Source organism: Chaetodon auriga, chromosome 15 (assembly GCF_051107435.1).
Source record: "Chaetodon auriga isolate fChaAug3 chromosome 15, fChaAug3.hap1, whole genome shotgun sequence".
Taxonomy (NCBI): Eukaryota; Metazoa; Chordata; class Actinopteri; order Chaetodontiformes; family Chaetodontidae; genus Chaetodon; species Chaetodon auriga.
In genome coordinates this window covers 12,184,035-12,470,045 of record NC_135088.1, presented here as the reverse complement: position 1 = coordinate 12,470,045, position 286,011 = coordinate 12,184,035, and the positions used below count along the sequence as shown (strand labels likewise).

General features: G+C 42.0%; 15 protein-coding genes across 21 annotated transcripts in view; 6 read left to right on the top strand and 9 right to left on the bottom strand.

Moving 5' to 3' along the window:
- The first annotated feature begins 88,028 nt into the window (after nt 1-88,028).
- Nucleotides 88,029-97,196, top strand: paxbp1 (PAX3 and PAX7 binding protein 1). Its single transcript, XM_076750348.1, has 18 exons — nt 88,029-88,474; nt 88,737-88,859; nt 89,387-89,599; nt 89,981-90,202; nt 90,303-90,403; nt 90,839-91,062; nt 91,411-91,600; nt 92,683-92,806; nt 93,425-93,527; nt 93,842-93,957; nt 94,094-94,293; nt 94,387-94,534; nt 94,647-94,768; nt 95,156-95,232; nt 95,323-95,389; nt 95,542-95,688; nt 95,982-96,136; nt 96,396-97,196. Exons 1-18 carry the CDS (start codon nt 88,165-88,167, stop codon nt 96,514-96,516), a joined length of 2,763 nt encoding a protein of 920 aa, XP_076606463.1. The 5' UTR covers nt 88,029-88,164; the 3' UTR covers nt 96,517-97,196.
- Nucleotides 97,197-97,655: 459 nt separating this feature from the next.
- On the top strand, nt 97,656-115,186 carry slc7a1a (solute carrier family 7 member 1a). Its single transcript, XM_076751302.1, has 13 exons — nt 97,656-97,788; nt 104,844-105,125; nt 105,214-105,396; nt 105,471-105,629; nt 105,769-105,946; nt 106,060-106,193; nt 107,810-108,032; nt 108,481-108,620; nt 109,888-109,990; nt 110,321-110,526; nt 110,660-110,811; nt 110,960-111,068; nt 111,588-115,186. The coding sequence occupies exons 2-13, from the start codon at nt 104,939-104,941 to the stop codon at nt 111,770-111,772; spliced, it is 1,959 nt and encodes a 652-aa protein (XP_076607417.1). The 5' UTR covers nt 97,656-97,788; nt 104,844-104,938; the 3' UTR covers nt 111,773-115,186.
- A 166-nt stretch (nt 115,187-115,352) lies between these two features.
- Nucleotides 115,353-158,776, top strand: mtus2a (microtubule associated tumor suppressor candidate 2a). Of its 2 annotated transcripts, none has more exons than XM_076749810.1 (16): nt 115,353-115,566; nt 126,657-128,970; nt 130,326-130,584; nt 133,943-134,197; nt 144,834-144,998; nt 147,944-148,042; nt 150,730-150,917; nt 151,008-151,133; nt 152,288-152,354; nt 152,878-153,092; nt 153,238-153,343; nt 153,440-153,513; nt 153,615-153,713; nt 153,854-153,973; nt 154,580-154,677; nt 154,816-158,776. In XM_076749810.1, the coding sequence occupies exons 2-16, from the start codon at nt 126,913-126,915 to the stop codon at nt 155,243-155,245; spliced, it is 4,359 nt and encodes a 1,452-aa protein (XP_076605925.1). In that variant the 5' UTR covers nt 115,353-115,566; nt 126,657-126,912; the 3' UTR covers nt 155,246-158,776. The 2 variants fall into 2 exon arrangements, with proteins under 2 accessions (XP_076605925.1, XP_076605924.1); XM_076749809.1 differs by having other exon boundaries at nt 154,577-154,677.
- A 120-nt stretch (nt 158,777-158,896) lies between these two features.
- stoml3b (stomatin (EPB72)-like 3b) lies at nt 158,897-162,350 on the bottom strand. Its single transcript, XM_076749811.1, has 7 exons — nt 162,231-162,350; nt 160,525-160,628; nt 160,327-160,399; nt 160,082-160,164; nt 159,788-159,991; nt 159,541-159,675; nt 158,897-159,428 (listed from the first exon to the last, which is right to left on the bottom strand). Exons 1-7 carry the CDS (start codon nt 162,292-162,294, stop codon nt 159,240-159,242), a joined length of 852 nt encoding a protein of 283 aa, XP_076605926.1. The 5' UTR covers nt 162,295-162,350; the 3' UTR covers nt 158,897-159,239.
- A 797-nt stretch (nt 162,351-163,147) lies between these two features.
- On the bottom strand, nt 163,148-171,054 carry proser1 (proline and serine rich 1). 2 transcript variants are annotated; one of them, XM_076750637.1, is made up of 12 exons: nt 170,397-171,044; nt 170,238-170,303; nt 169,901-169,969; nt 169,584-169,678; nt 169,383-169,476; nt 168,943-169,053; nt 168,653-168,754; nt 168,035-168,113; nt 167,660-167,752; nt 165,144-166,500; nt 164,366-164,510; nt 163,148-164,257 (listed from the first exon to the last, which is right to left on the bottom strand). In XM_076750637.1, the coding sequence occupies exons 1-12, from the start codon at nt 170,439-170,441 to the stop codon at nt 164,132-164,134; spliced, it is 2,382 nt and encodes a 793-aa protein (XP_076606752.1). In that variant the 5' UTR covers nt 170,442-171,044; the 3' UTR covers nt 163,148-164,131. The 2 variants fall into 2 exon arrangements, with proteins under 2 accessions (XP_076606752.1, XP_076606753.1); XM_076750638.1 differs by lacking the exon at nt 167,660-167,752 and having other exon boundaries at nt 170,397-171,054.
- Nucleotides 171,055-171,242: 188 nt separating this feature from the next.
- Nucleotides 171,243-176,515, top strand: vps36 (vacuolar protein sorting 36 homolog). The gene is made up of 14 exons (XM_076751270.1): nt 171,243-171,426; nt 171,686-171,754; nt 171,848-171,918; nt 172,079-172,193; nt 172,289-172,378; nt 172,976-173,062; nt 173,624-173,656; nt 174,182-174,259; nt 174,462-174,596; nt 174,710-174,775; nt 174,871-174,935; nt 175,354-175,438; nt 175,612-175,688; nt 175,909-176,515. Exons 1-14 carry the CDS (start codon nt 171,331-171,333, stop codon nt 175,988-175,990), a joined length of 1,149 nt encoding a protein of 382 aa, XP_076607385.1. The 5' UTR covers nt 171,243-171,330; the 3' UTR covers nt 175,991-176,515.
- Nucleotides 176,516-178,529: 2,014 nt separating this feature from the next.
- Nucleotides 178,530-185,396, top strand: thsd1 (thrombospondin, type I, domain containing 1). The gene is made up of 8 exons (XM_076749681.1): nt 178,530-178,773; nt 179,509-179,625; nt 180,492-180,886; nt 180,992-181,652; nt 182,662-182,823; nt 182,924-183,344; nt 183,447-183,987; nt 184,087-185,396. Exons 2-8 carry the CDS (start codon nt 179,574-179,576, stop codon nt 184,723-184,725), a joined length of 2,871 nt encoding a protein of 956 aa, XP_076605796.1. The 5' UTR covers nt 178,530-178,773; nt 179,509-179,573; the 3' UTR covers nt 184,726-185,396.
- A 151-nt stretch (nt 185,397-185,547) lies between these two features.
- fgl1b (fibrinogen like 1B) lies at nt 185,548-187,989 on the bottom strand. The gene is made up of 9 exons (XM_076749682.1): nt 187,852-187,989; nt 187,656-187,754; nt 187,126-187,393; nt 186,759-186,918; nt 186,514-186,611; nt 186,272-186,360; nt 186,044-186,169; nt 185,858-185,922; nt 185,548-185,728 (listed from the first exon to the last, which is right to left on the bottom strand). Exons 1-9 carry the CDS (start codon nt 187,855-187,857, stop codon nt 185,548-185,550), a joined length of 1,092 nt encoding a protein of 363 aa, XP_076605797.1. The 5' UTR covers nt 187,858-187,989.
- Nucleotides 187,990-188,980: 991 nt separating this feature from the next.
- tpte (transmembrane phosphatase with tensin homology) lies at nt 188,981-195,953 on the top strand. 4 transcript variants are annotated; one of them, XM_076750642.1, is made up of 19 exons: nt 188,981-189,337; nt 189,759-189,849; nt 189,985-190,065; nt 190,164-190,211; nt 190,304-190,465; nt 191,093-191,212; nt 191,977-192,076; nt 192,155-192,218; nt 192,353-192,417; nt 192,597-192,657; nt 192,745-192,826; nt 192,985-193,073; nt 193,271-193,332; nt 193,439-193,519; nt 193,845-193,950; nt 194,040-194,137; nt 194,224-194,319; nt 194,428-194,498; nt 194,600-195,953. In XM_076750642.1, the coding sequence occupies exons 2-19, from the start codon at nt 189,803-189,805 to the stop codon at nt 194,703-194,705; spliced, it is 1,539 nt and encodes a 512-aa protein (XP_076606757.1). In that variant the 5' UTR covers nt 188,981-189,337; nt 189,759-189,802; the 3' UTR covers nt 194,706-195,953. The 4 variants fall into 4 exon arrangements, with proteins under 4 accessions (XP_076606757.1, XP_076606760.1, XP_076606759.1 ...); XM_076750644.1 differs by lacking the exon at nt 188,981-189,337 and adding an exon at nt 189,359-189,439; XM_076750645.1 differs by lacking the exon at nt 189,759-189,849.
- A 45-nt stretch (nt 195,954-195,998) lies between these two features.
- On the bottom strand, nt 195,999-201,940 carry smpd1 (sphingomyelin phosphodiesterase 1). Its single transcript, XM_076751074.1, has 9 exons — nt 201,754-201,940; nt 201,347-201,590; nt 200,023-200,343; nt 199,585-199,865; nt 199,106-199,279; nt 198,646-198,817; nt 198,322-198,398; nt 197,562-197,707; nt 195,999-197,486 (listed from the first exon to the last, which is right to left on the bottom strand). The coding sequence occupies exons 2-9, from the start codon at nt 201,554-201,556 to the stop codon at nt 197,068-197,070; spliced, it is 1,800 nt and encodes a 599-aa protein (XP_076607189.1). The 5' UTR covers nt 201,557-201,590; nt 201,754-201,940; the 3' UTR covers nt 195,999-197,067.
- A 594-nt stretch (nt 201,941-202,534) lies between these two features.
- Nucleotides 202,535-209,466, bottom strand: ilk (integrin-linked kinase). 2 transcript variants are annotated; one of them, XM_076750593.1, is made up of 13 exons: nt 209,329-209,466; nt 208,606-208,791; nt 206,211-206,376; nt 206,015-206,110; nt 205,725-205,821; nt 205,528-205,611; nt 205,361-205,446; nt 205,156-205,265; nt 204,081-204,208; nt 203,875-203,996; nt 203,671-203,770; nt 203,306-203,436; nt 202,535-203,160 (listed from the first exon to the last, which is right to left on the bottom strand). In XM_076750593.1, the coding sequence occupies exons 2-13, from the start codon at nt 208,692-208,694 to the stop codon at nt 203,011-203,013; spliced, it is 1,359 nt and encodes a 452-aa protein (XP_076606708.1). In that variant the 5' UTR covers nt 208,695-208,791; nt 209,329-209,466; the 3' UTR covers nt 202,535-203,010. The 2 variants fall into 2 exon arrangements, with proteins under 2 accessions (XP_076606708.1, XP_076606709.1); XM_076750594.1 differs by having other exon boundaries at nt 202,623-203,160; nt 208,606-208,764; nt 209,329-209,410.
- Nucleotides 209,467-211,074: 1,608 nt separating this feature from the next.
- timm10b (translocase of inner mitochondrial membrane 10 homolog B (yeast)) lies at nt 211,075-213,202 on the bottom strand. Its single transcript, XM_076750679.1, has 3 exons — nt 212,910-213,202; nt 212,722-212,817; nt 211,075-212,426 (listed from the first exon to the last, which is right to left on the bottom strand). Exons 1-3 carry the CDS (start codon nt 212,934-212,936, stop codon nt 211,788-211,790), a joined length of 762 nt encoding a protein of 253 aa, XP_076606794.1. The 5' UTR covers nt 212,937-213,202; the 3' UTR covers nt 211,075-211,787.
- Nucleotides 213,203-216,556: 3,354 nt separating this feature from the next.
- Nucleotides 216,557-220,567, bottom strand: LOC143333262 (uncharacterized). The gene is made up of 6 exons (XM_076751282.1): nt 220,544-220,567; nt 219,482-219,589; nt 219,310-219,349; nt 218,992-219,116; nt 217,991-218,049; nt 216,557-217,174 (listed from the first exon to the last, which is right to left on the bottom strand). The coding sequence occupies exons 1-6, from the start codon at nt 220,548-220,550 to the stop codon at nt 216,740-216,742; spliced, it is 774 nt and encodes a 257-aa protein (XP_076607397.1). The 5' UTR covers nt 220,551-220,567; the 3' UTR covers nt 216,557-216,739.
- A 1,497-nt stretch (nt 220,568-222,064) lies between these two features.
- LOC143332880 (uncharacterized) lies at nt 222,065-227,410 on the bottom strand. The gene is made up of 7 exons (XM_076750711.1): nt 227,185-227,410; nt 226,617-226,955; nt 226,027-226,133; nt 225,709-225,865; nt 223,533-224,078; nt 222,686-222,794; nt 222,065-222,500 (listed from the first exon to the last, which is right to left on the bottom strand). Exons 1-7 carry the CDS (start codon nt 227,264-227,266, stop codon nt 222,347-222,349), a joined length of 1,494 nt encoding a protein of 497 aa, XP_076606826.1. The 5' UTR covers nt 227,267-227,410; the 3' UTR covers nt 222,065-222,346.
- Nucleotides 227,411-261,923: 34,513 nt separating this feature from the next.
- mtnr1bb (melatonin receptor 1Bb) overlaps nt 261,924-286,011 on the bottom strand; it is a 37,107-nt gene continuing 13,019 nt past the window's right edge. Inside the window, exons 2-4 of the mRNA XM_076750822.1 lie at nt 269,755-269,873; nt 269,315-269,659; nt 261,924-268,822 (exon numbers count right to left, since the gene is read on the bottom strand). Of these exons, the coding sequence (XP_076606937.1) occupies nt 268,400-268,822; nt 269,315-269,659; nt 269,755-269,873 (887 nt within the window). The 3' untranslated portion in view covers nt 261,924-268,399. The remainder of the gene's footprint in view (nt 268,823-269,314; nt 269,660-269,754; nt 269,874-286,011) is intronic.

Here is a 286,011-nt window from a genome sequence, read left to right as displayed (position 1 = left end):
TCAGAATCTGCGAATGCCTATCTATGAATCTGCACACGTGTCGGCACTCGAACCCCTGCTGCAGACTGCCGCTTATTCCTTGGGCTGTTTATCTGAACCCTGTCCTGGATGGTAAGACCTGTGTGCATCTGCTGACTTAAGGCTAATGAAATGTAAGGAAATAAATCCCTGCTGCATTGTTAAAGAGGAACTCCTGGGATTTCCAGTGATGTGTCATGTGATAGGCTTCCCACCCACAATGGATGGAGGAATAGGTCATATGTTGTTTGTCTTTTTTTTTTTTTTTTTAAGACAGTCATATGTGAACTTGTTTATTTACATGTCAAGAAATCTATATTTTAGTTCTGAAAGCAGTTAGAGTATTTGTGATTTGAAATAATAGCCATTTTATGAAATGAAATTTTATGAAATATGTCAATAAAAGTGGGCACCAAGACCATCTTAAAAGGTGCAATAAATTATATTCATAGTAATAATTCCATTCCATGCAGTGTAACACCCATAATGCAGATGTATTTATATATATCAGTGGTATTTATTAGTGACTCTTGAGGTTTAATGATTTCCTGGTGTCAAGAAATATGTTCAAATTGCCTCAAGAATGCAAAGTTTCTGCTTATGAGTATGGTCAATAAGAGACCATATCACATTAAAAGCACTGAAATTGTCTCAGTGGGGCACTACTATCTGACTGCATTTATCCAATTAGACTTGTGTGAGATTGGAGTCCAATTCAGTCGTTTTCCCAGTCCATTTACAACAAGAATTGGCAGTAATCACAAATCAAAGAGAGCTACAAACCAGGAGTCTTCTTTGGCATATCAGTCCACATGGCCTGCCTTGGCTGTCACAGCATGACAATGTTTTGGGCCAAAAAACAAAAGTGCCAGGTAAAAGCAGAATAATGGCAAGCGATAGGTTCCTCAAGCTGAGAAACTCACTCAAGACTGTCAACGGCCTGAATGTAGCAGAGGAAACAAAGGAGGCAGACAGTCTTTGGAGACTCCGGCCATTACTTGACTGCACGGAGCAAAGCGGTCTCAGCTTTCCAAAGTCAGAGAAAGTCTGCATTGATGAGCAAATTGTCCCTTTCACAGACGGCTGTCCACTCAGGCAATATGTTCCAGCCAAGCCAAAGCTTACTGGTCTTATGGTTTTTGTCCCTGCCTCTCCAAATTATCTGATGTCTGATTTCAAACTATGGCCAGAATTCGATCCATACTTCACAGCAATCAGTGTCATGGATGCAACCGAGCAGCGAAGAACACCCAACAGTACATGGACCTCAATGGGTAGTCCAGAAGTTGATGACAGCAGTGAAGGCAGTGGTGAAGATAATGAGCCACAAACCAAAATGAGGATGCCACAACCAGAGCCATCTGTGTGCAGAGCCACACACACGTCAGAGATGGCGGCTATCAAGCACGTCATCTCAAGACGCAGAAATAAAGTCTGACGTGTATGCAAGATTTTTGTCTTTTGTCTGCATTACCAGAACAAAAGAATCCTGCACACTGTTCTCTGCACTTGCAATCAGAGATATTTAATCATAACGACGTTTCGATACACAGACTTTCACGTCGTTTGATTAAATATCTTAGATTGCAAGAGGACAGCGTATGAGTCTTTTGTTCTGTTTTGACGATCCCTAGTCTTTTCCTACACGCCTGTCGACCCACAGGGTCTTTCTCTGCAATACCATAAATAGAAAATGCTTCTCGAGTTATCATTGCTAAAAAATAAAGCACGCAAAGGAAGAAGTGAAGAAGAATGAAGAGCAAAAGAAAAGATTAAGTTTGACTAATAAATAAATCACAGTAAAATAAATGTGTCATCTGCTGTAGTTCTACTGTTCACAAACTCAAAGAGCTCAAGGGGACCCATAACACGGTATGGACATGTCGTGATAATACATTCAGTTTGGATAGAAAACACACTGCTGTCTCAGGATATTGAGTCTCTTACCTGCTGTCATTTTCCTTCATCTGTTCACATGCTCAGTCAGTACTTTTCCACTCTCATGCCCCTGCCAGCCACGCCCACCTGTCCACTCACCTGATCACACACCTGAGATTCATTCTGCAATTGGGTCAATTGGTGAATCTAACCAAATAAGATCAGTATCTCTATTTTTTTTTTTGTTTTTAAATCAAGTTGAATGTATTCTTTGTTTAATGTCACATTACAACTATAAGTTGTTCAGTTTTGGCTGTCATTTCAAACTAAAATGCACTACAGTGAAATAAAAAGTGAACACATTTAAATAATAACTAACTAAACTAAATTAACTAAATAGGAAATCATTAAAAAAAAAGAAATTGGACGCCACTTTTGTTCATTTCTGTGCAAGACATTCATTCATCTTCTATATCGAGTATCCCTTTTGGGGTTGCTGGAGCCTATCTCAGCTGTCAACGGGCGAGAGGCGGGGTACACCCTGAACCGGTCGCCAGTCGATTGCAGGGCAACATATAGAGACAGACAACCATTCACGCTCACACTCACACCTAAGGACAGTTATTAGAGTCACCAATTAACCTAATGAGCATATTTTTGGTCTGAGGGAGAACAAACGCGTGCACGGGAAGAACATGCAAACACAGAACACAGAAAGGCCCTGCCCGACCTGGGGATCGAACTGGCGGTCTTCTTACTGTGAGGCACGCACACTACCCGTGCAAAACAAAAAGGTTTAATATCCTGCTGACTACATGTGGTATATACAAATATCCTCCTGTATTTGAAGCATTTGACAATGAATCCTTGATACATAGGAATAATTCACCCTCTAGAACTGGTAGTTTTTGGTGTTTAGTATCTTGCCCAGGGATCGAACCAGCGACCATCTGATAGGCAGTCAAGCGCTCTACCTACTGAGCCACAGCCACCCATGAATGAGACACATATACACACACACACACAAACCTCTCCCACTCACCCACAACATCGGAGTACACTGATGTGTAGGCTAAAATGTGTGTTAATACCCGTGCACATCTACAATCTGTGGCCTACACTGGCGTGTGTGTGTGTACAGTGAGATGAAACGAGTGACGGACAGCTGGAGATGTTTGCAGAGGCTGCACTCTCACTCGATCACAGCAGGGGTCCGTGGCTTCATCTCCACCTTAATAAAGAGGACAGCTTACAGACCAGCTCTGTGTGGCCAACTTATAGGCTGAACTGTTCAAATTGAGTGCATATGCATTTGCGCATGTATTTCTGTGTGTATCGTATGAGTATGTTTCTACTGTTCATTCAGAGAACAAGTGCTTCTACTCAGAGAGCGGCAGAGGACAGCGCTGAATGCTGGTTTGAGACGCAGCAGTGAGATTGGCACAAGTGGCAAACCTGAAGTAAATGATTGGGCTGATAAAAACAAATAGCTGTGTGGGTGTTCTATGGACTACATCAGATGGAAGCTATATGACACTGCTTTAAAACTGCAGATATAGTAGATAAAGCTTACAGTTTGGCCTTATTAAGATCCATAACACCACTCAAAGCATTCAAAACGTCTCTCTGACACCATCAAATTGGCTAATATGTAGTCTTAATATGACTTCTATGACTCTATAATCCATCCAGTGATGTTACTTGGAGGTTTTTATAGAAACTTTCATAAAAAGACCACATTTCATGAACTTTGCATCAAGTGTATATTGACTTTAACATGAAAATTATGTGATCTGTTTCTGATAATCTGCATTATGTATCTGTCCATATCTATACTGTATATACATTTTCTGTATTTTTATGTCATGTAATCAAGAGTGTCTGTGTTTGTAGCTGCGTTCTTGTAAATGCCATAATTCATCAACAATACAAAATAAAGCACTTACACAGCAGGTGTACATTTAAAGAGTAGATTTGGTTTTGAAGTACCTGGATGCATAAATTTGCATGTTCATGAGGAGAAATTGTGTGACATTTGGCAGCTCAAGTACCTCTTGTTTGGAGTAGCTGTGATTTTGGGTGGGTGTTGACTCAGAATTCGTTGTACATTAGTTTCTGTTTTGATGCTATCGCTAAGTTGCAGAGCAGATATTTTATGTGTGATGAATACAGAAAAAAAAAATCACAAAAAATAGTCATTTTCCCCAAGATGATGTGCAATAAAACTCCAGCCACAGGGGGCATAAGGAGCACGTGAAAAAGACCACTGTTTGACAACCATTGTCGCTGCATGTGTCTGGTACAGCTGTTGTAGTAGCTTGTGTCAGTGCTTGATCTTTCCAGCTTCATGATGTACGTGGTCCCACCACTTCTGGCCAACAGGCATTACAAGCTTCTGCTCTCTAAATCAATACGGGCTGAAATGAATTCACTAAGTTGTAAACTAAACATTTAAAACCTGCAAATTAAACAATACAACTGAAATGGAACTCCGCCAGGGCCGAGATGGAAAGCTGGAGCTAAGCTCAGAAAGTGATGATTCCAGAGTGATTTTGCAGCTGGAAGACTTCATATAGCGTGATTGTGTGGCCTTCTCTCTCTTTGTCTCTCCCAGCCCTCTTGCTGCAGCACTGTGTGATGCAGTGCCCAAAATAACCAGTGGAGATTACTAATGTGACTTTTACTTGGTGGTTTTGATTCATCGCATCGTGCAGGATTTTGAACAGGCAAAAGAACGTGTGAAAAAAAAAAAAAAAAACATTGTTGTTTATTGAAGAGACCAAATAATGAACCCAGGAGATATGAATTAAATCTTCACCACTGTAATGCAAAGCAAAGACGTGGTCCTTTGAATGGAATTTCTGTAGAAAATGAGATTTGAGGAAACCTGATACAGTACACAACCTCAACATGCAAGAAATATATGAAGGTTTGAAAAGATGCTCGTGTATATATATACATACCTAAAAAGAAATACTCTCCTTATATGGGAAGCCTTTTGATTGAAATAAATGAGTGATAATGCGGCTTGTAATTGGGGTTAGACAAAGGATTTGACATAAATGGTCCTGTCACAGCCCTAATATCTTCATGTCATGGCTGATTATTAATAGGTGGTGGTAATTTAGGCCAGGCCACATATCACCCGATTCTATTTCACTGCTTTGATACAGATTATATGATAATAGCCCTCTCCGCTCTTGTGCCAGTAAATTAGTTTTTGTGCGGTGCTCGTACGCGTACATTGGGTTTGTGCAGTGGCGATGCTTTTTTCGTTATTTATCTTTTACACGTGTCTGGATTTGTAGCGATGCTGTGAAAGGTTTCGGTTATGTCATTTCTGCTTTTTCGGAGTGTACGGTGTCCCTGAGAGCTCAATGCACTGCAACACTGGAAAACACATGCAATAGACAGAACAAAAAGCCAATGAAGAAAACATCTTCACCAATTTGACACAACAGCATTTAAAAAAAAAAAAAAAAAAAAAAAAACAACTGCAAAGACGTCTTTTCATTTCGTCTTGTCCCCTTGAAACTCCTGTTGTTTTGTGAATCATTTCGGTTGTGAAAACTCCTTGTAGTGTTTTCTTAATTTGGCTGTTTCTTTCATCCATTTCTGTGTTTGCTTGTGGTTTCTGTTTTGCCGCATGCTTCTGTATATGATCGTGTTTTCTGTTTTGCAGCCTGTTTGGTTGTGTTTTCTGTTTTTGCAGCTCGTTTCTGTCTCGGTTGTGTTTTCTCTTTTTACTGGTATTTTTTTCTAAATGCTCCATATGTGTTTTTTTTTTTAAGCTGCAGTGTGTTGAGCTTTCGGAGACACCGTACTTATTCAGCATGAAAGATGACCTACCCACAAATAAACAATGTAAATGTCATTATATGACCCGACGGCTCATGACATATGGTTTGGACGGATAGTACAAGTGGGTTTGGGAAAGAGAAATGAGCATGAAAGAGACTCAGTAAAACTGCGAGAACATGTGAACATACATGTTACTTCATGTTTGTCAAGAGTCAGCACATCTCAGCTAAGGCCATCCTGTGAAAAGATGGTGAGAGAGAGAGCGTGTGTGAGTGTGTTTGTGTGTTTTAGCCGTGCATTGTCAGCACAAGTCTACTCTACCTGCCATCGGGGGAGCTGATGCTAGGCTTTTCTTCAACATTACCTCAACGTGGTCCCTCATGAATGTGAAATTTATGTATTCGGAACTTTTAAAGAAAGTTCTCCGCAGTCAAACAAGTCACACACTGTACCGCCGCTCAAAGTCACATAAACTATTTGAAAATAAAAAGGGAGTAAAATATTTATGTCTTTAAGCTCATTTAAACCCAATCCTTTGATTGCGTTGTCTCGCGTGTCTTTTTCATCCTTTTACTTTACTTACTCCTTTTACCACTCTTTCACATGAGGACAGACACACACACACACACACACACACACACACACACACACACACACACAAACACACACACACAATAAAACTGTACTTCTGCTCATCTCTTTCTTGACACCTGCTTTTTTCTTTTAAAACTAATCCTCCATTAGCATCACCTTCCTCTAAATCTTCATTTGTGACAGATGTGACAAAAATAACAACCAATTATCAGAGATGAAGCACATGAAGAGGATAAGTGTCTGATCCTTTTCCTCGGCTTATCAAAACGCAGCTGTAGTAACACCTTCTGATTTACTGTTATTGATGGAGACGTGACTGAGAGCGTGGCATTTCTGCTCTGATATAGTCTTTTGCCACGAGTCTCATTTGTGGCAGGAATCATGTCTGCTCAGTGTTCTCCTGTCCCTCGCCTTAACAGCCCTGTCAAGGTGTCTTAGCAACATGTCAATCCTTATTCCAAACAGCAGGTCATTTGAAGGCTAGACCGTGAGCCGAGCTGATTGTCAGCTTCTCTAAATGCCTTTTAGCTCGTGGTGTGGTTCATATTTGGAAAATGTTTTCATTTAAAACATGCTTCCCACTCTTGTAGGAAAGGTTGAATTCACTTTTTTAAGTGTATGGCTGTATATTAAGTTTGAGGGCTCTCCTCATCCCAGATGAGCCTGACAAGAAGATCCGTGCAGCAGAATGCCAAAAAGAAAACCATATAGAGGTAAATGACAGAGCAGAGTTGGGTCAGTCTCCTCTCTGCTTGCAGACACACTGCCACAGTGTGGGATGGTGCTGAATGAATGCAGAAGCAGTCAATCCCGAACACTGTGATCACTCTTCTTCCAGCTCTACCCCACAGCAGTCTTACATTAAATTCAGCCTCCGCCTATTTCCTGAATCCATTATCAGTTTTAGTCTATTCATCTTCCACATGCCGTGGCTGCGGTATGAAGCAGTTCCTGATACGAACTCTGGTGGGTGCTCTGAAACCTTAGATCTCCCAGCCTTAAAGGTAGACCCCATCTACCCATGACAATGTGTGGGTTTGGGTTTTTTTTTTTTTTTTTCTTTTTTTTTTCTTGCTAATGTGTGTGACTTATATTGACTTCTGTTTTGTGGTATTTCAAGCCATCTGTGGTCACTGTCACACAGCATATATTGCCAGTAAATAAAAAAGACTGGCTCTGAAGTGCACATGTTCCTGTAATAGGTTACTTTTTTTAGATTTTACCATTTCAGTGTGAAAGCTGGCAGGAGAGAATACATCACACCTCATCCAGTGTTGCTCGAGCCCAGTTAGATAAACAGAAATGTGAGTTTATACAGCTATGTGTTGGTATTTCAAAACTTAGCTATCTTGTGTTGTATTTATCTCTGTATCTCTATTACTAACTGCAGCATTTTAAGTTTCGTACAATTTACCTGTGACCCTCTGGGACACATTTCATTTGCAAAAAAATTACAAGCTAAAGATTAAAGAAATAAAATTAAATAAACATGAATATATAAAAAAAGTCAGTATGTCATTGGAGTATACAAAGTTGTACAAAATACAGTAAATATCAGTGATGACGCCTTTACAACAGGCTTGTTTCGGGGCCCTCTTTAGTATTCCCCTCCTCAGTCTGTGTTTTTGATAAGGTACGTTGCCATTCAGGGGTCTTGTCTCAGGGGCTTGTTTCAACACACAACTTTAATGGGTTGAGGGGAAAAAACAACGTAATGATATTTAGAATATGAATTTGAATAAGATGGAACAAGCCAATTAAAGATGTGGTGTGTCTCAGTGGGCATGCATAAGTGGCCCTGACTGAATGGAAAAGGATGTTTAAAAAAAAAAAAAAAAAAAAAACCTCTGGAAGTTTCTCTTCTGCTGCCTGTCAGTCAGCTGTGTGGCTGGAGTTGCATAGCAGATTAGGAGGTGAAGGTCTGTTGTATTCATGAGCTTTCCTGTTTGTATGTATCAGAGGAGAGCTAAGCTGCTTTTTAGCTCCTCGAATCATCGATTTTAGATTGATAATAACTAATTAGAAGTGTTCAAGTCCTTAGTAGTTTGTGTTTTTTGTGTCTTCAGCTTCAAGTATAATTCAAGTTTGTCGTGTTCTGTCTGTATGTTTAATTGCTACTGCAACAAAATAATTTCCCAAATTGGGATCAATAAAGAAGCAGTCTAAGTCTAAGAACTTGGGTCTCCTTGATGTACGTTGTGGTGCCCATTGCAATCGCTGGCTGGATTATGTTCACAGGCGATATTTTTTGAAGTGAATGAAGTAATACATTTACCTACCAACCCGGGGTGGTAAGAAAGTGGTAGACACCCAAATTAAATGCAGTGTTTTGACACCAGAGAATGGCCTGTATGTGTTTAGCTTTAGGCAACAAAAGCCCTTTGGTTAGGGAAAGTTTGTCGTATTGATTAAACGCTACTAAGCACGCCATGTCTCTTTATCTCTGCTTCAAGTCACTGCAAACTTTTTCTGGATGACACTCAGACCGTGATGTTTTTCCTGAGCCTTAATCAAATCATGTCAGCACCTAAACATAACCATAAAAAAGTGTGTTTGCTGCTATGTGCACACTGTATTACAAGATAAAAGAAAAGAAAGCCCATTGTCAGTGAACAATCTACCGATAAGTTCAGTATTAATGTTTTGCAACTCACCAGTTCACCAACGTTTCCTTACTGTGTTGAGAGAAAACATAATAGGAAACAGGGTTCCTTATTTTCATTGTTTTGCTAATAATTACACACATAAATAACATTGGGAACACAGCATCATGTTTCTTGTGTTTCTTGCCCCGTCGGACTGTGCTTTAGCAATGTCGCATTGTTCTCAAATCAGCAATTACTGATGGCCAAATGTGTTGTAATAAACTCAAATTATCCTTTAAGTAACTGCTCTGTTTAACCACTTTACTGCTGCATGCATCTCCACACTGCGATACAGTGACTGTCCACTGAATTAGTGTGTATAGCACGCTGTAGATTAGATACTCTGCTTGTCATCACATCTATTTATGCGCATACATATGTGTGTGAGAGTGAGTGTCACTGTATGTGTGTGTGTGTGTGTGTGTGTGTGAGGGTTGGGGTCACTTGTGTCCTCTCCGGCTTTGAGCTTATTAGTGTCAAACAATAGGAGGAGAGATGATGGGATAGGGCTCACCAAAGTGAGGCCAGGTGAGAGATAGAGGTGTGGGTGGATGTCGTTTTCATTTTCAGCTGCTACATATTCAGCAGGCAGAGTAGGGCAGGGCAGGAGTGGTGCTCTGTACTTGGTGTGTATAATGACATAAAATGAGGGTACTAGTGACGAGAGGTAGTGTAGGAAAGATGGGCTGCGAGAGGGGAGGCTAACCTATTTGAAAACGACTTCAGGTTAGTCACATTTGTTTATTATTACAATTAATGCGCTTTTGATTTATATAAAAAAGCTGCATGTTCAGGCTGAATGGGAAATGGCACAGGGCAGTAGCAGAGAGAGATGGTTGGTATTTAAGGAGAAAATTGAGTGCATAGTGATAGCACAGGGATAAACAGGAAGGAATGCATGGATAGAGGGAGATGAAGGCTGGGAGAAAGAGAGAGAAAGAGAGGTGTGGGTCTTCATGCTATTGGCTTCTCTCCCTTTCCTGCCCCTCCTGCTCAACCTCAGGCCCATTAAATTTACTATAACCTTTGCTACATCTGTAATGTGGCATCTCAGCTCCCCATCCACCCTCCCCTGGGACACCAGGATAATCTCTGCTAAGCCTTCATGAGAGAGGGATTTTATCCCTCCACTGACAGATAGAGAGAGACAGAAAGAGGGAGAGGGGAAAAGAGCTGGCTACTGGAGGATAACAACATAGATAATGAGTTAGCTGTCAAAAGATTTTTTTCTTCTCCTTCCTCTCGTCCCTGTTCCTCAACTTGCCCAGCTGCTTAATCATTTGCAAGTTGCTTTTGCACTAGCTTAATATTGTATTAAGTGGACTGTACTGTATAGAGAAGGTACGGTAATACTGTGTGTGGGTGTGTGTGTGTGTGTGTGTGTGTGTGTGTGTGTGTGTGTGTGTGTGTAGATCTGTTTACACAGTTACATTGTGGGGACTCGCCTCCCTTATGGTGATAATACACAAATCCACATAATGTAAATCATTAAATTTTAGGGTTAAGGCTTGGGTTAAGGTTAGATCAAGGGTCAGAGTTAGGCAAGTGGTAGTTATGGCTATGGAAGCACAACTCTGTGCATGTGTATGAGAGTTATTTTTTTTCCCTTGAGGCCAGATGTTTGCTTAATTACATTTATAAACTGTAGATAATGTCAGATGTTTTTTGTTTTTTTTTACAGAAATACTGAGACTGTTTTCTGCTTGATTAAAGGTTGCATCTTATTCTAATCAGGGCCAGCGCTGCACCATGAAGTGATTTTAGTGTGGTGGCCACAGTTGGAATTGCAGGTCACATGATGCACACTGGTCCAAACAGACTTTTACCCATACACAACATCTTTATGAGTCACAAATCACAAATACTCCTTGTAGTACTGGAATTTGAGCCATAAGGATTGAGAAATCTCTAATAGTCCTGTCATGTAAGTAATTTTCAAGCCTTTCACATGTGTGAGGAGGCACCAGGAAATCACCCAGCGCTGCCTGAGAAGGACTCTAATGGCCCAAAACGTGGAACTCTGGCATACCTATATGCATGTGGGCTGAGAAAGCAACTATATCCACTTATCTTAATACATACAAGGTATTAATTATAAATCCCACCAAACCAAATCACCCTTTGCTCATTATTTTTACAGAAAGCCACTTTTGTTCTTTAACTAGTGAACTTGCATATAGACTGAACACTGATTTTGAGAAATAAATCCAAATTACTGTTGTTGAGGGAAGCAAACTTTTTTGACAAAAACAAACTCTAGAGTCTAGTTAGGGTTATATATGCCTGTCTTTATTCATGCATGAACAGTTCACAAGCAAGCAGGGTCTCAACAAGAGGACCGCTAGGTACAGAAATAACAGTTATGAGAATGATTCATAGCACTGTACCATGAACTTTTTGACCTTAGCTATTGTAATGATCATCAAGTTCCAAACTGTAAGGAAAGCACAGAGGATACTTTTAAAAATGTTGGGGTAAGAGATGTATGTACTTACTGCATGAGCGGCAGTATATGGTATCTTTTGGTATGTGTAGTACTGCATGCTTATATGTACATAATGTAATGTATAGAAGAAGTTCTCACACCACAACAAATACTGAGTTGATTTCGTCTCTCTTTTTAGAAATACTGATTTAACACAAATGAGCTGAGATGAAAGGTGTGGAAATTCATCTTTTTTATGTATTACATAATTATATGGAGGATTTTTTAGGTTAAAAAAAGTGGCTGCAGAGTTTCTGTGCAATGCTCAGAAATATTAAACTGACAATTCTAAACATGTTGATCGATATTTCAGTCAAAAACTTACTAACATGTTGTAACTTCTCCTTTTTGTAGTGAGACCCAGGTTAAGATCCGACATAAAATTCCTATATATTAAAGGTGGTGAGGTGCTTTTATATTAGTCCTGTACTGATCTATTTCTATTACCTGGCAGTGATTAATGTCTTGAAATCACCATCTGTTCTCGCGCTCGACAATAACTGCATTTTGATGCTGTCCATAACATAATTGGACTCGTGTTGCCAATTTCTGACAGGACTATGAATTAGTCACCTACCTGTATGCTAGCTCACTTCATTTTCACCATCCCTCTTATTTGGTCTAACCTGTACAGCTCTGTTATGTACAGTATATGGTGCTTTGAAGCATGTAGGTACAAATCTGATACTTGTCTGTTTACTATTGCTGCTGCTTTTCTGTCGTTCCAGCAATCAGTTCCAGCATCAAATGCATTACGTTTTGGAAAGAGCACACATGCCAACCTTGAGAGAGACCTGAAAGATTTTCAAAGCCAGTGGTGTGTGTATGTGTGTGTGTGTCTACTTGCACTGGCTACAGAGTGAGGACACAAGATTATAGCCAACAGGGTGAGGACATTTTTGGAAAGTGGGGGCATTTTGGCCCCACAACTTCATGGGGCTGTTTGAAGGTAAAGAATTGGCTTTAAGGGACATTTACTTTAGTAAGGGGCTGGGGAATGCACTGTGTCAGTGGGGTCTTCACAAGGATAGAAGTCCAAAGTGTGTATGTGCATGTGTTCATTGAGTTTATTTTTTTGAATTCCAGTGACTTATAAGTGTAACAAGAAAATGTCAGGGCAAAATAGAGACAAACAGAGAGAGAGAGAGAGAGAGAGAGAGAGAGAGAGAGAGAGAGAAATAATAATAATAAAAAAAACAAGAAATAAAAGCAAGACAACTGTGTTTTGCAAGCTGTGCCTTCATTGTGCACATTTCTTTGAAAAGAGGACCATGGTTGGGTCAATGTCAGGTCAACAACAGCAGCTGTTTGATGTTGACAAGCTCGACAAAGACATAACTCTTACTACCAGTGAGCCATGTCATGGGTAAGACCCTGCAGACACCTTCAGTGCCAGTAAGACACACACGCTGGGACAAGAGCCCTGCTACTGCGGCCAAACACAGAGTGACAGGAGAAAGTGGGCGATAATACCAGTGGCAGTGGGAGCCAGTATGACAGGTGGGAGTGTATAGAGCCCAATTATGAGAAAGTGTGCAGGGAGCAATAGGCAAGAGGAATACACACATTTTGCACATCCCCTATCTCCAGCTTTATGGGGATTGTTGTCAGATAAAGATCAGAAAATGTAACAGAAAAAGGACTTTCAGTATTTCAGAAATGTGCTCCAAAGTATATTCCTCAAGCAAGGACACTGGTGGGGGAAGATGTGCTCCCCGACAAAGGCACAGTTGCATTGTCGCTTACACAGTGGATAACTCCCAATGGATGGGGTACATTTTCTTTACTTTGCTTGCATACTTTTTTTTTTTATATGACAACAGCTTGCATCCCTTTTACAGCTTCTTTGGTGACCTGAGACTTTCAGGTCATATTGCAGACCAAGAGCAAATAAACATAAAAAGTGCATGCTTGTGTTATTATTATGAAGTACAGATCATCTGGGGACAGCAGCCAGCCACTGCAGGAAAGAGAGAGAGAAAGAAAAACAGCACTGCCACACTCTCTGTCAGATGAACTTCTGAAAAATGTTCCTGTGTGGCCTCGAATGGAGGTGATGGAGACAAAAATCCTGAGCACACCACATCACGATAGCTAACAGGGCATGTGGGTTTATTGCACATCTTAAGTTGCAAAAAGTTAAGGAAATATCCAGGAAAATGTCACGTTTTTGCAAATATCACCAGGTTTGGTTGAAAATGCAGATTTTCGCAAATGCAAGACATCAAATTTCTTGAGAGACTCATCTTTTAACTTAAAGTCTCCATAAACTGCAAATGAGCTGGACCCACTTCATTCCTCGTTGATGGGGAGGGAGGGCTTCTCTCACAATACGATCAGCTCACAAAACTGGATGAATGCTGGATTCGGAGACTAACTGGTATGGTCTTGTTGGCAAAAGTCAGCAGTGTAAGAATTCAGCCTACAGGAGATGAAAATGCGACTTTATTAGAATTCACAACAACCAGTGTGTGTAAGATAGAATTTCTCCGACCTCATTTAGGAGCAGGGTTTTCCATTAGTCAAGTGTTGTTGCTGCTTGCTTAACCAAGGGGAAAATGGGTTTTTAAAACTGCCACTCCTGAATATGTTCACTGTGTGTGTATGTGCGATCCTGTTCATATTTGTGTGTGCGCACGTACATCTCTGAGGTGACTGCAGTGTGAGCTTGTGAGTACAGGTACTGCTGTACGAGAGTGCAGAGAGCAATGGGGCACTGTCTGCTGGATTTAATGCTGACAGAGGGGTTCAGCCTAAGGATTTGACAGTCATCGCATTCTAAGTTAAGGGCTACTGCCGGGCAAGAGAGAATGAATTTTAAATGAATCACTCTCAGACTACAAAGGCACTGTAGTGGCATGTACTGTTTCAAGGAGGTCTGAGTCAACAACACCACTGTCTAGGCTATATCTGCATATAGAGGCACAGATGATCGCAATAATCAAGATCATGGCCACAGCCAGAGGGAAAACAATCAAGTCGGAGTCTTAGTCGTTCATGCTCGGCATTGCGCATCACCATGGTGCGTCACAACCTGCCACTTCCATCCTCCTTCTTTAGCAAAGGTATTTCAGGCACTCACAGCAGGTTATTAGTGGAGTAAGAGATATAGACGTGAGAGGGAACAAAGAGGCTTCCTATAGAAAAGAGAGGAGAAAAACAGAAACCCAGTGTCTTCAGACACACTCAGGAACAATGTGTAGGAACCAATAATCATTCTCTCAACCAAGTCAGCACATTAGCTTTCCGAGGCAAGACCCATCCCAATTACCAGTACGTGTCTTATAAACACCTGACAACCAATGGGGAGCTACTCTACAAGCAAACCAAAATTGGAACAAACATCATAATGAGTACTGCACGCATTCATACAACATACAGAAGTTGTAGCTGCGTATGCACAGTAATTCAGGACTAGCCCGGAGCAAACTGGAGCAAAGGGATCACAGCAAGAATGAGACAAGCAAACGGGTGTCGGGGGGGGGGGGACCAACCCACTAACACAAACTCACGCACCCTTCAAGATGAGTATCATTCTGAGTCTCACTGGAACAATTAGAGTGTAAAGGAAGGCTGAGCTCCTGACGGCACATCTTCACTGAGGATTAATTAATTCCACTATAGTCTGTAAGGATTACAGCAGGAAAAATGAGGAGGGGTGGGGGGTAAATCAGATGGAAAATATTTCTAAAAACACCCAAATTGACAGTTTATGTGGAATGTAACCTCAAATTTGATGTTTTGAATTTGTACAAATTGGTACCAAGTACATAAATAAAAAGAAATCTTAAAAAAAAACAAAAAAAAAAAAAAAAAATGCACATTGACAGAAGGTTTTTAGTCACATTGCCTTGTGCAGGTCTCCAGCCATGGGAGCCATGCTTGTAGCCCACTGGCTCTCCTTTAATCACTGCCTTAAAAAGAGTTACGCAAGCAAAGTCTAAACATGCAAAGCCCCACTCGCCCACCCCCCTCCAGCAGCAATGTCTTATTTTTCAGCTCAGCCACTGGGGAAGAGTGTGAGGAGAGCCCAGTGCTACTTCAGACAGATGGAGATTTGCAGTTGAGAGGTGATTTCACACTCAGGGGATCCATCATGTGTTAGCAAAATTCACTTACAGATAGAAAGAAAAAAAAAAAAAAAAACAAGGAAAGGAGGCATTTTTTATGTCGGACACCTCCACATACGTACGTTTGGATTTCCACATATATATATATATATATATATATATTTTTTTTTTTTTTTTTCACATTTGCATATTCTGAGGGGGAGGAAGTGTTATCTTTTTCAGACAGATGTAGGTCTTTGAACCTGATCATCATTGATGTATTGCATGATTTAAACCTGATCATCTCGACGATGATCATCAATCCACGCTGGCTTCGTTATGAGGTGCATACAGAGACTCATTAATTCTATGCTGTGTTCAGACACATGCATGAGTTTCAAAGCACATGCCCTGTACAAATAAATTGCCATTTGATTTTGGTTCTACTAAAGTATAGAGAAGAAATATAATTTTCCATCTATCCTCATGTGAAAAGTTCACTTGCTGTAGCTTAGGCAGTGTAGTTTTTTGTCTTTTGCCTTAGGCTTTCAGCAAAGTTTGCTGAACTTTTTTCTACTGTCTCTCTCTTTGTATCGGAAATGAAAGCAAGCACGGACTTGGGTTTTCTCAAAGTATCATGGGATTGTCTGTGCAAGTCTTTTGTACTTTTCAAGCACTCCTCATCATCTCCATCTCCCTCTCTCTCCTCTAAAAGACCCCTGTGGCTTGTGCTCAGACTGCTGTACAGTAGATGTATGTGTGCGCGTGTGTCCATGAATAAGTACATAGGATTTTCAGTCAGTGCACGCCATGTGTAACTGAAATGTGGCGTTAAATAGCAAGAGCACAAGGTCTCTTTGACGTCTCGTAAAGTTTTCTCTCTGGGGTTTCCTCTATACACCTCGTTCTATCCACCACATACTGGTTGGCTCGTTTCCACATCAACTATCACACACTGAAATTCAAATTAAAGTGGAGCTATTGGGATTTTGACACAACTCTAACAATATAGATGCTAATTACTGTCGGACAAGAAATTACTCAGAGTTACTGTAAAAATAAAGCAGACATTAACTGGCCTCAACGGCTTTATATAAGATCTCATATATCCTTCGCCTTTAGGTTCAAATGTATTTCTCGATCTCAGCTGAAAATAACACATTGTACTCTGGATGCGGCATGCTAATTTTTTTTGTCAAAATGCATATTACAGTTAGCTGCTGCACTATTTTCGGAACCTGTGCAGCCCCACGGGAGAATTGTGCTATGGCTTAATGGAGTTCATTCAATTGAACCCCAGAACAGGCTGGCAGTTGAAGAGCTACTTATTGCTCATTTGGAACTCAAGGATTTTGACAGCGATAGGAATGGGGGTCTCTCATATTAAAGAGAGGAATTCATTTTGATGCCTCATTATTTTACAATTTGGGTAACAGAAAAATGATCTCTCCATGTGTCTCTCTATAAGACTGTACTCTGTGTTTGAGTAAGAGTTGGTAATGCGGAGGCTGAGGGCAGTGTTAAGCAGGTACAGAGCTACAATGTCCAGAGATACTTTAGGCCAACAGAGGTCAGTTTCTCAATGCACAGAGTATGTATGTGTGTGTACATACAGTACACTAGTGATGGGAGTTCGGCTCCCAAGTGGCTCCTCAGATTTCTTTTGCTTAAATTAATTTCTTACCAAAAATAATGTAAAAATTAGGTTATTTACTGTATTTCCTGCGGTCACTCATTTTCTCACTTTTCCAGCGTTTTGTCTCTGTCACGGCTGTGTGTGCGTGTGTGTGTGCTGTGTCTGTGACCCCCCCCCCCCCCCCCCCCCCCCCGCTCAGTGCGTACACATCATGTAGTTCACCAATCACATGCAGCTTGAAAAGAAAAAAGTCGAGAAAAAAACAAAACAAAACAAAACAAAAAAAAAGTGGCTCCCGCTCCCATGCAGGAACCAGGAACCATTCTAGACTGACAAATCATAACAGTACACACACACACGTACACACACACTGTGCACCCTCAACACACATGCAAATGCACACATGCCCACACTTGGTTGTGAATCCACACACTCACAGCCAACATGTGCGAATATTGGCATGCTGCAGATTCCTCACATCGTTTGCAGTATATATTTGTTCTCATTGAGACAAGTATCGTAAGCAATTTATTGCTGTCACAGAAACACATTTACCTTTTGAGCGTATTTTCTGGAAAATGTGCTCTTTTGTGTTTGTGTGTTTATGCCAGAACTCTGAGTCAGTGCCTAATAATTAATTGCAATCAAAAGACATCTTACTGTGTCCTTATTGTCAGCTAGAAATCAATCTGGGTACGTTTAAGCAGGTTGAGAGGTGGACATCTGATTTAAATTCAGTCTGAGCAGAGCGATGTCAGTGGTGAAACCTGAGAAGTCATTGTATATAGAATGACTTGATGCTTCCCTTCAAGAGACAGACAGAAATCCAGAGGTCAGAAAAGACAAAAGTCAGGAGGAAGACGCTGTGGGCTGCAGGAGCGTTGCTGAATAATGAAGAGAGAGAACAGGAAGTGGGCCAGAGGAGAAAATTGATGTTTAACATCAGACGGCGAGAGATCGGACATTGGATGATGAAGTAGTGTGCCAGCAGGTCAACTATGTATAAAGCTGTGCTTTAGAGTCTCCTGGAATCCCAGAAAATAAATGAGAGTTTCAGGCTGTTCTTGCAATTGAAGGTGATAACCTGCAGAGTGATAAGTTATAATCTAGTCTAAACTCCTATGTGCTGTGTGATTGGAGGATATTGTCTCATTGACTCTTAAGACTACATTGGCATCATGTGGCGCTCCTAATTTAGGCATTTCTCTGTTGTACATGCTTATTATACACATATAAAAAGGTTCATTTTGCAAAATATGATACTATTTCTTCTTAAAAGCAGCACAGCTTGAATGAGCAAGAACTTGTATTCCAATTAAGGCAGACAAGTGAATGAAGTAAAGAATTGTTTATCATGACAGATGATATGTGATGATGAAGTCTTATCAGAAAGCCTTTTGGGCGCTTAGACTCAGGGAGATTTTGTAATCGAGGGGCATCGCCCTGAGCAGCAGCCAGATAAATCCCCCCATGGAGTCCAGACACTGGTGGTGGCTGATGACTCTGTTGACTGATAGGCTAATGAAGATTTGCAAGGGCTGAGCGGTGATGAAGGGGGGGGGGGGGGGGGGTGCGTGGAACAGCAGCATGAAAGAACTAAGGTAGAAAGACAGAGTCATATTCGAATGAGGCTGACAGTGAACATGTGTCACTCTGCGATTGGACAGATGTGACCAGCTGATATCTCTGTTGAAAGCCACAGACAGTGACAGCTAAGAAATTATGAGTGAGCGTGTGTGAGAGGAGCGAATGCAGGATGGTTTGAGAAATAAGCTGCAGGCCGAAGCATGCCAAAGAAGAGTCTTCCTGACTGAACTTCATTTCTGACCCTCGCGTGAGCTTCCTGGTTTGACAAGCTGCCAAGGAACAAATAACAAAGATCTACTGAGTTCATGAAACACCTTGTAACAGACAAGATTACAAAAATAATCAGAAATCAAGCTTGGGAGTTGTAAATCTGGGAATATTGCTTTAAGGGAAGGTTTCTATTTCATTTTACTTCAAAATAGTTGGTGGAAAATCAAAGGAAGTTTGAAATAGACAGTTTGAGGCTCCAAATGAGTGCACTGACACCAGCTGGACATGTTAGGGAACGTGTGTGTGTGTGTGTGTGTGTGCGTGTGTGTGAAATTCTGAGAGTTAGAGCTTCCTCCTTATTGTGCCAGCTTCATACGATGATTGTTATGTGCATATCTTGACTGAAGGGACCGGGAACCCTGAAACAAAAGGAATTCTGTTTTAAGGTGGACTTCTTCTTTAATATTTCATTGTTTTCATCAACGCCAAAGCTTGTCTTTGTCAGAACATTTCTTATAGCTCCTCCTTTGAGAACAAAGAAATCTGCTACTTGAGGTGAAAGAGAGAAGGAGAAAGACACGTAAAGAGACTGACACACTGACAGCTTGCAACCCTGTGTCTGTGTGTGTTTGTGTGTATCCACGTCTGTGTGTTCAGTGTTGTCAGGTCGATGCCCCGGGCGAGTTATTAAGCAGCAATCCTGGTGCCTCAGGCCACTGTAAGACCTTTACTGTCTCCTAATGCAGCCTGGGACTGTGTGTATGTGTGTGTGTTGATCTTTGTACATGTGAGCACTGGCAACTGTGTGTCATTGCATTTGTGTACATCTGGTAAACTGACGAACGGTCACAAAATACAACCTGCTATATGCAGGTGGGGTGGAAAAAAAGAGAAATGTGTAGTTGTGGTTACACAAACGAAGGATTCTCTGGAGATAGCCCCGTCTTTGCTCTCAGCGTGTGTTTGTCCTTATCAGGTGGGGAATGCTTCATTTTTTTTTTCTCCCCACCTCACTTCAGAGTTTGCTTAGACTTGTGCATCATTTTAGGCAAGTAGTGATAAGTCTCCTCTATCAGAATATTTCAGCAGTGTGTACATTGTGTGCCAGACTGCTGCTGGCACATCAGACCTATTCTGGGGCCCCTCAAGCTATGTTAACAAGTTTGCAGCACGACTAAAAGTGAATGGGCTGGAGGATGGATGTTCATGTGTGCCCGCGTTGACGGGGAGGCACATCCATACGTGTGTGTGAGTGTGTGTGTGTGAGTGTGTGTGTGTGTGTGTGTGTGCGTGCGTGTTTTCCCCTGACCTGCAGTAAAGGCTGTGAAATTGTTCAGGTCAGAACTATTTACTAGACTGCTGTAAATGCGTGTGTATGTGCCCTCCACACATCCATGTTCCATAGCTAAATATTATTGCTGGAGTCAGAGATTACACTCTTTATATCCCTATTACCAGCTGCTCTCTCACTTCCTCTGCCTCTCCCTCTACCTCATATTCATTTTCGTCTCTCCATCCACCGTCTGCTTTCATATGTCTTCCTCTTTCACCACGTATCGCTCTCCCTTTTTAATTCTCTGCTTCTCTTGGGAAGCACTGGAGTCAGGGAAGGGGCTTAAACATCAGGGTAAACGGGGTGATATTGCATTTTGACACGCCTCATATTATTTCCCCTTCAATTTCACTGCTTGGCGAGGAATGTGGGACTTTCTTCCTCCCTGCATCTCCTCTTCTCACCCTTTCTCCTTATCTTCCTGTCATAATATGGTGCAGGTGGGAAGGCATAGTGGCTGAACAGATTGCACTATACCTTCCAATTCCCTCATTTTTTTATTCATTTGTTGACTGTCCTATGTACAACAGAAGGGGCTACAACAGCATGAGGAGACAGGAGAGAAAAAGTAGGAGACAAGGAGACAGCGGGAGATTATTCATGACAAACTGACATTGCGCTGCACGGCCAGCGGGGGTCAAGCAATTTCATTTTCCAAGTTAAACTTTAGCTCAATCTTGCATTGGCCCCTGCTTCAAATAAATTTACTAGCTATTGATCATTTGGCTTCCCCCTGTCTGGGAAGCACATGCACAGTGAAAAGTGCAGTTAGACTGAAATTTCAAATACTGGACAGAGCTCTGGAATTAAAACAAATGGCATATGAAGAACACATCAGAGCCTTAAGTCCTTTTGTGTGCGTGTCACTTAACGCCGTCAGCATAGAAATTAGCCTTTTATTTATATGTCATCCAGTGAGATCATATTATTGTTTTTACATGATTGAAATCTTTCAACACAAAATATCCACCGTTAAACCATGAACTAGAAACCTGTGTGTGATTTCCTTCTATTTACTTCAGTTACCCTGACTCAGAACTGGGTAAAGGTTTATTCATTTCCTCAAGTGAAAACACACAGTTTCCGTTAAATACTTTCATGTCTACATGGACAGGAAGCGCTCCAACCCTTAAGTGTTTTGTTATACAGTTTCCGTTTATAGCCTGCATAGACAAAGAGCTATTTAGCATACATATACATTAAGATCCTTTTTACCATTGCAGCAAATTGATGCATTATGTGCAGGCAGTGTGACTTCCAGCGGAACAAACTGTCCCGACCCCCTGCAATACATGCTGCATCCTAGCATGTTTCCAGCTCTTTTGACGGCATCCAATTTTTGTTTACCGACAGCTACATTAATGAGCAACATCACCTTGATGTATGTGCTGTGTCACAGCAACCATGAATTGCGTGCACAAATTGACATTAAATGGCATAATCGAGCGGTTAATACAGTTAGAATCTTTATTTTAGCTGTTAATCTGGTTGAAATTCTGACTAAACTTAAGGGCAAAGCTAAAACTCTGGACTAAAGCTTGCTTAGTCTCCCAAAGCATAGATTAGAGGAGAGAGTTTCCTGCAAACTAATCTTCTCTCAGGTCAGTTTTAAGGTCTTTGTGCTTGCTGCAGCTTTTAAGGTGTGTGTCCAAAGATCAACTCTAAAAGTAGCACTTAAATCCAGATGGCATGTTAAATCACTCATATAGTATTATCATGGCTCTGAATAGCCAGTCAGATTGTATCCATGCAGAGAAACACTGCTGTGGCAGAGTTATCGTCGCCCAAACAGCACTGGCATTTAAACAAGATGAACACAAGCTGTTTATGTTTGCTTGTTGTTTAATGATGCCCCACGGTTATCTTCTGGATGATCATTAATGTAAATACATTGATTTCTGGCAAAACATTCTTAATAAACTGTAAACAATCTCGTGGAGTTTATGAGAGTGCTCTGATGAAAACACCTTAATTTGCCTCATCACCAATGGGATGTAAGCGAGCGAGCAGCTTTTAACACAACAACATGTAAATTATTTGCACTGTCACTCGCCATTTATCATGCAGTAGTGCAGTTTTTAACAAGTGCATTCATCACTCAGTGTCACTGTCGACATAAATCCCTGCACACACATTGTACATTTCATTGTATCTATTACTTATTGCCTCATCATTCTTTGTATATATATTGTTGTTTATTTTATATTTTTGCACCACTTAACTTGTTGTTCAGTCTTTTCTTTGTTGGGCTTTTGTCCTCGTTGAGCTGTATGTCTTTTTTTTTTCCCGATGGAAGGACATATGGAAGTCAAATTCTTTCCATGTGGACACATATTTGGCCAAATAATGAATATATGAATTCATTATAATTTTATAATTTTCAAACCTCCATTTAAATTATAACTAACCATTCCTAATTATAACTAACCCATCCATCTTTTTAACCCCCTCCCACTCCTCTGCAACATCCTGAGTTGCTTCTTCTAAGCTATAAAGTTGGGTCTTCTGTAGTTTCTATTTCCTCTCTCTTTTTGTATTCATCCCCCTTTTAAATATTGATGCAGGAAACACAAAAAAGAACATATCATGGGTTACTATACACCCTAATTTTTAGATGCCGGTTAAGTCTACAAGTTAACCTACGTGAACGAGTTGGTTACTGTGGGCTGAATTGGTAGATCACATACATAAAACCGTGCATTGTTTCAGCCTATATAAAAATAACTGCTCGCTATAATTTCCTTTGCTGCTGTTATTCCACAGAATAATGACCATGTAAATTATTTCTGCCCCCAAAGCAGCTATACCATTAACTGGTAAAGTTAACTGTAAATCTATGATTTATGATTTCATTTCAGAGACTGGACGGCAACCAACTCAGATAACAAACATTTAAAGGCGATGGTGAGCAAACTGGATCAGTTTCTGGCCACTCTGGCTTGCCTGCCTCCCTCTCTCCGCTGTTCAATCTACCTGCCTCCCTTGACTGTCTGACAGGCAGATGTTTGGGCTGTGAGGTGAGGAGGTGACTCCACTGGGAGTCCTCTCCCCAGTAATTGGCTGTCACACACAGCTTCCCAAAGTTGGCAAATCGGATTTCTTGGCATCCGTGAACATGGGGGGTAAGGCCAGGGATAATATGGCAAGGTGAAGGCTTTAACTGCAGGTGCAAGTGTGTGTGCTTAACCTCTCACTAGCACTCTCTGTCCCTCTCTCACTTATCTACCTCTTCTCCTGTCTTCTTTCACTCTCACTCTCCAACCTTCTCCTGATCTGATACTCAGGTTATTCCTCAATCTCTGTTTTTCTTCCAGTGGTCACTTCATACTTGTTGACTACCTGCTCACAAATCCTCCCTCTTGCCTTTACTCTCATGCTCTCGAGCTGATCTCACCCAAGATTGTGTTGTTGTTGTTTTCTTTTTAATTTACTTATCAGTCAGGATGCATGGGAAGTTTTCCCTCTGCCAAACCTTAAATGAGCAGGAGAGAGACAGATTCAGAGAGAGATGGAGGTGAGGATATCCAGACAACAGTTCGGCCCAGGGGTAAGTTTGTAATGAGGCAGAGACGTGGCTTTAGGTTCAACTGCAGAGGTTTTATGTAGAGATCAATGATTAAAACAATATACACACCTCCTTAAAAGGTTTATGGAAGTAAAAATGTAGTTAACTGTAATTATAACGGAGTGTCAAAAGGCAGGTTGCCAAACTTTACAATGTTATGCTCTCTCTGGCTAATAATGAATAAAAGTACTTTATTTCTGCACAATCAAAAATAAAAAGGGAGAAACTAGCTTTTGTATGACCATTTCATTTCATGCCACGCATGTTCTGATTCAATGGAAACTTCAGGTGTAGTGTGACACTTAAACAAAAAGGGAGTGTAAAATATTAACATGAACAAGAATATAGAGCTAACATCAAAAAGAAAAGTAATTAGAACTATAGATGAAAAATACTCAAGCGAAAGAGTAGCAATCCTATCCTCTAATATAGCCACCCATGCCAATATGGCACAGTTTAATGTACACCTCTACCTCAATAATTTATTCAGTCTGTGCTGGCACACGGCCAAATGCAATCGCTGCTGGGGCAAGTTGCACCTCAAATAGGAAGAAGATTCACATTCCTACAGTATCAACCGGCAAAAATGAATTTTCTCATGGAGAAACTCAAGCATTCTGGCCGGCAACCCACACGATGCAAGTAAGCCCAACGTGTGTTATCTCAGCTGGGTATTTAAACTGATGCCAATTAAAACATGTACACCTCACTCACCATGCTGCTGTGGTAGCATTCCCCTCATATGGAAAGCGACAGCTGGGGGCGAGTGTCGCAGTGAGGTGGCAGGTAAGGAGAGGTGGAAGCAACATTAAGCGGGAAATGGTGCAACAGCCCTGCCTCAAACACACATGTAGAGGAAGCTTTTCTGTTGATTACACATGCAGATCTGAACAGCCAGCGCTGCAGCTGACCTTACCCTGGGTTCAACTGGGAATGTAAACACCACGTAGGACACAAAGTAGCTTAATTCCTAACCCTCACTCCTTTTCCTAACTTATTTTAATCTCCTCTGAAAGTGTGAAAGTATCTGTAATTTCACACAAACTGTACAACACTAATCCGCCACAAGCTCAGACCAGTCTTTAACAGTAAGTGGATAGTTCACAGCTTCCACCTAAAGCCTGTTTGTTAGAAGGAACTGAAAAAGTTCAGCTGAGCAGATGACAATAGCACTGTCCGTTCAGACTGATCTCCTATTAATCTCTACAGCGTCCGCTAAAAGCTGGTCATGTTGGTTTCGTACACAGAATTTAAATTGCAAGCTGATAAATTAGCAATAGATAGAAACTCTCCGTGCAGCATATCAATGTCAGGGTCTGTATTGGAGCTATATTAAATTGCATCGTCCCTATCAAATCAAATCCAAATGCAGAGTTTGAACGCATCAAGACAGCTGTAAAAATAATGAACACATGAGGAAGAAATCATGTTATATGAAGAAGAGCACCGCTGTCGTCTAACCTAACGGTGTGCACTATGTTTGGAGCATTAACTCGTGACACAAAGTCTCTTATATTATAAGATTTTTCAAGCAATTTTTTGTAAGTCTGAGGCTGAGACATGACTGAAAAGCATCAAGAATCGCACTCAAGTCCCCGTCCTGCGTGGCGGTCCCCAGAGACAAAGACTCTTATTAAGTTCATATCGCTTGCCTCGGGCTTAGCACCAACAACAAAGATCTGTTTTATAATTATTGAGTAGCAGACAATTACAGGGCGTCCAGTTTTTGATGCAGTTAATTAGTGATCAACCAGGGCTCAGACTACCAGGGGACAAGAATGATATCTACAGTCAAGTGTCATCAGTGTAATTATAATATTAAACATCAGCTTGGGGCAGTGGTTTGGGGCAGTAGATTGGGATATACAGTTTGTAACCACATTGCACCAACTGCAGTGCTGTCACCGACGAAGGCACGATAAGTTTAGGTAAAACGGTTTGTTTAAGGTAACATGGTGGTCATGCATTAACCTGTAGAGTGGTTGACTAAATCACTAAAAGAAACCAACGCTTATCTTTGAATGGCAGGCTGTGAGGACATCCATCCACTGTATCTTCCTCCTGAAGACTTTTTGTGCTGGTATAACAATACATGCTGCCTCTACCTTTGCTGCTGAATGCATGTCACTTCAACAAATGATCAGTGCTGACAGCCATCATTTCTACACCTGCAAAAGGTTGCTTACAAGTGAAATGTGAACAGTTTCAAGCTGTCTGAATATATGAGTCAGTGCTAGCTAGATTTCATTGGTGTCAAAGTTTTAAAACAAACCTTTGCGCTCATGATACACATTAATGTCTACCCGCCATTGAACCAGAGGCTATTGTGTCTTACAATTGTATTCCTACTGGTAGCATCACCCTGGCATGCAGATCCCTTGTAGATCCACAAGAGTTGTGGGACTTTCATAGGCAACAAGGAGCCAGCTGCCGTTAGTTGTGATTGGATTTCATGCAGCTCTGCTCATTCTGTTGTGTTGAATTTTCTCGGAAAAGCAACCCCCTCCCCCTCCCTTTCCTCACACTTTGGTGTCCAGACAGGATAAGAGTAAAATCTCTTTTGATTTTCACACAGCTCCTGTGTCCAGACTGGCAGGCTATCTGCTGCTTCAGGGCAGTAAAAATAAGGTTTCATGGATAAAGACTAAAGATGATTAAAGGTTGTGTCAATGGGACGGTGTGACAAAAATCTGAAATGGTGTGAAATGTCTCAGTAGCTTTCAGAAACATTTCATACAACCATCACCTCACAAAGCCAAGTACAAAACGGCTTTATTTTGTATTTAACCTTTACTCGGTGAGGTAACTCCTCTATTTCAAGGGCGACATGAGCAAAAGGCAGCAGCACAGGGCATTTGAGAGAAGACCCAACAGGACATACTAATGAAATCATACACAATTACATGACATATACAATTCATCATACATTTTACAATAATTTATAGCAACAGGTTAATTGACCTGTAATTATTTATATGCTAAGTAAAGATCTAACAGTGTTTATGAGAATGAAAAACTCCTAAAACCAGAACAAACACCACTAAAACTTGAGCCAGTAAATAAATCAGGCTGTTCCAAAGAGAATGAAGTGGCAGCATTTCCAATCTCTTCTCTGTGGAGAGGCTTCAGATTTTACGTCTTGATAACAATACAGGTTCAGGTATTAGTTTTTTGGGAAAGGTAACAGTGAAAGCACCCTGGAGGACCAACTGGGGTTATGGGTATATTTTCTTGTTGACAGCAGATAGCGCTAAACATCATTTGAGTAGAGAAAATCAGACATTGCGTGTCTGCAAAAATTTGCCTGCAGTACCTGCGAATTTTATGTATTAAAGTGGTCAGAGTGTTGTTTATCAGAGTGAATGCTTATTTTCCAAGACGATTAATTGAAAAGCCCCACAATGGGTGATAAGAATTACAGTCAAACTAACCCACTATTAAAGTGTCCATTTTCATCAAATTTGCCCAAACTAAATACTAGTGGAGCTCTAATTACAGCTGTGGCCAAGCAGCTCTGTTTGCTACTTTGTTTTTCTTCTGCTTTTTCTTTTTTCCACATTTTATGCAGCGCCCTTATATTTATATCTTTTTCTACATATATATCTTTTTCTGTGCACCACAGCGAGAACACATTTATTTCTATGATCAAGCAAAGGCTCTCTTGGCTAGATGAAAGGAAGAAATTTGAACTGGTCAGATAACACCAAAGGAGCCATCAGTAGAGTGTGTCAATATAGGAATCCTTTAGCCCCAGGCTGTTCTGAAAACACGAATGCACCCAAATGGTAGCACAGCGTTCAAGTGTGAGATAACCTGATGCAATTTAGCCCACTATGCTGTGCCTTAGGTGCCCACGTCTTTTCACGACCTCGGGTTTTACATTTCCCAGAAATTAGTGTAGGTTATTGTGTTGAGTGAGTGTACAATGTGTGCTTACCAGTCTCAGAGTAAAGACATGCTCAGATGAGAGAGCACCAAGCACAGGTGTGACTGCAGAGTGAGAGACTGAGGGAGGAGGAATCACAGAAAATGAGAAGGGGGGGGATGAGAGAAATGTTAAAAGTGTGAGTGTTTGTTACCAGGATGCTCTCTCGGTATGATTGGGCGTGAATGCACATATCTTCGATAACAGCCAAATGAATACACATGCGTGAACGCACACACATGCACAAAGACACACATGCTCTGAAACATTTATGAGCTGAATAAATAAAGGACTTCTACAGCTCTCTTTTCCACAGACTGCATGTGTGTGCGCACTTACTGATATGTAAATTTGTGCACAGTAGAGATTTGACTTTACATCCTCTATCCCTACAAGTTGAGCAAACCTTAAAACACAAAAGGTCCACAGGTTAATAATTAATAAGCGGCATGTGAATTTGGTAGTGTTTGCGGATCATGCTCTAGGTGAGTGTGAGGCGTACCAGGAGACCTCGACTACACGCTGCTGCTAACGTGGAACTGTCAGCCCACAAGCACCAAGGCTCCAAGGGATTGTGCCTCTGCCAGAGCTGGATATAAACTCTCCTTTTTCTGTCGTCTTTCAGCAAAAGAACATCACCCTCTGCAGTTGCATGCAGGGTTTTGGGAGAGCTGGTTAAATTCAATAGTGTGTTTTCAGTTGTTGCAAAGGAAAACAGTATAAAGTAGAGTGTACTTTCAATATGTTAATGATCTAGATTGCTGGTCTACCATCTTTATTTATGACTGTGATTCTTCTCACTCATTTTTTCAATCTTTTTTTCTGTGGTGAAAAAAGGTCACACCCCTCCCTTCCCTCCTGTCGCTGACAGTGTGTGTAACTTTCATACATCTGTCTTCTGGCTGTGCACATGCCTCCTCTCCAGTAAAGATGGCTAAAGGAGTGCAGAGGTCTTTGATGGACAGGCAAAGGAAACAAGACTAAAAGAAGTGGTTTGAGATTATTTAGCCACACCAGGAAAAGGTGGACATTCACTCACCTTTCAGTTGACTATGAGCAGGTTTACTGACAAAGATTCCCAAGATTTGTCAAGGAGAAGAAATGTGAAAGTGGTTAAGTGACTGGCAAAAATAAAACATCCAGTATATGTCAGCTACATACTCTACAAGTGGGTAAGAGACTACAGCGGATAACACATTATTGCTTCACTGGAGTCTGAATATCCATACATATAGTGCATGATGATCCCCTGAGTGCCTTCATGGAGTGTCCACAGATCATCCAAGTGACTGCAGCCGGGTGTGCAGCGACTTGCATAATTCATTTTATGAATTATCTATCCAGCATGAGCTTCTGTTTTATGCATGTCTGTGTGCATTTTATGTATTTCTTCATATGTGTGATACAGGCTGAAGTTTTGTACAGTTGAGAGAAAGCTCAAGGAAATAAACATTATCTGAATCTCATGCTAAAAAGACCAGGAGAGCGACTGTAGAATATGAATCAGTCCCCACAAGGAAGAACCAAGAGGCGCGAAACAGGGAGTGGGGAGTGATGATAATACAGCCGCAGCAGTAGTAGCAATTGAAAGCATGAGGCTGTCGTCCCAAGAGAAACAACAGTATCAGTCATCTCAGTCCGTACCCAGTGATGACATTATGTTTACATTCAAGTGACAAAGCCCTTTAGTGGCCATAGGAGTTATGACTGTCTGTGTGGAGCAAGGGAGGAAATGGTCTGACTTTGTAGAGCCACAAAGCCCACAGAGATAAGGCATGGATGAGTCAACCAGACGTCTGTGTGTGGCACTGGAGATTGCTGTTTGCTGCCTACTGACGGTAAACACTGGTGTCTCTAAACCACGGCCACAAATTTTCTCAAACCTTAACCTAGATGTTGTTATACCAACTTTAAAACTATGCCATGCAGTAATTATTGGTTACTGCCAGAGCGCACACAGCCCAGCGTACCACCTGTAGCATCGCACACTTACATAAGGCAGCGGCTCAAGCACGGTATACCTGATAAATAATGCGTTCATTGGGTGTTAATGACATTATTTGTGTATATCAACAAACAGCTACGCTAATAGTAGGATTACTGGTTTAGCAGCCGTCTTCAGTGTAGCTTGCTAATATGCATAGTAGTCCATAATAATTACCTGTCGTAGCAATAATGTACTTAAAATGCCTGGCAAGTTACAGACAGCAGTCAGTGAGCCAACAGCAACTTTATTTAATTGTTCTTGTGTCCATACAGGAGTCCTGACCTCGGCCATTATTGGCTGGGGTCTACACACCCACTGCCCCAAGACTGCAGCCCAGAGGCACCCGGACCACTGCACAATAAGAAGACAACAAGCCAATACAGGCAGAGGGCAGGTGGTGAAAATGCAACAGCATAAATGTTCAGTCTGAGTGACTACAGAGACGAGATGCCAGACGTATAAATGATGTGTGCACACAAAAACCACGCACACGCCATTTCCCACGCATAAAGTGGTATTGATAAAAGAAGAATGCAAGCACTTCACGCATACTTCACACCAGGCATACACACAGTTTTGTAGACATAGCTGTGGGTGATATGATATAGACATTAAATATAAGGTGAGAAACATAAGCTTGTAGTAAAACACTGTTTGTTTAGGTTGTTTGCAAATTTCACTGATTGTTATATTGCTACAGTCTGCTCAGCGTCACTCAAAGGCACACTTATAAACTTAATTTTAAAGTATTTATAAGGGATGAATTAGTCTTTTTATATCCTGTAGATTTCAGCCATTTTTCTCCTGTACTAATGATTTTCACTTTATCCTGAATCGTGAAGCACCTTGTAAAGCCTGTTTCAATATGAGTGCTACAAAATCATTCATGATGGTACATGTGATTAATTAGCAGTGTGGGAACTATAAAAAGCCACAGTTGTGCGTAACTGTCACACGTTATGACAGCTGTTGTGGTGCTGGTGGAGAACCTCAACAATGCGACACAATCAGCACAACTGCACTTCTTATATGTCATTCATTGACAGGTCTAATGAGTGGTGGAGTGGGTAGAAGTATCGCTATGCGAATAGATGTTAAAGGACATTTCTGCATCCATATATGGCAAAGTGGGGAAGTGTAAATGAGGTTTGTGCACGTGTGGCAAGCTCCATAGTGACTGAGATTACCATGTAAATATGCATATTTTCAGGTGTGTTTTCATTGGCCTGTTTTTAAGCGCATTTCCAATTTGCATATGAAAAGTGAACACGGACAATTTGAAAAAATTCACATCACGGCAGTGGATGTAGACACATTAATTCACATTTTCTTATAGACTGTCTCAAAATTCGGCTTAAATTTGCACTACATTGGATGGAAAGCTGGTTAATGTCTTTGTGCTTGCATTTTTTTTAACGCATAAGGCCCTAGATGCTTAAGGCCTGCGTGAAAAAGGTGTGTTCGTCGTCCTCATCAGGGTTCTCCCCCTGGACTTTCAGCATTGCACCAGACGGCAAAATCACCCTGTTGCATCATCCAAAGTAGCAGCATAGCGTACTAACTGCCTGTAGGACAGGTATTGGGCCTGCCTGTGGGAAAGAAAGTAAATTATTAACATGTTTTGTGAGAAACTCTGGAATCTGTTGTTCCAAGTTGTTGTCCATCACTCCCTTTGGCTTACAGTCTTCGATTTGTCTTACACTGCTGTCAAAAGAATAAAAGTATAAAGAAGGATGAAGCCCTACTTGTCTGCCCAGCCACTCTTTATTTGACTGCTTTTGGGTTCCAGATTACATCAGAACTCTCAGTGGGTGAAGCCTCCATCAATATGTGTGATCTTCAAAACTGTAACTGGGTCAGCTGGTCTTTATTAAGTACCTTATTTCTTAAAGCAGATGAAAGTGTATGGATTGTGATCACTTATCATGTAGAAAATAAGACATGCTTTAAGGGTGTAACCTGTCTTCCTTTTCTCTCCTGCAGTCAGGAGGAAGCTCTTCTTTGTAATTCAACAGCCCTGATGATGCTTTAAAGAAAATGCTCACATTTACAGTGAAAGGCCCCGCTGCTTAATTTAATATTGTATATGTGTGATGTGTGGGTGTGTTTAGTTTTTTGTACAGTCTAACAACTCAAACATCTTTTGAACTTTGAAAATTGTTTGATGGCCTTATGGGAAATTTTACTCTTTGAATGTGGTGAATTTCTAAATTGCAATGATAAATCAATGACTACAAAGAATCCAGATCTTTTAAATTAAGTTTTGAAATAAAGTAATGATGAGAGTTTCAGGGTCTTGCTTTGAATAAAAGTCAAACACCTTTGTTGTTGTTGTTGTGTATGTGTGCTAGCGAATTGTGTCAATATGTTTAGCCTCACAGGGATAAGGTTGTTTCTTCCTGATGGCGCATCTCTCCGATCTTTTTTATCCACATGAGGGTGGTGCTAGCTGATCTTCACAAGGAAATGTACTCTTGTCCGAAATCATCTTGTGCACCGTCTTTATCACAGTTTCCATCTTTTTCACTTATCTCTTATGTGGGGGAAGAAAAAAAAAATCAAATCCCGACGCATCTCAACACCTCGCATTTCTGGGCTGACATTTATGTTTAGGGGATGTATTTTTTTCCCATCCTCTGAATCAGAGTGTAAGTCAAATGAAGATTTCGAAGCATCAAGATATTTCCAACGCACATGCAATTCTAAATCTTATCTAAAAATATAAGTGATAAGCATCAGTACTGTATCATCGGTCAGGTTTTGCCATTTGTTGCCATTTGTTGCCGAAAATCAGAGAAATACTCAGTGAAACAGGCTGAGCAGGTGAAGCAGAACGCCTTTCTAGACTCACCATGTCGCACTGATGCCCAACAATCGCAGAGGGAGATCCATTAAAGAGATTTTTTTCACTGACACAAGCGTAATGAAATGCAGCCAAAGTACAGGTTGAATTTTGAGGAAAAAAAACGTGTAATGTTCACACTCTAGTTAGCTGGAGACATTACATGCCTGCACGGCCCAGTTTGACTGAAAGCAACAAGGTCCCTCTCCTTACCTGGACTTTTGAACATAATTCTCCGAAACATAAGGAATCAAACTAGCTGAAGAAAAAGTAGAAAAGGTAGGATCAGGGGAAAAGTGAGGTGAAAACCTACAGTACATTTCAACACAAAATTCTTGGAATGCACAAATCATGACAACGCACATACTGACTGATTACAAAACCTTATTTTACTTTTGTTTCTAGGGTACAATATTATTGCTGCCATGTGCATCATACCAGGAGATATTTGGCTGTTTTACCACATTAAAATGCATTAAAATGATTTTAGTTGTTGCTTTTTGGGATTGTACATCAGTAGTATTTCTGAATTTGTCAGCCCGCTCTAAGACGGATGTCCTTATATGCATTTTAGTTGTAATTTTCTATGACCATAAACATGGCAGCACTTGAGGAAGAAATGAGAACTTATGGTGCATGGGGGCTGATGTATTGAACAATAGAGGAAGGGACACCTAGGCTGATGGGTAGGTGTATAGAGAGGTTGATGGATGAAGTGCTGACCTTTGTGAATGTCAGTAACCATAGGTGTGTAATCCCAGCTCCCATCTCAGCCCTTCATTATGGAGACATTGCCTTTTAAAAATGCCTGGAAAGTGTTTACAAAGATCAAGATAAAGAAGAACTGGAGTGATGCCATTTTTGTTACAGACATTCTCCTGGTCAAGCAAAAGTGCACTTCTGAGTATATTACCCTTGAATGGAAATGCATAGTGCTTTCACTGGGATTTCAAAACACACATTTTAACTGCTGACCTTTATGTAGCCCAATTTCAAAGCCGTAACACCCGCTTTTTCAATATGAATGCTCAATACAAGATACTGGATAATGCAGCTTCTTGACACGAAGCTGTACACTGAGTTTTAGTTGAAAGTACTGCTTTCAACAGAAGATAGGCATGAAGGTCCATTTTGCACTGACTCTCTATCCTTGATGCTTGAACGCTTGTTTTTTTAATGTATTGTTATATATTTTATGTGGCCCACTGTCTACAGGAACATGCTTTGAACAGTACACACTGTGAATAAAGACAATGCTGAGTGTATTTTCGGCTGAGGTACTTAAATCCCCTGACGAGTGGTCTGTTTAATTTTATTTTGGTATACACTTTGTCACTGCATTAACATGTACAGTTTTTAACAATTCTCTTTATACGGGCAGTTTTAAGACTGTGTGCTTCTCCATTTCTGCTGATGACCCGACTGTACTCTACAGTTCTGCACACTGAGATGTGGACTTGCAAGCAGGAATCTGAAAGCAATCAATTGTTTGCACGGAAAGAGTTCAAAGCAGAGTTCGGGAACAGGTAATCAGTCAGCAAGGACAAACAAAGCTGACAAGGGGCAGGCAAGCAGGCAGGTGAAACTGGGAACAAGCTGTGGTCAGGAACAAGCATGCAAGAAACAGAGATGAAGGCTGGAACGCTAATGGTGCTTTCACACCTAACCTGATCGGTTCAGTAAAAATGAAGCCTGATGCGTTTGCCCAGTTGGTGTGAAGGCTGTCAATTCAATCCTGGTACAGACCAAACAATCAGACCCTTGAGAGGAGGTGGTCTTGGCCCAATTGTTTGGTCCGCACCACGGTTCAGAGCAAAGGAACCATAGGTGTGAGACACTGACAAGCTTAGGCCTGGTTCAGACTACATGATGTTTTTGTCGTAAACGATGGTCACCGTGTCGGATTTAACGATCACACTGCCAGAAACTCGTGCTGTGTCCTGGTCAGGTGACTGGCCGACCCCGAGCGTTCACGGCATGTCTTCCACACGATCACGCAGCCGTCAGTCAAACTGACAGAAGCGTTGTGTGTGATGCTGGCAATCTTATGTACCGCAAAAAAAAAAGAAAGAAAGAAAAATGGCTGTGGGCACCAGCAACCTCAGCATCCCTCCTCCTCCTCGCCCTATTTACCTGATTGCGCTCTGGAGACCTGACATGCTAGACTTTGCATTGCGGTGTCGTGGGGCGTCCCAGACGCCGTAGGATAGTTCGTGCATGTCACACTACATAAGTACAGACATCCGACTGTCGTTCACAATCCGCCATGATGGTGGTAATTCGTCTGCCACGACGAAATCTGGTTGAAATCATGTAGTCTGACCCTTTTGTGTTAGACAAGACTTAAGACAAGCTTCTACAACAAGCGTTTTATTTGTGCTGCCTTTTCAAGACATTTGGTATTTATGTGGGATTGCCAGGAGCCACAGTAACTGTGACGTTAAAGTCATGTAGATGAAAATGTTGAAAATCAAACATATGGTGTAAACTAATCTAGTGCCAGATACAGTAATGCTGTGGACAATTTCAGTAAATAAACTGCCAATTTGACCAGTGTCTGGGGGAAAAAAAAAAGGCTTCTGGTCTCACCGTTTCTCACCTGGTGATAAGCCTGTTATCTGTGCCTCCCTGCTCTGCCTCTGGCCCATTCTCCTCAACACTTTGGCCGGTCCAATCAGACAGGCAGCCACCTCAGAGTTAGCCAGGGACTCAGAGAACCATGCTGAGGGGACATGGTGACTGTCACTTCAAATTATGAAGTGAATAGAAAAATGCCATTTCTTTTGTAGTGGAAGGCTTGGGTAAGAAATGATGAATCATTCCCATGCTATTTGCACATTTTTTTAAGCAATTTTCAACTAGGGCAAATTCAAATTCTCTTTTTTAAAGGCAACAGATGTGACCACAAACTTTAAGCGCCCACTCTAGCAACATTTAAAATGAGCAAGTGCAGCAAGCAGATGATAGTCCCTCATAAGGTTCAATTAGTGCATTAGAAAGACAGACTAATTGAGACTAATGAAGACAAATGGAACTTTACCAGCTTTACCAATGAATTTCCCTTCCATTATTTATCTTTATATTTAACCTTTTTTCTTGGCACTGTTGATTGCATTAACAGGAAAGCTTTTGTCAATTAGTTCTGAGTGCCTTTCTACATAAACATCATGCAGCTAGGCCATTTTTAGATTATAAAATTGCTCAACTCAAATTTGTTTACATTTATTAACTTCTTCACATGCATGTTAAGTCCATTTTGCTGCTCTGTTTCTATGGCATTATGTTGTGTTTCATACATTAAAGCTTTTCTAAGCTGCCTGTTTTGACAGCAGGAATACTCAAAGGGCAAAGTATGTCTCTGACTTGCTGTTCTGATCGTGCAAGGGGGTAACAGTGTCAGTGCTGACCAGAGTGGGTGAGTCAACCTCTTTCTCCAATGTAATTAAGTACACAAACAGCTGATTGCCTAAAAGAAACACTATTGCCATGACAAATAAATCCTTTTGACTGAATGATCTGATGCTTTGTCTAGGATTTCCTGTAAAAGACTGAATTACTTAGTCTCTCTCCATTTTGACCACACAGAGGGCAGAGCTCCTCTGTTTCTCTACCAAAGCCAAATATGTTAACAAGGCAGCGGACTCCAACACTCTGGGACCTCCTCCAAAGCGTTCTTGGTAACTATCCAATGTTTGGCTGCATATGTACTGTATATGGTTGCCTGGGCTTGCAGGTGGCAGAGAGGAGGCAGATGTTGGACCTTTGTTGTTCCCCTTGTTAAGTAGGTCTCTGGAGAGCCTTTTTTTCACATGGCCATATTAACAAGTCTCCACTGCCACTCGCTTTCACATCTTTCCTTTCCTGGTTTCTTTCCCTTCCCTTTCCAAGTATTTCCGTAAAACACAGACGCATATATGCATTTCTCTTGGTGGCAAATGTGTGGGCACAGACAGACATGAGTCACCTAATGAGATCAAACGGTGTCTGATAAAAATGACAAAACACAATGACACGAGCAGCTTCTTTCTGTTTGTGTTCTTCCTCGAGGACAATCTGGATGACTCAAAATGCAAAGCTCATTGTGGTGCCTTTGATGCATATTTCAAAGGTACATCAACATTTTTCCGGATATATTTGTTTCTGTGCAGTGTATACTCAGTTCTTTACTGTACTGACTTCATTGTGTTTGATTACAGCGACTGATTTTAATACAAGTGAAACTTTTAAATGCAGTTTGTTAAGAATGTAAATAACATGAAGTCCAAGACTTGAACATACTGAGCTTTATGCAATCTAGTTCCCAAGCAAAGTGTAAGTACAACTCAGAGCAGCGTGTCATGGCAAACATACATTTAGTAAAGCTAACTACTCATGCTTTCTACCATCTCTCCCTCTCAGTTTCTCCTGTGTCTCCCCTCTTTCATTCCAACCTTAACTTTTCTCCCCCTCAGGCTCTTCTTTTTTAATCCTCGAGCAAACCTCACTCTCTCCCCTGCGCCTAATTTTCTCCACACTCTCACCTAACTTCAACCCTACTTTGCGTTCTTTCTCCTCTAGCTAGATAATACCTTCTTGTCTTGCTGTTTTCTCTCCAGCCTGACTGATGATGCTGTTTGGATGATGTAAGGTTGCTGCAGGTGTGTAACACATTGTCTTTGGGGGGCTGAGAAAGACAAACAAACCAAACCAAAGACATTTTATCATTTCTTTTCCAGGATTCTCTCTGCTTGTATATCCAGGTTGTTCAGCTTAGAAGGCCTGTGATGGTTTAGTGAGGCTAACCTTCCCCATTTTTGCCCTCCTGTTCATGCCTGCGTCTCTGCAAACTTTGACTCATGAGCTCTGAATATTTAATAGCCTTTCCCACTCTCTCCCAGTAGAATCTTAAGTCTTTTCTTCTCTTCTCCTCACCTCCAACTTTCTTACAATCACACTCATCCAAAGCATTTTCTGTCCCTGAAAATCTATGAGGCCGACGTTGGCCTCACAGATTTTCTTACCTCTCCCGAGGCAAAGATTGCCACCTACGAGAACTTCAACATCAATGTCTTACCATGCGTTAGGGATGTGGGTGAGCAGTTGTCTATGCATATATCGAGGGCGGGGGGAAAGGCAGAGATTATTCTCATGGCACCTCTTGTGAATATCATTACTGAAGAGTGACAGGAAAGACACAAATTCACTATGCCATAAGTATGCCATGAAGAGAATAAGTAAATCTTTGAGAATGATGAATTCTTGGGTAAGATGTTGTTTTATTTTGTTCCCCCAGCTCATCTTTTAGCTACAACTACACAGTGTGGTCAGTGCTGGTAAACAGTCCATAGAACAGATTTTTTACTCTGCTCTCGCCACTCTAGTCTTGTTTTAAATTTGAAATTCGTAACAATGCACAGAAATTCGATCATGTGCCACAGACAAACATACCGAGGCAATAGTGTCATTATAGTAACATTTTGGAGGATCTAACACTATGCTTTATTTGATTTTTCTTGCAAACTGATACAAGGAGTGAGATTCAAAGGGACTGGAGGACAGATGCTGTATGTGGCGACCTTTGCTTCAAGGCTTTCTCTAGTCAAGGATTGGTGGTTCCAATTTGAGCCAAGAGATTCATAAATTTCCAGTTTCCAGCTGTACAGCTGAAAATGAATAAGCGTCTTCAGTCAGTGCTGACAACTGTGACAATGGCAGCCATTATGGTCTACCAACTTGGACAAAAGTTGCAAAGTAATGACGGCACTTCCACAAGTGCCAAATATAATACAATAAGAATGTAAAAAGTAAATCAAAAGAAGGTTGCAGTGAAGATTCAAAGCAGAATATACGCTCACCATGTTGATTTCGTTGATGAATTTTTCAATTGGTGCCATTGTGCTGACAGGTGTTAACAAGTATACAAATGTGTACTTTCTCTCAAGCGTTAACAAGATAAAAAAGTGTAGAAAAGAAGAAAAAGTATAGCTGAATTCAGACTTTTGCTTCCTTTAGATTAAACATAAAACGTCAGCTGCTGCATGTGAGCAGTAATGAGCACCACAGCAGCTGGACAGCAAACCACAGCTTGTTTACTACAAGCCCAACATAAATCCAGTCAAATGGCATGTAAACATAACCCATGACATAAGAGTTGTACTTGTGATTATTAAGAATCGCACCATAGATCTGGTCTACTCTATCTAGACTGCATAAATGTGGACATTATACATTGTCAGACCATTCAAAAACATAGGCGTTCAGAGAAGCAAGGCCAACATTGAGTGTACACCACCAGAGCTCCAAGAAAATAAGTATGACAAAAGAATACAAACGTGTTGTGAAGGTATGTAACGAAGTTTCAAGAAGAAACACTGGAGCACTGCAAACTAAAACTGACATGCACATGTTCAGCGTGCAGGGTGAAGAACTGGACGGTGGGCCAAACCGGAGACTTTCTAAGACAAATCTGAAGATTGAAGGCAACAGAATGGCACAGAGAGAGAGAGAGAGAGAGAGAGAGAGAGAGAGAGAGACTGCTCTGTCCTAAAACCCAGCTTCAATTTTTCTCAAGTGTCCTTTACAAAGACATGAAATCCCCTCCAACATTTATGCTCTGTGGCCTGCTGTGCTCTGACCTCTGTGTTCGCTGCAAGATCAATAAAGTATCACCTCGTTTTCACATTGTACTGAATGTGGACGGTTTCAGGTCCAAGCAGATAGGAGCAGAGGATGGAAGCTCATGAAAGATTCTTGATCAGATACAAGAGAAGAGGCGAGAATTGAGGGAACCAAAGCGACCATAAACATTGCAGCACTGCTGAGACAATACACGGATTTGAGCTGTGTAGACTACAATCGAGTTTCTGGTGAGGTTAGCTGGAGGACACCGGTTTCAAAACCTTGCCTGGAGAGACCGGAGTGAGAGGAGTATAATCAGCGAGGTTACAAAAGTTTGTGGGAGAGGGGAGAAGGGTCATGGTTGGGAATAAGTGCTTGGGATGTCATGAACCTCCTCTTCAAACTAGCTGGCAAAACACTCTGTGGGAAAGAAGAGGAAGTGGAGGTAGAAAATAGTTTCCTGAAGCTGAGGACTGGGAATCTTTTACTAGTCAATTGTCAACCACTTCAAAGGATCTTAAACATTCTGGACGGTTTTTCTACATTTCCAAATGTTTGTACTGTACAAATTGACTCAATGTCAGGGCGTGTAAGGGGATACTGTGAAAGTGAGGTTCTGAAGAAAACATGAATGAAGCCATGAAGTGAAATAGAAAATTCAATATTCTCAGTGCACGCAGTATCTGAGGCTTTAGAGATGGGAAAGTTATCTGTCCTTGTCTTTTTACAATATACCTAATAATAGAATATAGATTATAGTCTTATTCATATAATTGTGAGTCTTTGCGTCGTGCTTGAGGGTGTGTATGCATGGATGGGCACTTGCACAAGCATACTTTGTATAGGCGCTTTTTATAGATACTCCATAAAAGGGAGACAAATCAATTTATTTGTTAAATAAAGGAAATGCAATTGAATACAAAACTGTGGGGAAAAAAAATGTAAGAAATCATACAAAAGAATCAGCCAGGCACATTACAGTTGTTATTCAAAAACAAGACTGTAAAAGTATGTTTTACACAATATTTATGTGCTGCCAGTATTTCTTTTTGTAAGGTCCCTCAAGCAAGTTGGTCGTTGGACTCCTCGCAGCACTCGTGACTGTGGCCTGAGGCATATCCAACACAGACAAAGTTAAACTATTGGTGAAGATGTGATCCATCATTACAAAATATTCAACAACAAAACCAAATAAAAGGATAATTCTGACCAATGCAGGCTGCCGTTGTTTGCATGTGACGTGATCATATTCCAGGGATCTTTCTTGACAGACTTTATCTCCACATGCCAGCGGCAAGATGGGCCAAAACCGTTCAATACAGCAACATCTAGTCACGAGGAAAATCCTTGTACTGTTTTTATACTGTTTGAAATAAGATAAATTAAGAATCATGACAGTTGGCCATTAAGCCTGTGATACTGTCTACACATCTGTAGTAGGTCCTTGTTAAGATGCTGCATTTAAAAACGCAGCCAGTCCAGAGAGGCTGCATTCAGCGACTACCTGTTCAGTACATTCATGACATATCCTCCCAGCAATGACAGTGACAGGTGCCATAAAAGCCCCGAAAAGAGTCAAGGATATGAAAGAAGACACGTGCCCCAAGGAGAACTGAGGCATTAAATGTTAAAATAAACACCCACATTATCGTCTCACCAACCAGCCAACACATGTGGTGCAGCTGATGAAGTTACATTACTCTGCCTGGGAGATTGTTTGTGTATCTTTGAAATAAGGGCTGAGGTGGATACAGTAGGCTAATCACAGATACGGAGTCCATGCTGTGCATTTTCCATCTCATCTCAAGTGGATTTGGGCTTCAAATTTTGCACATGGCAGCTGTGCTTTTACTGGTGGCACTTTGTCCATTTTTGGCACATACTAAGCTTAGGCTTCTAGCTCAGTACTCTGGTGCTGAGAGGTTCATGGACTATCCTGAGGGGCCCTCTGACAGTATGGGGTGGGGTGGGGTGGGGGGGTGATAGGAGACTAGACTGACACCAGGGGCTGATAGCAGGACTAAAACCACTGACTCTCTACCTGACATACACACACAAACACACATATGCACACACAAAAGGGGCTGAAAGGAGGACAAAGCCTGAGGGTCTCAGTAGGGAATCCATCCTTGGAAAGATGGATTTCAAAGTGGAGGCACCTTGCTGCCTCTACCCTTCCCTCCCCTATCTCCTCCTCTTTCTCCATCCCTCTCTCAGCACTGCAAGGTGAAAAAATGACCTGCTGCAATCAGGAAAAAATGTCAGCTACACACACACACACACACACACACACACACACACACACACATTTATATAAATGCACACATGCACTACATACAAGAAGTGGACACTCACTCTTTTTGCCAACCTCTCTATCCAGAGCGCGACAGCATCCAGTTAATGGCTATTATCAGCCATAACTGCTATGCCAGTTTCGGCAATCACGTCATCCAGGTAAAACACAAAGAGAAAGAGTGAGGAAATACAGCGTATCCCACTAACACAACACAATTTTACAGTTGTCGGCGTAAGCGCCCTGGCGCTTGAACACAGTTTACCTACGTTTCTGCACTGACAGAGAAACATGGCGCAAGTGAAAAAATAAAAGAGAGAACCAGTTGGGTACACAGATGAAGGAAAACAAACAAGGTCATGTAAAAAAGTGAAAACTGACCTCCTATATGTGAACATGCCATGGACACAGACCTGGCACATTCACACATTTATGTGAGAGAATCCTAATTATAGCCCTTAACAATAATGCTGGCAGCTCTCTAATTGCCAATTAACTCAGGGTCACTGCTGTTATCTCTCAATCGCGCCAGCGTCTCTGCTTTGCCCCCTACTCCTTCTCCAGGGAAAGAGGGAGCTTTGCTCCTTCCCTTGCTCATTCCCCTCATGTGTGCAGACCCAAACCGAACCACTGTTTAATTTGTTGTAGTTCTTTTGAAAAGCTGTGCAATAGCGAGGGACATGACAATAACTAAATGGTTATCGTTTTGTGTCACCACTACAGAATTGTCTGAGCTCCCGCTTGCCCCGGCTGGTCTACATTCTACTCGACTGCCACTAAATCACCTTAACCCTCTCCTAAGAACAAACACACACAACAGGCCATTACACACACAGAGACACACACAGAGAGAGACTAAGCCACTAAATCACAGAGAGCAAATGTGACAGGATAGCTAATCTAACTGTAAACACATTTGCAGTTAATCCTGAAACAGAAAAGGCCCTTAGAAAATACATAATACATAATAGGAAGAAAAAAACAAATTCATCTCTGGAGAGACAGAGAGCTTGAGGTGAGAGAATGGATGTTCAGTTTAATTCAAAATAACCCAAACTCTCATTTAAACTGGCAAATACACACAAGCACTCTAAGTTGCGTGTTCAGGTGTCTGCACCCTTATCACCACTTCATTGAGCAGATATAGAGTTGTTAGGAAAAGTGCACACACATGACTGTACAGCAGGTGCAAGGCTGTTAAAAAAATCAAAGTCAACAGTTACACGGCAACCCCAATCCACATTTTTTATTTAACCATTAGTGGCCCAAGTTTCGATCTAAAATTGATCTTCATGAGCTGAAAAAAGAAAAACACAAATCATAAAAGGGAGCTCGGCTCTGGTGCCAAACATTGTCAGTTCGTGTTTAAATATACATTTCTGCATTGGAGATGATGTTTAGCGTTCCTGCTGCTTAAGTTGTAGCTTACACACCACAACTGCAAAAGCAAGATGTTAAGATGTGTTTTTTTCTTTTTTGCACACATTTGGGTGAACATGCAAGCGTGTGTGTTTGCGTGTCTTTGTGTGCGGTTTTTCACACTATTGTTTGAGAGTAACATGAACAATAATGAGTCCTGTCCAAGCCATCACGTAAGAATAGAAAACGCCTGAAGGACTACGCCTAATAAGACACATAATGGTAAACTTGTCAATGCATTTCTGTTCTAAGTAGGCTGCTTAGTATTTCAGAGGAATTCTTTAAACATGTCCCCCAACAAAAGACTGAATAGAGGGCAGGGTGGATGGGGAGATGAACGACTAAGCGAGTATACCAATGAAGGTGGAGGATTGGAGCGGACAGGAAAAAAGGAGGTATTAAGGGCAGTTACAGCCTGAAATGGCTTGCAGGGTCTTAGCACTGAGGGGTAATGAGTAAATAGCTCTGTCGAAATTAATTTTTCTCAACCTGTTTCTTTCCAAATGCATAAGCACATGGTCTCTTCTTTTGATCGATGCCATTTGCAAGAGATGGGAAAGGTTAAAAGGATCAGTGGTTTTATAGATAACCTCTCTTCTCCATTACATAGGCTGCATTTACCATTATCCTTACCAGGCAAATCATAGCAAATATCCAAGCTTTAATGACAAGGTTTATAAATCCTATATTCACACAGTGTCAAAATAATATCCGAGGATCACTGAAATGGTTTCAGTTAGTCTCTGTGATTAGCCTCCCTGACCTTCACATCAAGTCTAGAGTGAATCAAAACAAAGGTCACATGTTGTGTTTGGGCATTTGTTTAACCATGCACACAGGAAACACTAAAATGCTCGGCCAATGAATATTACTTGTGTCCTCCAAAACATCGGAAGACGATGTACTGTTTGCTCAGTCCCCAAGACTGCAAGATCTTAAATGAAATTGGTTTGACAGTCCAAAAAATGAACTTATAGATGAAAAAAGAACTTAAAGATGATATTTAGAGTGTATCTGTTTGACCTATGTATGATTTTGTAGTAACAACAAAACAATTTCAGGGAGTTGGAGTGCATACTTTCATCTCATGTTAGGGGTCAGTGGGAGTATGGAGTGAGCTGGAACACGCAGAGGTCCAACATTGTGCTGAGGAAAGCCTCCGAACACACAATTTTTTCAGGGGGAATCCAGCCAGTGATATTACAATGAAGGGACACTTCATCTGCCATAAGGCCCTGATTACAGTTTAAGACAATAACATCTCCATTCTCTGAAGCTTCTGAGTGTGCAGGAGTCCAAATAATGACACTGTGCAAAGTAAACAAACCAAGTGACCTGCCTGCATGACGGCACTCAGACAAAGGAAAGCCATGGTTAACGCCAGGTTCAGACAGGAGCCAGAACCACAAGGTGCTGCCTGCTTCATTTAAGCACCCATGTTAACCAGTGGGGCTGTTCAGATGTAATCCATCATGGCCAGGTCACAATCTGATTAGCGCATCGCCAGCGAACCTCGCAAATAAACACACCGATAATATATGATAAATCATATGAATTATGCATTTGATATAAATGATCTGATGTATGATGAAATATACATCCCATGCTTGCCAACCTTTGCCTGCCCTTCAACCAGCCAATAAGTAATGAAAATGAATGGAAATAAGGGGCGGACTGATGGGGTGATCAGATTCACATGCTATGCGTCGGATGGTGCTGAGGGCTGAGGATTGGAATCGTAAATAGTATATGCTCTCATTTTTAACCCCACGAGTATCACTTTTGGGTTAAATGATCATGGAGACAGGTCTTATTGGATGTCACATAACATGTTCGGATGTCTGCACCAGTTTGGGAAAGCACAGCCCACTTACATTTGCTGCATAGAGTCATGAGAGTTGGCCTCCATCCATGTTTTGATATGAATGAATCCAGTTATTGTTGTTGGTGTTTCAGGTGCCATGAAATCATACTATGTCTTTGGGGGTTTTTTTGTTTTGTTTTGTTTTTTCTTAAATGTGCTGTTGTGGCTTTGTCCACAAGTGACAATCCTGGCACCTAATAATATCTAATAATGATATATATAATATAATATATATATATGGAAAAAAAAGACAATATAATATAGTTTTAAAAATAATGTTGATGAATAAATCAATACATAACATAAATATATAAACCTGATACTAAATAGCAAATAAAGTGCTATTGACGTAATTATCACAGTTTCATTGACACAGTGAAATCAGTCCACTATAAAAAATGACCCAATACCAATTAATGTGATGTACAGTATTATGAGCAACAAATATGCAACTAAAAACAGTATTTGTATATTTTGTTCAAGTAAAAATACTCCTACTTATAGTAAACAATACAATACTTATATAAACAATAAGAATAAAATTGTATTGATTGTTTCTGACTGTTGTGATCCAGTTTCCAATAAGTGCAAGTCCAAAAGTCAAAATTGTTGCATGTTTTTATCGAACAAAATATTTTGCTGACATTTGCTTTCCCACTTGCAGCACACAAGGGGAGACACACACTTGTATCAACGGGGCGGTCTAGCAGCAATGTAACAGCAAATTACACTTATATAACCACAATAACAAAAAAAAATCTATTCTGGCTCTGACACGATTATAGTGAATTACTTACAGGCATAGTTTGGGTCTTTTGAAGTGGAGATGTTGATGTATTTATCAATACTCAGTGTACAACAGTCTGGAGAAGCATTCAGCTGCTGAAACTGCTGAAAGTCTGACCCTGACCCTAGTATGCGCTGGCTTGGAGCTATGTGGTCACTGAAAGATGTTGAAGAAATTTAGGATTTCAACATTGCTGATGATGGTGTTCCCAACAAAGTGCAATGCCAGTTATGCAAATGTATGTTGATGAAGCTTACAAGTTATGTACATTAAAGAAAGCTGATTGAACAGATCCAGGGCTGTTTATCGGCTGGAGGAGAGTTTAGAGTTTATCTGTCAACGTTCAGGGATTAAAACTGGATTTATCTTGACTTTAACCAGTCTGCAGCAGCGAGCCGCCGACGTTCCCAACTGTACTGTAATTAGTCTCTCTTGGATGGCTGCTTCCTGGAGGGGAAATGTGGTTTACATCATAAACGTACAGGGGAAGGGGCGGAAGAAAAGGGGCTGGAAGGAAATAACATAAAGAACCGGATTCTGGTCAGTGCAGAGTTCAGTCAGAGGCTGACCTGAGAATTTATAATTAGGATCTAATTTAGGGTCATTTTCATACATCAGTCATTAAAAGACCATAAAGTCTTACGTCAGTTATGTGACCAAATATAACAGAAGGTTCTATTTACAGCTTTTTTATGTTTCACTGTGTTTTTGCGGTTCTTCATTGTTGGACAGCATTAACTTTTTTTTTAGGCACAAGTAAATTAACCTTTCACTTGTCCAGGCACAAACGTCACTTGTCTGGAACAGACAATTGCAGAATTCACACAAAAAAAACAGTCGAAACCATCCGAACAGTCTCAACACATGTAATGGTTTCATCTGCACTCAGATAAAGACGAAAAGTAGGTCAGTTCAAATGCACTCTGAATAAACATTTACTTACTCTTTGCTGTTGTGTTTAGGTGTGGTGGGACATTTAAATTCTTCCTGCTTTTGAGTCTCACAGCTCTTGTGTAAGCCCTCAGTGTGGAGGCACTCCTTTACCTACAATTAATTTCAATGATGAATCCAACGAACGGCTCACAGCTCTCTAGATTGGGGCTAACGTTATCGTTAGTTAGTGAATCACACAGCTGCTAATGCTAGCTAGCTAACGTCACTTACTTGTCAGAAAAGTTGGGTTGCCCCTGGCAGACGCCACATGACATAACCCCTTCCTCTAAGTTGTAATGCACACAGTGAATTTCACCTCTCCAGCTGTTGACTGATGCTCGTTCTCTTTTCGACTCGTACGGTGCAGTTGTTGATCTTCTTGGTGCTTTCCTGGCTCTTTGCAGGGCTGCGGAGCCTGAAGGAACACTGTACTTCGGAGGTAAAATGTTTGAACTGAAAGCGGCAGGGATCAACTCCTCATGGGTCTATGAGGAACAACAAACATGGTGAGAAATGCATTAAAATAGTAGAGTAACGAGCGGCACATAACCTGCAGACTCTGTATTTAACTTTTAATTTGTCTAGTGTGGTAAGTAAATTTCTTCTCTGCTTGTCCTAGAAAAGTGGACAAGCCTTAATGTTGAGCCCTGTTTGTTAAATGAGCACAGATGAACTAACCAGCTTCAACAACACAAAATACTCCTGATTGAAGAATTCAAGATAAACACTCTTTGTGAGAATTAGTCATGTCACTGTCAGTATCCAAATAACTGATGGGTTCATTCTGAGTCATTCCCTCAACTTAAGACATTCCAGTAAATCATATGTGAACATGAACAGCCCTCGAAAAAAGGCGGAGAGGGGGCTAAAAGCAGCAGAGCGTAATCTCTAATGTCATATCAAAGCACAGCCTTGAGCAGCTCCATTGAAAATGAATGGAGTGCTAACTGTGGACACGCAATATGCTTGTCTAAACTTTGCTCTGTGTCTCCCTGTTTTGCTCTTTTGTTGTCTCTGTAGCTTCTCCTTCACCTCTCACACTGTTCTTAATGGCATTAAATGATTTAGTTTCCAATTGATTTACTGTACCCAACTTGTGAATTAAAAATGATCCCTCATGCAAATGGAAATTATGAATGAATAATTATTAAGAAATGAAATAACTATTTTTATATAACATACCATATAATAATCTTAAATTCATTATCATTCACATACTGTACCACGCAAGTAGACGCTTTTTATGCCTCTGCGTTGGCAGCATCCACGGCAGGGAGCATAAATGTTTTAGGGATGTCCGTACAGCACAGATACGTCCATCTGTCCCATTCTTGTGAATGCAACATATCAGGAATCCTTAGGGGATTGCTTCAAAATTTGCACAAATGTTCACTTTTTTTTGGGGGGGGGGGGGGGGGGTTGTTTTGTTTATCTAATTTTGCTCCATTCAATTGATCTCGGTCGCATCCACACTCAAGTTAATCAATCACAGATCTAACAAATCTGCTTCAGTGGAGTTTATAGTCTCACAAGCCTCGACTGTCACTCATAATTACACTGCTCCCAGTTATACCTTGGAACCTGGAATATTCCACTGTTTGGGCTGCTGTCAGTTTATTTCTCCCACTGGCACTGTACCTCTCTCCAGTCCTAGTTTGAACTACCATACTTGTGAATTTTGTTTATCCCATATCTCAGTAAAATGTGTTTCTGTTAAATCCTTCTCTGCTGCCTGGACACACTGCGGAGCAGAGCCTCCTCTGTCAAATGAAACTATTTTTCTGTGTGACGCATGCAGCTCCAAGCAAAAACAAGTCATGACAATGATCTGTTGATAGTCATATGGACATCATACTCACAACATTCTCCTTTTATCGAGTTTCATGTCTAGTCTTTATCTGTGGAATATGTCAAATACATAAAGCTGGACTGAATTTTTTTTTTTACATTTGAAGCTTCTACTGGTCATTGCGACCTCACATCTGTCCCTTTATATCTTGGGAATGCCTTGAGGGAATGTCTTCAAATTTGGCACAGACAAGCTCAAGGAGGAACTGATTAGATTTTGGTGGTCAAGGTCACTGTGATCTCACAAAATACATTTTTTTTTCTTAATCCCATGACTCAAGAATTAATACGCTAATTATGACAAGACTTCACACAAACGTCTCATGATAAAATGATGTTGTGATGACATTTTATATTCAAAACATCAAATCATAATGTTCTGCAAAACCCTTTGGGGCCATTATTCTGGGCTGAAGATGTGTGTGAAGAATCCACATTTAACAACTTGTAGCTTCTTTGCAGCAACATCCATATTTGAAGCATTGTAGTTCACCACAAGCTGACTGGTTTTGCTGATATTGAGCTTCAGGTGATTGTTGTTGCACCATGTGATGAAGCTCTCTATCAGTCTCTATACTGCTCTCTAAAAACAGTCTCTTAGTGAAGACAACATGTTTGTCACTACACAGTGTGTAGCCCTCTACAAGTGCACCTCATTTTGGGGGGGGGGGGGGGGGGGGTTGCCCTTGCCTCACCCATTTGTCCAATATACTGATATACATAATCTTACACATGCAAATTACTTTTTCTACAAAGTTTTACAGAAATGAAACTGGTTTGAAAAGAGTAATAGTTACGTTTTGTTCACACAACCTCCAATTTTCTTTCCCATGTTTTCATTCAGCTGTTTTGGTGCTCATGGAGATCCAAAGCGATTGACTGGTGTTATACGACCTTAACGGATCACTGTGCTGTTGGTACTCAGTCACGTCTCCAGTAAGACTACTGATGGATTAAATCAATTAGATGAGCCATATATTTGTTTCTTCCACCCTGGATACAGAGGGGCACAGTGGGGGTTTCGGCTCTTCACCTACCACAGGTGACACACAAGCACACAGTGGTACATACATAAACATTGCCGTACAGTATATGATATGAATAACAAGCGGTCTAGAGAGGATTAAATCCCATGTTTAAGTATTCTGAGTCCCATAGGTTTTTATTCGATCGCCACCCTCCAGCCTGATATGAAAGCTAAAACATGGAATTGTTTATCAACCGACTTCTAACGAGCTACAAGCCAGCAAAAGAAAATGACCAAACACCAAAATCTACCCTGGGATACATGCAGATGTGATGGTCACTTATTTAGATATGCAAATGTTGATGCAAACACGGTCTCTGAAACCGGCACACCGCAACAATAGCCCACGAATAATGGAGATGTGTTCAAAGCCCTGTCGATAGTTGTTCATAGATTTAATTTGCTATTCCTGTTCTGATTTATTAATTGCTGCATTCGGTGTGCATGGAGGATTTGTTATTGTTGTTGTCCTTTGGCTGTTTGTCTGGACCAATTATGGTTGATCCTCCCGGGAGTAGACTGGACTCTTCAGATGTCTGCTTATAATCTATTGATTCCTTTCATCTCTGGTTGCTGTTGGCTGGTGCGCGTGTGTTTGTGTGTGCGCGCATGGGCTCGTGTGTGTATGAGGGTGTGTTTGTGAGAGACAGATGGGGGTGGGTGGTTGTGTCTGTGTGTTGGAAATGAGTCGATCTCATTTACACTGGTCTCTTCACCCGACAGGGGAGGGAGGGCGCCTCATGCGTCGGTTGCCTCTCCGTTTCCTTCCTCCTTCTTTCTCTCTGTTTTCCCACATATGCTCATAGCATTCTGTCGTTATCGTTCTCTCTCTCATTTGTCTCACACTCTCCCTATATTGTACTTCGCCACCTATCTTTGCATTATAACCCTCGATCTTAGTCTGCCAATCTTTGGCTGTCTACCTATTCACTCTCAATTTCTATCTTTGGCCATTTTCTATTATTCTGTCTATTTTTATTTCGGTAACATTCACTCAGAATCCGTTTTAATCTCTTACTCACTCACTCTTCCTCCCTGTACTTACTCTGGCTTTGTCTCCATCTCTGCCTGTATCTTTCACTGTCTTATCAGACAGTGTTAATTCAAAATCACACTTGCCAAAATAGCGGGATGTTGATGGCAAAGGAAATTGTTTCAAACTTTGTGCAAAAGGGTAATTGTTGAATATTCAGATTCAGCACGTCAGCCAAATACCCATGACTATCATGGCCATGCTAAGGAGACAAGCGTTTGAATCTTTCAAACAAACCGAGCAGCTATGATGAAAATTAATCTACTGGAAAGGTGAGTTAGCTTCCAAGCTTGTACAACCTTCATCACAAGGGCTTTGTTGATTCATCTCAACGAAGGTCGTTGAGAAAAATATGTGGATTCATCTGAGCTTCATGCGAGTCTTAGAGGGTCTGGATGAATTCTCAATGCCACAAGTCCATATTGTACCCAATATTACATATTCAAGCATATTTTGTGATCATCCTGCCATAGACTGACAGGAAGTTTGAAGATTTCAAAGCAACATCATTCAGTGCTGAGATACAGGCAACCATACATCCAACAACAAACATTTTTCCAACCTCGAATCCACCTTTATATGCAGGGCATTAGCACTAAGCATTGAGTCTTTAAAGCAGAAAATTCAATATAACTTTGTGCTACAACAAACGCCACAAACACACACAATCTTCTTTCACACACACACAGATAGGACTGGAAAATCACAATGTTTTACTCAGTCACTTACCAAGTGACATGTGTGACACATGTGTCTAATCATCAGGAAGGATATCAACAACCGCGGTAATTAGCCATTATATATGTACACGTACACACATATGCAGATGTACAATTAGCCGTCTCTCTCTCTGTGTCAGCAGTTGTGATGTGAGCGGAGAGGTTTTGTTGCTACAGTGGATGCTATGACTTGAAGTGATAAGCTCCCAGAGTGGAAAATCAAGCGCTGTCTGGTCTCTTTACCATGATCATGATCCCATCACCTCACCCTCATTATACAATTTAGAGCAGCCATTTCGATCAATCACCACCCATTGTAGCGTCACTGTAGCAACCTTGAGCCTTTCACAGCCTTGGGCTTTCTAAATAACTGCCTTAGAGAGAGTGAATAGGACCACAGTGATTCTGTCTGTCAAACATTTTCTCTCTGCACTCACCTTTTTCTGTTTATGCATGGTTTTTGTTTTGTTTTGTTCCTTATCACTGGTAATTATTTCTATCTGTGTGCAGCTATGTATCTGTATACACGCATGTGTTTGTGTGTGTGTATATTGGTGTTTCAGTTTAGTGCAGCTAGCACAGCTTATCAAACCTTTAACAGTCAATGGTAACAGTCACTTTGCAACAACCAGAGAAAGTAAAAGAGCACAATGAATTGCATGTTTGCTGTTGCTTCTACCTTCTTGGCACTTTTTTTTTTTTAAACTTCAACTTTCTGACTTTCTACTTCACTTCAAATTTGCTCTTGTTTTGTCGTGAAGTTAGACATTGCAAGGGAGCTGCCGTCTTCTAAAGTTTCATGTCGAGATCAGGTGTTGTTATCGTTGCATACAAAATTGCATCAGCAGTAATTGCATTGTTTCAGAGCTGCCTTAAAAACAACTGTTTTGCACAACTGTTTTGTTTCATTGCGCTTTAAAGGCAAGCATAAAAAGAGAGAGAGAGGATTCAAACACCTTGGGGCAGAACTTGCTTCTTCAGCAATAACAGTAAAAAGGCTTTGTGGCAAAGCAAAGCACCATTTTTAGAGTGCAATTAGGGAGACTTTAATCACTTCTGACTGCTCACACCATGTGTATTTGTGTGTGTGTGTGTGTGTTAGTGTCTCCATGTATTACTGACGTTGTGGGGACATATATCTGTTTATACAGTCACATTGAGGAGACTCGCCTTCCTTGTGGGGACAAAATGCAGGTCCCCATAATGTAAATCATTAAAATTTAGGGTGAAGACTGAGATTAAGGCTATGGTAAGGGTTAGGGAAGTTGTGGTTATGGTTAGAGTTAGGGAGTCTCCAGGAAATGAATGTACGTCTATGTAATGTCCCCAAAAGTGATGAAAAGCTAAAGTATGTGTGTGTGTGTGTGTGTGCGTGTATGTGCACTTTTCTACACCTTATGAAAAGAAGCTGACAACGTGGATTTTACTCTGTCCCTTGTTCATCCTTTACGGGCATCTGCATATGTACATGCATGTACGTACATACACTGTTTGTGTGTGTGTGTCATTACGTCCTTGTATTCTGCTGAGCTTGAGGATGAATGGCACAATGACGGTTGGGTTTTAATTGGAGCTCGTTACTGAGGTGATTGTACTTTAACCAAAGGTTTGGGCAGAAAAGACAGAGCATACAGGAAAGGGAATGATACTAAAACAAAGAAGATGAGTAACCAAACTGTATGGTAATGGCACCCCTCTTAATAAATGGATCTTGGACTGTATTGCAAATGTAAGCAACAATAAGGAAAAAGAGTCTCTATAAATCAAGCAGAGTGTAGGCATTGTGACTGACTGAGCTCCTTTCTCCCTGGAACTTTACTTGAGCTTCACTGGTGCTTCATCTAATGACAGCCAAAACTTTGCCCATGAGGTGTAGGAGGTGGAAGAAAAGCCAAAGTGAGCAGTGGAAAAGAAGTTTTCTCACACAACCAAAATTGTTGCAGATTTATCAAGCTATTGTAGATTTCGAGGAAAAAGATGCCCCCTGAGAATCCCTTGACTGCCCTACTCAACGAGGTCAGGTTCGCTGCTGATTACATTCTCCACATGGCCTGCTGTGCCTCAGTCGCCGTCAGCAGGGGGATGCACAGTGGTGGCACTACACTGGATAGGGACAAAGTCACTTACTTGGATGAGTCGGACTCTCCTGTGGGTCTATTTGGGCAGTCACTTGAAGCCACTTGGACGAGATTTGAGCAGAGGAAGAAGGAGAATCAGTCCCGACATAGCATCATTCAAGACAGGATGTGAAGTCCAAGCAGCCCATGGGTGTCCATAAGCCTGTCACCCCGCTACCGCCTCCGAAGAGGTCGTTTCCATCTGTGAGTTTGGGCTCCCCGCCTGTACCTCAACCAGTCAATCACCACGCCAGTTGGCTTGGAGCAAGGGTTTCCCTATCCCCGTCCCCGCCCCCACTACAAGGTCCCAACTGCCAAGAGGGACAAACCTCACTAATCCTAGCTAGCTCCAGGAGTACGTGGAAATGGTTTTTCTGTTGCTGGCAAAGATGCAACTACCATGTTCAGTTTAGGGCTACACTGCCATACGGTGTCCCAGCTACTCCTATAGCTGCCAGTGTGAGTGTGTTAGTTTCATTTTCAGATGGACATAACAAGCGTTCATCTTGTCATATTGTGCTGTATTGACTAGAGCAATGAATGACATAAGGATGTGTAGGAGGGGAAGATTATCCTAATTATACTTCCCTGACAACTGAATGATGTGTTGACCTCACAGTCTTTTGGTAGACTTTTGGGATGTTCTTTTCATGGTGGCATTTGCTGCAGCATGGCACGTTCTTTAAATTGAGCTCCACACAGTCTGAAGAGTGGCACAGTAGGTGCAGTCATGAAAAAGAAGTATTAAATAGCCCTAAAGTATCTCTACAAAATGTTTCCAGAAAATCCTTCAAAGGTTTCTTCTTTTTGTAACATCATTCAACAATGACACCTTGAGAATGTTCGATTTTGATTGACTCTATGGAGGAAATATTAATGGGTTCTGAGCACCTATCTTTTTACTCATGGTAGTCTTAACTTCCTTTATTACTGTATTTGTGTCTGTTTCACAGTGAGTGACAGACTGACTGACGGCAGGTTAACTCTACAACTGCTGTCACATTGTGATCTGAGCTTGTAGGTCCTTCATGGTTTTTGTGACTGACTTGTCGCTGTGTGCAGAAGTAATGACAGTCTGCAGCTCACGTCACCGGAATCTCATTGTGTTTTCATAGGAAAGTTTTATATTAATTTGGTTGCAATATATTACTGTAAGGGATTACTTTTGTAATTACTTTTGTAATGCGTTACCCCTAACTTTGTTTGTTTTACCTCACACTACTCTACAAATTGTCTCTTTCTCTTCATCTTTTTTTTTAACTAAAGCATAATATTTAATAGAATTACATATCCCTTGTCAAAAAAATGACATATCTGATCACCCTGTTGCATAAAGTTTCTCATTAATGTGAAAACATTTGTGAATAACTGTATTTTTATGCAGATGTATTTGCTATGTAATGCACTGATTAGCATTCATTAATAATATCACTGGAATTGTTGAGTATTTCTAATGATTACAGCTGGAGTGCATGTTTTAAATTGTTGCACATTGTCACATCTCTACTTCCATCACCGCCTCCTCCCTTATTCCCCACCCCTTCACTTCTTTCCAGGCTTTTTTCCTCATTGTCGTCTTTGATACGTCTTCCTCTCTGTGATTCTGTTGCTCCCCCCATCCCTCCTCTGTCTTAAGACAGCTTGGGCTGAGTAGAAGTCTGCTGTGGGATAACTTCATTACAAAACAACCAGGGGAATCGAGGGAGGTTGAAAAAGAGGAAGAGGGAGAAAGATGGGCGAGATAAGTAGCAGTGTTGTTATAAAGCTGTCTTCTTTTAAGCCTTCATCTCATTTCTCTGCTCTTGTCCTTCACTAATAGAGAGATAGTCTGACATTAACTGAAGAGACACTCACCTTCTCCAGGGTACCACAGTAACAGAAATATCACATCACGGCTTTAGATAGTGATGTACAAAAGTAATATTTTTATTGAATTCTTGTTGGTTTGGATTCTTTTTGCTGGTGAATCCAGCCAAGAGGCGATTCTAATGCTGTGTAGGGCAAAAGGGATTTTTATGTCCCTTACAATGTGATTGAATTGTAATGTCTTTACAGTTTGATATTGGGAGCTATCGTCATGTTGTGTATGCACAGTATGCGTGTACATATGACGAGAGAAAGCTGTGCGTGCGTCTGATATTTGAACTTTTTTTCTGTGTATTTTTGCAACGATGGCAACCTCACTTCCCTCAAGGAAGCTTGAGTTACTCATGATGCAACCAACAATCAAGTGCTTACTTCAAGCATTTTAGTTTATGAGCTAGTTAATCACCCTCTCCCACATTTATCTTCAGCGTGCTTGTCCCCCTCCCCCCCTCTACTTTCTCTGTCGGTTGTTCCTTTGTGCCCCCCATCCCCCCTCTTAAGGCAACGTGTTATTACTGTAATGAAATATAATAGACAAGAGGAGATGTTTAAAGCTCAGCCCATTAGGCTATGAGGCAGTCATCCCACTATCATTTTAAGTTTCTTTAATTGAATCCCAACAGGCAGAAGCAAGTGTATGAAGTCAGCCTTTGGTTCCTCTGTGTGTGTGCGTGTGTGGTTGTGGGTGTGTGTGGGTCCACGTATGTGTCTGCGGGCATGCATGTCAGTGTGTTTGTCTTGTAGCTGCAGTGTAATATCCTTCTCTGGTTGAAAGATATTTCTCTCACAAAAAGGTTTTGTAAACAAGAGGAACTTGAAGACACTTTGCCCCAAGGCAGCAAGGCTGCTATCTCTACTATCTACTCACTTGCGCATGCATTCGTCTTTTGGGGTTCACAACTTCAAGTGTGACAAAGATGGAACAGCAGACTGTAGTGTGATCAGCCCTACATATAGAGAGGGTGCATTCGATTAAAACTGTTAAATACTTGTTCAGTTACCACTATGGATGGTCTTGGGGGTGCTGGAGATGTAGTGTTTAGCTCAGGGACACTATAACAGGGTGGGTTCTTCCTGACAAAAGGCATTTTCCCTCTTTGTCTTATGATTTCTTTTTTCTTTTCTTTTCTTTTTTTTGTTGCTGGGAGTTGCGCTTCCTCCTATCAAACCTGCGCTGGTGCTTGAAAGCAGATTGTTGTGATGGTTCAGATTTGAAGTCACCTCCACGCTTTATCATCATGATGGCATGGGATGGTGTCAAGGCGTGATTCGTATTTACGAATGAGGTGTAACTGTTAGTTGCACTCTAAAAGACTGGGGGCACCAAGTCATCAGAAATGCCAATGCTTGCATATTTGGGCTTTAAAGACATGTGCTAGATTCTTCCATTACGTGTGTCACTGGGCTTCTCTGAAATTCCACACTATGCATGACAAACAGTAGTTTGTATCTTCTGCAAATGAGAGCCTCCTTGGAGACGTGCCACCATGATAACCTTTGCCAACCAATCTCATCACTCCCAACATTTGCAATAATTATGCAGTAATCTAGTGGTAATTGTGATAGTAACGATTGTACTTACAGTCTTAAATTCAAGTGTAATTGACATTAGGTTGTTGTAATGTCACATTGCACTGTGGGATATTTGTGCCGATTAAGTGTCCAGTTTTCGCATACTGAATTATTCGAATGTAAAATGCACCTCACGTACTATTTATGTACTACGGTTTCAGATATATCAGAAAATCTCACGTGCTATTTTAGCATACTCAATAGTATGTTAGTGCAGAATTTGGGATGGGCCCCTTCTCACTCTCCCTGCTGTCACTCCAGACCCATAAATGCATTCACCAAATGGCTCATGGCCGCTTAATAAGTGCAAATTAGAATCACATTTTTAATAGCCTCTGTCTCCTTTCGACTTCTCATCAAGTCCAAAAAAAATTACATGAGCAAGTAGGCAAAGTCTCTACGATTTTATGTCACAGGAAATCACAACTGTAATGTTCACAGCAGGATTTCTGTTGTTTTTTTGCTCCTTTATATTTTTTTTTCCTCTGCTTCTCGCTGTACCTTGCTCTCAGCCCCCTGAGAGTTCCTGAGCTGAGAAAGGGGAGCGAAGCAGGGTAAGAGAGGTGGTAATCAAATGCAGGTAATAATGGATAAATGAGGTCTTATAACAGAGACAGAGGTCTGCAAAGTCCCTCTGCTTTTCTCATTTAGCCTCGAAAGTTCTCACATTCAACCTAACACTCTCACCTCTAAAAGAACGACACCTATTTCCCTTAACCTTTCAGAAGGAAAGCTTGCTCTCATCCATTACAGCCATTTTTTTCCTTTTTATGGCAAAGTCCAGCATCGTTTCTCTCACTTTTTAACCACACTCTAACACTTCGCCCAATTTTTATAATGCCTCTTTCACCTTTATATTATTTAGAGTTCGCTCAGTCTTTGGATGGGGGAAATAGGAAAGGTATACCAATACAGAAATCATTGCACTGTTTTTGTCTCTGTCTTTGCTTTGATTCAGATTTTTTCTCTCTCTTAGGTTTTTGATTGACATGCCAGCACTGTGTAAGCTCATCAGCAGTGGAGAAATGGATTTTGACTACCAATGTGTGTTTGTATGAAAGAACCAGCAGCTGCCTCCTTTAGCAAAGCACAGTGGTGATTTCTACTGTCCAAATCTTTCTTTTAAGGAATGCTGAAAATTTCATTTACTCCTTTTTTATTAATTGTATATGTTCGAGCCCATTTCCCACATTTCATTCGGTGAAATGTGTAGATATCGTTAAGTCAGAATACAGAGAATCTAGGTTTCTTTGTTTCGTCTTAAAATTTCTACCCATCGGAGGGTTTAAGTGCTGTTCTCCCTCTGTTGCCATGCAAAGACTGTTGAAAGGCACTGGCACTTGAAAACAGACAGGGCCATTAAGGCGCTTTCACTGTTTCCACAACCAGTATTTGCCCGATGCATATTCAGCCACAGAATAGCGATGACTGGGCTAATTCATTTAAGATAATTAAGTGGATTTTGTTGTGTCATTTCAGCCATCCCTTGTCTTCTCCATCCTGCATCTATTCTTTTTTCTTTTTGGCGTAACCTTCCAGAGAAGCAATTAGGCCGGTGATCCACTGAACAATACAGACAGCACCCGCCCCTTCCCTACCTCTTCATCAGGAGAAATATATGTTTCCAGGGCTTTTTGAATGTCAGTATGAAACTTATGAGGTTACCATGGAGATAAATGTGCACAGGCTGCATCTATATTGTCCATATGTCTTAAAATCATGACAGTGTGTAGTTTCATACCATGTGACATTCCTGCCTTGCTTAAAAACACCTTATTTTGTAACCAAGTACTTTTTTTGCCTGTTCCTTTCTTTTTCCTCATCTTCGGTTTCTGGACTAATTCTGCCCCCTACTGGGCCTAGTGCTATTTTTGTTTTTTTGTTTTTTTAATTATTTAATGTTATTCTAATTTTTCACTTTACAGCACAATAAGCAGCTGTTGAGTGTAGCTTTCAATATGCAACCTTGTCTTTAACAAGATCTCATGCCCACATTCGGGGACGCGTAGCTGCAGAATGTGCTGCTCACGTTCATAGTGTCTTTCCAGTGTCACACTCAGTGAGGACGTAGCAGGAGTAGCCATCTGTTGTGACTTCACATGCGATGTGATTTCACAGGCTGCTTTTACTGCCTGAAACTATCCTGGCCTCCTCAACCTGTCTTTATGAGACACATCAAGGACAACTAGCTAGTAAAGTGTGTTTGTGAATATGTGTGTGTGCTTGTGTGTGTTTGTGAGCAGAGAGATTGCGTGAGAGAGGGAGAAAGGCAGAGAGTCCACCATCTATTGCCCTGTAACAAAAGCTGCTCCTGTTAAATCACCCAGCTGAATACGCATAAACACTGAAATGCATCACTTGCAGAGGCAGGCAGAGACATGCCACCATTACTCCGTTCCAGCTACTTGACTCGATTTTTCAAATATTTGTCCTCTAAATAGCTTCACTGGACAATTGGTTTTGCTTATTCAAGTATATATTAAAATAAACCACTTTGCAATGTGTATTCTTTCGCCATCCTTGCCTTAAAAGGTTCAATGTGTAAAACATGGCCATTGTTTTTGTTGAAAGCATCCAAAAACACAAGACAATATGATGAAATAACAGCTCCAATGTTATGTCAAAGACGTCTATGTATTGTGTTGCAGTGATATCTACTGAAGTTAGCATGCTATTCAGCTAGCCCTGGCCCGTGCGGTCTCATAATACCGCTTTGTATAACAAGAGGCGATAGTCCAATAGTCCAGCCCACTGTACTTTCAGCTGGGAGATGTATCACCTCTGCAAATTTTCCCAAACATCAAACTGGCCTCTTTTGGTCTCGGAGGCTGTGTTCAGTCCTGATCCAGCGGTGTTCATTGGGAGGCTCCTAAGCACGGTTCTGTTGCCTGTGGTTTAAACACCAACAATCCCCCCATCCTCTGAACCCTTGGTCAGGGAAGACTCCAGTCAGCTAAAAGGGCCACTACCTGCACAGCTAACTGGACTAAATAGCTAACGGCAGCTAGTAACTACAGCTTAACATTGTTACAGCAAAGAGCACAGTGAGCAGCAGTTTGCAGTTGCTCTGATGTTATGCTGACCCCCATTTGTCTGGAGTAACCTTCAACAGGTGGCCAATTCATACACATTGCTCTTTTAATTCATCTGAATTTAAGGCACAATTTAAGGCAGCCAAGTTGACTCTTCATAAATGGTTTTCTTGTCGTTGTTGTCGTTGTTGTTGCCTATAATCACATGATCTCAGGGAAGCTTATACATGATCAAGATGCAGCTTGATTGAAACTTGTAAATGACAAAAGTTAAAGTAAAGACACCATCTAAAAATGACACTTTTGACTTTGCTTCTTATGATGCAAGGGGGAAGTTTTTTAAACCTTAGGAGCAGACTAAAATGGCATCCATAATTGACAGAGGTATGTCAGTACTCAAGAATTCTGAAGCAGATTACAGCCTAAAAATCCCATTAAGAGTTGAATTGAATAGAATTGAAGGGACCCGCCATAAGTCTAGTCTCTCTGCTGACATTTTCACTCTGATGTTAATACCGCGTGAACGTCATGTCGAATTTACCATAGATGTGAGCAGCCAACTGGGAAAAAATGGGTATGTCAGCCTCCTAGTGCTAATTACAAGCAGGATGTGTGGGAATTTTTGTTGGCTCCGATATCTCCCACTTGGCATTACAAATTGCGAAAAGCTTGTCAGCTGGCAAACTCAGCAATAACCCCACTGACGTCAACAGTCCAAGGTAATGCGAGTCAAAATTATCACTTGTCATAACGCTAATAAACCTCAAAAAGCCAGTAATGTACATTTGTTTTTGTTGGCCTTAAACTGACACATAAACTGAGTTGGATTTAGTCAGCTCCAAGACGCATCTCCAGTAAGACATTAGAAAACAGAAAGACCAACTTAAAAAATTAATTGCCTGCCAGAATTAAAGAAACGGGGCAGTTGCACCTTGGGCATTAGCTATTGATTTGTGTTGAGTTTGCTGCTTGGGGAAATCTTGCTCCTTAATTGGTCCCATTACAAACCTGCTCCCCGCTTGCTGATCATATCAGATGAGTACCACAAACTTTGCATTCACACAGTTGAAGGAAATGAAAAGCTGTTTTTACCTCAATGTCACCTGATCGCACATCACAACTGACACCGCAAACCGCTCTGACACGCCCTGACACACCTACACTCTCCAGAGATAGAGGCAGATCCCAGATCAAACTTAACTGCACACAGATCAAGCAGTGTATCAGCAGATCAGCTCTGACACAGCTGCCTCATGGCTGCAAAACAGTTTCAGTGACAGCTGGAAGCATTTACCATGCTGCATCTCTTGCAGTACCTCACCCATGACAGATCCAGAATCAGCCCTCTGGACAGCGGTTGAGACAGTTGTTCTGAAAGCATCATCTTTGAGAGGGTGTTTTGCATGCAACCATTTTCATCTACCTTTGTTTTATTAACCACTTTTCCACTCATAAATGCAGTCACCTTGCGTGAGTGATCAATTTCGTCCCTGCAGAGATTCAGCACATTTCTCACAATCTAATAACAGGTTTCCCATGATTCCATCATTTAATCCAAGACATCATCATGTGAGTTAAGCACATCTTCAACCATTATTCCCCTTTGTGTGATTTAGATTCCTCTGTGTGTGTGTTTGACTCCTCTTGACTCTGCAGGGATTCAGCTCCACATTTCCGCATCCTCGTGTGACTCCAGAGGCAGCGTACTTCATCATTAGACTGTTTTCAGGCCTGATAATGAACAAACACAACCAGAGAAAGAAGAGCAGACCGAGGGAGGGATGTGCAGAAAAATAAACCCAAATGAACGTGGAGATATCTGAGCAACACGTTCCTTCATAATTATGATATGATGTTTGAATAATCCTCCTTATGAAGGTTATATATGCTTTCCAGATGGAACACCAGATGCAGAGTCAATATTTTTTCTTTTTTTCTCTTATATAGTACAAAATTCAGTTACATATTTCATAGTTAAAAAATACTGTGAGGTCTTGAGGCAAAAATGCATAATGGTTTGTCCTGGTATACTCCGTAGCATGTTGTGGTCAGAGGAGGAGCTGTTATGTCCTTCCCTCAAGTTTCCCTTTGGAGGCCTACACTTGAACGGTTTCATTTCTTCACTTATGGTTGATTGTCAGTGACAATCTGAAGTGCCATTCTCCTACACTACAGTTTCTTGGAGTGTTTTTCAAGTTTGTCCTATTCAATGTCCTGTTTTATTTTGTATATTGTCCAAGAGAGACATGAGTCTGGAGCGGTCATGGAAGGATTTTTTAGAGGATTCTGGCAACCACTTTTTTAATGATTTCTATTTTGTGTGACATTTTATGCTTTTTATTCCTATCTGTCAATGGAGAAATGACAGTTTATTTCACCAGGATAATACACTCATGTGTATTAGCAGGGGTACAAAACAATGTTAGACATACAATTAGACATATCAGTAATTATAGTCTGTTGATCAAATGTACTTGTATCCAGATTACAGTTTACATTTGGATGTTAGTTTGCTCTAGACGAGCTTGTTCCCTTATGGACCCATCTAACCAATTCCAGGTAGTAGCACCATAATACTGAGGAATACACTGCTTCAAAGCCTTTACTGCTGAATTCATGCAACCATTAGGGGCTGGAGCCCAACTAAACAGTTCTGTCAGCAAAAGAGGGGCAATTTGTCACATGGATTTAAAGACGACTGTCGGTACAGTCACTTGAACTCTGTCTCCTATGCTGCCAATACCATCCATTTGCATTTGCAAGTTCTACAATCTTTTTGTGGTCTTTCAAAGTAATGCCTTTAATGAGACATGCAGCTGTTTCAACAACCTCCATCTTGGCTTGCTGACATTCCTCTATCATTTTCACTGAATAGTAACGGACGTTTTTGCACTTAACCAACTGTGTTGGAAGGCAGCTCATATATATGCAGAACAGTCGAGGTCTATGTACACCTCCCTGTGGTACACCGACTCTGCATGGGGTGAGACTAAATGGGGAATTTAAAAGGAGGCATATGGACTCCTTTCTTGTGGACAGGATTCAAACAGTTTCATTGTAACAGAGTCAAAGCTGAGCTGAAATGAGGGGAGAGAGAGAGAGAGACAGGGGATGACATGCAACAAAGGTCTCCAGCTGGACATAAACCGGAGATACTGCCATTAAAATAGGCACCTTTACCCCGAGGCAATCAGAGCAGCTACTTTTTATTCTCAGCATGAAGAGATTATCAGCCATTATATAGCATTTTCAACCTATGGTAGCAGTATAACGACATGGTAATCTGTGAGATGTTCAGAAATAGAGGCAAAGTGATCATTTTTTTAACCAAAAGCAACTGTCAGAATATAAATCTTCATTTAAAGTTCTGTCAGCTATCCCTTTTGTTAGGGAATGCTGTAGATTTAGGTGTTTCATTCAAATGCTCAAATCTATTCATTTCACACCCTTGACAGCTGCCAGCCTGTGCATAGATTGTAAAAGGATGCTGTATACAGAAGAGGATCCCACTTTATACTTCGCTCAACAGGAGACAAACAGGGACCGTCACCTGGTGTCCAGAGACATGATCAGGTGACACTTCCTGGGGTCACTGCACACACACACACACGCACACAAACACTGTTTATATTGCGCTAAGGCTGTCTTACCAATGCTTGGGTTGACGTCGTGTTCTGTCAAAAGGGTGTTTTCAATGAAGCATTTTCAGTAAAGTACACTTTTTTGTCAGCAGTTGCTTTAAGTTCTCAGTTCATAAACACATCATTTATTTGTCATGCTTGACTGCTGATAGATGTAATCACCACTGAAGGAAATAATAACCCTGATAATAAAATCCCTCATTATATAAATTGGCTATACTTGTAATGAATTGTGGTGCATTACAAGATTATACAGTAAGGATTTTAGAAGCATAATAATCATAATTAACTCAAGAAATTATCAAATATCGTCAACATGAACATCAGAAAATTCACTTAATTAGATGTTGGCCTCTAATTAGCCATATAATTGCCTCGTATGAATTCCAGACCTTAATTCTCCATGAAAGATATACATTATAGTTTTCAAAAATAGCTAATAGGACATTTCAATCATCTGTTCAAAGAACCAGCAGCATCAGTAGATAGAATCGGTATTTGACTAAAGGAGCATTTTGAAGTTCAGAAATGTTTGGCCTTAAATCTTGGAAATGGAACCAAATAATGTGGAAGCTGCAGCCTTTTGGTGGACGGATAAAGAAATTTACACAGACCTGAGCTGTCTGATCTCACTGCCTCCTGCCATTGACTGCAGCCTTCAGCTTCACAAGATGATTCGACTCATCACACACACTTCGGGGGGGGGGGGGGGCTACCTCAGCTTCACGGGTGAGTCAGAATGTGTGTGTGTGTGTGTGTGTGTGTGTGTGCGTGTGTGTGTGTCTGTTTATGTCTTAGGCCCAGTGGGTAAGTATTTATTTGTGCTTTTCTTTGTGTGGCTGCTTCCACCTTTCATCGCTTACAAAAGCACGGACTTAGCGTGTCTGTTTGGGTGGTTCTGCTTTGTATTTGTGTGTCTGATCTGTCTGGCTCACAGGAGTGAAAAGGTTTTTTTTGGGAATGTTGTCTCCTTAAACACACAATACCAAGAAAGTCTCTCTTTGGGTCAAGCTCTCTCTCTCTGTCTCGCTCTGTCTCTCGCTCTCTCACATCCCTTTTGTTGGTCTCAGTAAATATCTGTTCAGTCTGACTGTACCTGCCTGACCTCGATGGTGAACTCTCCAGCACTGACTCAGAATTAGAGGTGGCAGTGGAAAAAGCGAAGCAAAAAGCAACTGAATGCCAAAGCAAAGATTTTCTATTTTTTTCCAGGCTCTACAATAATCCAGCAAGCACTTAATACAGCAAAGCACACACAGAACATATCACAAAGTTTTGGGGGCATGAACATACACTAATGCCTGGTTCAGACTACATGATTTTTTGGTCTTAAACGATGGTCACCATATCAGATTGAACGACCACACTGCCGTCGTCGCAAAATCAGACTAGAATTGTGTCGATCCAGACATTAGAAAGACAGCCATGATGTAAACTACAGCCCTACTACTTGCGAAAGATAAACCTTGTAAATGACAGGAAAGCCAAGTCCATACTTGTCACCTGTGTTTCACTAAAGACGAAAAGAGAAGCAACTGTTAACATGATGAACCACACAAATGCTACATGGTGTCCGACTCTGGATCAGTTGATAATATTCCAACACACTGAGATTGGATTAACTTCCTCTGCTAGTGATGCTGTCACAACACATAATAAGACTTTAGCCCACTCAGCAGGAAAGCTGAATGAACTGAAAAAACTACGCTGTTATGTTTTGGTGTCTCTCACACCCACACCCACACAAACGGAGTCATGTCAAAGAGGTCCTCTGAGAGAGCGAGAGGCAGCGTGCTAGCAAGAGCTCATCACTTCAGCAAACTCTCAGAGGTGCAACTACATGGCTGTATGCGTAGAGTCAGATATACTGTTGGAAGAAAAAGCGAAATGCTACGTCCATTTCTGGTCAAGCATTGTTCACAAGGAGGTGCGTTGCCCAAAGTGAGAGCCTTCGTCAGGCCCACTTGCCAGGTGTGTTTGAGCTGCATACGCAGGCTGTTTAATAAAAAAAATATACTGCAGTGCAGTGTTCCATCACGTTCCATGAAATTCATTCAATTTTGAATATTTTCTTATTAAACTGTTGAAATTGCATTCATCCACCACATAATCAGACACTCTTTCTGATGATGAAATGTGCTTCAATTATAAAACACAGAATTCAGTAAAACTTACAAGGAAAATTCAGAATCTGGGAATAAATAAAACAGAATTTGAAAAAAATAAAATAAAATAAAAAGGATTTAATCTAGCTCTAACCAAGCTGTCATCAACGGATGTTAGCTGTGAAAACGATGCCTATTTGAGCCTGATATAACTAATCCATTCAGGACAGTTTCTCAGAAGTCTGTGCTGACATCTTAATCAAATGGTCCTCCTTTTTTCTGCTGGGAGTGGATATGTGCTTGTGCAAATATCAAAATGTGAGCTCTACTGATCAATGACAAATAAAGAATTGATGGACAGAGTTGAGCACAGCACAACGGTGCAGGTAAGTACTAATTTTAACATGATACGAGAACACCTTTCTTCTCACTTCACGTTCTGTGCATCCCTCATATAAACCCAAATGCTAATATTTTTGTATTTAACTCCAAACTAATTTAACTTCAAAGTTGGATGGAGTTAAAAGAGGCCTGATTAGGCATTGTTGTAGCTGCACAGCATTGCTGTGGTTGCAAGACTGAAGCCAGCAAACTAATGACCCAGAATATCTAATAGCTATGATGTGTATGCAGAAGGTTAGGATAGTTAGGTCATTAAATAACAGTGAGGTTACGTTCCCCTTCTCCCAAAACTGTTCCTGTCAGTGCTGTAGAAAGTTTGGAAAGTTTCAAAGAGGTTTAAAGGTAAAGAAAAAGAAAATCACTTTTCGACATTGTTATACCGAGCTGCTGTTTGTCCTACGTGGAGATGGAAGGGGTGAGGGAGGCAGTCGGTGTTCTTTTGCTTTGTCATTAGAAAGTTAATAAATTTGTTAGTTTATGTGACTTCAGTCTTTTGTAGTTGCTACTGTGCCAATATTTATTTCTCTCACTCTCACACTCTCTCTGACACGCACACACACAGCTGTCTATGAATCCCTGGAGACCAATTTGCTCCTGCAGCTGGCATACTGTAGGTGGTACAGGCCATGGGGCATTTACCCATTTACCAAAGTAATGAGGCTTACTACTATTCATGGATCTCTTACTCCTCCGCTTTAAAAAAGCTGAATACTCCCCCACTTCCTCCCACACACAGGGAAGGAAAGTTTTTTGTTGACTTTGGCTCAACCTTAGTCGAAAAATTCCTATAGCACAAAATCAAACTGGACTGAAGTGCAATTTAGTGCTCTTCTAAGGCACAATGAGCCCTAAAGGAACCATTCCTCACTCAGGACTGCCATGGGGCAAGAGCAACAGCACAAACACATCTATGTTTAACAAAACAGCCCCCACTGAAAAGAGGTGGTCCAGCAAATACATAACCTGAGGGAGGCAACAAGGTGTACCAAAGAGAATTCACCAGCTGTGCAGGACCAATAAATGAGCAGGGAAAGAAGAGAAGAGAGGAAGGAGATTAGTATTTTCTGAAAGTGTGCAGTGATTTTATATTACTAAGATCCCACCTATATCCATTACTTCTCCAGATATCCTGCCAGGGTACACTTTTTCCATGGCAGCGCAGCAGCTGACAGTAAACAGAAATCTTTTACTGCTGGCACTGATAACAATCAACAACAACAGTTTGCATCCGTTCTGGAGAGGCCTCCTCCTGTGGAGCTATTGACGGGCCCTTGACATAAGTGGAGGTGGCGAGATAGAGGGTCATAGCACCGTACACTGCAGTGACAGCAAAGAGACACTGGCATTTAAACTAGCACAAGCACCCCTTAGCTAGCAGTTGGTTGACAGCAAGGCTTGTGCACATAACCCACTGAGTCGACTGGATAATAATTAAGAGGTGGAGACCAGGCGTGATGAGGAAATTAGAATGATAATTGTCCTCCTGCTTGAACTTCGGCTAAAAGCTTTTTATCTTAGAGAACAATATGTGCAAGTTACTGTAAGTCCAAGTTCATCATTTCCCAAGATGGCAATTTGAGATGCACATAAAAAGCTAGACAATAAAAAGAGGACATATGGCACATAAAAGCACATATAATATAGAAATATTACGCAGAGGAACTTGGCACAGTACAAACATGAAGCGTGAAGACACATACATAACCAGCGCATTCTCACTCCCAAAGCATCAAATACAGCAGCTCAATCAATTGCTTTTTGCTTTTTACTTCAAACTATGACTGTAGGCACCTGTCTAGCACCATTTCTGGAGGCACTCTTCAAATGTAATGTCTTGAAGATCAAAGTTAGGTGACATAAAATTAAGAGTGAGAAAAATCTAAATGGAGGGAGGAGGTTGGCTGGCTGGATGGATGTCCTGTGTGAAACCAAAAGCGTCACAGTATGTTTAGTCTCTTACCTGCTGCCATTTTCCTTCCATCCGTTCACATGCTCAGTCAGTACTTTTCCACTCTCACTCCCCTGCCAGCTACGCCCACATGCCCGCTCACCTGATCACACACCTGAGATTGATTCCCAATCAGTCTAGTATTTAAGCTGCTCTCCCACATTCAAGTTCAAGACTCTCCAGCAATAACTATCGGACTGAGCCCTCCTCGCTGAACCTGCCTGCCTGTCCTCCCGTTCTCATGGTAAATATCTCAACCTTTTGTCTCTGACCACAAGTCTTGCCCTGCAGTTCCTGGATCTTTGTTTTTCTGTGACTGTTTGATATCTGTTTCAAAAATATTTCAAGAGAAATGTATTCCATCGAGAGAATATAGTTCTGAACTACATTGTTTTTTATCTGTGTCTGTCCAGCCTGAAATTAAAGTTGCTACAAGCTAAGCTTGAAGCAGAGGGCCACTGACCAAGCTGCCTTATTCGCAGAGATTGGAGTGAGAACATGTTGCTATAGCACATAATATCGCATACACAACGCTCCAATAACAACTACAAGCAACAGTGGGAATCACACCCATCACAACTGCAGGTCCCATTATGGAAAACACCAACCCACATCCCGCTGCTCATGTTCAGGAGACCAACAGGCATCAGCACAAATGAGTTTCTGTAGCCATGGTCATAATGTTGGACAGTATATACAGGAACCAGTGGTAGGAGTAGAAACTTATGCTCAAGTCAGGAAGAATTTATTATTGAGTAGGTGCATGTTAAGACAGCTGAGGGACTGGAAGATTCAAGCAGACAAATGAAAGCAACTTGCAGTCCCCACAGAGATCGTCAGCAGCAGTCTGAGGTCTGAATCTGAATTACAGTCCAACACTCAGCCATCTGTTTACTTGCTGGAGCTCACCCTGGTGCAGCAGGAATGGTAGATGAGGGCAGAGTACCCTTTGTGGATTTGTAAGCCACATGTATATGAGTTTAGGGATTTGTGGATGGGGCCAGAAAGGGCAACCAGTGACTGGCTGAAGTGAGAAAATACAAGTTGGAGTCAAATGTATGGAAATTCATTTCACCACTAGAACACAGGTTAAGCTATGATTTAGTGTTGCAGTGACAAAGTTCTGCTCACACTCATACAATTCACCATACGCTGTTATAAGCTTCTGTTTTGTAAAGGTACACCTGTGTGTGCTGATCCAGTTACCCTGTTAGCCAGATCTAGCTGTATAGATGGTGAGAATATTAATGATTCGGTGAGTTAAGAGCACTGTTAAATTCTATCCTGATCCTTTGACTGTTTTTCTCCTTGGTTATCATTTTTCACTATAACAGGGCCTCTCCCCATAGTTACTTCTTAAGTTAAAGAGTTAGTGTTGAGACTTCTTCAACTTCCTCATGTTGCAATTCATGAAAATAGGCCAGCATATTACAGATTTTCCAAATTCATATTGAGCAGATGATTATGCATTCATACTGTGTGCTGAAATAGCTGATACAACTAAATATTAAATAAAATCCCATGCAAATGATCTCCTAACTTTCATCCTCTCCCCAGACTCGAGCTAAACCATGTCTCGTCCAGATCCCAACAACACGATGCAGCAACGCTTCTGTCCCGCGGCTGTCCCATGTGTCCTGCATGATTCTGATTTAATGTCAGCCTCTATTGTAGATGATTACAAGTCTGATCAGCATTGATGGTGGATGTGAAGCACTGGGGCTCTGTTTAGCAAAGTCTCTTGGAGTTTGCGTGTGCAATGTCTGAATAAGGAAAAACAAAAACACGGAAGATGAAAGTATCTTAAGTGGGAGGTGCCCACTTGATAACGCCAATGACAACAGAAAGCCCCAGCTCTCATTTACCATCACATCTCCAAACATAAAAGGAAGTTTCCCCTACAGTCAGTCATCTTAAAAACCATACCAGTTTCATCAGACCCATGTGAACTGGCAAAGGATCATCTGTATTCTTCCACACTACCCTCTGTGCATGTTGCAAAAATGCCTGGATGTGAAATTTAAGCAGCATAAATGTCTCTCGACAAAGCAAAGTTCAAGTGAGAGCTGTGGGACTTTTTTTTTCTTTTTTTTTTTATGAATTACATTCCAGAGAGTTGTTGGGGCGAGAGTTTTTTTTTTTTTTTCTTTTCCTGTGATCCAGTCTTTATTCAAAGAGGAGAATTCCCCTGGAAGTCACTTTTTTTTTCTTTTTTTTTTCACGGGGAATTCTAAAGCACTAAATTCAAGAAAAGCGAAAGTATTGCAAGTTAATGGCATCAAGCAGGGAGCCGCTTTGCCTTTAATTTGGCTTTTGCCCTTTCCTGCCCAATGTTTCTGTCAGTAAGAGGAGGCTGAGAATAAAACCATGTGCAGCATCCACGATACATACAGTGTGTAAATGTGTAGTAATTATAGATTAATTCATGTTCTCATTTTTACATCTCAACTTAATGCCATTTCCCAACATCAACTGCTAAAGCTTGCAGCCCTCAGATAATAACTTGTCTACAGCATTTTGGTTCACCCTCGGCTACAGTAGTTAACTGACAGAAGCATGACATTTGTTATTACTCTATGAGAAAGCTACCACATATCTCTCTGCTACACTGTCAAAATTACTCAATCAGAATTTGTGTTAAGGCTTTGTGCCTGTGCAGGTTGTGTGTGTGCGCGCAATAAATCAATTTCACATAATAGTTTGGATCACTCTCTTCGTTCTCCAACAGTGAGAATTACTTGTACGTCAGATTTCAGTCGAACTCATTGGACATGGAGTAACTCGTTTAGAAGGCCATCAGTGGCACATGCCCTTTAGTGACACAAACGACCGCCCCCTGCTCCGTGTTCCTGTGGTTGTCTTCAGAGTTTAAGGTGCAGCAGAAGTGATCACAATGGCATACACACATGTCATGAAGCCATTGGAGGGCAGTTGTCAGCGCACCACTCTGAATGCACCATCATCTTGCTCTCGAGCAGCAGCTTCACCGCTAACATTAGCTGCTGCTGCTGCTGCAGCTCTACCTCTTGGCTGGCTCGAAGCAACTCTCTGAGCTGTACAGTGTAAGAGTTGAGCGGAGCATTTTTACTTGGCTCTGCTGCCATTGCCACTAACTCTTGTCTTCTCCCCTCACTCCTTGACAGCCACATTTTGTGGTAAATGTGGTAAGTACTTTTGCAGCAGATATGTAGCGGTTAAGTGGTTTGCTTGTGCTACAGTGCATTTTTTTTTTTATTATTGAAATTAAAGCTAACTTTTGAAGCTGTCTCAGACATCATGTTGCTTGCTGAGGTACACTGGGGTACATTTGATTAAAACAATGAATCAAAATTGTCAAATATGTAATTGTTTTGTTTGCACAGGGACACAAACATGACTGCAGTGGAGAGTAAAGGCACATACAATAAATGCTGTAATTGCATTTACACCTAAATAAGGCTTTTAATGTAGTTTGAACAATACTGAGCTTGTTACCGCTTTACAGTAAGATATTTCGATGGTTAAAGTTAGCTTGAATGTAAACTCCAAAGTTTATATTCCCACAACATTATGCCATCATGTTTTCAATCCACAACTTCTATAATTAATACGATGTGAGTTTAAGTAACACTGCTTCATGCACTGTCCAACTTGTACAACAGTTATTCTGGTAGGATTTAAAGGAAAATATAAGGCAGGAAAAGAGCTAGAAACTGATTCAGAATCAGGTGATGGAGAGGTAAACTAGCATGGTCGAAATAAACGTAAGGGGTATGTGGACGACGGTAAGGATGGTGGGATGACCCAGGGCGGGGCGCGGGAAAATCGCCTTTATTTTGAAATCCCAGTGTTGACAGGTATGAAGTTTGCCCACGTTTTTCAGCAGCGGGATGATTATCTATCTTGTGTAATGTGATGGTGGTGGAGAGGAAGCGAATATTTTAAAGGCTTGTTTGTTTTCAGCCCTTCATCTGGTAAGCAACCTTTTCCATTCCCCCGTGCTGTGTTTCCTCCTAATGGCAAGAGAGAAAGAAGCATGACTGGATGCAACATAGTGCACGATATTAGTCAAAAAAAACTTCAGTCATTTTCAAAAGTCACCCCTTCTTAAACAGGATGATTTTTTCCCACTCCTCACACACCCTTTTCTTCGCCTCCCCTCCTCCTCATCCATCTCCTCTCCGGCTCTCACGCTGCCTGTGGCCCAGCAGCAGCAGCAGTTTGTGTTGCCACAAACAGAGAGGAGGCAGGAGAAACCCACCATGACAGGCAGATAACAATGCTGCAACACCACACTAATTGGCCTGGGGCTTACAGGGAGAGTCTGGTGTTCAGCAGCCTGGTATTTTGGGATGTGAGAGCAGAAGGGGGGGGGGGGTAGGGGAGGGGGGGGTGGGATGAGAATGGGGGACGCGGAGAGGCAAGGAGTGTCAGTTTTGATTATGGATGAGTTGTGAGATAAGTTGAGTTAGGACATGTTTTTGTGAGGTGGAAAAAATTGTGTGTGTGTGTGACTGTATATTGTGCATTTGTGAGTGTGGGTTGTGTGCAAATACACAGCATGACTGCTCGTCTGCCACACAAATCTCTAATCAGTGGAGATGGATGATGTTTTAGCACATTTTTTTTGAGAGTGATCAAAGAAGGTGCTCATAAAGTACACTAACATAATTTACCACTGCAAGCATTTCATCTACAGATAAACAAGTATCTTTGATGCTTTTTTTCTATAAGCCTTTATGTTAAAACCTGCAGGTTTGGATATTTCATTAGGACGTTCAACAAATGCTTTATTGATTTATGTCCTTGACACCTCAGAAACGAGCCACTATATATACACACACCTACTCATAGCATCAATAAAAAGTACATTAGACTCTCAAAACTACATTATACCACCACCAACTATACACAGGCTTATACCCACTTCATATAATTTCATCCAATACTTTTCAACTTGTTGGTCCTGTTAGCTGTTCAGAAAACAAACTGCACCATTAATCACAGGCTAAAGGGAAGGCTGACCTTTTTGACTTAAAGCGGTGCACTCGGCAGCTCAAAAATCGAGCCGTATCAGAAATTGTACATTTAATCATTTAGCTACTGTAGTGTGGAACAATAATGAACCAGTGCTGGGACTTGTGTCTGATGTCTCGAGAATCCAAGTACCTCAGTGGTCTGGGGCCTGCGCCAATAGACTGCTCAGTGTTACAAAGAAGCTCCTGGTCTTCACATTTCTCATTTAGTGATAAGCCTTTTATATATTACTCTGCACTCCAGCCTCCTCTGTTGTGTTTCTTTCTCGCCAATCCCACTGGGACTCCACCTGAGAGTTTGTCAGGGACCAGGGTGCGTGAGGACGTGACAGTGGGCACTTAAGAGTCTGAAGCAAAAAGAGAAAGACATAAATACAATAGGTGCATTAATGTCTGTCTGGGTGTGATGTAACAATGACATCACTTCCTACTTCTCCTTATCTGTAGACAGACTAGAAAGCCTCTTGATGCTATCTGAGAAAAAGCACCAAGATTAAGCCAGTTCTTTATATCGTGCGCACAAACTGAGCCTTTTCTGCATTGAATGGCTTCCTGTCTTCTGGTCCGGACCGTCAGTACACATTTCCTTAATGAGACTCTGAGTTTCTTACAGGCTTCTCATATTTTATTACTGGAATATGTTTTCAATGTCACAACTTCATTTCATGTTATTTCTGCTTTCAAAACAGATAGAAATGCATATTGCGCATGCTTAGGCACACATTCACACTCATTTTGTTGGCAGATTAATTGAAATATGTCATGAGGAAAATGGATTTGTGAAAACAGAGTGGGGGCTGCAGGAAAGGTAATAATAGAATTTTAATGGACTTGCGGCTTGTAAAATATGTGTCTATTTTTGTCCATTTATGTGCATGTGTGCATTTTATAAGGAGTGCATTACCTACTGTATATACATGTTTTACAAATCATATTCAATCCAAACCTCTATGTGGGAGCTTGCTGGGGTAATAATGAGTTATTGTGGAAAATGATTATTAAAAAAAATGTATTCTTAATGCATGTTAGCACTGTTCCATTTAAGAGAAGCAAACACCCAGCTGCTTTGTTACAATGGTGGGTTTTAACCTTTCCAACTAAACACTATGCCACTGTGACAGGCTGCCAGCTTTTCATGGGGCATTTTTCTACAAATCGCTTCAACTACATAAAGTCATCTACCAAGACAAACCGTAGCTTGTGACATTATGGAATCTGCTCTGTTCTTCTTGGGAAATAAAGTTTCATGACTCTGTCAAAATCCTAAAGGTCAGCAGTGGTCATTCTCATCAGTCTTGTCAAAAGGCCACATTTAGCAGCCTCCTGGAGACTGTTCACATAATGAGAAGACTTTGAAATTACATGAGTCTTCCCCATCCAATGGCTGTGAATAGGCTATTCATAGCAAAAATTTTAAGGACTATACACAAATTACCAGGAGAGGGGGGATCAGAAAAAGGGGAGGGTATTGTAGTTTTTATTTTTTGCTGAAGGTAGGGTGGGCAGACTTTTTGGGAGAGTGCAGTGAGGGTCATTTGTTTTTGTCTTGAATTTAGATTTCATTTTAGTCTTGCTTTGCAATGTACTGCACTGTTACACTTGTCACTTGTGCAATGGTTCATAAAGGTGCACTTTGCCATAAGCAGAGGACAGCAGTTCTGTTCTCTGTATGATGGTTTTATTAAAGCATGCATTGGTGGGGCACATTAGAGGTTCTGTTAAAATGTTGAGATTCAAATTGGGCTACATATGTGTTCTTGTTTATTCCATTGATCTACACCTTATCTCGAATGCCATCAAGATTTCAAACAATGTCAAGCGTTAAGAAGAAAGAAGGAGATGGCTAGATTGGAGAGCGAGTCACATCCGTTTCTCCCTTTAAAAGTCTTCCAAGATCCTTTTGGGAAGTTTGAGCCAATCAATAACCTGTCAGATAGAAAGCCTTTTCACTTTTTGGCCTGTCCACCCGCTGCTGCTCGACTCGACTCAATCCAGCTCTCTCCTTGTTTTCAGCCTTTCTCTAAAACGCGTTTTATTACCTTGACTCTATTGAGTGGGCCTGCCAGCTCAAAGAAACATTGTCCCCTCTTACACTGCTCAGACTCTTAATAAAAGAAGGGTCACGGTGTCAGAGATGCTCAGCAAATTGGGTGGTGGAAAAACCTCACATTACAGAGTATGAAGTTAGTCCTGTAAAACCAAACCTCCACTCTGCCTCTCTCAAGTGTGCTACTTCCTACTAACATTTGCCGCACTGCTGGCTTTTGATTCTGTGGACTGAAGAGATTTTATCGCCTCAAAATTGATTGTCTGAGCTCTAAAAGGACTTAGAGTGTTTACAGTAAATCAAAGCTGCAGTGGTCTCTTTTTCGGCAAGATTTAAGTTGATGTGCAAAAATATCAATTTTAGTTTTTTAAATTTAAGCATTTTTAGGAAACATTTAACTTAAATGTGAATAATGCGAAAGTGATTGTTATTATGAACCTTGTGTGTTGACTGACTTGTGCACAGAACTCGAGGTGTAAACAGTGAGTCACACCTCATTCGTTCCCTTTTCACAGCATCCTTGCTTAGATCCTTTTAAGATGGATTTGGCTTTTTCCAATCAGACAATTTCAAAATCGTGCCATCATACTGCTATACCATGCTCACTAAGAGTCAATAACATGATCCAATAAAAGCCAAACATGTTTGCAAATGTACGCAGTCAAGGGTGATGGACGCAGTTGATCATTTTTGACAACTGATTTTGATTTATTAATCGTAAATTTGTTTTCCTCGCGGCCCATCTCAGGTCATCTGGCAATCTGAACCAACAAGGTAAAAAACCCAGAGAGGTTCACCCCCGGGACCAGAAACACGCCTCACCTCAGGTAATCATTGGTTGTCAATCATCCATCACTTTGGAGCTTGTCAGTACATGCTCATGGCATCACATCATTTAGATGATTGATGACCAGTTGGGTTAAAAAAAAATAGCAGTCTTACAATCTATTTTACAAATACTGTGGATTTCCACATGCACACGCACAGGCACACTCATGCATTAAAATAAACTACTTTAGTTCCACATGTATCCTGCTATAACTCACCACTGTGACACAATTAGCCATTAATTAAACCTGTTTATCCACAGTCCTCTTATCATTTACATAAGGAGATGGAAGGAGGAGCACAAATATAGTGTTCAGGGAGAAATAAGCTGTTGAGAAGGCTTTTTTCTGTCATCAGCAAACAGAAGAAAGGGGCTCTCCTCGAGCTCCACCCTTTCTTTATTTCATTAAACTCTCCATCTCTTCGCAATCCTAAACTCCGGCTTCCCTCTCTGTGTGGTTTCTCCTCAGAGGATCTGTTCATTTCCTGCTTTACTTCTCTTTGTGAGTTCATGTTAACCTCTATGGCTTTTTGCCCATTAACAAAATGTCCACTTGTGCGTCTGATAGAAAAAGATTGTTTTTTAAAGTCAGTAATTCACACATTGCAGGGCGTGTTAAAGCACTCAAAGCAACACACCACAGTCGCCGAGAATACGGCTGACCTCCTGAAGACTGTGCACAGCAGAGACAGCAAATGTGGTCCTTAAGTTGCATAAACACCTGCCCTGAAAATCAGACTGACAAGGACGGTAGCTATTTTACAGCACTGCTGACATCAATTCAATTAGAATGCTTTTAATGCATCAGTCACTGAGAGTTATGGTGACTAATGGTGACATCTGTAAATTGAGTTTCCTGGAAAAAGTTCAGTAATAATTGAGAACGCAGCCACTGGTGATGTCACAAACTTAGGCAGATGTAAAATTTGATCAGTTAGAACTAAATGAAGTTAAATGAAGTTTTAATTCGGTCTAAATTCAATATTTCTTTTGAGCTAAATGAAGGATAACATGCATTAAGTTGGCTTATTACAAAACATGTACTGTCAGTAAGAATGCATTGCTGAAGAAGGAAAACGTAGACAGTAGCTGACTTCTGTCTGTCCATCCATCACTTCATTTTCATTTCCAGGATTTGTATGCGACAGCTCAGAGCTCATTGTACACGTATACATGTGTTGTACACACACAGTATGCATTTGTGCTTAATTAAATTAAATTAAGTCAATTGAATATGTGTGGCAACAACATGCTCATCATCATCAATGTCAGTGACTCACCATTCAGGCTGCACCCATTGGCTCAATAAACACATAATGTGTATAACTAGTCTGCCTCAGAAATAATATTTCACTGACTTTGAATGCAAGAGGTGACAGTGGAGGCTACATAATGACTGCTCAGCCTAACCTGGGTTACATTTACATAAATTAGTATGCAACCCCAAATTTGTGATTGGGACATTTATACTATTAACTACAAACTCTTTCTCTCTGGTTCTGAAAATATACAGTAATGACTTACACCTGGAGAGCTAATCAAAAATTTGGATTAGTCCTCAGCTTCACTTTGTCCAGTAATTGTTCAGCTTCTGCAGTGAAAAGTAAGGCAGGTAATATTCAGAAGTAAATAAACAAAGCAATGTTAATTAAAAACAAAATAGATGCAAATGGGTATACAGTAACTGTAGACCTTTGGTGATGCATAAATGTAATTTTTACCTTGATTATGCCTATATGTAATTTACTGGATTACCCAAAGCATTCAATTTCCAGAAAATGTGCTTCATCTACAGCATACCTTCACCCTGATAGACAGTTTTAATTACAAGTATGAACACCAAATAGTGTTGTTTGCATCACTGTTAACAAAGTAACGGCCCTGACCATTGAATCTGCTGGCATTCGATGAACTGATCACGCTGCTTGGAACTTCAATTTAATCATTGCAATTATTGTACTTCAAACAGACTGAGCCACTGTAGATGAACATCGGTGCAGGCTAATAGGTTACACAGATATTGGTTCCGTGTGGTGTAGAGAGTTTTTCATCACCCATTTATATGACAGTCTGAATGCCAAACACGGTCAATGGGCCAAAGCCAACCTTGATGCTGCTGGTTTTTGGGAGGCTGCCACTGGGCACACTGCAGCTTAATAGCAAGATCAACTCATTTTGAAAGAACTCAATCTTCGGCACGCGGCAAAGTCTGATGCTCCGCGGCTTCACTCGGTCTTGGTTTAACTTGATATTTTAGTTTTAGGTGGTGTAATTTCTAAAACATGGATTCACTTATCATTCACTAATGGCCGCAGTTTCAACATGGCATACATTTATGAAAACCTGCCAATACGCTCCGTATAAAACATCTAATATATCACACAAGCACACACGCACGTATTCCTATAAAAGGTGAGTGTTAAGCCAGGCACGCTCCTTCATCGACCCACGCAAAATGCCTGAAAGCACATTGACCATGGTAGCCCAGTGGGACTGCAGAGTCAATATAAACCAACAGGAGCGATGATTGATTGATCCCCTGCTACCCTACTCTCCTTCTCTCCTTCGCCTCATCATGCCCTCCTTCCCTGCCCCACCTTCACTCTCCCTCCAGCCTCTGTGGGCTCGTTCAGACCCCGTAACTTCACTGCAAATGTATCCAAATTTGATCAAGATCCAGTAGAGTAGAGATTGTAGTTCACACCTGGCATTAGAGTCCACATTAAGCCACACCCAATATTGGAGCTTTTCAAAAAACGCTTTTGCCATTAATCTGACTTTACAATCATAACACAGAGGAAAAAAATACATCTAAATGACTTGATAGTGATCACGGAGAGCAGGATGGGACAGGAGGAGGCTTAACAATCTGAGACAGCAGAGCTAAGTTACAGCCAGTGCACAGTTTGTCTATACTGAAAGAGCAGGAAGAAGAAAAGAATTGGCTGCTGTCCTATTGTTTTGGCATTTTCAGTGTGAATGAAGATCTTGACAGAAACAACTTGACAATGCCAGTGTGGACAAATGTTTCCATAAAAGAAAAAAAAAAGATTTCGCCAGTTGAGAGTGGATGTAGTCCAACTTATGACGCCACTTTTAGATTTTACTTCCCTGCTTAGCAGAAGGAAACATAGAAATTTGTGTCTGGCCATATTTTTATAGAAAAAGATGACAGTGGCCTCATTTCCTCTCATTCCAACTTTAAAAATGTGTCAGAGATGTTTGGGAGATTCAGCATATTGGATGCACTCTGCAAAGTTCACCAGAAGTCTTTCAGTGTGGTGAATATTGATTGGATGGTACAAGCCCAGTGAATCCACAATACGGTTTGCATTTAGAGCCACTTAGGATGGCATCACCCAAAACACATTCTGTTGCCAAGTGTGTACAAGACCTTTTTAAAATCTTTGATTGCACTGTCAACCCATTCACCTTCCTATCCTCAGGTATTAAGGTCGAGCATTGGCTTCACATGTATCCTTATTCCTTTTGTATTGATGAAATACGTTGCTAATTAGTAAGCCGACACACCAGATGGTTTGTTATGCAGAACCATCTGGGAAGTCGTCCATGGAAACTGTTTGGAAAAGGGCAGGCACTTTCAAAAAATACTTGGCAGGTGATTGGATGAACCATCTGTCTATCACCATCCATCATGGGCTAACTTCAACCCATCAGATCAAGGAACCATATGATGTAGCAAGAGAGCGAAACTCTTCCTGAAGCCAGTCGAGAGAAGAGCGAAAACATCTTTTCCTTTGAGAAAAGCCTTCAGTGCCGTCCTCTGCGCCTCTTTCAATGAAGGAATACTGCTTTCTGATACACCTGAAAAATGCAGATTTTTATCAAGATGTTGGGACATTTTCCTGCCATGTTTGTGGCAACAAACCTGGTTATTTCAAGCCAAAACGTGATATTTTCCGAACCCGAGTCAAGTGGTTTTTGAGCCTAAACCCAACCACAGCATTGTCACAACATATAGCATAGCATAGCAAAGATACTCAAACTTCAACGTACAATGTCAACATTTATTTTGGCGACTGAGCTGCCTGCAAAGTTAGCTAATAAATTTAAGGCGTGGATTATCAAAATTGTCCCATTTGACCATACCATGTGAAGTTCTCACTTTGTTATCATTTTATCTTTCGGTGTTCATGCTGGACTGTAACTGCAGTAGAAATCGTGGTTCATGGTGAACTCCCATCTGGACCCTTTTTCAGGGTACATATTTTAATGAGCCAAACACAGAAAGAGAGACAGGAAGCGAGGTCAGCTTTAAACACAGTGATTAGCAGTTCAAAGAGAACAACCAGGGTTTCATCTACCTCTCCTCCTCTAGGCTGTCCCTCCCTTCACACCCAGTTCCTCTCATCTTCAAACGGCCCGGGCGGAGGGTGTAGGGTGAGGGATGGCCTCTCCTGGGTCAAGCTACAGGGAGCATTGATGGCAGGAGGATGGAAGGCTGGAGGGCAGCTTTGTTGCCTGCTTGGCCTCTCCCCTTGCTGGGCAGTGATTAAATCAAGGCCCCGGTGTGAGGCCTTCTGCTGGGGCAGCAGTGGGCTTCTACCCCCAGTGAGCTTGGATGTGTCCCTAAGAAGAGATGTTACAAAGTGCCTGTTATTTGTTTTCTGAATTCATTGTCATTCTAGTTGCCTCACAGGGCTCTTTTTTTTTCCTACCATGGGCCAAATACATCACTCACAGATGTCCCATACCTGCCCAGAATCTCAAGTTGTTATTGTTAACCCACTGGATATCAAACATAAGATCGGGTTGGATTTTGATGCTCTTCACTGATATACTTCACATAGCCCTTGGGCGAGAACAAAAGGCATTCTTTAAAGGTGACAGGAATCACAAAAAGGTATATTCTGGAGTCAAAGGGCTGGTGTGAGAGCCTGTCGATTAATATTCTTTGGTTGTACACACGGACACGCCAGATTTTGATTAAGAAATTCTCAATTTTAACAACAGAAACCTTGAAATTATTAAAAGTACCCTAAAGCTTAGAAAAGTGTACTTTCAGACTTTCAGTTTTGAGGAACAGGTGAGAAAGTCTGGGTCAAATGATGTATGGAAATAAGCTGTCCCTCTGCAGCCATTATCGAAGCACCTATGAGCAATGTCCAGTTGTTCTCGTGGAGCTGCTCAATGGCAAACAGCAGAACGTGGCTGCCCTTGGCGACTCCCTGGTGGGAATCTATAGAACTGTATGAATGTGACACAGTATGGTGCTGAAAAGTAGCATGTGTGCACAGCCAAAGCCCCTGCATAAATAAACGCTAAGTTGGAGGCTAAGAGAAGAGAATTCAACGTGGAAACATTTTAAACATCGCAAGTCCCTCCCGCAGAGCACCAGCCAGTGATTGCTGCGCCCAAGGTCCTATTCCTGCCGGCTTGACAGAAAGAAAGAGGGGATGCATTCATGGAGAGTTATTCCTATGTAATTACTCTGAAATCAAGAAAAAAAAAGTCTCTTTGTCTTCGCGCGTAAACTTTTGGGAGATTCGAGCCCCCTCCTGCAGAGTAGTAGCGAGTGATTGCTGTGCCCCAGGTCCTGTTCATGATGGGTTGACAGAAAGAGTGGAGAAATGCATTCAGGGAGAGTCATCATTTATCCCTGTGTAATTACTCTGAAATCAAGGTGCTGAAATATCTGTACTCAGGCTGACGGAAGAGAAAAGCCCCTGAAGGACTGTCTGAAACATACGCTGCCTAGGAAATGAAGAGACTGAGAAGAGAGGCAAACCGGAGAAAGAAAAGTGAAATGAAGAGATGAGAGGGGATAAAAGTCGATACAAGGTCAAGCAGTTTTAAAAGAGATGGTCTAATGAGCAGTCAGATACAATGATTAATCAGCAGACGGTGATGAAGAGTGGAGTGGAGAAGTGTTGGGAAAGAGTGTGTGCACACTGTGTGAGCTGCTGTGGTCAAATAGTTATTTTAAACTGCATGGAGATGAGTCAAATCTTCGGCGTCGGGATGATTTGTCTCAGCTATCACAGCTTGTCAATCACAGAACAATGAGCTAAATGGGATTTAAATGCATTGTCTGTAACGATCAAAATGTAGGCTGCTCATTGCATTTATGTGGTGCTCCGTTTGGCCTGAGTGGGAACATCTGCTGCGGAAAGTGTGTACATTTCTGAATGTGGCAATTGGGTACAATGACGTAGTTATTACTTTAGTTTATACTAAAATGTTGTTGAAATTCCTCTCTGAATTAGCTCCCCTTCATCTTCTAAACATCCGCATTGAAAATTCTCTCTTTTCATTTTTTCCTGCAGTAATTCTCTCAAACAGGAGTTTTCTCACTCCCCACCCCCCCCACACCCCCCACACCCCACCCCCCTTTCTGCCAAATGAGAAGTTTAGTTAACACATCCAGCACTAATCTTAGGACCATTATGAGCATTGCAGGGATGAAAGAATGGTAAGGGAGCGGATGAAAAGCAGGGAGGGCTTTCGCTGCTTCGCCGCTGTGCTGTCCGCTGATGAGGGGCTTTTGAGGATGTTTGAGTACATCATTAAGGGGAAAATAAATCCTTAATTCTCTTCTCTTCGTTTCTCTTCTCTTCTCAAAGACAGCAGTTTTTGAGCCCCATCTCTAATTCAACATGCATCTTTTACACACACACACACACACACACACACACACACACACACACACACACACAAACACACACACACTCACTCTTATCAGCTATACATGCACTCAAGTGTGTGTGACTATGACAGGAAATGAATATTTAAGCATTGAGCCGCAGGTGTAGGAGACGCAGCCATTTCTTGAGTCTTCTTGAACGCATCATTTATTTACCAGTTTGCAGCTTCAAAGTGGGTTTAAATATCATAATTTTCTCTGTGTGTTCGCTTTAATCAGGCACATCATCTCCTCCACCCCCCTCCACTTCCTTCAACTTTAGCCTCCATCTGCTTTGCTCACAGGTGCTGCGGGGAGGTTCTCGGCGCAGCCTCTGAAAACGCGTCTCCGCTTCTCCCTTGTCAGGGGTCGCAGATTAGGGTGTGCTGGTTTTCTTAAATCGTCAACGCGAGTCCAACGCCTGTACTCCCGAACACACCCAGGAGGGGCGAAGCTGGCAGAAGAGACACAGTCTTTGAGATACATGTATGCAAAGCAGGTGTGTGTGTGTGTGTGTGTGTGTGTGTGTGTGTGTGAGAGAGAGAGAGAGAGAGAGAGAGAGAGAGGAAAAGTCCTGATAGAGTTTCCTTGCCTGGACAGGATGTGTAACTGTGGCTAAGTCTCCCAGTGATTAGGCTTTGATGTTACCTTGAGTGATAGATGAGAGAGGAGGAGGAGGGTTGGAGGAGAGGAAAGGTGATGTTGCTGACACAGCAGTTTGAGACAACTTTCTTCTCCACACTTTTTTTTTTTTTTTTTTTTAACTTTAAGTCTTTGCCACTTTTCTATCCGCACTCCTAAAACCCGTCACGAAAAACAACCGCCTCACTTAAAAAGATGGGAAGAGCATCAACTGGAAACAGGGGGCGGCGGGGCAGCCGCCGAAGGGAAGGGGATTTGAAAAGGAAGCATGAAACGGGGAGTGTCAATTTTTATTCTAATGCACCAAGGAGGCAGTTGGAGGTCACTGCCGTATTCACGAGTGTGGATTAACACCTAAGACAAACACACCCCCGCACCGCAATCAGCTCCACTCATCGGCACATGCTGTAAACTCTGCTGTGTGACACAGAGAAGGCAGAGGGGAAATAAGCAGACACACACACACACACACACTCAAATGGATCATCGTGCACACAACACACACGAGGACGGACGGCAGCATTTTCTTCACTCTCTAAAGAACCGTGGAACCAGACGGTCCACGTGTGTGTTTCCAGTGTGTCGTTTGTCAGAAGCTTTTGGGTCCATTTGTGTTCAAATAGCTTGTGTCCCTGGTAACAGAGGCAGCCGGTTACTTGATTTCATCTTAGTGATTGATAGTAAGAATGGCACATGCACTTGTTATTCCTCCTCTGCTGCGGGAGGAATAATGTACTCTGCGAGCACAAAGCATACAGAGAGTCCAAACAGAAATTACCTCAGTGAATCCTGATCCCCTGTTAGAGATAAGTATAATTAGTTATCCGCAGTAGTCGTTTCTTTGCAGCTTTGTACATGTGTGCTTGTGTCACATCATTAATCTCGTGTCTTCAAAGGAGGCTGTTACCTGAGCACTGGGACAGATGAAGAGCTCATTCCAAAATTAGATTTCTGTCTTTGGGAAAATTGACTTCCTCTATTATATGTATATATGAAAAAAAAAATTTTGCATTCATCAAAGCAAAAGCACACGATTCATATTCTGCAACGGATGAAATGTTTGTTTTAAACACAGATGAATTCTGACATCTTTTTATCGTTTTATCTAAATGAATGTGCTGTTCTATAGCTTGGCATTAATGGGAGTCAGTCAGAGGTGGGAGGTGCAGATCCTCTTGGCCTTCCCTTACAGTGCCTCCTTTTTTCTTTTTTTAATTCTCATTCCATCTTCATTACCTCTTGACACGCACACGGTGTATTTAATAAGCTCGGTTATTCAACCCTGATGTTTGTTCCATCAGTGCAAATGAAACCTTGGCTTCTATAACTTTGCTTTTACAGTTACTGTATCCTGCGGGGGCAATTTAAAGTGGCATCACACCTGCTGCAGAACCTAAAACGAGGAAAGACACACTCCCTTTTTTTTACCACGGTCCCCTGCACACACACAGCAGCCAGATAATGATATACGTATCATACAAATTAAATTGCTTTTCTTACACAAATAATCACCTGAAATGGTCACACAGCAACTGCTCGCTCTCAGCGATTAGAGGAGTGATTTGATGAGCCTTATGAACATTTGAGTAGCAGTATTGATGTCATCTATATTCATGCTGGCTTATTTCAGATACATTCACTGGATCAGGAAATGTCATTGTATTTCATTAGCATTTATACATGAGTGAACTATGAGCATACCATGGCCACAAATAAGACCCAGCTTTTTGCTTACAAGGTGCTGCAGTGCCCCCAAGTGGTTCGCTTGAAGCTCGAAAGGCTGATCAGTCCTCGCGTCTCGTTTGAACTGTGAGTCAGTCCTTATGGGGCCAAGACGGACCACTTTTGTCTTTCCGTCCTCAAGCTGTAACACCAGCAGGACACACCAGTACAAATATTGATGTTCTGAAAGTCAGAATTAAGGAACAACAAGGTGCATTTATTCAAGTACTGTACTTAAGCAGAATTCTGCGGTACTGGGAGTGACTTTACATTTTCTGCTACATTATCCTGCATTTCAGGTGGAAATGTTGCACTTTTTACTCTGCTGCATTTATTTGATAAATTCAGTTACTTACAGATTCAACTTATTAATACAAAATATTATCAAGACATAATATATGATATATTATTATAGATTAATGTGCAGCGCAGTATGTTAAGTCAATGGCTCCTTGTTTACCAGCTGCAACATTAAACTGATATGTGCATTCATCTGCCAATGATTTTAATTCAGTAATATGAAATTTTCTGAAATGGGCCATTCTACATCATTTTGGTACTTTAAGAATATTTTGATGCTTGTACTTTTGTACTTTTACTGAAAGCAGGTCTCTCTGTATTGAGTATTTCTACACTGTGTCTACAATGTTAGTTTTACTTCAGAGATCCGAGGAGTTCTTCCACCATTGCTCTGCATATTGAAGAACCAAAGACTTCCACAGACTTAAAATTCGAGGTTAGGGGAAGCTCCAGGCTATGAGTCGTTTCCAATAGTTGAAAAATGGTTACAACCAAGGACATGGTGGCGGCCTGCAATATGTTCTCTATTTGAAACTGTTCTCTAATAAAACTGTTCCAGGCTGTGTATGAACTCAGTGCTCCTAAACGCAGACCCTCTGATGTGACGTTCAGAGGAGTTATTATATCTATGAGCTCTGAAAAAAGTAAATCAAATCATTTTTCTCACTCCAACAACTGAAAATCCTAAACTTTCTAATTTGTGCTTGTGGTTGAACCTGCGTTTTATTTAGATGCAATATTTTGTATAATATATTTTGTGTGATCAATTAGTTGTTTTTTTTTTTCTTTTTTTAAAGATGATTCAACATGTTATTTTTCAAAGTGGGGACAGGCCTACATGTCCAGATTAGTTGTACTTACATGAGCACATGCAGCACATTGACTTCCCATCGTCATTACTCATTTGTTTCAAGCAAACGCTGGCCTCTGTTGCATTGCCTGATAGGTTTCTTAAGTAAAAACAGGGAAACGTTTACCACCATAGCTTCATCAGTACAGCAGCTGATCTGGTCGCAGCATACTTGCACTTCTTACTACATCACAATATGGGAAGATCTCTGCTCCAGTGATGAATGTGTAATAAAGAGAAAAGGGGCTCTGGGACTTTAAATCTGAAATGCTACCATTAATGGGAAGATATTTATCTCCAATTATCGTTTTAATGGCAAAGGGTCATCTTGATGTTAATTAATCACAACATATCACTCCAGCTTCATCTGTGGTGACACTTTAATTTCGGCAGTTATTATCACTACCACAGCATGTACTACGCTTTGTCAAGCAATGGCTCTGTAATGACCCCCGCTAACTGCAGCTCACACGTCTGGCATTTATTAAAGGAGCTGAATGTCGTCGAAGTCCAGAATGCATATGATGTGTTCCTATCAGGAGAGACAGGAGGCATAATGTGCTTAACATGCCGCCATACATGCAGCAATCAGGTGCAATTTTAGACGTATGCATCTGGATCTTTCATCTTTTTCTGAACGCTGTTGTCAGGTGAGCAGATAAGAGAAAGAAATAGCCCAGAGGTAATGAGGCGTGAATGAAAGGAGAATGTTTTTTTTTAGGAGAGGACATTTGTTGATCAAAGTCAACAGTTTCACCAGGTTTTATGTCACTTGTATGATCTATCTATCTATCTATCTATCTATCTATCTATTCGTACATCTGTATTTTCCTATCTGTCTATGCGTCAGTAAACTTTTATGTGAGTAAATACAGAACGTCGTGTCTCCAATTGACTTTGGCTCCTTTGAGTTGTGCACAATAGGCTCTTCTGGCAGCAGACATTTTGACTTGTCACAGCAGGAAAGGCACAGGCGTTACGAATAGCATTAATGATGGCTCTGTTGTATAAACCATGACAGTGTGAACAATAGCAGGACCCTCAAACTGAAGCAGCTGAATGGAATTCGGGCATCACTCATTTTATTATTTACTCCACCTGTGCTTTTCGTACTGTGGCATGTCAAAACATCTGCTGTCGGAAATGCCCATGTTGCGTGTGATGACAATTTAGCGAGCTGTAATTATTTTTCTAATTCTCTCTCTGCATTTTCTGTGGCTTATTTGGCCCATTTTAACAGGAGGATATGCACACTAATCTCAGTTTATACCAAGCACTGATGACCACAGGCTTTGTTAATTACATCAACAGTACATACATGCCTAATGTGGACGCGAAATGGGTTCCTACAAACTATAATACATCCATGGCCAACAAACAGAGCCAGTTGGAAAAAGTGTACACCATATGCAAATACTACTTCAGCTCAAAGTTGCCACTTTCCAGGCAATTTCTATCATGGTGATTTCCTATTGAACAAGGGGACATGCTGCATGACAAGCATCATTGTCAGGCACAAATTAACTGTTTGGCTGAATGCGTTACAGTGACATTACATTACTGGAAACTGTCATATTGGGTTGATTTGACCAAGGCTGTCAAAGTCAACCCCATACTGTTGTAAATACGAAAGTTAAGTTCTGAAGACTCGTACAAATATAAATAAGTGTTTTTTCACTATTGGATGCTGTTGTGGCAGCATTGTGAGTTGTCAGTCACAACTGCAATAGTCTTGACCTGAATGCGGACCCACAGCAGATCGGTTAATGACAACTTCAGTGGGAAGGGTGACATTTGGCAACATCATGGAGATATACTGTATTTAAAGCTTTTTAAAGATAGTGATGTTAACTGCATTGGCCAATGCTTTCGTTAGTGTCACAAGTAGTGTACTTTTTTAAATAACATGGTAACCTATATTTGTATTTGAATATGTAAATGAAGCAAGATACCAAATAATAAATATTAGCATATAGCAGATAATGGGATTGTTGTATTTGAATTTGTATTAGCCTCCTATTGGATAAGCATTTTCACAGCAAATTATGTTAGCATTTACTGAGATACTGAGAATAATGTTACACTTCTTTTTGGTTGTGTTTTTCATTTAGTTATTCACTGCTATAATTTAGTCATTACTGTGCATGACTGATGCGCGTGTGTACTAGTTTTGACCAGTAGAGGGTAGTATCGTGCCGGTGACGTACGCGGTCTCAATTATAGAAGACGAAGAAGACACGCAATACCTAACAGAAAATGGCTGCCTGTGAGTTTAGGGATAATTTCCCACGGCTCCATGCACTGTTTTAAGGTGTCTTACGTTTGAGCATGCTTTGTTGCATTTAGCAGAAGAACACAATGTTTAAAAAGGCGAAACGAGCAAATTTTCGACGGAGGAATGAGTCCGACGAGGACGAGCAGGAGGAGAGTCGGCAACCGCCACTGGCGCCGACATCGTTCGGGCCTGTTGTGGAGGAAATCCCGTTCATGGAGACCTCCAGTAACAGCGTTACCGGAGCACCTAACATCACGGATAACTATCATAGCAACGGCTTTCAGGCGAACATTAACAGCATAAGAGCTGTCAAGAAAGAAAAGAAAAGCAAAGATACAGCTCCGGTGCCTGGACCCACGAAAGCAAGTTTACTGAGTTTCGACGATGAAGACGGTAACTTGTTAAGCCATTGCTAAGTTAGCTAGCCGGCCGGTTAACGTTAACTAGATGAAGGAGATGTGCTGTGCTGACAGGTTGAAGCATTAATGTTAATCTGTCTGTTTCCACTTGATACAGAAGTCGTATTAATAAGTGCATAAGACATGTATAGATACAGTTAGAGAAGAACTTGACCGGTAATCATCCTGTGACCATCATCTTTACCTGGATGATGTAACTCACCCCCTCATTTTCTTGACCACATGTTTGTTAACAGAAGGATCCGAGGTGTTCCGAGTGAAGAAATCCAATCACAGCAAGAAGATCGTCAAGCAGCTGAAGAAAGAATACAAAGAGGATTTGGAGAAGGCTGGATATGTCAAACAGGAAATCAAATCAGGTGGGATAACATCAGCTGAGTGACCATGCGATTCGTTACCTGCCACCTGCGCTGTCACATTAGTAATATGAGAATGTCGCTGAACGTGAAGCATTTCAGCAAACATGTAGAGCTGCAGCGATTCATTGATAATCCATCAGGTTTCAAATGGAACTTTATCAGCAACTGTCTTGATTTTCGATCAAGTGGTTTGAGTATTTTTGTAAGAAAGAAGTCTAAATGCTCTGATTTGTTGTTTCTAATATTATCTGCAGATGAAGACATTTCTGTGCATGATATCAGCACATGTTCACAGAGGCTTGCCATGCTCATTGCTTACACTTGTAGAGTGCTGATTGAATAAGAAACCAAGCAGCAATCAGATGCCAGTCGGAGTCTTTGCTTGTCAGTGCTCACCCCAGATACCTGAAATTTGGCCAAAGCTATAAGGGGGGATCTGAACGGACCAGTGCTGTAACATGAAGCATAATCCATCCATCCATCAGTTATCCTCTTGGTTCATCTATGTCTGCATCCCATTGTCATAGACGCTCCGCCTCAGCTGGTGGTTACCATCAAAGAGGAAGTTACCAGCGGAGCAGGCAGTGAACAGGGGGAGGAAGAAATGGAGGTGGACAGCGCTGATGAGCAGGAGGAAGAGGCAAGAAATCAAAGTGGCCAGGCACATAGTCAGGTCTCCAAGAACAACAACACTGGAGCAACTTTCAACACGCTCTCCTCCCTCGGCAGCCTGCGACCAGGTATTACACACTCACTCACACACACACACACACACACACACACACACACACACACATTGACTGCTTGTACACTGTTTTGATTATCATCTCTGGCACATCCAGTCTAACGCTCATATGAACACTGCTGTAAAGACTGGGCCAGCTCCTGGTCTTGCTGATAACTTTGTACTTTCCCAGAGTGTTATGTAACTGGAAAATCAGCAGGTTTTGATTTCATAACATTTTGAAAATTGAAGCCTGTTTCTAATCTTAGAAGGAACTTTGTACCCTGCTCTGAATTATTGGTCCTCTAATCAATCATTGAAACCCCCTTGGAAGTGCTTTCATGCCACTGTGTACAGCACTAAGCCTCCACTCAGACCTGTTTCTCTCGTACTCTAGGAGAGATCCCCGATGCGGCATTCATCCATGCTGCCAGAAAGCGCCGGCAACTGGCTCGAGAGCTGGGAGGTGACGCCCCTCTGGTAGAGACAGAGGCTCCTAAGAAGCGCTTGGTGGGAGAAGACCAAGACGCCAGCGACGACGAAGACGAGGAAGAGAAGAGGATCCGCTTCAGCGGAGTGAAGAACAAAAGTCAGCGACAAAAGATCGCTGAGGAGATAGGTACCCTAAGCAACTGGTGCACTTTAAAGTTCATTGATTTCATACTGCTATTTTGAATTAGATGTCTCTTACGACGTGAACGCCCCCTTCACACACACAGGTATTGAGGGTAGTGACGATGAGGCACTGGATACGGGTCAGGATGAGGAGGTGAGCCGTTGGGAGCAGGAGCAGATTAGGAAAGGAATCAGCATACCCCAGGTAAGATGTGCTAAATCTCTCAACAGCTGTAAAATATCTCACCTTCTTGCATGACTTTGACCATAGATGATGCATGTTTTTCTCCAGTTTTCTTATCGTTTAGTCCTGTAGTGCGCTTTAAATTAAGTCTGGATTAGTCGATTAAACGATACGTCGAAAATCACCACCTGGTTCCAGCTGTCTTGTTTCATTGTATACTGAGTATCCTTTGGTTTTGGAGTCTGGTTTGGACAACACAAGTCATTTGAGAAAGCGTTCTTGGAATATTTTCTGGCATAGGCTAAACCATTAGTCAAAAAATGATTCAGAGATTAATGGATGATGCATTAGCTATTACCATGAGTTTCAGCCCTGATGAATTGGTAGTAGACAGCAGCAGTGCTATCAGTCATCGTAGTAAAAGCATTATGAGTTTTCCTTGTTTCTGATGTCTAGGTCCAAAGCAGCCAGCCAGAGGAGAACACAGTCTACTACCAGAACAGCTACGAGAGCCAGCCCTATGGCTCCTCCTACAGCATGCCATTCACCTACAGCACCGTGGCACCACAGACTGGCAAGCCACCCGGCCGAGCAGACAACGGCTCTGTTCACTACGGGGCCCCTATGAGTGATCTAACCCCGGTATCCATTGATCTGGTAAAGAAACGCCTGCAGGATAGGTAGGTTCAGTGGAAGACTGTAGCAACGTCTTTTGTCAGTCTTCAGCTCAGCTGCTGCAATTTCTGTGTGCTGTGGTCCTGAAGAGAAAAGCTACCCACAGATCTGAGGGCCAGAGAGGCAATGTGGGGGGTCTGGAGGTGGCGTTGCATTAGTCCCCTTAATTGCATCTCCTGTTTGGAATGCATTATTTTAGCTTGTTTTCTCAAATTTCATGATGTCTCTGTGTTTATTTGAGGGGTGCACGCTGAAACATTTATGTCAGCTATAAAGATTAGACTAGCTTTGTATTTCTTCGGCCCCATGTAAGTCACCCTTCCTGTCTTTCCCTGTATGTCATGTGTCCGTAGGCTCAGCCAAATGCATGCAGGCCACAGCGCAAACGCCAAGCGCTACAAACAGATTGAAGAAGACCTAGCTGCCTCTGAGAGCACCATACAGCAGCTGGAGGGCTCGTCCAATGACAATGCAGATCAATATAAATTCTTGCAAGAGATGCGAGGGTATGTTGGAGACTTGCTTGAGTGTTTCAGTGAAAAGGTAAGGGAGAATTTATCTGCTGTCTGATTAGCTGTTTTCTGTCTTGTGTCTGTGTGATCTCTGGCCACTTAACGTGGAGTTTAGAGGCGTAGAGGCTAATAAAACTTGCAGTATTGAGAAACGTTAATTGAGCCATGAAAAGCTTATTTCTGTGTTGACTTAATTGGTAATTTTTTAGATACTGTTATTGGCGCTGACAAGCCAGTGTGACTGCAAATGAGTCACTTTGGGCACACTCCATGAATTTCCCAGTTGCTTCACAACTGCTCTCAATTGAGGGAGAAATGTGATCTATTATCTCAGTGACATGCTTTTGCCAGTGGCTGTTGAATAGAAACAAAACGCTCTGACTTCATAGTGAATCAGATTACGTTTTCAGCTGCTTAAGCATAATTAATTTATACTAGTCATTACTCATACAGTGAGGAAACAAAGTTATCTTAAGATGAGTCGGAGCGGTAAGAGAACCCAACATTTACAAGTCCAGTTTGTTAAATCATAATGAATTGATGTTTCTGGCACAAACTCTATTTTTATAGCTGCTTAAATGCATGTCCAAACAGAATAATTCAGTCTTATCCTGCAGCAGCAGAGCAGCATCTGCACGGGACAGAGAGAGAAGAGGCCTGCCAGCTGCCAACACATTTCCTCATCCACACTAATTTCTTTTTTTGACCCTGTTAGGGGACTCTCATTGCACAGAACACTGTGATGGAAACGTGGGCACTGACCATCCAGTACAATTCAGTGTGGAGTCCCTTAATACAGCGTAAACATCGAGACTGGAACTGTATATTGTCAATGTTGGGTAAAAACCGTTAACTCCAATTTTGTGATATTAATCCATTAACTTCACAAGCTGAAACGATTGGCTGAACATGAGATCATAGTGTTGAAGCTTTCCTTCAGTGGGAATATGACATTTTCGAGATGGCAAGTTTTCACCCGACACTAGTGATATTTTGGTTCCAGTGTTCTATTGTCCATCTTGCCCCCTCTTGTCCCTCCAGCAAGACATCCCTGTGACTCGGAGCCCCGCTTTTGTTTGGGTCAGAGGTCACAGAAGGCATCATATCTTTCAGGTGCCTGCTGTCCTGGAGCTGGAGGCTGCCATGCACCAGTTACTAAGGCAACGGGCCTCACGACTTGTCCAGAGAAGACAGGATGATATTAAAGATGAATCGTCGGAGTTTGCAAGCCTTTCAAGTCAGTCCATCTTGAAGGTTTTTATGATTTATTTGAACAGACCTCGTTAGTTCTCTGTATGTGGGTGTGTGTGTGTGTGTGTGTGTGCGCACTGTTCACATCCTTGTCTCCCACTACCCCTGTTATGTTTCCCTCATGAGTGTGATTCAGGTTACTTGTGGTGTGATTGTGAGCGAACGTGCGAGCATGTACGCACGTGGGAAATGTTAATCAGAGGAGCTGTCTCAGCTGCTCTTTAATGGCCGAGTCTCACGGTCAGCTGGGCGGTTGTAACAATGAGTCACTAAGTAAAGTTAAACTCTGTTAGTGACTTGTCTCTGTCACTGTGACATGTAGGAAGTTGCCGCCAGGTAAGTGATTAGAAAATGAATGATGCCGTAGTTATACAAATATGATGTGTTATTGCTGGTTTATAGGTTAGTTTTAGGCCCAAATTTTAACGTGTTTCAGAAGTTAAAACTATCCTTATCACCTGCTGATCTCACTTTATTTTGAAGTATTTTGACTTCTTCTAAATTGGAGTACTCTTTATGTTCGAGTGCCTAGAATAAAAGAAAAGGTTGTGGTGATGTCTCAGCTTGTCATTACTGCCTCTAACATGGCTCCTGTCTCTTGCAGGTAAAGCTGTCATGGCTCCTAATCTAGACTCATTTGGTCGAGACCGCGCAGCGTACCAAGAGCACAGCCGTCAGAGGAGGATAGCAGAACGAGAAGCGCGACGGTACGAAGCTCGTCTGTACTCAGAGACATGCTTAATTTCTGTGAAGTTTCTCGACTAAAAGTACAGGTTCTGTTGCCCCTGTGTTTTTGTGCTTTCCTCAGACCACAAAATGCCATCTGAGCTTTGCTATTTGCACTTCTAGTCCAGAAATACAGCTCTGACTGTAGCTCGGTTTGTTAGGCATTGGTTTGCCATGCAAGAGATCCAAAGTTCTGACTTTCGCAGTGTTGTTTCAGTTCCATGCTGGTGGTATTTAATAAAACATCCTGTCCTTGCTTTTCATTGTCTGCCTTTGTGCTAATGTGTGGGTGCAGAACTCGGCGGCGACAAGCTAGAGAGCAGAACGGAAAGAGGGCTGAGCATAACGAAGGCTTATCATCTGATGACGAGGAAACCTCTACTGACATCACCAGCTTCAACATGGAGAGAGGTACATCATTAGGTTGCTGCAGGAATCACAGTATCGACCTTAAGGAGGAGAACTGGCAAATGCGATTTAACACAGACAAGACTGACACCAGACATTCTGTGACTCATGACTAACCAAAGCCTTTCGTCTCATTCAGATCGAATCATCAGGGAATCTAAGAAAGTGTTTGAGGATGTGGTGGAGGACTTTCATTCTCTTGACTGCATCAAATCCCATTTTGAAGTGTGGAGGAGACACTATGGCGAATGCTACAGAGATGCTTACATAGGCCTCTGTCTGCCCAAACTCTTTAACCCTTTAGTCCGCCTGCAGCTCATCACGTGGAACCCCCTCGAGGTAAAACATGCATGAGTGTTTTTACTCCAACGTTTCTTTTAAAAAGGGACGAGTGAACTCTGAAATCCATTCGTCTTTTGTTTCCCTGTCCAGGGGCAGTGTGCAAATTTCGAGTACATGCTCTGGTTTGAGTCGCTGCTGTTTTACGGCTTTGAGGAGCACAGCACTTTACAGAGAGGAGATGGAGATATCAGCCTGCTGCCTGCTATTGTGGAGAAGGTCATCCTCTCCAAACTGACAGGTGGAGAAACCCGCACAGCTGCATGTAGCATCCTAAGATTTGCTTGGCATAGCAATGGAGGCCAGTAAAAAATATGTGTGTTAATGTTTTGGGATGTGTGTGTGTGTTTCAGTGTTGGCAGAACAAGTGTGGGACCCACTATCGAGCAGTCAGACAGCCAATCTGGTGGCTTTCATTCACAGACTAATGAAAGGTTACCCCACTGTGCTGCATGGGGACAACCGCTACACACAGGTACCGTCTGCTCTCACAACCCCGATTACACCAAAGTTGCTACGCTGTGTAAAACAGGGCTGGGGGATATGGCAAAAAATCTGATCATGATAATGTTTTACATATTGATCAGTGTCTGCATTTATCACGATATTTTCAGACTGACTGGTGTATTTCTGCTGTGTGTACTGCATGGGCTCAGGAACACTTTGTAAAACAGTTGTCGGTAAAGACAGCTCGCTTGCGTTCTGTTTTTATTTACATTTCACACAGTGTCCCAGCTTTTTTTGGAGTCTGGTCCTGCCATCTGTGCAAACATAATGTACTTCATTTTGAAAATAAGAGATTACTTTGGCTCTTATGGTAGAATTATTGTCCTCTTGGTTTCCTCTTTTCCCCCTCTATCAGGAGCTGTTGAAAACTATTGTCTTAAGGACCAGGCGTGCTCTAGATGAAGATGTCTTCCTTCCACTCTACCCCAAAAGGTGTGTAACACAATTCTTAATACTGGAGGTATTTCTTCAACATGTATTGTGAAACTCTAACAAAAAAAACACACTTTTAATCTCTCACAGTGTGTTGGAGAACAAGAATAGTGGCCCTTACTTATTCTACCAGAGGCAGTTCTGGACCTGTGTGAAGGTATTGTTGCACGCGTGTGTGTCCTTGAATGTACACTAACCACTGATGGCGATGTTTGCCTCTGTGGCAGCTTGTACCACTACTCGGATATTGACGTTCTGTGCTGTTGCTGCATGAGTACAGTCTAAATCTGTTGTTCCCTCTGTTAATAGCTGCTGGGCAACATCCTGCAGTGGGATGGTGTCTTATCCATATCCTATCTGAAGGATCTGGCTTTGGACAGCACTCTGAATAGATACATCCTCTCTGCGCTGCAGACCACAGATACTTGGGAGGACAATGTTCTAAAGTGCCAGAAGGTAAGAGACATGCACATCAGTTGTTTCATGCTTCATGTGTAAATAGACAACACAGCTGTATGGCAGATGGAAATCCTGCTGAATACCATTTACACACACACACCCCTCTTTGGCTCGTATGTGACAGAACATGTGAAATGAGAGCGAGTCATAAAGAAGCAGGAGTCGTGACCCATCCATCCATAACTTGACGAAGACGCCTCCTCAGTTGGTCATTGCTGGCCGTTTGTGACTCACTGAGCACGGCGACCCAGGGCGGGTGTTGAACTTGTCCCTGCTTGTCCCTTTTTCAGGTGCTGGAGTGTTTGCCAGTGCAGTGGTTCTCCGGGCTGAAGGGCCAGCAGACGTTGCCTCAGTTGGAGCCTTTCTGTCGCTACCTCACCCACCTGGCTAACTCTTTGTACCGCAGCAGTTTGGGCACGTCTGATGTGGAACGGCGCAATGCCAAGTAAGAGAAACGCTCTGAATGTACAACTGCATGCACAAACTTTGTCTAAACTGGGGAACTTTAATTCAGTTGTAGCTCCATCTGCTGGAATATTATGGAAGGTACTCTAAAAAGGATAACTTGTCAGGGTTGTTTTGTCAAATCACAGAACAATTTACTAACTAGTGTTCTTAGGTGATTCACTTAAACAGTGCTTTGATGTTTTGCTTTGATGCAGAGGGGTTTGTCCATTCCTAATATAATCCAAATCTGCCAACAGGGACCAAGTGAAAGAGGTCGTGAAGATGTTGGGCCACATGAATGCCCTGGACCACATCATCACCATGGCAGCAGAGCACGGCATTAAAGACATCAAAACACTTTTGGAAACCAAGTCATAGAGGAGGACACAGCAGCAGCTACTTTCCATTCGTGTTTTGTTGTTTTCAGCACGTCTGAAGCCATGTGGATCACTGAGCTGGATTCATGGGAAAAGGCGTACATACGTAAAACTCAACTGTTGCTACCTTAACTGAAAGAAGAAGGTAAAAAAAACCTCGGTGTAAATATTGTGAATAGTGTAAAGACGGGTATGCTCGTACACCTATCAACACCAGACTGATGCTGAAATGAGGCCTTGTATTGTCAGCTCAAAATAACCACTCCGTTATTCCACACGCTGGCATTATTTTACATGCTTAATTTATTAAGAGTGAACGGTGAATTGCTGGCATCTCTTTGTAAAACATCTGATCCCTAAATTGACACCATATTCCTCTTGGACCTCTGTAAAAACTGCTTTACCACCTGTATTTCTCTTGCATACTATTTTCCGTATGTGCCAAAAGAACTTTTCAAAGGTAGAGATTTCACACTGGCAAAGACTGACAACCAACTCGTCTCCCTGCGCTGTGTTGGACAGTTGGTCTGGTTGTTGTCTCATCCCCACTTCGTCCTGCAGTACTCGTCCGTCACCTATGGACTGCCCTGATGACCCTACCAGAGCTGAGAGCTTTGTAATTAGATTTGTACAACTTTTGTTTCAGTATTTTATTTGCCTGAGAATAAAATATCCATTTGATGATCGTGTCTTCTTGCAGTTATGTGAAAACTTTGGCTCATGAGATGGTGCTCTTGCATCGTTCGACATATTCTGACCATAAAAGGGACAATCCAAAATTATTTTCAGTGTTCCATGAATGCTTCTCAAGTTTTTAATGACGCCCTGATGGACTGAAGGAGAATCATCTCTCATATGGACATTTTCCTGGATGCCCAGTTTGTTTTTATTCTCAAAGTGAGCCTCAGTGAAGTGGACGATTCCCCAAAAGCCGACTGTTTTTCTTATTATTAACAGTCCAGACAACCCCGTTTATGTGAAATACTCATGAACTTGTTGACTTCAGCCAGTTGCCTCTTGCAGCAGTTGGTCACTACTGGCTGTTGCACAACTAGGTAATGAGCGGGCGGGGCTGCGTGTTTGTCTCTGTATCCCCTCCTCCATCTGAACAGTAACCCGAAACCTTTAATTCCTCTTTTCACCTGTAAAGAGGTGCAAAACTTTGCCGTACACCGTATATCGACATACTTTTAGTTTATCATTCTTTAAATTCCTCAAGAAAGCTCATCCGGTCCCGGATCAGTGCTTCATGCGCCCCCGCAGGGTAAACAAGGTAAAGAACTGCTCATACAACGATGCGTTATGATACGTAGCCACATGCATGCAGATTATAACACGTAATTACTAACTTTCTAGTATTTGTACCCCGGGCCAGATAATATTCAGCTGACACACACCAGCCAGGGCGACGTACAGAACCGCGTTTCCGTGCGTAAAGTTGAATGGCAGCGTGAGTGCAAGGAGCTGAAAGCACACACGCTGGAAACCGCATGCTCCTGTCGCTCAGACCCCATTTTAACTGCTTCTCTGTAAGTGCTGCGGCTTCCTGCAGCATGCCCGTGGAAGAGGCATCACAGCTCAATGACATCGTTTCATTTTAATGAAAAGCGCACCTCAGTAGCTGCTCAACAGTTTCAGTCATGTTTACCATGATTATTGAATGAGAGCGGTGATGCCTGAAATGTGTCAGGAGCTGCAGCTTAGCCTGACCACAGAGGGCTGATATTGATGATGATGATGATGTGAGGAAGGAGGCTGTTGTCTGAACTGGAGTGAAAGCAGCAAGTGGCCACACAGAGCCGACGCGGAAATGCAGAGCAAGCGTCAAAGCAGAAGTGGTGGAAGAAGTGCTCGCAGCAGAGTGACAGAGCCAGAATTTGCAAAAATAGTGAAGACAATCATCCAATTAAGCGAAAGTAAATTTTTTCACATACTGTCTTAAGCCATAAGAACGTAAACTTTACTTGTGTTGCAGGTAAATCCCTCATTCACTCCAGCTATTAGACAGATGTGTGAAACATGCAGAGTGGATGATCATAGTGTGATACAGTGATCCACTTTGAGGGATGGAGGTGTGACTCAACAATCCTCACCAGAGTTTGACTTCTCAAAAAAATAAAAAAATGGCTTAAAATCCAGTAGACCTGTCAGTTCCAGGTCCTTCAGTCTGTAAAAGCAGAATCTCTTTTAAAAAGTGTGATAAAAAATGCTAAATTAACCGTATTCCAAATTTAGCCGTATTTGAAGAATGACATGGAAACAAGTGACCTTTCAGATCTTGATGACCACAGACCAGTTGCAGTCAGTCTAACTTTAGCCGGTGTTAAAGTGGGTCACTCGTGGGCAAGCTGCTGACTGCGGGGCTGTTTCTACTGAAAGCATGTGGAAGCTTTCCAGGTACCCTTAGAGCATCCCAAGACTTCACATTTCCTCTTTGCCTCCCCTCCAGGCTTACCTGTTAGCTTAGTAATAGTGTAACCTGTAGCTTTTGCTTACACTCACAGTTGAGATGAAACATGCTGCAGTTGGTGGAATTTGACTTTGATTTGTCAAAGCATTGTGCACGAAGGAGGCAAGTGCAGCTGCTGTAAATAGACTGCAGTGTGTACAAAACATGGGTCAGTGGCTTATTGCCATTTTGGGTAGAAGTAATACACACACAACATGAGATTCTGAGAAAGAACTGGTCCCCACATTGCAGTCTTTAGGTGAACGGAGGTAAAGGGTCAATGTTTTGTTTCCCGATGTATTTGATTATTTCTCAGGTCTGTGTGAGGGAGCAGCATGATTGACTGCTCAGACAGGTGAAGAGCACTTTGCCTTTGTTTTGTACCTCAATGTAAGCCAATGGTGTGACTTTACTAAAATAAGACATGGCAAACTAACAGTGTGCTCTACTGGTAATGCTCAAACATGTTCTGGAGCAAAGCTTTTTCTTTTGTGGGTACCCCTTAGTTAGGACACATTACCTGCCACGTTTGCTGAGTGTTATCTCCACTGCATTACCTATATTTGCTGATCCTTTTTGTCCACAGAGGTGCTGAAGTCTATGATTTTTGCCACAGACTGCCTGACACTGTTGAAAACATCATGCATGACGTGTTCAAGGTGACCCTGAGGGACAAGCCACCGTCACAGTCAGAAAAACTTTGTTTGCATGAGCAGACTAACAGATAAAACCTGTGTCAGCTTGCAGCATAATTAAGACCACACCAGGACAATATTGCAAACATAACAAGTAATGTGATAGCGGTAATGTTGAAAGATGGTTCCTTGGGGACTCGCCAACAAATAGTTCACACTCAACTGTTGCATGCTGTTCTTTCTCCACAGTGAACCCACCTCCAGGAGCAGTCCCACTCAGATAGCTGTGTGTCCATAGTGAGTGTATGCATGTGAGCAGTTGCTATATTATTCTGTTAATCTCTCTGACGAGCATCTCCAAATCAGTGTAAGATAATGCTGTTATGGCAGAAGTAAAAACCATTGTCCCACAGATCCGTCTGATATGGCTTTCCGTGATGTTGGCGATCAGCCGTTGGTTCTGTTTTTAGGACATACATCATTAAATTACTGCCATGCAAATTGAGTTACTTTGTAATAGTATTGGTAAGGACTCCTAGCCTTCCTAAATGTCAGCGTTACATTCATGGTCTACTTTCATTGGTTCTGAAGGCTCACACCCCCTCTCATGTCCATCCACTCCCTCCCACTGATGGGCACTGCCTCCACTTTCCTCACATCTCATCTGCCAGATCATTTTGAAGCTGGCAGCGGGTCGTGTATGTCTCTGTGTGTGTACACAAAGATAAGAAGGGACCATACTTTGAATTTCGCAAGGTTTTTGTGTCTTTAATCCGGACACTTTTGAACCTTTGGCATGTATGTGGTAACACTGTCTAAATAATCATTCCATTCCAGTGAATTCAAACAAAGCACGCACGTGTAAATGCATCTGCTTGCATGCAGTAGTGGAATATAGTCAAAGTGTATTAAGTCAAGTGCAAGGTTAAAGTACTTGTACTTAACTTGAATATTCCCATTTTAGGCAAATGTATATTTCTACTCTACTCCACTGCATCTCAGAGGCAAATATTGTACTTTTTACTCCACTACATTTGTCTGACAGCTTTAACAGTATGTCAAGTAGTTAAAATGAACACAGCTTTAAACAACTACAGCAGCAACATGCACTTTAATGCAGCAGTAATATTAATACAGAAACATCAGATATAATAGTGAAACACTGACTGGGACCATTTTTTTTGCAGAATGAGGACTTTTACTTTTGGTATGTAGATATCTGCTTGCATGCATTAGTCACACCAATGTACTGTATGGAAATGTGTTACTGTGACTGTTCGGATCCATGCAACCGCAAAACTGTGATAATATAAGTGAGAGCACAAGTGGGCATGCAGAGTTATTACTGTAAAAATACATTTATTGAGGTTTTCACGGTCAGCCAGCTACCGCTGGATTTTGACCATGCTTGTGTGTGCATGCTGCTTGGAATAGCCAAGCCATGTGATTCCTCCAGATTCTATTTCAGAACGGCGGCCGTCAAACACTCTGCACTCTTCCCCGCAGCTCGAAGAATAGTTAACAAATGCGTCTTTTAATCCTTCTATCTGTCAAACCTTCCGCTCAGATCGACAAGTGAAGTGTATCTGTAGGTGCTTTCAAGTAAGTACTCCATGGATTTTCTCATTCTGCCACGAGGGAACAGGATAATGCCATTTTGACATTGATCTACAGCTTTGACATTGTATGCAGCATTAACAGCGTGTGTTTCATCTCGCTTCCTGTTTCTGACGGCTGAGTTTGTTTTGAATGGTCAGATTTAGTTTCCTTTAAGGTGTCATTATTTGATCTGATTAACTGGTATTGACAGAAGATTTGACTCAGCAGTTGCATAACTCGTGCACCCAGCAGCCTATATGAGCCACAGGAGGGGTCACGTGGTTCATATAGGCTGCTTTGCTCTGTGCTTAGTGTCTGCATGTGTGTGATCATTCCTGTAAGCACTTAATCATTACCCTGGGATATTTGAATAATATTTTCACTCAAAGCTTTTATTAATGAATGCCCATGTAGGCATGGGCTCAGCAGTCTCGCTGCAGCTGGTTTGGTCCTGCAATTTAATGGATTATTTGTTTAACAGCTGTTTTCTAGTTTTTTTATGAATAATGAGTGAAACAGACATTTCTTAAAGTACTCCTAATTTCCTCTTTTTTTTTAGTTTTTACCCACAACATGCAGTTACATTTACTTAATATGTGACATGTATCCTGTGCTAACAACTTTGAAGTATAATTTGTGTGAGATGTGTATTAAAAGTAGGGCTGCGACGAAAGATTGTCTTCATTATCGATTAATTTATTGATTGTTTTCTCCATTTTCTTTTTTTTCTATATTCTAAAATGTCAGGAAATAGTGAGAAGTACCCATCGCAATCTCCCAAAGCCCTACGGGACAACTTCGAATGTGTTGTGTTGTTTGGCCAACAGTCCAGAAACATTCAGTTTGCCATCATAAGACTGAGGAATATCTGCATATATATCTGAGAAAACTGGAACACCACCTAATCGTATTCTTAAAAACAAAACAAATAGTTGCTGATTTTCTGGAATTCTTCGACTCATTAATTAATAATTAATTGACCAGTCATTGCAGCTCAAACTAAAAGGCTCTCACTGTAGGTTCATAATGATAGGCAGTACCGCAACGGGGTACAATAAGATACCCTGCACCTGCGTAATTCTTTCCACACCATTTCTAAAGAGCCTCACCGCTGACATGGTACACCGTTCATGATTAGTGACACCGAGCAAACAATAGTGACCTCTACAACACTGGATAGCAGGTGCAAATGGGAGAGGCTGCATTTAATGACTTCTGATTCGTGTTGTAGTTTCAGGTTGGTCATGGTGGACAGTTTGGGGCAACAAAAAACCAAACTGTTTCATTGGGATAGTACTTAAGGCTCAGCACTGAGCCAGCTTCAAAATATAGGAAAGTGTTTTTAAGTGTTTGAGGGAAGATTTTTGAAGCTCTTCTTTACATCCATAGAGACTAGACTCAAGTTCAACCACAGTTACTCTAATGTATTTTTTAATATGTGGTCTAGTAGGTCAGGTTGGAAAGTTGTATCTGAGCCTGGATGTTTTCTGGATTAAAAAAGGCTATAAGGTTGTCACCTTAGCCAACCCTTATGTGGAAGTTTCCATGAGGTGACATGACTGTTGCACTGTCCACGTGACCTTTCTGGGTTTGTGTCATGTCAGTGGGTTCTGGAGAGATTCCATTATCTGGAAATGGGTCACGATGTTTTGCTGCTGCATGCAACTAACTCAATTCCCAGTCTCTCTTCGATGGGACATACCACTAGATATCTGCCATACCAGCACAACTTAACTTACATTGCTGCCTAACATTGTTTACTCCCCCTCCTCTCTTTTTTCCGCTTTCCATTCTCCCTACTGCCCTCCTTATGTTTTTTTCTTCTCCCAAATATCAAGTATTACCTCTCAGTATGTGAGCTCAGCACTGGGGAATGTGCATGAGATGTTGGACAGACTACTGACCCCGAGAATCTTCTCAGCAGCCACTTAGGAAAGACGTCTTACAGCTGCGCTTGGCCTCCAGAGGGTACAGATAGTTTCAGACTGCAGCGGCTGCTCATTCCGTCCTTTCTGCATTTTAAGTATTTTTTATTATCACACACTCTCCCGTTTTAATATGAGTCTGCTTTTTGTAAATGCGTGGGAAAGTCAGATAGTGGCATGCTGCCAAAGACAGAAAGTGTTTAATATAAAGGGTGACTGCACTGATTTTACACATGAAGTCCAGTTTACTCGTCACGAGGATGACCGCTTCGCCTGTATAGACAGTCACATAATGTCTTCTGTGGCTCTAGATGAGTTTTCCAAAGTTTGAGAAAAAACAAAAACTAGAGTAAACTCGGATGGCATAATCATTCTAGCTTTTGTTTAAAGAGAGAGGTGTGGAGTTTGAAAGAAGGGGGATGCAGTGAGGATCTAAGGAGCGTGGCCCATACTGGAGCATGATAATCACAATGTATTGGCCTCTGCTGCTTCTCGTGTGAGCCCCCCAGCTGTATGGAAGTGCAATATTATCAGTTTAATTTCAGCTTTACATTTTTTAATCATTTTTAATTAATCAAGGAAAATGTAATATTGGCTGTCACAGTTCAGATTATATTATTTTGGCCCTTCAGGTATTTTTTGTGCTTTCTGCTTTGCTCTCCTTTTACTATGAACTCGGAGAATAATGGTGAATTGTCCTTGTTGGTACTGTTTGACCCTAAGCAGAGAGAAATAATAGCAAAGCACTCTTTGTAGGTAACACTGTGATGAGCCTCCACGGCGTGTTTCAAGAAAGTGTTTCTGTGTCATGAGTTGTAATTCTTTTTGTGTTGAACAGTCTGTTCAAGAGCTCTGCCTCCTCTCTTGTGAGTTGCGTCGTGTTATGTAACATATGTCGGCAACGTATCCGGCAATAAGATGGATTATCCCTATAGGCCCCTGGTTTTTTTGGCTAGCGGTCACACAGTGTGGATTTGGGTTGCGTTATGTAACTCCCTAGGAAACAGTGTTCTGCTTAGAACAAGTGTGTCAAGCACAAGTGAACCCCCTTAACCCAATGTGTACCACTGCACTACGTGTCTTGATGTTGTGGATCGAGCAGCATACAGGCTACTTTTGATGTATATTTGTGTTCAAAATGATATTGAATCAGTTGTTCAGTGGTGAGCTCTTGTTACGTGATTACCCACAGCTTTACATTTAGAGAATAGTAGCTAATTGTCTCATGAACATGTCAGTAAGAATTTATTTGAAGGGATGTGAATAAGACTGACATGACGCCACCATAGCCATGACATGACACTTGTCATGAACATGAAGACGTCTTTATGAATGTGTTATTTGGTCATTTTTATTGCAAAGTTGACAATTTTTCAGACAGTACACAGTAAAAATGTGCTTTTCTTGCTGGTTTTGGCTTCTGGCACCCTGGGGCTGTGTCAGCTAATGGGACAGCTAGGTGCATGGCTAACTGAGCTAACTAGCAAACAGCAGTTAGCAGCAGTTACTTTAGCTACAGTAAAGCAACCTGTACATCAGGAAATGCTGTCAATGATCTTGGTACTGTATGGTACCATCATTAAACTGGTCTAATGACACTTAGTCTTAATGAAAAGTTCAAATTGCATCACTGTAGTTCAGAAAGTACTAGAGTCAATAATAAGTGTTAAGAACTATGAATCACTGTTCCTCATCGTTTCTCTCCTTCACTTCCCATTAGGGTGCCTGTGACCTCTACCCCTCTCCCGTGTGACCTCTGAATCCCGGTCGACCCTATACCCCTCCCCTCCCCTCCCTGAGACCAGACTGAGATCCATGGCGCTGGAGAAGCTTCTAGGTTTCGGGAAGCAGTTGCTGAGGGTGAAGGTGGTGGACTGTAACACAGAGGACTCCCGTCTGTCTCGATGCCTGAACACTTTTGACCTGGTGGCCCTGGGCGTGGGTAGCACGCTGGGCGCTGGTGTCTACGTGCTAGCCGGTGCTGTTGCACGAGAGAATTCAGGCAAGTTAGCATGACTGTAAACAATTAAAAGATATCCTGTGAGTCAAATCTTAAAGCCTCTAACTATGATATCTATTGTCCCCCGTAGGTCCTGCTATTGTGCTGTCTTTCCTGATAGCAGCCTTAGCCTCAGTGTTAGCAGGTCTGTGCTATGCTGAGTTTGGAGCCCGTGTTCCCAAGACAGGCTCAGCTTATCTTTACTCCTATGTGACTGTAGGGGAACTCTGGGCCTTCATCACTGGATGGAATCTCATCCTCTCCTACATCATTGGTAAACATGCTCAACTACTATGTTGTTTCACTTTTTGTTGTTTATCTGGCTTAGCTGTTCTTTCTGCATCTCAGGCACCTCCAGTGTGGCCCGTGCATGGAGCGCCACCTTCGACGAGTTGATAGGGAAGCGCATAGAGCAGTTCTGCAGAGAGTACATGGCCATGAAAGCACCAGGTGTCTTAGCAGAGTACCCTGACATGTTTGCTGTCCTCATCATAATCACCCTCACAGGTATGACAACTTCTTTCTTTCTTTCTGTCCTCTCTTGCGTTGGCACTCACATTGCTCACTCAATACATTTCAGCAGAAAAACACCCCAGTCTGGTTTTTAATTTGTAATTTTCTCTTCTGTGTCTTCTCCATTTCGAAGGTCTGCTGGCATTTGGGGTCAAAGAGTCAGCGATGGTGAACAAGGTTTTTACCTGCATCAACATCCTCGTCTTGTTGTTCATGGTGGTCTCTGGTCTGGTCAAAGGTACTTTGAAGAACTGGCAGCTAGACCCCGAAGAGATCCTACACGCCAATTACACTAGTAACTCCAGCCTCAAGTAAGAAATAGTTTTTTGTTTATTTGGATGACCCCTTCAAACAACAAATTCATCCAAGACAGGATGTTTTGTTTTTTTTTCCAATTTTAATAAATCCTTTCTTGGCTGTTCAGTCTGACAGACATCCTGCCAGACAAAGAGAGTTTAGGAGTGGGTGGCTTCATGCCGTTTGGTTTCACCGGTGTCCTGTCGGGAGCGGCGACCTGCTTCTACGCCTTTGTCGGATTTGACTGCATTGCCACCACAGGTCAGTCCTGGATGAACCAGAATACAGTCACTCTGCTGGCCATGTTCCCCTCTTGTTGTACTTCTCATATCTCTTTCACTGTCTCGTGGGTATGTTTCAGTTTTGGGGTCAGGGTGGGGCTGGGGGGCTGGTGTAACTGAATCTGGAGTTGGGACCATTTCAGTCTCACTCCTGTCTAAACATCCAGGAGTGTTGCATAAAGGGCAAGTGGAACGACAAGCACTGTGATGCAGGTTAGGGGTGTAAATCATGGTACAAGGTCTGGGGAGAAGTTTGTGCAGATCAACACCTTTGAATGGGTATGTGTCTTCATGTAGTTCTGTTTAATTCATTCAAGGCCTGATTCAAGTGAGCGTTCTTCTAGTCAGCCTGCTCCCTGCCCCCCAGCTTTTCCCACCTCTCTTTTTCCTGAATTCTAATTGGCTACACAAAGTTAACCATGAATGATTGTTTGAGTTTGCCTTGTAGGCGCACACACACTCTCATCCAGCCCAAAGCCATTTTATCATCTGTGCGTATGTGTGAGTGTATTCCAGCTAGCTAGAGTTAGATTGGCATGAAGCCATTATCCCATCCCCCTTTACACACACAAACGCACACATGTGCAGACATAGACACACATACATCCACACAACTGTTAGCACTGCTTATGACCCCTGACCTTCCAGGAGTCTGGGCCAATCAGTAGCCGTCACCTGTCATGAATAGTAGTGTAGAAGAAAGAATCTGGGCAGCGTTGGACACACTCCATCATCGCGATGTGATTTCACCACAGAACAAGACGGGAGTGTTTGCCTGAGGAGCTCTGTTGCATAATCGCTTGCAGCTGAATAGTTGGGTGTTTCAGTCTTGTGGGTGTGCAGTGAAAATAAGCTCCTTGTTGAATTTGTTGCAAAACACCCTGCAAAAATGTTTCTTAAATACGTCTGTGTGCCCAGTTTTCCATGGTGTTGAATTCTGCCAATGCAACCATACAAGATTGAATATCGTGTACAATTCAGAATCTGCCCAAATCTTGCATTAAATTGTGAATAGTTAGTGACCAACACACAGTGGTAGAGCAATTAATGGGGCTGTTAGGCTGATGTATTAACGGTTGCACAAATGACTTGATGAAACGATAGCCTCCAAATTTGAATGCCCTGTTCCAATCAAACTATTTACAGGCTCAGTTGACAACTGAGTGTACAATTCAGTTACTTTAAATAAAATGTCATTATTAGAAAGTAGTTCTCAGTGTAACCGAAGCAGTTTTTCTGATCTGTGACACTGAACAAAATGTACAGTATGATGGTAACCCAGCTTATCTGGCTCCTGTCCAATAGAATGTGTGAACTGTATGTCTTTAAGTGGTGTTATTACACTCAGTGCTGAATGTCTACTCTCTGATAAGTTAATATCAGAGTACATTCAGGAGCAGAATCCACTCTTGACTTGAAAGTATGCTTTTTTTAACTTAATACAGCAGTTTATTGCAGTTAATTGTTTTGTCTGACAGATGAAATGCATTTCTGCATTGTCTTCCATTCAATAGTTGGTATTTGTGGCACTGCAATGGGCGTTGCGTTGTATTTTTTGTCCCTTTAACTGTGCCCCCCTCACCGTTTACACCCTAGGTGAAGAGGTGAAGAATCCCCAGAGAGCCATCCCTATTGGCATCGTGTCCTCGCTGCTCATCTGCTTTGTAGCGTACTTTGGTGTTTCGGCTGCCCTCACCCTGATGATGCCATACTACCTGCTGGACAACAAAAGCCCTCTGCCTGTAGCCTTTAGATATGTTGGCTGGGGAGGAGCCAAATATGCTGTAGCTGTAGGCTCTCTTTGTGCTCTGTCTACTAGGTAAGCAGTTCCACACAGCTGCGTTAGTCTGCCATCAGTTATAAATGCATGCTCATGTACTATAGTTCTCTATCTCAGCTAAACATGCAGACTCACACATGTAGATATTTCTGTGTGTGTTAGCATGAGTGTATATTTAACTTCGGAAGGCACTTGATCCCTTAACTAAAAATAAGAGCACGGCTAAGAGAATATTGTACCATCAGTGCATGTAAGTGATTATGTAACGCTAACTCATGTCGCCAAGGCCACCACAAGCTCCATTTTAAATTCGTATTTGGTTTTTATATGGTGATATTATTGTACATACACACTTTATTTAAATGTATGTATATTGTAAGATACTGCTTGTATATGTGAGCTGGTGTCTCTGTTCATGTGTGTTTCACTGCATTCTTGTGGGTGTAAGTGTGGATACTATATATCCTGGTCTTCCCCCCCCCGGTAGCCTGCTGGGTGCTATGTTCCCTATGCCCCGTGTGATCTGGGCTATGGCTGACGACGGGCTGCTTTTCAAGTTTATGGCCGGGATCAGCCCCCGCACGAAAACCCCACTAACTGCAACCCTCACCTCTGGCATAGGGTCAGGTGAGACACTAACACGCATGTTTCAAAACAGCATTCATGGTCACGAAGGCTTCTTTTTATGCTGCCAGGCTGCTCTGGCCTGCCAGTTGTAAATTCAATTTGCACTGTGTTTTGAGGAAACCTGCCAGAAATCAGCACTCCAGCATGAAAAGGCATCACTAACTGTCTCTAATCCTGTCTTACATGGCCAGGTCTCTGTGTAGGTGGCATTCCTCTAACAGCGATCAGTGACTAGATTTTTTTTTAATCAACTTTATGAGACTTAATGGAAATTGCCTACCTGCATCATGGTAGTGTTAGAAGGAATGTAAACACCGAATAATTTTGGTATGAAAACTACGATTTTTACATTGTAGCAGAGAGTAACCGCATGTGCAGCATCATGCTATCTAAGGGGACGAAACTTTGCATGCTGGCATCAGAATATCTTTGATTTGACATCATGCCCCTGCTGCTCTACAGTGTGGCCAGTCTTGTGTCCCGTTACACGTTCTCCTGCCCCAAATCTGCAGCTCCTATCTTGCCTACCATGTTTGCTTCCTTTTGCTAATTCTTCCACTTTCTGACCTACCGACCTCTTTCAATTCTTCATTTCCTCTTGTTCCTCTACTCTTCACCTACAACTGTCACCCCCCTCCCCCCTCTCCCAGTCTGTTGGGTTCCATGTTTCCCCTACCACGTATCATCTTTGCCATGGCTCGGGATGGGCTGCTCTTCTCCTTCCTGGCCCGCGTCAGCGAGAGGAAATCCCCCATTACATCCACTATAAGTGCTGGAGTTATGTCCGGTAAGATGAACAGGGAATGTGAAATAAGGAGGGGAAAGGAAAATAGAGGCCTGCTTTAGAGGAGAGGGAAGGAAAGACAGGAGTTAAGAGGGCTGGCCATAGTGTGAGGAGGAAGAGTGAATGAGATGATGTGAAAATCAAGAAAAAAAGTATAACCTGCATGATCAGCTTTGACCTCTTTATTGAATGCTAATAGGAGCCCAAAATGCAGCAGAGAAAGACTGACTCAATAATCATGACTTGTGATTATTTAAACGGATTTTTCAAAACATTCGTAACTGTAATTTCTACTTGGATTGTGTCATAGCAGGTACTAATACGCTTGCTGTGAGCTTTTGATTTCACGCCTATGACAAACATGTTTGTGACCTACACACATGAAGTCTACAGCCAGGCTAACAGCTCTGTGAGGCTGTACAGCACAGTGCTGCCCTGAGCTAAATGCTAACGGCGGCTCCAACTCTCCCTTGCTCTTCGAAGCTATCATGGCATTCCTGTTCGACCTGAAGGACCTGGTGGACCTGATGTCAATAGGGACGCTGCTGGCCTACACACTGGTGGCTGCCTGTGTGCTGGTGCTCAGGTAAGGTATATAGAGTTTAACCAGGGACACCCATGTTCACATTTTTTCAGGAATTGTTGAAACTTCATGCATGAATGCAAGGAAATCACACTGGCAAGCAGCTGGAGAAGCAGAGTAATTTCCATATTGATGCAGCTTGAGGCTGAAACACTTAACAGTTCGAGCACCACCTTCCTGCTGCCACACATGTTCAAGCAGTGAGCCTTAGCTCGGCATTCATGTTGAAAGAAGTTTCATACTCTATAAATTTTATTCTACCAGACAGATTTTAACTGACTTAGTAAAGTTCCACTGGTAAAGCAGCTCAGTGCTTTTGTTGAATTGTGCCAGGTACCAGCCCGAGCAGCCCAGTCTGGTGTATCAGATGGCGAATACCCAGGAAGATTCAGAGCTGAGCGACGGCATCAGTGTCCCCAGTATGGGTATCCTGCCTGGTATAGAGGAGAGGTTCAGCTTTAAGACCCTCCTGTTCCCAGACAACCCTGAGCCATCCACTCTGTCAGGTTTCACGGTCAACATCTGTGCCTCTGCCATGGGTAGGTGATCCTGCCAGGCTTGCTTAAATAAAAGAGCATGGAATAAATATAAATTGTGAGAGCTGATGTGTTTGTGATTTCCACATGCAGATTTCCACATGAAATAACATAAAAACATTATGTGCTTCTGCAGGAACGTTGATATTGGTGTTCAGTATACTGGCAGTGCAGGGAGGCACGGCTGTGTGGAACGTCATAGCCCTCAGTGTCATCTTCATGGTGTGTCTCCTTCTTACCTTTGTCATCTGGAGACAGCCTGAGAGCAAGACAAAACTTTCCTTCAAGGTTTGATTCCAGACACTCACTCTATGTAGAATAGTATAGATTAAAAGCAGTTGCTTTAGGATGTTTTTCAACACCACCTCTGGCCCTTGCGCTCAATGATTGCTGTGTCTTAACACAAGTTTTCTTTCTATGATATTTGACTCTTTAGGTTCCACTGCTCCCCTTCATTCCAGTGATCAGCATGTTCGTCAATGTTTACCTTATGATGCAGCTGGACAGAGGCACATGGATACGATTCTCTGTCTGGATGGTTATAGGTAGGTAGTCGCCATCACCATCATCAGAAACAGTTCAGGTCCAAGGCTTACACTGACTTACTGGTTACCGTAATTGCAATGATCCCTTAAAGGAAAACAGTCTTTTGACTTGACACCGGCACTTGAGTGTCTCTGGCTGAAACAGTCATTCTCAGACTTTTTCTGGCATGCCAAATAAAGTTCACCCCACAGTGTTTATCAGTCATTAATGATGGTAGAGGAAGCAACTAATCAGAAAGGAGCCAAGCTGAATGTTAGTGAAATGAAGGTCAGCACGATAGTTCCAGCATTTTTATTTTCCCAACATAAATCATTCTACTTGGTTTCACGCCATATTTGTCCCCTGCTCCTCCACGCCCCCACAGAGAAGCCTGCCCCAGTAGTTTGAGAACAGCTGGACTAAAGGATAGTTGATTTTTCTACTGATACACTTCTCTCAGACTTGTTGCATAATTGCATAATGCCTAATTTAAGTTTATGGAGTGTATTACACCTATGTGTCTTGCTTGGCTTTCTCAGGTTTGGTGATCTACTTCACCTATGGCATTCATCACAGCGCTGAGGCAGCTTTGGCCCGCTCATCTCCAGACACAGAGATGAACGGCTTCAAGCATGATCAGGAATTGGAGACCATGTCTCCTGAAAAGGAGGCTTTCCTGCACTATGCGATCAATGCCAAGGAAGAGGACGATGGAGATTTGTAGGAAGCATTAGAACATGCTGCGTACATCTCAACCCACCCTGACGCCAGTCTGTCTGTGTATTTTTGATCGGACAACTCCCAATCTGTCACTGGTAATACTCCCTTTTGGGCAAAGTAATGATTTGCTTGTGACATTCCCCCTTAACTACTGTGTAGAACAACAAGATTTCTGAAGCCATAATTGACATGTTCATTATTTCATTTTGTAATAAGCTTGTTACCCTCTTGTGCTTGGCCTTGAGCTTCAGCTGCTCATCACTGCTTGGCTGTCTGAGGGCGGAGGGCTCATGTTGGAGACACGAAACATGTCTGTGTTTCAGGGAGGTTCAGAGATAGTGGGAAACCATGATATTTGTTTCTCTTCATGACGGGTTGCAGTTACTTCTTTGGACAGTGTCTGGGTTACATCGCTGGCAGTAAGGCTATGTGCACAGCTTTCATCGGGGTGCCAGGTCCAGGTTACAGGTCCAGAGTGTAGGGTTTAGTGGCATCTAGTGGTGAGGTTGCAGATTGCAACCAACTGAACCCTCCCCTACAGAGGCTGCACAAAACATGAAACACACCAAACGCTCTGTCTACAGCCAGTGTTTGGTTTTGTCCATTCTGGCCTGATGTGGAAACATTGGCAGCATGGTGAACTGGGGGTTTGACCCCTCTGTCGATATACAGAACTGATTCTCAGATAACAAAAATACAACAATTCTTATTTTCAGTTGATTAGAAACTAATGAAAACCTAACGATGAATATTGTTTGACATCTTTCTCAATAGATCCCCCCAAGTTCTACACACTGCACCTTTAAAACGTAATAACTGCTGTATATATCTACATAATTCTGTAAATCAGGTGACACACTATTAAAGTGTTTTTAAATACAGTTTGGCACCCATAGAGCTGCATTCTGTTAGATCTGCCAACTCTTATGTAACTGGTGTTGACATGCTGCTGCAACCATTCTCCCTGACAAATGAGAGCTTGCACAATACACACTTGGCTTGTCAATGATATAATTACCCCTGTTAACTAGCAGAAAAGGGTGGTTGGGCCAATGGCTGCACTTCCCTTTGTGGACCAGCAGGGAGCTGTAGCAAACAGTCTCCATTGACTCCAGTTAAAACTCCAAAGGATTGCATTGGTACCAACCGAGGCACCAGTGTTTTTCTTACAAAGGGGGAAAGCCTGGCATCCGACTGTGGTTATATGATATAGTGCACATGCACCTCTTAGCAAGGAGCAGCCGTGACCAGTCACAAGCCTTGGATCTGGCTGCAAATTATGATGCAGGAACTGCTGTAACAAAATATTGAACAGCATACTCTGTTGGACAACTCCATCCTCTGATACAGAGATTCAGAGGAGGTGATTTGGTCTAAAGCCCACCAGGATCATTTTTAATTTTCTTAACAGATAACCTGATTTATATCCTCCTCACATTAATAATAGCCATTGTTTAGATACACTATTTTGGGATATTTTATACCCTTGGTAAATATATGAAATCTCATATGTGAATCCTAATCCATCTTGATCATCAGGTGATGGTACTGGCAGTGTCTGAATGTCAGTTAATGTCATGTAACCTTAGATGATAGTGGATTTTCACAGCGCTGGCTGCTGTGAGTTAATGCGTCTGTAGCTTGTAACATTTAGTTTCTCTTTTCAAAAAAAAAAAAAAATACAGACCGACTTATTTTTTCTTAAAATGTTCAATTTGGATGAACTATTTGTTCTCTATTTTATGCCTTTTCTCATGTTTATCAATGTCTTTATATTACCCTCTTCCTAAAATGTGGTCATTTCCAGCGTGCATTTCAGATTACGAAACTGATTGAATATAATATTTACAATTAAGAAAAAAGCCTACAAAGAGATTCGTCACACATACATTTATTTCCATCTTTTTTGTGCTTTTACATTTTTTATTTTTTCTTAAAATTAAGAGCACTAATATTCTTCCCCTTCAATTTTTTTTGATTTTGTGCTGCTCACTCAAAGGCCACATAAGGATCTATACAACCTTTTATGCAGTAGTACCCCCCAAACACCTGTCAACAGGCTTTAGTATTATGTAATGTTCATGTTATGTTACTTCACGTTCCCATTAGTTTCAACCCTGAAGTACATTCGTGTGGTTTTGGGAGTCCTTTACCAAAAAAAAAGTTGCTATCTATTCATAGAAAGATTGTGTATATAAGATATTGTTTATTATTCATGCAGTAAATTATTTGTAAATTGGAGAAAAGGCTTATTTTATGTTGCCCTGTTTGTGTCGAACATTGTGTTCCCCATGTTGTGCTTACATGATCAGTACAACTGAAACTTTACCCTCCGTTTTGGTAAAGTCGACACCTTCGCTTTGATTTATCCATTAATGCCTTAACCATGCATTTTAATAACGATCACAAATTTGCAGTTTCACAGATCAAAAGCACATGATACATCCCATTCCCCATAATTTCATTTATTTCGAAGAAGTATAGCCATGCACCGTATAACGTAACAAAACAAGTATTTTTTCTTCTACCATGTATATACACATACAGTATATAGATAGATTAAAGGAGCTCCTTTATTTCCCCTTTGATGCTGCTTTAAAACCTCACTGACCTAAGCTTTCCATTTACATTACATGTGCCACATAATTATTCTTTTGATGTTTCAAATCCATCAGCAGGGTTGATGCAGAGCTGCTCGCCGTTTATGTCATTTTGCAGCGACAACATCACGTTCTCAGACTTTTTCTTGGTCGTTTGCTTTCATTGTGTGTGTATAACTACGTGTAAATGCTGAAAAAGCACAAAAGCAGTGTCTGTTTGAGTCTGCCACTCATCGTCACAGGTTTCTCATTTTGTTATCCGTCACTGTGATTCTCCTCAGCCTCACTGAAGAGGAGCATTATTTTGTGTTTGCTGCATTATGCGCAAAACTTTTTAAAATTTCCGGTCACACATTGTCATGCTGTCAACATGGCTGTCAACCAAATGTGCATTGTGGTGAGCAGGAGAGTTAGAGCTTCCATCCGTATCTCAGTCTGCTCAGCTGTCAGCGTATCAGTGGACAACAATGTGGAAGCTTTCAGGTCTAAAGTAAAGTGCTCAACAGCTGTCTGATATGTGACTGTTTCTAAAAAAGAAAAAGCTTTTTTTTTTTCTTATATTTCACTGTAAAAGTCACTGTGTGTGGGATTTGAATTTATTTACTTTGGCGCCACCTGTTGGTATAATCGGGACCGACCCAGGAATACTGAATGAGAGGCTGAGAGAAAGTCATGGATTTGCACACAACCGCACAAAAATCCCACACATAGTAACTTCACTCCTGTGAGTCAAGAATATCTGAATTGTTTTTGCTTGTCTCCTTGTTCACCGTTTCCTTTTTTTTTCCCCCTTCAGTTTCATGCATCAGTTCTGTAAATAAAACCAGCTTCTCAAAACCCAGACTCCTTCTTCCGGTGGCTGTTCTAGGAGAAACCCTCTTCTTGACATACAGCGTTGGCACTTTTCATCCTTACTGCTCAAACGATCCAGCAGAGAGCGCACATGAGTTGGAAATAAAAGCCGGGGCGCCTGAGCAGAAGGATGCTCTGCCAGGTGTCGGCTGCAGCATCAGCACCGCTCCTCCTCCTCCTCCTCCTCTCCCGGTCCGCAGCATCTCTCTCTCTCGCCTTGCACTGCTTTCACACTCACAGAGAGAGAGAGAGAGAGAGAGAGTGGAAAGACGTGCTTGTGTTTCGTTTTGCAACTCCTGCATTTGACCGACATTCTTAAACGAATCAACAGCAGAGGAGCCTGGAGGTAAGTCGCACAACTGAGAACAGCCTGGGAGGGTGTTTGCACCGATGCTGCTTGGGCCAGCGTCGGTTTCTTGAGGAAGTGTCGCACGTTTTTTTTGCCGATCGGATTTGGGTCTTGGTGCTGATTCGGTTCTCTCATAGCTAAATACGGATCTGATCCTTTTATTTTGGCAGCTCCGATGCGGCGTAGGCTAGTTTGTGAGGGGATTTGAGAAATTTCAACCTGTTTGTGAAAAAATGAAATAAATAAAAATAGAAAAAAAAAAAAAAAAAAAGACTAACAAGGAAGTTGACCCGCAGACTGTAAGTGGATCAGTTGGTTGAGGCGGAGAATAGCGGGGTTGGAGAGACAGTGAGGTCAGACAGGGAAGAGGAGGTTGGTGTGATGGATGGAGCAGGTCAAGTCTCTGTGGGTGATGCTAATGATCAGGCATAGATTATCCAGGCTTTAGACCTGACTCCAGCTATGATCCACTGTACTGAGAGGTGACAACAACACACTTTGAAGGAAGTTGTTGTTTTTTTCTCGCCCAGTCAGATTTGTGTGAGTTTGCACTGCAATTATTAGTAATAGAAATAAAAATGGATAAAAAAAAAGATTCTTATCTCAAACTGTTTTTCCCTTTAAATAAATGTCAGAAAAGATCTTTCATGATTGTGTTTCAGTGCTCTCATGCTGACTCAGCCGTTGGAAGTGGTTTTTGAAGATGGAGCAGTGTGTGAAGTTGAAATAAATAATTTAATAAAAATATGCTTTGTTCAGAGACTGATCAAACCCTCAAGGAAATCTCTTCTGTGATTTACTGTGGATAGAGGTTTCCTACGTAAAAAATACTTTTACCAGTCTAATTCTGTCTGGTTCTTCTCTTCACCTTCATTTGCCAATAAAGGCATGAGTGAGACTGCCTTGCTCCTGCAGCGGCGCACATAAAGACATCAGGTCTCACCATGTTCTACCTCTGAGGAGCTTTAATCAGATGCACAGTATTTCTATGTGCTTTAGCCACTTTTAGCAACAATTCCCATGTCCTCAGCCTCACCTGTAGGCCTCTTAGGGGGACGGGAGGAGAGGAAAGACAGGGAATGATGGATCAAGTAAAGGTGAGCAGATTGAGGTCATGTCTTTCACACTCAGCTGCCTCTTGTCCTGATTGATTGGTGTCTGATGATCAGGCTGTCCTTGAGACTGTGGGGGTAGTTTTCCTACCTTTGCTAGGGTGCATGTTGTGTTTACATGGCTAAATTAGTCATTCTAATATTTTCAGCTTTGCAGCTGTGTGGAGGTTGACGTTGTTTGGTATCTGGCTGCGCTGGCCAAACATGTGGTCAGTAGGTTCTACACTGAGATGTTGTGCATGAAATAAGTGTGGTTTTTGTGCTTATTGGGATTGTCTGCTGCTATTATCGATCCCAATATCAGAGACTTCCCACATCTATGGATCTTCCAGTCCATTTTGCTAAATCTTGCCAATCCCTCCCGGCCATGTTAATGTGGACTTGTGACACTGCATCAAAGCAGGCCAGCAGAGCCTGTGGCCTTGTGACTGCACGTTGTCTGCTGTAGCTGCTGTTCCAGATGCTGATGCATGTGTGATTGATTCATTACATCTGACCTCTGCGGTGTCTGAACAGCGATCAATTCAGCAGATCTCTGCCAGGAAAACCACTCGCAGTCAGTGGGTGTTTGTGTGTGTGTGTGTCAGTGCTTGGGCTCAGGTGCTCATGTATGTGTGTGTTTGTGTGTGTGTTTCTGCAGGTACAACAGTTTGTCACAAAGCCCATGAGAGTAGCGCACCGGCACGACCTTCAAGGTCATTTTATAGGACAGAAGGAAGGAGGAGAAGGAAGAGAGAGGCAGAAAATAGAGATGATAAGTGAAGTGAGGGAGAGAGAGGAGGAAAAGTGTGTCAGTATGTCCCTCAATATCATGTGGAATATGTGTGTTTCCAAGGTTTTTTTTTTTTCTTTAAACATGTATTGTTTCTTTTTCTTCAGACAAAAACATTGTACTAATTAATACCACAGTGTTAAAAGTAGTTCAGTGTGCGTTTGTGTGTGTGCGTGTGTGTTCAGAGACAAGAGAGAATGACAGGAAGAGGAAGAGGCTGCAGTTATTTCACTAACCTGTATTGTGATCGCTGAAAATTAAATAATTTGGAGGCTTCTCTTTGCTCAGGATGTGAGTGCGTGCGTGTGTGAACACAGTGTTAATGAAGTGTCAACACACGCGTTCTCAAATTCACACTGTCTTTTGTCTGGAAGGTGGCAATGAGCTTGTTGTAGCTCCTCCCCTGCAGTCACAGGCAGGACATCAGAGGGTGAACAGAGAGGCACGCCTCCACGAATGACACACATGTGTATACACACACACACACACACACACACACACACAGACACTTGCCTGTCCTGTGGGGAGTCAACATGAAAGACCTTTCCCTTGTGTGTAAGCGTGTGCATCAATCTGCTGAAAATAAAGTCAGTGTAAGGGAAGAGCTGCAGAGATTCCAGTTTTCTAATGCATGTTTGTGTTCTCAGTCATTTTAATTATATTAGTCAGCAAGCTACAGTAGTTATTAAGCAAATGAATGCTACTCCATGAATGAACCGAAGTCAACAGTGTTATTATGAGGACAGAGCTTCAAGAGCTGTACTTAACTTGGCAGTAAAAAGCCACAGAAACATTCGTAGAGTCCACGCAATTCATTTTTTATGACTCCACACTGTGCATCTACGGTCTTTTGGAGCCTTGTCCACAGTCCCAAAAATACACTAATCTGCCAGAATAGCAGCAGCACAGCAGCATATGTGAATCCTGAGCAGCATTCCTCTTTGATATCCCAAAAGACTTCTTTGCCTCATCACCTCCCTTTGTCCAGTCTATGAAAACAGTATTTGTGTTATACACACACAGACACACACACACACTCAGACAGACAGAACCAGCTCAAACCATGATCTTTTTTTTTTTTCTTTCTTTTTTTTTTTTCTGCACATCACCACCACCCAAAACCCTCAGCTCACTCTATTCTTTGCTCACCTCTCACTGATCCTTTGCCGGTCGTCCCTCCCCCACATCCCCGGGGTTTGCCACTTGCACATTACACATGCACACCAACACTTACACATTACAATACTAACTAGAATCCCCCACATTCCCATCGCCCCCCCTCCTCACTCTCTGCAGCAGCATCATTTATTTGTATTATCATATTTTCCTAAAATATACAGAAGTGACTCAGCCTGTCTGAGTTGCACTCAGCTTTTCTTTGTCTGGGCTGTTTCACCTTTGCCAGCTTTATGTCTGACTGTGTGCGTTTGTGTGAGCATGTGCCAACTTCCTTACGGTCCCACAGAGAATTCCACCATCGCTGAATTCTTTGTCTCCAACTGCTTTGCATTTGAAGTGAGCTCCTATCCTATCCTCACCTCTCCTCTCCTCTTTGTCCCCTCGTACAGTTTTGCCCACCAGCCATGCAAGAGTTAACATTTTTCTCTGCGACAGAAGTGAGGGTAGTGGGTGGAGGGGCTTTGCTAATAACAATGCGGTGCAACCAGCAACCGGCGTGGACAGACGCCCCTTTTTTCCTCTCCACCATGCCACCCCTGTCTGGATCTATCTATGTTTTAACTGCAGGGCTCAAACAATAAACACAAGTCTCGCGTCTTCCTCCTCCTCCTAATTCTCCCCTCCAGACTGGAGCAGTCCGTTCGTTTCTAATCATGCTAATCTCCATATCAGTTCCTCTTTGTTTTTTGTTCCCAATCCATCTAATTCCCGTTGTCATTTCTTTTTTTTTTATTTCCTGCACATTTGTCCTCCCTTTATCCATCTGAACCACAATCCATCCTTACAGGCTGCACAGCACAGCAAATCTAGACAGTGAAGCAGCACCATGTCTGATTTAGAGGAGATTCATTCCCAGTACTCACCAAAAGCAACACTGAAAAAAAATATTGGTTAAGGAGATGGAAAATTTCATCAGTAAGTGTGTTTTTGCGTGACAGACCTGTATTTTATAAGCCACATCTTCTCCCAGTGAGAAGCTGTCTCTTTGTCTGTGCTCCTGCTGCAGTGATAGTCTGGATGTGTGTAGTTGCATGTGTAGGTGGTACCCATGTTACTTATATGTTCAACTTTGCACATGTGCATGCAAACACACGCTTTAAGCTCTCATTTATTTCTGGATGTGACACTTTTAGTTTTTTTTTGTATGCTTTTTTGGCACAGTTTGCCGTCTCGTCAGCTAACAACGAGACAAACCTTATGTGTGAACATGTGTTGGTGGACGGGCGTGCGAACATGTGCCTCCATTTTTCATTTCGCTTCGGCTAATAAATCCTATTATTGGCATTTTGTGATTTTCTGGCGATTTCATCGCAGGTAGCGCACACGGACTGCCTGCGAGCAATAAGGAAATAAATCAGCTTTTATTGCAGATGATCTGATTTTCTCATTCTTCTATTCAGTTAGGCATGACCACCCACTCTGACCCAAGATCCTGCAGAAATCCTGTTACAGGTCCCCCTGCGATCCAGAATGACTCCCCTTGGGGAGCAAAAACTGTGTGTATGTGGGAGTGGAGTGGGAGAGAGAGAAAGTAGAGGAGGAGAGAAGGATTATTTGGGCAAATGTAGTCTGCTGATGTGCCGTCTATAACGATGAAAATGGGATTGATCACTTGGCCCTGCCCTCATTAACTCTGTATTATTAAGGTACAAGAGGGGCTGGAGGGAGGGAGAGGAGGAAGAGATAGAGACAGAAATGAAAAGATTTTTTTGAGAAAGAGATGAAACAGATTGGAATCACTGAGGGGACAAAGCTTAATTGAATCCAGCTAGGAGCTATATTATGCTGCAGTCGGGGAAGCTTGTTGATGAGAAGCTGCTCTGTTGCTGTTTATATGCCTATACATAAAGTGCAGAGCAACAATCAAGCAACTGGAAGATACTATTTTTGGATATTCCCCCGTTCTGCTCCACTGTTCTCTGTGATGCTAATCCCTTTGCTCTGCATAGTGAGTTATTGCTTGGTGCAAACATACAAACACTCGGCCACAGTTTAGTGAATCACCACTTGTGAAATTCTGTCTACAGGGTGTCTGTTGTGTCTTCTGTGAAAATGGAGCGTTTAGCTTATTTCAGTGCTATTTCTGTCTGTGTTGTGTAGCTGACAGAGATGGGAGGAGAAGGAATGGATGACTAAAGCTTAGCTTATTTCTGAATAGACTTTCTCACTAAGCTTTATCCTGCTGGATGATTGTGAATAGATTACAAGGACAAGGAGAAAGGAATACTTTTCTAAAATGGACAAGAGGATGATTGTTTATGTGTGTGTTCAGGATTTACTGGTTTATTTGCAATGATATGTGCAGAAGCCTTAAATATACGTACATGTCTGCAGTGGGTAGATGTTCACAAGTTCACACTTTAACACACAGATTTTAACTCAATCCAGCCTCGGGAAGGTGTACAAGGACATACAAGGATGATGTCATAAGAGATTAATTACATGTATGCAAAGACACAGCATGTTCTGTGTTAGAGGGCTGGAGTTTCGTCTTGAACTGCTACACTGCATTTTAATGGAAATCCTGCACTAAATCTAATTATGTCACGTGCAAACACGCAGGAGTCATAAATTATGGTTGCACGCATGTCGAAGCTTTGTCCATTTGTGTTCCCCCCCAACTCTTTTGCTTCTATTTCAGTGTGCTGGAATTCACACCTCTGCAGAAGTATGTGTGTGTGTATATATGGATGAAAGAGAGATGGCACAGGGAAATGTGTGTGCACGTGTGTGTGTGTGCGTGCATGCATTGTTGGGGTTCTCCTGGGACCAGGGAGCTATAAAACCTGTCTGCTCTCCAGTGGGGGAGGAGAGGAATAAAGCAAAGTGCCAAAGACAAATGGCTTCTGTAACAGCCACATGTGCTGCTGGACCGACAACAAAGACACTGAGAGCCAGTATGTGTGCATGTGTTGATTGCGTGTGCGCCTGTGCAGGTGTGTGACTGACACACACAATCCGCTCATATGCACATACGGTCTTCGTGTTGTAACATGTGGCCATATGTTTCTGAAATCAAGAAAACAAGTTGCGTGTTACACGTCCTGTCTGGCTTGGCTTAATCCAGCAATTGAGAGAAAAATGTACGAGATTCTGCAGCAAATTTGTTCTTTGAAATAAAATTCCGTGCAGGACATAACTGTGATCCACTGAATGAAAAAAAGGATTCACAGTCGTTCATATCACCTTGACACTTGAAATCCCCTCTTATATTGTAATTCCACATCATGAAAACCTAAGGGAGAGGGGGTTGACTCTTTTTTGAAATTACAAATATTTTCTTTTGACCTTCCCCGTGACATAAAAAAACACAACACGGTCCCCTCACAATATCTCAAAATATTAACACAAACCAACGACCAACAAGATGGTGAATATTCCAGCAACCTTCTATGTTTGACTAAAGAGCTGCTCAATAAACATTTATTACAGACACAAAATGACTGAAGCGAGCACAGCTCTGTGACTGCTGATGGAGCTGAGCGCTGCGATATTCTCGCCCCGTTCCCTGATTCCATTTAATGAAAACACATGTGAATTAGATCAGATGATGCTATAGCCTGATACATATGAGATCAGATGTCTGACTGTCCCTCAGATTAGCCATGAGATGCCTGCGTGTGATGGGATGTTTTGGCCAGGCAGCTGTTTCAAGAAGCCCAGACTTAATGCTTAATGCTCTCCTTATCAATCCAAACCAACTTCAATGCTTTATTTTAACAGTTTTCAAGGTTAGGAAAATGCTTGAATTCAGCTTGAACTTAATTTTTTTTCGCAGTTGCATTTATAGTAACATAGTAATTTAGATGTGATGATCAAAGCTTCCAAAGTGTGGAAAATTTTGGTTTTGGTACCTTGAAAAGTGCTTGAATTCTGCTCTTAAAAGCTGTATGAACCCTGCCTTCAGCAAAGTTTCTTAACTTCTTCAACTGCAGAACAGAAACGCATTAAATGGAAATATATGTTTCATCAGTAGGAGCAGTTAAGGGCTCATTAGCATTACATATAGTAAAGGATTTCAATAATTACTTCTTTCTGTTCTCCTGGGCTTATATGAGCATGTCACTTCAGAAACGGGGCTGTATAGCTCATACTATAGAGGTTCAAATGATGTACACCCTTCCATCAGGATAATTAGAAAGCTGAGGCTCTCCTGTGACAACTCTCCTCCCCTCTGTATCCATCTGCACGTCTCATCTCTCCCACCTCATGTCTGCGTCTCATGCTTTCACCCACATAGACCTGCTCACATTCAGCGGGAGAAGACAATGAAGAGGGCCTTTTTCTTTTCCAATTCCACTATAGATTTTATTTTTCTCTCCGTTTCCAGTGAGCCATGTTCTCAGCTCATCATTTCTCACCTTCTGAGAAGAGTTTTCTGTGGTTAAATGCAGCACTTGACAGGTTAGGAGCCCAGTGAAAACTACAAATTCCAGTCCTTGGCTGAATTTGATCACTGCTGAGATATCGTCTCATCCTGCCTCCACGCTCTCATCACTTCAGCGACGCGTCTATCTACCCACTTGCAGGGATATGATTGCTCCTGCATGATCATTATATACCTCGTCTGGGAAAAAAAACCCTGGCTTTCACACAGCGACTGTGTGTATTTTGTGTGTACTATGTGCTCATGTGGCTGCAATCTATGCATAGGTGTGAGTTCACATGTGAAAGCATTGCACAGCAGAATGTATGCATGAGCTGTTAGTGTAGAAGCATAAAGCTAACCTTCAGAACAGCCCGCCTCTTTCTAACGCTGACCTTTTCCCCTGATGGAAGGCGCATGGGTCAGGACACGCATTCTGCAATTCCCAGGGATATGGCATTGCCATGACAACCGAAGTAGGACTGTTCAATTTTTCCTTAGATTTGCCTCCTGCTGTTTTCCCAGAGGAGCTCATACTGAGTAGCTACCTCAACTAGTAGGTCTCACCATCAGGGTGAAACAAAGCCTGTCTTCATTATACATTCCACCCCAGATCACCTCAATGTGCATACATGCAAGAATAATATTAGTCTTGTACTCTCTGGTATTCCATCAAAAAGTCCAAATCAGTGCCACTTTTAAATACTTTAATTCTGAAAGAACCTAACAGATCACCACCAGGTTAATTTATCTTACCTGTTCATCATGGGTAACTGGTACAGAAATAATGTACTATTGTACGCCATTAGCAACAGTGCATACACAACTTGTGAAGTCAAACATGGTACTCACTGTCTTTTTTTTTATTATTTTTTTGTGCAGTGTTTCCAACGCAGAGAGATGAGACTTGATGATCAAAGATATTTGGTACACTTTCATAATTCATATTCCAGTCAAAGGACACATCAAATCAGCCCCTCACCATCACTAGTTCATCCACTCACTCCCATGTGATCCTCTGTGCTTTTAGCATCTGACTAGGTATGTCACCAACATAAGGCAATGCGACAGCAGGGAGAACCTGTCAAGTTTTTTTTCCTCAAACGCGTCTCCTGAAGAATCCCAAGATACACCTAATTTCTTATGCTCTTTATCATCACCACAGGCCCTTTCGTTCACATAGTCAGACAGGCTCTTTTGTTCTCTGTCTCACTGTGTTTAGGGTTTTCCCAGATTGGTTTTGTCTGCCTCGCTGTGAGGTGATGTGCAGCTTATTCTGGTTCAGCCACTGTGACCAAGCTTATAGCACTCAGCGGCCCAAGACTGCTGTCATCAGCACAACCTCCTGTGCTACATCAGTGCTCTAATCGATGTGCCACCCACTCTCTAATACAACTCTCTGTCTCATTCTCTCCCTCCCATTCCTCTCTTTCCCTGCCTCTTTGAGTTTTGTCTGTGTCTGTTTTATAATTAGCTAATTATTTGATTGTGTGCACCAGCTAAGGGTAAATATTAGCAGTATGCACAGAGGCAGAGTACAGACAACGGAGTGAATTATCCTACATGTTGTTTGTTGCATCTCAAGCAGATATTGCCAGTAAAGAAATGCTTATTTTGACAAATATCTTCCATCAATATCTGATGGCAAGCGAAGATGCATTTCAGAGTGTTAAAAGTTTGATATTTGGTTATGAAGGTTTCAGAATCCTCTAGTAAAACAACCTTTTTTTAACCTTATTCAACTCACCAAGTCCCCAAAAGTTCTGTCAAATATTCTTTGAACACACTCTTCAGGAAAATATGATAATATCCCCGAATAGCTTTTAAGCCGACGGCCTTCAGGAATACAAATCATATCCTTGAATGTTTCCCCTCCCAGTGCATTTGGACAAAATGTAGCTCTACTCCCGATTGGAGCAGCATCGCATGTGCCAAAGGCAGTGAGAGCCGCCGTCTTAGCAGTTCACTCTGTTCACTGATGTTGCTGCCACAGGACACATGGAGAAGGCACCTGCTAATGAGAACAGACTCCCCCGCCACACATATAATTAGAGGGTGGGAGTTATATCTGAACCTTGGAACCCACTCATACATTTAGTGTGATGGTTTGAAGACACATATTTGACAACACAAAGACCATCTCGGTCTAAATATCCAATAATCACTGCCTGCACAGACAGGTGACTGCACGCAACATTTACCTGATTGGAATATACCTTCACTGTATGCAAATTCTGTGTGCAATGTAAGAAAAAGGTTTGCGTTTGACAAACAGGTAAACAAAAGATCCTCAAACGCAACTGAGTCCATAAATATTCTGTCGTTTTTATGCTTCTGGTTCAAGGCAGAAGGAGAATTCCTCAAACAGCTCTTGCATAATTATGGAGAGATTGAAATGTAAAGAGACACCCGGAAGTCTTTCCTCCGAGAGCGAAAACATAACAGAGTCATTTCATGTTGTCAGAGTCAGTATCCTTTTCTCTTGTGTGCTTGTTTATTGGTTTGGGTTTTTTTCTCTTTTCATACTCTGATAAAACTGTCCTGCTTTGACACGGTGTGACAAAAGCTCTCAGACATTTGCCCTCCCTGCCATCTGCTCATCTACTGACTCTACATGTCTCAGTGGCAGCACATACAGTTGGTTACTTTGAAATGGAGTCTACTCATGACGACGCAGCGATCTGAATCTCAGTTTTCTGTCCACCCTGCAGAATACTGATTTTAAATAAGGCAGGATGCGCTGCTGTTGTGTGCGATCGAATCGTGGCATTGGCTAAATCAGCCATATGGCATGTTAGAGAAGGCATGTTGAGAGAAGAGTGTTAACCCTCCTGTAGTGATCAGACCTACAAAATGGATTTATCCCTCCTGAGCTGGTGTTTCTACTCCTCACCTGTTACAACATAATTTTAGCGTGTGTTTTATTTTTTATAAAACCGAAATGGAACATATTTTTATTGCTGAAGTTTTCCCAGTATCCTCTGCCTTCTATTTTTCAATGTCTCTTGAGGAAAAAAGCTCATTACAAAACAGGCTGCACCCTTCCCTCTCTTCCTCCTTCCTGTCTTCATCAGCAATCCCCAGGGTGATTCCTTCACTTACATACAAACAGTCTGTAGCCTCAGCTATCCCCCTCTTCTCTCTCCACTTGTCTCTTTTCTTTCTGCCCTCCAGTGAGCACCCATCATTATTTGATCATTCTTACTATTAATGATGCGCTACTCTTGCTGGTTACAATATGAGCATAATGCTCTTTGTGTATTTAGCCACATTAGATTTTACACTCAAGGAGCACAATTTAATGTATAATGTTTTGTATCAGCAGATGATAATAAAAAATACAAAAGCCTTTAGAATAGAAACAAGGTAGTTCTGAGACACATCCTCTTATGCCTCCAGGGTCTTTCTGTCCCATTGGCAGCCTGTTGTGTTTAGTTTGAAATGACCATCCATTGATATGAGTCACACAAATAAAGAGCTCAAGCCTGTGGGCTACGCACAGTTGATTTCTGAAATTGCAGCTACCCAGACCAGACTAAATATAGAACACCTTAAGTGGCTCTGTGGGGAAGAACAGAATAGCTTCTGTGAAAGTGCCTGCATTTCAGCCATACTTGTTGCCCTTTCTTACAGTTCCCTTTGTTGTCTTTGCTTTCAGGTTGAACAGACCTCCCTCTTTCTGAAGAGCCATCAAAGACAACGTTGTTAACTCACAGTAAACACAAGATAAGTGGCGAGTTGAAGTGAAAAAGATTTCATGAGATGACATTTCGTCCCTGGAATAATCAACTGAAGGGCCATCATCACACAGACCCTGAAGAGGAGAGATAGGGAGGAAAGAAACATTTGTAAGTCCATAGATGGCCTCAGCACCCTGCAGGTGTCTTTGAGCGCGCCAACAGAATCGGTCCGTCATGAGCATCCCAACTGGTTACCAGGGACTGAGGGCCAATGTTGACAGAGGAGAAAAGATTGGTAACAAAACCCAAATGCAGTTCCCCCAAACTGGGGATGATAATGCCAATCGATTGTCCTCGATCGGCGATCACGAAGGAAGAGGGCTTATAGAGGATGCAGGATTCAGCACAGGCTCGATTCCTCCTTTGGTCTCTCAGAGTGAATCTCCGGACAAGTTAGTGATCTGGGGTTCTGAACAGCAATGCATGGAGCCTGATCTCAGAGAGTTTGATTGTCAGGAGATACATACGTTTTTGGGAAACAGGGATCAGGAGGAGGACAATGAAGAGGAAGATGATGGAGGTAGTATGAGAGACGGAAAAGATGAGGCTGCCATGTCCATATCCTCAAGCTCAACTGCCAGTTCTGCTTCTATCGGAGTGAGGAGGAATGACAACGACAGCAACAAAGTGGAGGGTAGAATACAGCGGGGTAAAGAGGTGCAGAAAAGGATTGCCTGTCATAGCACTGAAGAGCTAGACACATGTGTGACAGGCTCAATAGAGAAAAGGGACACCAGGTCAGGTAGGGCAGGAGACAGGGAGAGACGAAAGGGAGGTCTGAAGGAGTCCAAGTCGGAGACAAATGTGTTCGTGTCCAGTCTGTCAGCCGTTTGCCTCAGCGGGAGCCTGTCAAGTGTGCTGGATAGTAGTGGAGAAGCGTCGTCTCTCATCTCTCTGTCCAACTCCAAGACCAACCCATATCCCAATACAAACAACACTACCTCAGCCCAGACCAGAAGAAGGGCAGCCCCTGTAGATGCCAACCAGAACTCCCCACCATTGCATCCTCAAGAGAAACATGGCCGTCCTCAATACTACAGCCAGGATCAGAGACAGGAGGATGGAAGTCAACATAGAAATGGCTTGTCTTCTGATGGGGGGCTGGGCCAAAGGAGGAAGGCGGGATTTGAGGAGAGGGTGATGCCGCCTCGACGGCAACAGCTTGTCAGACCCCTCTGTCAGACAGAGATGGGAAGATCACCGAGTTTGGTAGAGCCCAATGCTCACCAAGCTGAGACAGGGCAACCTTTCTCAAGCGACCCCTCTCCGGATTCACACAGCAATGGGTCAAACAGAAAGTTTACAAAATCGTCTTTACGAGAGCCATCAGATTTCTCCCCCCTGTACAAAGCATCTGGATTCTCACAGCCCAGACAGCCCAACCAGGCAGCCCCAAGGGAGGCTCCACCTGCAGAAAAACAGCCCGCTACAGCTGCATGGCGTAATTCAAGTCCTTCCAATCCTTCCACTTTAGAGAAGAGACCCCAGACGCAGCTCACATACAGAAGGAATTGCTCCAGTCCCAACAGGACGGGGGTTGATTCCAGGTCATCTACCCCTCCCCACTCCCCTCTCAGGACACCCCAGGGTTCACCACGCAGGCAACCCTCCATGTACCTCGTTTCCAGGAGTGTCTCTGGGGTGATTAGACACATCCCGTCAGGATGCAACCCTGCTGTAACAACATCAGCTCAGGGCTATAGCAACAGTTGCATGAGAGCACCAGTCAAAACCAATATAAGCACAAGTGGAATCCCCAAAGCGCCTCTTAACAACCAGCAGAGCTCTAACCACAACGCCAGCCCCAAAGAGAGCTCCCCATCACCTAAACTTAAACCTAAAGGAGTTCGGCCCAAAATCATTACCTATGTCCGAAAGAACCCTCAGTTTAAGCCTCAGGCTTCTGACGGACCTTATCAGGTATCCTCTCTACCATCACGACTCTCAGCATACACACACGGCGAAACAGCCACCTCCTTCAAAGACCCCCCTAAAGACCCCTCCAAGCCTGATGCAGAAACCAGAGGAGCCCCAGTACTCAGTGCCTCCAATCTGCTTTATGACAAATACCGCCAAGAGATGCAGACAAACGTCTTCCCATCAGGAATGCTGAACAGGACTATCAGGCCCCCTGGACACACACACACTGTCCCTCCTGCACACACACACAGCCACACGGCACCCCCAAAACTGGGCAGCAAAGCAGACAACTTCTACGGGCCACCGTCAGAGGTGGGTGCTATATGCAGTCTTTATTATAAGTAACTGATTTCAAGGTTTTTGTTCCACTACCACTACCACAACACATTCACACAAACAGTGAAGGACAAAAATAGCATTTAATTATAATGGTTCCCATATCAATTAGCAGGAGAGAACTACTTTATGACATACAGTACGCCACCATATGCATTAAGTACAAAGACAAACCCCTTCTGTTAAATTAGTTGACTCTGCATATCGGTTTCGCGAGCTGCTGTCCATAATTTCTATCCCACAGTAAACCATGTATAATTGATCACAGCTCTTCTCTCCCACTCTCACAAGAGCTGCTCATTATCGCTTTAAAATCATTCCTTATTGATTCTGATTAAATAGCTTCATTTGGCATTCATATTCATACAGCGTCAAATACCAGCATGTGGAAATAAATACTTAATGCATTTTGAAGTACAAAGCCCACAGGGACAAGATGATTCTCAATGCTTTGTATGTCACCGCATGTACAGTACATTAGCATTTTGTCCAGCACACAGGGTAACGCCGTTGAGAGACAGCACTTACTCTTGAATTACGCTGCAGATGTTAAACAGGTCAAATTTCTAGATGTCAGTTCCCCTGCAGGTCTGTGTTACATTTTCTTGCAGAGGCAATAGTATCAGATATGCTGTGATCCACGTTTCATCAGACTGTTTATTTCTTCTACTCACAGCTGAAATCAGATCTGTGGGCACACTGCAGTCAGGCAGCCAAGATAGTTGTAGAAATTGCTAGCTATTGCACATGATCAGCCTCATCACAGTCTAAAATACAGAATGTCTGATAACAAAGAGAATGTAGCCTTTTTGGGTATAATGACAGATGTAATACATGATTATGCCGATGGTTAATTAGATTACAGGGTGAAATGTTTTGTTGCTCAGTATGTTCACGATGTCACAGGAAAAATATATAACATTAAACATGTCATGACAGTCAGCTGCTAAACACATTAGCATGTGAGCGAACGGCAGCAGAAAATACCAGTGGATGCTCATGGACTTTACTTTACAGACAGTAATTACATCTGCAAGGGCTTCAAGGCGAATTTATGGTCATACCAGACACATGCATGTATGAGAAAGTAACAAAGTTACAGTTTGTGTACCACTCATTCAAATTAACTTTGCCCCTTCTCTTGAAATACCTAATATTCTAATACATATATACCTAATTCTTTTCAATTGGTGTCCCAGGGTAAATTATAGGGTGACTAGAGGACAGAAGTATTGGATTTTCTCTGGAAAAAGGAAATTAACCTCTGCTGTAATGTGGCATGGGACTATGTCAGTATTTCACTAAGTTCATTTCATCATTTTGATCTCTAGGTGGGAAGATCGGCCAGTTTTAAAGGGAATCCTGCCGAGGACGCCCTGCAGGCCCGCACGGCCACTCAGGCCGGAGGGAGCGGCAGCCTCCTGCGCTCTGGCAGAGGTCTGCGTCTGGGCCTGGGAGCTGTCACCAGAACCGCCACAGGCTCAGCCAAGGGCAGAGGACCAGGTCAAGCTCAGAGGTCAACGCTGGTCTTCAGCCAGCCAGTCCAACCTGTCAGCCCAGCAACCAGTCAGAAAAGCCAAGATAACACAGGTAAGTAAAACATTTCACAGAGAACAGCTCGAATCCCAGATGGAGATGGCCTCCTTTCAGCTACTGTACGTGTCTGATTTTTATTTCAGCAACCCAAAATTTGACACGCTAGAGAGCTACCTTATCTTTCTTCTCCTCTGCAGCAGGAAGCAGTGGTGGGACTGTTCCCCCCTCAAATTGGCGTGAGATGAAGGCAGCTCATTAAAATGCGTTCTCTGAGATTAATTTTGGCTGATCTGATTGGAGGGCTTTAAGAAATACTCTGAGGGGACTTTTCCTGCTCCAGGAGGCAGCCATCTACAAAACAAAATAAATAAATAAAAGCTTGCTCAGACTTTGTGCCCCCACACAGTGAATTTCTAATTCAGATAATTCAGATACCACCTCTGACTGCTGAAGTCAGACTTACATTACAGCTCGACTGTCGCTGGAATATTGAAGTATGAAATTTGCTCACCACCCTGCACACTGCTGGAAGGCCGTGCCATTTATCACTTCCATGCATGTTTGATCTGCTCTCTCCCTGAGCGCGATAACCCGGACACACAGTCAGGAAAACACACAGAGACATACTGTACACGTGCATGTGTACACTCACAGATACCCAGAACTGCACAGACCTGATTGATCAGCATAGTGTTATGATGTGCCAGGCTTCCTCATCATAATCCCTATTAATACATATGTATGGTGTCTCACTGCTGCCTGGCCCTCTGGGAACTACAGACTTTGAAGTGCAAAGCAATTAACTCTTAAGTAACGTCAGTATTTTCCTGCTGGAATCATCTCTCATCCCTGCTGTACCCTGCTCTACACACACTGCATGGATAAAGAACAGCTAAAATATGTACTGTATATGCAGCATTGGTCAAAGTTGTGCAAATCAATGTCTGGCCTTGTGTATGCAGGCTATGTAATTACAGGATTTCTGTTTTTTAAATTGTTGTTGTTCTCATTTGGAAAAGTCTGAGGCATAACAGTGTGCCAAATAGTGGTTTTTAAGGTAATATTTAAGGTACCTGTGAAGGGAAAATCTCTCCATCTTCCATACACACATATTATAGTAATTATGCTGTATAGCTATTGTGAAACAGTCAAAGTACTCCAACTTCTCACATAATTACTGTGTAGGTTTTAAACTCTGGTATTGTCATGTTAATGAGGATGATCCACTTATAGGACAGGACGTCTGTGCTGAAGCTGCTGTGATTTCTGCATATTCAGTCTCTCGTCCTGCCTTCTTGAGAGCAGTAAAGCTTTGCTTGAGTACTCCAGCAGAGATTGCAATGCACTCAAGTATAATATTTAATAACATGCAATTTAATAGTTTGTGGAGGAAATCCATGCAGGTTGTCTGAACACACCTTGGGCTGTAATTAAAATTGGTTGGTCATTATAGTGCTCATCCCAGCCGCCTGTCTTGCTGAGTTTTCGGAGCCCAGTTTGCATAATTCATCTCAAGTAAGGATGCTCTTTTTTCAGTGAGAGCCAATGGATGTTTTCAAGATGTTTTCATTTCTCAGGGGTTGTTGAGAAACTGAAAAGTGGTGCTTCTGACCCACGGGCAAAATAAATGCTTTTATTCAAATCTTTGGAATGGCTGAAGGGAGAAAACTGCAAGTCCAGGAAAACACACAGGGTTTTATGACTTATGAAGCATTTTTAAATGTGCACCTTCGTGAATTTCAGTGCTGTTTTGATAGGCTACTTTATCAGATGGAGGGTATTTTACAGGTGCAATTTGTGGAACAAGGAAATGACAAATGTAGGAGAAATGCAGAAGAAAGAGACTAAAATAAGTTATTGTGTGACTAATACAAACACACAAGGACAGTCAAAGTCATATTAATAATTTCATCACCTCCTGATTCCTCTGTAGATGCTCATGAATAATGTGTGTTTTCATTTAGCGGGAGCATAGGGCTGTGATACCCAGGCTAAAGTGGATGTTTGTCAGGCTCACTCCCCCCGCCTCCTCTCAGAGGGGATGAATGGAGTGGGGCACAGGAGGGAAATGAGGACATTTATCTTTAATGAACCTGACCTTCTCACTCAAGAGCAGCGAGCTGCAATCTAATAAACAGGCCGCATGGCGCACAGGCAGATATTGAGGAAGGAGGATAAGTGATGAGTGTGAACAGCAGCACCGATGTTGCTGGAGGGGAGCTCCACTTTTCTCCCTCTTTCTGTCCCACTTTGTTTCTCATCTGGTATTCTTCGTCTTGGAGTTTTGTCTAGTGCTGATGTGCTGCTTACCCTGTAGCTTGCGCTGGAGCACACCGCTGTGCCAAATGGAGAGGAAAGGAGGGCTGCCCACCTTATCTCTGCAGCCAGCAGGGGATAATACTCGTCTTCTGCGCTGCTGGCTGGGGCAGCCAAGATGGGTCTTCTCTCCGAGGCCTGGGGATTTACCCACTGCCCACTGTGTGTGCGCAGCCTTGGTTGTTCATGCCTGCACATTTCATCTGTTTTGCTTTTGGAAACCATAGATTACCAAGAGGGAGGATTTCTCCCCATTGCTCACTGACAATAGCAACCACAATTGAGCTATGATTACTTTTTTATCCTCCCTTTCTCATTGATTTCCTGTCTTTTCTTCTTCTTCTTCTTCTTCTGTAAAGATGTCTTCTCTCCTCTTCATTTTCTTCTCTTTTAATACACTGTTCACTAACCTTTAGTACATAAATAATAAGGAATTACTGATCATGTAATGAACTATTAAACGCAGGCAAACATGGTGTATGTATTGGAGAGATATATCTAAAGATCTAAATTGTGGGTGTCGTATTGATCATAACTGTGGCAGCATTAGAGAAATTGCTGGCCACCAGCCCAGTCTGCAAGCACGGCCAGAGCCAAAAGCAGCTGTTAGCAGGTTGTTGTGTGTATAGTTATTATATTTGCTTGCTGTAGCAGCCAGAGTCATAACACAGGAAACTTCCTGTTGCCCACTGAGAGCTTAGTCAACACGGCTGGATAAATGATTCACAGGGGAAATAAACATCACAGCTATGCTGAATTCCCTGCATTTTGTTGGTATGTGAGTGGTTGTTAATGAGTTTACAGTAGCCAGTCAAACACAAACACACACGCATGCACACAAAATTTTATTCCCTATTGTCGCTATGCTCTCTGTTCAGCACCATATGCTGCAGCATAAGTTGAAATGCAGGGAATGATGAGTTTGTTAATCACTCTCTGTATACTGTCTGGCTGCTGCCTATATTTTCTGTCATAATAACATCAGTTCAGCTGAGGATGCACAATGTTTACAGTATACGATACCTGTTGAGAAGCTTTCTGTTCACTCAGTGTTGTCTAATAATACATCAAAAAACAATTCTCCATCTTCTAACAGACGACCAGGTCTTCACCCATCATGCTCCCGCTCCTCCTCCAGCCACAGCAGCAGCCCAGCCCCAGGCCGCGGCCTCCAGGTCTCTGCTTCCCAAAGCAAGCCAGTCAGGCCTGCGTCCCCCGGGCTTCAGCTCCACCCGTCTACCCGCGGGCCGCCTGGCAGCCTTTGGCTTCGTCAGGAGCTCCAGTGTGTCCTCCGTCTCCTCGGCCCACTCTGCAGACAGCACACAGAGTGACCCCTGCAGGACAGCTCACCGTGAGTCCACTCAATGCAAATCTACAAGTTCCAAGCTTCAACTCTTACTGTGTATTCAGTTTCTCAAGCATGTGTCTGTCTTGGTTGCAATGCACTTTTATCTATTTGTTAAGCCCAGTGAGCCTTTCACAAACACCTCGTTTATCACTGCATCATGAGTACACTATTACCATCACCATACTGTCTTTATTGCTGTATCCCCCTCATGAATGTGGTTTGCATAAACAGCCCCCTCCCACATTCATTATGTTGCAGTTTGCTTTCTCTTCCCGAGCTCCACCCCGCTTACAATTTACTCTTCACTCTGTATTTTCATAAACGAGCTGCAGGTTGAACTGCGGAGCCGGCGCTTCGAGAAGCACATTTTCTATATCACACAAAGACACTGTGGAAGGGATGTTTCTGGCAGCAGACACAGCCAGTACAAGTGTCTAATTGTATTATGATACATTCAGGTTTCACTGTGTGTTCAAACATTCATTTGTTTGTGCATGTGTCACATATGATTGACCCAAAAAGGGGCCCCAATAGTAGTTCGTTCATTTATTGTCATTAAGACTGCAGGTCAGAACATGGTGACACTGTGACAAACTGCTGAGTTTGCTCATGGATGATTCCTAAGATTGATGAGTAAAGGGTGATTATGCACAACTGATGTGATATTACAGACAAGAAAGCAAGATGATTCTTAGTTGGGACTTAAGAAAAGAAGAAAATATAATATGAAATTCAATGCAAAAGTGATAATTCATTAATTCAGATGCTTAACAAGGCGTTTGACAGCTCAGCTGTTTTTTTTCCTGAATGTATGTAAAAACAACAGCGCATGATGTCACTCCTCAGACTCATCAGTAATTTAACAGGCTCTTAACTCGGTCTGTGCTGCAGATTCAGTCAGTATCAGCAGAGATAACTGTGCAGTGTGGATACTTTCTCATTTTCACAGTCTTGGAGAACTGGAGGTGTACTTACGGCCGTGATTTCAATGCTGCTTGGCAGGCTGGTCGGTTAGTTGGCTGAATTTGTGGTAGCTTGCATGTGTTTTTAATGTGACCTACATAAGGAATGCTTGTTCTTCCTCTCCCAGTTACAGTTGACGTAAGCACCTCCACTCTCACGCACGTCAGGCCCCCCTGTTATGTCATTGCTCCTATCCCTTGCCCCCCCCCCTGCTGTTGTATTCATACTTTTTTCATCCCCCTTTCCTCTCTCCTATTGGTTGAAAATGAACACAAACTGTGCAGTCATGTGGGGAGGGCACCTTTACAGCCACTGTGGAACAGGGAGAACTCCATGGGGTGTTTAAAAAAAAAAAAGACATAAAGAAAGACATTAATGTGGAGGTTTGAATTTTTGAAAAGCTTGTCATTTCTGTTTCACGCATGCTGACACATTGATTTTATCATTGTTTTCATCAATTGTTTCTCCATGTTTGGATAAGAACATAGAAGAAAGTACAGTTTCCATGACACTTGGGTGCTTGTATGGCACCAACTGCTGCCCGCAGCTGTATATTTTGATTTTTCTATTTCTGTGTTGGCTTGCTGTCAGAGACAAATGCAACATAATCAACAGTATTGAACTCACCCATCCCTTTCCTCCGGATAATAGCTTCATTTGTATTGTATTTTTCCAAAGAAATTACTGCTGGTATCCATATCAAGCATCAATGAAGTGAGATTCAACAGAAAAGTACCTAAAGATCACAAGTTTATACTAATACGCATCAGACTTGATGTGACTCTTAACTGTAATAGGTGTATCCTGTGAGATAAATATACACAATGTAACTGACTTCTTGCTTAGCATAGTTTAGCATATTGTCTATTTAAGCAGCTGCCAATATCAATGTGCAGGTTTGCTCCAGCAGTCTGTCATAGGCATTTTGACCGCTATATATTACACCTGCTAACACTCACAAACACACACACACACACACACACACACACACACACACACACACGCTCACACAGCACAGGAACACCTGCCAGCAAAACGCAAAAGACTAGAAGTTTTAAAAGCGCTGCCTGCAGCAGAATGTTCCTCCTCCCGCTGTTGAACTCCGAGCACAGTGAGACCAAAATGGAATCAAGGATGATAGACATGAGAGGCAAAAGATTAAGGGCCTTTGATGTTCATTTCTGTGTGTGTGTGTGTGTGTGTGTGTGTGTGTAACAGTAAGAGAGGCAGGAGGGGGGTTGCAGAAACATTTACTTCCACTTTGACTCTGTGTGTTGCTTGTGACCTTTAGCTGCGAGGCATTTGAACTCACCGCTCTATCTGAACTTTGCAGACTGAAGTGGGCTTGACTGTAGACACCTCTCCCTCTCGGTCTCTCAGTGTGTGAGCACTTGTTGAGCTGTAATCAGAGGGTTGTCTGATGCCTTTTTGTCGAACCTTTCTTTGGGAAAATTGCTTTGGGAAAGTTTTTTTTTTTTTCTTTTTTTATTGCAAACTTTTTATGTTCTTATCGTTTCTGAACTTGGATTCAATCATCATGAATTTGACCATTCAGCTTAATCCCTCCAACAGGCCAGGTCTCAAAAATTAATACAGTTAGAGCCCAAACCTCAAACTCTTTTTTTTTTTTTCCTAGGGGCACTATAGAAAAGCTGCATAAATAGGGATAGGGATAACATTTCATTCAAAGTTAAATCCTTCCCTCATTTCAATTTTAGATATTGTCAATTTATCTCCAAAAAATCACATTTTGAAATCCTCATGTAGCCCGAGGCAGAAAGTGAAATATTTTGAGTGTGTGTTTCTGAGTGAAAACCACTTGTAGACTGATGATGATGAAATCCCAGAGCAGAAAAAGGACAGAAAAGTTGAGTAGCAGTAATGAGAGCTGATAAACAATCGTCAGTCTCTAATTTCCAAAACCTCCATCTCTGTTTGGCCCGTGCTTATTTGTGCTGGTGAGTGTACGTCAGTACAGGACGTGTGCATGTGGCGATTGTTTGCGATTCGTGATTTTCCTCTACCAGCCGGGGATCTTTGCCCCCTCTCACTGCGTTCCAACTAAGATCAAAGAGCAGCCAGATTGACAGATGAGTTCTCACACGTCTTTTTGCCAGGGATGTCGGGGGAGCCGCAGCAACCCAGTACCTCCTTCTGTAACAGAGAGAAGAAAAGCCAGGCTCAGTTGCTCGTTTTCCCCATTGATCAGCAGGAAAAGCGGACTCCATTAGGGCTCTGGATGATACAGATACGAGAAATCGTTAAGGAACGGAGCGATGTGGAGGAAAGGATTGCTAGTGGAGTGGGCTAGAGGAAGTTTCCCTGGAGTTTAAATTCCTGTCATAGCTCGTCAGCCTGGTGTAATCAATGTGCACATGTGTGTAAGTGTGTGTGTGAGAGGAGCGGGGAGGCGAATGGATGCATGGCTGGGGAGACTATGCTCTGATTTACACAGGCATCGGGTCAATCACGATGTTAGAATTCATCAGGACACCCAAATTACACACACATAAAACACATTTTTCACTCATTCCTTATAAGCCAATGCAAATAATCAAAATCAGTCGCTGAGATCTCTGCCTGCACCCTAACATGGCGTTAAATGGAATTTTGTTCGTGGTGCTCACAGCGCTGAAAAATTACATTTAAAAAATTCAACAGCATAATCGTGTCCCAGAAACAATAGTTTTACTCATGATAATATTTCTCTGGTCGAAAGTGCTTCCAATTAAAACTGTTGGCAGCTTCCTTCGTTGATTTTCGATGCTGGGAAGACCACAAATGAAATTCCATTCAACAGCATTTTATTAGGACGGAGCTGGAAATGATTTTAGAGATGTACTTTATATCTCAAACTAAAAGCTGGTTGAATAAAGCTAAAACTATATGGCTGGAGTATTTTACATCAGCGAAGGAAAAACTTCTCACCTTCCAGATACGCTGTAACTGGAGGACTTAAATGGAAACACAATTACTCACACACTCTCACACTGAGGTAACCAAGGTGACACTGAGCTAAACTGGTATGGCTGATCAATTCCCACTGTATGTTTGCATATTAGTGTCCATACAAGTGAGCGTGTGTGTTTGTCTAGCATCTGGGGGGGTTATAGGTTACTCTATATGACATTGATTAGCCATTAACCCAATCCTCCCTTTTGCCCAGTCGCTGACACCCTTAAGGTCTTCCAGGGATGTGTGTGTGTGTGTGTGTGTGTGAGTGTGTGCTTTGCACAGAGAGCATCCGTGCATGGAAGAAACGGCGAGGATACGGTGTTAATTCCACTGTGATTGACAGGCTCCATTAGATAGCTGATAGGAGGCTGCAGCGGAAGGATTTCTGATGAAGCCTGTGCCTTTGAGCCACGCTGACTCAGCGATGGAAACTCAATCGCCAAAACAAACTTCGTGTTATTAGAGCGCTATCACCTCTATCCGTCTTCTCTTTAGGTGATAATGAAATAATGGCAGAAATCGAACGGACGAAAGGGAAAAGCGAGCAGACAGCTGATGGGAGATGAAGAGCGGAGGGGAGATGCAGTGATAAAAGCGAAATTCAATGAGTCAAAATGAGCAGAGGGGAGAGGGAGGATGTGAAAGAGAGAGAGAGAAAAAAAAAGCGGAAAGAGAGAAGCATGGAGGAATTGGCGTGGGGAGGAGAGTGGATGCCATACCCCAGATGCCATGGCTCAGATCTCGTCTGTGACTCATGCTAGCTCGCCGTGAACAGATGGTTTCTATGGTGCATGTGCGCACACAGATATTCACAAACGCACACTAGTAGAGCAGCAAATTAGATGGGCCAATTAGATATGGCTGCCATTCTGCGGCTGAGGAGAGGAAAACTAACATGGCAGAGGCTTACTGGAGCAGCAGTGTGAGGACGGGCTCAATGGGCCTGTTCATTAACTGATAACTCCCAGCGTATTTTATCCAGCGCCATGTTAATCACTGTTTATGAGCTTAACTGATGGTCCAGACTGACAAAAACGCTGGGAATGTGAAAACAGGAGCGTCAAAATCAGATAAAGGTCACTCACTGTGAGATGTGTGTACTCACAGGTGTTGTGTGTGTTAGTGTTTGTAAGAGTGAATTATTCTAAATGGAAAAAAAAGGATCTTTTTGATTCTACATTATGCTGAAAAGGGCGACACGGTCATCTCGTTTTCTCCTGTAATTAACACGACAGCATCTTCCTCATCCTCTCTCCGACAGAGCGACCGTCATTTCTGTCTCCGCTGCCAGTAAATTACTTCTTGTTCCTCGGCACGTATAGGCTTTCCACCCTCGCTGGTGTTTTTCCAACAAAACGTTTTCATCCCGTGGACGTTTAGCTTTCATATCATCTCTCACAGTTTCCATTTATGTTCCGCTTTATTTCAGTTTAATGCTCTGCTGTCTCCATCGAAACAAGCCAATAACCTCTGTAAATATCCTTTTCATGGTAGAATTGAGTGAGAGATCTTAATCAATAAGGCTGGGTGGTTTTTTGTTTTTTTTTCCGATTTTGGAATACATGATGCAAGATGGGGATTCAGCTGAACCGTTTTATCAAGACACGACACGATGAGGAGAATATCTGTGCTCTGTGGCTTTTCTTTTATTTGCTGTGTTATAATTCCATCTTTAGTTTTTCATTTTTTCCACCTTCTAAGCAACTTATGGGACTGGAACTCAGCCTGTGACTTTAAAACACCAAATTCAAGCTTCTGAATGTTTGATTTATTCTCTTTTCCTCGCATCCACTGGTGAGGTTTTCTTACTGTTTCTTAATGTTGTGCCCAAAGCCTTGGTGATTGTGCAGTGACCTTCGCACAGTTGGCGAGGGTCGTGTTTGTGTGAAAAGTCTCTGCTGTTCTTCAGAACGACTGTGATGGAAAAGGAAATTTAATTCAGCAGGGTCCTACAGAAACCTCGCTGACAGCAGACAAATGCGGAGCACCGCTGAAGAAACTGAACTAAACTAAGTGAATGAAAGGCACAGCAATGAGCGGAGCCTCCACGGAGCCGACTCTGTGTAAAAGTGGCCCTGAGTGCTGTGTTCAAGGACACTTCAGCGGGAATGATTCGAGCTGTCAGCGGGGTTTGAACCCAGCCCGTCTGGACCTGTCCCCCCTTTTCAGTTCAGAACTTCAACTGACTGTGCATCCCAAATTCTTTTCCTGATCTCACTTAATCCTTTCAGAACTTTGGTTCCTCTCCTGTCAGCCTTTCTTTATTGGAGATACTCGACTGTTGATTCCAGGCAACACTTCTGGATCATCAGCTAGTGAAGATCTTTATCTCCGAGCATGTTTTTGAGATTGTATTATGAATCCTAAAAAATCTGTGGTTTATTCAAAAACATCACAATTCCACAGTTCCAGTAAATGCTGATCTACCGATCAAGAGGCTCTTCTTTTGGCCAGAGGAGGAGGAATACTTCACATGTCCTTCTGCTTGGACCTTTAATCTCCTGACATCTGGGTCCTGACAGAGGACAGGAGGCCTGTGGATGCTGCTGTCAGCTCCAGCGTTATCATCTAATCTATCTCAGTCTGCAACCCAGGTCTAGTTTCTGCAGGGCCATTACTTTGTGCTTTATGTATGCAGCTTTAACCTTGACTTTCACACACATCGCTGCAGATGCACAGTTGCGCACTTTCCATTTGCATACCTTGTTGTTGCCAGGAGGAGCTGATTGTTCGAAACACAAAGTTAGGCACAGTTTGAAGGCTGCTCAGAAGTTTTTTTTTTTTTGAGTCTTTTGAGTTTCTTTTCAAACATCTGAAAATCTTTAAGTTCAAGACCACGAATCTAAATTATGTGACGTGTAATACTCAAAGCTCAAAATGTCTTAGAGAAACGGTTTATCAAAATGTTCAGCAAAGCGATGAATGCTGAGACAGAGTTCCAGGCTTCTCTTGTGACAGCATGAAACAAAACAAAACAATATGATGTGTGCATCCACTGATAGAGAAAAAAAGCTCTCTGTGCTTTATGACTGATGGATGAAGAGTGACATTTCAAACCTGCTTCGAACGGCTGACAGGAAGCAGCGATTAATAAACAGGACCAATCAGAGACTCTGATGAGTACAGTCTTCAAGCTTAATTACACGCAGTGTCTTTTGTACTGAACAATGCTGAATGAAGCTGACATCTGTCTGTGCAGTGTAATCAAACAGGCACAATTCAGGTTAGCCTTTGGTACCGTAGCATCTAAAGTACAAACATACACAAATGCATTAACTCAGTAAATCTACTCAAGCACTGAACTTAAACACTTCTTTGCAGTATTTGCACTTTTCTTTATCATTTTTTTTATGCTACTTCTTCTCCACAATTTCAGAGAAGATATACTTTCAGAGGGAATTATACTTTTTATTTAGCAATTACATTTATCTGTCAGCTATAGTTACAAAACGTATGATTAGCTTCTCTATCAATTATACATATACGTTCATAAAGTAAGTGCTTGCATGTAATGGAGTATTTTTACATGATGGAAGTGCTGCTTTTACTGAAATAGAGGATCTGAGTACCTCTTCCACTTCCACTGTAGAAATGCTCATAAAATTATGAATAAATTAGTAAGCAAATACATAAATGATCCTTCCCTCCATCAGACCCACCACCCAGCTTATCAGCTCTCCCCTACATACCCCAATGAGTCCATTTGTAGCAGATGCTGCTGGGGTGTTTTTTTAAGCTTGCAATACAATTTAAAGCATTCACATATTTCCCAGGGACTGTGTGTTTTGAAGAATAAGAGCTTTTTCTTTGGCATGTCAGCACTGCAGGCTGCACCTGGGCGTGTGCTGTAATCAACCTGGACAGACTACACCGTGATCAAATCCTTCAGGACAGCAGGAGAGTTTCTTTTGCAGCATGCGAATGTGCTGATTTGGCTGACAAGCACAGGAGGGTTTATGCAGCGAAATGAAACACCTCCGAGCTGGAAATTTTACAGTCAAATTAAAACTGGTGCTCGTGCAAGTGGCGTGTGGCCACGCTGACTCTTTCCATACATACAGCAAGGGAAACCTCTGAGAACCCACGGGGCACGCTTCAGTATCTTGTTCCTCTTCGGTTGGCGTACAGGACTGACATGTAAGAGTCAGCATTATTACACTGGCATTTAACTATGAGGTGCAAGGTGCTCCAATAAAATGGTCTCCCACTGAGCTGGAACAACCTGCTGTCCTTTGTTCTCTGCTGTGTCTGCTTGCTCACGGTCCCCTTTTAATATCTTTGGTATTTTTCACCCACCATCATAACACGCTAAGCTTGCCACTGGCTCCATCGCAGCGCCATCCTTTTTATTGCTCTTTTGTTTGCCTCATGTTGATCCCATACAGCCAGCCTCTTCCTTCCTCCTCCGTCCTATCCTCCTCACGCTGTTATCCATCATCGGCTGGCACTTTGCCAATCAGTGATGCATATCAGCTAGCTTTTACCGCTAATGAAATTCATCCCTTTTTCTCTCTAGCTCTAAGCCCCTGAATTCCACTCTCCTTTTTATCATTCACAGCATTCCTCAGTCTTGTGTCTCTGACTGCCCATCCTCATCATTCACTCTCGCTGTCTCGGCTCTGCGCTCTGGGAATTTGTTCGTACATATTTGACCTATGACTAATGAGCACACTTCTGTTCATATCAACCAGCCAGTTGATACATGTCAACTCGTAAAGATGGAGCACCAGTCAAAGCATTCGAGGTTAACGCCGAAGATCTTCTTTCAATTTCAAAACACAATCTTTTTATTTTTTGTTTACAAATGCGATTTTTATATTTAAGGCTAACCTGTGGACGTCCTCACGCAAAGGATGTTGACAGTAATTGCAGAGCAGAGTGTCCAAGATCATATCTGGCCTGGGCGCACTGCCCCGTGCCCTTGACTGGTTAATGAGGAGGAAATATTGTAAACAGCCTCACTCAGCTCTAGGATGAATGCAGCTTTGAGAGGGTAACATGCATCACTAGTACACGGTAGTAGATAAGAAACCATAGACAGGCTTATGTGCGATGTAAGCGTTTTCATTTATATTTATTAGAAATATATGTATTTTTTCATTTCTGACATTTAAATGTGAGCAAATTCACTTTCAGTTCATTATATATTCGGAATAGCTAAAGCAAATTCTGCTTGTGTGTCCCTTTAATCCATGGTTGTTTTTTCTGAACTTTGGGTCTCATTTTGGGGGGATATTTGACACAGGAGGTTACATTACAAATTAGTTTTTGCCAAAAAGCTTATGACCTCTGAGCAGCCGTTGTCATGCCTTGCTCCACTTCTTATTCTGAAATATGTGGTTGATCACTCGGGACCAGCATCTATTCATTCTCATTGCCAGTTCCTTCTGGCACATCTTCATTTTCAAAGTTACTATCTTCAAAACCCTCCTGTGGCTCAGGAGATGGAGCTGATGGTCTACTGATCACAGGGATGGCGTTTTGATCCCTGGCTCCCCCTGTCCACGTGCTGACGGGTCCGTGGGCAAGACTCTAATTTGAACTTGTGAATGGGAGGAAAATCAAGAAAAAAAAAAAAAAAACTCTTTCACATAGCTCAGGTCCCCAAAAACCCTGTAAACATTTCAGAGAAATGTTTTAAAAAAGGGATGAACCATAAATTTACAGATCCTCTTTGTAAGCAACCTAATGAGTCAATGTCAAGCCAACTTCCTAACACACTATTTAAAACAACGCTGTACAATGCTGCTAATGTAAGAGAGAGGAAATGAAGGAGTGTGCTCATAAGCAGCTCAGTGTATGTGTGTGTGTGCTTTGTGTTCCTGCACTTGTTGTATGTGCACAGGGAGGTGGAATACTTCGGTCACCAACACAAACCACGCTGACGGCAAAGATGCTCCTCTGAATAGATGAGGCACCCTGCTGTGTACTGTTCTAACACTGAGCTCCGGAGGGACTTGGCTCTCACATTAGATAATGCAGACCAAAAGAAACTCTTGACATCTAAATTTTGACAGCAGCTGTTTTTCGTTTGTTTGTTTTTCCAAATGTACTCATCTCTGAGGATGTGGAGACATGAAAGCCGTGCCGCATGGCTTAATCATCATCTCATGGCGTCTTATAGGCAGCTTTATGTTAGATTGTTCATCCCCTGCTTGTCACTCGCAGAAGGTGGAGAGTTGCAGGCAATTTGTCATTATTGATCGGGGATGAGATGAGCAGGATATACGCAGTGTGTGAGAGTGTGTGATTGCGAGAGTGTAAACTATCCACTAGTCTTTTGACAGATTATAGCGGCACTGTAAGCCAGGATAAGCAATGTTCAGTGCGCTTCCCTGGGAGTGTGCATTGTATTTGCTTGTGCGTGCATGTGCTCAAGTGTCGCTGTGTAAACATGTGTGTCAGACTGTGCGTGTGTGTGTGCGTGTGTGTGTGTGTGTGCGCAGAGTAAGTGTCCAGGTTAACAAAAGCATGATTGAGAGCAGCGGCAGCAAAACCGAGAGGTTACAAACCATTTCTCAGCCCAGTGAACTTAAATTCAGCCATCACACATCAGACTGTAGAAAAACCAATATGTGATTTGACAAAGGGGAAGAGAAGCAATTGAGATATGACAAATCATGGGGGGGGGGGGGGACTCTGAAGATGCATCCTATCCTATCTACCATAAATTAAAAAGCATAAAAGTCTTATGTGCAAAATCCATTTCTGTGTATTCCAGGTCTGAGTGTGAGCGAGGAGCCTCCTCTTCACAGAGTGACCACCTGCCCTCAGTCCACAGATCACCAGAGAGGGGCACCGTGTCGCAGCAACAGCCTCCAGCCGCCCTCCACCCCGGCCCTGCCCCGGCGCTACCTGCCTGCTCAGCCAAGAAGCTCCCCCGGAGGTCAGTCGAAGTTTTTGCTGGAGAATTTTCTGTAATTTGTGTTCTAAACTCAAATGTAGAAATCCATGGGAGAAGAGGCATACAGTGTTCTCTTTGGAACAACGCAATGCAACTCCACCACTTTTGTTTTTCAGCTTTTCTCTTCCTCCATTTACAGTTTAGCACATAAGCACAAGCGCAACCCCCTGCTCTCAGGGATTGTTGAAAGGCATTTTGGGAAATGCTTGAAGCTGTTAACTTAACACTTCACTTCACTTACAGAATTTATTGAGCTGTGTTAGAGATATCCAAGAGTGAAACTGCCTTTCAAGTGTTCATTTCAGCCATTTTGTCCAGTGTACTTCCAGTGTACCGCTGTTCATGACAGCATTTTCTCATGCCCTAGAAAACATTAAAATACTGAGATCCTCTCCTGGCTCATTGTGCCTGTGTGATCCGTTGCAAGGAAACATGCCAGGAGTGACACTTTTCATGCACAGTTATATTTTTCCACATGTGGCAATTAACACCAGAATCCCTGTACTATCACACTGCACTCACTCGCACTTATTGCATGTCTTTTAACTTCTGCAGTAGCTGATTGAATAAAAGACACAGAACTCTGCCCTAAGAGGATATCTCAAAAAGGAGCACATCCTAACCTGTGTTATGTTTCAGGTAGGAGCAGGACTCAATAGCAGACATGCAGACAGGGAGTAAGGGCAAATAGGAATTTATTGAATGTGCACAGGCAACTTGTAGCTGGGAAGTCCAGGGAACAGCAGGTGAGGCACGAGGTAATGAGGTGGTGAGCAGTTCCAAGACACGCTGGAATGCACAGCGCTCAGGTGGTGTGAGTGCTTGTGTAGCGGGTATGTGGAGATGGAAGCACAGGTGAAGCAAGGCTGATCCAAAACAAAGGAAAAGGAAACACTGAGATAGACGCTGGAAAAAGCTAACACTTGATGATAACACTGATAACCTGCCAACAATCCCACTGAGTAGCAAAAACAATCTGGCGACGAGTCTTCAGCAGTCCACAGTCTTTATACTGTGCTGATTATGATGAGTCCCAGCTGAGCAGAAGCCAGCTCCCAGCCACCTGGAGAACCACTCCCAGCCTCTGCCAAAAAAGGAAGCGCACAGCCCCACACCTCTCCACAGAACACAATAAACAAGAGTTCATCCAAACCACCACGACCTGAGTAAAGTGCATCATAGACAGCGAAACAATGTAGACATCATTGTCATATTGTTGCCATCAGTTTTTGCCCCGAGCCAGGTCTGTGTATGCAGACAGCGTAGCGGCTGTGAGAAAATGTCTCTCACCCTGTCTTTCTGTTGCCCTGAGCTGATTTTAAATGTGCTGTAAATTATTGATGAAGAAATACCTGAGGAGTCCCTGTCAACCTGCAAGTCATGTGCAGACACCACTTTTTTTATCTGCGCTCTATAGTCGACTTTTGTCTGTCTGTCTCAATACCAGCACTCACACATTTAGTCAGACACACACACACACACTTCATCAGTCGACAGACACCTCTGTCCTGCTGAGTCCCTGAGAGCTTCAGACAAAGACTTTCTGTGCAGAGATAGCCCACAACAAGCTTTCACCTGAGGCTCTCTCACGTACACGTGCACACACGTTTGGACATTGTGTTCAAGCTAACTGCTAATCACACAATTGCATCATTTTCATCATCAAATATAGACTGAAAAAGTGGCTGCATAGGTTAAAAAAAATAGGATTTGAACATCACCGTGTTAGCATTGTCATTGTAAACATGTTAGCATGCTGACTCCTGTACAGCCTCACAGAGCCGCTAACATGTCTTTCGAGTGAAAATATTGTTTTTTCAGTTGTAATTTTCTCCTGCAGCCCAGTAACTGTGGGAGTTGCTGGAATGCATATTCATTTATTTTTTGGCTTTTGTACTTGTTTCCCTTTGCTTTCACACTGTGTGTTCAGCTGGGCTAAACACCTCACAGCTACCTCTGTACTGAACACACAGAGACAAAATCTATTTTGATGTTCTCACCTAACTCCTGGTGAGAGCATTTGGGAAAGTGTTTGTGTAAAGTCGATTGCACACTCTGAATTCAAAACCCAGTTTAAGACAGTCTTGGTAACAGTACAGTGATGTGGGAGCGTGTGCGCGTGTGTATGTGTGTGAGTCGGGGCTTCACTTGGCAGTAATGAGTCACTCTGAGAGCCACGTTTGCATGACCACACCAACACATGCACAGTGAACACACACACACAACCGCACACACACTGTCTCTGCAGACCTGAAGTATCTCTCCAGGGTTATTTGGGGGATTTGTTCAGGATCAGAGGCTTCTCTCCCATTACAGGTCCAATTAGTTTCTTTTCAAGGCCCCTCTCCTTCTCTCCTCTCAGCTGCACAACAACAAATTCCTCGCTAACCTCCAGAAACCTACTTCCTTATTCACTATCATCGCCATTCTGAGCTCGCTGGGTAACACGTCTCACAATTATTGTTTCAAATCCTACTTTCTTTCCTCCCACACACCTCGCCAACTGCGCGACAAGAGCGCCTGATTGTTGTCTCGCTTGGCTGCAAAGTGTGTAATGTCACAGATAGCAGTGAGGTGATGGGCACGTCTCCCGCTGTATGCTCTGCCTCTCTTTGACCCAGAGCCCCGTGGGACATAGTTATACCGCGCAGCAGGGGGGGAAGATAGCTGGAGATGAAAGCAGAAGGGTAACAGAAAGATTGAAAAAAGTTGGGAGAGGAGAAAAATCAGCAAAGGAATGGAAGAGAGGGAAAGGAAGGAGCGAAGAGTCGACTGGGAAGGGTGGTCGGTTTGATGTTTGAGTGTGTGTGTATGAGGGAGTCTGATTGACAGGATGTTATGTAAAACTAAATGTCATATGTGTGCTTTTCTGATTAAAGTAAGCCAAATAACACCCACTGATTGGTTGTGTCCTTGTTGATTAACAGTCGGCAGGAAGGAGTTTCAGCGGAGTTCAGAGGTCACGCGTTCTCTCCCGTCCTCCCCAAAGAGGCTGGCGGTGGTTCCTCCCAAACCTCAGTCCCCGGGTGAGTCTTCTCCCTCATTACCAAAGCAGCCACCTCTACCCAATGACAATGCAAAGTTCAACAAAAGGACCGACGGTCACAGCACAGGTGTCGCTAATACCACTAATGATGACTCCACTATATTCAACAGTGTGTGAGAGTGAACGTTCCTGCACATCCCTAATGTTTTCTGTGAAAAAAGCTATTTTAAGATTTTCACGGCAGACATCTTGACTTGTTCAAGCTAGAAAAGCCTGCACAACAGGCCTTTTGTCAGCATTTCGGGCATTTCATGGCTGCAGTCAGTGCAGTTGTTGCAGCTCCAGCCCTCTGGTGAAGTACATGCTGACATACGGAAACACTTGAATAGAATGGCATCACCATGAATGTTATTAGTGCTTTTCCTGCAATGACGAGTCAGAATGTCTGCCGTTAAAAGTGCCAGAACCCTGCTGGCTCGCCCATTTTAAAGTTAATGACTTACACCTGTGTTTGACGAGTCAAAGGCTTTGTCCATTAGATCTAATCCTGTGCTAATTTGGCTGGTCTGGCTCTCTGTGGCTCCTATTCTTCCTCTTCCAGCCCACTTGATCGTCTGCCTTCCCGAACCTTTTCCAAAAATAGTCTTTATTTATATGACCTTGTTTTAATCCACTCACACCCGGAGGCGGCTTGCATCCATTTCAGATATCCAGCGCTGGACGTTCACAGCTTCAAATGGAGATTCATGACGCTTAGCACTTTCTTAAATGCTGTGATTTGATCCATGCAGTCTGGAAATTTCTTCCTCTTGGCTCAGAAGTGGTAAAATAATTTTCTAACAGGATTGCAGAGGGCCTCCCCATCTTAGCATAGCTGACACACATCTCCTCAGGCGACGCTTCTCTCTTTGCTCATTCCACTTTTTTTCACTGAAGTGCTGCTGTTGCTGTTCACCCGTCTCTTTACCGCCTCTATTGCTGGACCTTGTCTACTCCCACACAGTCGCTAAATAAGAACCTTTTTTTTTTCTTCTCTCTGTTTCTCAGCCCTGTAGCTTTTCTGTTGTTTACAGATATTGTCAGTTTGTTGCTTCTTCTTGAAGTTGTTCAGGACAGTGTGCCAGGATATTGTCAGTGTTCTGAACTGAAAATGAAATATACCTCATGAATAACCAGGCCTCACCACCTTCAACCACAACCTAGCAGGAACACACACACGCGCACACACACGCACGCATTAGTGTCTGCACCCCACAAGGTCTGCCAGTACCTTTTCATTATTCCCCCTCCATCAGCCCCTCTGCTATCATCTGCATGCTGCCTTCACACTCAGCCACATAAACTCATTTGGTATTCACTCAACTCTGTCTAACCTCTCAGGTAGAACCTACAGAAGTACAGAGTGTGTGTGTGTGTGTGTGTGTGTGTGTGTGTGTGTGTGCGGCTGCAATAGAGGAAGACAATTTACATAAGACTTCTAGTCATTTTCAGAGACCGGGAATCCTAATGTGCCTTCAAGGTAAAGACACTGATGAAGATGTATAATTGAAACATTTGCCGATATTTGCAGTTTTGCACATTTTTCAAAGCAAAAGCTTGGAATATATTCTGCCATGAAAACACATCTCCTTTTTATTTTTAACCTTTTTGTATTTAATTCTTCCAGAGAACTTCCCCCATTTAAGGTTTTTATCTGCACACATACACTTGCAAGTACATGTATATCTTTTCTCTGTATTGACCTCAAACGTCTATCAGCATTACAATCATTCAGCGCCTTCAGGTACCTTCCCCCCTCTTTTGACTGTATTCTTTGTCTCTCCGCTCTCTTCTCTCATTTAACCGTGGCCCACAGCACTCCCCTTATTTCATCCCCCCGCCTGCCTCTAACCGACTTATTACCTGGGACCCTGCACCCCAAGCCCAGCCTCACGTTGTCATGGAGACCGCTCCTCAGTGGGCCTGAATTATATGGTTGAGGCAGGTGATGCGGAGCCGCAGCGATTTCATATAGTGTGAATATCTTTAAAGAGTTTAGCGTATGCGAGTAATGCTGTGTCGTGGTGCTGTGCATCTCCATGGGCTACTGTGTTCACGCTACATGACAAGGTGACTCACACAGAGGTTAATCTGACTGCTTGTATATCAACTGCAGCTTAATGGCTGTGTCCCCCCCCCCAAGGAAAAAATGCTGTCACATGTTTGTCTGGTCTTTAAATTACCTACACCATTAATGGAGCTTTTCCTTAAAGCACAATACAAATAACACACTCATAAATGTGGACTGTAACAGTGTCTATATGTGATTGCACACTGCAGCTCAGTCATTTCTTGATACTGATCACATTCATCATGGGATTCGATGGTCCATCATGAGGAACACCAGACCGGGAATTACCCCAAGGCTTCCTCAGTAGAAATGATTCAATTATCTACTATCATTTATCATGTGAACACGAGTCATTAGCAATAGGTCAGGTCAAATCTCCTCTGATTTAATGCTCATCAATTTCATCATTTTAGATGGATGTGTCCTAGTGAGGTTTAAGAATTAGTACATGACTAATTAATGGCATATCATATAATATACGTTATTTGAATATTTCGCTGTCATATGTGAAAACACATGACATGGGAAAATGACATTTTTCTAGAAAAGCACATGCTCAAGCAGGCTCATTTCAAAATTGATTTAATTTTCTACGTTTGTTTTTTCTCTCCCTGCAGTCCAGTCAGGGCAGCGACCCACAGCAGCACTGCGAGGGTCAGCTCCCCCGGGGTCCCCTCGCCGCGTGGCTCCCTTGAGGCTGCAGCAGGAACAGCAGGAGAGCCTGCAGAAAGAGAAAGAGGAAGCTCAACAGAAGGAACGGGAAAGGCAAGCAGAGGAAAGGGAAAAAGAAGAGCAAAGGGAGGAGGTGAGGTTCTGGGAAAATCTGCTGCACCGCTTGGAGTTTGCACTGCTCGTTCCTCTTTTTTTTAATTCTATTTCATTCTCTGTCACTTAGGTTCAGAGGCTGCAGGGACGCTGTGAGCAGCAGGAGAGGCAGCTGAGAGCTCTAAGGGAAGAACTGAGGAAGACTTCCTTGGGTCTGGAAGCTTTCATTATCACCACTCAGCATTACTGCCTCAAGGTATCCAGCTTGAATAATACAATGCATACACTCAATAAAATTAATATTGTCTTACATGATAATAATATCCTGCACTACCCCACACACCCACACAGAGTCGCAATGCTACCCCTCACAATCCCACTTCTGATTAACAGGTGATGGTCTAAAGGTTAATCTGTGCTCCTGTGTAGATAGATAACAGTGCATCAACCTTTCCATTGACTCAAAGCCTGGATTGTAAAAAAAAACACATGCTCACACACATGAACTCAAGAACACATACAGTATTTAACAGCATGAGGTGAGATTCACAGCATGGTCCACGAGCAGCACGATGAGCAAGAGTGATTGCGACTGTGGGAAGGGTCCTCCAGAGTTCAGTGTGTCAGTGAGCTGGTTTCATCCAGCTCGGTGTCTGATGGAACGATTTAGCCTCTGAGGTGTTACAGCTGTAATGCTGCTGTCAGGCTGTCGAGGGACTGTCTGACTTCTTTATGGTCACTGTCTGAGTCCCGCAATCACGGGGCTACAGTGAAGATATGGGCCTATTTGAGTAGGTTGGAGCTCCCTCTGCTGACACCAGTCAGGTACAGCAGCTACAGTGTACAGTACATGCTTGCATATGCTTTTTTCGTTGTGAATTATTCATATCAGTAAGCAACATCTACAGTACTGTTGCACCCAGACAGCTCATGCAGATTCATTCAGTTCAACGAGAATGTGAGGACCTTTGTCTCAGTTCATTTGCAGATATCATAATCCTCTGGTTTCTTATCTTATCTTCTTTTATAAGGCTAAGAACTTTTGCTGTGGTTTTAGTGGGGGATGAACATTCATTCAAGTTTGTCAAGTACTTTGGTTAATGACAAAGTACTGTTTTCGGTTATACTGTATGCTAGGTAGTAAATGTTAATATGCTAACATGCTAAACTACGATGATGAACATGCTAAATATTATACTTGCTAAATATTAGCATTGTTGTCATTGTCACTGATGTTTGTATTTAGCTCAAAGCACCAATGTACTGAAGTTTAAACCTGCCTCAGGTTCTTAGTCTTCTTACATTGCCCACTAGCTGTTTCAACATTTATGTCCATGCTCCATAATCAGTCGTATAAATGGTACATGTCACCTGCACTGTGTCAAAAATGTACTTATTTCCGATTTTCAGAATAAAACAACTGAAGAAAATCAAAGGAAATTATCCGTGGAAATGCAAAAGATCAGAGAGGAAATGGGTGAGTGAGAAGCAACATTGACCCAACATGTTAAACCTTTAATCGATTAAATCAGACTACTGATCCCTTTTTCACAGCAGACTTTGAGGAGTCGCAGCAGGAAAAGCACAGGTGTTACTGATGACATTAACGAGGGCTCTGCTCCCAGTAAGACGTGACAGTGAGCCAGCCTGAATAATACTACTGAAGCTGCTAAATGAAATTCAGACATCATTATTTTATTATTTGCACCTGTGATTTTTTTCCCCTTTATATGTGAAAATGTCTTCTTGAAAAAGGTCTATTGTTTTATTTGTGGATTATCTTTTCATTTTGCTTTGTTTACTTTGAAGAGATTAACTCTGAATAAATTACATTAATAAAGAAATTAATATCAGAGTTTGTTTTTCACTTATATGTTTAACTGAAATGAGAATGAATGAACCCTGGCCTCAGTTTGTACTGTCATAAATATACAGTAAACCTATGACTATTCAGGACTCTGATAATATAACATCATAAGATACACTCTACTTCATAACAGCATCCAACTCGGCGCGATGGGAGAGACTTCATCTGGAAAAGACAGCACTGGAGGTGGCGTTTGAACGAGAGCTGCAGGAGCTGCAGCTGCAGCAGGAGGCGGAGCTGGCGGCGGTGGAGGAATCGCTCAGGAAGTGCCACTCAGCGGAGGCTGAACACCTGAAGGCCGAACATCGGTCAGAGATGGAGGAGCTGAGGACTCAGCAACAGGAACAGGTGAGACAAAGGCATCATGGGAGTTGAGTGCGTTTTACATTAGCTTTGATGAGATCCAATCCTTCATGTGAAATCTGGTCAGTCTTTAAAGGGCACCACTGTGTGTGTGTGTGTGTGTGTGTGTGTGTGTGTGTGTGTGTGTTAGATGGAAGAGATGACAGTCAACCATCAGGCAGCCATTCAGGAGCTCAGAGACATGCATAACATCACCATGGCAACACTGCATGAGGAGCACGCCCGTACCATGAGAGGTATGATTTTCGATCTCATTTAAAAAACACAGTATGACACCAGCACTGCTAGAAGTGACACCTGCTCTTTTTCTGTGCTCCTGAATCTGTGCGTAGACTTAAGGAAAGCTCATGAGCAACAGAAGATGCTTCTAGAGGAGGATTTTGAGAAACACAGACTTTCTCTGCAGGTATGATTCCATTACAAGGATACTCAATCAATGCTTTATTTTTTTGGTTGATGCACACTAATACACACTGATGTAATGTATGTTTGTGGATGATTGTGCAGGATCAAGTGGATACTCTCACATTTCAAAACCAGAGTCTGCGAGACAAAGCCAAACGCTTTGAGGAGGCTCTGAGGAGGAGTACAGACGAACAGATAGTTGTGAGTTTACCTGCCGACTCAAGCACATAATAACTATGAGCCACTGGAAATATTGTAGATATCCAAATAGACTGCTAATAAACTGAATTGGACCTACAAGCTTGAAAGTGTACGTGCTGTCTTTCCAAACTTTGTAACAGGATGCTCTGGCTCCATATCAGCACATTGAGCAAGATCTGAAGAGCTTGAAGGAGGTGGTGGAAATGAAGAACCAGCAGATACACCAGCAAGAGAAGAAGATATCTGATCTGGAGAAAGTGGTAGGCTCAAATAAGCTATCTCGACCCCCCCACTCACACCACCGCCACCATTACACAAACACACATATGCACGCTGGTCTAGATCAGAGTTAATGTCCTGGAAGATTTCGATGTTCCAGACAAACGGGAGAGATTCCAGTCAAATGTTATTTGTGTTTATAGACCCTATTTTCCCATGTTTTTGTGTCTAAGTGACAAATGGGGACAGCAGTTATTGAAATCGATGCAGTATTGAGCGAGAGCGCTGCAGTCGACATCCATGAAAGGGGCTGCAATTTAATCCTTCTGGGTGTTTGCGTACCATCAGCCACTAAACATGCTTGTTTTTTGCCACTGATCATATTGTTACATAGCACCTGACGACGTTATGGAAAGGATCCCTTCAGAGATGGGCTTTTGTGTTAAAGAGTCCTTTTTTGCCGCTATATCACTCTCACCAAAGCCACCAGACTCTGCTTACGCAAACAGAAATTTTGTCATGGTAAAACACACTTCATTCAAACAAAACATTACTGGATGACAGAAACCCTGGTCTGGATGCCCATGATGGTCACGCCGTCTGGTGAATGAAATATTGGGCTGTGGTTGTGTTCTACTTTTGAGCAGGCTCAAAAGAACGTGTTCCTTGAAGAGAAGGTCCAGGTTCTGCAGCAGCAGAATGAAGACCTGAAGGCTCGTATTCAAATGAACCTCACTCTGTCCAGGTAAGACACATTCAGTCATCGTCATCACAATCAGCACTGTGGACTTTTTAAACCGTAATACAGTATGTGATGCTCCGTATTCCCTGCTCCTTTGCTAACATTAGCTCTTTGCTAACCTCTGTGCTTTAATCCCTGCAGGCAACTATCAGAGGAGAACGCCAACCTCCATGAGGAGGTCGAGAAGGAGAGCACCGAGAAGAAGAGGCTGAGTCGGAACAACGAGGAGCTCCTGTGGCGTCTCCAGACCAGCCCCCTCATGTCCCCTGCCTCCTCCCCGCTGCACCGCTCTTTCTCCACCTCCCCCGTCCCATCATCCCCGTTCTTCTCCTCCTCACCTGTAGCAGGGTGCGACTCCCCCACTCACTGCCACGGCTGTCCCCAGCAGGCTCAATACTCCTCCCCCTCCCACAGAGCCGTCACCAATCAGAATTTCTCCCCGGGACCAGCCACGCCCACTCACAAGGCAGCAAGCAATCAGAATTACTCCCCTGGCCCGGCCACACCCACACACAGAGTGTCAGCCAATCGCTGTAGCTCTGCTGCTTGTCTCAGCTCTTTGCAGAGATAAACTCACATTTCTCTCTCTCTCTCTCTCTCTCTCTTAATCTCTCTGTCTCTCTTCATCTCTCTGTCTCTCTCTTCATCTTCTTAACATTCTCTTTCATTTTTTTTAACTCCCCTTCACCTCCTTTTTCCTTCATGAATGTGAAATGCATTGAAGTATGTGTTGGGGCTGCGATCTCCGGCCATCACAGGACAAACTGGACGGACAGTGCAGTCAAAGCGCTGAGGTTGCAGAGTCTTGATCTTTCTCAAGCCTCTACAGCCGGTGGCGTCCATCATGTAATACAGTAACACATGAACTGTGTGATGGAAAACGGAGTTAGCTCGGTTCCAACAATCCCAACTTGTATGTAGACTGGAAATGTAGACTGTATATACTGTATGATAGTGACACAGATAGTGTCGACATGTAGTGAAGCCTCCCTGCATGGGTAGTCATGAGTCCCGCACAGACGGAAACAGTACAGATGGAAAGTAGCACACTGTTGTCACCAGAACACAATACTCTGGTGTGTTAAAAACACGGTCACGTCCTTGATAAAATGAGCTATTTTCTCTCTCATGGGGATTAGCTTCTCATAGTCAGTTCTGTTTTCAGAGATGAGTTCTAGTTCTGAGTCATGAACTGAATCAGCTTTCAGCAGAAATGGGTTTTGTTTTTGTTTTTCATTTGGAAGAGTCCCTAACAAAGCGCCTTATACTCCGTCCTGCCGTCTCACCAGCAGAGAACAAGCAACATTTTATTTCATAAAGGACTTTGGATAAAGAATTGGTTTGCAAATCAAAGCGGATCTTGTTTTTCGGCCTCCTCGAGGCGTACTTAACATTTTGTAATTAATTCAAGGTTGATAGTTTTACTTGTGTGGGACGACCCTACCTTCAACCCCAGCCATTTTAGCTGCAAAACACAGAGGACTTAAAATGTTCAAACCTTGCCAGGTCTTCCTACAGCGTCTCACCACATGAGCTACTCTTCACTTTCGGGATCCCTCAGGTCAACTTGCAAAAACTACGTCTGCCATTTTGTATTTACCTCAGCGGGAATGTGCAGTCTGTTGTGTCTGTAGCTCAACAGCAGCAGCAGCAACAACAACAACAACAACAACAACAACGACAACACAGCTACCAGGGAGCTCAAAGCTAAGGGGGAAACCCAACACAGGAATCTCTGTTTTCAATGTTGTGGATTTCTTTCAAATGTGATGTTCATATCTAATTTATTTGTTACATGTATTTTGCTACTTCAGCAAGCATGTACTGTGAAAGTCTTCCAGTCTTAATGTGAAACTTATTATTGCTGTGATTTGTCTATTTATTAAGCCTGAGCTGCGAAGGAAATGAGTGTATGTAACTTTGAAAATAATCACCTATGGGACAAAAGTGGAATATGTGACGTACCCCATAAGAAAGGAGATATGGAGCGGATTTGTTTGACTTGTTGTCATCATGCAGACATTGGTGGCGTTCAGGGGACTGTCTTATGATATGACATGGGTCTATAAGCTATGTAGGTTAAAAATAATACAGGTTAACCTTCTGTTTACCTCTTTGTGACTAGTCTTACAAAGATCAGCGTATACCTGTCCGAACCTGTGTCAACCTCTTCACAACCTCTTCTGATGCTTCTGCTTTGTTTATCTGGACGACACTCTTTATCCGTTCAAACGCTTGCAAGCTACGCTGAGGTCTCAGTGTGCAAGAATATATTGTTCAGGGAATTATTTTCTAAATTTAGATTAGAAATACTTTCAATTTTAATTTTTTGTATAGCTTCTCTACAGAACATTATACACTCTCAAGATGTTTCCCGAGATAATTTTCCACTTCTATAAAATACAACAGAGAAACCAACCTTTGGTATATAAAAATGAGAATTATTTTATAGCATACAGTATGTCATAGCTGCCTCCTGTACTGTAATCTACTGGCTAACGTACCCTCAGGGTCCTAATCTTTCATCTGGCTTTGAACAAGTCAACATAGAAAACTACAGTATTACACAGTAATCTCAGTGATTTACTCGCACGTTAGCAAACAGAGCTAAAGCTGTTCAGACTACACATGAAAATGAGCTGCTGTAAATAAACAAGGCCAGTGAGAGGGGATGAGGGTATGTCTGCGTCGGCAGATACAGCAACATTGCTAATGGTGGCAGGAGTTAGGGTTAGTGACTAATGTAATATTGTTAAAGTTAAGTAGATGCATGAGGGTGGCGGTGTGTGTGCGTGTGTGTGCGTGCGTGTGTGTGTTTTGGGGGGGTATCGAGGCGTTGAAATTCTTTCCAGCGCCCCTGATCACTTTTTCTGTTATGTTACAGGTTGAGTAGATGTAACCTTTTTACCAGCATGTAAAGGAGGACATTTCTGGGTTGCCAGTTTTTCAGTAATTTACCTTTAAGTAGATCCTTCATTGCGATACCAGCACTTTTGACGGCCGTGAAAAAGTAAAAATGATTCTTTCGTGGATCTTTGGGATGTTTTTGTATGATACGTACAGGGTTAAATGCTCTTAAACAAAAGAATGTCGAGTACACAGCATAGGATTTGAGAAATGTATCTCAATTCTCACTTATTTTGTACCTTCACTGATGATTTTGAGAATGTCTTTGCATAACGATCAATTGTAGGAATTTGTCAGTCAGAAAGTCACTGTGTTTTCAAATGTTTAGGATTACAGTTCACCAACGTCATTGAAAGATTCTTCAGGGTCCTCCTAAAGGTCACTTCAGGTGCAAAAAAAAAAACAAAACAGAGCCTACAAGGATGCAACCAAGACTATTGTTTACAAATTACAGCGTAAAGTTACCGATTTCATCTCAAATTAATATCTCACCTTTGAGTGGACTATGATTTCTAAACAATGAACTGGTATTGTAATGACCCTCCAATGTGTCCTGTGGACATCTGTGTCTCACTATGCGCTGAATGTCAAAAATGTAATGACTGCATTTTATACAAGTCATTCATGTGATTTTGTTTAATATAGAAGGACCTCTTGTCTGAACACGATGTAGCAGCCATTTAATATGTAGCACTTGGTTGAGCCTCCCCACAAGAAACATGGGTAATTTGCCTAAGTCATTCGGGATTTTTTGAGACGTCCATGTTGATTTTTAAATGCTGTTGTAGCAAATGTTTCCACGGCTTGTCAACTTTCAGCACTAGAATTTGAATTTGTGGTGGTAAGCTATACATTTACCCCCCATGGATCTGGTCCAGAGACAAAGTTTACTGAATTTGTTTGTTCTGGCACTGATTGTATGTCTGAATGTAAATACATTTACAACACGAGTTGTGTCTTAGTGCACCAACAAAGTAATAGAAGCATGTTTTTTCTGTCTTTGCTGTTTCTCGCTCCCCCTTTCTCTTCTTTTAGCTCTCTGCATCTGTGATGGTCGAAATGTAACTGTAGCGTAGGAGGCGTAGAGGACGAGGAATGAGATAGTTCAACACGTAATGTATACGCGATATGTCGATGCTTTTATTTGTACCTTTTGGGGAGAACACAGTATTAAAAAATATTCAAGAAAAAAATATGTGATGTCCATGTTTCATTTAAGGATAAGCGTGTGATGCCCAGAGGTCAACTAACGCTATATGGATTCCAGTGTTGAGCAAAAGCTTTGTAAGCTTCATGAATAAAACTTTCGACAGTTACTTTACAAAATGTATATTTATTATATCAAAGTATGCAACTGATCAGCACTCAGTATCATAAATGAAATATTAATTATTACACATTTTTAACGACATAATGTGTAATCTCAAATCAAATTTTAGGTTAGCAGGCCTGGCCTGATCCCAGCTTGACTGTACGAACCATAAACCATGTTCCTGTGATCAGCCTGAGAAGATGTCAACCATACAACAATAGCATTATCTTGCCTCGTAGCATTATATTTTACAAGGGGCCACAGAAATGTACCCTGGCCCCACCTGGCTCCTGTTTGACTTAACAGTGATTTTAGAGGATGGGCGAACTGAGGTGTCACTGAGGAATCACTTCCGCATGAAGTGAGATAGGACGTCCATGGGCAGGGGGAAGATGATGGTGGAGTTCTTCTCTGCTGCGACGGTGTTGAGAGTCTGCAGGTAGCGGAGCTGCAGGGCTGACGGGGACTCTGCAATCACGAGGGACGCCTCCTTCAGGGCGCGAGACGCGTTCATCTCACCTTCTGCTGCAATCACCTATACGTAGATCAAGGCAGAGTTTAGGGTAGCACACAATAACTAGACTAAAAGCTGAAAATAGCACCCCTTTTCCTCCTTTAATAGCTGTTCATTGCTTGTGTGTCCAGACCTTGGCTCTGGCCTCTCGTGCAGCCTCTGCCTCAGCGGCCATGGCTCTCTGCAGCTGATGTGGCAGCTTCACGTCTTTAATCTCCACACGCTCCACCTTGATGCCCCATTCGTCAGTGGCTTCATCCAGGTTAGACTGGACAAGAAAGAAAGAGGAAGAGCTTACACCTGTAACTGATTACACTGATTATTCCACACCACCCACAGATGAAATTCAAAGAGCTTTAAGTGGGCTTTAGATTCTGTACCTGCATGCTGTGAGCAATGCCCTCACGGTCAGACAAGAGCTCAGACAGGTTCTTGGTCCCCAGGACATTCCTGAGGGTGGTTTGAGCCAGCAGTCGGGTGGAGAAGTCAGCATTAGACACGTTGGCCACAGAGGCGATGGGGTCACTGACCTTGAAGTACACCACTCCGTCCACGCTAACTGTAACTGAGTCCTTGGTCAGGATCTAGGGTAGAAATACATGACAGTTTGTTTGTTTGCGTCCATTGATTTGAAGACAAAGTATTTCATAGTGCTGCACGTTGTGTTGTTGCACCTCTTGTGGCGGGATGTCGAATGAAACTGTTCGAAGATCCACTTTCACAAAGGAATCAGTGCATGGCAAAACAAAGAAAATTCCTGTTGATAAGCAGAAACATGAAAAAACATGAATTATCAGTTAAAAAAGAAAAAAAATTCAATTGACTTAAAAAAACAGCAACACACACACAAATGATTTCCTGTAAGCAGGATCTATTTTAACAGTTAGTCAAAATGAATAAACAAATAAATTGTGCCTACCTGGTCCTTTTGGCTTCCTGTCTGTAATGCGTCCCAGTCTGAAAATGACAGCGCGCTCATACTCCTGCACAATCTGCAATAACAGCAGGAAGACCACAGACTGAAACTCAATTCACTTTCAAATGTGCGACAAAGGAAATGAGGGTTTCAGCTCTTCAACCCAGTGTGCCAGTGTGCTCGTTTACTCAGTTCACTCACCTTCAGACAAAACCAGATGGTGATGGGGAAGAGGATAATTGTGAAGATGCTGGAAAGTATGACGATGAACCAACCAACACATCCTAAAGACCCTGTTCGTTCAGCTGCAGAGAGAGAGAGAGAGAGAGAGAGAGAGAGAGAGTGTGTGTGTTTGAGTGTGTTCGACATACTGTGAAACCCCTGAAGCACATGTGAAAGGCTCTTGTTATAGCAAAGCTAGCGATGAGAGCAGGTTCATATCAAGAATAAAACAAATAAATGGAGCATAATGAGGGGAAATCTGCCAAAAGTCCAAAAGCTCACTGATCAGAAACCAGTTTGATATGACACTGGAGCCCATTGTAAATGCCTTGGGTAAATGGAAGTGTTGTGTTTACAACAGTGATTAACATTGTCCCCTGAGTCATAACGGAACATACAACATATATGACAGAACATCATTATTAACCTTATTGACTGATCTTCTGGTTTCCAGCTTAGATCTAACAAAGAAGCTCACACACAGAGGTGCTCTCAGAGCAAACAGAACATTTGCTCATGTAAGGTGATCTCTGGAGTGCCACTTAGACAATAAGAGAAAGTCATTAAGGGAGGGAGGCTTAATAACATCTGGCTGTATATCAGCTTTCATGTGCACACATTTCTCAGTGAGGCCATTATGGTAAATGGACTGCATTTATATAATGTTTTTCTGGTTCCAACAACCACTCAAAGCACTTTACAGCACACAGCACATTCACCCATTCAGTATCTTGCCCAACGCAGACTGGAGGAGCCAGGGACTGAACCACAAACCTTCTGGTCAGTAGAAAACTAAGCACCCTGCAAAATCCCACTGTCATAGGATGGTATTTGTATTGCCTTTGTCTCTCTTTGGTTATGATTTTCTTTCTCTACTATCAGCAAAACGCAGCATTATTCTCTCTTTGCAGGTTAAACCACAGGAAATGCTACTTCCTGTGGAAAATTCACTGTTGCACAAAGCAGTAAAGTAGCATTACTAGGAAGCATATGTTGAGATTCTAATCATAGTTTACAGTGTCCATCTTCATTATGTTCATTATATTCTTTTTTTTTTTTTTTTTCCAGTTAAATAGGGTTTAAAAAAAATACCTGTGTGTTTGTTTGTTTGAATGGAAGATTATTCAGAATCTGTGCACCCAGTTCACTTATCATTGATCTGTGCTGTATCACCCACAAATAATTGGATGCATGTAAATGAAGTGTACAAACCTCTCACATGAAAACAAGCCTGTATCAGCAACCAAATGAAGTAATGTTCACACACAAGCCAAACTCAGCTGTGCTACATGGTAGTTCCCTGTTCACCTGACTCCACGGAGCATGACTACACACACAAACACACGCAGTCACATGCTTTGGCACTGCTTATCTCCGTGGCATGTGATTTTTGTCTCTATGACGATGGGAGTTCTACTTTGCCCCCAGCCTCTGTGGCGTCTTTCCACCTGCACAGGTGAGCGCCGACATATACGGCATACATAACACAGTGCTGCTGCTCGCACATTTGATTATGCAAAGATAATGTACGCTCATCGTGGAGCTCAGGGGAGAGTAAGCAAATCCTTTGTTGATCTAAGTTTAACACAAGTCTGGTGTTGGTAATGACTTACTTTATTAATGCAGCCAGTTATGTAAAAATAAAGCTCTGAAGAAAAAACAACAGGAAATGTAGTTTATCTTACATATTAAATCCTCACTGTTCGTTCCTCTTTTCTTCTGGCTTTCCATTTGGTGCTCCATTTCCATATGCTGGTTGAAGGTGAAGAGGGAAGTGTGTTGACTGAGTTTGTTGAAGTGAATCTAATGAGGAGGGCGTCACCCAGTCTTTTAAAGCTATAATGCCGAAATGAGGTGTAGGTGTGGCTCCAACTCCGAGTTGATCATCAACAAATTACAATTATCATGATCCCAAGGCAGAGCTGGAAAACTCCACTCCCAACTGGAATGAGGAGTGTGACATGTGACATGTTTAAATGGGGTCATTGAACATGTCCACAGATATGTTCAAGTAGATTCAGATACTGATTCTGTCGATGAAGAAAGTGACATTCTTCCAAAAAACATAACTACATAAAGGAAGATTAAATGTGCCCTGAAATCAAACTGAGCACATTCTGAGATTTTTAAGACACTTCATAAAATGTTCATCAAATTGCAGATGTTAATTTAAAAGGTTTGGTTTAGAAGAGACAGTCATCAAAGTGTGACTAGAGTGGAAAAATTGCTAAAATAGTTAATTGCTCACATGAGATACGGTAACTGGGTCTTGGAGGTCTTATGACTAACACATGACTGATAGCATTACCTGTGTGTTGTGCAATATGATAGATAGTCACGATAAGAACCAAGTAGAGTGCTGAATGGACTGTACATTGTATATAAACAACTATCCTGATTAATCCTAACTGACATGAACCGGTACTTATAATCCTTTACCACATCGTTTTTTATTTGATTTTTTTAACCACAGCACTTGCAATTTGTCAGACTGTAGGCCGCATTAAAATTCTTTTCTTTGTGGTGTTATTGTTTTGTCCACCTTCAGTGAATATATATATATATATAATATGGTTTGCACACAATAGAGACACAGCAACAGTTACAGCAACCAGCAGTTTACTGACAAAAGAAAACAGGTGCAAATACAAAAAAAAGGGCAGAAGAGACAAAAACAACAGTGTACCAAACATGTCTATTACTCTCAAACAAAGTAACTGTCTCTGAGTGTACTGAGGTGTGCAGTAAATGAAATAAAATCACCGTTTTCACTGTTTGTGAAGAATACAGACATTTTGCATCTCAATTCCACAAGCTGTATAAATAAACGCTTCACGTTGTTCTCAGCAACATCTGCATACAGTACGTTTGGTCAAATACTGTAACAACAGTACTAGCAGTGACATCTGGCAAAACAAAATGTGGAAAAATGTAAACTGCTGAAAGCCACAAATGTGTGTTCACTGAAAACAGCACAAAAATGACCGCCATATGCAGGTTACTGTGCACAATACTCCCACTCTTGACACAGCACGAGCATTAAAAATATTCATGGTGTGGCCGACTGCGCCATACGACTCAATGTACCGTGAGTCGGCTAAAAATTTCATGTCATAATACAATATTCAATTCAGGACGATCAATCAGTATCGTGTCCTCTCCACTGAGGCTGGATGTGAAACACTACATGAGGATACTGCCAAGTCATTACATGATATCATGTACATTTTTTCAATTTCTCTATAATTCATTATTCACTAATAAACGCGGATAAACTTGACTGAAAGCAGCCAAGTCCAGCTAACATTAAAACCAGTCACAGTCTACTTGGAAAACTACAACTTTGACAACTGATATTTACAACTGTTTACGATGAATTATACCAGACATACACCATCACCCCCTGCACATTATTTCTACTGTGTTCCCAAAAGTGTTCCTTGTAGTCGTTAATCACTCTGGCTGTAACATATGCGTCACTGCTCCTCAGGGTTCAAGGCCAAAAAATAACACGTCAACTGCGGAGGGGTGGGGCAGCGTGTGCGACGGGGGTCAGCATGTAAGTGTTCTCTGTGTACTGTAGGTTTCACTGCCAACCCAACTGGGGGTGCAGGCCTGGCTGGAGGGGGAAGGGGTTTCCTGGGCCTGGAGGGTAGTTTGTGAAGCTGTTGGGCTGAGGAGGAAAGCTCTCCAAAGCAGATGTGGGATGAGCCTGGAACGAGACAAAGAAGAACAGTGTTATTGCAGCGATGAGATATATATTCAAATACTTTTACTGTCTGTCTGTGTGTGTGTGTGTGTGTGTGTGTGTGTATCTTACCTGCAGCAAGGCGGACTGCATGGTTGGGTTGTGGAGGCCACTGAGGGCAGCGGGGGAGGCAGAAGGAGAGAAGCCTGGTACAGCAGGGAAGGACAGCAAGCTGGGGAAGCCGCTGTTTCCTGGAGGCTGAAGTCCACTGCTCAACCTGTAACACGCGGAATGATTACTGTCACGCTACACACAGTGTTATTTTCATCAGTACCCACATGGGTGACTATAGGACTCGTATTGACAATTGTGTTTGTTGTACTTTAAAGGTATACTAGTTTTTGGTGCTGTGTCCGCCGTTTACAGAGCTTCCTCTTGGTCATTTAAAAGCCCTTTCAAGGACACCACCTGCATCTTGAATGTGTGAAATGCTGATAAAAGGTGAGACGTGCGCTTGCAACACTTTTCAAGTCATTGACATGATAAATATATGGCTGACAATAATCACTGAGCAGAGCTTTGAGACAACAGTAGGTGTAGCTGTAAAAACGGACTTTGCACTTGAGAGGTGAAGTGCTTCCACTTAGCACATAAAATCCAAAGTGGAAAATCAATAGACATGATTTATGACGCCATTGCACACGCAAATGGAAATCAATGTCACATGATTAGTCCAGAGCCAATTATCACCACTGACTACTGTGTTTACTAGGAATAGGACACACGACATCAGCTGCTGCTATGGTCTTTATATCAAGAAATCAATGTGAAACCATGGAGTTTATTTCAGATTATCCATATGACAGGGCTTCTCTATACTGGTCAGTGCAGATGTTCAAAGCTCACATACCCAGGCTGGAAGTTGGAGCTGAAAGCAGACGCAAAGCCTGGCAAAACCGGCGATGATGATGGAACTCCAGCCGCTGCTGCTGCTGCGGCAGCTACAGCCTGCAGTGGTGCCACCGAAGCTACTGAAGACGGAGTGGCCCCTGTCAGTCCCATGAAAGAAGACAACACAGGGCTCGCAGAACTATGCCCTCCTGAAACCCCCAATCCTGGGAAGGCAGCAGGGCTAGGGCCAGGCGGAAGGCCTGGGAATATAGAGGGGGCAGAGGTGAGGCCCAGACCAAAAGGGGAGGCTGCACTGGCGGCAGCATTGGAAGCCAGGCCTTGGTAGATGGAGGTTGGTGGATGGTTAGAAATGTTGCTGGTGGGAGGCATTGCTGGCATGGATGCAGGGATGGTGGAAGGAGGGAGAGAGGAAGAAAGAGAGGAAAAGGGGGACAAGCCAGGATAATGAGAGGGCGCTGGGCTGGATGACAGAGCTTGGAGGCCGGTGATGGCAACAGGACTAGAGAGAGAGACTTGAGGAGAACCTGAGGGGTGTGACAGACCGAAGGAACGTGCCAGGGCAGCCTGCGCAGAACCCGGCACCACCAGAGAGCTAACAGATGGCGTGCCAGAGCGAGAGGTGCCCTTGAAAGCAGAAGGAATGGGGCTGCTGCTGCCACTGTTACTGCCCCCAGTGTGTCTGTTCAGGACTCCAGCCGCAGCCATGGCAGCCTGAACCTGTGCAGAGTGAATGGGGGAGGGTTTGGGGCTGAGACCTGGGGTGGAAGAGTTTGGAATAATTGGAGTGGATGATCCAGGAGTGAGAGATGGTGGCCCAGAGGGGGTGTAACTTCGGATCACTGACCCAGAGGGGTTACCTGCTTGCGGATGTATACCAGGGAGGGTCTGTCCTGACTGGTGGTCTGTGGAAAAAACCTTCTGCTGAACTGTGCCCATGGAGTTGGTCTGAGATAAGGGGTCTGGGCCGCTGCGGGAGGTAGCAGGGGTGCCTGGTCGGGAAACGGCATGGAAGGGGGAAGAGGAGAAGCTACCAGGGATAGGAGTTCCACAAGGGGTGCCGGAGGGGGTGTGGGCTTTAATGACAGATGAGGGTGTAGGTGTAGCATGGCCACTGGGGGTCTGTGGACCTGCTTTGATCACAGATGGGGATGGAGCAGGGGCGGGAGAGGGGGCTTTGGGGTTGTGAGAGGGCACCATGCCGGGGAAAACTGGCGTGATAGGGGTCGTGGGAGTCGGCTGGACAGGAGAGGCCTGGGGTGGGACAGGGGTAGAAGGCGTGGACCCATGAGGAATGAGGAGGGGTCCGCTGTTCACTCCAGGTGTGGTGTTCTGTGGATTTCCCGGTTTGGCGTAACCTGGAGGCATTAAAAGTTCAGAGTTGGTGGGAAGAGTAATATGAAATCATGACTACTTAGTTACATTAAATCTTTTTGTTGTTGTTGTCTCTGAGCAGGAGTGCTATTGTTTTGATCTGCTGTTATTTCAGAATGGGTTAAAACCCAACAAGCTATTGTGGAAGAAGTGATCCACTCACATCTTTAACAAAAGAAAAAGAAAAAAAAAAGGAGGAGAGACACAGCAAGTAGGAACAGCGAGAGAGCATCCCTGCGTGCAACTTATCACATGGAAATTCCAACAATTTTCAAGATTGGAATATGTCTTCTTCTTACCTTTGGGGAAACGTTTTAGAACTTATTTGGCTTGATAACCTCAATTTGACTTTCATCACACACCGTTCTTAACTCAAGGCTGCTTTGGACATTCGTCAATTTAATGAACCTTGAGGCATCTTTGCATTCATGACCACATATCTCCCCAAAGGCCCTTAAAGATGTATTTCAACTGTGAAAACTGAGTTATCCCAAGCAATGCATGTTAAATGCCAGCATACAGCATGATTCCAGAAAGAAAAAGATTAATGACATTAGTTTGAGGCTATTCCCAGACCCGTCCTCACAATTCAACGAAACATACTTCTACAATGACTGACCAGAAAACAGAAAGTAACAGACGAGTGAAGTTTATCAGTTTTAACACTAAATATCTTCTCTATGTACTGTATACAACCCACATATAGGTTGAAAAGGATTTGAAAGGATCATTGCATTCTGTTTTTCTGTGTCCCATCTTTTGTGAAATTGGAGTAGCATTTGGAGGAGAAGAAAATAGCAGAAGTACTGTATTATATGAAATATGCCAGAAATGTGTTTATATAATGTAATCTCATCCGACAGCACCCCTTAAAGAATAATCACAGAACTGAACAGACATCTTTCCAACAGCTTTAAATGAAAGGACTTCAATGTGCGGCTGTTGTCTTTGGGGTGATGCATTTTTCTGGTCACTCAGTGTATTCCAGCAGAAATAAGAAGCACATTTTTCACCCGATAAAAGGCTTTAAGCTTGAGAAGCGCAAGTAAGCAGCATGCCAGACGGTTAGGCAGCAAGCTTCAAGGAGTCTCTATTTGCAGTCGCACTCACGCACGCGTGCACACACACACACTCGACTCATACCTGCTACTTTGTGGGTGGAGTTGTAGGGGGGAGGGGGCACGTTGGCTGTTATAACCCCTCCCATAGAAACAAGGCCTGCGTTGTTGTATGCACCTGAGTAGCAGTTGCAAATATTAACAGCGTCCACCACACGTTCGTACATACACACACAAACATGAGAATCACCCCGCCACTATCTATACCTCGACCAATCCCACATGGAAGAAGAAAAAAACAAAGAAACTTTATCTAGAACCACTCAAAGCAGAATTATTAACTCCTGCTGTCTTCCATGTCTGTTTTCTTGTCACTGAAGTTGCACACAGTGTGCGACTACTCAACAGGGCAGGGGGAGGTTCTGTCAGGACACGGGGGTGTGGGTGGGTTGTTTCTTACTTGGTGCGATGGTAGCATGGGGTCGACACGGTGGTATAGGGTAGGGCACAGGCCGATGAGGGTTGTAGGTTGAAGGGAACTAAAAAAGAAAACATGTGAAAGTTACCTGATCAGCCAATTCTGTCTCATTAGAATCCGTACAGCAGTCAAACCTGTTTGTTTCTCTATGTGCTTCTTCTACTGTGCAGTCTTTAATGGAGTCCATTTAGCACACTCGCCTTGGTTTGTTGACTCGTCACCTTGTTAGCTGATATAACGTGGCTTGACACGCAGTGCTATTCAAAAGTTCACACCTTCTCAGTCAACGGTTTTTGTTTATTTCTATTATTTTCTACATTGTAGACTAATAGTGAAGATGCCAAAACTATAAACTAACACATGGAATTATGTGGTAAACAAAAAAAAAAGGTGTAAACCTTTGGTGTTAATGTACAATGTAGAAAATGAGAAAAATAAAGAAAAACCATTGAATGGGACAGGGTTTGTTCAAACCTTAAAGTCTTTATCATGTGTAGATAATGAGTCATGTGAGGCCTCATCACTCAGTCATGAGATTTCTCTGAGGCCTCCTTGTATCATTACATCATTGCAGTCAGTGCTTCCCATTCTAGTGCTTACAGGTTTGAATGGTCCAGTAATGCGAGAAGCAATTCCTTTCCCCTCCATGCTGTTCAATGTGTCCTCTTTCTTTTCACCTTCTTTCTTTAATGGAGGGATTCCCTGTGATTAGAAACAAAATGAACAATTTTCCATGATCAGGTTTATCTTGAGCAGATTAAAGTCTCCTTCTATATTTAGTCGACAGACAGAGCTAAAGATCACACACATTCTGAACATTGTTCTGTCCACTAATATCCTGAGACATGGAGGCGGAACGGGTTAAGCTAGAGAGACCGGCACATACTTACAGGGAATGTGCCGCTGACCAGGCTGGGTCTGCCTTTAGGGTATGGATTTCCTGGTATTATACCACAGGAGGAGATCATGGCTACAGGAGCCTTGCAGCCAACCTTACACACCTGGACAAACAGAAGTAGTGTTATTTCAGAACTTGCATGTGCCGTCTGCATTAAAGATATTATAATTATTAGGAAATTCAAAGATAATGCATTGACTCACGCAGACTAGGGGCTTCATTTTAGACTGCTTTTCTATTTTTTTTTTTTTAATTGCATCAATCTGTCCCTGTACGTCTCACTAAGCAACAGTTATTTCCTGGGATTTCATGATTACCAAAGGGGCTCCAGAAGGTCTTTTGACACCAAGACATGCACATAAGGTTAGCAAATAGGCCTCAGATGCTAACATGGCTACAACGCAACACCACAAAGATGAATTGTCAACTTACCTGCTCCAGTATCCTGCGAGCCCGCTTCTTCTCAGACAAGTGTATGCGAAAGAGATCCTCCACAGGGCGATAATTCTGAGCGTCTGAAATGTTCCTGTTCAGAAACAGGAATCCATTATTTAACGAGAAACCAATCAATGCAACAATTTCATGACTGACTGAACCAAAAGGGCTGATATTACATTTTCGACATTTACTCACAAAGCTATTAGTTCGAGGACAACCAGCCTGTCCTTTGAGAAGGTGAAGCAATTCAGGATAGTTGCAACTTTGGTTGTAGGGATTGCAACCATTTTCTGTGGCAAAAGACAGAGAAGAAGCATGTTTAATAAACACTTTAAAACACACCAGCGAGGAGGCAATTAAACACAAAATCATTTACTTTTAAAGTGTCATTTATATTGGTGTTGTAGCTGTTTTTACACACTTCTTTTTTAAATATTCTTTTTACCTAACTATACATGGATAAACATATTTATGAATGCAAACCACAATGACTTCAAACCCCTGTTACTCACATGCTGCAGAGCTTTAACTGCTTTGACCTGCGGCTCTGCCCATGAGAAGTACTTCAGTATCTCCATCACCTGCAGATGTTCAAGACAGTGTTACAATTGACAATAAAAGTAGAGCTGTACTGCTCTCATATGGAAGTAGTATGAAAGACCACGCCGATTTTAGCTATCATCTATCAATAAAAATAAAGGAGGAGGAAAGACGTTTTCCACATACATACACGTTTGTTTGGCATAAACATTTGCAAATACATACTTATCTTCAGTATGCGTTAGTCCTAACAAAGTTTTTGTGATGATATGATACTTTACATGACAGTGCCGCTGATTGAACACTTACCTGCTCACTGGAGAAATATCCATGCACCTGCTCGATGGCCCTGATCCGCTGATCGGTCAGGACGCACTGAAACAAAGAAAGAAGAATTACCAAAACCCGAATGTGAGACGATTTCAAATCTGAAATCTGACAGACAATTTGGGATTAGACGCTCCTTACCTTTCTGATCTCATCCAAGACAATATCAAATGATTTCTTATCCATGTTTGTAGATTCAAACAAATGTTCGCGTCTTTGTCAAATAAGTTATTACACTACGCAACGGGTAAATACACTTTTCACAATACAGCAGATAGGATCATTTCAGTTAAAATGCATTCGGATGACTTCAAGTCTAAAAACTATGTTAATGATCCAATATTAATGATTTTAATTCATAATGCTGCGAAAGCATAATTTACAGCAATGAATATTCGCAGTAACGTTAAATTATTAGCAACGCAATGAAGCTGCATGGTCTTTACAGTGTTTTTATACGATACAAACTTTCCGCCCGTGAACAATGACTGCAAAATAAGAGAAGCAGGGTCTGCAGTGCAAAACCTGTCTGCACCAGATTTGTCCGCAGCTAACAACAAGCTAGCCAGCTACAGCGACCATTATTCTGAGCAGAGCTCATGAGAAACACACGAGAAAATGCGAAAAAAAATATTTGCACATCTGTTCATTCAAGCTTAATTGAAATCCGATGCTTGCAATAATTACGATAGAAACCGGAACCTTTAAAAAATCATTTAAAATACCACAAAATAACGTGCTCGGAAAGATAGCAGTCTTGCTAGCTTCCACTGACAGCTGGCGCTATCAACGTCAACACAGAAAAGGACCTCTCTGAGGCAGCCTGACAGAAAAGACACATTGTGCAGCAAATTGTGGAAAAAAAGTACAGTTTGAATAATATTATTATTGCAAAGAGTTGATTTATGCTTTGTATGATTACAAATTCCATTTAATTACAATCATTTTTTTTATGTTATATTTTAGTGTTTGTCTTCAGGCAGTGCCAGGCCAATTCTGCACAGCGTACCGGAAGTAAACATAAAATGGATCTCGGCAGCACAGTTCAATAAGGAATTGTTATAATTGAGTGAAAATGGACCGCTTTTCGTGGTCAAGTGGGCTCTTAGAAATAAACGAAACGTTAGTGATTCAGCAACGAGGGGTCAGACTGTATGATGGTGATGATAAGGTATAGTTTTAATTTCTAATTGTTGAGTTTGAGGCCTGTCACAACACAGCAGCTACAACTTATACGCAACATTGTTAATAAGGACGCAGCAATACGGTGCACTTAAGGTGCTGATGAAGTTCAGATAGATCATTATGATTTGGTGGTGTTCAATGTGTAGTGTAATGTGGTGTGGTGTGGTGATTATAACGCGATAGATGACATGGGAAGTTATTTTAAGCAAATAATAACGCCATATATTTTCCTGTCATTTTACCAGGCTAAACTGGATGTTGGAGTTGCCTTGTTGAGCACCCATCGGTTGATCTGGAGGGACGTTAAAAACCATGTAAGACAACAGTAAACGCGACCACCCGACCGATTTGTCCTTATACATTTTGTGCGCTGGCTGTCATGATGACTTCTGTGTTTCCATCTGTAGGAATGCTGCATAGCGATGCCGCTGTCACAGATCATCTTCTTTGAGGAGCAGGCTGCAGGAATAGGAAAGAGGTGAGAGTCACTAAACACATCTTGTGGTTTTTAACAACAGAAATTAGAATATTTCCACAGTCAAGAATGAACATTCACTGTTAATAACAACAATAATTTCAAAGTGGCAAATTATTTTCATCATCATCCATTTCATGTCGTTGCATCGTTGTTCCTGTAGTGCAAAAATAGTTATCCATCTGCACCCAGCACCTGCCAACAAGGAGCCAGGTCCCTACCAACACAGCAAGTTCTCCTTCATCAAGCTGTCCTTCAAAGAGCATGGGCAAATTGAGGTAGTCCCACTCGTACAAGCAGCTAAAAGGGCTTTTTTGTTTTAACTTTTTATACTTACTGCTCTGAGACTCTGCATTTGGTCATTTACTTGCAGTTTTACAGGAGGCTAACAGAGGAAATGACTCAGAAGAGATGGGAGAATACACCAGTTTCACAACCCATCCCAACAGGCACCGGCTCTCAGGTTAGGAAGCTGAACAAATGTTCCTCCTCATCCAGCTAGAGTCTCTTCCTTTCCGCTGTCTTCTATTTCTGGAATTTGTCTTGTCGAGATGCCAGAAGGTTACAGGATGTGTTTCCACACCACTGTAACTGAATCAGCCAAAGCGCCAAATGCCATTTGTGTCAATTCAAATTATGTTCCACAGGATGGCAGTGTTGTCAGTATATTCTTGGGCTTGACAATTAAAATAGTCCCAAAGTTCTACCTCTGATAATGTGTTAACCGTATTGGTATGCATGTTGTTAATTAGCTGCTTTCATCCTAATTCACTGATATATGAGATTAGATGTAATATCCCACAGCAGGACTTTGCTGTTACACTCATTGTGCTTGCATTAGTGTCATGTGTCTCCAAATAAGATTACATTAATCTTATTTTGGTTCATAAACATTATGAAATTGTAGTCACTAAAATTCGTTAATGTATTAGCAGTCGACTGCAATTTGTTCCCTCTGCACTGTTTGTCTTTCCTTGTCCTTCGAGGCTTGTTACCGACGTGTTTTAAATGGCTCGTGTGTTTCACTGCATGTGTTTTTCTTTCCCCTGTGCTCATGTAGGCAGGAAGGACTCGTGCAGTGGGGATTGTTGGCATTGAGAGGAAGATAGAGGAGAAGAGGAAAGAAACGGACAAAAACATTTGTGAGGTGCCGTAAAGTGAAATACTAAGAAATGTTTCGAAATGGGAATATAGACTTCACATTTGAGGAGAGTAAACGGCCCTGTGTTCTGCCATCAACCTCCTGAAAGCTGAAGTTATGTATTTAGCCTTCTTTTGATGAAAACGACTGTGAACCTACTGAGAATACAGAGTGCTTTAAGAAGTTTCTATGAAAGTGTTTTTTTTTTTTTTTCTGACATAAAAATTTGTCCTGATCAGAATTTATTGAAACTGACATGAAGTCAAGCTGACCACAGACACCCATTAGACAGCCATGAAGTTTGTGTTTATAGAGCAGCTGTTTGACTGACTGCTTGTCTTTAATATGAATGGAATCAAATCATGCTACATATTTAGCTTTATGAAAGGTTGACATTGAAACAAGTGGAGGTTCAGGGCTCGAGAGAATTTTATCATCAGCCAGAGGAGGAGTGGGGATGCTGTGGAATGATATTTAAATTATCTCTGTAGCCATGAGGTTTTGTGGTTTATTTAACTGTGAACATTTTTGAGCACTATTACTCATTTAGTATCTTTTTTTTTTCAGGCTTTTGAGGACCTCAGTAAGCTGATGGTGAAGGTAAAGAATGCTTTCCTCTGTGTGCTCACATCTTCCTGTCTTAAATGATTTCTAACATAATTATTGACCTTTTCAAAGTCTATTTTATTCAATCTACTAAAGTCAGATACAATCCTAATTAATACACACTGTGATAACCTGCTAATCCTTTTTGACATATACTCAATTGAAAATAGTACAAAGACAATGTATTTAACATTTGTTTCATTGAATTCATTGACTTTTGTGAATATATGCTTATGCTGAATGTGATGCAGCAACACGTTTGAAACAAGTCGGGACAGGAGCAACAAAAGACTGGGAGAGTTGTGGAATGCTCCAAAAATGCCTGTTTGGATCATTGTACAGGATATTACTACATGGGCTCAGGAACATTTTTGTAAAACCATTGTCAGCAAACACAGCATGTTAGCAAATGACTGAATTCTGTTTTTATTTATGTTTTACGCAATGTCTCAACCTCTTTGGAATCGGGGTTGTACTGCTATACAGTGGGATTTGCTGAAGTGTCGTATGCTCTAACAGGCCAAAGAGATGGTGGAGCTGTCCAGATCTATAGCCAACAAGATCAAAGACAAGCAGGGAGACATAACAGAAGACGAGGTAAGAGCTTGCAAAGAGAAAGAGGAGGACGATTGATTCAGTTCAAAAAGCCTCCAAGTAATACATCGGGCCAGTATGCACATGACTTGTCCAACCTGAGGCCTGATGAACATATGTACATAACAGTAGATGAGGCCGTTACACCATGAAGTTTATTTTCACGTAATTTCCAATTCATTAACAGTTATGTTCTGCTTTATAGACAATCCGCTTTAAATCCTACCTGCTGAGCATGGGTATTGCCAACCCTGTTACAAGGGAAACGCACGGATCAGGTACACATTACCATTTGCAGCTGGCTAAGCAACTGGGAGACATGCTACAGGCCCCTCTGGAGGTAGGTGCGAGTGTTTGTGTCACATGTTTTACATCTACACTCAGTTCAGTCATTTTAATCTCTTGCTGGATCTATTTGTCTCGCTGTCTTTCTGCCGCTCCCTGCCCTCTCAGGAGCGTGGAGGTATGATGGCTCTCACCGAGGTGTACTGCCTCGTCAATCGCGCTAGAGGAATGGAGGTGATGCTCCCATCAGTGCGCATATTCACACTGCACACAAATGTCTCTGTTGGCCTGTCAGATCCTGAAGTTCCTTTTTTTTCCCCTTCACACAGCTTTTATCCCCGGAAGATTTGCTAAACGCGTGCAAGATGTTTGAGTCGTTGAAGCTCCCGCTGAGGTGAGATTGAGTTTTGTTTGTGATGTTTAATTTATCTGTGCACAGTTTCATGTGTTCATTTGTGTATACAGACCAGGCTGTGTGTATATTAAAGGAATATATAGGAAAGGGTTGGCGCCGGCTTAACAGAGGCCAGGCTCTTCCTGCCCAGCTTCCTGTTGTTGGAAATGGTGTCCAGCCCTCAGTGACTGTCATTTCCTGTCACTTCCTGGTGTTTGAAAAGAAACACTGGTCTTTTTCCTTACCACAGTGGTCCTCGTAGCCCCAAACCGGTTGCTGTTCATTAGTCATGTCCCTATTTTAGCTTGATAAAAGATCACTTCAGCATAAAGCTGTTGACTGGATCTCTCTCTCTCTCTAACACACACACACACACACACACACACTCTTTCCTTCATCTGTCTTGTCTTCTTTGTAGGCTGCGTGTGTTTGACAGTGGCGTGATGGTGGTCCAGCTGCAGTCTCACAGCGAAGAGGAAATGATAGCCTCAGCACTGGACAATGTAAGCGTTACCGTTACAAACATTATACTGACACTGACGTGGTTTAGACCGATCAAACAGCGCGCTGTCTTGGATATATATGTTTTTAAAAAAATTCCATAAATAAGTCACAGTCTAAGTTTCATCTTATCCCCTGCCTTGTCTCTGTATCTCTTCATCTTCTTCTTCTACAGGTGTCAGACAAAGGCTCTTTGACGGCAGAGGAGTTTGCGAAGCTCCTGGGTCTCTCCGTTCTTCTGTCTAAAGAGCGGTAAGTAAACCCATAGAAACAACAGTGAAACACTTTATCCAGACTCATCCTGTCAGTCTCTCTCAGAGTTTTATGACACAGTGTTGTTCTAACAATGAGAATATTGTATTCAGTCGTCTTTGCTTTGCATTTTATTGTTCTTTGCTTCTGCATTTTGTCACATGTGTTTCCTCTTCTTCATCTTTTTGTCTCCTCCTCTCTAATCCCTCGTCATCTCCAGGTTGTTGCTGGCTGAGAAGATGGGCCACTTGTGCAGAGACGACTCTGTTGAGGGTTTGAGATTCTACCCAAACCTCTTTTGACCAGTTTACAGTCATTATTGCTGAGATAATAACTCAAACTAAATGCAAAAACTGGGTTGCACTGTCTCTGGTGACAGATTGGATACATAATAAACAATCCTCTTACTACTACATGTATATACAGGTGTACAGCAGCGGAGTGCCTGCTGTACTTTGAGTGCAGTAATGTATGAGAGCTCTGCAAATCCAGTGGAGATATTACCAGCTATTTTCTGTCTAGGTCTAAGAGAAAAAAGTTTATCAGGAAGATACTGTTCAAGAAACTGTAAATACTAAACATGCAGCAAAGTGCCCCCAGATTTGCCCTTTTCATCACATGTGTTTCGGAATAAATGGGTTTGGGAAAACTGACTTAATGGGATATATTTTATGCAACTCTCTGATTTTGAATTTCAATGATGACATGTTTTTGTGTCACGCAGCTTATGCATTTTTTTTGTGGTGGTTATGAAAAACCCATAGCCATGGATCACATGTTTTCCTAAGTAGAAAATACATTTATTTAATAAATGATTAAGGAATGAAGCTTGTCATGCTGTCTTATCTTCTGAGGAAGGAGAGAACATCCCCTGAGCTAAATACCCCACTTTCTGTTCAAGAAGAAGATAAAATAACATGCCCTGTCTGCTGTCAGTTTGGTTCACAGCGTATAAATATAGGGCACGCTTCCAAATGTCATTCTTCAGGCAATTAGCCTCATCGCTGCAGAGATCGTGTTGTAAAAAATCCAGTTGTTTTGATGCCAAACTGGAAGGTTTGTCATATTAATTGGCACAGTGAAGTGTTTGGAATCACTTAATCATGTCTGCTGATGGTATATCATAAAGTGTAACTGCAGAAGTAGTAATGAATGTGTGAAATATGAGCATATTATTAAGTTAAAGTAGCTGCATGTCTAAATGTTGCTGCTGGGAGTGTTATCACTGTACTTTTGTTTTCAATCTCGTGCGTCCCTGTAGGGCTTTTTTACACACAGAATAGAAACGGCCTTTGTTCTCATTGTGAGCTGAGCTGAGCTGAGCTGAGCAGTAAAGGGTGTTTCATCTCCAGAGACGCTTCCTGTTTTCTGCTGGCTCTCTCTCTCTTTCTCTCTCTCTCTGGAGGAAAAATGAAGGTCTGTAGTGCTCCACAGCTGATTAGATTACCCTGCCATGTGGCTCACTAGATGAACTCGGTAGCTTCAGGAAGTCGTGAGAGCCGAAGCCAGGCAGGTCTGATCATAATGATTAGGGATTCATGCACGGCACTGAACCTCTGGTGGATGTTTTTCTATACAAAATAGGTTTTGTTCTTGCATGCTGAGGATGACTGATTTATTCAATGGTGCATTATAAGCTCCTGAATGGCTGAGTGTCATCTGTTAAAATCTCAGTAAAGCCTTGTCAGTCATCTTATGTGAAGGGAAGGTAAGGTGATTGTGTGAGATGAATAGTTCTGCAGTTTACGACCATGCATCCATTATAGATTTTTTTTTTTCTTGCCCTGCCTCCGGGGCTGATGGGCGTACTCAGTGCTATTCTAGCTGAATATCATGAGTTTCTTTTTAAATGTAATCTTTTGACCCATTACATAAAAAAGATTTATGTGTGATTGTCACTTGAAAGAGTGAATGCATCTGGTGAATCTCATATTTCTCCATGTAGTCACTCTCCTCAGGCACCTGTGCTGAAGTCTGTTCATGACTCAGGCGCCTGCTCAAGCTGATAACAATCAGTTATCAGTCAGTCAAAGTGAATATTTCACTTTACACTGTATACAACTTAGTTTTCTATAATGTCCTTTACTTGTTGACCTATGTAAACTTAATCTTGCACAAATAAACCTGCGTGTGAAGGTACTGCACGGCCCCTTCTGTATTTGAGAACCAGTATTTTGGAAATTAATAGGAGTGTCTCAATTTAATCACAGAAATTCAGAACCCAGTTGTAAGAACCACTTCCAAACCAGTGAATAGTTTTGCTTCATTTTGCCTGTTAATCCTCCCAGGCAGGAATGTAAAGGGCGGTGGTGGAAGAAGTATTCAGATCTTTTCGTACTGTAAGTGGCAATACTACAGAGTAAAACATTTTTCTGCAAGTAAAAGTCCCGCATTCAAAGTCTCTCTTATGTTTAAGTACAAAAGTAGTATCATCAAAATATACTTAAAGCACCAAGAGTAAAAGTATTCATCATGCAGTATAGCCTTTTTCAGAAGCCTATATATTATATTACTGGATGTAATTAGTGGTGCATTAATGTGTACATCACTTTAATGTTGCTGTTGGTAAAGGTGGAACTAATTTGATATAATTTGTTAATTGATTAATAATAGAAATCTGCCAAGTAACCAGTAACTAAGGCTAGAAATGTAAAAATAGATGTAGTTAAGTAAAAAGTACAGTACTTGCCTCTGAAATATTTTTAGAAATATTTCCTCAATTATATCATTAATTAGATTTCTTTTTCCTGGAAAAAAAATTAGCTTATTGGTTTATTTGCCATGACGTCACAGTACGTTGTCTTCAGTGTCCCTCTCCATTCGGGAGGAACGAACACTGTCATCGAGCGCGAGCCGCTGCTGACCGTGAAGTGACGGATCTCCTCCACGCGCTCTCAACACGGGCGCGCGCCCTCGCACGGCCTCGTCGGATTCCGTCACTCTCGTCCCGCCGACTGTCACTGCAATTATTAACAGTTTATTATTAGCAGAAGAAATGTGTGAGCGGCTCGTGGAGGGGCCGTTCCTGGGGTCGACGTGTCGGATAATTGAAGAGGAATAATGGTGAGCCGACTCAACAAGACGTGTGAGTAGAACAGCTCTGCTTTTACAGTGAAGGTTAGATCGTCCCAAACGCAGTTAAACTTTGATGCTAAACCGAAGATCTAGGCTTAAAATCATTTATGAGTAACAGAGTTAATAAGAAGGGCATGCTGTAAATAGCCTGCTCAGCCTTCAATTATTAAGGATAAAGACACATTAAGTGAGACAAGTGTAACAGAGAGAAATATTCATGACAACTCTTATATTGAGTATGTATTGATTTTATTGATTGATACCTCATGTGATAAGTCCAGGTTCACAGAAGCCTTGAATTTGAATGGAGGTGTAAAATGTAAAAAAGAAAAAGAAAAAGAATGAAAGTTTGGTGCCCCAAATCTCAAGTTTTGGCATTTTTCTTTCTGGGAAACTTTGGAGTCTATTGTGTTTCTAAGGAAATAACTGAAAAACAGTGAGTGAGCAACCAAACAACAAGGATTTGTCTCCGCATCACAAACACTTGTTATGCCTCCATACCCATTGTGAAGATGAAAGGAAGAGGAAGACGCTGCTGTAAATCCAGAATACTCATGGTCACAGCTTCGTGCTCCAGCCTTCCTGTTTTTCATACTTCAGATCAGTGCACCGCTTCTTCCATGCCCTCTCCTGTCTCCAGACACCCACAATCACAACTGGTTGCTGCCTTCTTGCGGACTATTTCTTTATTTATTTTTTTTTTTTTTCATTTGTGGTTATTTTGTGTTTTGCCTCTGATTTATAGAGGTCAGGGGTGGTGGAAGAGGACGGTCATGTGGTGTAGGAGAAAGCAGAGGCACGGACATCGGAATGCCTCAGGCTGTCTCACTGCTGCCCTTTCTGCTGGCGCTCATGGGATACGGTGAGTGTCACCAAACCACCTTAATAGTATCGCAGCTCTGATTTTAAATTCACCTGATCAAGCAAACATTTAAATTGGGGTCTACCCCACAGTACTCTGCCATGTGCCCTCAGTGAAATGGGAGAGGGTTGAGTTGAGCTGAAGGAAAGGAGTGAAGGGGGTAATGGAGGGTCAGCCTCTTCCTCTTCCCACACCCGCTTTGCTTTGTGAGGATGTGAGGTCTGAGCAACAGGATTTACACACCGCACCACACAATAGCTCTTAAAATAATGAGCTGCAGCATGTTTGCTTTTTCCCCTGGTAATGATACTGTACCAATATGCTGCTAAGCAATTAACTACTAATTGTTGAAGATATTGTGTGAATGAGCAAATTCCATCATTTGTGGCTGGAAAATCTATCGAGAGGCCCGTACTTAATTTGCTGTTATATGACTTTATGAAGGATTTTTTTGGGTGATGCATAATTATGCTGCCAGAAGTGGCACTATGGAAAAATTGTGTCACATTTCACCCAGACTCATGTCTAAAATTTATGAGATTTCCAAATAAAAGTACAGTCCCCATTGGACTTGAAGTTTTCATACAGTCCAAACATTAATTAGACAGCTTTATGTGTAACTGTTCACACCTAAACAGATATTAGGACATATCACTGTAGAGAATATCATGTAACTGGATCACTGCAGTCAATTTAGCCTGAAACACACCCTGTGGGCACCGTAACAGACAGTCATATCAAGAAAAAGTACAAAATCTGAGACCACATTTTACCCATTGGCATCCTTAAAAGTTAGTGCAAGACGCATGAACAGTCAGTAAAATGTCTCTCTATCATATCTCACGTCTGTGCATCCTTTCCTGTAGCTTTTGCAGGGCTCAATATCTGGCCCTCCTTCCACATTGCGCTAAGCAATGCCAGTGTATTTGTGGACTTCAGCACAAAATCCAACGGCAGCACCGTCCGCAGCACCAGCCTCTCTCTGGTCAACACAGAAACCAACACCACCCTTCTGACCAGGACTCTTCCCGACAACCAATCGGCCGGTAGGGTGGAGTTCAACTGCTCTTGCTTCCTGTATGCGGGAACTTTCCGGTTCCTGCTGAGGCAGACCAGCATCTCTGCTGTTTCTTATGCCAATGGCACAGACGATGGAAGCACGGAGAGCACCACCTGGTGGTGGAGTTCAGAACTGCAGGTGCAGTGGCCCACCTTCCACATCGCTGTGGAGAGGGCTGGAAACCACTCAGGATCTTTTCAGGCAAGACAAACTCCATCTCAAACGTTGCACTCTAAGTTGGTTTAATGTACTGCAGCATGACGACCAGAGGGATTAACATATGACTCTTCTTCTGTCCCTCTCCAGGTTGGGATATCCACTAATGAACACTTTCAGGCTTGCTCCAGCGGCGTTGACTCTGCTCTCTTCCTAGAGGTCAGCTACATGGAGTACAACCAGATTGGGCGAAACAGCATTGACAAGGTGCGAGCCCGCACGCGACACCCGATCAAACCCCTCCGCTCCCAGAGTGTTGAGCTGGCCTGCGCCTTCCCCTTCACAGAAAGAGACTTCATACGAGTGGCCCTGCGGTCTCCTCATACAGCACAGGATGTGAAGAGCTCTGGAGCTCTCTACCTGTCTCGTATCTTCTCCTATAAGCTGCTGGTGGAAAATGGCAATGCTTACCGGAGTGGTTGTGAAGGGACCATGACTGTCAGGCTGATCACCCCACCTTGTGCTCACATCAGTGGGAAAGTGTTGCTGTATAAGGATGCAGGTCTTGGAAGAGGAGTTGCTGTTTCCTCTGGCATGGGAGCAGGTGGAACAGCGTTGCTGGGGTTTGGACCAGAGGAGCCCTCTTCTCCTCCCTTGGCCTTTAACTGGCTGACGCAGGGAGAGAATGAGACAGAATTCAACTGCTCTGTGTTTTACCCGGGAAGGAACAAGTACTGCTTTCGCTTTGTTTTCAACTTCAGTCGCTCCCCTAGTCCTGCACAGACCTGTTTGGTGGTTCACAGGAGTGCAGGTGAGATTCAAGAGATCAACACATTCACATTCAGTGGCTGTCAAGAATACATTTGTACTCTGCTTCTGTTTGTCATTCAGCAGTAAGCTCTGACACTGTGTAAACCAGAATTGAAACAGAATGTGATAATTCCTCAATCCTTTTTGAGATATAGCCAATGGAAAACAATACAAAGACAATATATTTAATCTTTTACCTCATCAACTTCACTGATTTTTGTAAATAGAAGCTTATTCTAAATTTGATACCAGCAGCATGTTTCAAACAAGTTGGGACAGGAGCAACAAAAGACAGGCAACGTCCTAGAACACTCCAAAAACACCTGGTTGGAACATTTCATATAGGTTCATTGGGAACAGGTGATATTGCAGCATGATGGCAGCTTAGTAAAGTTCACAGGTCTACGTCCAAAATGATATCAGTCACTTTCATGGTGTATTATTGCGGATTGCGCAAGTCAGTCTATTTTAGGGCATGCAAGACTGAAATAGTCATCTTTGTTGATAGTGCGGTGGAGGGGGGCCAAGTATGCCACAACAGCATAACAAGATCACACATTATTCATGTAGTGAGATATAGAGCTGCTACACTGAAGTTGTTATAGTATGTTATTAAAAGGCAGTGTGCGAGTGAGCATCATCAAATGAAAATGTGGAATCAGTGGCTATATTTAAGAACACTTAACAAATTAAGTGGAAAATCCAATGAATGGCATGCTTCATGGCCATGTTGACACATTAAGCATAGTCAGTTCGAACTATTCAAGCAGGGAGTAAATCACAGCTGTCACATCCTCATAATAGAAAGACGCTTGCAGCTGTGTCCGGGCTTTGTCTATTTTGGGGATAAAGCACTGACTGGTTGATGTCATGTGATATGATGGTTGACCCTTTATCAGCTCTGTCTGGAAGGGTCTGATTTTTTATTCTTCTATTAGCTTTTTTACAGGCTTGTGCTGTAAATTGACCAATTTTTCTGCAATTGAGCATATTTTTCTGTTTTTCTGCAGAGTCATGGGGCCCGTGGCAGCCATGGAGTGTGTGCAGTGTGAGCTGTGGAGAGGGGGTGAGGGAAAGAGTGCGTGAGTGTTTGCTGCCCTCAGGTGTGGCAGGGATGCAGTGCACTGGCATGGTGAAGGAACAGTCCATGTGCTCTCTGGAGGACTGTGTCGGTCAGTCTCTTCACCCCTAAAGTCCTTTTATTTCTTTTCCACTCCCTCTCTTTTCTGCAGAATTTAACTTTTAACACAGTTGTCTCCCTTTCTTCCCCAGTATTGCCTGTCCCTTCTCCATCCCTCCCCCCTGCACCCGTTGGAGTTGCACCGCTAGGTGGTAACATGGTCGTGGTGGTTGGCATCTCCCTTTGCCTGGCTGTGATTCTGGCAACTGTTGTGGTGACTGTGTGGAGAAAGTTTTGCAAGACCCCTCAGTGCAGCTCTGTCCGCAGAGGGTCCATGCATTCCCCTGGAGGACGCAAGCTCTCTGATGAGGCCTCCATTTGTGGCCACAGCCTCCAAAGACCCAGCCTGTCTGATGGCCATGGCCCACTTGGGGCCATGGGTGTGGGTGCAGCCCAGAAAGACACTGCTGTCCTGAGCAGTCAACCTCTCCCCCATACCCTGGTGATACCTGTCTCACAGGACCCAGAGAGGCTGTCCCCCACAGGTCAGAAGATGTTGCCAACAATATTTGGGTATGTTTAGAATATTGTCTACTTTCATCGCACATAGAAAATTATTGCCAGACTTATTCTGTCACTCCTAAGTCTGAGAAAATAAAATAGTTTTCTCTTTAGGTACCGGTTGGCTCAGCAGCAGTTGAAAGAAATGAAGAAGAAGGGGTTAAAGGAGGCCACACAGCTGTACCATGTCTCTTCAAGCCCGGTCCATGACACCTTGTTGGAAACGTCAGCTTCAGCCACCACCTCCCCCATCCCGACACCAACTGGATTCGCTCATCCCGTACTCCCTTTGGGCCTCCAGGACGACACCAACCACAACCATTTTCGTATTGCAGCTCCCTTTTCTGAGCCCCCAGCGCAGACCTCTAGGGTCACGCCGGACAGACTGAGTCCCAGAGTGGAGCTGGTCTTAGGTCCTCATGTCTCTGCTCATGCAAGTGGTGGCAGCTCAAAATGGCGTGACCGCACCGCTGACTGGGTGGAGATGGTGGAGAGGAGCGGGTTAGGAGGTTTCAGAGGAGGAGGAGATGCAGGGATGGGAAACTCCTGTCATAAGAATCCAAATTTCCGCCGGACCTCCAGTTTTAATGACACCAAACCCCAGCCTCCGCCCTCTGCACATTCCAGACAGTTCAGAGAAAGGAGCATGACCCAGGTCACCTGTCCAGCTTTATTTATGTATTCATGTATTGTAGGTCATATTTGTGGAGGTCTGTTTAAGCCTTTTTAATTAACAAAGATCAAATCTTTTCAGGTGGGATCTCGGACCCTTCCTGAAGGAAGTTGTTGGACCAAAGGAGGATGGGAGAGGCAGCCATACCGTTCTTACCCCATTCCAGAGCATGGGGCCTCAGAGTGGACTAAATCCAGACCTCAGAGAAATGACCAGAGGAAGCATTGGATAGAGACAGCTGTTTCTTCTCACAACAGTGAACTCAAGCACACAGGAACCAACACAAACAGTATTTCAGCATATGCAAAGCACACTAAAGCAGACCTCAGTGGCACTGGGGAAAGGCAAAGGAGTGGTGAGACAGGAGGTGGAGAGGGAATCTCAGGGATTGGGGGTCCAGCCGCGGGCCAGGTCAGCCTGAGCGTGGATCGCGCAGAACGGGCCGAACAGAACTGGAACCGTCGCGGCCCATCGCCGATCCAGAGGAACATCTTGGCCCGGAAATTAAAGGAGGCTCAGTCCTGCTCTGGGGTCAAGGGGCGGCAGCGCAGCTCCACCTTTAGCGTTTCATCCTCGGAGCAGAGGAAAGGTCGCTGCCACTCTCTTCCGATGTCTGGAGACTACAGCAGCAGTGGCGGCTCGCCCTACAGGCTGAGTGAGGCAGAGCAGAGGATGTTGGACCTAGATCTGTCCTCAGCATATACAGGGGAGGAGGAGTAGACCACACAGGTTTGTCGTACCATACCAGGAAGGAATTGCCATTTCTGTTGAACCTAAAAACCTCTCTGCTAAATCTGTGACTTTTTAACACAAACACACATATCAATGAAGATTATGTTGTATGTTGGCGAATCACATTAAATTGCATTTTTTTAACTGTAATTGTGTTAATATTTAAATTTTTGATAGGCATTATCTGAACGTATTTTTGTCTTGTTCAGAGTTTGACTGTTCTGTTTGTAGGTTTCATTGTATATCAGCTGCTGGCACAGTATTTACCATAATAAGTCATATTTCACATGGTCTTGTACCTACAGCTATATGCACTGTTAAACATGAACCTTATCAATGACAGTATTTAATACACTACAGAAGACTGTAGTGTATGTAGTATGTATGTAGTGTATGCACTGCTGAACGTGCTGCTTTAACATGCTGTGAAGGCCCATTGTACAATACTGCAGTGTAGTGAGATCCACTCTCACTATGATTTAGTTTACTGTTCTAATTTGTGTGTATAATATCAGCAATGTCAAGCATTTTTCATGCATTTTCTGCAGAATGCACAGAGCAGTAGTATGCAGTTGTACCTAGGACAGTCAAATATGAATGTCAGTGAGGCATTGTGGCTGAGATGCTGTTTGTTTTTATTGTTTGAGTAATAAGATACACTTTATAGAAAGCAATGCTGACTGAAAAACAGAAGATACTGTCCTGTTGCAATATGATAACAGTTTCAAATAATGAGGCAAAGGGAGGAATTAAAATACAAAGAGTGTAAACATGACATCAGCCTTTGCCCTCATTCACCTAGCCTGGTTTTTACATTTCCCCCGCTCCACTTCCCATGGCGTCCAAGAAAACCAAAGGCCGCACCTTCATGGTGGTGTGTCGAAGGGAATACCAAAGGCCTTTCCAGGTCCCCCACACCACACCATTGTCATACTGGCCCTTGTACTTGCCTCTGCGGTAGAACTTCCCATTTAGGTTGGCTGCATGACATCTGTAGACAGTACACAAAGTCAACAGTGTACCTTTTTTTAAATGTATTAGAACTGTGTCCTTAGCCTGACCAGTATGGTTCTTTCCATGGTATGGTAATGATAATACACACTTATTTGAAAGGTCTCACCTGTTGAACCACCATCCTGCCTTATTCTCCTGAGCACAGCTGCCCTGAATGTAGCGGTCATTGTCCTGTCAATGAGCATCACCATCATCAGTGTTATCACTGTCATCATCTGCACATTGTCAGTAATCTAACAGTTATTAGCATCACAAAAATGCCATCTTAGAATAGTAAAAATCTATTACTCACCTGATCTCTGGTGCTGAACTGCATACCATTGAGGCAAGCAGACCAGTGCTCCACCACCCCCCCACCACCAGTCAGAGCATCCCCAGCTTGCCCACTATACAGTTCATACTGGAGGCGATACTTGTCCTGGAAAAGATGTAAAAGCAATGTTATATTATAATGTTTTTTTTGTGGAATCGCAGTTACTTTTGAGATCAAGAAACAGAACTGCAAAATTGTTGCTCTTACAGCCTCATCTGTGATCCTGAAGTTCTCATAAAATGCATAATTTCTCTTTCCATCCCAGTCCATTAGATCTATCTTCACCAGGTTCTGACCTTCAGGGAAAAGAAATGAGAGCAAAACATGAGAAAAAAGCAGCCAACCAGGGAGAACATTTAGACCCTGTAAAACAAGAGTGTGAAAAAATAGAATACCATTTTAAAAAGGAGATGCAAATTAGTGATTCTGGGATTTTAAGAATTTCTAACCTTCTGAGAGTAGAGAATAAATGTGCTCATTCCCCAACCAGAACTCATCATTCCACAGTTTGAAGTCACCAAAGCCGTCTCTGTAGTCCACCCAGTCTCTGAAATGAGAATTGGGCAGATTCTTCAGCTTGCAGCTCTATCAACACCTACATTATAATCTGTGCTTTGCAAGGATTTTGGAATCTAGATATTTTTAAATATACTGTACATGGTCTGTACATGGGCTACTCTCTCTGATTAAACACCTGTTGAAGTCAACTTTTCCATGCCGACGTTTCTGAAACACTGTCCATCCTCCTCCATCTTCCATGTCACAGTAGACCAAAAAAGGCTCCTTTTGTGATTTGGGTCTGATGCGGTAGAAACCACTTGGTGGTCTCAGTCTGTCAAACAGCTCAGAACAGTCTGAGAAGAATTGAAAAGCCCTTAAAGATTACTGATTATCATCCTCAACATTATTTACTTCATGTTAAATCATCAACAAATCTCAGTGAATATGAATATTAAAAAATTTCCAGAATTCTTTAATACACTGCAGACTCATCTCAAACTGTCATTTTACTATAAATAAAGACCCAAACAGTAATATGATATGATGTGAACTATTCTTACCTTTGTCGTGGACAATTAAACTGCCTGCGGGTGGAAGTGGTTTCATTAGTGCCATATCAGTGCTGTCTGATGTCCCACTGCTGTTGTGGTTTACACCGGGGCCTGTGTCAGTTTCAGGTTTAGTATTAGGCACAGCGGACTGAAATGGCTTGAAGTATTTGTGCATCTGCAAGTGCTCCACCTGCCAAGTCGCTATCAGGAGTTTATTCTCCAGTTTCCTTATGCTGCTCTTGAGAGCTGCAACCTCTGGCCCGCAGGACTCCGTTGCCTTAAATGAGAAAAAAAAAAAAAGAAAAAAATAGAAAAGGAAAAAAAGAAAATCAAGTTATACATGTCACTTTTACTTTCTACTGGTACCCAGAGAGGGGGCAGTAAAAGCATAGCGCTTTGGACTTTCTAGGAATGGCAGTTCTTAAACAGCCCTGCCTGTAATCTATGCTTTTTCAACCACACATTTTCAATTTGAACTGTCAATACAGAAACAAAGAGAGACACCCCGAAGCCCTCAAAGAGTGAGGTAAGCTACATACTGACAACACTGTGGAAAAGGCCATGGCTGGGCGCACCAGAGCCAACAACAGCAACACTCGCATGGCTTTCAGGAGGAAGCCCTTCGCTGCAATATCAGTCTGAAATCATAAATAAAACACAGATTGAACAATAAACAGATATCGATGGAGAAACTGAGATTCTTCAGACTTTAAAAACGCTGCACCACAAGCCTACCTTCATTTCACACGGTCTCGCCTTGTTTTCTCCAGGTTCAGTGTTCTTTTCCTCTAAAGATTTGTCAGTATTATTTATAGGCTGGGCTGGTTCTGCATGGTCCACATTAGAGGATTCAGGCTCGACCAGCCTTGCCAATCACTGAACTCAAGCCAGTTTGTCCTTTTTCCCCTCTATCAAGCATTCTAGTATTCGGAAAGACAAGCTGATCCCAGAGCTCATGGACAAAGGGTGGTGAGAAGATGCCATTCCTTACATGCCTGAAGTACTGTCCTTATTTTTGTTTCCTTTTTTGGTAGATAAAATCACTCCTTAAAGTCCTGAGATATTATATCATTGTGCTCCACATTACAGAAATCAATTTGATCCTCATATCAAGGGTTTAGCTGAATATGTGGGTCAAATTCAACCGTATAAACTTAAAGAAAAAAACATCAGGAAAATTATTCCAAGTAATGGAGAAGTTAAAATAAAGTGAGCCTAACTGGGAGAAAGTGGGTGTTTATGTCGCTCACACTGTACAAACACTATATAAACTGACATGTATGAGATACTGAGAGAAAACAACCCAGTAACCAAGTAAGAATATGAAGAAAAATTGATTTGATTAGCACCACCTGACCATTTTATCCAAAGACCTGAAGAGTCAGTTCACAACAGCATGAACCAAGACAGAAAGTCCTCACATTGATAGAAAAAACACCTTGCGTGTGACGGCGACATGGCTCCCCCTTGTGTTAGCTTTTGGTTACTGCTTAAAAAATGTTTTGAATAATCCTTTTATATTTTTATTGACACATAATCTATTTGGACAATATTTAATGTGTCTTAAGTACATCTTAAACTACGTCATTTCTTAAAGCCGTGTTATTCAGGCGTCATTGAATTTTTGTTTTTAAGGTCGTTTAAAAAAAGCTATCCGAATAAAGTTTGTTACTGGTGTTACAGCCTGCTGTTGTTTTGCCTTCGTTTGCTTCAAGCAGCTTAAGTTCAACAAAATGCTGTACTTTTTTTTGTCATGATAACATTACACCTTTTCCTCGCAGCCATGTCTGGACTCTGTGGAGAGCTAGCAGACGTTTGGGAATGTAACGTTCAATTAAAACCAGATGTTACAGAGAGGACGGGGATGAGAGAGGACGGAGCAGCCTGTTATCTCGCTTTTCAAGCTATTATGTGTAGCTAATGTTAAAAAAAAGCTCTGTAACAGTCACAGGAAGGTGGTGGTCAGGCTCAGTCCGCTGCTTTGTCAACGTGGGTTTAAGAGGAAAGATGAGTAAAGAGCAGTAAGGGGAAAGAAAGCGCTTTGCACAGACCTCCAGGAAGTCCGAAACCGCTACGTTTGCAGTAAACGACGAGGAAAGTGGATGGACTGAAAAGAAAAAAAAAAAATCTACCCGGTTAACCTTTGAACCGTCTCTCTGTCTTCACAAGAAGAAGTCACAAGACGAAGTCCCATAAAACTCCACGAATGTCAGTCCGAACGGTAAGCAAGCGGCGCGTTTAGCTAGTTTTTGGGGGCTAATTTGGTGTCAACAAACAGTCCGGGAAGAGGACTGTGAGTGAGGGGAAGCGGGTGGTTTGTGTGGTGAGATCTTTGTCTATTTTTTGTCCCTTTTTTTTTCTGACCTAATAGTGAATCATTGATGTTTCACTTTCTCAAAAGTTAACTTGTTTGCTGGTCGGTTTTGCATCAGAACACTGGCTCCTGGATGCTGATGAGGCGTTCAATGATCAGACCGTTTGTTTCTTTCAAAGAGTGGATTTACGTGCAAGACTAACATCAGTATTTCAGGGCAGGACACAAAGTTTTTGTCCTCTAGTTTGTCTCCTGTTTTTCCACACTGTAACTTTGGAACAACGTGCTGAACAAGGGGAGTTTTAATCTGTCTACGCTTCGCATGCAGAGACCACAAGTTCAGGACTAAGCGAGGAGGGAGACACACACATCATGTCCTCTGTCTATTTCAGTCCAGGGTCGGATTCAGGTGTAAATGGGTGAGGAAGATAAAGTAACTAACATGGGAGGATGAACCTTTATTCTGTCTGTTGCTGTGTATGTGCTGTTGTGCTGTTTCAGCCTACCTTTTGTGAAGTTTACCCTGTCTGTCTTTCTGTCTTTCTGTCTGTTAGAAACATTGCAAAGATGGAAGATGCTAAAGTTGAGATTGATGATGGAAAGGAGGAGAGCGTGGTGCCAGACACAATGTATCAGTAAGTCTGAACACCTTGGACCACAGACAGTTTTGTACACTTGATTCAGAAACACATTTTCTGGCTAACATGACTGTGCACTCTTTCCTCTTTTGCAGCAAAATCCGGACAAAGATTACACCTTTTGTTATGTCCTTTGGATTTCGGTGAGTGTGTTTTGGGAACTTTTTTGCAGAGATATTGGCTCATCTAGACTCCTGATCTCCGGTTTGATGATGCTGTCCGTCTTTTCCTCCAGTATCTTCGGAGTGGTACTGATCCTAGTGGACTTTGTGCTGGTTATCGTGGACATCTCCCTGCCGGCCAAGAGCAGAGATGTTGGGAATGCCTTAGAGGCCGTGTCCCTCGTCATCTCCTTCTTCTTCCTCCTTGACGTTCTCCTGCGGGTCTATGTGGAAGGGTGAGTGAGGAAGGAAGGATGTGCATGCAGTTGTGCAGAAGCACAGCCGCAAAGGTCATGCATGTTTGCCTAATTTATGGGATCTCAGCAATCTCAGTCTCTTTGCGTTTGCTGTTTTATACATTCTGTGGTGGATGCAGTATCAATATTTGTGCAGTCTTGTTACAGCCTTCCAATAAATCCTACCTTTGTGAAGCTTGTTTGCTGACGCTGTTAGTAAGGGGTTTAATTCATGATTCAGATTGCAAGATATATATTATATACTGCATCCAGTATTCAAATGTAGTGAATTCACATCTTAAGTTTCCTCTGCACAGCTGCTTGCTTGTGAATGTTAGAGCCAGAAAGGAGTGAGGCAAACATCTCCAGGGTTCTGTGTCAGCAGAAATCAAGAGTGATTAGCTGTTAAACAGGAAGTTACAAAGAGGAAGCTGGACAGGAAATGTATGGCATGTATTCGGCTGGTCCTTGGGAAACATAATGATTCAAAGTGCAGTGGTCGCTGAATATATACGCTCTGCTGCAGTGGTGTTTTTCATGTTGGTTAAGATACTAGTAGTTGCATGATCTGCTTTACTCCGCTGCACGTTAGTCGTCTCATGTTGTGTTTAACTGACCACCTTTCAGGTTCAGAGTTTACTTCAGCTCCAAGCTGAACATCGTAGACACCTGTGTTGTGGCAATCACCCTGGTGGTCACCATGATCTACACCTTCACTGATCTGTCAGGAACCAGTCTCATCCCCAGGTACCTACTTTTCCCTGCATTCCCAGCTAAATACAGTCGTGTTGGACATCTGGTGACTTTATAGCGGATAAAGAATGACATAGCTACATGGAAGCTCTCCTTTTAGATTTAGCTGTGATTACCTGGAGATCCATTTATAATGATCCTCAATAGTCCACCCACACAGGTGTTTTCACTAATGTTGCCTGACGAGACCTCTTCCAAGGACTGTGCACAAACCAATCAAATGAGTTTGGTGACATCATGCAACTCCCAGAATAGCTTCACTTGACTAAAGGTCTAATCAGCCTGGATAACTGAAAACACCTGTGTATGTGTGCAGGCCTTTAAGACTATTACGATTAATATAAATATAACAGTGTGGCTCAGCCTACTGTCGATGGAGAACCCTGCTGTACAGTCACCCATTAAATACTGCAAACAAATCCTCCTTTGGTAGCACTATTTACTGTTAATGTATCACCAGGGTCTAGCCAATAAAAACGCTACTGCTTCCTTGGATTTATTTCATGGTGATATGATACACAGTTCCTCTTTGTGAACTTCTCTAACCTCAGACTGAACCATCAGCAAACAGTGCAGTGGACATAAAAAAAATATTGAAGATTTTGCATTCATAAGTCATCCATGTTTTCAAATACTGATCACTAATATAATACTGATTTCAACCATTTTCCTTAATCTGAATGTCACCTTACGGTGTGTAGAGTGCCATTAATATTGTTTTATTTTCTAAGTCTATTTTTTTGTTCATTCTTCATCAGGGTGGTGACGTTTCTTCGTGTCCTGAGAATATTGATCCTGGTGAGGGTTTTCAGACTGGCAGCTCAGAAGAAGGAGCTGGAGAAGGTCACCAGGAGGATGGTAAGGATGTCTCCTGTATAGGCATCAAGAGGAGAGCTGTGTACTACTTCCTGATCACTGACTTGTTATTTTTGTCAGATTTCTGAGAACAAGCGGCGCTATCAGAAGGATGGATTTGACCTTGACCTTACCTATGTCACAGGTAGTTGTTAGATGCTGTGTGACACAAAAAAAAAACAAACATACATGCGTGTAAGAAAAAACATCTAAAATCAGTCACTAAACATGACACCCTTTAAGAAGTGGAAAATTTGTTTGCATCTTTACCTTCTGTAGACCGTGTCATCGCCATGTCCTTCCCCTCCTCTGGGAAGCAGTCATTCTACCGGAATCCAATCAGGGTAAGTGGAACTTCAAATGGGTACATGCACGCTAAATGAGCCCACGCCCATCACTCACTTGTCTCCAATTTAATAGTTTCAAAAAGAATCCATTCATAGGCGCTACTGTTACAAAGAACTTCCAACATAAATCAGACCCGCAGAACTCTTAAGTATATACACCTTCTGTGTCTTTGCAGGAAGTGGCGAGGTTCCTAGACACTAAACATGAAGGCCACTATAAAGTTTACAACCTGTGCAGTAAGTTGGCACCTCCTCTCGTCACGCTCCTCTCCTTTTTATATGGAAGGACACAAATCACATCAGTATCATCTTTTTTGTTTCCAGGTGAGAAAGGCTACGACCCGCAGTTCTTCCACTACAAGGTTGAACGAGTGTTCATCGATGACCACAATGTCCCCTCCTTGGAGTGAGTCACACTTTCTGCTGCGATGTGTCGTTTTTGTTTCACCTCCTCTCCCTTTTTGCTTGTATTTGCACTGGAACGCTTCCGGTTGCAGCTTCACAAGAAGGCCTTGCAGGTTGTATCAGTGTCTTTATGATTGCATGTTCTACTGTCTGTCCCAGGGACATGCTGAAATACACAGCAAACGTGAGGGAGTGGATGTCTGCTGATCCCAAAAATATCATCGCTATTCACTGCAAAGGAGGGAAAGGTGACGCCAAAGATTGCTGCTTGTTTTGTTATCACTGGTGAATTATTTGGGATGAACATCAGTTTGGTATATAGTTGTTGAAAAAGTGCAACTGTCACCATTAGTTTACCCTCTGCTGACCAGTTAGTACTATAGTTTTGCATTTTTCATTCATTTTCATTTCAAATAATCCACAATGCTGCTGCTCTCTTTCACAGGACGCACAGGTACTCTGGTGTGCACCTGGCTCATTGACAGTGACCAGTTTGAGAGTGCACAGGTGCGTCTCTTTTAATTGTCAGATTAGTTCAATCAAGGCTCAACGAATTGGCAAAACATTTCCAGATGAGGCTTCTTCCTTACATTCATTTCTGTTTGTGCTCCAGGACAGTCTGGAGTATTTTGGTGAGAGGAGGACAGACAAGAGTCGGAGCTCCAAGTTTCAGGGAGTGGAGACTCCCTCTCAGGTAAGAACGAGCCACTCAAGGGCCAAACTTAGAAAAAGGTTTTAATAGAGGCATTTAGTTTGCCATTTTAGGACTACACTTAAAAGCTACTCCGTGTAGAATTCAAAATCAGTCTGACTGGCGCCTCCTAGTGGTCAAACACTAAACTGTAGCAGCAGTTTAAGATTCATACTGGATACATGCAGTATATATACACATATGTATGCGGTATATGTATATGTTTACATAGAGAGAGATTTTACTTTTCCTTGATCTTGACAGTTAAAAATGCTTCCAGTGCTTTGTTTTAAATGTTGTAGCTCTGTTGTGTCCGTGTGAACCACAGAGCCGTTATGTGGGGTACTACGAGGTCATGAAGAGTAAGTTCAACAGACAGCTGCCTCCACCTAAAAGCCTCAGAATCAAGAGCGTCCGCATCCACTCCATAGCAGGTAAAACCCAGCAAACCAGCAGGGCACTCCTTTACATGTCTCTTTGTGCCTGGGTTAATACCTGCTTTTTTCTTTTTGCTCCTACCCAGGTGTGGGTAAAGGTGATGGCAGCGATCTGAAGATGAAGATAATTGTGAAGAAACAGCTGGTTTTTCAGTGTGTGTGTGCCAAACAGGAGAATTGCACAGTAAGTGTCACACACCTGGAACATGCACCCGTCACGTCACACCGATTCATTTGTTGAGTGATTAATGCATTTCTGCTGGTTTTAAGGTATTTCCTGACGTGGGGAGCAATGCAGCCGTCATCAGCCTGCAGGAAGGGCCTGTGGTTGAAGGGGATGTGAAGGTCATGTTTGAATCAAGTGCTGTGAGTGCTTGCGTCGACATCTTTTAAACTACACGTGGAAGGAAAGCTGGTGTTTATCCTGATTGTCCAATCATTCACTGTATCTCTTGTTTTCGTATTTCCTTTTAGGGTCTGCCAAAAGGATACGAAGATGTTCCGTTCTACTTCTGGTTCAATACTTCCTTCATAGTAGACAACAAGTATGTTTCTGTTGCTCAGATGCCATTTATTTTGTAGTTCTTGACTCGAAAGGTTTCATGTTCTTCTTTGACATTGACGCTGACCTCTGAACTGTCCACAGGCTGTTTCTGCCCAGGGAAGAGCTGGACAACCCACACAAACCGAAGACCTGGGACCTGTACAAGGAGGACTTTGGTGTTACTATGTTCTTCTCAGAGCCACAATAAAAGTTCATAAAAAGATTAGAGGGATTTGGGGTTTTGTAGTGGGGTTCTACAAGGTACTTATCAATGAATCACTGTATTACCTACAGTAGCTGGAGGTCACACCCCCACTCTGGAGAAGCAACAGGAGTACTGGTGTCATTCAACAAACTAGCTGATCGAGGCAGCGGTAGACCATCAGCTCCTGTGTTGTGGGAGGTAAAATTACTGTTTTTGTCAAAGGAGTCTGGTGGCTTTGAAGAGAGCATAGGTGGATGTCCCGCCTTCAGTTTCCCAAGGTAAAGCAGTGAAAATATTCTAAATATAGCATACACTTAAACTGAAATAGATTTTTAGGCAGGCATATTTCATGTGGCTAAGATATGTTTTGTTGCTGCCCCAGTCCACTCCAGTAAACTGGTCAGCTTCCTACACAGGAACTCCTGCTGCTTCTCCAACTGAAGGCCATCTACTGCAGGTAACACACTGTTGAGAAGTACGTTATACAAGCCTCCTTAAAAAATATCCCTTTAAAAGGATAAAATGGCTTATTACAATTGCATGATTTAACAATGAATGGTATGCATAAAATGGTAGATTGAACACTAATTCAAGAAATGAATGAGTGGCATAAAAGTACTTGTGTTTAAATGTTGTGTGCAGTGGGCGTCTCCACTGAGTCAAATCGTGCAGACTGCAGTGTTGCTCTGATGAGTCGTGGCACTTAAAACTGAAATCTATAAGGAAGGATATGTGAAGAAAGGACTGTGAAATAACTACTCATGCCTTCCAGTGAATCAGTTGAAATCTGTGTGTGTGGTGACTCTTTTGAGTGTCTGGAAAAAAAAAATGTAAAAATCCCAAACAGAATCAGAAAAACATTTGTACCTGATGAAATGATAACGCTGAAACTTCCCAGTGCTATTATCAATTTATCCCCTTTAAAGGACTCAGTCCATTTAAACCTCACATTTTTAAGTGTACCCTGTGTAGCTGTTGTTATATGTACAGAGTTGTTCATTTGTGAAGACGAACGGAAGGAAACGTACTCTGTGTGGCAAGGGGGGAAACCACTGAAGTTTACCAGAACACATGGTGACACATGAGGAACAGTCAGTCACGAATGTGCTAACAGAGAAGATGTCACACAGCTCCACCTTGAGTCAGTCTTGGAGGCAGCAGGCCTTGACTGCCTCAGCTGATTCCATTGGTTTTAAATCCATGGCGTACCTTCTGTTTTGTTGCCCCAAAATAAACATCCTTTTTAATTTGCAGTCAGTATTTTTCCCCTCACAAACACAAAACAAGTTCACAGTATCAGATATGATCTTTTATTCACAATCTTTACAATCTCTTTAAATTATTGCTTATTTTACAAGTCGCATTACTTGTCATGCTTATGTTACACCGCAGGTCACGTAGACCAAGATCTGAGAACCTTGCCATGCTTATCACACTTTGGGTCTGTCGAACTTGATCTTTGTTAAACCTAAACGTAAACTAGCCAACAAAGAATTAAAGTGCAGACATAAGTAAACCTCAAGAGGAAATACTGTCAATCGTTCAGGTTTGAAGACGTCTTGACTGAGGCAGATGATGCTGTTCATTAAGGTGGATACAGTACTTTACAAACTGACCTACATCCCCACAACGAGCCGACTCAAACTGAAGTTATGATACTGTATACAGTGTAGCAACAATGCAAAGCTCAAACCTGAGAGAAATGATGGCTGAGGTCCTATAATCTTTGTACTAGCTTGAAATCCCAGCAGACGTTCACATTGCATTGTGGGAAAGGTCAAAAGGACAGATTGTCATCCGTTTTAATACAAACTTTCTGATGTTTCTCAATTTTAAGAATTCAAATTCTCGCCTAATCTGATGAAAGCTTTAGGATTTCATGAGGCCTGTCTTGATAAGCCCCAAGGACATTAAGGACATTATTAAGGAGAAGAATTTTGATATAGGCTGGAAGACATTCTGTACTAGAACAGCATCTAAGCTGCTTTAAAACTTAAAACATGCTCCAATGATATGTTGACCGTTACTCTCCCTGATCAGCTACAGCAGATCTGCCACAACGTCTTCCAGGAGAACTTCAAGCAGTCTTTACACAACTATCATTGCAGAACAGCAGTTGACAAACCCAAGGCATGTTGCAAATCACAATCAAATTGTCTTTGTAAAACATTTCTCATAGCATACGCTGTCATCTCCACGCAATCCACATATACTGGCAGAGCACAAGTAATAGCTCAAGTGACTTTATGTTATCAGGCCTATACAACAATCCTTGTTGACCAACCACCAACAGGAAAAACAAACTTTTTTTTTGGCTCTATTGCATATTTGGTCATATTGCTTATTCCCACACGCAGACATTCAGTCAACACAGGGTTTTTCTGGCAGCCCGGGCCAAGTTTCCTTCAAAACCACTGAGGAGGTCGCACTGCTCCAGCTCGTCGGACCGTCCGCTTCGCAGAAAGCACAGCAGTGTAGTTTTGCACGTCTCCTTGCAGGGCTCCGACACGTGTCCTTTATGTCTCAGGTACCAGAACTTCTGGAATACGCGGTCATCTTTGAGAAAGGTCTGCATCAGCCCGTCGTAGTCAGAGGGGAACAGGCTGGTCAGACCGTAGGCTTTGGTGGCACGGTACAGAAGTGTCCATTTGGGGTTCTGCTCAGGGCCACTTGGCGCTCCTGGACTGTGGTTTACCTCTGTGAGGTTCAGGATGTAGGTTTCGTGGTCGAGCACCAGTCGAGAGCTGCCTTGGTAATTCCCATCCACATAGTACACACGGTAACCTGGACAGAGAAAAATGATGATTTTCTCCTCCTGAGTGGTGCGTTGCTTCTGAAATGTTGGCTTTATGAACTCACCTGGGTTAAGATTAATGTACGTAGTGACACTGGGAGCGATGAAGGACACTCCCAGTGGACGGGTCATGGTCGCCTCATCATAAAACATTTGGAACTCATCCAGATGCGTATGGCCAAAAAACTGTCCAGTGATTGTACTTTCATATCTGCAAAAAAACAAAAAAAAAGGATTTTAAACGAGACAGACAGAAAACTTTAAACTTGTGTCATCTCTCTCCTAACCGGTTGGCTGCAGAAAGTCAGACTGTCACATGCAGCGGCTTTAACCACTGTGGAACGCTGACCTTTGAATACAAAAAACCAAACATGCATATTCATTAACTAATGGAGACACACAAAACCACATGAGATATCTGATCGGTCCATGCAAACAAAAGAGGAAGAGAAACAAGGTTTGCTGGCAATAAGACAACCACATATTCAACTGCCTAAAATGAGTCCCAGACTACTGATAATCTGGACTGATCTGGACCAAATACTGGCAATACACTAGAAGTTGACGACAGTAGCATTTAGAAACTGACATTGAGGAACGTCTGTCCCACGTTACATTCAAAGGTCTGAAACTGTCACATCGTACATTAACAAGAAACCAATGCTGAGTTTAAAGAACTTCTGGTCCTTTCTCCACAGACAACAGCAAGTAAACAGAACATACAGTGATTTACAGCTACTGCAACTGTTTTTACTGCACTGCTACTTCCGTTTCTGACAGTTCTGGGAGTCTGGACCTTCAGGTTTAAATGACTGATGTAGCTACCTGTTGACAATGTGATAGTAGTTCCAGCTCCAGCTGCCGAGACACAGGCCAGGTGGGATGTGACCAATGATATGTACCTAATCAAAGAGGAAGTAGGTTATTGCATTAATAAAAATGTATTTCAATTCAATTCCCGGTATCAGTAAAAAGAGGGAAATTGAATAAGATAACCATTGAGTCATTATCCTCATCTATAATTTGGCACAAGGTGGAACATGAACCTGAGCGTCATTAAAACCACATTGAGCGTTTTATTAGCTTTACAACGTTCAGTGACTACACCCAGCGTCTCCTCTCAGCTTTCGTTTTTGCTGCTCGACTCACCTTCTCACCCTTGTCCTCACTGGCCTGCAGAATATGGACCAGCCACTGCAGCTGGTTCGCAGGATCGGTCGAGTTCACCATCAGCCAGAAGTTTTCTCGAGCGCAAAAGTTCATGTTGAGAGAGACCACCCTTAGGCCAGGCTGGACCTCCATTGTATAGAATCCTCCATACCTGAAATTGCACCCAAAGGACGTGATTGAAGTGAAATTCAGCTCTGGGGGCACCCCTCAAAAGTCCAAACCCTGTATACAGGGAATAATGTTCTGAGAAATGTGACCACTTCTGCTCTCAAACAGAGGGATGTGAACTGTAAAATGAAACTGCAAGAAAAAACAACATAAACACAGTTTCTACTTCAAGATCTAAAACAAACCCTTTGCTCTGTGTTTTGTCTCATTTAACGACAGCGTTTACCGTACACATTTAGACATAAAAAGAACATGAAACAAGAACAAGAACCTCAAGGTTTTCAAAGCCTGCTCAGGTAACCACGGTGCCCATTCCTCTGCCATTGTATCATAAAGCCAGGCACAGGATCGGTTGCCGTGAACAAAGGGCGGGGGGAAGCTGTTCACTGGCGTGCTCTCGTGGTTCCCTACAGCAGGGAAGACCGTCACATTAGGCCCCAGGTGTCTGGACATAAGACAGAAGGAAGAGGCAAGAGTCAATAGCTGTTTGGATCAATTCCAGGTGGCACATGACAAACATGTGACCAAAGGAGCAACAAAACCATGTTTGGAGTCAGAGTACAAGGCCGCTTTGAGGTTAAATTAGTGTAAATGGATAAGCTAGAAATTCAAATAACAGCTGGAAATCACCAGAAAGATCTGACATTTCAACCTTACCTTTCATAAGTTCTTCTATTAAGAACAACTCTGTGGTTGCTGGTAAAGTTGCTCTTATCTTATATCAAAGAACTCAAAGTAAGAGAAAGTTACTTTTGGATGAGCCTGGAGACGACTGTAAGCTCTGACAGCTGCTGTTTCCTGGTCTGGGACCAAACATTGTGCGCCGGTATGTCTCCAGTCCAGTAGACCCAGTCCCAGGGTCCAGCTTTGGCGACATTTTCCAGGAGGTTCTCCACCGTCCGTAGAGGCAGGTCACACTTACTGTAGGTTCCCCAGTACCCAGCCTCCCTCCGCCTCCAGCTGGGAGAGACTGAGTCGTTGCGGCAACACAGAGGGTCCTTGCAGTCTGCGCTGGTGCCGGCTTCATACTCCTGTCGGTGGAGGTGATTATTTGTTTTTGAAGGGTATAACTTCATTTTTTTGCACACGGTTTCTGATATACAAACTTTTAGGCGCTCAAAGCTCTCGCATTCTATCCCACAAAGGGGGGGCAGAACTTTGGCTGATCCCTCCACAGCCCACACTCACCTGGTCCCAGTGGATGTCAGTCAGAAACAGGACCCTGCTCTGAGGAGAACCAGGTTTGGGTGGAGAGGGTGGTGTAACAGGGGGTTTTGGGACTTTCGGTAAGGTGATGTTCCAGGGTGCGTAGATGTCAAATTTGCCACAGGAAGGGCCCACCAGCAGGGCGCACGCTTCAGTGGGCCACAGCAAGGACTCCTGCAGAGCCCGGATAAAGTCGTCCCTGAACAGCTCTGTTATTTGTCGGCACACCTGCTCGTCAGCCAGATGGAGACGGACACACGCCTCACCGACCGCCCGTGCCACTCGCTCTTCATTTGCATTGCTCTGCAAGAAGCAAGAAGGGCAGAGCAGGATAAGAGAAGAGGAGCTTTTCGCATGATGCTTCACTGCTGTCAAAACCTCAAATTCCTGCTTATTAGACCACAATATAACACTTGACAATGGTCGCACTCTTGGATGGGAGAAGCGCTGAAGTGTCGTTTTGCACTTTTGATTTGAACAAGAATAGATGAAGCTTTTTGAGGTCAAACAGCTGTAGCTATTGGACAACAGGAGCACTTGAGGTCAACAAAGGGACCATATGATCAAATGTCTCAAGCATGGTTTTGTGCTAAATCAGCTATAAGCACCAGGGGATATAAAAAGATTTTCAGGACAAGAAGTGGACCTTCTCCATATGGGGGGCCTAAGTGTCACATGCTGCGTCTGTTTTGTCAACTTGAGTAACCCTGCTAGGTTATTCAGAGCAAAAATGGCCTTAACTTAAATGTGATCAGTAAGTAGCATCTGTGGATGGAGTAACAGGATGTGAATGACAATCATTATTGCCTTTCCACTCATGTCACAATCTTAAACAAATACGCTATCTTGAATTCAATCTTTTCAAGCTTAGAAAAGCTACGACAGCAACCTCCAATCAGACGTTCAAGCGATCATTTAGCCCAGAGTTCAGTCCAGGAGGTCAGAAATATTTGACTGGCTATAAAAAGAACAAGAAGAACAACAAACAGAAGAAGGGAACGACAATAATGACATTGATCAGGGTCATTTTGACACCACACTATATCTTGACTTCGGCAGCAACCGTTGGCTGATGTATTAAACAGCATTAGTTTAAGATAAGCTAAACCAGCAATCAGAGTCAAAATTTGCTCATTAGTGAGAAATATACAGTGTTTTTAAAACATCATTGAATTATTCCTTTCTTCTGTTATCCTGATCATTTAATACGCAGATCTGTGGATAATTTCTGGTGACACTGCTCAGCCCCGCAGTGCACCACCACCCTCTTTAGCATCCCAATTAAGACAAAATGTTCAAACAGTACCAGGAGGGCGACATCAAGGATGGTGAAGACAGCTTTGCACAAGGGGCAGGTGATATTTCCCCAGTTAAATCCGACCCCGGTGCGGTCAAGCTGCTCCAAGAACAGCAGCCTGGGCTGTTCTGGGGTCGGTGCTGGATGACAGGACCCAAACAGCAGCAGCAGAGCGCAGGTTATGAGCCCAGAGGAGGGCAGCGGGGTACGGAGCCTCATTGTTCCGGCAGCAGGTATCCTCCGTTGGCAGGCTCTGTGGGGAGACACGAACAAAACCATGAAGGAAGTAACACTCAGAGGTGTAAGTTAAAGTTTCAGCTCGAGAATAAATGACTCGTACACGCCTACAAACTAATACGAAAGCGCAACAGTAGTGACAGCTAGCAAAGTAGCTAGCTACTCTTTTGCAACCGTACCTCCAAAAATATCTGCGGACCGACAAGGTCGTCGTCGTCTTCCCCGGCTGAGGTGAACACAGGCAGGTCAGCAGCTCGAGGATAGCTCCGCTTCCACAAACAAGGCCGAGAAGCCCCTCTTCTGGATGCTCACCAGCTCACAGCTCGTTGTGGTGAGCGTCCCTCTGCTCCGTCTTGTGAAAGGCACAGACAGTCAGCTGACTCATCACGTGCCCAAGTTTTTTTTTCCTCCCTTTCATCTGAGTAAACTGAGCCGCAGCTGATTAGCCGGATGGAATTTTTTTTTTTCTGCAGGGAGGATTCATTGATCCTACAGCAGTTTTTTTTCCTCCCATTTTGACCAGCATACTTGTACTTTCTGCCCTAATGTCTTCACAGCAGGAACCACCTCCATGCTGCACTGTAGCCGAGTCCAAAAACTTTAAATTCTCATCATAAGCCCACTCCCATACACATCCACTTTAATGTAAGATCTTGCATCGCAATGAAGTCCAGAATTTGTTGTTACACAGAGCTGACTCTTACTCATCCTCAGGAAAGGGGCAATGAATCTCTTAAATGACAAAGATATTGAATTATACATGTTGTTTGAGAAATCTGCAACCATAGCCCGTGAGCTTGATGGTTCATTATGGACCTTGGAAACAGTAATTAGACAAACTATATGCCATAACTTTTGTGCACCTTTCAGTCCAGATTGTGGCCTTGATCACAGGACAATGGCAGAACTTTAGACTGACTCACCTCCAAACCCCATCTGCTGAAGAAAGCCGCAACATTTGGCTGGAAACGCTCCAGCGCTTATGCAAAACATTTATTTTGGTAAACTAATGCAAGCATGACATCTAAAAATAAAAGGACAACGATTTGTCATAAATATAAAACATTTATTGCATTGGTATTCGCTGGTGTGCATGAAAGCATTGTTTCTATACACATCTCTTCGCGTCGGTCTCTGTCTGACTCATCACTGAATATCATCCACACTGGATCAGAAAGTTTGCAGATGTTTCAGTGAACATGTTTCAGCCATAATAAAAGAGCAACATAGTCAGGCTAAAGAACATTTATACCTCAAGTTTAAATTATACAAGGAAAGCAATATAATACTTATTGTTTGAACTGTGTAGCTGAAGTGGTCTCTGACGTTATTTACAGTGGCTTAGCAGATATGTGATTGGAGTGAAGATAACGAGTGGTTTGATAGAAAAAAAAAAAAAGATGGTAACAGGAGTGTACAAATTGAGGCCAAGGCATTCACTTGTCCTGCATCTTCTCCAGGATGGGGACGATCATGTCAAACTTGGGTCTCTTGGCCGGGTCTTCATTCATGCAGAGCCTCATCAGCTTACAGATGTGAGGGGAAATCCCCGGTGGAATGGTGGGCCGGAGACCCTCGAGAGCCACCTGAGCGACACGGGGGAGGGAAACGAGACACAGAGTTGCTGTAAACATCCCAAAGATAGGAACCTGTAGAAGCCATGGGACGTTTTGGAGGTGTGCTGCAGCCCCCTCAGCACCCCTACTTCCCACATTCGCAGCACCAACTTACCTTCATGCCTATCTCCATGTGTGAGAGGTCAGCGAAGGGGACCTCTCTGGTCACCAGCTCCCACAGTAACACCGCGAAGCTCCACATGTCAGCAGATCTCCTGTTGATGTCTTCAGGCCTCTTCTGCAGGGCTGGACACAAAAAAAGGGACGAGGAAAGCCATTAACATAACCAGATTACTCATCGGGTTTGTTTGTATCCTGTATCATAGGCAACACACCAGATGAGCAGCATGACTACCGCTGACTTTAAATTATACAGTACAGTATGTTCCTCACTGAATGACTCATAAAGAGTAAGGAGGCATTATGGGGGGGAGGAGGTAGGCGAGAGGGAGAACAAAGAGTGAAAAACTGAATAAATACCTTCAGGGGCCATCCATGCTGGAGAGTACATACGACCAGGACACTGGAAGGAGAATTTAGCATCTGCCATGCTTATCCTGGCTGTCATGTCCTCATCAATCTGCAACATCATCAAACATATGGTGAGTCACAGCATCACCGTAGTTGTGTGGTGGCAGTTATGGATATACGCCAGCGGTCAAAGACAGCAGAGCAGTGTCTTACCATGACATGCTTACTGTTGAGGTAAAGGCGTGAAACCATTGGTTCTAAGGTGTGGAGGAAAGCCATACCGCTGGCAATGTCCAGTGCGAACTTCACTGCCTGGCTTTGGTCGACCACCAGAGCTGAGGAAGACACAGGAGTAAACCTACAGGTATATTGGCAATGGTTTTCCATTTTATACACATGCATAAATGTAAACTGCTTACTGGTGCCCTGGTGGAGTATGTTGAAGAGGGATCCATACGGCATGTAGTGGGTGATGATGATGGGGTGAGGGGATGGAGGTGCCTGACAGGCCCCGAGAACAGGCAGAATGTTTGGATGAGAAAAGATCCTACGGAGACATCACAGAAAGAGAGAGAACGTGTGGAAATGTCATTTAAACAAAAAAAAGAAGGGAAAAAAGGTGAATAATTATATGTTCTTAGAAGGGGGGGGGGGGGTTCTCTGACGATAAAGAATTAACAATTTCACAGTTCAGAGGAAACACAATCAAAAAAAAAAAAAAAACATTAAATGTCCTGAAAGCTTGTTCTGCATGAAAACTCTTCACAAATCCATGTTATTATACACATTTGTATCATCTGTGGCCCTTTAAAGTTAAGCCACGCTGCAGATTTACGCTCTCATTATCTGTGGCTCTTTCATTATACACGTCAGGTGATATGTTGCCCCTGAATTTTTCACCATGCTCATCCCAACTACTTTTATGTGCGCTCCAGTTCTTGAAAGGGAGCGAGAACTGAAGCCAACATGAAAGCACACTGCCAAGTCCTTCCAGTTGCACACTCACTCACATTCATTAATCTGGCCCGCTGAAAGGTCCTTGTGGGGGTCCCTGCTGAACCTGTCTCAACATGCTCGTGCGAGCTGACTGAAAGTCCTCTCTTGAAATTGTCCGCACATATTTCAGATTTCACGTTGCAATGGATGACATGTTTGCTGTGATGGTATTTGTTTGTGCAATTTGTTTTTCACCTCGTAGGGCATCACACTGTAAACAGCTGTCAACGACTTGCTTCGCCACTACGCCAACCAAAAGCCATTTTCATGACATCTAAAATTAAAAACTCCTCTCTCGGTTGCACAAGAGGCCACCAATCACGGCCCTCCTCGCGTCAGCACTGTTTACCAGGACGTGTGTACAAATGCTCACAGACTAATGATCTAAATGAAAGCCTGATATCTCTATGCTGTGTGCCGACACCACATGAAATGCTGTTGAGGGCTAAACAAAACCACCGCATTTACTTCACTGTTAGGACACTGATGTGTGATTACCTGAGTTTCGGATGCTCCTCGTTGAAGTCTCTGCTTTTCCTGGTGGTCCAGTCTCTCACCTGCAGCACTTTCACTATGATCTCGTCCCCTTGCCACCGTCCCTGCCATAACTGCACACAGAGCACATGATCTGTTAAACCACCGGTGAGCTGAAAAACGAACTTAAAAAAAAAAAAACCTGACACAGGAGTAAAGAGCTACTGACCTCTCCGGACTGGTTCTCATTGATCTTTGCCAGGAGCGAAAGTTGCTTATAATCAATACCAGCCTGCTTGTTGAGGGTACCATTACCTGAAAGAGCCCAATAATCAAGCAAACGTCCTGATTGCAGGAATGATCCTTGTTCCTTTGTACAAACTGAATGTTACTCACGAGGTCGTGTCCGCATGGTGCCTTTCCAGAAAGTTTCCTTATAGGGGACTCTGGTCATACTCTGGCCCATTTTCTCCGCCTTCTCTAAAAGCAGACACAACAACCACAAAAATGAATTGCTGATGCCAACGTAATGATTTTCTTTTCACAGGAAAAAACCTATTGAGATCTTAAAATGCCCACAAATGACTTCTGACCTTGAAGCAGCTGTCTTAGGTGAGGCTTGGCCTTGTCCAGAGGTGTCTGTCCATACCTGTTACACACGCACACCTGGGCACCACTGGCCACCAAGTCCTAAAAAAAGAGGGGTTGAACTATATTATGTATGGATAGGATCTTTAAGGTTTTAGAATAAAACCTTAGCAGGGACACTGGGAGCGGTCGGGGCTCCACTGCTTTAGTGTAGTGGCCATTTCTCCCCAGAAGAGGGCCTTTTCAGCTAAGAGATTGTGCCAGAAGTAGTGTCTGTGGGTGTATTGCACTGTACCTCTGCCACTTCGTCTTGGCCCCAGAAGCAGGCGTAGTGGAGCGGTGTGTTTCCATGCTCGTTGACTGTATTGGGGTCGGCTTTGCACTGAATCAGCTGACAGTTGCAGGTCAAAAAGTGAAAGGATTGCACATTATTTGGTGTAAACACGGCATGCACCAGGTCCGATCGTGACCATATGTCTGAGTGCGTGTACCTTAGCCACGATGTCTCTATGTCCATGACTGGAGGCGAGATGTAACGGGGTGTCATCTCCGCGGTTCATCACATTAATACGAGCGCCTCTCATGATGAGCATGTCAACAACGCCGCTCCTCCCTTCCCTGCATGCCCAGTGGAGGGGGCTGAAGCCATGGTCATCACTGAAACAACAATCAGTGTTTAAGCAGCGATAACGGAAAAAAAGTCGAATGAGAATATTCTTTTAAGACGGCGAAGACATACTCGCAGTGTGTGTAGGAGGGTGCTGATGCTCTCTCAATGACTCTGAGGCATACACCAGCTGACACAACACTATCTAGTGGTTTTCTCTCTGACACACAGCCACACAGGTTCTCACACTCGCAACCTACCAGTCTTTATTTAGACTTAAACACATGCTTCCTCACAGTGCCGGTGGCCTAAAACCCATCTGAGGGCCAGCCTAGTGATAAATATGCCTGTGCAAGCTGGAATGCCTGCGAACATATGCAAAGACGCAGACACACAGACAGTGTGCACAGTACTGCAGCAGTCTGCAAGGAGCCAAGCTGTCACCCACGTGTGACTGGCCCCTTCACCCGAGCGACCCCCTTTACATTCGCTGACCCATTCTTGCAGCTCCACGCAAAGCCACAAACTCTGCACTGTATTCGGCAATAAACCTCAGGAGGGCTTGTGTAGCCTGTAGGAAATAGCCGCAGTGCTAGCTCACGCCGAAGCGAAATAATCACATTCTCTGACAATTCCGATCCAGCACTGTGGACAGACAGTTCATAGTCTGACCAACCCTGCGTGCTATAAAAAGTAACGGGGGGAGAAAAAAAAACTCAGGAATGACAGAGCGGAAAATACACAGTGGAATCCTCAGCTACACATTCTCTGTAAGTCTCTCTCTCTCTTTCCCTGCGTCTTCCTGTGACACAAATACAAGAGCAGCTCCTGGAGGAGTTCTGACATTTTAAAGTCTGACAGCTCCAGTCTCACCCTCCAGTTTCTGACTTTTTGAACCGAAAACAGCAAAGGGGGGGGGGGGTAACACACTTTCCCACCAACATATAAAACTTATCGCACATTTTCGGGGAAAAGAAAACGGCTAGTTCACACAGCTGAGCCTCCTCAGAGTAACAGCCAGAGCAAAGGCCTCCAGCCTGATGACTGGTCTCTGAGATGTTTACGCGGGGCTGCAGCGAGCTGCCTGAGAAGCTCCGTCAGCGAGGGCCTGGCCCTGTATGGAGCTGAACAGAGGAAATGGCCTTGGCTGTTGCGTGGTTGGCTCGCAGCTCGGCAGCCCTCAGAGTCAACGTCAACAAACTGCACATATATGGCCTGGCCCAGGAATGAGATAACTGAGGTCTTTAGCAGTGAGGTCTTCTCGCTCCTTTCTAGTAGGGAAATTATGTAAACAGGCACAAGTGCTCTGTATATCCAACAGACACAAACACAAACACAGACACACACCTACAGGCATGCAATTTATGACCATTGTAAATGAATCTACAGCTTTTATTTTAGATGAATTCACTATTTTTAATATACAACATGTCATAAACTGCTCCCAGAGAACAGGGCGGCATCTTCAAAGTGGGTGTTTTGTCCAACCCACACGAGCTTATAAAACCTAAATATTCAGTTAAAAGGCAGTGATCTTATGTGCTGTTTATTCATTTTCTGTCAATCGACTGAATCGTCTCAGCACTGTAATTTAAAGTCCGGCTGTGCTTTTCAGTCCAGCAGAGAATGACTTTTAGGCTATATTCTCTTGTATGAGTCATTTATGTCACCGCACAACCTCCCAAATCACACACACACACTCACACACACACAGTGGTGTTTCCATCTCTTCAGAGGACATTACATAGACTTCCATTCATTTCCTGGAGACTTATCCTAACCCTCACCTTAACTTACTTCACCTTAAAACCTGATGGCGAGTCCCCACAACGTGAGTAATTATACACATGCACAGTTTTTAGGGATTACCTCATAAGGAGAGAAATCCAAGAAGAAAGTGGAAAAACAAAAAAGATGGACTGGAATGACTAAAGCTGAGTGATGCTCAGCAGCATGTGGAGTTGCAGGGAGAGAGAGAGAGAGAGAGAGAGAGAGAGAGAGAGAGAGGGAGAGAGAGAGAGAGAGAGAGAGAGAGAGAGCACAATATGGAAACTATTTGACCACCTCTAATGTGCCAGGCATCACTTTATATGCACGCACACACACCAGCAGGGAATCACCTCACCCACCATACCAAATGTGGAACTTTTGCTATAAAGTCAACTCCAATAACAAGGAGACTTTACAGACTATGCCAGACTCAGACACCCAGAAAACGATGAAGGTGAGGGTGAAGCTTTGTGTATCTGCAGGAAGCGCGTGCACATGTGTGCGCTCACCCCAAGTTGAGGTCATTCTCTGTGTTGTCCAGCCACAGACGAACGGCCACGGAGTTCCCTTCTCGACACTGTGTGAAGATGTCATCCATGGTTGTGCTGTAGGCTGCGTCTCTTGACCGGTTGCTCTTTCAGTGTCCTTTGAGATCAGGAACATGTAGCCTGCAGAAAGGCGTTCAGCAGAGACTCCTGATGAAAGAGACAAAGTTTTTTCTTGTCAGACATAACATAAAGGTTTGGGTGTATTATTTTGCCATGCATTGTGCGTCTTGTGTACGGCTGATGTCTATAATGTGAAATTAAGGAGTGATGTGAAAAACACTCCTCAGAGGAAGCCTGGCTGTATCTATATTTACATATTTAATCTTTTCTGGTGTCTGTATGCTCCTAAACATGCATTTGTATGGTGGAGCAACGTTTAAGTCATTAGTTTTGTACGGATGTTAAATGTAATATTTACAGAAAAGTATCTGCCGCACCAAGACACACAAACAGGCAGCCAGAGTCGGACGGAATGACATGAAAAAGTCCACAAATATCTGCACTTTCCCACATTTCCCCTTGGCTTTATCTTCCTCCGTGGACTCGGATGGGGCTGGCCTATTGGCTCACTTTGAAATCTATTGTTAAAAAGTCACTGAAGTTGGACATCCACAACAAAAACTCTCCAACCACAATGGAAACAAAAGTAAACATCCAAAACAAAAACGTTCTCAAAACTCTTACCAGCTGCGGATCGATCGATTTCTTCTCGGTTTCTTTTTTTTCTTTTTTTCCCTTTTCCTCCCCCTGAAAGTCGGCCGTCTCTGCAAAGTTAAGAGCAGAGAGTCGTCGGGCTGAGTCCACGCCCCGCTCCTCCGAGCTGATGTGGGCTACTGGTGAGGAGCTGAGAGGGGCTCCGCTACTGGCCGCGCTGTCCCGGGACGCTGCACAACAGCGCCCCCTGCTGGAGGCAATGCGATGATGCCGCTGCACCCAGCGGCCGAAAATACCGAGGTCAGGTGAGGTGGCGGAGGGAGACGTGTGCAGCTTTTAAAATTCTATTTATTAACACTGGTGGAATGTAAGTGAGTACATGTACTCAAGTACTGTGCATGAGTGCGAATTCGAGGTGTTTGTACTTTGAGTATTTCCAGTTTATGCAACTGTATACTTCTACTCCATCACTTCTCAGAAGCATGTATTGTACTTTTAACACTTGTCTGACAGCTTTAATTACTTTTCAAACAGCAATTTCTTCTACCTGTGACGCAAAAACCACGTATCTCCAAATTTGGTGATTTTGAATGTTTCTGATAAACTGCAGGATTAAGTGTTCCTTTATGGGTCGAGAAAAGGCTCAAACTTCTTAAGATAAATAAACAATTTAAACAAACAAATCCCCTTGGATTAGTTGGAAAGTGCATCATTACAAAGCTGAAAACGGGGCTGTTGACTATTTTGGAGATAAGATAAGGTTCTCACTGACACTGCAAACAGAACATGATGCATTGCTGTAGATTAAACTAAGCAGCAGTATGAAACTCAAATGAGCTCAACAGCAGTAAAACGCAGCATACACATTAATCCAGCAGTAATATTAATCCAAATATATGATAATAATAGTAAAACACTGACAGGGACCGTTTTACTGCAGAAGGTGTACTTCTACTTTTCATACTTTAAGTACATGCTGCTGATAATACTTTTACCTTCAATATTTTCACAGTGTGTATACTTCTTTCAATAGTTTATTAATCATTCATCTTTAACTGGAATTTGTCATGATTGAGAATGCATAAGGCTGCTCGTCACATGTATAAATGTGAGAATATGAGGCTGTTACGGATATTAAAATCCAAAGTTGAAAGTTAATATCGGCTAATATATTGCTTGGCCTTCAGGTTCCATCGCCAAAACATGCTAATTAAAATAGAATTGGCTTCATATTTTTCCCACAATTGGGTGCCCTTACAGTACACTGAGAGGCAATAATTCACACAGCTTATTTTTTTGCCAACTCATAACTGGAACACAGGAAGCCTGATCATCAATAACTCCAAAAGAGACATTTTGTTGAAATACTGCAAAATGCGTTTTCAGAAAAATGATACCTATTCCATGTGCCACTGCATAATTACCAAATCTGTTTCCTCGACTAGCTGCTTCCTGACGGGGCCATAAGTCTCTCTGGCTCTGACTCGCATTGCATTCTTCACAGCTGTGCTGAAGAGCGTCACAAACTTTGTGTCTGAGGAGTGAAACCAGTGGGAATGCTGCTGTAAGATGGCTTATTATGGCTTTGCTGCTGGACTTAAGAGTGCATAGCAGGTTTAGTGCACTGACAGGAAATGATGGGAGGAGAGAGAGAGAGAGAGAGAGAGAGAGAGAGAGAGAGAGAGAGAGAGAGAGAGAGAGAGAGAGGTGGTGATAGTGGCAAAGGTCTTGAACTGGATTCACACCCACAGAGAACACACCGCTGCACCAGGACATCCGACAGGGGGGGGCTTTAATTGTTTCAAACAATGAAACAGAGGATATCAATGGAGCATTTAAAATAAGAAAACACCCAAAAAAGTAATTACTCTAATTTTTATTACTGAGGATTATCTGATTTTAAATGTTACTGTGCAAAACACTTATGTGTGTTTGAACATCAGACCGAGCCCTCCTGGATCCTGAAAGTCCAAACTGAGGTCCCACAATGATCAGGCCAGGACCATCCAGGCTGCAGGATGTCACTGCTATCACACACACATACACTGATACACACTGAAACACACACACTATTTGGCAATACTATGTCAGAAATGACTATAGAACTGCTATTTTTACCAAGATCAATTCATGTCTTTTGATTTACTTACTGAGGGGTCCAAAAATGTCAAAAATAATGACAATGTCCTTTGCAAGCTAACAGTTAAAAATGAGGTCTTCAAGTTGCTAATTTTGTAAAAGAAACAGAGGAAAAACCTCAATGATTTACATTATGAAAACAAAAAAGAAAAACATCAAATTCTCATATTTGAGACACTGTAGCCAGAAAAGCTTGTAAGACATATAATTTATATAGTTGCTGAGAAGTAATCTCATAAGTTATGTCATTCCATGAATCATTAATTGTTTCACATTTGGGTCTGCCAGTGATGAGTTACCCATCAGATGTGGGTGGTTTCTGGTGGGAGTCAGACCCAGACTGGGCGTTATTAGTGACCTGATGGCGGGGGAAGCTGTGGGGCTCTCTCCTGGCCTGAAAGGCTCTCCATGGATTTGGGTGCACCTACTGTTGACACAGACACATGTGCTGATATGGACGTTGGGGTAGATGGCATAGACACAGGCGCTGAGCTCTCAAGCTCAATTTGGGTGCCAGCTATCTGCGGCTGAGGAAAGCCTGCGGTATAAGACGGTCCATTCCCAGCATCATTGAGCACTGAGGGATATACTGCTTCAGTCGCAGGTGTAAGTGCTGTGGCAGCTGATAATCGGACATCTGTAGTGGAATTGGACACAGCGGTGTCGAGCTCAACTGGGATACCTAATCCTGCTGGCTTTGAGAATGAGCCGTGGGCCTCTGGCACGACATCAGCCACTGAGGGACTTAACAGGGGAGGCGACAGCGGAGATGAGGTGATGGGGCTTTGAGATGCTGCTGTGGCTTCTGTGGCAGGAGGCCCCACATTTGCGGAGGCAGCTGCCTCTGCTGCCTTGGCATTCTCTGCGGCCTTGCTCTCCATCTCCTCCATCCGGCGCTGGACCATACGGGGCATCAGCTGCACGTAGGTGCCCATCAAACGGTGGTTAGAGCGAATCAGCTTCCCAGCACAGTTGTCCACACAGCGCTCCTGGACAGACAATGATCGGCGATGAGTGGATAACTACAGTATGTGTTCATGATACACCATATGGCCTAAAGTATGTGGACTCCCCCCGTTCACATGCAGTCTGGAGCTGTCTTCAAGGTTTGGACAGAGCTCCTTGGTGTCACTCATTGAGCATGCTACAAGTACAGCATGCAACGATATTCTTTATTGTTATCATGAAGTACAGAAAAAAATAATCACATTCAGCGTTTCAACTGCATGTAGATATGTCTGTTCACACAGATGGCAAGTTATCTATGAGTTCCAGCGTTCTCACCTCGTCCATGGTGAGGTTTCTGTAGTTGAAGTTGCTGGTGCATCTCTGGAAGCAAATTTCAGTCATGCGGTTGTAAACCAGAAGGAAATCCCGCAGCTGCAAGAGACATAAACACTCAAACTCACCATCAAACTGCTCGTGTGCAAATGAGCCCAATATATCCGACACTGCATGTGAATGCGACTTACATTTCTCAGTTGTTGATCGGGATCCATCGTGATTCTGTCTGTGGTTCACGGCTTGCTAGCTTAAATGCTACCACAGAGAGCCGGGCAGCTAATAGAGTAAGTAGCTAAGTTCCGGTTTTCCCGAAACTTAGCTGACTGAAGTGAATGAAAGCACAATTCCGCAGGATGTCATTTACTTGTCAGCATTAACGCATCAGTAACGGCACCCAAACATTAAGAGATTCGGGTAATAGATTCAGATGGCATGACATTCACATGCGCGCTGCCATGTTTGCAACGAAGATCGTTTCCCCCTAGAAGACGCTTCACTCTATTGCATAAAAAAATGTTCCATTTCCGGTTTCCACAACTGCACCTTTCTAGACCTTCGTATACGATAACATTAGTTTCCCTTGAGTTAGGTAATGCTCGCGACTATTTTCATTTCATGAAAGATATAGAAAAGTTAGATTGTATTTATATTGTATTTACATGTATGAAGCAAAGGTGTTTATCTTAAAATAATTATTAAAAATACACAGAATACTACTAATAAACCTGGGTTAATTGTATGTAGGAGAGGAGGACATTGGTCATTTGGTCAAATACTCTCCTCTTGCAGATATGAGAATAATGACCATTTCCCAGGAGCAAACGCAGACTTTGTGTGACATTATATTGATGTAAAACGTCCTGAAGGCATGCTTTTAAGACCTGACAGTAATTCCTAACATACTTCATGTTTTAATGTGTTTTGGTGTGAGAGCCCAGACAGGAAGGAGATTGGGTGGATGCAAAGCTTGAGACAAATCTGACAGGTGATACTACACCTCAGGGGTAAAGGCCATCAATCACCAAATAACCAACCATAAATCTCAGTGTCCCTGGGTCATGTCCAGCTGATGACTTTTGTTACACGTCATTCCTCTCCTCATTTCTTGGTATCTCTTTACTGTGCATGAAGTGCTCCAAAAACAATTGTTAAAATAAACTATAAAGTAACACCTATTACTTCAGGCCACTAGGGGGACTACAGGCCAAACGCCACTCAGAAACTCCAGAGTAGCTACTATACATCCAAACTCATTAAAGACAAGTTGACCCAGTTCTTTTTAAGAGATCATTGTTATAAAGAAGAAAGGCATAGTTAATCAAAACCACAGATGAATAATATCCTGCTTTGCCAAAAAGCCTTTCTTGCCACAGTATAATAGAGGCATAACACTGTGGCTTGATGGTCTATTTCAATGCTCTAAAATATTCTTTCTGAGCCACATTGAGGTTTCTAAAAGCATTTCTCGTCAGTAAAGGGCATGTTCACAATATTTCAAGTCTATTTTACAACAATAGTCAAGCCAACATTTGAACATTGAAGCAGTCATTGTTGGCTGTTTTCATTCCTCCTGTTCAAAATGGACATTACGAGATCCATTCTCAATGTGCTTTTAGTGTTTGGTGGATCATTCATGGGTGGAAACTGAGTCTATAGTTCATTTGGAGCTAACATTCAGCAGTCTACTTTAGATAAATCAAATCTTTTTAGTAAAGAACTCTCCTCTTGGTGTTACTGTGCCTCCACTGTAGCTCAGCTAGGAATCACTGTCCTGGGAAACACAAAGAGGGAATCTTATTTTAAAAGGACTCTAATTTATTTGATTTGTGTAACTCAGACTGCTCAAGTCCCATATTAGCTTTGGGTAAAGTTTAGAACTCACTTTTGCACAGATCCAGGACTGGAACAAGGATTTTATTCCCCATTACTTCCACTGAAAGCACATTAGAAAGGGATCTTTACATTTCCAGTGTAAACAAGAACCATTCCAGCATGCAAAACTTATTTAATAATTCATACCTGACAACTGATTTAAGACAGAACTGAAACATTGTGAACCTCTCCTTTAAGGCACCGCTTTCAATTTAGCAGTGATACCTTTGTATAATTCCTGTGTATTCCTGATGTAAAAATTGCCTAAAGCTGAAAATGATTTTGCTTTTGACTTCAATTCACATCATTCCACCATCTGCGATGGCAAGAAACCTTTAAAAAAATTCACTCTGTTTGAGGTGGATGAAAAAAATTGTCCCTTTTATTATGTCATCCAAAGCAACCACGGAAACATCCTGTGCAATCCAGCTGATTGGCATACAGTGAAAAAATGTGATGAAGAGACTGATGCAGTGTGTAAGCACTCCTGGCAATGGTGTCAATCATGTATACCTTTGTCTCTGAATTCATTTTTTGTTTAAATTAGTTTAATTTATTAAAGTTCGGGAACAAAGACCATGTTCCATTTCCACACAAAGGTATTAAAGCTCACCTGATCCATTCCCTTCTCCTTTGACTCAGCTTTCACATCCCTCCCACTCGAAACTCTTTTTCTTTTCTCTCTTCCTTCTCTCTTTTCTTTGAATACAGGAACCATTGTGGAACCTAACCAGAAATCCCAACCATCTGAAGGGACGACTCCCCCACCCAGAGTCTGGACTCCTCCGCTTCCCTTCTGTCTCCCCGCCGCCAGCTGACAGCTGATCATTGCACTCCTCCATGCATCAGTCCATGATCCGCATTTCTCCCCTCACCCCTCAGCATTTCTCCCCTTACCCTTTCATCCCTCATCCCACTTTTCTCCCTCCAGACCCTCATACATCCCTTCATCATCTGAGCTCTCCTCCATCCATAATATGCATGAAACTATTCTAAATCCATATCTCATTGGCTCAGTTGTTGTCAGTGAAAATGCTATTAATTCCAACTTTAATGTGACAAAGCTGGAGTGCCTACATATTACGAAAGACAAATATTTCCACGTTTAGGCACACCAAGTTCCTAATAGTGCCCTGTTATGTGTGTGTCCCTTTGTGCAGCTTCCCTGTACTGTACGTCAGTTAGATCCAAAACCCCTGAGGCCAAAAATTAATCCATAGAGGGTAAGTAGGCCACAGTCAGCTATTGAAAAACTGTCAACAAACAGTTAGTGGGCTGCAGGCCTCTGACTGCTGACTTCACATCAGAGCTCAGTCCCCTCAGCAGAAAGCAGGGCAGTAAATTATCCTTCCTGAGTGGGGATTAGAGAGAGGGAAATAATCATTTAAGCAGATGGCGCGTTAGCTCATAAGGGCGCTAGATTATAAAGCTAATGACCATTATCATAACTCTGACGTGGAAAATCCTCTGTGGGTGACATTTACATTACAGTGAGCCCACAGGGGAAGGAAAATGTAATTATTTATAGCTTTCCCCTTTTTGCTTTCTTTCCTTTAATTTCATCTTTAAGTTAATGTTATCTTCAGAGCTACAAGACTGAAAAGCAGATTCACCTGTGCTTGGGCACGTACATTCAGTCAAGAAAGCGTCACCTCTCGATGTCTGGCCATCGCCTACAGCATGGAAAACGAATGTAAAGAATTTTTTTTCCCCCCTTCACGCTTTGATATGAGACATCTGCTGATGTCTGACTACTATGAGACATCAAAACAATGAGAGATCTTCCATGTCCTGTGATGATCTGATGTTTTGTCTCTTGCAACAAATGAAAAAAAAAATTTTTCCACGTGGCCCTTGACCTCTAAATGTCACACACAGAGTTTCCTTTTCTCTGTAAATCCTCAGCGTTTATTACATCTTCTGCACAGAAAGGTGCACCTTTGAGTTGCTCAATGTGGAGAATTCACGAGGTACTTCGTTGCATCACAGAGGAAATTGCTCAACGGTGCAACGCTCACTGAATATTGAATATGACAAACAGCAGTGTTCATTCTCGCAGGCACAGAAATGGACTTTTATTGGCTTTTTCAGGTGGCCTATTCAGTCTCAAATAGGAAAACAGTCCAAATATGAACTTTGCATCATCTTATTGGACGCTGTCATGGCTTAAGCTGCTGATGAAATGATCGGTGCCACTCTGAACAGCGTCTACCTCTGACAGCTGTGTACATACACTCCCGTTACTACAATCAAGTCTATCTTTTCTTTCCTTGCTCTCTTGCTCTCCTTTCCATTCCCTGCTTTCTCTTTCCATGTCCTCTGTCTCTTGGGCTATCTGTTGACTATTCAGGTAAATGCTGCTGTGTGACACCATGGTGCTTGTGTCTCTGGAAGGAAGTTGAGCATCCATGTCTGCTTCCACCTCCAAGAAGGCGTTCACAGGGGGTGTGAGGTGGGCCGGCAGCTGATCTTGCAGTTTGTTTCGTCCCTGAGCGAGGCCTTGCTGATGCCGATGCTTCTTCTTGTGTTTGTTTGCCACTTTCAGATCCAGTGAGGCGTAATTCAGGTCAGGCTCTAAAGACTGCTTTCAGACAATGGAGACAAAGTTTGTTGGCAAAATCCTGTTTTTTTTTAGTTTTTTTTTTAAAATTGCGATAAACAATATACTGCAGTGCTATGTGCAAGTTATACATATTCTGTATCTTAGGTGGATTCCTGTGGCTGCATGTTCACATGTATTTCTGTAAGGTAGTTTATTTTTAGAACATTTTGTGCTTAATTGTGTTCATCGGTTCACAGTTCTTTTGACCACACGTCAGCAGTGCTTTCCGTTCTGAAAGCAAAGCGGTCACCATGTGTTTAAGCTGCCTGCGTATTTTATACGAAAAGCACACCATCTATTATTTAATCTCAAACAGAACAACAAACACACCCCAGCACCAGCATTTACCAAATGTATTCAAGCAGTTGGTTTGTAATATGATTATACTTTGCACACAACTCACAGACCCATTTGTGCTTGTTACCTTTAGTGCATGTTATATTCAACGCATTTCATCCTGTGTATCGGAGATGCAACAGGTTTAACAATGTCACTATCCTACCATGCATTCGAGGTAGAAACACACGCAAATCAGGTGGAATCAGAAAATTAATGACACGAAGCAGATGAAAAATTAAGCTTGTAGTAGCAAGTTAAAGTTCTTCTTTTTGTTTCCCTCTATGATAATGCTGTCAGCTTTTAATGATGATAAAATAACATACAGCATGTAACAACATCACATAAAATAAATATGTGGAAGCTGTGTGAGAACTGTACATGCACGCAAATGAACTTCTAAAGAGATATCGCACTGCTGGTTAACGGATACTCTGAACACACAGTCGCAGCACTTACCTTCATACGATCTCTTGCGTGTTGCACGGTCATCATCTCGTAACAAACCTCTATAGAACCTGAATAAGTCAAACACATGATTTGGTCATTTGTTTTGTATTCTACTTACTATAGTAGACACACATAAATCACACTAATGAATAAAAACTGTACTTTCAGGACAGCCTACAAGAAACATTTGGTCAGCCTCTGTTTTCTAAATGAATATATTTAATTAGTGCTGCTGTGAGGACTACATTTTACACAGTGGCTGCATAGGTTTTGCTTCCAAACAATCCTTCCAACAGTCTAGTTAAACTCCAGAAAACAAGATCACAAAGAGGGGCATACATGGCTCTGCCGAGCAAGCTTGTCTTATACTCTAAATACCAAAATCACGTCAGCAACAGTTACCTAGAACGGTCATTGCTCAAGAACTTCAGATACCCCAGGGTCTTAAAATCTTTCTATCTGGACAGTCTGGATCCATTCTCATGTCAAAGAGTGCATAAAGATTGCAGTGACCCTTTTCAATTATTCAGCAGGCCGTATACATGTGCAATATTTTCTGCCACACGCATAAATTTAAAAAAAATAATGTAAATTTTAACAGACTCATCTACTGACTAAATTACTGCAAACAATGCAGTTAAACAATGGAAAACTAAAGAAGATTTAAATTCAACATAAGATTCTATATATTTTATTCTAAATGCATTTATTTAGGAGTTCATTTAAGCTGGAACCTCCATGCAAATGAACTTTTAACTTGTCTCAATACGCACTTTGCATGTTTCGAAAATGCAGCCAGGGAGCATTTGCGAAAACCTACTTTCCATAAATACAGAAGAAGCAAATAATCATATTAGAATTCTAAAAAAAATAATAAAAAAAAGAAAATGTAGAGCTCATACACAAAAATACTCTGTGATGGACTCTGTGATACACTGGCATTCCAAGAAAAATGCAGTCATTTCCTGTTATTTCTTTGCAAATGTGACAGAAAGCAGGCCTGCGCTCACCCCTTCTGTCTGTGCTGATGTTGCCATAGATTGGATTTTCCTGTTGCTCATGATGATTGAGGGGATTTTCCTGCTGCTCATCATGATTGAGGTTATGAAAATAATGCCCTTCATCCTGTAAAGGACTTCAACACGACAGAGAAGAGCAATTTCACAGTTTATTTCTACAGTAAGATGTCATTTGTAGATAAGAAAGAAAATGGAAATGCTGAAATAGCTATTATTATTTATAATAAAATAAGATGTATTGGACTTTATAATAATAGGCTGACTGCACACATGTTTAAGCCTGATTAAATAAATAAATAAAAAGCATACCTTTCTCCTTCATAGAGGTGTGGGTCGCAGCACTCATCGTCTGTATGAATAAAATATTTAGCAATTTATAGAAAACCCTGTTGTCCTTGTAAAAGCTGGGAGACATTTAGAATCAGCTTTTGCGTTAAAAAGCAAAACAATGTGTCAGAGCTGTCTCCACATGAAACCATACCTCGGCACAAAGTGGCTCTTCGTCTGATGCAGAGGATGATATTGATACACAAAGACATCAACAAGGCCAGAGATAGCAGCGCCAGACCTACCAGTTGATTTTTACAATCTAAAAGACAAACACACGCTGACCATTAACACCTGAAACGGTCAAACTTCTGTCAAAAAGTGACGAGTTTTCAAAGTCAGCATGTGGAATTTCAGACTTTTTTTTTTTTTATCAGCTATTTCTTATGTTGTTTGGAATTTCCCTCTGCACATCTCAACAACAAACAGAAAAGATGAAACATTTTTAGAATGCGTCATCACCTGCACGCAAAGGCGACAACAGTACGGTACAATTCCAATCTCTGACCTTTAGGAGGAGGAAACGGAGGAAAAGTGGAGAAGGTTGCGGCCATTAAAGAAAGTTATGGCCGTCCTAAAATTATAAGCGTACACCATGAGTGTATCTGCCATGTGCCATATCATAGCCAGTAGTGTGCTATAAGGGACTTCTAAGGATGGTTTTTCAAAAAAAAAAAATAGTCCAACGATTAAAAAAAACCCCAAACATATTAAACCTATTTTTTTTTGCTGAAAACAGCTGACAAATTCCACAGGATATTCATTCTTCCCACTGTAACCGTAGCTTTCCTGTAAATGTTAAATTTCTCAGAGTAAAATAAATAATATGGTTAAAACTGTTTCAGAAATCACGTGTGCTTCACACGATAAAAATATGCACTATGACATCAACAAAACAAGGTCATGTGTGACTAAAAAGCTACAATAAACAGCAGTGTAGCGCTACATGCTGTAGATAAACTGGTTATGAGCTTATTGTTCTGTTTGTTGTAATCAGCCAATCTTTACTTTCGCCTTTTGTTCTGCCATGTTCTGTGACATATGCTTCAGGGATAGCTTAGCTTTTCCTGTTTTTGTGGTAAAAGCAGCATTTAGAAGAAATCGTAAAAAATAAACATTCAATATTCACACAAATATGACCAATGTGGTCATGTTAGACGTAAGTGAGAAAATCTAAATAGAATTTTCAAAGTCCTGAAAGTTGGTCTGATCCTACCTGCCATATTCCAGCCGTCTTGAACAAAATGGGTTGTCTGTCTGACACGACTGCTCTCAGGCTACGGGGCATCACAATGTTCAGTCAGTGAGGTGTGCTACACTGTAGTCTATTTTTACCTTGCCTTAGTTACCTCTCTCTTATCACAGCACTTTGAAAACTGCCTGCTCTTCAGTTACAAACAGGAAACAATGTAACCTCATTCTGAGGCACCCGGGCTCCAAACGATTGTGAGGTACAATATAATGTCACACAGATCACCACGTTACGGTCTAAACATAGCAATGGTAGCGCCTTCGGTGTTAATTCAAAAATGTGTTAAATTTGAAAACTCAGCCCAGAAGCAAGATAGAAGAACATTTCACCCTAGAAAGGCAGAAAACTTCCAGGAGACTTTCAGAATATTTCAAATGAACTCCTCGCACTGATATACTGAACCTGATTCTGAATTCTACCTTAACACCGAGTCTAAACCCTAAAATAAATATGCTTGTGGTAACACCGTGTTTTCAGTTCCCAGACAGCGAGCGAGTCCGCATCGTGTCATGCAGAACAAGCACACATGCAGATTTGCTTTGAATACAGTACAATAGACCTTTACACATGATATGAATTCTCTGTGTGCAGGGGGCTTCAGAGCCTATCAAGAATTTATATCCTGGGTACATACAGGACGCTGTGGTTTTGTTACTGTGGTCGGAAAATCGAATGTAAAAATGCATTTGTGACAAGTTTCTCACAAGAGTTAAATGTAGAAATGTATCCGAATGTGTGTACGTGTCTTACTCACGTTGTGGGGACATATGTCTGTTTACACAATCACATTGTGGGGACTTGCCTTCCTTATGGGGACACAACGCAAGCCCCCATCATGTAAATCATTCAGTTTTAGGTCAAGGAAATGAATGCAATTCTTTGTAATGTCCCGAAAAGTGATGGAAACACAAGTCTTTCGCTGTGTGTGTGTGTGTGTGTGTGTGTGTGTGTGTGTTTGTGTGTGACAAACAAAACTAAGCAGAGTCCACATTGTTTGAGTCTGCAAATTTTTAAAGTAAATTATTAATCAAAACACTTTAAAGATAAGAATAAACCCAGTATTTACTCAAAAAAAGATGAAAAGCTGAGTAGGATATCCAGTGGTTGTTATATTTGTTAGCCATTTAGCACATGTGGTCTGTGGTTTTAGCCCTCTCAGTCTGTGGTACATGTGGACAGCATGTATGGTCTTTGATACAGGCCCACCAGTGAATTTGTAATATCAGCACTAAACAGCTTCATTGCAGGACATCACTAGGCTGCAGGGCAGGAAATCTTAAATGACATTACAGACTTAAGGCAGATCTCTAAAGGACACCCAATGTAAATCAGCCATACAGCTCCGGCAGTTTGGTTTCAGTGGCAATAAAATGCTTGTTTACTGCTGCATAAGCTGTAATAGCACAGAAATCCAAATGACTGCATTAAAAAGACACAGTGAATATATGATATGCAAGATTGTCATAAAAGAAAAAGTAGATAAGTCAAATTAAATCAACTTTTATTTTCAAATGTTCCAAACTTTTTCAGGAAATATAATACATCTGAAGCAAAGATAAAACTATCAGCACATTTTATACATAACAGCAAAGAGCCCACCCCAGACACACACACACAGACAACATTTGCACAGTTACCTACAATTGCTTGCAGTCTGACACTGACCACAACTGGAAATAATACATTCAGCAATTCTGCACGTAACCAAGACAAGACGCATCTTCCACTATATCCCTCATCAGCTGTCATTCTGCAATACACCAGGTTTTATACATCCATTAACCTCTGCCTCATATCTTTAAGTTGTGTTACAGAGTTACATCTTGAAGTGGGGAAGGGCTGTGTTGAACTCTCACTGCCTCTTGCAGCTGTATACTTGATTGGAGGAGGAGGGGGTTTGAACGGAGGCGGTAGGTCCATCCTGCAGAGAGAGCACATAATTTACATTGCTCGAAAGTTCGCTGCAGCCAGGAAGTGTGCAGCCTTTATAGGTCATGTGCATTTATTGTATCCATTGATTTTTCAGGGTCACCAGATGCATGACCCTTAATACAAGTGTAAGTGGGTGTAGAGGATACTTGAATGAATAGGTAGCAAGACTCTTACCTTTGCTTTATAATTTGTTTCCTGTAGATGAAGCCAGCCACCGCGATCAATACCAGCATTGGAACGATGATTAACACCAACAACAGATGAGTCCGTACACCATTAGTAGCTAGGAAGCATATTCAGTGAGGGGAAAAGTGTCATTTGGAGGACAGCAACAGCTAGAGATGTGTTTGTAAGATATTGACCTGCTTGCTCTGTTGAAACTCAGCAGACTCCAACAAATATTGATAACGAATGTAAAGCTACAGTGTGAAACTTTTTGCCTGTGTGTCCTGACGTCCTCTCCCTCAGCTCGTCGGACTCCAAACACAGAAGCTCCTTTTAACAAGACTTCTGTCTTTAAAGGCAATCTAGCCTAAGGCTGAAAAACTGGAATCTATTAAACCCCAACATGTGATGAAGATGCAGATGGTGAGGGCGAAGAAACTGCGGCTCATATTCGTCCATCCTCTCAAAGGGGTCTTGCATGGGGTCTTGCCTGTTGAGCGTTTAGCTCTGTTGTCTGCAGTTATTTGCTGCTTTTAAACAGTTTTTTTTATTGTTTACTTTCCAGCACTGCGGCGGCTCGCCTCACCTCGTTAGCCACAAACAATGCTAAGCACACTGTTGGCAGCAGGGCAAATGATGTGCCCAAACCAATCTGAGAGAATCACTAAAAAGCCAATTTCAGGGAACAAAGGGATGTTGGATGATGCAGGGTCTCAGACAAAGACTGGAAATGCGCAATGTAACACAATGCTGATCATAATAACTATTATAGTCTATCCTTGAAATGCTGCATTAATGGAAGGGGAGTATTTGCCAACATGGATCAATTAGCCATGAAATATTAAGTAATTATTACCTTCATTGTCTGCAGCCTTCACGTTTGCAGTGCTCAGGGTTGGGGTTGGACCAGGGTTGTCGGAGTTTTCTGTAATACTTCTCAGGGTGTTGGATTCCTCTGGGTGTGTTGAGGATTCGACCTCTGGATGCACTGCATGTGGCATGGACTCATTCCTCGTCTCCTGTGTTGGTCTGAACACCTTACTACCGTTGCTTAATGTTGTGGATTGATTGCTGGCCACTGACTGAGTAGAAAAAGTGGATGTGTTTAAAGCGCCAGTTGGTTTTATCTCCTGCTTGGAGTCATTGAAATGATAGCGGTCAGTGTGTGTGACAGGGGGTGATGTGGCACTGATACGAGCATGATTTGTATAAGAGGTGCCATGCTCTCCGCTTGTGATTGTAGTCTTGCTGAGGTTTGGATTATCATCTGTTACATCAGTGCCCATACTCTCAGTGTCAATGGTTGAAAGCCCAGTGGTCAACGATGTGGTGATGCCGCTGTCTGATGATTCGATCAAACCGGCCTCAGTTACATTAGACTGTGGTGACACTGTCACAAGATCTGAAAGTAGCAAAGCAGCAAAGTCTGTCATAAACATGCTGTCACCATACACAGTACTGTTTTGATGTTGTCATTGCAGTATCAAAAACATGCTGGACTGAAACTCCACAGCAATGAGAAAATCCATCCCACTCACATCTGTATGACAGAAACGTAGCTGGAGCCAGCAGCTGGTTAGCTTAGCTTAGCATAAAGGCTGGAAACAGGGGCAAAAGCTAGCCTGGCTCTGTCTAAAAGTAACACAATCTGCCTGCCAGCACCTCTAAAAGTTACTAATTAACATCTTACATCTAGTTTGTTTTATCCAAATAAAGCGCAATGTGAAACTGACATGTGGTTGTGTGGGGAGTTATGTGCTGGGACTATTTCTACGCTGGAAGTAGTAACTTCCCGGAGTCTCAGCAGGATACCTGGCAACTGTGATCTGTGCAGTAAAACGGCAAGTTGTTTTTACATATTTCCCACATGTCAAACTATTCCTTTAACTAGCTTCGCATTGGAAAGCTGAATAAGGAGTAGGAAGTATCAGTAATGCACCACAAAACTTTAAAATACCCAGTGCACAGGGATACATCATTAAAACATGGGCCGAGTTGGCATTTATGAGCACTCTGTGCATAATCAATAGGTAAAATAAGGGAAAGAGCTCATTCAAGAACCTGGACTGTGAAGCCATGGGCACAGATTCCTGAGGCAAAGGACTGGGCATGAATTGCAGATTCAGTGGTACGTTGTCTATCTATTCCTAAGTAATGAGTACAGTTAATCCGTTGTGCTTCACTTCTTTTCTGCTGCCACGCGTACCTCCATACATACACCTGGACAGATCCGCTTTTAATCTCAGCTCACGTGTCCTATGAGACACAACTGAGAGATTGAAATAAGAAGCATATTAAATGCAGTTGTTTTCAAGCCTTCATGTGGGCTGTACTACCCCAATCTGTCCAACAGACTGTGCTCTTACCCCATGTCATGATTCAGAGACGGCTGCTGAGACTCAGCCGAGTGTGTTTGTTCTTACGGTTTGAAAGCAGATGAGGAGGAAGTGACTTCTGACGTCTGTGTGGCTTGTGCGCTTCCTTTTGTTATATATTGAAATTCTCATGAGGAACACGTATACAGGATGAGAAAGTAGACAACCGGGGATTATGTTCCTGCTTAAGCACGGCCCACTCACAGCACTACACCAAGCTATATCAGCAGTGGATGCAGACAACATGCGGTTTGGTTGTTTTACAAATTTAAAACCGCGCATGCTGTTTTACTTCAACTTAGTTCGGTATTAACCCTAAATCCCACGGGGCAATTGATTTGCAGCAAATAATTGAGAGTTTTCTTAAAGTTCTGTAGTTCCCAATTTATTCTCAGTTACTAGTACCTTCTCATAACATGGCTGGCAGCTTCAAAATCCTTTGAATCTCTCTCTTTCCTTTCAGCTAATTAAAATTAAAATTGAGTGAGCTACACTATAATAACAAAAGTCAAGTATCAGCTCTCTGGTCCAGTGCAGTTTATTAAGCCATTCAGTCTCTTGGGCCCTCTGCTAGATTGTTAATCCAGCCCTGAGGAAATGCTGAAATTGAGTGCCACACAAAGAGAGAAATAGCAGCAAAGAAATGAGGAAGCTCACCTGTCCTTAAGCTTGTGGTTGCTGTCAGCACAGTGATGATAAACTCTTTGTGCAGACTTGTGTTTCCTGTGCTGACAGTCAGTGTGTAAACCCCCGTGTGAGCGTCAGTCACCCACAAGAGCTCCAGAGATTCATTCTCTGACACCAGCTTCTTGTTCTAGGGCAAAACAAGATTATGTAGCATTTGAATACCTTTCAAATTGAAAAGATGTTTTTGTGTTGTAGGTTTCAAATCTTGGCATTCGGTGAATGAAGTGAAATTCACTGGAAAGGCAGAAATGGGCTGATTGACTCTTTTTTTTTTTTGTTTTCTCTTACCTTGGTCCACTTGAACTGTGTGTTTGGGATCGCTCTGCATGGAATGGTCACATTTTCTCCAGCACGGACCTCAACGGTGCTGTCCACGTCGCATACTATTTCAACGTCTTATAGAGAAAAAATGTGAGATTAACTTGGATTGGCAACACAACAATGCTCTCAGCAAAAGATTACTGAGAGCTGTGAGTGCAATGCACATAAACAACACCTCCTGTAACTGTTCTCTGCCTCTTTTGTGATCCCTCCAGTTCACTTATAGCTTAAAAGGAAGGTAAGGGTGTGTTCTGCCTGCTAATGACTGACGAGGGAAAAACAATAGGCCAAACAGAGGGAAGAAAATAAATATCTCAAGGCAAACACTTACTGTAGATGCATTCTTGTAATTATGACATACATTTGCTCAGAAGTAAATAACTGCTGAGATTGGCAGCAGCCGTGCTCTGATGCAATCAGGAGTAACATGAAATATATGCAACGGACAATTAGATAGAAAGTTGCTGCACGTCATCCAAATTTGAAACCCTGTGAAGACTGCAGCGCCCGCCTGAGGTATGCAGGTACGGCTTTGCATGTGTTTGCTGTCGTCTTACCTTTGATCTTCAGCTCTGTTTCTCTCCTGATGGAGCCCAGAGGAAAGGTTGTAAGGTCACAGATATAGGTATCACTGTCCCATTTTGTCACCCCTGAAAGGTGTAGATAGGAGCCGATAGACCTGTTCTCGATCTGAATGGTGACATTAGGCCAAAACAGACGAATCCCAAACCTTGAGCTGTACAGAGCCAGCTTTGTGTTTGCATTTCTATTCTTCCTCCATTCAATGCTGACAATCTGGAGATCAGCTCTGCCTTCTATAATGCAGGGTAAGGTAACGTTCTGGCCGACAATTGCCTCCATCTTTTCTTCATAGATCACGTGAACATCCCGGAGCCCTGTCAAGCACATCCGATGACATTGGAAGCAAGAAAAGTGAGGAGACAAAATTACTTACACTTTGAAATTGATATTACATGGTGCAGTCCGCTGGGATGCAGGCAGATAAAATCAGAGCGTTATACTGAGGCAGCTTGTCACACCAGAAGCCAATACACATTCCAAACCCATGGTGAATATCCCATCTTTGCTGGTGTATGAGCAACAGCACATGTGGTCCAGGATTACCTTGAATAATAGAGGCAAGGAGCAGGAGGGAGAAGGCCGTTCCCAGTGCACCTCCAGCCATGTCTGAGCTCCCCAAACTCATTACGATCAATCAGGCTGAATCCATTGAGGGATTCAGCAAAGACAGAAACAGTCGACTGTCAGCAGAGGTTAAAGAGTTGGGCAGAAACTGTGAGACAGAGAACAGTATGACCTATCTTCACAGGAAGCCACACAGAGCGACATGAGCGAGTCACTGGCGCTGAAGCTTTGTGGTGAAAACCTCTGGTGCGAGGAGGTTTTGCAACACATGCAAATCTTTGCAGTGTTTATCATTATTTATTCTAACAGTCAGGATACAGAGAAGTGACTCATTTGGTTTTAGATTACATCACCGATGATCATCCAGGAAGAAAGATGCCAAGGGAGCACACCAACACAAACAAGACTGAAAGATTAATTAATGTTCATCTCAATAAACTTCACTTTCACTAATTAATTCCAAACATGCACAGGTTGAACAATTATAAGTCACTTGAGGTTAAACTTGTGAACCATACCTTTGCAATTAACTCACAACTGATACACTAAACAAAAATTGATTCTTACAAGCACATCCCAGACACATGTCACAATTTTGATTACATGATGTGCATGTACATTTCTTTCAGCTCCATCTGTTGGTCAATCCTTAGTCAGCAACCTTCTGTTCGAGCCACTAAACAGACGAGGGATGCTGCATTATAGAGCTGCTTAACTTGCTTATAAAGTTGATATGACTGTAAAACTTGCAAAGTTGATTGCTTGATATTATTCCCCCTGCACTTTACAGCCTCGCTTCGCCTTGTTCATGCGCTTGAGCTTGATGTCTCATCGCCAAACTTAACTATAAAGCTTGCCACACTTGCTGCTGGGATAAAGAGATAAAAGGAATTATTGCAGAAATAACAGGCAATTCTGGCAAATGTGATTTTATTACTCCAATTAAATAATTTGTTTACCCTATTCTGTAGAGACAAGCAATATTATTCCTGTAAGACGTTATGTCACAACACGGGATTTCTGATGCATTAATTCATTCTTCAAAGAATTGGATCATTTGTCTGCAGCTTTGAGAGAGATGGCCTCATCTAACTACACCTAATTAGCACAGATCATAAGAACAAACAGGGAAATCTGTCTGAATCTTCTAAAGCTACATCTTAGTGCATATCTAACAGGCTAGTAAGAAAATGCTATTGGTAAGGCAAATGGGTTTGTTCAAAATATTCACTATAAACCTATTGATATACATATTTAATGAATGGGTGGCAATGTTTTCAAAGGTTTTGGTTTTAGGTAGGAATATCATTAACTTCCCAAAATGCTACTCTCCAAACTGCTTTCATTCTTTTCATCCCTCCTTCACATATTATAAGCTTTCCCCTTTCATTTACTATGAATGCTCCCAGAAGACCCCTCAATATATCCAGATGATTGATATCCTTACAGTCATATTCTGTGTATGACCTTTATAGCTTAAATTTGAAGAGTGACTGCGATCCAGAACGAGATTTCTATCAGTATTCTGTCAGTGTTCGATCAAAGTGTGAGGGGACCCTGCTGCATTGCTCCATTTGATAAAGGCAGCATCATTTCCTTCAGGGGAAGTCATGGAAGTCTCAAGGATTTCTGTCGGAGTGTGACACCACTGTGACGCCTTCATCCAGTGGTCCAAGAAGAATGACGAGGACAAAATGTAAAGCGGCCGATGAGGATTATTTTAGCTTAATCACTGCACAGTGTTCCAGACATATGCGTTACAAAGGAACTATTCTCATTCAATAGTGAGGAAGAAAATGAATGACTGGTTTTGGTGAGCTCTGCTAGCTGTTTTCTTTGGTGTAATGAGAAGGAAAGAAAATGCTGTGACCTGCGGGTGCACCCTGCCCCCCTACCCCTGCACACACTAATAGTTCCACACTGAGGTCACGCCTGCTCTGCGAGTCTCTGGGGCTCCTGGATACCCCTGTGACCTGCAGCAAATTGCACATTTTGCAGCACATTGCACCATAACACTAATTGTCAAGTCTGTGTTTAGATATTTGTATCTATACGTGTGTGTATGGGGTGTGTGTTTGTGTGTCTGCTGACCTCAAGGGGGTGTGTGACCAGTGTTAACATGCATTCACACATGCCTCACTGCTCATTTAGCCGCACTCGCTGCTCAGTTCTGCTGCAAGCGCAGTCTTATCTTTGTGAACGAGTTTGATTTTTAGAGGCGATGTATTATTAAAATCTGGGCATGTTGCACAGATTGCCTGCCTACAACCCAGTGAGAGCCCTGAGAGACTATTTTAATGTACTGCTGCTAAATATAACAAAGGGTGTAACTTACACTACTTTCACATTCTAACCTTCTGACAAAAGACCACGAACATGCCATCTACCTGTTTTTAAACATCAAGGTATTGGTCATGGTGATCTGGATCTGACGCTGTGAGAATGATCTGAAAGTGGCTTGAATGTTATACTAAAAAACATCTGGTGATATATGATGCCATTGTGAAATTTAAGAACACCTTCAGGCTACAATTGCATTCAGTGTCAATTGCATTCACCAGTGGAACAACATCACATCACACCACTGAGCCCTGATGTCCACGGCAACAATAAAATCCTTTTGTTAAGACTGATTTTGCAGCCAGTGCATAGCACTGATAAACAACTACAAAAACACAATCGCCCACTTCTGTATATAATCACTAGAAGTAACCAGAAAAAAGGACAAAACTCTAAATGAATAAAAAATAAAATAACTGCCATCACCAAAGCAGACAACATAGAGAGATGCATAAACACTCTAAACTCAAGATTGCCGTCTTGCTTTCACACGACTAAAACTAAAGACAGCTGTGAACACAAAGCTTATCGAGTTTGCCTGCAAACTTCTCCTTCACAGTTGCTGCTGCAGCCACAAACACACATATGAAAGCAACGAGAGCTACACAGTTTTTACACACCACATACCACAAGCACACAATGCTGCTTTGCTCGGCAGCACTGGTTGTTGACTCTCAGCTGTTGTTATTCTCTGCGCCTTTTGCACCGTGAAGTCCTCAACAATCTGCTCTTAGTTCAACTTCTTTGCATGACCAGTTCATAGTAAAACCAGTCCACTCAGCCTCTCCGTCCCACTGCGCTCCTCAGACTTTTCTAACATTTTGAGCCGAAAGAGGCTCTGCAGCCCCAGCTATGACAGCAACAATCAAAAAACTGCAGAAACGCAATTATGCTCTACGTCCATGTTCAAACATCGCTGCAAGAAGAGCAGGACTGAAAGTAAGAGTACGACTGAAAACTGTTTTTACATATAGGATGTAGAGCAGGCATCCCCAAACTATTCCACAAAGGGCCGTGTGGCTGCAGGTTTTTCCTCCAACCAATCAAGAGCACGAAGTCTGACCAATCAGCTCTCTGAAGACTGAGATCAGCTGATGAAATGAGTCAAGTCTGGTGTGCTGCGGCTTGGTTGGAAAGAAAACCTTCAGCCACTCGGCCCTTTGCAGAATAGTTTGGAGATGCCTGATGTAGAGGCTGTGAACCCCCCACTTCAATCTTGGTTGATCCTCTTACCTTGTCTGCTCTTGTCCCTATAAGCATTCCATCTGAAGTACATTACTATTGTAGTATTTTGGAATATAAAATTGTAACACCAAGACTTTAAAGCTCACCCATAGTGGCCCCTAGAGGCTGCAAAGAGGAGCCCAGACATCCCAATTAAACACTTACAGTGCCAGTCTCAGCTCAGTCTCATTATTTATGCATCTTGTATGTAAAACAATGTTCATTTCATGGCAAGGTCTGCAAAAAATGATGCTGGGGAGGAATCTCAGTGGTGGCATTTAGACCATTACTGGACAACACTGAGACCCTACACCCATGGTAGCAGCTCTTGAAGCACTATGAAGCTTTGAGATAAATGTTAACGGCACCATGCTAAGATGCTGTAAATGACAATGTTAACATAGTCAGTAGAATTTACCATGTTCACATCTTAGTTCAGCGTGTTAGCATGCTAACATTGGCTAATTAGCACTAAAGTACAGCTGAGGCTGATGCAAATATTTGGTCAAAAATTAAAGCTTGGGACAAATTTCTGATGCTAATTTGGAAAATTGTGTTCACAGCTCACTCTGCCTTTTTGAGCAGCTCCATAAAATGCCCGGGAGGTTACCAAAATCAGGTTCTAGGAACCATGAATAGACCAAAATACGACGCCACAGCATCGGTCTTTTGTTACTGCCCTTATTCTGGGGAAGGCATTGACCCATCCAGAAAATGACACATCGACAATGATTGCCTTCAACTTTTTCACCTTTTCTCAATTGTTCTGTTGATGTGTGCCCCCTGTTTTCCTCATTACTCACAAAAAAATTGGTGAAAAGTGCAATTTTTCTTTTGAAGAATGAAAGGATAGACACAAATAACAAGCAAAACAATGACTGAGCAACTTAATCCTCCGAACAACTTTCTGAAAGTTTTCGAGGCTGTCGGGAGTGGGAGCGCGAGTGAGGGAGGGGGAGAGAGACGAAATGAGTGAGCCATTGTGGTGGATAAAAATGAGTTTTATAGCTTGTCAGGACTGTACACAATGGACCACAGAATTAATGGCTTAAAATGGTGAATAGTGTATGGGGGTGTAAGGTGGGATAGCAAAAACAGGGATGTAACAATTTATTCATTACTCATTCACTCACCCACCGTGTGAAAAGAATGACACTATGAGAAGCAACACCAGAAACTGTAATGAACTGAGCAGTCAAATAACAACTGAACGAATCATAACCAATGAAAGGACATGCTTTTCAAATGATTTTATTCATGGTTGCTCTTTTCTGAATACCTCTTTGGCCTCTAGTTATTCGGCAGGAAAACTATTCTGCCTATATATGACATTACGCGTTACCGTACATCATGAGGGTTTGATGGAGGATGCAATTATGTTATGGCCGTCCTTATGAGATCAATGGCTGCTTGAATAGTTTACACAACAACAAGAGATGGATTTAATTGGGTTGGCAACTTAGTTTCAGTTTGAGGCCACTCCCTTTCTTACCACACACTCTCATGTTTTCATAATGGCTCCCTCTCTCACAGAAAAGCTCCTAATAAAACTATACTTAGAAACGTACTATTGGTTGTCTCAGAGCAAATCAGTGTTCTTTAAAAGCCATCAAAATGCCAGCTTAGAGCCGATAATCCCCAATTATCCCCTGGATATGAATAAAATATCTCTATCAAACAAAGCATAGGGTGAATAAAAGTGAATGTGATGGCGATGTAGGATTTTGAAAGCTGAAATGTTGTTTTTTTTTTTTCCCCCAGCTTGCTATTCTGCGCAACAAAAGAAATGGCATCCAGCCACTTTCCTCCAGTGGTGAAGAGGAGTTTATTTGTGGTATATCTAAAATTGTTTTTTGAGCTTATGAAGCCACTAAAACAATAGCTTCAAGTCGGATTTCCTCTATGTGAAAGGCGTTAAATTCTCTTGTTTATCTTAATTCTCTTTATTTCCGCTTACTCCCTCCGGTGGGTGACACATGCTTTCCTTTTTCACTGTCTCATACGTTTACGCTGATCTCTCTGACAGCACAAATGGGTTTCAAAAATTTGTTGGGTTAATTTTTGCTTTAGTGCGGAACCCTTACTCTGAAGTCACAGGGCTTCTTGTTTCAATGCAAGTCCCCCGAGGATCTGAATGAGTGCACTGTGGAAGAACTAACCCAGCAGATGAGAACCTCAGGCTCCAACTGTTAGCTCATTCCCATTATAGTACACTCAGCTCTATCCCATGTTCTACCCATTACTCAACTTGTATTTTCCCATATCTTTCCCTTCAGCAGCCTCTTGTTGTCTCTCTTGAATGTCATCCATTGATTACGGTTGAAAGTGCCTCAACTCTCAAGAGACTTACCACACTTGCAACTCTTTAGTAGCCATAATTCAATGAATAAAACACAACGATAATGATTTCAATTTACTATCATTAAACCTGGGCCTGTTTGATTTGCTGCCTCAGGTGGAGCTGCTCATGGAATACAGCTGGTTTTAAGGAGCTTGTCTAGGAATTATCGACCAAAGTTAGTAAAATTCCCAATTAGCAAGGAAACAAATGAGTGTGTCATGTAAAATAAGTCGCTCATTGCCTACAGTGTTGAATCCACGAGACTTATCTCTCATTTCTGTGACTCCACAGAGCTGTAAAGCTTCTTAGCTCATTGTTTATGCAGGCAAATTTACTCCAGCACACTGCAGCAACAGGATGCTGTTTTAAAAACGGGGTATAGAGGTATATGTGGATAAGGTTTAAATAGAATTAAGTCTCAGTAGGCTAGTTTCTCCCATCTTTATGGAGTCTGCATTAACATTACAACTACCACATAGCTGCAGTTTCTAGCTGGTTCTCGCAGTCCATTTATGTGCAGCAGTTTCTCCATGTGTCACATTGGCCAGAATTGGCACTCGTCTGGAAGACTTTTGGCAAAGTGAGGACGGGTGTTCTGTGTAAATACCTTACACTTACAGAAACCTTTGATTTCTAGCAAGTTATGCTACTTCAAAAATTTTTTTTTTTTTTTTTTTGCCCAATGTCTGCACATGAATATGGAACACATGGACTGAGTTCTGAGTTTTCTCTGCAAAGTTAAGGGTAACTTCTTGGGGGAAAAAAAAAAAAAACCCTCAGGTCAGTCCATCAAGCTAATAAAACTTCCTGATGCTAAAGCATGCTTCTTCCGTCATGCATTTGCACACATGCACGCCTGCATGCACACACACAGCTTGCGTCTGACAGTTTCCACTGGGGTATTTTGTCTGCTATTATCTATGATGACATTTGAGAGGGTTAAGAATTTGACAACATGTCTCGGGACCCTGAGAGTGTGCACTGTGGGTCAAGATTAGCAGAAGAGGGAGCATTTATGCCCATCATTTCACTGAAATGGGGACAAAGAAATGAAATCTAATCTTGCTCAGAAATGTGTGTGCATGTCTGTGTGCTTTCATGTGTGTACGTCCATGTGTTTTTTAGGGCAGGGGACAAGTAAACAACTCTCCTCCAGCTTTTTCCTTCCAATCCTGTCGAATTCAATCTAATCACAGAGGCGGTATTTGTACAAGCACGTCGGCTCCCAGTGTGTACTACTTATATTTGATTGTCTCTTGATGTGCCCCAGTTGGTATTCTGTGTGTAGTAGCATTAGCGGCAGCATGTGTTTTTGGCAAAGTATGTTGTACTGCCATATCTGCGGAGAGGAGAGCAGGGGCTCTTTTTACACTGAACAAAACAGCAACCCGACAAAAACAACAGCAACAGCTCTTTACAAATGTTTCTGTAATAAGAGTCCTGTGTGTCCTTTGTTAAGAAAACAGTCCTCTGTGATGGAATTCTTCTCTTTTCTGTGCTACTTCACATGAACATCAACTAAAAGACAAGCACACACTGTGATGTGAGTGCTCTGAACACAGAAAACAGTGTTGTTTGTTTGTTTTTGGCACAGTAGCTGTGTTTCCACCAATATATTTTAACACGCATTTTGAAGCATCGCAGTGCAGTTGATAGAAAAGGCAAGAGTTGAACAAATTTTGTGAATTTTATATATATAAAAAAAAAATGTTTGCATGCTTGAGCTGGTTTTTGCCTTTTGCAGAAAAGAGTTAACACGCTTAATGGTAGATGGAGACACCTCTTCGGAATGAGCTCTGACGTCAACATTGAATTCACATGACTGATCAGCTGCATCAGCTCCAAGAAAAGAAGCTGTGTCTTAAAGACCTGACTCTCCATTTTTCTCTCATGGGTGGACAAGTCATCTGGTTTTGTTTCTTCTTTGAGGTTTCTGGGTTTTTTTCCGGTTTGTGACCTCTACCTCTTTGCCTCTGTTTATTCCACGCATGCATAAAGTAGCCTAGTTCTGATGAAACTTCCCAATGTGCAGCCTAGTTTATCCTCTCTAAACCATTTCATGGAAATATGCCTTAGCGTATTCTCTTTTTTTTTTTTAGATTTTTTGTGACATTTCAAGGGTTTTCCTCAAAGTTGCTCGACAGTTAAATGAAAACGCATCTATTGAGTGCCCCCAATTAGGCTCCTTTCCAGTCTCAACCATGTCATGTTACATGTTACCAAAGTGTGGCATTTTGTAAAGAAGGAAAGATCAGAGCAAATGGCTTCCCCTCAACCCTCACGGACATGCACCTATATTGATTTCATGCACTTTTTTACACTTTTTTTTTTTCTGCAGACTCAGCACACTTGAGTTTTCTGCAGTACACTCTGACTTAACGGAAGTGAGCGGAAAGATGCCAAGTAGGCAGCAGCGTTTGGAATGACATAAGGTGCTGCTGTGCTGGCATGGTGTAACGGAGTCACATTGAGACATGACTCATTATGCTTGTGGCTAATTTCGCTTTCACTTCTTCAAACACCCCCTCTTATTAGGCAACATGATTATCTCTACTTCAGCGCCCTCTGACTGACAGATCGACTCTTGTAACACCATTCCTCCCAACCGCTCTTTGTGTGAGCAGGTTTAAGAGCAGCGATTAACATGTCCTCATGATCACAGATTCCATTAAGTCATATATTCAATATCAAGATGTCTGTTTTAATGTTGTTGATGAGAGGTGGCTGAAAATAATCAGAATGGAGAACAAAAGAAAAAATAAAAATGATTTTAGGGTGTTTAAAGTAGGCTGCCTCATTATGTAATAGATGCATATTTCAAAATGAAAATTACCCTCCGTGTTGCTGTTTAACGAGCAGTTTGATGGCTGTGAAAATGCTTTGCAATGATAGTAAAATATTTTGATCACTTCTGATTGCATTAATTAATAAGAACTTTACATTACTACATGTATATCCAGCACATACACTGTTTAAAACATGAACGCAGTCTCTGCGACGACACTCTTAGGTTTCCGTGAAGCTCAGTGACAGCAGCTCCGGCCATCACCATCTTGGCAGCGCCTGCGGATTGACTGGCTTTTGGGGCCAGCTTCAAGTAGCCATTTGAGGAAACGAAATTTTTGGCACTTCATATTAGGTTCATTTTTTAGCCCCAGAGGTTGTTGCTTGGCCTCAACTTACTTGAACTTGGGTTGCAAAATTGTTCAGTTCAAATCAAGTTGTCCCTGGAAGTTTAATTTAGTATGTGAGCATGATAACATTTGCTAAATAGCATTAAACACAAAAGACAGCTCAGGCTGGTGGTTAGCAGGTATTCTGGTCATAAAACAAAGCACTGGACAAATTACAATTTTGGCCTGATGATAGCTTTAGAGGAAAGGTTAAGGGATCACAAAGTTATCAGAATTCATCCACCCCTCCCCTCCAATCCTCCCTAAAGCCATGCTGCTAGCTAGAATGCTAGAATGCTGAACAATGTGTACCTTATGATCACCCTCTAAAAAATACATTTTGAGATAAATCTGTCAAATTAAGACACAGTATTTCTGAATTCAACTTTCCTCCTTTTCCATTATACCCTATCTGTGGCGCTCTGCAGTGTTCAGTTCTTGATCTTCAGTGTCAAAGAGCCCTAGAGGAGCCAATATTTCACTTTGCCCGCTGCACCTTTGTGTAAGTGTTCTCAAAGAGAGACCATTTTTTGCTCATCGGTGGTTGATAAAAGGGCCACAGACCCTCAAAAGTCCTTCTGTTAGAAGTTTAAAAGACATAAAAGGTATGTGTGCATGACTATTCTTTTCCACCTCCATCCTTAAGCCTACCTCTGCTGTACCAAGAACCCTGCCTTCATCAGGGCCAAAATGGTACTTTAATGACACTCTGTGCCTTTTGACTTTGTTTACCAGAGAGAAAGTTCTTCTCACTATAGATTTCTGCATGCATGCATGCATGCCACATCACTGATGAGCTTCAGGCAGGAGTATTCAAATTTCCCAACACGTTACACAATTTCACTGTACTGTGCTTGGACCTGAAAGAAAGCGGGCAAGGCAGAGAGGATTTACGCCTTTATGTCAGACTGTGACAACATCATTTCTCCCAACTTTGGTAATTGCTACTTTGTGTACTCTCACACCGCTAACCACTCTCTGAAAAGACAATCTCCACCATGGAAGGGTCACTGGCCTGATTTTCCCTCTGGAAATTGAGAAAGTAGGAAATCAATCTAGAACTTTTAAAGTAATTTTTGGAAAATAGCATGCAGTAATGTAAAGCGTGTACAGTTTTAATGGGCCAGAACCACCAGTGAGGCCCTTTTAGGTTGAGAGGAAGATGTTAACGGAGTGGAAAAATAAGCAATTTGGCCAGAAACCTTGATATGATCCTGCTCTTATTTTATTAAATTCTGCTGTGCTTAGTTGTGTCTGATAAGTTTCAGCAAGTTTGTAATAACTGAAACCGCCACAAAGTCACCTACGCAAATACAATAATGATGCACATTCTTTACTGAAATTATACGCTTCTTTTACTTGTCATATACTCAGAGTGATGCACACCAGTAAACATCAGCACAACAGAATGCATCTCATGTGTTGGCGATTACATAACCTTCTGCATACAGACCTACACAATATCACAAAAAACTCAAGTTAAATAAGAGTGCTCCCTTCATCTTTAAAAAGCCGCCAGAGACAGCAAATGGGATGTCAAAGATGATTACACATAAGACATCTCAGTATTACAAAGCAGGATCTGTGTCTGACTCCTCTACCCACATCAAGCCTGCTTATGCAACTACCACTGTTCTTGCTCAGGCAAACAGCCAGTTACTTACCTTGTTAAGCACAGCAGCAGCAGCAGTTCCAGTGTCCACATACTGAGAGATAGCATGGTCGTGGTATGTGCATCCTGACGCCCAGCTGGTTGGCTGGCTGCTCCATTTGAACTGTAGGCTCTATGCCAATGTGGCATATGGACAAAAGCAAAGTGTACTCACACTTCAAAAAAGAAGTGACGCATTTAAAAATACCCTCTTTGAGAGTGATTTAAAATCATCTGTGTCCTCAGACCTCCTCTCTCTCTAGCCTTGATTAAAAAGATATGAAGGAATGTTTCAAGGTTGCTGTCAATCCCCAATTATCTGCCCTCTTGCCTCTCATAATTACAGAATGAGATGATGGTCCAGGCAAAGCGACGCTTACGGCATACATGAAACCTTCACCAAAAGATAAAGGTTAGTGACACAGTTTCCTGAGACTCTCCTCACCACAAAAATGACAGCACTGCTGTGGTTAAACTATCTTTTCCTGACTGGCGACCTCTTGCAGTCATGCAAATATAGTCCAAGACAGTTCATTTTTATTTAAAGAATGAAACATAAAATGACAAATGATAAGAGAACGATGGGACACTTTTGTCATGTAGGCATTTGAGAGTGGGTTAATGCTGCCAAACAAGCTAATAGGCAACCCCTAAAACTGTCTTTACAGCCCAAAAAAAATGTGAGAAATAACCAAAAACAAACACTGCTTGAGAAAAAAATGACAACTTCTAAATATATTCCTAACAACACTGTCTCCTTTTTCCCTCTTATGACAGAAACATGATGCCACCTGAATTATGTTTTTTATTAACATAATGAGGAAGTCCAAAAATATTCATTCAGCCATGCCTCTCGTGTGTGGCACAAAAATGTGGCACTTCCTTCTCTGAAAAATAATAATAAAAAAAAATTGCTACTGAACATAATCCTGGCAGCTACATTGCTTGAAATGATCTTGGCAATGCAAACTACCTGCATAATTTCTAGGAGACTGGGTTGATTGGAGCCTGTATGAGATGCAAGTAACAACTAACTGTAATTCCACCCAGGACAATATTAGATGCTCGGAGCAAGGTGACGTAATATAAAGAGCAAGAAAGTCCACAAATGGAGGAAGGTAGGAGGAAGGTAGGGTGGATGGATGTAGTAGTTCTGATGTCTAAACATAAACAAGTATTTTTGTTGCCTAAACCTAACCAAACCATGACCATTTCCCAACATTAACCACCATGTCAGAGAGGCTTTCTGGCACGGAGGCTTCATGCATCGTTGGGATGAGAAGGTTTCTCTGGGTTTACAATGGAGTTAGTTAAAAGCCCGTTCGCATAAAGACACTAAAGGGTACCGTACATGTGCATCTGTAGGAGATGTAGATGCGTGCGATTGGGAACAGGTTGTTGATTCTTAAATATATTTATATCCAGTCATCCAGATATTCCAACACAATACACTATGCAGCCCCATGTGGATCCGCGGCGAAGCCTCCTTTACATTACCAAACTCCAGCCTCTGCAGAGACTCTGTAATGTGCAGTTGTGTTTTGGTTTTATAGTCCCTGGAAGCATCATGTGACAAGTCTTATTGTGACAGGAGCTTGCTGTTGCACTGCAGTCCCAAATGCACTCAGTGATGCTATCCCACAAGGGCATGATCTAGCTGTCCCCCTCAATGAAGCACTGGACTAACTGCGCGCAGCAGAACAAGTCTTAATGAACTCTGGAGCTGGGATGATTGTTGATCTGCTTCTCTCAGCTCCGTTTCTCTTTGTAGTTCCTCTGCGACTGTTAGTGTTGCTGCTCAAGCTCGTTCTTACAGAAAACAATTTCAGATCAGTGTACTTCACATCTCATGTACTCAAGATCAGATAATACCCTTACCTTGTTTGACTCAGCTTTCCACAGAAGTGCCTCATTTTTTTTTTCATTTTTATCTGATAGTGCACATGCTTTATTACTTTCATTTATGTTCACATTTTTTTGGAGTATACTGGAAGGCACAATCTCTGTTTGATCCTTCAGGCAGTCGTGTCTCTAGTGAGACACATCAGATTCATTCAGGGGTCCAGGAAGCAGCGCCCTCTAAAATATGGCAGCCGCCAATGACTGCAGACACAGACTGCTACCTTGCAAGTATATCAGCTGTTTTCCTAGGCATCCCTGACATCTGCAAAGCCTTAACTCCCAATTTATGGACATTACCGAGAGTGCAAAAAATAAACATAATTAGTCAGCACTTATAAAAAGCTGTGAGGTAGCATCAAATAGAGAATCGGGAACACCTCTTCAAAGCTATGGTTAATAGTATGGCCCACTTCCAGCTCTGTTGCTCTTCTTACAGTGATGACATCTGGTCTTTTATAAGCTCTAAGGTGTGAAAACACATCACAGTTACCTTTTCATGCCTTGAGCATGGAGGGCACAAGCTGTGGATGTTTGCACTTTCTGATTGATAAAGATGCATACACTGCATCTAATATTGTTAAATAACAGGTCAGTGCTTCTATCATTTCCCGCTAAAGCAATTCATGCACATAGCAACCATTCAGATTATGCAAAAGAGATTCAGTTCCAGAGTTCAAACAAAGAAGAGTCAACATTTTAGGAAAACAAAGAGAAAGACTGAATCCTGTGGGGAGAAGCTGTACTGTGGCATGAGCAGTAAAAGTGATAATGACCTCATTGATTGCACAGTTCTTAACTTTCTTGTTAGAAACAGAATGATAAGCGGTTTGGAGACAGGCCAGTTTTCCCTGTTTTATGTTGTTATAAATCCACCAGGAGCCTCTGTGCATTAGCAGAGGTTAGTTGATGCTCAGTGTCACAGTGACCCTCCCGTAGATCAGAGGGTGAGATGTAATGCCTCGCTTTTTCTAGCACTTGTATGCGGAAACAGGCTCTGTCTCACACGTTCACATGTTCTCAGTCTTTCTTTTGGGTTTTTTTTTGTGTGTTTTTTTCAGATGAAATGTTGTTTCTGTCACAATCTATTTCATCACAATTCCCCTCCTGCAATTCTCCTCCCTAAATTGCTTGCTTACATGTACCTGTCTCCAACTCAGATGTCACAAAATATTTTCAAATAAAGAAACTTCTGATTGAGGTATTCTGTAATTTCTTGTCTCAAGAAAGATATTCCGCTGTCAGGTATAATTTTATACTGAATTGCTTAACTGTGTGACTGACAGAGGTGAGGAAACAGTGACAGAATATTATACCAAAGTGTAGTGAGTGAAATACAAGAGAGCCAGACAGACACATAAACCGGGAGCTTTGATATGGTCCAACACACGCATCTCTTTTACTTGTTCAAAGGCCCCTCTCTCTCCCACTTCACTTGATCCACCCAATCTCCTCATCCCCCATTTCCATCATTGTGAATGCAGCATGGCAGACTAGGTTGGACTTGATCCACAAGTCATTCATTCTAATTAGATTCCACAGTTAAACTGGCAAATGCTTTAAATGCAGTATGTGGTCTTTAGGAGATAGCCAAGATTTAATCAGGGTTCTTAATTACAGACTTTGGTTTAAACAGAGACACAGAATGACATTTTCAAGACTTGTCACTGTTAATTAAGCTACATATGTTCTCCCCCTATCCTGAGAGCATTTCTGTAGCACTCTATCTCTTGCTATTCTCTCTGAAAAGGCCCTGATCAGGTACGGCTAAGAAACACCTGCATGTACATGGAAAAATCGGAGCTGCACACAGCTGCTGCAGGGTCTTCATTTATTATGTTATCAGACCTTCATGGGGGGCTCACATGTCTACTGTAGTGGCAAATGCATGTATGTGAAAAGTGTCTGTGCACCTTAAATTTTGCAATGAAATTGTGGATTGCAGTTATTCAGGCATTATGGAGGCAGGGCAGAGAACTTGTGAGGGGTGAGGAATAAGAAGCTGCTTTTGCTCCACCTAATGACAATCTGAAATAGCTGTCATTTCAGGGAATATAATACTATTTTACAGAAAGAAAAGTGGTTGATATCTGACTATATCTGTTGCAAGAGAGGAAAGAGATACATTAGAATTCAACGCCTGAGCCGTCAGTACGTCCACAGTAAATTTCCTGAAAATCTGAGGATTAGGTTGTCAATATCCTGGGTACAAAATGGACTATTGGATTACTGAGTTTCCAATGCATTCATTCATTTTATGCCTGTTAATATTTCTTCTCTGCATGAAGACAATTTGTCCAGTTGATGCAATAAGAGAGTCATGATGTCAGTCTAAAGCACAAGGATTCATCCTCTGGAAACCATGAATACCCAGTCTGACAATCTGGCCACTATTGTTGTTGTCTTTTTCTTCATGTCTGTCTCTTTCATGAAAGCTTGGATGAATTTGGTAAAATTTAGGTCAGCAGGTAAGTGACTCTGGTTTTTAATTAGAGTTACAGAATCTTACACAAAACAGGGCGAAGGAGGTTGAACAATGAAATTTTTGTCGTTAAGAAAGTGTTGTTCCAAGAGAAGAGAAAAGTCTATTTTTCTATTCATTGTAGATTATCATTCAGACTGAATTTAGTCTGTACCACACTGGCATTGACACCATTACAAGATGCGTACGTGTGCCCTGGTTTTGTCTCTTTGTCTTGTTGTATGTTTGTGTAAGCATGATTATGCCACGCATTCATACGTGCCTGACTTCTCCCTCGTGGCTATTATATGTCGGTCACGGACAGCTCCAGAGCTAATTCTAATTCATGCTATAAGATGTGTGTTCTTTATATTGTACACATCATATGTAGGACACGTACAATTGCACACAGAAAAAAATGGCAGCGGAAAGTGTGTAAACATACATCTGCACAGGCAGCATGAGCAGAGGGTGTCATGCTGAGTGTGACCTCCACCCTTCATTGCTGCCTCCTATTTCATCACCACATCAATAACAATATTAATAATAATAATAATAATGCAATGAATACAAAACATAACATATTCAGAAACACACATCCAGTCTAAAACACACAAGAATTGTCTCCCAAAACAGCAAAGTGAGAGGGAGGCCAGGGGCTCCTTAAAGACCCTGTAGTGAGAGTTTTAAATAAGTAAAGAACAATAATATTAAATTACCCATACCAACTTTGGTCTATATTCTCCAGACAGCCAGATTTTGATGCAATTAGCTTTGAGTAGTCATGTCCCGAGATAACGAATTCTCGTATTTTGAGCAACTCTCCCAACGCATGTTCCACTTGTACACAACAAAATCAGAAATCAAAACCCAAAGTAATTGCTAATATTTTCTGAGAAATATCCTCCAGAGCCAGAGGAGGTGATGCATTCTATATTTTCAGCGGCAGCAACAGCAACAGCGAGCCGGTTCAAAGGAACAAGAGGCTGGTTGTTCACTCAGAAACTGCATCGCCAGATAGATCCTTTGACGAGTGACAGTCATTGTGAGTGAAGACTTTCTTTGACTTTTATGTCTTTTGGCCCCCATGTCATTCGTTCATTCATCCAGTGCAATGCTTGTAGTACTTGAGATGTCAGAACACGGTGGTCTAAAAGCAAACATATCAGAGGTTTTTTTTTTGTTTTTTTTTTAAAGGAAATATATTTATGTGTCAGATTCCACCAATATTCTGCTTTTTCAAGTATACAAAGAAAGTATTCATTGTGTCATGGTTGCTTCAAGAATAAAAAAAAACTTGACAATAAAGCAAAGTAAGATAAAAAGGAGAGACACTGGAGCGGATGCATAATGATGTATCATTAATGAGTCAGACTTTTGTCAAATGCAATCCATCCTTTTCCTTTCATAGGGCACATTCTGCAGTTGAGGAACTGAAAGTCAGTTAAATACTGATGGATACATACTGAATGATGTACAGCTTCTAAGATTAATCACTGAGTAACCTTGCTTCAAAGCTTAATCTGGGATTAAGGTATGATGCCTGCTGCCAGGAGGTGACAGCTATGCATGACTTTCTGAGGAAATTTGAGGTTTTTAGGCATTTTCCAACCACTGCAAGGCGAAACACTGCTCTTCAGAAGATTTCATTTGAGGATTTGTGGATTTGAGGTACATGAGGTGATGATTTAAGTTCCTCTGAGCTTGTTCTCACCAAAGAAACGACCGTATGCTCTGTGCAAGTAGGTTATTATATAACCCATGTTTATGTTTATTGTGGCCATAGTAATTACAAACAAATCATGTCATTTCGTAAGTAAGTGGTGATCCACCTCTTCAGTCATTGAGGCATGAGGATATGTTGCTTCCTCCTAACTGTTTCAAATGATGTTTTTATGCATTTCGGTGTCTTATGTGAATTGCTCCTTGTTTGTTTGCTGCCTGACACATTTAAGCATGTTGCAGATTTATCAAAAAACAGTGGTTATTCTGGTCTTGATGTAAAACTGTTTGCACTTTTATTCGGACTGATTAAACCCGGGCGAGGGTTGAAGGCACGTACAGACTACGCTTGATTGATGTGTCCCTGATTCTCCTATTTGTTTAGCTGTACCTGTTTGAGCAAGACAACTTCCACCTTTATATACATTTTTATGCAGTTTGGTGACTTTCCAATGTCAGCCTGAGAAGACGTCCAATCAACCAGAATAATTGAAAAAACACCAGAGTGGGTGCCTTCAACTTGACGTTCAATACCCTGCACGCAGCGTTGTTGAACTTTTAGTTTCAAGACACAAAGTGCCAGAAGTGAATTCCTTCTAACAGAACAGCAATTACTTTCTCTTTTTTCAAGAATATGCGCATAGTGGAGCATTATTAAAGGATAAAATCATAAAGGGAGGAAATTTTCACAGATCAAAGCTGTTTTTACAGCTGAATGAAATCAATTTGCAAACATAAACTGGTTACCATGCTGAAAGTACCTGAAAAATTGCTGTTTGTCCTTAAGGGCAAGAAATGAGGCTTCAGTGATTTAAAAAGCAAAAACACAATATAAGTCTCCACAGGGGATATTAGAAGACACTTACAACTCCTATTAATCTTTTATTTATATATTTCCACTCCAGCTCAGGAGCGATTTTTGCAATGTAAAGCAGCCAGACACCCGGAGATTCACACCTAAATGATGAATGCTATGCTTTCTATTTATCCTTCACCTCTGATTTCTGAGTGGAATAAATCTCCATAAACAACCTGTTAATGTTTTTACCTTTGGTTGAATAATGGTTGAATTTCTTTTTCCAAACTTAACATGCAAAATTATTTAAATAAAAATGGAATGGCAAAAAAAAAAAAAAAAAAAAAAAAAAACCCAGACAAAAGTAAAACAGCAAAAAAACGCTGTGAATATGTGGCACGTTTTCATGAAATATCTCTAGATTTTTAAAGCACTTCCGATATTACACTCTTCCTCATGTTTGATGTTATTTGACACTGGCACTGTAGTCTGTGTATTCTTCTCGGAAAAAAATGAACCATGTTCTATGCCTGTGTGACACGAAAGGCTGTATTGTTCATGTAAAACACGTCATTTTCAGTGTTTATGTGTGTGTACATTCATATCTATCATTATCTATACACGCTTATCCTGTTCAGGGTCACACAAGGCACAGGCAAAGTATATCTGGACCAGGTTGCCGGTCTATCTCAGTGCTCAAAATATATACATACATGTATTAAGCAATGGAAAACATATGGTAATAGCCTTAACAGTACCATTATGAGACCTTGGGGTAAAATGAGTATCTCTCATTTCGTTCCCTTTGTGCCATTTGTCGAACTCATACTACTATTATTTGCGATGATAGTACTCGCACTTGTCTTGTTTACCACAAACAAAAATTACTTTCTCTTGTGAATAATCTTTTTGGGCCGATGATTTTGGTACATATTATCCAAGACAAGGTTTTTCTAAAGGATATATAGGACTGTGTTTTCACTCTGCTCCAAACCAAATTACCTGCTGATACATTGACAGACAAAGCAGCAAGCAGTATTGTTTCCTAGACGACACCATGATATTGGTGCATTCATTATGATGCTTGATGTTAGTGCACGGAGTTAATTATGCCATTGAAAAGGCAATTTTAGAAGCAAATTATGTTTGTCAGTAGCAAAGTTAAAAAGCATTTTAATTCCACTGGTGTAAATTCTCATCTACGTATACTTTTAGTATTGAGCTATATCAATTAAACAATCTATATATCACCAGGATTTCATTAAGGTCTTTCTATATTACATAAGAGAGGTTTTGTAAATAGCTCCATAAATGGAATGTGTGTGTGTGTGTGTGTGTGTGTGGCCTTTCATGAGGATTGAACTTAGCTGGCCTGAGGGAAATTTGTCTGTCAAATCTCACATGGGCCACATGTTAATATTAGCTTGAGGTGCTGGAGCTGTTGATAAAGTATGACCTGGGGAACTTGTGGTGCTTATGGGATTTGAATTACTTCAAAAAAAAAAAAAAAAAAAAAACTGCATAAATAGGCCCCAGGAGGACCCTCTTCTATGCCCACACACACGCATTCACACACAGATACAGGATAAACACTTCCCAGTTGTCTTCACTGCCGCAAATAATACATAAATATACACACTTTCTGTCTTAAGTGTTCCTTGTAACAGAAGAAAGCGTGATTATTTCTACCCAAGTGAAGGATAAGTTCACTTTGAAAAGACTCTTAACAAGCAAAGAATGACAATGATACAGCTCTGCAGACTTGCACTACCAATGAACTGTAATTGCTATGTATACTGGGTGTGATTACATATTATCTCAAACCACCAACTGTTCTGAGTATCATTAAGACCACATTTCCTCCAAGGTTTAATGTCAAATTACTTGCCATTGCAGAGAAGTAATTTCCTAACCTGGGGTGCATTTCCCTCAATGGCCTTTTTCACAGCAGACTTGTTGCGCGCCAAGTCCACATGCACGCAGGTATTTTTTAAAACAGTTTTTTTTCCTCCCTCGTTCTTAAAAAATTCCCACCCACACAAACCATGTTTTCAAAAAAAAAAAGAACAAAAAAATCTCATTTGAAAATGCAAAAACACAATTAACATTTAACCATAAAGCCCAGTTGGCTGATCAGAAGCTGAAACTGTTTTTTTTATCTACACGTCAACACTGCAAATGGAGTTTTCTGAATATCTTCACCCTGAAAAGAGTTTTCCCAAAGCTCTGTTTTCGGGTTTTCTTGTGTGGACGAAAGGCCAGAACGCATAAAAAAGCTGTTTTGCATGTGTGGACCAGACCAACGGCAGAGTATTTTCTCAAACGCCCTGAATCTTTTAGGTTTTTACAGTAACTTCAGTGTTGTGTAATTTCCCCTCAGGCTCTTGGACTGGACAGGCAAATCAATGGAGCAAAGTTCTATTAACAGGCAAATGTTGCCATACATTGTCGTGAGGGGATGCTGTGTCATGTTTCATTCAGTCGTTTCACAGTCAGTGAGCGAGGTTGCTAGCCAGCTACCTAAAAAGTTTATGGACCAACAGTTATGGATATATGGAAATTTTTCAGGAGGAGTCAACCTCATTTGACAGCCGCAGAAAGCGGTTCAGGATCATCAGCATCAGCCAGTGAACTGTAGTTGTAACACTTAGCTAGTAGCAGTGAGATGGTGAGGCGACTAGATGAAGATGGATTGCTGGCTAGCTAAGCCGCCTTCAGGGGGAGGAGAAGAGAATTTACATACAATTTGAAGTGATAAATATAGAAAATGGCCTCAATAAAATGATATACTCCACAATAGAGGTACGGATACCTTAAATATGAATATGAATGGCCAAAATTTAGATTTGATGAATATTAATATAGATATTGATGATGATGTGCAGATTTTTAGGCGTTCTATTATCTCAAATGGCTTGAAAAATTGTGCATATAGCAACTGTAAATGGGAAAAAAAAAATCTCCCACTAGCTTTGGGCTAAGCCCTAAGTGTTTACAGCATGTGGCTCTGCCCCTGGACTGGGCAATAGTAGAAAAAGCGCAGGTGGAATTAATAGGGTTAATCATAGCTCTGCTTATTTAGGCATCATTTAGGCAAGTCAGCCATGCCAGTGAGCCAGCAAACACAGAGGCTGAAACACTTTGCTAGAGTGAATGCATTACATACTAAAAACCTATTTAGAATCAATATGTTTGCAACTTTTTAGCCAGGAGATGCATCACTTTAATAAGTTTGTCTGATTTATAAGCATAAAGGTGTATGAGCACATTAACATTCAGTCGTGGGAGCTTTCATTAAAAGAATGATTTCAACGGACTTGTTGACCTGCTTTAATGATGCAGGCACCCACTTAACCAACCAGCGACTGCATGAGTAAACTAATTTTGTACTATAAGTCAATAGCATGAGTGGAAAGGATGACGTGTGCCAATTAAATGGACAGACTGTGCAAATAGAATTGTCCTTCTCTGCCAGACAGACAACCGTGAGGCAGGTGGCTGCAGGATTGTTTTACCACAAAAAACAAAAATCACATCGCAGTGCGCCACCAAATTCAGGCATTTAAAGGGACTCTGCAGACAAGGCGGGTAAAAATAAAAATGTTTTGATGTGATATGTACAAATTGATCTGCAGCGGTTGCACACACGATTATATTACAAGCACCGTCAGTGGTAAACTAAATCAGCTGAAATGTTGCTGCTACACACATGCACAATGTTTTGAAAAGACACTGCCTCTGTTGAGTTTTAGCTAGCCAAACCCTGTACAATCCGACCACTAAATTAGGCCTGAAACAATACAGAAGCCAAAGCCCTTCTTGTGAGACATTAAAAATACTTGACATGATCACAAAAATCCCAAGAAATCCTACATAACATGGCTGTTGATCTTTTTTTACACGCCTGGCTGACCAGCTGTTGCAAATTATGGAGGTGGTGTTATCACCAATCAGTGATCTCAGTTCAATCTGATTATGTAACAGGTGTTTTGCCCAAGCTGATTTGAAGGTGCTGTGCACAATGAACTTCAGCAGTGACCTAGTTCATGAGAGGTGGAAAACCGGCCAAATGTAATACAGGCATGAGTGCTAGAGTTGTAATCAATCCATATATTTGTGCGCTCTGTGTGCTTCAGGGCAGGTTGTAGTGGCCAGTGGGATACTCAGAGCTCAGATGGACATGTGCCATAGGGGCTCAGCGTCTTGTAACATGTGGGATTGACGCCTGGAAGGTGGGTGCAATGCCTAATGGGCAAAGGGCAGGTCTAAGGTTCTCAGACTATAAAACATAGCCCCAGGTTGTGTTCCTCAGTGGGCCCTGTGTAAGTAGCTGAGGCGGCTGCAAGGAGCTGTAGCTGGTGTACAGGAGCTGGTGTACACTTACAAAAGAAAGAAATATTCCAGCTTGCTGTGGATGGTATGATTAACTCTGGACTAAGCAGAGTGTAACAGAGTGTAAAGGTCAGATTGTAGCTGAAGAGAACTGCAGATGTGCAGCTTTTAAAAAAAAATAAAAAGCTGCAAAGTGAGAAACCACAAACAACATACTGAAAAGTGCAGCAAAAAGATAAAAACAACTCCGGAAAAGTGCTCAAAAACATTCATTCATTCATCTTCTATACCGCCTATCCCTTTCGGGGTTGCGGGGGGGCTGGAGCCTGTGCTCAAAAACAAAATAAAACAAATACAGAACCTGCTTTAAAAACAGAAGTGCTACATAAACAGAAAAAAAATTATAATAATATTGAAAAGTGCTGTAATAGACAGAAAAAGCTAATAAAGAAATGTGCTGCAGAAACAGGAAAAAAAAGGGAAAAAAATGGGGGAAAAAATGGGAAAAATGCTGAAATTTTTTTTTATGTATCTCATTGTGTTTCTGTAGTGGTTCTGTGTTTTTTTTTTCTGTGCATGTGTTGTAAAATTGATGAAGATGTTTTCTTCATCAATTTCTATTAGCTCTCAGAGCCGCTGTATCCTACTGTAGCTGGACACAGGATGAAAGTGAAGAGGGTGGAATAGCAGCAGTCATGACACTGCGGTCCTGTATCCCTTTGAATTCCATACATATTGGACGAATCTACAGCTCGTGGTTTAGGTCCAATGGCAATGTTCCACCGCAAAATGTGGCGTGCACTTTATGCAATGAGACAGAGAGTAAGGGTGAGCAAGCTAGGGCGGTGGATGGACTTTTGAAAGTCTGTGAAAGACTTTTGGAGAGCCTCAAACAACTTCTGAGCATCTATTCAAGTGAAAAACTGGAGCATTAATCTTGTTCTAAGCTGGACTGGTGAAGCAAACAAAAGGATGATAAGCAAAAAAAAAAAAAAAAAAGGAGAAATTTCTGAGAAAGGGCAAGTTATTTTTCAGTCTTACTGTACTATAAGCACATCAATTACACTGTCTATTAGGTATTATATCATAGTCAAAACCACCACTAAATCTGTCCACTGTCTTAGTGCAACCTGTTCACAGTGCAATAAATTATCCAGACAACAGTTTGAACTCAATGTATTGGAGGTCCAACGTGTAGTATTTAGTGGCATCTAGCATATTGCAATCAACTGAATACCCCTCACCTCAGCCTCCCTCTGCAGGCATGGAGGACAGGTGTAAAAATGCGGTGCCCCCCCCCCAAATTGAGTATTTGTCCACTCTGGGCTATGGTAGCAACATGGCAGTGCAACATGGCAGACTCTGGAAGAGGACCTGCCCCCTTTGCAGATATTAACACGATTCTTATTTTCAGGTGATTAGACACTAATAGAAAGATATTTCCTTTAAGATTTAACAAACCTATATGCTGATTTTATGAGTAGGCCTTTATTTTGGAGAATGGGACAACTCTCACATTTCCTGCGAAATGCTGAACGTGTAGAAGCACAGAAGCAATCAGAGCTGTGAATATTTTCCATTTTCGGTCCATTCTGCTACTGAAGAAAGATCAAACTGCTCATGTTTTTCATTCCTTGATGATGAGCGGACTGAAATGAAACTTATGTTTGTTTGAGCAGGAGGGCACTGCCATCAATCATACATTTTTTTTCTTCCTTTCATATACAGTTTTTCTGAGCCCCCCGGTGCAAATACCAGTTTTAATGCATTTAATGTCTATTTGACATGCTCTTCACCAACTCCACACTCAATCCACTCCTTATGGACCCCCTGCTACCACTTGCTGGAGGCATTTTCTTTCCTACACGATCACATCCATCTTTGACATAAATGAATGTATTACCATTTTTATACTGACTTTGGATATTTCTTCAACACTTCTGAATGTTTGATGGAAGCGCTGCTGTTCCTGTATGTAGTCCTGGACTGTGAGCCGTCTAGGCTAAAGTCAACTTTGTTTTACTGCAAAAGTCAGATGCAAAGATTCTTCATCTATATGGAGCAATTGTTGTGAATGGAATCCTTGAGAGATGCAACATGTGAATATCATGAACATAAGGTCAACACATATGTACAGACACACACACATACACACATGGTCAAGGATGTTATTTTCCAGGCACAAACAGAGGAAATAACAAAGTTACTTTTGCTAACCTCATAGAAGAAGCAGACCTGTTGAAAGCATCTATGCAGCTCAAACTATCCTCCCATTTCATTTCACTCTTTGGTGTTGGTTTGTTTTGGGGGTTTTTCCCTGTTTAAAAAAATCTATTGTAAGGCAGCATCGTGATGGAAAAGCTGGGTGCCACACTTCACACCTGGGTCTCCTGTTATCCATCACCTCGGAGTATTTGAAACTAAGCGTAGCCTTAATTTATCAGCGGTGTTTTCATTGATTAAAACACATGGATAAGGCCCTACTGCTCGATGAGATGGAGTCTGTGTTGTGCTCAGGCTGTTCCACGGTGTAACAGTGAATGTTTGAGCATAATGCCGAGCCCACAAACAGGTTACCTTTGCCAATACTCGTGCCAGTGGAGTTGCATGCTGAAATGTGCTCATCATTTATCATCATGCTATATTCCCAGTACAAATTCAGAGCTCAGTAGGGTATGGCTATGCACAGCTTTACTTTCTGGATACAGTGATCACTTTTAATTAGTTATTATTTGCAATAAAAAAATATATTAAAAAAATATAACTTTGCACTTGTACTGCACAGAAGTCCTTTGTTATTGTGGAAGGATGCACTTAAAGCCTTGATGAGGTATACAGTAGCTCTTGTTCCTTTGTAGGTAGAATGGACTTAGACAAAGTTGTGTTTGGCAAATGAATGTGATGTAGTGCATGTGGCCAGACTCAGCCAAAGAATTATTAAATTAATGCTCATGATGGCAGCCTAATGGGAGAACCTATTTTAAGTTCTATCTTAAATGTACCTCCAAGCTGATAAGTAGAATAAAATATAAGAGCTTGTGAAGTCAAGCAGAAATATCCTAACACATTATGATGGCAAGAGTACAAAGCACATCATATAATCTGTCCCCAGTGACTAAGAGGATACCATATACTTTTACAGAAAGGGGTAATCCTTGTAAGGCGAAGTGAAACACATGATGTAAGGGGATGAGTGTACTCAGGAGAATCCGAGACAATAAACCTCCGACTGTTTGTGGGGTAAACATGACCATATAAAAAGCGAACTGAGGACACAATGCTGACAGGTCTTCCACAGATATACATGTGCACAGCTTTGTAAAGCACTTCAGGAGAGACAACTGAGGGAAGTGAGCCAGGATTTTCTGTATTGTCACTCTGGTCCATTTGGTCATCGGAGTGCAGAGTGTGTTCGCATTAGATTGATTGTGCACTGTTTTCTGTTTCGGTAAATGGTGGGTGTTCACTTGTGATTTAGTGCGGCCAGGTGCGATCTCTGCCCAGGCGCTACGTTACTGCCTGTGGACTGTCTTACACGAGTGTCTGACCAGACAGCTGGCCTGACCTCCTTTCTCAAACAGTTAACCAGTCAAACGGCTTCCTCTGGCGAACCACTTAAGCAGCTTGTCCCTCGTCCTCTTTGAGCCAGTCAAAAACTTGAAGCCTCAAGTCTTTTCTTACAGGAAAGCCAATTAGGCAATGAGACACACCTAATTTTTTAACTTGCCAGCTGGACCCACCTCTTTTTTGCCTGAGCAAACTAGTGAGAAAGCAGAGTCAATGTGATTACTGAGCTGGAACGTCATCCCATGGTCACCGGCCCCTCAGTGAAATTACGGTCTCTCATCTGGCAATCAGAGAGCATGGCTCAGATTATTCAGCAACCAATCAACATATTGCATTAATACACGGCCAATTGAATATTTTGCAATCAAAACACCATCAGGGAAATTTATTTTCCCCATAATCAGCAAGAAAACGAGGTTCAGCATTGTCCAACAAGACCATGTACGGTGGCTTCATTTGGCTTCGAGGCCTCCGCAAACACATGCGCAATTGGACTCTTTCTTGCTCTTTTACTTCTTGCTCATCAATCACATGCAAATACTGTGAAAATTGCTGTGGACGAGTGGAAGCAGACTCAACAAAGGTCAGCCATTAAAGGGATTCTGGGGACATTAATGTTTAGTACAGTATAGATGACAGAGAGCTTATGGAAATTCAACATTATGCAGATGCATTCAGTAGATTTGAACTTATCCTCAACACCTGAGAGAGGTGGACGGAAGTGGAATATTGCCACAGCATTACAAAATCCTGTCATCAATACTAATTTCTATATAAAAGGCAAATTTGTATTTTTCCTGCTTATCCTTTTTTATTCTTTACTGTAACCATATCAAGGCAAAGAAAACCTGTAGTGGCAGTGAAACCTCAGTTCATTTAGCATTCCATGTTCGCATGCACATTGTCAGATAAAAGGGTAAACCAAGAAAACATTTGATGTACAAATGCAACATAATTGGACCAAAACTAGTCCTAATCTGTTTCTCATTTCTGGTTGCATTCATGAAAGACAAATGTGACACACCTAACATTATTCATATGTGCATGCAATTTGCATGACTCTGTTTTAAATGGTGATTCATGTGTTATAAAACCCCACGCCCTTGGAGACCCTTAATCAAATGGTAATAAAGGGAAAGAGGCGGATGATTGAGTTGGAGCAAGAACAAAAAGTCAAAGTGAGAAATGTGATTTAGCGTTGTCATCACATGTAGCACATACTGTACCATCATTACTATTATTATTATGAATAATTCAGTGTCCTTTAGCTGCAGTGTATAATGTATTAACAATATGAAGGTTACATTGAAATCTGTATTTACAATAAGAAGTAAATGCCTGATTTGGATGATTAAGACCTTAATTCATTCTTCATGGTTGTGTGGAAGACAGGAGTTGTTAAAAAATGTTACAGGCCTAAACTTTTGATTAGCACCTACGCATTTTGATACGCTGCACAGGAGGTAAGGTGAGGTAACACAAAACTTATTCTTATTATTTATTAAGTAGACAATGAAGCAGTGATTTGCTGACAGCTTTTGCCAGAAGCAGAATGGATTTTTAAACATACGCACTGAACTGACTATGAAAACCGTGCAATTAAATTGTTTTGATGGCCAAGTCGTATCATCATAAACTGTTCAGACTGACATGTAATCAAGACCTTAACCACACCGTGTGAGGAAATATGATTGTTTGCTTAAGTTGTTTATTTACTTAATGGTCTGAACAGTTTACGATTCAGGTGATTTAATGCAACTCAGTGATTCTCATTGTGTCTGCACCATTAAACTACATCAACAGTTTTCAAACGCTCTCTTCCTCTGTTCAACTTGCATAACTCACATCCATATTTCCATTTTATCAGAGGAGCTGTAATGAACAGATCTCAGATTACTGTTTGATGTCGTCTTTAATCCTTCCAGTCAGGCAACTGAGACACCTTCTGGACTGCCTCTGCTGAGCAGATTTGGATCAGGAGAACTGGGACTGCCTGCCAATCAGCACAGTGAGTGTTCAGCATGTGAACACTGACTCAAATGCATTCAGGAAATACTCCATTAACCATACTACATTTATCTGTAAAGCACCACGAAATGCAGTTTTGTTACTCTGAGACTGCGTGCCATTTGCAAAAAATGTGAACCGTGGGGGAGCTTCAGTCATGTTTGAAATTGAAATGCATCAGGAGTCTCAGAGTTCATCTGTGATACAAACAGAATGAAGGGAAACCCATTATCTGTTTCACATGTATTTTCAAAGGCTGGCTATGCAGATGTCAAGATTGTCTCTGTCTCTGTAGTTCTACATACATCCCAGTGGCACTCAGCATGCGTGCACAGGGAAAAGAAAATAATGATAGCATGACTGCTGTTCACTTTGTTTATACTGAGAGGATAACTTGCATGAATAGATGGTATAAAGCATGAGCAACTATTTAGAGAACATAATTGTTACCCTGAATGTAGCACAAAAACTAATATATGAAAGTGTTATCCAAAATTCAGAATGAATGCTTCCATTTATTCGAGATTGAGGTTCACAAATAAACATAAACTGTTAATGAACAGTTAATGAACAAACTGGTACTGACATTAATCATGGAATGATTAATGCCGTTGACATTAATCATCTGCTGTCTGCTAATTAATAGAGATAATTAACATTAAGTAAGGGATGGGCCAGAGAAAATATGAGAAAATTTGATTTAGGTACTCATAATCAAGTGTTATAATACATATTAGCATTTGATACAATCATGCATGATTGTCAGGTTTTCACCACAGAAAAGAAATTTAGATGTTATTGTTTCTTTTTCATTGTCTGTAGTTTTTATTCTTTACTTTCAGTGTTTCTTTCTCCCGAATGGGAGTGGATACTCTCAGTTAATTTATTGGCCATTAAAGTAACCACTGCCGTAGCAGTAATGTTATCACTTCCAAACTAAATTGTGGCAGTCTGCTGGGTCAGATCTCACCCATTAATTCTTATCTTTACGTCCTTTGTGAGAATATACTGTAACAGAGAGAGAAAGCGAGAGTAAAGGCGGAGAGTGATGGAAAAAGAAGATTCTGATTCAGAGCTAGTTTTCTTTTTTTTCTCCAAAAACTTGGTAGAAGTAATTTCAAAAGCATCACAGGTACAAAAGATGACTAAAATTAAAGTAATACAAGTCTTTGTTGACATTTTGACATAATGACGAATTTAAAAAATCCTCAGACAAAATTCTGGACTTCAACGTGACCAGCGTAAGCCGCGGAAAAGAGCCGAGGCATGTGCATCAGAGCTGAAGAGCCTTGTGGAAATGCTAAATGCCCTTTAGACTTACTGCTTCAAAAACTTCATCATGGCGTTCAATCTGAAAAGGGCACAGAGGACAAAAGGGCACAGTATAAATTAAAGCCTGCACAACCAATTACGTGCTCGCTGCCTATTTCTATTTAAAATAAAGTTGATCATCTGAGCTTAAAACGCCGAAACTCTCCATATTGAGTTCACTGGTAACAAAGCGCCTATCCATACTTCATGCTAATAACTTCTCAGAGAGACACGTTAATATGCATTTCACACTCACTTATATTAGCATATTACTTATAGCATACTATAGCTTGCTAATATAGCCTGTATTAGCAAGCTGTTGGGGATTTGATATTTAATCCTTATCAATTAATGTTACATAGAGCCATGGGTCTATGCAACAAAGAATAACTGAGTAAGAGCATCCAGTTCAAATGTTCAGACATAGTAACCCATAGCTATGATTTCCCCTGTTTCAATAGGTCCGTATTTACAAGCTCACAATCACTAATTTCAGCCACACATCAAGTCAGTATTGGCCCTTTTAGCTCTTAATTCACATCCAAGTGCAATAATAAAATGTGCTTGCAGTAGAGCCACAGTTCTAGATGCCAATCGATGTAACAAAATATTCCTCTGACCTTAGACTGAATCAAGTACTGTACAAAAAGAAGAATATGGAAATCAAAACTGGAGGAGACAGGCAGAAATGAGTTTCTTTACTTTCGGGAAAATGCGTATTAGAAGAGGAGCATTTAGGGGTGGAGAGGAGGTGATTCGAGGGGAGAGGGCATCGGAAGTGATTCTTGAAGAGCCAAATTTTCATCTTACAGTAGAGAGAGAGAGTGTAAAGTACAAGCAGCGATGCTAGAAATCCTCGAAACAAAGCTGTATGTGAGCAGAGGAGAAATTCACTTTGGGGTAAAAATTTGGTGAGTAGTGAGTGAGTCACCAAGTCGAATTTATAACAGTTTTAACTATACGGCACTTTAACAGCACTGATTGTGCAGTGCATTGTGAAAATTGAAACAATGATTTTATTCTCTATGGATTGCCAGACTGCTGAGTCAGTGTGATCTGTTTTTTTTTTTTTATGTGAAATTTGGACACTAATTGGAGACACAGTGTTTTGTTATGCACAACACCCATTCATCCACTTAAACCACTTGTCCTTTTCCTGTTCAGGGCCACTGATTGCAACGGACAAGCCTTTACCCCACCTCTCAACACTGTGTGAATGGTTTCCAGTCTATCGTGGACAAGCACATTCACTCTCATGATCACACCATTTCACCTGGCCTGCATGTCACTGGACTGTGAGAGAGTAACTGTGCACCCGCTGGAAAGACACACAGACACGAGGGGAAAGAGGCAGACACTTTGCTGCCATACGTACTAGAACATAACCAAGTGTGAAATATGAGAGCTGGTGATGGATACAGTGAAAAGAACAGCCTCAACAGCCAAAAGACGGATTGCCTCCACCGTAAATAGATTTTGAGTCTCGCATAGACAAGATAGATGAGTCATTACTTTATCAATGAGGTAGAGTATTTTATTTTTAAATGATGAACTCTCTGAGTTGAGAGACAGAGGGTAGAGGGCTGTGAGATACAGATTGATTAAGCCACAGTATGTAAATCCTTCAGCCTTATCATGGAGGGGAAAAGTCCTGGTCCTGAGCGCACTGGGGGTAAACCCCTGAAATGCTGTGTTAGACAAAGTGTCAGTTTGATGTGTATCTTCCGGTCTTCTTTGGAACAGAAGAAGGTACCCAGACTGGAAGGAGTGTCTCACCAAGGTCATGAAATGATTATTACCCATGGCTTTTACCTCCCTTGTGATGAAATACTTTAAACAAATTTTTAAAAATAAGATTTTAGATAAGACAAAGGATAGACTGGACCCTCCTGTATAAGTCAAGAAGAGGGGCTGAAGCTGCTACTGCGACACTGTTAAATCTTCTTTCGAGGCATCTGGAAGAGGGAAAAAAAAAACATGAAAGACTGCACTTTTAATTGTGTACAACCAAACATCCCTGCACAAAGGCTGCTGTCAAGATTTAACTTGGATTTTAACACTGTTTGTTGGTTGGCTGAACAGAGGGCCTGAGAGAATGGTCCTCTCTCTTGCACACCCTCGTCTTCTACAGGGTCTCCTCAGGGCTGCGTCCATTCCCCACTTCCATTTGTCTTGTACGCAAATGGCTGTCGGACTCATCGTAAAGGCAGGTGTTCTTAAGTTTGCGGATGACTCTGTAATAGTCAGGCTTTTGAACAATGAGGAACAGAGTCATAGTGGTTGAAGAGGTTGTCAACTGGTGCCAACAGCCTTTCCTACAACTGAACGTGTCTAAGACCAATCATTGACTTTTAAGGAGACCCTCTTCTCTTGCTACCATTTTAAAGAGGAGCCTCTGACTGCAGTCCAGTGATACAAACACCTGAGAACTATCCTGGATGATGAGCTCACCTTTGATGCCAACACAACATTTGCTGTAATCTGTTAGTTTGGTAACCTCTGAGTGAAAAACAAAAACTTTGCCACTTGTGTCACACACAGAGAAAGTTCCGGTCATCCTGTTGGACTCCCTGCACCCTTCACATCCTGAGTTTAATTTGCCTCCATCAAGGTGGCGGTTTTAGCTCCCCAGAGGTGCAACAAACAGATACACCACGCCTTTAATCCCTCAGCTATTGGCTTTTTAAACATATGTGATTTGGCCTGTTACTCGTAATAAAGTGCCCGTCTTCCCTTTCTCTTCTTCTCTCATTCATTCATTTTTGTTTTTGTTATTTTTCCACTGACCTCTGTAATAATTTTTAGAAAAACAGACAATCGACAGGAGCGATGTTGACATCAACCTGCGTGCTTGTGCTTATTGTGTAGGCACTTCTATAATGCACGGACCACCATTTCCTTAATTAATTTGTTGTAGTTCTATTGACTGCTGCCTGCAAGCCCGATTGCGCCTCGGGGAAATCAAAGCCTTCCTCTCCTCTATTAACTGGCAAAGTGGAGAAGGATATTTCAGTAATTCACAAGGCAAACAGGGTTTTATTAGTAGATAATCCAAAATGTGTTAAAGTTTGATCAACCTAGATTTCAGCTCAGTTCACAGAGGCTCAGCAGTTTTAAGGATGGTGCCGGATGGCAGCTCAGACCGCTGACTTTGAGCATTATGCTGCGATAAAAGAGACTGAAGAGAAAATTAAAATTGTAATACCCACTGCTGAACATTCAGCCACATGCCGAGCAGCACGGCAGGCTGGCTGTCTTACAGTTTGGGTTTGTTTAGGGCTGATGATACAGAGGAGCTGGTATCTGCCGCGTCTGTTGTCATGACAACCATAGGGTAACAGTGGAGGTGTCAGCTGCTATCGACAGGCTTCAGGCTCCTTTGGTCCTTTGGTACAGCTGACTCCTATCAGCGTGCTTCTAGCAGCTGCAAAGTACAGTAATTGAGAGTGTTTAAAGTGGAGCGGTGATGCGACCGTGATTGAGCAGGAGAAGACGAGCTGGTTGGCAGTGAGACAAGAGCTGTAATAAGGATGAGCCGGTTCAGAGTCAATAGTTTTGGACGTGTTTTTCTGTTGGCCGTGCTTATGAAGCCAGTCTGGCTCTTGGAAATTATTTCAACTCCAGCAGGCAGCTTTCAGACAATTTCTTTTTCAGAGAAGGAAAATTTGTTTACAGTAATTAAAGTCATCTTTTGTTTGTGTGAAGAAAAGGTCGCACCTCGTAAACTCTATCTGACTTTTGCGAGCTGCGGCTCGCTGGTGGATCTTTCCAAAAACTGTGTTAGACTAAAACTTGGGGAATGGGGCAGCCATGCCGAGGTCTTGGGTTTGAATACTTCACTCTCGAAATCATACGTACTGTCAGACAGGGTGGAATAAGATCATTTCTCCAACCTTAAAGTAATAAAAGGCTAATTCAATTTAGATTCAATTTAGATCAGTGTCATGAAGATTAAGGTCTTCCTTAAGGTGTCACACATGTAACAAGAACAATTGCTTTAATTTAACCACAGAACACTCAAACACTGGCAGAACAGAGTTTTGGGAGCTGTAATATCAGTTTGCATATCAATGTATTACAAAATAAAAAAAATAGCACGAGTCCTTTGATCCCATTCTTCTCTAAAAGCCTGCTGAGTCCCGCTCAACAGGGAAGTATCTGGCATGTTGTCTCTGTTTTAAATGTGAAGGGGTCCACGTGTCAAAGGGACACACGGGCTTCGAGCACGTGTCCTCTAAATTTTCGAACTGAGGCATATCCTCTCTATCTTGCTGTACCTTTAGTGTTTCTTTCACAATTGAATTCATTAGAAACCTTCCTCAGTTAAAACAGATTTTTTGAAATAATGACCCACACCATATTTACCTCATAATACCTGTGATTATGATACAGTAAGTAATGTCATTTCATAAAAGTGTGCCCTCTAATCCCAGGGGAATTAAATGCTGTAATATTGTTTCTGGATGAAATGAATTCATGGATCACACAGTTAATCTAATGTATGGATTATCTTTGTTAATCCATGCATTAGGTGCAATTAAAGTCCCCTTTTACACATTAAATGTCAGAATTATTGAACGCATCCAGTCAGTTAAGCCTTCATATGAAAATTGTCCGGCTATTCAGAGACATTAACTCAAAATATAAGTGTCAGCTGTTTGTTGATCCCTTGAACTCGTGACATTCACGTCCACGTGGTGGCCAGATATTGCGGCTAGAGAGGGCAGATTTTTTTCTTTTCTTTTTCTTAGGTGGGGTGTAATTACAGTTTGATATTTAAGTGAGGATTGGAGTATGGTCATATGAATAATAGAATAAAACTATGATAGTTGGAAGCCTTTTAATCACTTCAATATCAGTTGACCTCTTCATCTGTGGCAACGTATTGTAGCATGGTCAGAGATGCTGATTTCATGAGAAAATATCATACGCAGTGTTACTCGTTGAAAGCATTCGCATTGTCCTGTTGATGTGTGCATTGGGTTTGATTGTGGGGATGAGTCAAGACTACCATCTGGATATCACCCCCTGCAATTATTCATCATGACCAAGCAGTTAATTCTCTTAACCACATCCCGCTTTCTTAATCATAATCCTTGCCTCCGGTGCTGGATCACCTCCAGCCACTTGTCTATGTCCTGCTGTCTGCTGAAATCGAATCCGCGTTTTCTTCTCTGCCTCTCTCACGCACACAATCTGTGGACTGATGTAAGATTATATATATTGTATGACTACTGTATAAATTCATTTAAGTGTATAGAACTGCTAAAATACTTCTTAATATATTCTTAATTGGAATTCTTTGCTGTTTAAAGTGCCAAGACCTTAATTAAAAAATAAATTTCATTTAAAGTTTTATGGATACACAAGAGTACAAAATTCAAGGTGTAACTTTCCATAAGTGCAGGAAGCCTAATGTGACCCAACTTATACTCCTTGAACTCCACAAGCTGCTTACCCCATTCACATCCTCGCCTTTTCCCCAAACTGAGGGCATTAATATTCTTTCCCTTCAAACCAGCTGCCCATCTCCCTTACTCATATAAAAGAAGAGGTGGGAATAGCTCTGCAAGTGCAAGGCAGCAAGGCCTGATGGCATGAGGGAGTTCAAAGTATGCACCACTAGCTGGCAAAAGCTCTCTAGCTCCAATTCAGCCTAATTCTGAGCGTTAAGAGGGTACCTCATCCACAGGAAACTTTCAGTTAAAACACCCTTAAGAAGTCTGGCATCCGGGTCTACAATGAGAAATGTGTTGGCTGTAGTGAATCTGGGCTTTCAGGAACCCTTTTAACCACTTACTGAGGTATTAAATATGAAGCAATGTTGGAAAAGAGAGCAACAAAGGTTCATGTTTTTCACAAATGCATTAATGAGCAGCTATCACAAAGCATGATATATATTTCTCTGTTTTATTTTCCATAACATCGTGTTTCAGTAGAACTGTACACATAATGCATATCTTTTTACACACAGTTCATTTTGACGAGACTCAGTGTCACAACTAAGCCTTTTGAGCGTTGAGATTTTCCATTACATTCCACAGATTTCCCTTTGGTTCATGCTACTCAGACCGTCCTCTGGGCATCGAGGCCTGCACCTGTTGGTGAATTCTTCTCAATGATCGTCAGCCATAAATAACATCAGACGAGCATGCACATTCACACAGCCTCTGGAACAGAAGACATTTATCAAGACACAAGAAGTCGACTGGCTAAATGCCTCAAAAGCGAGATCAGTCACCAATTTCTAAACTTTGCTCATGTCGTAAAAGACTTTGTTCAATCTGGTGCCTCTTTACACAGAAAATAAATAAATAGAAATAATAATTATTGTTTAAAAAAAAAAAAAAACATTACAGCATGAACAGGAATTCTTGTGTAACATTTCCAACGTACAATATAAGTCATGCCTCCAGACTGTGGGCAAACAGATCCTACGTCTAATGAACTGCAGCCAATTAAGTGGCCACTGAGTGTAAATATTTATCATATGATTTGTGCTTTGCAAATATTTTAATAGCTGTTTCATGTTTTCAGAGTCACAGTTTTAAATCTCTAGATTGGCTTCCTGTTTGCAAACCCAACAGGAGGCGCATACATAACTACGTCTCCCGTTTTCTGTGGTTTGTCATCATTCTTCCCATGACAGTCCACTGTAAGTGCATTTGATTATGTTCCCAAGGTTTATCATTTTACTTTCCATCTCAGTGCAGGTACCTTGCACATAATTTGATCAGTGCTGCATCCTTTTCGGTCTTTAGCTGTGGGCTGATGTTGTCATGCTGTTACATAACCCATTAATGACACATAGAAAAAAAACAACAACCAAAAAAAAACAAAAAAAACTGGGCTCTGTCTAGTGAGAATGACCAGATGAAAATAAAGGCAGAGAACAATGAGGCTTCAGAGTCACCACATGGAAATCATGTGCCCACATCCCTCAGCCTACAAAAGCTATATGAGGCAAGATGCTTGTAGTCTGAGTTGTGTCATGCAGCCATCAGAGCTGGCAGGTGTGCAGAGGAGGATATTTAAATGATCTTTCATACCTGCTTACAGCACTGCAAGGTTTCTAAACTGATCCACAAACAGCATTCTGCATTCCTTCTAATGACCAGCAGGAGGCGACTCCACTGGCTGCAAACAGAAGTCCCATTACATGTAAGTTTATGAGAAAATGACCCCACTTCTCACTTGATTTATTACCTCAGTAAACAGTTTCCTAATGAGTTCATGGTCTCTATCACTGCTTTCAGATCTTCTTCAATGCAGCATGCTGTTCATTTTGTAAATTATGGTCCCATTTAGAGGAAAACAGATGATAAGGCAGGGTACGCTTTAGGCCATGGCTACCTTTGTGATTAACAAGTTGCTATGATGGTGTGTCCTTGTAATCAGGATAGAGGTGTAGCTATGTGCATGCATGGCACCTCCACCCTCTCATCCAAACATGATCATTGCTGGCTACAAAAAGCCAAGATGGCCACGGCCAAAAAGCCAAACTAAAGGCTTCAGAAAAAACAGAAAAACAATGGGTGACGTCACGGTGGCCACGTCAGCTATTCATTATACAGTCTAAGCACTGATCAACGTTGTATTTCAAATCTTACTATAGCCCTGATGAGCGACATCTTTGTGATGTAAGGACAAACTGCATCACTAAAAATGAGTCAAATGAAGTGACTGTGTTTATAGTAGCTATCAAATACAAGTCTTTCCGAATGCAAAGCGGCTGCCTCGCTCCTGCTACGTTTTCCTCCAAAACAGAGATCACATGGTAGAAAAGAAAAAGTCAGAAGCTGAGAAATAAAAGGGGAGGCCTCTTTTAGGAAAATGTCAACCCTGCATGAATATTGTGCACAGATGATGGGAAGAGTGCAAGAGGGACTCAAACAGCATAATGCAGACATTTGCGAGTGTGTCGCCTCATTGAGTACAGCACTCAAAAGGATTAGTAGCACACAGAAACCTTAGCTTTAATCTCCCAAAGAAAAACATTGTGATAACCTTCACTGCTTACTTCCCTGTGTGTTTATTTTGAAGGCAGAATTGTATTTACACCATTAACATATATGTTGCATCAGCTTCAATTCACACTTAATGATAAAAGTAAACATAGGTTCACTGCTTTTTGTCTCCGAACTCAAACTGCTGTTTCTCCTCAGCTCTAATCACACATAGCGCAGGCACACCTGTAGCATCTGTTGTGAGAAAGTAGCTTAACACTCAGGTGCAAATACACAACAGCATGGCAACCAGGCATCAGGGTAAAATTTCATTTTTTTGAAAGTTGGAAAAACTAGCTTTTTTTTTCCTTTTCATTTCAAAACATTTTTTTTTCCTCTGAAAAGCACTGTAAAGCTGCCACCTTTCCTATGTTAAAAACAAGGGTCATCGTAGGATTTGGATGGCTAAATATTTACCTTACTGTACTCTGTTAAAGCCCAGACTAATTGAATTGAATTAGCTTTACATACTGCAGCCATTTACGTGCAGGTTGAAAAACAGTGAACCTATCCTTTAAGCTGGCAAGCAAGGTGTCATATCTGTTTACATGGAGGAAAGGCTCAAATTCAGGGTGCAGACAGTGAGCACAGGGAACATAAATGAACAAAGTTACATAATTTGGTTGTAGTTTACAGAGAAAGAAAACGCAAATGAGAAAAGACAATATTTATTCTTCTGTTTTGGCAGTTGAGTCTCCTGCCTGAGGCCTGCATGTGAACTTCTGCACAATGCTGCAGCGAAAACTTTCTATAGACGACCGTCCTGAATACATAAAAAGAAGCAGTATGGAGGCAAACTGAATGGGTTCGTGTTTAATAGAAAATATGGCACTTGCCATAATATTCAAAGTTTGACACTGTTGTATTAACTGTAAGGCAGTACTTTTGAATGAAAAAAGACCTTAAAGGACCCAAGGTGTTTTAAAGATTTCCCCCAGCAATAACTTGACAACGTGTATATACACCTAACGGCCTTCAGCTATGCTCATTTCTTTGGTTTAAATTGAAGTCTTTGCCTCCCTCCCAGTGCATCTAAAACACTCTCCAGATGTTTGAGCATTAGCTTTCTTCGCACCACAACAACATTACTCTATTTTTTTTTTTTACTTTTTGTTGCTGCTCAGCTCTCCTTCCCTGCAGTGACCTGGATGGCACTCCTGCTTCCTCAGAGGTGGAATAACCTTCTCACCTCTGCTGTCAGGACAAAATAGTCACTCCCTTTATCCATCTTAATCCCATCTCTTCACCATAAACTTAATATACCCCTGTTTTCCACTCTCCTCTGCACCACAAATGTCATTGTTTGCTTCCAAATGTTCCTCCCCTGTTTGCAATGCTCTTGCATCTGTCTTGTCCTATGAATATTTATAGTACGACTTTGAGCTTTGCATCTGTTACCATTCTTGATCTATGGCTTTGCACATTTTTACCCTGTATAATAACACACAAATGTGCCGCAATAGGAATTTCAATGTGGGGAAAAAAAAAAAACCCATTAAAACTATTATGAGGAACTAGTTTTGCTAATCTTGGATAATTGATCTGTGCAATTAGAAGTTGATTCCCACGCTGAAAACAAATGGATTTTTATTGACGCAATATACATGCCAATTAAGCAAGAGGTTGTTTTAGATGCACTTTGCAACTGTAGTAATTAATGGAAAGATAAGTTAAGCACTGTCCGATAATAAACTGTTAATTGTGTGGGGTTATTGAGCTTCAGATATATATATAAAAAAACACACAATTTGAATACATCTCCAATAACAGTATACCACAGTTAAAAACCACACTGACACTAATTTACAAAATATCCCTTTGAAATGTCTTCAGTCTCCCTTATATGGCAGCTAATAAACTGCACACGTTTTGGACAACGACAAAATGTTTGGTAGGCACCCTGAGATGGGAATACAGATGTGAGCTGTACCTTCTCAACAATCTACATCTTTCCAAACACAATTCGGTTAAAAGGCAATGAATGCCACTCTTCTATCAAATTAAATACGACCAAGCGACAGTACAACCCCTAACACTTCCCCTAATGTGCTCTTTTTGTTTATGTTTGTTTTTCCACAGTGAATGCACCAAAATGCTTCCCTGGTGAATTAAGTCCTTTTTTTTTTATTAGAAAATAAATGAGCTATGTTAATTAACAAAGATAAATTGCCCGTGAAACGAAAAGCTAAAATTTTGCATATGTATTTCACAATGAAGAATAAGAATCGCCACTGCATAAAACTACCACATGCTGTACATGATGTAGGAGGCAGAGGAGCCTGGGTCCATTCTATATTGCTGGCTGCACATTCAGTAAATGTATTTATCCGCTTCTTTTTTTCTAGGGGCTGGAGGTTGTCTGACACAGAAGGCAGGAGAACATCCTGAACTTGTTGTGTTTTGTAACTTTGAAGCCTGGAGAGAAGCATCATTTACAGTGAATCAGTGAGACATCTTGTTTAAATATGGATGTATTAAGGTGGGGGACTATCTCAGTCTTAACTGGGTATGATTTGTAGATGCACCTGATGTTGAATGTTGCGGATCGTGAGGAACGACTGTGTTTCGAATTGCATAGCAATGTGTTTGTGTGCATCAAGAATCAGCCATGCTGTTTCACTTTGCTATTTGATGAAATTGAACAACGTATTGCATTGCGATTTTGTTATTATATTGACATCAGTATGTGGAGTTGTGCTCTCCCAAAATGTTTATACTGTCCTGCACTGTGGGTGTTATCCAGTGGTGGACAAAGTACTCACATCTTTTACTTAAGTAACAGTACAAAAGTATCAGCATCAAAGTATACTTAAAGTACCAAAAGTGAAGGTACTCATTTTAAATATTGGGTATATCATTGGTATATTTATTATTGTGCACCTCCCTTAAATGTTGCAGGTAAAGGGGGAGATATTGTCATTTTAAGTACCTTATATAGTGCTGAGTAGTTTGTGAACTAGTAGCAGAAAATGTAAATACTGAGGTATCGTAAGAACCTCAAATTGTACTAATAGTAAATGTACTTAGTTATTTTCCACCACTGGGGTTCTCTAAATCACATGCTCCCCTCTATGGTGATCTTATAGTGAATTCATATGTATTTTGTTTCCTTGTCTGTTTAACCCTGTCTATACTGAATATTCCTATGTATTGTTTTTATACTGTATTCTATGCATTGTATTTTTGTTATCCTAAAAGCTATATATATATATATATATATGCTGTATTTACATTAGTGATAAATCTGCAAAGAGTGGTGCAGTATACTGTCTGTTTTGAGCTCAGTTTAAAACTCATTTTGCATGCGTATAGCAAAAAAAGAGAAAAAGAAAAATGGGGAATAACCTTACTGGTGTAATATCAAATTAAGATTTTATTAAAAAGACAGCACCAACGGTGGCTTTACATGCAGCCTAGAGCAACATATCCTATGAATTCGTATTGCCATTAAGTAACCTAATGGTCATCTGAGAAGTAAAGGCGACATGAAGAATGTTGCATACAGCAGCAATAGTAGATATGTAGGTGTCCTCCACCTGCTACATCACATGCTACATGTTTTGGGGGGACTTCCATAAAATAAAACAGACATATTATTTGGCACGTCTAAGATGGTCTGGTGCCGGTTCATGACTTGCTTTGTGTCCATCAGTGACTTAATTTCCTGAATCATTTTATTATGCTTATTACTAAGTTGTTGTTTCTTGTTCTTTGCAGTGCAAAAGGGTCAGACCCGGCAGTATGAAGTGTACGCTACTGCCATATTTAGGTAAAGTGTGCAATTCTGACCACATTACTGTCAAACCCCATCAGACCTCCTCTCCAAATCTAGCATTCATTTGAGGCGAGTTGAACTATATTTGAGGCTTTTGAAGTTACTAAGGAGAGGTGTATGTTTACCAGTGGTTACCCCATTTTGTGAAATATGTCAAAGAGTCTACGGCAGCAGACATTAAAGGATATTATATTTTTGAATGAAATATTAATGTACCATTCAGATTGTTTTTAGAGTAAGAGCAAAATAAAACTGCAATGCATGGCTCAGATCTTCAGGACGTAGTGACATTACTAAGAAAGTTCTGTTTAGCACTTTAGCAAAGTTGTTGAGTCATTCCTATAAACGATACACTTTAAAGAACTCATTACATTAATTGTATAACTCTTCACAACTTTAGCCAGATGAAAAAAAACATCTACGGATGTAAATGTGTTCATCTGTGCCCTGTTCTGATTGCCGTCAGCCAACAGAAAACCAAGCCATGCATTCCGGTTTCATTTGCAGCTTGATACTCTTTAGCTGCACAACCGTCTGAATGTCACATAAAACCAGGAATTACCATTGAACAGGCTCAAAGATCCAGATTTCATTCTTTGTTTGTGCGATCTCTCACGGACTCGTTGTTGTTGAGCGGTGGAGGCGGCGACTGCTTGCTCCTCATGCTCCTGCCGTCCGTGGCGGCTCGCGAGGTCTCTGTCACAAAAAGCCGAGTCACCCACACGGAGGTGACAATGCGTTTGTACTCGTTCCTGAAATTCCTGTTGAGTAAGCCATAGATGATGGCATTCAGACAGCTATTGAAGTAGGCCATGAAGTAGCTGACCACAAAAAGCCACTCTGGGATACGGGGAGCCACACGGGACGGATCTATGGCCACTGCCAAGCCGATCAGGTTGAGCGGAGCCCAGCAGATGGCAAACAGCACAAAGACAACAAACATGGTGATGAAATTCCGCAAGTCACTTGGTCTGAGGCGAGGGCTCTCCTCTGTCTTCACTTTACGTCGCACCTGGATGATGAAAACACATTGAACAGGAATTAGACTGTAAATGACGCCTGCCAGCTGCTGTTTCTCTACACCTCTCTTGTCTTATAGACACACAAAACCAGACAGAAACCCACATACAGCGACATCCAGCTGAAATCATTGGCTTTGCCAGATCTTTGCAGTGTTAAGAGATTGTATTAAATCTACCAAAACTTGTAATGACAACTCAAAATGTTTCACTGAAATGTTACATGGCGAAAAGGATTTCCGCGATGGGATGATGTATTTCGTCAGTGTGTTCTGGCATTTTAAAAATTACACTAACTTGTCCAGTAAAGGGTCATTTTTCAACATTGTATTTTTGGATTTGGATTTGGATAAACCCAGGAAGGCTAATGGATCTTGTTATTGTTTGGCCCATGGGGTGTTCTTTACAGCTCGTAGCATGTTTACCAGTTTAACTGGTCAGTTAAACAAAGACAAAATAACCATGTAGAGAAGTAGAAGACTGACCTGAATCACAAGTACCCAGATGCGTAGATAACAGAAGGTAACCACTGCAATGGGAACCAAGAAGTGAACCACCACTACCGCCACCGTGTAGGAACTGCTGACATTCTGGGCAAAGGTGCAGGAGTACACCCGTGGGTCGTAGCGCAGGGAACCGACAAAGAAATTGGGGATAATGGCCACTACCGTGAGCACCCAAATTAAGGCAACAAACAGCAGAGTGTTGCGATAGCTGTACAGCCGACTGTAGGAGAATGAGTGACAGATGTAGCAATATCTGTTCACTGCAATCCCTGTGATGTTGAAAATGGAGCCAATGACGCTCAGGCCCATAAGGAAGCCACTGACCTGAACAGAAGGAGAAGGAGAAGTGTTTGTGTCGTTGGATGGATTTACTGGTATTGGTAGTAAACTGAAACATGCCATCACTGAAGTGGTCTTACCATGCATTGTGTGTTTCCCAGTGCCCATCCATCATGGAAGAGGGCATAGAGAACCAAGGGGTACGGGTAGAAGGCTACCACAAGGTCGGCAAATGCCAGACTCACCACAAATACATTACCTGGAGAGGAAGACACACAGAGACAGTCTCTTAAACACATTCACTTCATCTCTGACTGTAAGACGAGTCACATGCTTTAATATGCTGGGCACACCATAGTCATACTGTTCTGTTAACACTGGATACACCTTCTAATGGGACTCCAATGGTTTGGCCCCTTGTCTTCTCATCTCAGCACAAAGAATTTGCTTGCATAAGCCAATGAGGATAAGTACAGTCAACCCTCATTCTCGGCAGGAGCAGCCTTTACCCACTTTTGAAGGTATTACATTTAAAGTGCTCATATGTTTTGCATATCAAACAGCTGCATTCATATTCTGGTATATATGACTCTTTAACGCTGACATTACGTTACAATGTCAGAGTTCCCTTCCAGTATTCACCTGTCATGTTGCTACAGGTCGATGGTATAGCTTTGCAGCTGACTGCATGCGCATTTTGCGAATTGCTTCAATATGGCAAAATTTAATTGGATTGCTGCACATTCCTTGATTTAGTTATTTGTGAATTAAAGTAATAAGAAAACAAAGTTTACATTGCATTTTTTTATACTGAGGACTATCCTAATTGGGCAAACACCAGACCTGGCAATTTTCAATACACTAGGAGCCTATCTCAGCATGTCCAGCTTGGCCAGATTGTTGGCAGAGAGGGATGAGATTGCGTACAAAAGGTTTCCAGCCTCTGCCCCACAGCCGGTTGTCTCACCCCGAACAAAGTTTTATCAGGGACTGCAGAGTAGCTGTGTTTTGACAGAGTAGAGGGACAAGCTTGTTGACACAGCTCTTGAGCTTCTTCTTCGACACTGGGGCTTGCAGGTCTTTTTTCATTTATCTGATCTCCAGCTTAATCCAAACTGTGGTCTCTGGATACCAAAATCCAGCTCGGATGTCACATGAATGAAGCATTGCTTTAGTTTAGGCAGAGCGTTGTGGCCGCATTCGATAAATAGCATCATTTCAGCCTCATTCGTGTTTCAACATTAGCAGCTCATTCTTCGGATCCCGAGGCTACCAGCTGACTAGTAACACAGTAACACAGTAACACAGGTGTACAGCAATTATACACTGATGCCTTCCCACCAGAGATTTTGGTATTGTTAACTTTAATGAGATCTAATAAACATATATTCTTGTTCATGTCATCTGGGTAACCATTTGTCATAAAGTAGGTGCGATACTTGGAAGTGTAGGATTCTGCCATATTTCAGGCTGATTTGTTAGAAACAACATAGACGATACTGTAAAGGTAAGTCGAAATATGACACGACATAGCACTGAAAGTGTGTCACTGCATTGCACCTTCTAGGTCTCATGTATGTGGCTCATCACGTTTCACCTACAGATGCATGCAGAGGTCATTTGCAGAGCAGCATTTGTTCCCTCATCCACAAACAACAACTACCGATTGTTCCCGTGTTCGTCAGGAGGGACCTGAAGCACTGGAGGGACCCCTGACCTTGGTGCTGGGAATGGTAGAGGCTGTGTGTCCTGTTCTCAGACATTTCTCAGCGGGACTGGGATTGCTTGCCGTGCCTTGTATAATCCACCTGCTGGAACCATGTTAAAAGTGCATGGTGCAAAGTGCTTTATTTACAGCTATACCAAGCCACTTCGACACAACTAACTATAGTGTGTGCACATGTGGCCTTGGTGTGTGGCTGTCAACCTAGAACTGTCACCATGCACCGTGATGCACAAAGTGGAGACAGCAATTCAGCACCTCCCGCACAAGGACATCAGTTCCCTCCTTCTGTGGAAAAATCACTTTGGACTCCTCTCCTCCATCGTTCAAGTGTCAGAGTGCTGTGGCACAGAACGCTCTGCTGCTGGCAGAAGGGAATAGATGAGGTTTGACTGGTCATGACCAAACCACGGCCCATTTCAAACAGAGAAGATGTACTTCTGAAAAGCGATAGTTTCACTAATAAAATATATAATATAAAAGCAATGAAGAATGTACAAATTGTGCGACTGTATTTCTATTTCTAATCTTACACCTCGAGGGTTTAACACTCTGACCTGTAAATAAATGCAAACAAATTGCATATAGTGTGTATACACCTTAAAATGTGTATTTCCAAGTTCGGACTTTATTGGTGTTCTGAACAGTTTATACGAGCATAAAACGAACTGTGAGACAAAGCACTTTCCAAGAAAAGCGTCTTGTTCTCACTCCGCCCCCTGCTGGTCCCTGGTCGTCCATGGTCTCACATAAACCTTGATTTTGTTACTGGACTTCCACCTTCTCAAGGTGAAACCACCATACACACCATTTGTGGACAGATTTTCTATAGCAGTACACTTTGTGGTTGTCCTTTAATTCCCCACAGCCTTGGAAAGTGCAGACGTCCAGCTGTGCCATGTTTTTCGTCTCTATGGAATCCCCACTAACATCCTGTCCAACTGAGATCCTGATTTCCCAAGTCTGGAGAGCCTTCTCTGTTAAGCCCTTAGAGCTGTGGTGAGTTTGTCCTCTGGTTATCACCCAGAGATGGAACGAGCCAACCGGGACCAGTGCTCCGCTATGTTGCCTTCAAGAACCCCTCCCCCTAGAGCACTTACCTGTTATGGATCAAGCATGAACACAACTCCCTGTCAAGCTCTGCCACATGTACAGTATGTCATCATTCAAATGCTTCAAGGGTGTCCAACCACCTCTGTTCTTAACTCACGCCCCATGATGTTGGTCCACATAAGATGTCATGTCTCTCGGTTTAAACCTGTCTCTCGTAGCCCACTGTCTCCTCCAGGTTTTACCCTTCCCTGTGCTCCCAGTGCTGCCCTGTCTGTCTCTGTCTCTGTTTTGTATGTGTGTGCTGGTGTGGGCCGGTTCTCCCTCTCTCACTCTATACATTAATGTGTTAGCATGGTAACATACTGCATACTAAGACACTAAAATACTAAGGTCACCAAAAGTTATTGCAACCAACCGACTGACAGAGCAGTACTGCCATCCTAAAAAACGCACAAAAAAACATAATCCTACTTCAAATATACAAACACTGAATGAAAAGTTCTGTAAACACAGCTAGGACATGATGTAGCTGCTATTTGTCTTTTTAAATGTAGGATTAAGAATAAATATTTGCTCAAAATATCAGTGTTAGTACAATGAACACGACATAAACACAGACTTATCTAAACTGATTATTACCAGGGAATATCAGTGTCATCATCCCAAAGAAATTTATGGAAAGTCAAAGCACAGCATATGCCTCAGTCCCAACCAACCAAATATGTTAATGAGAAGAATGACTCATTGTGGACAGTTATGTGTTTGAGAGACTTCATAAGACTTCATAATCCAGTACTGCTCATTCTCTCCAGTGTATTTGAATAGAAATCGAACGTGTGAAGCAGGCAGAAAGAAATACTGTAAAATGAAAAGAGGCATGATGTTTTGTATCGTTTTAAAAAAAACCTTAATATGAATCTTTTCATCACAGGGTTCCTCAAACATGATAAAGCAGAAATTATCTTTTTGGGTCTGGATAGAGTAATGATTAATGCTTATTATTACTGCTTTGTAGTGTGTGTGTGTGTGTGTGTGTGTGTGTGTGTGTGTGTGGGCAAGCGTGTCCCACTTCAATAAATAAATGAGGCAATGACGACAGATATAAAGCATGGAGGTGGAGGCACACACGAACCCTGCACACACATGCGCACAAAGGTGTACAATAAACAGACAGAGGAAAAAAGATCAGACTCTGTGCTATAATCTCACCTTGAGGCGAAGGCAGCCTTTACAGGAGGCTCATTGCAAGATGAAATCCAAACTTTACCTTCCATATGCGCAACAAAACACTACTTCACTAGGTCTTTCAACATGCTCGCTACCTGATCCGTGCAGAAGAATTCCTCATGTTTGTGCAATTAACTCTATGACTATATTATTTTTTGTATTGTCTTACCTACAGTATCTTGTGGTATTCATTGTGTTTGTTATTATTTGCTTCTGTGCTTTCTTTCCATCCAAATGTGCCTTCATATGCTGTGGGAACAACGTCGATTTGGATGCATTGATAATAGACCTCGTTAAAGAATTACTTTTCAAGTTTTGGATCGTTAACTATTACATTTTTTATATGTTCTTAAAATTAATGTTCCTACAATTGCACTTGGTATTCAAGGCCTATTTTTAATGATTTTGTGCAATGAGCAGGATGCCATGAGATGAGATGAGATCATTTTAATCATGGTCGTTATGGCATTAAGTTGAAATTAGGCAGTAAAACTTTTTAAATGGTTTGAGTCGACAAGAAAGAGTCAGCAATCAAAGTTCACGTACAAAGGAAGGCATCGGGAAAAAAGATCTTTTTGTTAAATATTTTCTAGAAATGAGACAGCTTCTTTTGAATTGACTTCTAATTAATTCAGAAGTTTTTCTCCCACCTTCATTACTCAAAACCTGCAAACATTTTTCCTTAAAAAGGTCCCCTGCACAATCACCTCGCCTCACCTCAGACAGAGCAAAGAGTGCAGCACCTTTGGCACTGTGACAGTTCAGCTGCATGTACTCAAGTTTTAAAGGATTTGGACAATCATCGCGCAGCTGTCAGGACCGTGTTTTCTTTTAGAAAGGCATTCACTGCCACGTCTAAACTGTGAAAATGTCTGACCTATAAAACGACCCGCTGTTCTACTACACTGCCATGTCATCACACCACATTAGAATCAGCAAGCATTACATAAGCTCCTGCACGGCTGTGATGAGGCTCTTGCTCGGGCATAATTGTGTACTAAGTCAGATTTCAGGTAGGTTTGCCAAATTTCGTGTTTGCTTCATCTTTTATGTTGAAGCATTGTTTCACAGATATGTTTATTCATGACCGTGAAAGTAGTTTATTTTGTTTGGGAGCTAATGAGCCGGAAAGTAGATTACATGATGTTAAATTTGTTGAGTGAATATTATGAATTGTGATGGTGCAACTGTAAAATAGGGAAGGATGAGATAAAGGAGTTTCTTTACTCAAACAGCGACCGGTCATGTATCATTCAGCGCTGTTTTTTAGGCTTAAAAAGCAAAGCAGATGGTTGTAATTATCAAAAAAATAAAACAGATTCAAAATCCTCTCTCCTACAGCTGTTTATGACTTCTCTGACCACGCAGTGCTGTTAATGCATGAGGGCTGGATAAGCAGCCACATGTGCACTGGCTCTGGCATGGACCCAGGAAATCTGGGTCTGTGTGTGTGTGTGAGAGAGAGAGAGAGCAGTAGCTGGCCCGCTTCAGTTTCTCTGCCATCAGCCTGACAGGGAGCAGCACGCATTTAACAAGGCAGCAAACAAGTGTTTCACATGTGGGAAGCACACATGGATGCACGCTGACACACCTGTGAGAATTTCTGAACCATCTGTTCACTAAAGTCAGGGATTATGATGATGATGACATTTCATAATTATTCAAACTGTAGATGGAAGTCTAAGATTAAATGCTGTAATCTTGTTTTCAGGCTTTGGAGCAATGTAAACTATAGTTAGATTACACTACAACTTCATTTACCCAGAAACCCCCGGGAATGCGACACAATTTGGACAACCAACTGTTCAGAGACCTTGAATTTTTTGAATTTCTGGATAAAAGCATGTACACAGTCTGAAGTGTTGAGTTTAATTTGCAGCAGCAACCTATTTGGCTGCACCAATCAAAGGGGAAATGAATAAACGTGCATAGTAAACAGCCTTTTTTTGCACTGCAGTATTTTATTATTATTATTATTATTATTATTTTATGCCTAACAGTTGGATTGGGTGTTACAACTGAAGTTCGTACACCTCCTCACAAGGTTATTCACGTGTACATAATTGCATATGGAAATGTAAAGTGAACCGTAATCTTCTTTGTTAAAGCAATGTGTGAGTGATTATTGTAATAAACAACATTAGAACCAAGACTGATTTTGTGTGTTTTCCCTCCATGTCTGGAAGCACTTCCCTAGGGGAAGAGATTGCAAAGATTTTCCTCTCATTTGCTTTTTTTAATGTCTTTCCTGTGGGAGGACATGCAAGGCAGATTTGCTTGTTTGCATTTAAATTTGTTTTCAGTGGAGGAACGGGGGCAAAAAAATAGATGGCAAGGGAATGATGACAGGACTGGGGACGGGATCCAGAGAGGAGTGATGCGGAGGGAAAAGTGGTCAGGCATGATAAAAGCTTCACTTTCATGTGGAAAGGCTGTGTTAAAAGTCCGGAGCCAGTCTCATTTAAGGAGGGTAAATGATACATTTCCCACAAGATGTGATCTGGACAATTAACAGCCCTGTTATTTTCTAATGAAGCTGTCACCTCTGTTCATTTCGTCAATCTGTTCAATGCAAGAACATGACACAAAGACAAAAAGAAGGCAATGTCTGACTCAGTCGACATAGACGAAAGAATAAGGTTGTCAACAGGAAATGGAAAATGAGGAAGATGGCAAACAATAAAAGGAGGTGAAAGGTCAGCAAAGGATGCAGTTGTTAGCAGCGGATGAAGGGAAAGGAGAATAAGCTGATGACAGAACAAGATAGAGATAAGGGAGTAATACATTTTCTCATAGTTTTGTAGGCAAGGCAATAAGCGATCTTGTCATCCTCACTATACATCAGAGCCCTTTCCTCAGCGTGCCAGCTGCTTCCTCACTCGGCCCTGCCGACTGCCTGGTCGTACATGTCAGTCTCAGTTTGGCCCAGCCGACCCCGCGAGGGAAAGAAAGGCAAACCTTTCACTTTCACCACTGTCTGATTCTTATTTTGTCTACCCACTTACCTACTCTTCAGATTCCTCTTGAAATTTCTCAGGTTTGAACAATATGACCCAATCACCCTCCTTCCTTGCCATGGTTGAATGTGTTTCACACAGGCAGATGATCAGGTCTTGTTGTCAGCCTGAAATGGACTGGAAGCATGTCTCACCACTCCTATGTGAAGAAAATGACCTTAAAATTGCACTGTTCCTCTCTTGACTCCCTAAATTAAAAGGAGTTCGCAGAAGAAGAGAAACATCAGCAAAAGTTTGAGTCTATTTGCTGTAACTGAATAGTAGCAATTGCCTCAGGCAACTACTGTACAGTAAGTTAAGCTTTACACTCTCATAAGCTTACAGTTCCTGCAGGAGCAAGGACAAATGTGGCCAGCAGTACATCCAGATCTGTTTGTAAGTGTCTGAATTTTGCTTTCTCCAGACAACAATCATTAAATTTACATCGGGCACTTTAGGACGGAAGCGCCATTAGATGATAGCCACAGGTTACTGTGAACTGTTTCTTCAATACCTAGAAATCACCATGACATCAGCAAACAGAGAGCATGAGGATGTTCAGCTGGCACCACGACCACCTCAAGCTGTGACTTGTTTGTTAACACGACTGAAGTGTCCCAATACTTGTCACATAATCAAATATAAAAGTCTGAGAGGCGGAAATAAAAAAAAACCAACTCTCTAAATAGATGTCTAGACAATTCCTCTTTGCAAACTCTTTATCAGTGGCTCACCAACTGTCCTCTCCAGAAGAACAGCTGTATAGGTCAACTGTCCAAGCAGGACATTATGATCCATATTTACATTTATCATCAGGTGATGACCTCTAGGGGCCACAGTAATTACGACTGGAGCAAAGGAGAGTATAAAGAGCAAGAAAGTCTGCATATGGAGGAAGGTGGGGTGGATGGATGGCTCAAACAAACACAGGACCTTCACCCTAGAGACTGCAGTTCATGTCCCATGTCAAACCCAAAGTCAGCGATGACCCATTTTAAGTTGCATAACATACTTAACAGTAATGTACTTATTTTATCTCATGATTTTTTTCTAAACCTAACCAAGTAGTTTTGTTGCCTAAACCTAAGCAAATTGAGACTGTTTCATAATGTTAACGACATGATGATGAAGATCTGGTGCTCGTTCTCTCCATCTGTTGTTCTGGGAGTCAATCAGCCTGTTCAGTCATTTAGGTATGAGGCTATTTTGATCCTACTCCAACATGTTTGGCTTGACACGCCATTTATCTGACCCACCAGTACATTCTGTCAGAAGTGCAGAGGGGAAACGTCATCCTGGTTGAGTAAATTGGTATAAATAGCCCTGAGGTAACGTTTTAATTAGAAATGTGCAGCAATTTATCTGGTAGGAGTCCTTTCAATTTGAACATTGTAATTTACCTGGAAGTTAGTGCTCAAAGTCTAACCAGCTCGGGTTAGGGTTAGGGTTAGGGACATGCAGAGTGTTAATACTGATTGAATGCCGCAGAGTGTCTTTGAGATGGTAAAGTGGAATTACAAAGACCAATAAGCTACAAGTACCTTAAACCCTTTCATCAAAAAAAAATGAAGTCAAATATTCAGGGATCTTGTATTTATTATATCAGCCTTCCTTATTTTATTCTAACTACATGCAGAGAAATGGCTTTGTGGCAATACAAATAGCTCAACACCCAGTTAGAAAGAGGGATGAAATACTTAAAAAGGTACAAAAAACCCCCCTACAAGTTAGAAACTACTATGAAGATGACACTGTGGTGGGTTGGAAAACTTAGCTTTTCTTGTGTGCTGTGGGCAGGTGTGGGGCTTTGGCTCCTTCACAGCTGGGACTGATCACAATCAAGCTCAGCATAAAGGCTGTGGACGGCAGAAGACTCATTGCCAGATTGTTTCCCCTGCTTAGTGGTATAGTTGGTCATTTACCAGTGTTGCCTACAAGTATTAGTAATGATCTTCTAGTGTTTGCTCTCTCGTGTCTGTCCCCGGTGTCTGATCTCCTGTGTCTTTTTCCCTTTTTTGATCAGTGAGTTCTCCTGCACCGATCTCCAGCTCCAGCGTCTCTGCCACCACACTGCCCAGCCTCCTGCCTTCACCTGCCTCGAGCCTCTCGCCCTCAACCATCAACGCAAGTACTCACGCCACCTGAGCTCTGTGTGCTCCAGCGTATCTATGAACTGCTCTCCACCTTGTGCCTCACTTGCTGTTCTCAGGACTTCTCTGCTACGTGTTTCCTGTGTAACTGGAATCTCCACTCATTGCTCATTCAATAAATTCCTATTTTTACCCGTACTCCCTGTCTGCGTGTCTGCTATTGAGTCCTAAAAGAGTGAAAATTAAAAAATGCACAATATAATAAAAATAAAACTGATAATAGCAATACAAGGTAAAAATTTATTTTGCCTCCTGTGTTATTTTGCACAGAATTTATACACCTTGCACGTAACAACTACTCGCTTAAGGTTAAGTTCATGCTTAAAGGAAACAAACACTGACTGCTGAATGGGGACAGGATGCGAATCACGGTCACCTGCGTCAAAGTCAGACACTTAATACACCCAAACACCTGACCTCCTGATTTTGCAGTGCCTTAACAGCGTCACACTAGTCCCATCTTTACCTAAAACAATGAAAGGGGTTTCTTCACATGGGGGTTGTTTCAGGTACTGGCAAACAGTGAAATGTAATCCAGAAGATAATATTACATTGCAGTCCAGAGAGCCTCAGTTTACATGCTTTCCACCAGCTTTAAAGAGTCACTAAACACCAAGCTGAAAAGCAGTTTCACTGACCTCCTCTGGTTGAGCATTTCAAATCTGTTGCGCCTCTGATCACCTCCAACATCATGCTAGCTGCGTCACCTCTATCTACATTACTGCAGCACTTCAACGCTGGAGGTTGGTGTTAAGTTACTCTGCTCAAGAGCTAAAAAAAACTCATTGGAGGAAAGTGTGTAGGAACTAGTTGCTGAATATTTTAGTAAATATGAATCAGCTTTAGGTCGGCTGCTGCTTTGAAACCAGCGTTGCAAAGAAGCTGTTCTTCACCTGCCCCTCTCAGCTCTACGCTCTCTCTGCCTCCATCACCTCTCCTTAGATGGCACTGATTGCCTACAGTCTGTGACAGTCATTGTAGACTATGTGAAACACCCAATATGATGCCTCATTTCTAAATCATATTAGAAATAAGCATAATTGATATATTAACAGTGTTAAGCAACTAGCTGCAAGATATCTAATGCAACATGATGAAATCACTAAGTTTTCACAGTGGAAGCATAAATAATTCTAAATAACTTACATAAAACCCCAACTTTTAACACACATAACAAGAATAATAAAAATATTTGTTATTTATTGTTGCAGTTGCTTTTAAGAAGTTTCCCTTTATTGAGCTTTTTATACATATTGCATTTATATGCAATTTTTGTTCCTGGATAAAAGCCATCTGATGTACTGTCACATCACTTTCCTATTATTCTTGCAGGTCAGCACAACACAGTGACCGCAAAAACAAACACAACCCTCATGCTGTGTGCGCCACACTAATTAACTGAGAACCAATTAAAGAACTGCCGTGCAGTATAACCTCAGTTTCAGGCAAACGTGCAAACCAACCGTAACGGCTAAATCACCTCCATAATGATAAAGAACACTTTAAATCATGTTCAGTCAGACACAAAGAAAGAAAGATGGTGTAGGGGGAAGGAGTGCAGAGCCTCCTCAAATGAAGCTCTGAATGAAATTAATGAAGACATTTAAGATATCACTGGGGGCTCTCAAACAGTTAAGAGAATAGCAGCAAAGACAACAATAATAGCTTTAATAATGTTAAGTCTGATGATATTAACTCTGTAACCACTATGGGAAAGTCCCAGTGAATCCCATATGTATTTCCAAATCCCATTATGTACAATTAAATAACCATATCTTAATATGCAAATGAATGATCTGTTTGGCCCTTGCAAACAAACAATATGCATATTAAACTGCTATCAATAGCTGTATTCAGTAGATGGGATGAAGGGTCACGTTTCTGCCCTTTATGCTGTCACGCTCAGAGAGAATGGCCATGCAGAAACTAACTTATCAAAGTCATTCATCTCCCAGTTTGAGTGAGCCTCAGAATGTGCTGCTTGTGTTAATGTTTGTCTTACTGATCCCACATCCATCTGAATACCAGTTTATGCTAAACGTGCTGTCCCAGTTAATGCAGAGGGGTGCATCTGCATGCAAAGCTTTGTGTAGCTGAGCTAAGTTGCTTGCACATGTGCAAATTATGCCTCAAAATGTGGCTGTGCATGCATTAAATTATTCAAAGTGTTATCTGTTACGTGTGGGATGGGAAAAGAGACTTTTTTTTTTTTTGGCATAGACAGTCATTTGTTTTGAGCCACAATCCTCCGGGATATTTCTTCAAATATATCTGCACAAAACTGATTTTTCGCCATGCAAGGACTTCATGACAAATTAGAATGGCCAACAAACTTACTTTTAAAATGACAAATGTTGAGCTCACTTATTACGCCTCATCATAGTATGATGTATAAGATACTTAACAAGTATTAGTTATTAATGTTATGAACAGAATTATATATCACCCTGGGTGTGAGTATGCTATCAAAGAGACTTTATAGTACAACAATAGTGAGAATATTAAACTGTCAGTGTAATAGACTGGAGTGTACAACAGATTTCTTTCCAAGAGTAAACACTTACTCTATAACTGACCAACATTGTTAAGTTTCTGCTAAATATCAGTAAAACAGAATGATTAGCAAACAGATCTGATAGAGAACCATGAAAGAACAACACAGACAACATCTGGAGAGGAAAAAACGCACATGTTGCGTATGTTGTGAACATTACACTTGGTGAGGTATCGAGCAGACAGATGCCTCTGTATCATGTGATGACTGGACAACATGAGCCTATTACCATATACATGAGGGCCTGCAGAGTTGGAGTTACATCAGACGAAAGGTCTAAAATAAAAATCTTCCAGTCTTGAGGTCGGCACTGTATTACCTTTATCAAATCAAAATATCTCTTTTTGTTACTGCACTTAGGGAGAAATTGGTCCCTGGTCTGAAAGCTACTTAGTTTCAAAGCACAATGACAGGAGACAGTGTTTGGCCATTGCATAATTAGTCCTGCCAGCACATATGGCTGTTTCATGTTCAGGCACGTGCTTTGGGGCTTGTCTTGGCCTCGTGCTGCAAGAGAAAGTCAGCATATGGACAGCATTGGTGGAATTATAATACAGTGTTGTGATGTGATAAAAAGCTTGTCAGGTGAAGGGATGAGTGAAGGATTTACAGCTGGTGGTTTTATTCCACACAAACCCTCAGGAACTGTCTTGCAAAATGTTTTTTCTGTGTCATGGCCACGCTCCCTGATGCTGAACGAGTTTCGAGCACACAAACTATTTAACTTGGCCTTGTTTTTATTTTTCTTTCCCTTTTTTTGTCACTGTAATTTTAGAGGTAGAGGGACAGGATTTCACAAATGTATGCAGAGGCAGCCCTCACATTGTGTCGTGTCCCACGAGCCCTGTCCTTTGGCAAAACTGTCACTTCATACAATGGGAGTAATTCCAAGCAAACTAGTTTTGCAGTAACATAAATGAAACGTTCTAATCAATCTTTTTTGTTTCGGTGGGTGTACGCCTGACCAGATAATTGTTGCTCAGATGTTTTTAGACAAAACAATACAGGCTTGACAGGCTAAGGGCGCCATGAGCATAAGCATACAATATGCATGTAAATCTGAACCCAGAGAATTACAGCAGGGTAAATAGACGACCTAGCTACGTAGCAGAGATAATCAGTCAGCAATCAGGATATCACATCACAGATTTAAAAGCTTCATCATATTTGTGATTTGTGTGTCAGTGTCTGAGCTGTTAATTTTCTCATGAATACTAGGAGGCGATTTTTCACTTCACATGAAAGTATCATTTGCAATTTATCCTATATAGTATGCAATCTCTGCTCAGTACAGTGATAGACTGCTGTGTCACAAATAACACAAATGAACCCTGAAGTGTTCCTGAATGTGCTACGTAGGGCATATCTTTTGTCAGGCATTGTGAATATGCTATGAGCCAGAGCCCACGTGAAAATCTCTCAGAAATGGGTACTGCCAAATGATTTGTCAGAGACAACACAAACTGGGAGGAATTGGCTTGACAAAAGAGCATCAGTATCTTATGCAACAGCACTGGAGACAAACCAGTGACAGCAAATGGCAGAATATACCAAAACCTTAAGGCAAAGACTTTTAGAAATCAGATATTGCAGGTAGAGGCAACACTGGAGGGGGGTCTCTCTGGGGGACTGCTACAGGAGGTGGCAAGTGAAGGCAGTTCATCTGAATAATGGAAATTATAATAACCAAAAAATGAATAATGTGCATTCCTGTAGCTCCTTAAATTCCAAGATCTGCTTTTGAAGCACACATAAATGATTTTTCGGAAATAATTGTACCAGCTGTGCAAACATCCGTGTGCACTTTGCTTCAAAATGAGTTTACCAAAGTTAGAAAGAAAAATCCTGAGCTGTTTTCACTGGAAGTCAGTTTTACTAAAGACACAGTCTCCATGAAATCTGTCGACAGCATGTCATGCGGGTTATCCAGAGTAACCAGGACAGTGCTTGTGCAGAGAGAAGTTGCTGTTGAATTTTTTTAAATGTCACTTTTCAATACAGTGACAAACACAAAAAAAAACATCTTTTCACTTCAGAAAACCCAGGAAAAAAAAAAAGAAGATCTGCATCATACCACCAAAGGAAATGGTGAAAATATGTGGTGTTTTTTTGGAATTTGGGTGAACTGCCCCACTAAGACTAATAAACAATGTTCAACATCGGCATCAGATGTAGCCCCTGACCTATGATGGGAACTGCCAGCTTGGCCATATCGTGGAACTGCATGTGAACGCTATTGAAGAGTGAGAGTGAGAGAGCGAGTTCTCAGGATCTCAGAATAACCAGAAAGCATCCCTGAAATTCAACAGTGCAGTGAAGTTAAAGTGTGGAATCGATCAGAGCGATCAGTAAAGAAACATCAGAAAGTTTCAAGGACTTGGCGTTGGAAAGTTCAAGTTCATCCAACGCACGAGCTCTGTACATTGACATGCACAGGCCATACAGGAAGCTTAAGTTCATCTCTAGCTCTCTCTAACATCTCTGCGCTGCTTGTACCTCACTGATGGAGGACTGCGCTGAGATAATATCAAAGAGCCAGAGATTAAAGCAGGTCCATGGGGCTCACTAGGCAGGTCAAAAGAGAAGCTGGTGATACAATGACTGCATCATATTTGATGCTAATTGGGAATGTGAAAAAGTACTCCTGGCCTTGATACTGAGACTGTGGAGAGCTCTTGCAGAACCTGTCCTGTATCTCCAACAAAAGAACAACCTAAACATGCAATACACTATTATTAACACCTTGAATTATTCAATGCATCTTGTACAATTCATGCTTTATCAAAAGAACTGCACAGCCATAGGTATTTTGCAACTAATTGTGTGGATGCCCAGTCTATCCTGGCAGTCTGCAGTCCAAACAAGACGAAGACTACAAGAGTGGGTTTCATCCTCACGGGACTTTGGATATCTGCACACATTTTCAAGCCAATCCATCCAAAGTGGTGGGCTGACAGCCCAACAGTGCCAGGGAGCGTATCCATGTTCCCCAGCTCAATATCCATCATTAAGCCCCTTCAAAGGTTTCCTGTTCTCAACAATGCTTTTTTTTTCACCCCTAGGTCAAATGTTCAATGTATCTTTCTCACCCGCCTACAGCTCACAGCCCACTGATGTTATACTTTTGAAAACCTACGCCCTTAAATTTGTAGACAAGACAGTTTTCTTGACTTTGATATCTCCACAGTGGCTGAACAGATCTTTACCATCTCCTTTTATTCTTTCGAAATTTGAAGCGCAGAGATAGCCCTTACCAGTTAATTCATGCCAAGAGACACACATGCCTGGGAACACTGGACCCTGGGAATAAAGGGACAAGCTCCATTGGGATTTCCATGCTAGCAGTGTAGCCTAAAAACCTGAGCTATTTTGGGCTCCACTCACATTGCTTGGCTGTCCCACAGTGCATGTACCATTGTACTATTCATTGTCCTGGAAGTTCTTTACAGGAAATCACAATTTTCATAGCCATGTTTTCTAAATGCAAAGCTTTCTACTGGCCTCTTGTTACACTGGTTTATTCTTTCAATTTATCTTTGAGGTAAGTTTCAAGCCTCCTGTTGTCACACGTGTCGGCGCTTTCCCCTCTGTGCTGGCGTCAGCAACATTGTAGTATGAAAAATTACAGACTATGGTCAAACTCACAGCAGCATAGTGATTTACTGTAGCTTTAGTTGGCAAAGATGGGCAACTGCAGCGCAAATGCTGCCAGTCAGCTCTGCCTGTTGGTTCCCAGCAGTTCAGTCCTCATCAACTTGGCTTAAGGTGATGATGTTGCTGCTGCTGGTCTGGCAGGCCACTCTCCAGCTAAGCTAGCTGAGATCCAACTGTGGGCTGCAGCACCATCAGCTGCATCCTTCTTCCTCTGCCTCTCTGTTTTGCACTTCTTCAGCAGTAAACTCTGGCTCTTTGACTTAAACAACATACAATTTCAAGTGCTCTCCAGTAAGGAGGGAACAGACAGAACCCTGCCTGCTGTTCTTCTGCTGCCATCCATTCATGTCAGAACACTGTTTATCACTGCATAATTAAAACTGCTGCTTCAATAAAAAAAAAGGGGGGCATTGGCGCATTTTATGAATAGAACCTGCCCAGATTTTTGGGAAGCTCTATGTGGAGAGTTTGACTTGACACTCACTGCACTGCACACCCGAACACACACAGTAAGTTGCAGAAACAAATGGGTTGTATATTCATTAAAAAATGAAAGATGATACTAACCGTATAAGTAATTTGGTCTTCTAAAACTATTATTACACAACTATTATTATTTCACATTTTGCAATTGCAATATGCAAAATATGCAGAGGAACAAGAAAAACCATCAATATAACTAAATATTTTTTAATTTCAAACTTGCCGTAACTGATTTTTGGCCACTTGGGATCAACCAGCAGTAAAAACAAATGGACATATTATCATGTTAAGTTATTATGACAAACATGTTAGAAAACAGTTGCCTATTTAGCATTTACAGATCAACCTTAGCATTCCAATATTCTCCTTTCAACTCTGCTTTGGTCTCCATCATGACCTGGGAGAAATATGTTACTATGTTCACTCACTAGTCAGTAACTTCATTGTTGTTTGGTGCTGGTGTGTCTGTGAACTTGAGTATGAGAGAGAGGCAAAAGGGAGCCAAAACAGTGAAGTTGTATGCCACAAAACTAAAGAGCGAAGGAACTCTGCAGAAT

What these genes read in the sequence shown, in the direction of transcription:
- paxbp1 (XM_076750348.1), top strand. Translation starts at nt 88,165, where the DNA reads ATGTTTAAAAAGGCGAAACGAGCAAATTTTCGACGGAGGAATGAGTCC. An exon ending in AAGGAATCAGCATACCCCAG is followed by an intron (nt 90,404 to 90,838) that starts GTAAGATGTGCT and finishes TCTGATGTCTAG; the next exon opens with GTCCAAAGCAGCCAGCCAGA. An exon ending in TTGAGTGTTTCAGTGAAAAG is followed by an intron (nt 91,601 to 92,682) that starts GTAAGGGAGAAT and finishes CATATCTTTCAG; the next exon opens with GTGCCTGCTGTCCTGGAGCT.
- slc7a1a (XM_076751302.1), top strand. Translation starts at nt 104,939, where the DNA reads ATGGCGCTGGAGAAGCTTCTAGGTTTCGGGAAGCAGTTGCTGAGGGTG. An exon ending in CATCATAATCACCCTCACAG is followed by an intron (nt 105,630 to 105,768) that starts GTATGACAACTT and finishes TCCATTTCGAAG; the next exon opens with GTCTGCTGGCATTTGGGGTC. An exon ending in ACTAGTAACTCCAGCCTCAA is followed by an intron (nt 105,947 to 106,059) that starts GTAAGAAATAGT and finishes TTGGCTGTTCAG; the next exon opens with TCTGACAGACATCCTGCCAG.
- mtus2a (XM_076749809.1), top strand. Translation starts at nt 126,913, where the DNA reads ATGAGCATCCCAACTGGTTACCAGGGACTGAGGGCCAATGTTGACAGA. An exon ending in AAGAAGAGCAAAGGGAGGAG is followed by an intron (nt 150,918 to 151,007) that starts GTGAGGTTCTGG and finishes TCTGTCACTTAG; the next exon opens with GTTCAGAGGCTGCAGGGACG. An exon ending in ATGAACCTCACTCTGTCCAG is followed by an intron (nt 154,678 to 154,815) that starts GTAAGACACATT and finishes TAATCCCTGCAG; the next exon opens with GCAACTATCAGAGGAGAACG.
- stoml3b (XM_076749811.1), bottom strand. Translation starts at nt 162,294, where the DNA reads ATGGAAATGGAGCACCAAATGGAAAGCCAGAAGAAAAGAGGAACGAAC. An exon ending in GAACAGTGAGGATTTAATAT is followed by an intron (nt 160,629 to 162,230) that starts GTAAGATAAACT and finishes CTCTCTCTGCAG; the next exon opens with CTGAACGAACAGGGTCTTTA. An exon ending in CAGGAAGCCAAAAGGACCAG is followed by an intron (nt 160,165 to 160,326) that starts GTAGGCACAATT and finishes GCTTATCAACAG; the next exon opens with GAATTTTCTTTGTTTTGCCA.
- proser1 (XM_076750637.1), bottom strand. Translation starts at nt 170,441, where the DNA reads ATGGATAAGAAATCATTTGATATTGTCTTGGATGAGATCAGAAAG. An exon ending in GTCCTCGAACTAATAGCTTT is followed by an intron (nt 169,477 to 169,583) that starts GTGAGTAAATGT and finishes GTTTCTGAACAG; the next exon opens with GAACATTTCAGACGCTCAGA. An exon ending in CTCGCAGGATACTGGAGCAG is followed by an intron (nt 169,054 to 169,382) that starts GTAAGTTGACAA and finishes CTGTTTGTCCAG; the next exon opens with GTGTGTAAGGTTGGCTGCAA.
- vps36 (XM_076751270.1), top strand. Translation starts at nt 171,331, where the DNA reads ATGGACCGCTTTTCGTGGTCAAGTGGGCTCTTAGAAATAAACGAAACG. An exon ending in GCTGCAGGAATAGGAAAGAG is followed by an intron (nt 171,919 to 172,078) that starts GTGAGAGTCACT and finishes TTGTTCCTGTAG; the next exon opens with TGCAAAAATAGTTATCCATC. An exon ending in ATCGCGCTAGAGGAATGGAG is followed by an intron (nt 174,776 to 174,870) that starts GTGATGCTCCCA and finishes CCCTTCACACAG; the next exon opens with CTTTTATCCCCGGAAGATTT.
- thsd1 (XM_076749681.1), top strand. Translation starts at nt 179,574, where the DNA reads ATGCCTCAGGCTGTCTCACTGCTGCCCTTTCTGCTGGCGCTCATGGGA. An exon ending in ACCACTCAGGATCTTTTCAG is followed by an intron (nt 180,887 to 180,991) that starts GCAAGACAAACT and finishes GTCCCTCTCCAG; the next exon opens with GTTGGGATATCCACTAATGA. An exon ending in GGTGGTTCACAGGAGTGCAG is followed by an intron (nt 181,653 to 182,661) that starts GTGAGATTCAAG and finishes GTTTTTCTGCAG; the next exon opens with AGTCATGGGGCCCGTGGCAG.
- fgl1b (XM_076749682.1), bottom strand. An exon ending in TCAGGATCACAGATGAGGCT is followed by an intron (nt 186,170 to 186,271) that starts GTAAGAGCAACA and finishes CATCTTTTCCAG; the next exon opens with GACAAGTATCGCCTCCAGTA. An exon ending in AGTTCAGCACCAGAGATCAG is followed by an intron (nt 185,923 to 186,043) that starts GTGAGTAATAGA and finishes GCTCATTGACAG; the next exon opens with GACAATGACCGCTACATTCA.
- tpte (XM_076750642.1), top strand. Translation starts at nt 189,803, where the DNA reads ATGTCCTCTGTCTATTTCAGTCCAGGGTCGGATTCAGGTGTAAATGG. An exon ending in CTGCGGGTCTATGTGGAAGG is followed by an intron (nt 190,466 to 191,092) that starts GTGAGTGAGGAA and finishes ACCACCTTTCAG; the next exon opens with GTTCAGAGTTTACTTCAGCT. An exon ending in TGACCTTACCTATGTCACAG is followed by an intron (nt 192,219 to 192,352) that starts GTAGTTGTTAGA and finishes TACCTTCTGTAG; the next exon opens with ACCGTGTCATCGCCATGTCC.
- smpd1 (XM_076751074.1), bottom strand. Translation starts at nt 201,556, where the DNA reads ATGAGGCTCCGTACCCCGCTGCCCTCCTCTGGGCTCATAACCTGCGCT. An exon ending in GTCTCCAGGCTCATCCAAAA is followed by an intron (nt 199,280 to 199,584) that starts GTAACTTTCTCT and finishes TCTTATGTCCAG; the next exon opens with ACACCTGGGGCCTAATGTGA. An exon ending in GTACATTAATCTTAACCCAG is followed by an intron (nt 197,487 to 197,561) that starts GTGAGTTCATAA and finishes TTCTCTGTCCAG; the next exon opens with GTTACCGTGTGTACTATGTG.
- ilk (XM_076750593.1), bottom strand. Translation starts at nt 208,694, where the DNA reads ATGGATGACATCTTCACACAGTGTCGAGAAGGGAACTCCGTGGCCGTT. An exon ending in GCCAAGACGAAGTGGCAGAG is followed by an intron (nt 205,822 to 206,014) that starts GTACAGTGCAAT and finishes CTCTTTTTTTAG; the next exon opens with GACTTGGTGGCCAGTGGTGC. An exon ending in CATACTCCACCAGGGCACCA is followed by an intron (nt 203,997 to 204,080) that starts GTAAGCAGTTTA and finishes TGTCTTCCTCAG; the next exon opens with CTCTGGTGGTCGACCAAAGC.
- timm10b (XM_076750679.1), bottom strand. Translation starts at nt 212,936, where the DNA reads ATGGATCCCGATCAACAACTGAGAAAT. An exon ending in CCGATCAACAACTGAGAAAT is followed by an intron (nt 212,818 to 212,909) that starts GTAAGTCGCATT and finishes TGTCTCTTGCAG; the next exon opens with CTGCGGGATTTCCTTCTGGT. An exon ending in GAAACCTCACCATGGACGAG is followed by an intron (nt 212,427 to 212,721) that starts GTGAGAACGCTG and finishes TTGTCTGTCCAG; the next exon opens with GAGCGCTGTGTGGACAACTG.
- LOC143333262 (XM_076751282.1), bottom strand. An exon ending in AAGAGCCACTTTGTGCCGAG is followed by an intron (nt 219,350 to 219,481) that starts GTATGGTTTCAT and finishes TTATTCATACAG; the next exon opens with ACGATGAGTGCTGCGACCCA. An exon ending in ACGCAAGAGATCGTATGAAG is followed by an intron (nt 217,175 to 217,990) that starts GTAAGTGCTGCG and finishes GTCTGAAAGCAG; the next exon opens with TCTTTAGAGCCTGACCTGAA.
- LOC143332880 (XM_076750711.1), bottom strand. Translation starts at nt 227,266, where the DNA reads ATGAGTTTGGGGAGCTCAGACATGGCTGGAGGTGCACTGGGAACGGCC. An exon ending in CCTTGCCTCTATTATTCAAG is followed by an intron (nt 226,956 to 227,184) that starts GTAATCCTGGAC and finishes TGTGCTTGACAG; the next exon opens with GGCTCCGGGATGTTCACGTG. An exon ending in AACAGAGCTGAAGATCAAAG is followed by an intron (nt 226,134 to 226,616) that starts GTAAGACGACAG and finishes TTTCTCTATAAG; the next exon opens with ACGTTGAAATAGTATGCGAC.